Source organism: Lathamus discolor, chromosome 3 (assembly GCF_037157495.1).
Source record: "Lathamus discolor isolate bLatDis1 chromosome 3, bLatDis1.hap1, whole genome shotgun sequence".
Classification (NCBI taxonomy): domain Eukaryota; kingdom Metazoa; phylum Chordata; class Aves; order Psittaciformes; family Psittacidae; genus Lathamus; species Lathamus discolor.
The window spans coordinates 41337643-41617892 of NC_088886.1; the positions used below are offsets into that span (position 1 = coordinate 41337643).

Below are 280250 nucleotides of genomic sequence, written 5' to 3' on the forward strand. Positions count from 1 at the left end.
TGGCCAAATGGCCCAGAATATGCCAGGATAAGGGCAGTGACTAATGTCACTGCACCCACTACCCTGCTCTGTCTGCTGCTCTTCACAAGTGAGTCCCTTTTGATCTGGAAATGAGTTTGGCTTCTTGTCATGGCTGCCCCAGCAGTGCTAGGGCTAATGCATGCCAGGAGTACCCCAGCCAGCCTGTGCTGCTGCTGTTGGTGGCTGAGATAACTGTCTCTTCTTCTCTTGTGCCTGTTTTCTGGTCTGTTTTAGAGAGGAATGAGGTGATCTCTGTTTTGCTTTTGAAGCCTGAACTATCCAGCCATTCAGTCCTTGCTGAAGCCGGCTGTACCCGCTTCTGGCGGTACCCTCCTTAGTATCTGTTGAAATTAACCTAGCTCTTTTACATGCGGGTGGCAAGAGCAAACTCCATTTGCTTACATCTTTGGCACAGGAAAATATCAAACTCAATGGAAGACTCTTAAGGACCCATGGCAGTAATGCCTCCCTTGTAGCCAGTCCCTCCCTCTGTTGTATCTTGTCTTTCAGCAGGACCATTTTCCTTTAGCTAATCTCCCTTTGATCAGCTGCTTCTCTGAAGTCTGAAGGGATCAGCTCTAAGGAGCTTCTTCCGGCTTTCAAAGGAAAAAAGAACAGAATCTGACAATTTCTTCTTGTAAAGTCCATATTTTGTTATTGTGTTCTTTGTTATCTTGTACTATTTCTAAATCTGTTTTAAGATTTATCTTTCTGCTGCAGTTAGGCTACGGGGCCTCACTCTTTCCTCATCACTTCTCTCTAGTATAGATATCAGTTTGTGTTTCCCGAGCCATATGGTAATGTCCCAGACTAGGCTCAAATACTGCTATTGCCACAGCTTTATGTGTCAGCCCACTCTAATTGAGTCTGTGAAACCCCAGCTCTGGGCTGAAAAAAATCAATGGCCAACTACAGTATTTATCATGTTATTCATCTTGTCTTTTACCTCATGTCCAACATGACTGTTTTCCTACTGAAAAGTAAGGCAAAGCGTTAACTTAACCTGAGGCCATCCCGAAATAAGCATTTACCCCATTTTCTCTGTAAAAAGACCCTCCCTCCTCCTTTCTTTGATCTAGCTTTTCTCATACAGTTGACTAAACTTTTCTGTTTGTTTAATACCTGCTGTGAGGTGGTGTTTGATTGGAGGATTGCTGGAGGTGATAACAAGATGGTTTTTGACTTGTTGTGTATTGGTACCTTTGCTTTTATTCCTTATGCATTCCACATGGGGTCTGAGTGCTCCAGCTACTCTTCTGAGGTGGCGGAGACTTGAGCTTGCAGTGCTCCCCCAGAACTGAACCCTTCTGCACGAGATACAAGTCCTAGAGCAGTTTAAGAGCTTTTCTTCTGCTTTTGGTCCTTGAATTCCTCAGTTCCTCAGCCTTGCTAATTCCTCATTTCCTAGAGCTGATCAATTTGCCTTTTGGAACTGGGAATCTGGAATCACGCCTATGTTCAGAGGTTTGGTCTAAATTATGTATGTGCTGAATTGATAATTTATCTATTCCATTTTCACTGGCACTACATGCTGAGGCAACCATCACCATGTGTCCCTCTCAAGGGTTACGTATATCTAGTGGCATTTCAGTCTCCTGTCTCTAAGCATTCCCTTCACGCTGCCTGCATAACTGTACTCATCTTTGTCTCTGCTTCCCAGGCAGATAAATCCCTGTTCTCTTCACTGCCCTTGGCTGCTGACTGCTTAACTCCTTCACCCTCCTGCCTCCATCAGCCCTGCCCTTTCATTTAGGGCTCAGCAGTTCATGGTCCATCAGCTGAGTGTGAAACTTCAATAGGAAAAGGTTTATTCACATGAATCAGGTGATGGGGCACTCCTGCAAAGCCTGGCCTGGGGAACACAGCATTCTGGGGGCTTGGCAAGTTGCCTCTAAGCATGCAAAACCCACCTCTGTGCAATTCCTTCTCTTAAGGGAAGGGATTCAAACCTCCCCACATAGCCTTGGGATGCCTGTGACTGTGTAGGCACAGTGCAACATTCATGGCTGCCATGCCCTTGGAGGAACTGGCAGAGGGGATCACAGCTAGTTTTAGCCTCCTCCTTACCAGCTTTAGCGAAAAATTAATAGCATACAAGCTCCCTTCATGCTGTCAAATTTGGGCAGCCAAAGCCTTCCCTTGCCGTGGTTTGCAGATATACACATTCTGGTTAATTATATAATTGAGATGTTTTCCAGTGATTTAAAAGACTTCTGACTAAGCTGTTGGCATAAAGGGGGAAAACTGGAAGCCAGAGTCAGGGGGAATCAAGAATTCAACAGAAGCCTTTGAACCAGCTTTTGATTTACATATGAATAAAGTTGATCTGCAAAGGGAATTGCATCCAGCCATCCCCAACCAGGCAGGAATCAGCTCCTTGCTGGGAGTGCTCCCCCTGTTCCTACTAGGATTATTTTCTCTACAATGCTTTCATGACCACCTATTTCTGCCTAGTTACATAGGATATCATCCAGATACAAATTCCCTTGATCTCAGAGACATTGAAACACATAGCGCAGATTTGACTGTGGTACATGAAATAGGACAGATGTGTAGTCCTGGAGGTCTGGGAGGTATCATGTGCTGATGTAGAAACAGAAGCAAGGATGATGTTGAAGTGCCCCAGTGCCTGTGGTGGTGGTGGGACCCTTCTGCAGGGATGTTTGCTCTGCTGCACAAGGATGAGGTGATAACTGTGTGCTGGATTCTGACCTTGTGATGTGTGTCAGCTTCTTGTGCAGCTGGTTGTCAGCTCCGTTGTTCCTGAGGGTGTTGGAGATGAAGGATTTTGTGGGTTTTGACTTAGAGGAGGCACTCGAGCATGATGTATAGCCTATAAACTGCTTAGGAAACTCTAAGCTTTACTTACTGTTCCTTCTGGGTTAACTGGCGTCATGTGCCTAGTCTGACTAATGCTTTTTAAAATGCAGTAGATTAAAGGTGAATGCGTTGTTTTGGATTCAGCAGTGAACTGACAGCGTTTCTCATCGCTGTTCACATACAGTTCATCTGGGAAGATGAACACTTCCTCTTCCTGAAACCTGCCAGTCATTCCTGAACATGACAACAGCAGTTCAGTGATTGCTTCCATGCATTCTTCACACATATCCATAAAACACCTGTATGTTGTTGCCTTAGCTTCACCTACATGAGGATATATCAGCAAGTCAAAGCTAGAACTTTCATATACAGGCATTATGATTTTTCTATGATTTTTCTGAATGACACCTAGAAGCTGTAGTCAGTAGGTTGGTAGTTTGCACTGTTACCTGGCCACATGGAAGGGGGAACTGGCCAGAAGTGTTTTGAGCAGTGTACAAGAAAAGAAAACTTGCAAATACTGTCTTGCCTCTCTCAGCACAGGCTGGCGATCCATCTCTAAAGGGGGCTGGCTCTGCATCCCCACACCTTTGCTCCCAGTTGCTGTACTGGTAGTATGACTGTAACTGAGATTGAAACTGTACTTTAAATCCTTCATAGCCCATGCAAGCCTCGTTTGGATCTCAGTGTCACTCCAGATTCCTTAGACAGCATAGGGGATAACAACCGGTGGTCAATGGGGCCCCCTGTACTCACTTGGCTTCTTTCCTTTCTGATCACTGTACCCTGCATTTGCTGATTCAAAACTTCTTTTCCACTGACCCAAACTATTTTTGGTACTGATAGCTTTTAACTGACCTAGGGTTTGATTTGGGATTTCTTGCTTTTGTTGCAGGGAGAAGTGGGGAGATATTCACAGGCCTTATTTTTACTTACGAGCACTCTGCTCTCTACGCCTGCAGTACACCACAGGACATGTCATCCCTGTCTTGCTGGAGCTGGTTTAGACCAACCCCACGTTCACAGCAATTTATATTTAATCTGCTGTCCAGATCTAGTGTTTCTGAGCCACTTCAGTCCACGCGCCTCCTTCTCCTTCCTATTTTGGGCTCCTGGGTGTGCTTTGACGCTTCTGTGTAGCTCAGCTTTCCAAGCTTCAGCTTACGTGAAATCCCCAAGACAGCCAGCTTATGTCACCATCATCCATCAGGGACAGCCACAAAGAAATCTGCAGGTCAGGAGAGCTGCTCTTGCTCCCATTCTTTTGGGAAGGGGCAATACGCTTAGTCAGAAGGCAGGCACATTAGAGCTGGGTATGCAACATCATGCCATTTAAATGAAAGAAAATGTAAAACTCAGATTTGTTACAAACCCCACTTTTGAGTATGCGTTACATAAAGCAGTTATGTGCTGCACTTTATTGTGCTAGAATAAAAGAAAAAAAAAAGTCAAGCATCATGTACAGATATGGTGGTTCTTCTCTTGGCAATAGGGAATTGCTTTATTCATGAGATGGTGTGGAGGTGTCCCATAGAGCTTGCCTGAGCATACGTCCAGGGTACCAGGCACAGACAGTGTACGTCTCCTACCTCTCTTTGACGGAGCTTGGCCTTATCACATCTTCTCTCTCCTCCTTGCAGGGCTGATGGAGGCTCTAAGTGAGGAGCACTCTCTTGTTCTGCCACCGTTTCAAAGGCTGTCAGCTGTTTTGCAGAAAGGCCAGCAATTTCTGCGTCCAGTGACGAATGAGCTGTTCCTGCCCTACGGCAAGCTCAGGCCACCATGCCCAGGTCATGGTCACTCATTTCAATGGAGCCTCAAATGCAGCTCTGTTGCTGCTCTGCTGGTGACCTTGGTCAAGTCACTTTGCCTCTCAGGTTGCCTCTTTGCTGTTCTTTGCCTTGCCAGTAACTAGGGACTGGGCTGCTCCTGCAGTACAGATGTGAAACAACCCAGAGGTTCAGCTGGCCCCATGGGCTCCTTGGCAGGCATCAGCAGAAGCAGAAAGAGAGCACAAGATGAGGGCATTGTACAGCCACTCTTCTGCATGCACTGCCTAGCACAGCAGAGACCCAACCCTCGTAAAAGAGAGCAGCCACCACAAAAGAGGTAATGCAGTGTAACACCTCTTGTTACTAAGCAGGTAGCTATTATCTGCTTCTCAATCCTTTCTGGCCCTTACCAGATCTACTTGCTATTTGTTTCCCTAAACAGCCTTGTACCATGCTGTTAAGTAACACAAGAATTTTGTGCTTGAGGAGTTGGAGGCAGGGCTGTTCTCTTAAATGGCTGTAGTTCTGTGTTACAAATCGAGAAGATCACACTGGGTTTGTAATCAACAACAATTAACTTGCCACAGAGGTTGCAAGAGAAATCTTCAGCCCACATCACAGGGTCTTCTGATCCCTTCCACAGCGCACATAGCTGCCGATGTCGTGCATAGCTTATTTTCTGTACGGAAGCAGGACTTCAGGTGCCTGGGGGACCCTGACCCCTAAGCCAAAGTCACCACTTGGAAGTGCAGGAGGGAATAACCTGGAGTTAATGGAGTCCCACAGAAATGTGTTCTGTGCCATGTCACTTTTGCATGCAGGCTTGGCTTCCACCAACCCATGCCAGGCTGACCTCCATAGGACGAGTGGATAACTGTGACCGCTCTCTGTAGTGGTGAGGTACAGGAAAGCCTGAGCTCCCTGCAGATCTGACAGGGATCTAAGCTAACCTGGCGTTTCTCTCACTTTTCCTCAGGATGGACAGAGCACCTACAAATACGCCCTGCGCCGAGCCTCCATCCAGAGACCTACTAAACTTGTGTTGAATTTCCTTTTAAAGACGTTTAACATCTTTTCTGCCCCTCCAAGCCTGCCTTTCCTGGGCTGTGACGCTGTAGTGAGACCCCCTCCATTGGACTGAGGGGGAGTCTGTACCCCCTGGGACAAAGGAGCTTATCTTGTTGCTTAGGAAATGTGGCATCCCTGGAGCAGGGCTCAGTGCTCTGCTCCTCCAGTGAAGGCAGGGACCCAGATGACCAGCCAGCTGCTTGTGCAGATAATTGCGGTATCGGAGACATAATTAGATTATGTTTATTTCATGATCGGTTATGTTCAAGCTCTTACAGAGACATCTTTATTATGTTAAATTAAAATTAATTAATTGAATCACTGATTCTGGGGAAAGATTAGCATATAAAATCTACATGAGACTTACAGGGCTTGTCTTTTTAGTAGTGCTTGACTTGTTTGTAAAGGCTTGCTCTTGTGGAGTCAAGAATGGAGCATGAAGTGCATCAGCCACAATCAACGGGATGTAGGACCTGCATAGGAGTTTGCGCTCAGTTCACACATTGCTGGTAACTGCCTGCTCCAGCTTTGTTGTGCCTGTATACAAACTAGTTCAGCTGGTGGAGGGCTGAGCGCACCTGCAATGTGCCTGAGAATGGCAGCCAGGAGGCAGTCCCTTTTGGGGCAAGGAATTCGTTTTTGTACCTGTGGCAAGGGGGGCTTGCACACATGGATGTGGGGGTAGCTCTGGCATCTCTCCCCCCCATCAGAAATACTCCTACAGATAAGTACTGCCCTTGTCCCTCCCTGCCCACCACTGGGAGACTGCTTCTCTCCAAGCAGAGCCAGCAGATTTCTGGAAAGTGAGAAAATATTGCCATTTTTACCTTAATTGTCCTGAAATTCCAAGGTATTGGGGGATCACAGTTGTGTAGGAAGATGAGACTCTCTAATCCATATTGCCTATATCCACTAACTAAAAGATGAAGCAGCACTGCACCCAAAGACTCCAGCTAAAACTGTACTAGCAATACATTTGAAAGCAGGTAACACTGCTGCAGTGGCCAACAGGAGATAGTAGACAAGCACCCTAATCAGTTTCTGAGCATGGGACTTGCTATTCAGTGTCCATGCTTTCCAAATGGCTTTGGAAGTAAACTTCAGTGGGGGAAGAGTTCTTGTAACCTGCTCTACCTCTGCTGCCTTCCTGCCTGTTCCTATATCAGCATAGATGTTCTGACAGCTCAGAGACTAGCGTTTTATTTCTGTCATTCCAGTTTTTCTCATGTATTGTTAGATCAAGCTGGTTTTCTGTCTCTTTTCCTTCATCAAATCTGCTATAATCTAAAAGCAGCACTGACAGTAGTGTGCTACCCCATCTACAAGTATTTGTGAGCAAAATTCTCACCCCAAAGACAGAGTAGCTCCATAGACACTATCTGTGGATGTCTTCACTGTCTTGAGAAGGGGGTTTTCCATCACTGTGAAAGCCACAGGCTACAGGACGTCCCAAGGTCAAATGTTCCAGAATAATTCTTTAAGTATAGATCTCAAAAGGAGATTTGCATCCCACTACACAGACTTTTTCCAGGACTTTGATGTTTTCAGGCAAAACAGTGCCCATTTTGCGTGGAAATTTTCTTTGGAAAGGGACTCCCAGTAAAACCTGCACTGGGCTGAGGAAGTGTTAGCTAGCTGTGTAGCAGGTCAGGTTTGCTGTGAGCATAAGCAAGATCAGCTCAGCCTCATCTCCACACACCCAATGTCCATGAGATCCAAACCTAAAGCAGAATGCAAGCCTCCTGGCCTTAGGTACCTTTGGCTGACAAAATAAACTTGAATCCATTCTGCTTTCCTTACCTGTTTCCTGCTTCTGTCAGTTTTGAGACTGAAGGGGCAGGAGTAAACGCATCAGGTACATCAGATGTATATTGCATTGATACTGACTTTGACCTAAAAAAAGAAAAATACTCTTCATTTGAGTCCCATAACCTGTAACTGCTATTTACCCCCTTCCTTTCCAATTTCTTTATGGGCTTTGGAGGGAATGAATGACTTGCTGTAAGAAGAGTTATAGGGGGAAAACCACCCGCCTTTCTTTAATGGACTTCTGTCTTTCATGAAATAAATGACAGGCTGCGGATGTAAAATAAGAAGGGGCAGTGCATATTTACCATGTGTAGTTCCCCTTTGATTGATGGGTGTCTGCCCTGGCTCGTGCTACTCAGGTAAATTCCCCAAATCCATGTCTCTGTTTTACCTCCTTGTTTCTTCCCCCTGAGGGAAAGCAACCTTGTAAATTCCTGTGGCTCGGGCAGGGGTATTGAATTCCCTGATGATATAGCAGCTTTTCAGACTTCCCTCATCCTCAGTGGACGGTGGGTGTGTGCACTGTGAAGTGCCAGGAACCGAAAACTGCAGCATTCCTCTTCCTTGACTGGAGAAGTTCACATGAATGCTTAATTACGTATTTCATAGCACACTTAGATGGGGCTAAGCAGGTACAACTCTTTTGGCTCCATGGGGTAGGTGTCTTGCTCTGGGTCCAAGCTTGGCTGTTCATTTTTAAACATGCTTAGAGTTCAGATGAAATTGCTTCCAGCTGCTTTCCTAAAGCCCAGGCATTGCCAGGGTCCCACATGGTGTCCCTCTTCTGCCAGACTGTGGCCTCCTATAGGGAGTTCTTCAAAGACCAGTTTCAACAAAAACAAATGGTTTTGGAATATAATTGCCTCTCATCCCCTTAAATTTCATTGTGCTCCAGAAAGTTTCCTGTAAATAGATCTCGTTCTTTGGAGAAGCCATGCTATTCTGCAGTGCTTATGGAAGCCAGCCCTCGCCAGGCTCTGCTCCATGAGCAATTCTTGGACATGCAGTGCTTAAGTAGCTTGTTATGTGATAAAACATCACATTTCTTCTCCCCACCACCACTTGTGCTGATATTCAGCTCCTGCAGGAAACCATATGGCTTCCAGAAGCCTACCCACATACCTGTATGTGCCTACACAGTCCGTGAGTCACATTTACTGTTTGGATGCCCCCTGAGTCATGCTGAAAATCTGTGAATTTTCCACGTTTATTTTCCATGCACTCTCTTACGAACTTCAGATAGTTATGCATAACCATTTGCATATGTATAGTTTTTCCTTTTCTGCTTTTAGTTTCATGGGTGGTAATGCAATGGCACTTCTTTTGAAGAAAGTAGAGTCTGGATGATTGCAGAGCACTGACTGCAGCTCTCTCAGGCTATGGGATTGCACTGGTAAAGTGAGAGCCTTTTAAAAGCAGGGCTTCAGAAGCAGGAAGTCCAACACAGACGCCCATGGACATGGCCAGTTGTTTTAGCCCTTTCTCACTGCTCTGGCAGAGCCATAGCTGCTCACTGTTGGCCCTTGCTATATTTCTGTGTCCAAAGGTAGCTGCTGCACTGCCTTCAGTGGGACATGGGCACCCCGGATGGAGCCTTTGCTGCTGCTTCACTGCACTAAAGCTTGGTACTGATGGAGCACACTGGGACCACAGAAGCATGTCCTGGCGGACCACGTGAGGTCAGCAGAGGAGCAGGTGTCTGCATGCCATTAGCTCCTCAGCTATATGGACTCAAGCCTTAGACAAGTCTATCTGCCCTTTACTGGTCTCATTACATGGTAATTTGGCTTCCTCAGCACAGCACAGGCAACTTTGCCTGTTGTGGGCTTTTTTTGTTTATTGCTGTGGAGAAAAGGTAGCTCTTCCATCTTCCTCTACAAAAGGCCAGCACGGAAGATGCGTTATAGCCCAAATTAAGAACAGCAGCCTAAAGTTTGCTGCAGCAGCTCTGAATGGTGCAACCAGCCTGCCAGAAACAGAGCTATTTTTGCAGCTGTACCCCAAATACTAACAGTGTTAAGTGTTAAGCAGAAAAATCTCACAACCAGTCTAAGGGGAAGGAATGTGTAGACACGCTGTTCTGCTGTGGAGCACATGAGCTGGCTGTTTACATTAAAAACAGCTATGCCCTCTCTTAAGCATTCCCCACCCTAATAATAATTCTGTGGCCTTATGGAGCTAGAAGAAGTGTCGGAGGTTACATATGAGTGTTTTGTGTAGCTGGAAGAAGCAATGTGAGATTGTAGGGAACTTCTTGCTGTAATTAAGCATAGTAAAATTGCCAGAAACATCATTAGGGTAAACAGTCTAGCCACCTCCCTCGCTGTAAGAGATTGTTACTCTACTCATCTGCCCAGAAATGTTGCTCAGTGGAGGCAGGGGCTTTCCTAGAGCTGCTGTACTGCTGTGAAGCGTCTGACCTGGAAAGCTGCAAATCGGCACACAAAACCATTGCTAATTTAGCCCCCTCCCACCTTCCTTTCACATTGGTAAAGTTTCGAAATTTTCACTCTTTTAAAGTTAATCCTACAGGGTGAAAAAACCCCAACCAAAACCCAACCAAAAAACACCCCCCCCACCCTGACATTTTGCAAGAATGTGCTAGTAAACCTGGACAACTTGCCATAGAGTATTCGGTCAAACAATATTGAAAACTGGTAGTGACTGAAAGGATTTAGAGTTTGATGGCTGCTCTGGAATAAGTTTGTTTCAGCCCATTTCCAAGAGGGCAGGTGTAATGAGCATAGGCAGTTTTGGTATTTCTTATTAGCAGTCTTATCTGAAACACCGTAGAGGCTATGTTTGCATCCTTAAATGCAATGTTCAGGTGCTTAAAGAGTACCTGAATGCTGAAGAATGTTGAAGAGAGCTTGAAGAAAGCTTTCCTTTGGCTGCCTGCACAGCATCTGTTCTGGGAAATTGGTGAGTTCAGGAATGGGAATACAGAGCCCTTCAAAAACCTTAAAAGCATTTTTAATTTATAATAAAAAAACAGTTTTAATATTATTTTAGTGAGCTTCAAGGCATACTACATACAAATAGGACAGGAGAGTAGAGAGCAGAATTGAAGGATCATGGGTACATGAGATGACAGGAGGGCTTTAAGAGAGAACTTCACTGGAAGCTCCTTTGATGCAGAGGGTGCAGGGGTGCTGGTGTGCCAAACCACTGATAGAGCACTGCCAGAGGAGCCGTTCTGCCTGCAAAGGGTACATCACCACTGAATAGACAGCTGCTTGAAGTACTGACAATAACATGTTAGTTAATCAGAAGAGGAATAAGAAGATGAAGTCTAATTAGAGATGAAATATCCTATCTGAATGTATGCTTTTGCATAAGCATCAGAAATTAGCTGGGTGGCTGCTTTTAGGAAGATTTGTTCCACAAGTGCTGCTGGAGGGTTTGGTGTAACAGATCTGAGCCCACGTAATGTAGCTCTTTAGGAAGAAGAAAGTTTACAGGTTGTTTCTGGCAGAGTCTATGATCGCTTATGGCAGAATAAATGCTCCAGTGGAGTGTCTGTGTCTCAGGAAGCTTTCTGGTGGTCCCTAAGGGCCCTTGCTGCCTTGTCAGCCGCAGGGGCCAGCTGTGTAAAAAAGCACATCACACCAGGCAGCCCTGTCCCCTGCACCAGGGTTGTTCTTATCCTGAGGGGCATTTCTGAAGCTGTCTCTGGTTCAAGCAGAGAGATCTTGGATGATCTCAGCTGTTCCGAGGAGCTCAGTGTCCAGCTGAGCCTCCCAAAAACTCCTAGGGAAAGGTGGTGTTCCTCTGTAGCTTTCCAGGATGAAGAGGCCCCCAGGGGTAGGAGCAGCAAGCCTGATACACGCATGATAAGGCTGGGCGCTGCTGACCCCTGCTACCTTGTGCTACTCCATCAACACAAACTATCAGGGACTCGTTTTGCACTTCCCACACATTACCTCATCTTTCCTTCTAGCTGAGTGTTTTTCCTCAAAGGGTCTGTGGACCTCTGTAGGATGGGCTGCTTTTAAGGATATTCTAAAAGTGAACCGAGAAATTTAAGCCTATTGTCTGTCTTATGAGTCTAGAAGTGATTCCCCAGGTCTGCACGGACATTGAGAAGCTCGTAGGGGTCTGTAAAATGAAAACCTGTGTTCTGCTTTCAATAGATATCATTGCTGTGACTGTTGTGGTATGAAGCCAATGATTTCATTGTGATACTGGGTGATTTCCCCAGCCTTAACAGTGACACTGTTGTGAGGATTGGACTCTGGCTGCTTGAGCCTGCAGGCTGCTTTCCACTGCAAGCAGCAGTAATGAAATGGAGTTGGTCCATGTGTGGGCTGTTAAAATCTGCAGGGTATTTGGAGGAGTTTTATATGTTTTCCACATTTTCAAAAGTACTTTCCATCCATCCAAAGAGTTTACAGAAATAACTTGCTGCAAAAATATAAAAAGCAGCAAGTGTTTGTATTATGTGGAAATGTTAATTTAAACTTACTGGGGCTAGACCACATAGTTTACTTCCTAGCACTTAGTGCATGGCAGTAAGCATACTGCGTGCTTTCTGAAGCACCATGAATCAATAAGGACTGAAAGTCAGCCAAGGCTCCTTCGGTCCCCTCACTGGTATGACTGCAGCCAGTAAGATGCTATGGCCTGGCATGGACAGCACAGTGCTGTGTACGCCGGGGGAGTGTGGAGAAGGGTAGCAGCAGAATGGAATGCATCTTGACTAAGTGACTTGTATGAAGTCCACATAAGGAGCCCAGCAAGTGACATCTGAGGGGGCTGCTTTATTCTGATGCAGTATCAAATTGATGCTTGCAGTTCTGTGGGCCTATCTAAAAAGACAGACATGATGGGTATCTAGCAGCTAATTTCAGCCACAGATAGAAATTAGCACACTTCAGTTGCTAATTCCTTGAAGATACGAGCTGCTTTTGATATAAATATTAGCATGTGGCTCACTGCACAGTGACTACCCACAAAATTATCATTTTTAGTTGCATTAAGCCAAAGCAGAGAAAAATGAAATCTACAAAGGCAAAGATGCATCAGAAATTCACTGGAACTACACCAAAGACGTACCCTGCATAAAGAGCCTTAACAAACACCACCACAGCCAGCAAGCTTCATCATACTGTTAAAGAGAATAGAAACAAAGTTAGTTAATCCCATCTGAATTGTAATGTAACACCATACATAATGATAGTCTTCTTTCTTTGGACTGTTGGTTTTGTTTTAAGTGATGGAATGTCTTCAGAGAGTCTAAATTTACTGTTCACAATGAAACTGGATGCTTCCTCCAGCATGTCATAGAATCATAACCAAATGAGATTTTAATTAATAATTGAGTAAATCCTTAGGGAGTTTCTGAAATGTGAGGCATGCTCCACATCTGCATGATGCCAGGAGATCTATGAGGATTACGAGCTGATTCTGATTAGGAAAGTAAGTAGGAGTCCTTGAATCTGGACCAGTGATGGTGGACTGAGCTCTCTCAAGTCTACCGTTAGTGCACAGATCGGGAATTTCAAAGCAATCCTAGAGCACAAATGTAAATTCAGTGCAGCTTTGAGAGGAATACCACTTTTCCTCATTAGCTGATTTTTGTTCCTTCCTTGATACAATTAAATATAAAGCAGTAAAAAAAACCAACCCAAAACTAACAGAGCTTTTACTCTGTCCCTTTTGTCACCTCCCATTCACCACAGGAGCGTATCTATTGTTTTACTATGCTAGAGATGTCCTCAGCTCTCAGAATATTTCTCAGGACTCCTGGCTTTCAGTTATCTTGAAGCTGCTGTACCTTACAACACTGTCCACATCACCTACCAGAGGGCCTCAGAAAAGTCAAGTTATGAGGGCACAAGAGAAACTGTGTGTGAGAGAGAATTTACTGGAATAAAGTAAAACCGCAATCTGCATCTTTGTTTCCCCTCAATATGGAGCGATTTCATTGCAGGTACAGCCCAAATACGCTTTTCTATTTAAATACATGGTGCAGTCTGTGAGTATCCGAGGACCCAAGGCACCAAGCCTCTAAGACATGAAATTGAAAAGCCACTGTGTGCACTATGGAGAGCAAAACTTTTACTATGTTCAGTCTACTGTGATGTGTGGCTTCATCAAGTCTCACCTTGGGAACAGCTAAGTGACTTGTCTGTACTCTTCTATTTAGGAAGCAGCTTCAAAGCTCTTGTCCCAGGGAGCTTTCTGGGGGAACCTTGTTCTTTTTCCTCGATAGTCTTGCGGACCTGAGAGTATCCTCTGGGGCTGTGCATTCCAATCGTTGTCCCAGAAGCCCTACTCTGCCTTCTTCTAGTGCAAATTTACCTTTGGTGAACACATATGGTCATGGTTATGTATTCTAAGTGAGACTGTATTCAAAGTGAGATTCTAAGTGAAGTCTCACTAGTGTTTTGTACAGGACTATTAGGATAACAACCTGCTGAAAATTTCTGACCTGAAGCCCACATCAATCACATTCCCTTTTCATGGTCATGTCTCCATAAGAACCCCCAGTCATTTCTTGCCTCTTCCTCCTGCCTGGTATGACTTTGATCTGTACGCTATTCACATTTACAGCATTTCTTTTGCTGTAGCTTTTCACGTCACCCCACGCTTCAACTATAAGTCTGCCTCCGCAGAGTGTAAAATATTTACTGATGAAAGAAAAAGAAAAATATTTTACCTTTAAGTCCTAGTCCATATGGTCTCTTCAACCAAAAATAAATAAAGGAACTTTGCTGCTTTCAGCGTTAAGGAAATCCATAAATAGAAACTATCCCAGAAGAGGGGCCTACATGTCAACAAATTAAAGTTTTCTTCTGACACATTTCTAAATTATCAGGGAAATGGGACAAGAACTGCAAGCATACACCTGTCTTCCAAATGTTCTTGTCCTTACGAGTCAGTCTTGGTATCGGACAAACCAGTTACTCAGTGTGCTCTGCTGTTGCAATAGTGTAGATCTGAGAAGGAATGTGGTACAACCTCTGGTGGTATCATGTTCTACCTTGCAAAAGCCACAGTCGTGGTTAGTGGAAGATTCTGCTCCCACCTACGCCCAGCAACCCCCCTTAATGAAAATCTGAAAATAAGTTTGACAGTGTATCTGGAAATAATTTGTATTTTGAGAATAAAAAGCAAAGGGAAGGAATTAGGATCATTAGAATATCAGTAGTAAATATCCTTACAGTACTTGACTCTGAGTGTGCATGTTTGATTACTGTGGCCAGCTACCCTGTAGCTTTCTGGAGCACATAGCTAGATCCTTGGACCCAGCTGGAGAAGTTAGCTCTCCATGCAAGCCTTTGCCAACAGCAGTAAAACGCTCAGGTCAGTGCATTCAGAAGTAGTTAAGTAGTTCTGATTCTGAGAGTCTAATATAAGCTCCTTGGGAACTTACCAACAGAAACTGTTAAGATGCCCACTGCCCTCAACTTGCAAAAGTATTTGATCAGGGAATTGGAGCAAGATAAGTGATATGCAAGGTGCAAAACTTAAATGAGCTTTCATAGAGGATTTACTGAAAGGACGAACTGGAATCTGCATGTGAATCAGTAAGAGGTTCTTTGGACTAGGATAATCTCTTTCATATTCAGTAAGAGTAGACACAATACCATCAGGGTTTAAAGGGTGGTTTTCACAAAATCCACCATGGCTCTCTGAAAAGTCCTTTCTTGAGAACACAGCAGGTTTACAAGGACTTTCTGCACCTGAACACATAATCAAAATACAATGGAAAAGCTATGTGGCACTGCAGGATGCTCACAGTTAACAGGAGCTCAGCACCAGTGAATGCTCACTGCACCTGGAATCAAGGGCATGATGCATTAACCGTGGGTAATTTCTGCAGCCCTTAGGTCCTCTTCAACAGTAGATCCCTGCATAGCTGGACACAGTTTTCCAGGTTTCCTCAGTGCTCATCCGGAGTTGATCCAGCTCTGCAGTTGTTTCATGGGACACTCGGGGACTCACCCCTCAGCTTCAGTCACTGGCAGTCTCCCTGCTCCTATAGTGTAAATTATTTATAAAACTCCAAACAAGCCAAAACTTTTCTTGAGTTCTGTAGCTGCGTTCCTTTTTAGCACCGCTCCTTTCCTTCACATAGCTGCAGAACATACTCACCTTTGTTCTCCCAAAGCTTCTGCACAAACAAAGAGGAAAAAAACCCATTAAAGGAAAGGTGTGCCTGATAATTCAATTGCCTGCTCATCACCAGTAGCCCTGGGGGGCAGCTGATGGTGCTGGCTCCAGTAACTCCTCATCTCAATTGATCTCTTTGCAGAAAATTTTTACAGCCTTGACCAGCAGGGAGTGAAAAGGGGATACTAGAAGGGAAGGAAGCCTGAGATTTAGGTACCCATAGCATAGCCTGTAGCTAGTAGCAGGCAGAATGCTACAGATGGAGCTGAGGTTTATGAAGGGCAAGTGAGCAGTCTGCTGTCTGTGCTCTTGCTAATAGCTCTCCAATACCTATTTCTTAGATTATCTGGTGAGCGCAGAAGATAGGTGTTGGCACAGGAAGAGGGGATTTTAAACAAGCTGTCATCTCAGGTAAGAGAGAGAGGTTACTGTAGGAGCTCTACATGCTCAGTGTTTTCCTGCAGTGTCTGGAAATAGTGTTTGGTGTGAATTAATAGCTTGCAAGAAAACTGTTTGCTTGGAGAGTGATTCTTAGCTTTTAAAAGAAGGTACTTTCTGACAAGTATGATTTTGATTCCTATAAAAATCACTGCACACTTCCTTTTTAATTTTCTTACTCATCTAATGTAGCCACATGTGTCTGTAAACCCAAAATACAGAGACTGTTTCTTCAGGTGCATGTGACAGACAACATGGTGGCAGCAGATGTATGTAGATCTCAGCCTTGTGTAAGAGGCATAAAGCTGGGCACAGTCCTATGCTCTCTGCTACAAATACTACATTGTTTGGGTTGGGAAAACAAAGGTATCTTGATGTGATATGCTGTGATGTCATTTTGCTGTGTGCTACTGGATCGCGTGGTTCAGGCACACCACTTTCTGTACTGTGGGTTGGGGTCAGGCTTGTACTCAGATGCTGTAGTGTGTGAGCTGACACTAGGACAGTGCAAGGACTCTGGCTGAGGTGGATTCTCCAGAGAGCAGCTGTCTGGAAATTAGCAGAGAGTAAACAGAGCAATGGCTAGTGGTTCTGCTTCAAGGCGTGCTGTGGAGTGTGCTGCAGAAGGAAAAAGCATTAGAGTATAAGTGGCTTCTGCGTTTCCTGGGAGAAGCTGCTACTTTGCATAGTCTGTATCTGAATCCCATGGTGAGGTTTAATAGCACTTTCTTGTATTTTGTCTGAATTGGATAACCTTGCTATGTTGGGGGATTTGTTACATGTTCATATGACGTGAAGAGTTAAATTTATTTTGAATAGATTTTGTTTTAATTGGGTAACACTTAAAAAAAAATAATCCCAAATTAACTGTTTAAACACAGCTGTTTAGCATTTGATCCAGCAAAACTCAAAGCAGCTGCTGCACTCCTCCCAGGAAAAGAGTGCTGAAGAGCACCTAGCCTGCTCTTTGAGGGTTTATTTCTTGGGCCAGGTTTTCACACAGACACACTCATTCCACACAATACACCAACCTCTCTGCTTAATTTGACTGAGAAAGTTAAAATAGGCAGGTTATGTAATGATGTTTATCTTTACATCAGGAAGTCAACTAAGAAGCTGTTAAGCTGATATTATATAACACAGCCCTGGTTATAGAAAGTGTGGAGGAAGATGATCTAGGTTGATGCGTGTTATATTGGTGGTAACTGTTAACAGTTATAATTAATATTGGTTTGTATGCTTTTGTTTCGGATGTTTGGCAGCCTTCCAGAAGGCGTTTGAGCATTAGCAGCCAGGCACTGAACTCTAATTGGTCATGGGCATTCCAGTTATACTATTCTATACATTAGTTAAATACACTTAAATATTCAAATGAAATAGAAGTTGCGTATCATTTCCTATAAAGCTCTAGCTCCTGAGGTCACCGGAATAATAAAATTCACTCTTTTGTAGGATTGGGAACTGTCTCAAACTGAACAGATATAATTATTATAGAGCAAAAGAAAGATGAGGTGACTTTACCCACATGGCATACAACACCTAATTAAACAAGAGCTCAAACAACTCCAGAGCACACAAACTGCACGATGATAGGGGAAAAAAAGAATATTTTTTAATTTTTTTTTTAATTAGAAGAAAAAAAGACCAGTTCTCTCTTACTCTCCCTGTAAACAGGAAGATGTTAGTCTACTCGTCATACTCAGCTGGACTCTCTAACCATAAGAATAAAGGCATCCTTTATTCTGATCAAGGTCGAATTAACCTAAGGCAAATTTCAGTTATGAGGACAAACACTGGATGTATGGTTCACAAATTAAAAATAATAAGCTTGCATTACTGGGGAAACAGTCTTCTCTGTGTGAAAAAAGATAAAATCAAAGAGATGCGTAAGATGATTCCATAAAAATTCTACTGAGTAGGCTTCATTAAGCTGAACCATGATTTTTAATACAGCTTTGAATTTAACAACTGGAATAAAATTGGATTCTTCTGTGTGTGATAGGCAGCAACTTATTTTACCCACAAGAATGATGATGATAGAAAAGAGTGAGCTTGTATTTTGACTGTTAACAGTATATATAGCAGGCACGTGACTCATTGGTTGTGTGACAGCAGCTACACAATACAATGAGAAGAGTAGCTTTAATCTTTAGTAGCCTCATGAAAATTAGCTGTATGTAGTAGCTCTTGCAGAAAAAGACATGCTACCATGCCAAGCTCTCATTCAAGCAGAATGCTTCTATAAGAAATTGTTTGCATCTCTTAACCCACAGTGTTACAGATTATATAGAAAAGGCATTCCCCTGAAAAGACAGCTCCTGGAAAGTAAGGCTGTGGCGTGTGATCCAACCTTATCTGACATCAGAGAATCCAGATGAGTGGAGGCATAATGAACAAGCTAACTTCACTCAGACTGCATTCTTTATTAGCTAGGGGAAATTAGGCTTGATTAGTTTCATTGCTTCCGCAGTTAGCTGTGAAGCATTGCACTCAGTTTGCAGGGGAAGTGAAGTGAAAGCTTTTCTGCAGCTGTCAGAGATCCTTTCACGAGTAACAATTCCCAATTTTGTATGAAAAAGGGAAATAATCTGCTCTGTATACTATGTAGTGACTGCTGTACTATATGGTAACTTTGGGCATTAAACAGGTGACAAATACAAGATAAAAAGATTCAATTTTCTTGTTCTTGTGTTTTCTTATATTAATAAGCCCAATATAAAAAAAAAAAACTCTTCAGTTTTACTCTTTACTCTTCAACTGGCAGCAATTGTTTTGACTAAAGTTAATATTATCAATGCAAGCCATATGCCCATAAACACCAGTGTCCAACTCGAAATGAATATGAATACATGTACCAGTATTTATTGAGTTAGTCTACCCCACCTTCTGAGTTTGTCTGAGCTTCTTACTATTGTATTTTTTTGGCCATACTGATGTCTGCTGTCCTTTTTGACTTGGTTTTCAAATGGTTATTGTTGTGTTGATAGGTGTGTTATGTGTGGATCTTGTGAATGCTTCTTGAAGACTCCTTTAGAAGTTCTGAGTTCATCAAACCTCTCCAGTTACTATGTGGGGTGCCAGCTGCGACATTCAGAAAGAACACAGTTTTCAAAGTGGTGTCTGGCAGCTGGCCTGCCTTGAGGAGATAGGAGCTGGTGTATGATCAGGTACAAATCCCTAGCAGAGGTCACTATTGTGATTTTTCAGAGCAGGCAATTACCAACAAGCTCTGGCATAGTTTCTCAAAATGGGAAAGCACTGTCTCTGTTTCACTGTGTGTTTGTAAACTGGTTTTATTAGCCTCTAACAGGGCCTTCTTTTCTCATGTGCACAAATGGCATGGACTAGGAGCAGGTGGCTGTTATGGAAAGTATCTTCACATCTGGGTAACATGCTTGTGTTGTGCTTGCCTCATTGCTGCCAAAAGCCTCCCGCTCCCATTGCGCACACCCCCCTAAACACCATGTCTTCAAATGGGTACAGCGATACATGCGTCGAAGCAAGCTGCTTTCTTGTCCCAAACAGAGCATCCCCTGCAGGCTTACTGACAGTGGTTGCCAAAGAAAGGGTTTTAACTGTGAGATATGAAGGCAGGGAGGGGGGGCTTTAGGTCAGACCCTCAGCCACTTCTGGGGCCAAAAGGGCTACAGCGGTGACAGGCTGCTGCTTTGTACAATTGTTCTGGAGTTACTACACCAAGGGTCATGCTGGAGCACAGCCAGGATGTGTTTAGCACAGCATAGCATAATGCTGACTTGTATGCTGACAACACCAGTCACAATTTAAGTACAAGCCTTTCTGTATGCTGCCTATAAGGGTATGATTAAGTGATATTGCTTAAGCCATGGCACAAACGATGCTCTGGTTCATACACAGTTTTCCCCTCCTCCAAGGGAACTACACAATTTCCTGAAAACTGGAGCCTGGAAAAAGGGATGTGTAATACAGGGCGGTTTTGCAGCACTGGCTCTTATTGCAGTGTGCTAGTAAAAATGCCATTTTCCATTCATAAGGTTTTCTGTATGCACTGGAATTTCAAAACCACTTTATATATCGAAGTTTAGTACTGTGCTTTCTGGTTCAACCACTTTCAATCGACAAATATACTCCTCTAACTGAAACAGAAGTGCCGGGAACCAACACAGCTCTCTGAGGTACAATAAGGCTCACCTAATTGCTTCCTGGCTTGCTGATCCATCATCCTGACCCCCTCTTTGATGTCTTCTTTTTCTTTTTTTGTTTTTCCTGGAGCATTAATAACAAGTGAGAAATGCTGTCTCAGGGTGCTATATATGGAATTATTTCTCTACCCCCAGCACAATGACCGTATGTAACGGGATTACCTCTTATTTTAAATAAAAAAGCCTTGGAAACATCAAATACTGTTTATGAAAAAGTAGTTTCTTTATTGAAAAAAAAAGAATTCTTTGTAATAATACGTTTTTGTCAGTCAGCAAAAGCAGCCTAACTGCTGCAGATGTCTTCTTTCTGCTAGCTAAATTTAGGCTGTTCTTCCTCTCCTTCTGTATACATATTCCTTTGACATCAAGAGGACTGTGGCCCCTTTAGAGTACATTTATTGCTGTTGTAAACAGGGAAAACTGATGAGGCCAGATGATGGAGTCTTCTGCCAGTGTCCCTGCTTAGCATGCTTAAATTTCAAAATACTGGTACCATTAGTGCCAAAATTCTTAAAGTATGAAAATACAACTGGAAATTGGGAAAATGGGAAACGTGTGTCAGCACTAAATGTATATTCTGTTCTCCTCAATGAGAAATGAACAATTTCACAGGACATAGCTGTGGGAGGAGAAGAAACTCCTGGTGCAAACCTACAAAACATGGGACTACTGAGGAGAGGGGGAGAAGAGATAAAGAGGCCTTTTCTTGATCTGGGTCAGGTTTTTTGCAGTGTAAGTTGTCTGTAAAATTAGGACTTTGCTACAGCCAAATCTAGTCTTGATTTTTAGACTTGAAATTTGCAAGAGTTGTCCAGGAGATTTTTTTTTTTTAGGTACCTGGAATAAGCTCTTGTACATTTTTAGTTGTGCCTAAATCAAAAAAGTGTAAATGAAAATGCAAACTTCAATAAAAAAAAATCACATCAGCAGCGTTTGCTTTGAACTTTCAGTCCTCTCTGCCTCTCATGCACATCCACACAGGGTTTGAAGTGTTTCAGATCTGAGGTTCTGTTTGATTGTCTACCTGGTTGAGAAATAAGTAACATTCCCCCTCAGTACAAGCATCTGAGTACTCCTAAATTCACCAATTTTAATATACATTTTCCCTTTAATAGGCTTTTAGAACATGCCACAAAGATCATCATGTTTCTATCCAAGTCACCCATTTCTATGCCCTGTCTCCTCCTTGCTGTCATGCAAAAAAGCAAGCTGTTTGTACGGCTTTTGAAGGCACTTCATTACTATTTCTGTGCCAATTTTTAGAAAGCAGCTTTCATGATCCTGATCAGTCCATGCTGTCAGCCTACACAACCCACTTCTTAAACTTTCAGATAAGCAAGGCTTTTCATGTTTTCTCCCATGATGTCCTTACATTAACCTTATGTCCTCCGTTAACCTCAGCAAAGTTATTTCTTTATCCTCCTTCAGATAAGCCCTTCCTCTCTTTCTCTTTGCCAGGATGACTGAAGAAAAAAGCCCAGCAACAGGTGGATGCTGGTGCTCTATGTATTTATTGCTCGGTAAGGTCTGTAAGGTTTCTGTATTCCCCCATGACTTCCTGTCGTGTAATTGGGCTGTCAGCTTCTTGGAGCAAGAACATCTAAGCTCTCTGTACGGCAGGTAGCACAACCGGAGCTCATCCGTACCTGGGACTCTTACCGTATCACTGCCAACACAGTTGTTTAGCCCATTTCTGCCCATTAACTGCTGCCAGCCGCGTGCCCGTTCGGTAACGCGATCTAAGGGGGATAACCGGCACTGCCAAGCAACCCGGCGGCACAGCTCTACCTGTCCCGCCCTCCTACAGCACACACCGCCCATCACCGCCGGCGCGCCCGGGACAGCGGCCCCACCGCCGGGCACGCTCGAGGGCGGGGCTCTCCGGGCGGACCAGCCCGAGGCCGGCCGCGCCGGCGGGAGGAAGGGACGGAGGCAGGCAGCACGCCGCCGGCCGCGGAGGGCTGGGCGGAGCGGGGAGCCGGACCCGCGGGGCGCCCGGCGCCGTGTAGCGGACCCAGCCTCCCTTTCCGGCGGCGGGCGGGCCCCGCCGGCTCTCGGCGGCAGCTGCCAGGCGCCCTGCGGGCCCGCGGGGCGGGCCGGGCCCCGCGCACCGCCACCCCGTCGCGCGGGCCTGGGCGGGGCCGTGCCACCGGGCGCCGGCCCCTTTAAGGCGGGCGGCGAGCGCTCACCTTGCCTCCTCCCCCCCTGCTCCTCCGACAAGGTACCGGCCCCGAGCCGAGCTCTGATTGGGCGGCCGCTGGGCCCGGTCACGTGGGGGGGGGGGGGCGCGCTCCCCACAGCCTCCAGGCCGCCATTTTGGCTGGAAAGTTTGGAATTTCTAAGCAGTGCGGGCGGGAGGCGGCGGCAGTGCCTCAGCCCTGCCCTGCCCGGCTCGGTACCGGCCCGGCCCCCCCGCCACGCCGTCCGACCGACCCGGCTCCCGCGGAGGTGCCCGGCGGGGAGAGCTCCGAGCGGAGCCGCTTGCTCTCTTAGCCAGCCGGCCGGCGGGCGTGCGGTTGGGTCGGTCGGCGGGTCAGTCAGGCGGGGCGGCCGCCGTGCCCCTCCCGCGCCCGGCCGGCAGGGGGAGCCGCGCCGCCGCCCCCGCCGCGCCGCCCCCGCCGCGCCGCCCCGGGTCGGGCTCAAAGTTTGTGAGGCAGAGTGCCGGTCGGCGGGGGAGCGCCATGCCTGTTCGGAAGCAAGGTGAGCGCTGGGTGTTGAGCGGCTGCCGGAGCCGATGCCTGGCGACAGCTGCGCCGGGCGGCGGCGGCGGCAGCGGGACGGGCGAGGAGGGGCGGCCGCTGGTCCGCGGGTTGCGGGCGGTGCGAGTCTGCCGAGGGGCAAGGTCCCGCCCGCGCTTTCTTAGCTGCGAACAAAGAAGCTGCCGGGCTGGGCTGGGGCGGTCCCGACCGCGGGGCTCGTTTCGTTCTCCGCGAGTGCATGCATCCCCCGTCCTCCTACCTGGTGCGCCAGGGTCAGCCGTGTCTCTGGTCTCCGCTTGCAGATACCCAGCGAGCCCTGCGCCTCCTGGAGGAATACCGCTCCAAGCTGAGCCAGGCGGAGGACCGGCAGCTGCGAAACTCCATAGAGCGTGTCATCAGTATCTTTCAAAGTAACCTTTTCCAGGCTTTGATAGGTAAAGGCTGACTTCTTTCCGTTTGTGCTTAAGCCGATCGTTTCTTGTTTATGCTATCACTTGCAGCCTTAAGAAGAAAGAAAAGGTATTTTGCCCTTATGTTAGAAGCCACGTGCTTTTTGTCGTTGTGTTTTTGTTTAGCATAGTAACACACGTGCTGTTAGAGAGCAACAGTTCGCTTCTTTCATATACCGACTTTATTCGAGTTTTTTTGACTAGCTCAAACTGCTTGAAACTGGTGCAGTTTTTTCTTCTGTGACTTTTTATTGTCGATTACTTTAGACAGGTTTTCCACATACCTGTTTGCCTGAAAATTTTCTAAGGAGTATTTTTTTTATTTTAATTTTTTTTTCTATGAGTCTGTATGTAACAGATTAATTAATGAGTTGAAATGATTGTAATGTGAAGTTGGATTCAGGCAAATGTTCCTGGTGAAGAAACTCTAGAAACATCATAACGCATGTATCTGAAGTGCAAAGTTAACTTTAAGAAGAAACTTCTAATGCCTCAGGGTATAGTACAGTGATTTTTTTTTCTTCCCCCCTCCATATTAAAGTGTAGCAAAAACACTTAGTTCTAGAGAATTTATAGTGCTTCACTTAAAATTTTCCCACAAGTCTTGTTGTACTACTTATATGTAGCTTTTAATTTCCTGCATGAACGTCTGGGGGGTGGGGGGAAGCATAAATACAACTTTCAGAATCGTGACTTTATTTGGAAACTTCTGCAGGGAAGCACTGAGCTGCATTTTCTCCTTGATTTTGATTGTTACTATCTTTATGACAGTTAATGGATGAAAGGGCTTTGTTGGTTTACCTTGGAGTAAAATTTGTAAATTTCTGCATGCTTGTTTTCTAACAAAGTAACCTGTGTCTGAATTGTACCGGTAACAAACATTGTAGCTACATTTGTTATTTGGCGTACTGTGTGGCTGGTGTCATACAAGTGTGTATCTTAGTTCATAGAACCACAGCCTAGAATTGTAGAATAGTTAGGGTTGGAAAGGACCCTATGATCATCTAGTTCCATGAACAGGGATGCCTTGCACTAGACCACGTCACCTATGGCTCTGTCCAGCCTGGACTTGAAATATCTTTTTGTGTTGTGATAGAAACACAGGACAGGCAAGACATAAACATGCCTCCCTGCATGAGAGTGTTTTCTTCTGGAGCATTTATTTATCTTAAGTAGGTTTTCAGAAGATAGTAATCTTGCTGTGTCTTTCTTATTGTATGTTTATGAAAGGTAGCTGTGAAACTAGGTCAGTTACAGAAATCTTCTACTTAGAGGAGCTCTGTGAATTTCTCTTCAGTACTCAGTTGTTGTTAACCAACTCTGTGATGAAATGCTAGAAAATCTTTGTGGGATACATATGAAGAGGATTCACCTATTGGTGATCACAGCGTTGAAGTCTTGTACCAGAATCTTAATGTACTGCAGTTGTGCTTCTTATTTTCACCTGGCAAACTTCAGTGTTGACTACCATTTCCCTTGTTCTGGGTGTGTACATGTGTGGTGTGGTTGTTTGTTTTTTTTTGTTATTATAAAAAAAAAAAAAATCCTCTTGAAGATCCATGCAGTAATCCATTTTTCCCCTTCATTCAATAAGATACCCATCTATTAGCTTTCGATATTCTAACCTGCAAGACATAGTTTCTTCTCATATCCATATACAGTTATTCATTGCTTTACTAGTAGCACTAAACTTGAAACAGCAGGCAGCCTCATGTCTGTTGGCTTCATTCTGCAAGAGTGTAAAACTAACATGTGTTGTTCCCTGGGTGGGCTATATGGCCTGTTTTCTGGCCTTGTTAGATGTTGCACATTGGGATCATAAGACCCTAGATTTTGTGTATGTGCAAGGGGTGTCAGGTTTTTGGGAATATATCATTAACTTTGTATTTACTGGTTCAGTGTATAATTGTTTGTTACAGTGTATGCATATGTTCTGGAACTGCTTTTCTGAAAGGTGGTAACACACAAGGTTAGTACTTCCCAAGCAATTTATGCTGTCAGCTTGGGTCTTTCTCCTTTCCATGGAAATATGTCAGGGGAATTCTTGTTTATGGAAGGGTGCTCCTGGCTATGGTTTTCCTATAAACATCTTTTTATGTTGTGACTATTGCATGATGGGGGTAAAGAATTGGGGGACTCTATGGAAAAGATGCAGTCTGGAGGATGGATGCAGTTACTGGAAAGACCTTGAGCCTGTTCCTGCCTGTTGTCTTTCTCTGAAGATCTGGGAGCAGGCTGAATGAAGTATTCAGTTTTGCTCCAGGGTAAGCTTACCTTGAATACTGCATTTCATGTTACTTTGTGGCTGATTAAGTGTGCCTTATAGAGAAGTTGTGATCTGTTCCCAACTTAAATACCTGATGCTGTTCTGACAGAAATTTTCAGGTTCAACTACCAAGTTATTTCTCCTATAGATAACTTCTTTCAGAAAGTGTGCTACTTACAGTTGTGGGTTGGTGTGTGTGTGGGTTTTTTATTTATTTATTTTTTTAATAAAATAATACTGAAAGAGAACTTAATGGTGTTTTTTTTTTGTTTTGCTTTGTCTTTTTGGTGTTTGTGTGCCGTTTTTTGGTGGTGCTTTTTTTTTTTTTTTTTTCCCAAGTTACTGTACTATCTCCAAGACCTGCCTGTCCTTGGTAGGTGAGAATGTTTGTGAAGGCTGCACTTAGGATCTGCTGTCAACTTCATGTTATCTTTTGAGTATACTTTTTAACTTGGCAGTCAAATGCTGTTCTTTCAAGCAATAAATAGACATCACTTTATGCACAGAAATATATCTTTGCGTTTATAATGGGGGAAATGAAATATTCCTGAAAACTGCAGATTTTTTTCAATATTTCATATATTTAGGTACACATAAAGTAATTAAAGGGTACTTCTCCCTGAATTTGCACTAGGATGCTGAAAAGGAAATGGTATTATTTTATATTTGAGCCCTTTTTTTTATGTTGTCCTCTCTTTTTAATTCTGTCAATTAAATTGTTGCTCAACAATCAACAAATTTGACCTGGTTCTTAAATATGTAATTATGGCTTTAAATGGTTTGAATTGGACCATTAGCCAGTCAGTGTGAACAACCACTGCTCTGAAATTGACATCACAGCGGTGTTGTATCTTAAGTGAAATAACTGTAAGAACTTTATAGTAGTAACAACTGATAACCAAATGTGGCTCCTTAGAACAGTTTGTGAAAAAGCCCATGGTATTTCCCATTGCTGTTGCTTCAACTAGCCAAGTGTAATGATGTCTAGAACTTTAATTAAGTGAATACCAAGGGCCTGTAATTAAAATTGGCTTGAGAATAGTGTCAGTTTTAAATAAATTTCCCGTTGCACAGGCTGCGAATTGTATGGTATCTTTTCTAGCTTGTAATTTCTTGGTTGTAGTTAAAACAGCTTGTTACTGATACTCTGATGATAAGAGAGGTGACTGAGTTATTAAGACACCGAAGTAAAATATCCACATATGGAAGCATGAGATACTTAATTTCACTTTGGTGAAGAATTTTAAATTTGTCTTCAAATAGTGAGGTAATAATTCTGCAGAGAAGTTGTGCTTCTAATTTAGGCACTTTTACCTTCTTGAGAAGGTACAGGTTCTTGTGAAGGTATAGATATGATGTATTTATCTTTCTGAAGATGTAAGAGGAGCATATGTGTGCATAAGTCTAGCCTTTCTGAGGGAAAAACCAGACTTCTGTTTACACACAATCTTTTTTGTGTACTCTACGTCTGTTTTTAATGGGTTGAGTGCTCCAGTTGACCGTATTAAAATAGTCTTCTAAAATTGTCACTAGTTATAGCTGGAAGCATAAAGTAGGTTACTATTTTAAAAATATTCTTTTCCTGACAGTAAACCTCCATTTACACAGGTGTCAGAACAAAGGAATTCTGAAAGAGTCGTCTCTACATTCCCTGGCAGTGAAGCTGGCTGTGTTACCTTTCTTGCTGTGTCTGTCTTAAGTGGTGGGACAGTTTGCATTATTGGAGTGCTGCAATGGGTGGCTACAGGCTCTTCAGAAAGGATAGGCAAGCTAAGAGAGGCAGTGGGTTTGCATTGTATGTCAGAGTGCATCGACTGCCTGGAACTTAATATTGTCAGGAGGTTGAATGTTTGTGGGTGAAGGGGGAAGGCCAACCAAGCAGATACCCTGGCTTCCCAGGGAGGTGAAGGAAGCGCTGTCCCTGTGTTCAAAAACTGTGTAGATGAGGCCCTCAGTGACATGGTTTAGTGGTGGACTTGGCAGTCCTGGGGTAAAGGCTGGACTTGACGATCTTAGAGGTCTTTGCCAACCTAGTTGAATCTATGATTCTATTTTTTTTCCTATTTATTATTTTATAGCTATGCATACAGAGGCTTTTTGGTATAAATTGGCAGATTCGACTAGGGGAGCTTGAATGTCCTGAATTTCATATGTGTAAGCGGTCTGATGTATTTCACTTGGAGTCCTTTTGCATAAAGATCTGCCTTGAGAATTGTGCTTACACACTGGCTATTCCTAATGCTAAATATCCAGTGTGGGAATTTTGAAGAAGAAAATGTAGTGGTTTCAGTAATCCTGACTGAACCAAAGAACAGCTCCCCCCTGGTAACCATTAAGGTTTTTTAACCATAGTTTGGATTCATGAGCTTTATGAATCGGACAGAATATTTAAAAAATACTGTTAAGATGTTTTTACACACCAGAAAAAGAGGTGTGGTCTCTGCAATTTATGTAAAGTTGATCGTTGCATTAAGGTAAATTCTTCGTTCAGATTTATCAGCAGTTTGACTGGGCTGAAACATCTAGGAAAGTGAAACATATTCTTCAGCTTCATCAGCGCAGTTCACACCGACTTTCTGAACTGAATTCAGAAAACAACCATTGATTTCAGGCTGGGTCAGCACTCCTCAAAGTTGGTACCCCTCAAAATGGGCTGACCACATTCCTGCTATAGGTGACAAGTGGCCCCGTTTCTCTGAGCAGTGTGTGGCATCTCTGTAGATGTTCTTGCTCTTTTAGCTCCCTCTCAATTAGCTGGTATGGAAATACTTTCTGTGCTTGCTGGCTAAGTTGAAATCAAACATGGTTAAAGCAAAAGCTTTTCATAACTGAAACCAAAAGTACTTGCTTTGGGTGAAACTTCAATATCAGCTTTTCTTGCAGTGATATAGTTAGTTAATAGAGCATATGGCATGTTGACACAGTTAAATTGTCGAATCAGCCTAGGCCTTGTAGAGAATTTTAGTTGTGGGTATGTGTCATTGTGTAAGACTGCTCTTCAGTTTATGCAAGGAAGGCTACTGGGTGAACTGCTTCCCATTTCTAAGTGTCACTAAGGCCCCACTACAAGCTCCTTCAGACTCAGTTAAAAAATATTTACATTAAGAATCCAGCAATTCTTGGTATTGTTAGCCTTTTTTTTATCACTACTTTTTTTTTTTTTTTCATTAAAGGTTAGAGAGAGTTGCATCTTCTCTTATATTGGATACTACTGGAACTATTGCAGATGCTAAACAGGGTATTTTTGCTTTGAAATCCTACCCTTACTGCATTTTTATGAATTTTTCTCTGGACTGCATCTTCTGTAATACAACATCTGTGCTCATTTGAGACTGACACGTCCATAGACTGTAATTCTTGCAACTTTGAGGTGTTTGCTTTTCAGACAAGTTTCCCGGTGATATACTGTGGTTATGGTTACTGTGGTCTCCTGAAACTTTTGCAAAGGTGGATCAATTTCAGAGAGACTTGACCTAGGGTTGTATTGTCAAAGTTAGTTGAGTACTTCATGTATTTTTCTTTATCCAGGTGGAGGGAGGATAAAATGTTTTGGTTAGTGTCCAGATGGTTGGAGTGTTAACTCAGTCTTTGTTAGCATACTTCTGTTGTGTAGTTTGTCACTGCTTCAAAATGTCCCAATGTTTGCAAGAACTTTACGTCTTCCCTTTCAAGGTACCTAATAATGAGTCAGTTTCATTGCTCCTCCTGTTTAAAGAACTACCTGTTTTGTATGCAAGTGGTGCAATTCAGTAGTGTGGAGAGTTTTGGGGTTGCTGTATACTTGCTTTTTAAAGTGTTTTCCATGCTGTATTACATATGTGTGTGACAGCGCAATGTACTGAATTTTTGGGATTAGGTGCTGCTTCTGGTAGCCTAAAATAGCAAGTAAGACCAGTGTAAGTTGAGTAGCTACTGGTATGCAGATAAACAGTATTGTGGCAAAAGATTATCCTTGTGGTCATTATCCTGACTGTGTATCCAGTGTTGAATAGCGGCATTGTAGAATTTATCAGTTGCAGTATTCTCTTCACAGAGTCACCATTAAAAAGGACTACTGACAAGAAAACTTTGTCAATAAATCTGCTGTTCATCCAGGGGCTGAAAAGAAAGTTGAAATTGGAATAATTGGCATAGTTTCCAGGTTCTGGGGAAAGTTTATCTTCTATCCTGTTCTTGCTGCACTTTATTTCCTGTGTTCTTCTACCTGTGTTTTTCCCTAGTTCTGATGTCTGTCTCCTCCCATACTGGGTATCTGGCTTTTCTCCTAATTTCCTTCAACATTTACTTCAGTACCTGGGTGCAGTATAGAGGAAAGGCCAAAAGCACGAGACACGATATTTGGCCTTCATCTTAGGCCTGCTTCCATGGTGACCCCAGCAGCAAGGGCAGAACATCTTGTTTAGCTCTGCAGCTGAAATGCCATGTGCCTCCTGTGCATCTGGTTGCCTGTATTTTGCAGGGTGGCGCTTGTCTTCATGCAGGTGGTGTGAATCTTCAGAGAAACTGAACTCTAGCAGTTGACTAGTCTCCTTGCACAGATGGCTTCCTGAGTTATAACTAGGCCAAATTTGCAAGAGTGTTAAAAGACCACAAAAGGTGTAGGACTGGCACTAGAATAGCCTCCTTAGCTTCATGTTCCTTCTTCAAATTAGGGGCAGCTCTAGAGATCTTTGGTAAAGCTTTTATAGGAATCTTGTGTGTAAGTACCTTCCCAGCCAAGTTCTCATAAAAGCTAAGTTATTTTGGCTTGAAATTAAAAGGTTGGCCTAAGACAGAGGTGCAGTAAGGAAAACGTGTGGAGAAACTGTGTCAGCATTACAAATTTAAGTCCTGTTTTCAGAAACATGGTTAGAATTGAGGTGCAGGAAATGCGCAAGTATTGCCACTAGTGGAGATACTGGATGTTACCACTAGTGGAGATGTGATGCTACCCATCCTTGTATTGCTAACAATGTCAGATAATTACCTTGGAGCCTCTGAGGTTATTGTTGGCAGAGGAGACAGCACAAGCATTAGTTTCTTCTAAGCAGAGCTTAGAAGCAGCACACAGTATGTGTGTGAAAGCTCTACTTGGAATGTTGAGTGAACTCATCCCAAAAATAGTTTCTTCGGTTTTGTTATGTCCTGTATGGACGCTATTTAGGGCACATCCTACAAATAAGACTTAACAGTAAAACTGCACTTGTTCCTGACAGTTTTTTTGATCCAACTAAAGGCAATAATAAATACACTGTTTGGAGAAAAATAGTATGTTATTTTGGGGTTGAGGTATTTGTAGGGAGTGAGATAACTGGGAGTTCATTTGTAGTTTCAGTTGAGGTTTTTTGTTTGTTTTTAGGCTTAGGTTGATGACTAAGAGAGCATGAGGTGGTATTAAACTGAAAAGAGTTTGGAAGAGCAGAACATTATGATGTCAGTTTTTTGGCTATGTGATGACAACTTAGATTTTTTTTTTTTTTTTTTGGTTCCCTACCTTAGTTCTGAATGTAAAGAAGACCCTGTAGGTTTCTGGAGGGAAACTGGAAAGGGACAGTGTGCAGATATGGCAAGATGATTAGTAAGCAATGAGGAAAACACAAATGAACAGTTTGGAAAGCGTAAGTGGACAAACTGGCAAGGAGCTGAACATGTCTGACTGCAAAAAGCAGCTACAGGAATAAAAACAAATAGCTAGATCTGAGTTTAGATGAGGGCAGTTTCAGTTGAGTGCAAATTAAGGAGCATTTGTGTTAGAAGAGGAAAATAGCATCACCTGGAATTTGAGTTTAATGAAGTGTATGCTGAAGGGAGGTTCAAAGTGTGGGACATAAGTTGCTGAAAAAAGTGGAAGCACTGAGGATGAGTAGTTGGATGCTGTAGCCTGTAGCAAAGGGTTTCATAGAATAGAACTTGAGTGGTGAGAAAGCTGCAGTGCAACTTTTAACTTTCGTTTGTAAGAAGTTTTTATTGTACACAGCAGTAGTCTGTTTTTAAAGAAGAAAAAAACCTTAAACAACAAACCCCCAAACCAAAATAAGACAACAAACCTTGAAAGGGGCTTTACATGGGTTGTGATGAGGTTGGTTTTCACTTTTCATAGTATGAATACAAACATTTATTTTTGTCCAGACGCACAAACCATGACACAAGGCAACTGATGAATGCACAAAGAGAATACTTCATTGACTGATCATTGTTCGGTAAATAGATATGAAGCTTTTCTTTGTATTTTCTTGTTAATCATTAAGCATATACTTTAAATTTTAGTTTACTAGTGTTAAACGGATATGGAGAAGAAATTTTTCTTAATATGCAATCTAAACCTCCCTTGGCACAACTCGTCCTGTCACTTGTTACTTGGGAGACTGGCACCCCTTTGCTACAACCTCCTTCCACGAGATTAGTAGTAAACTCCCATGAAATTTTAGTGATTCCTTCTATACCATAATATTAAAAGTCCAACATCACTTACCTGAATAACTTTCACATAAAAAAAAAATGCAGTGAGTTGCTTAATAACTGTTAGAAAGCCAGAACATACTAAAATATGGTCAGGGAAGAACAAGGAATGGGAGACTGAGTGGTACAGGGTGTGCTTCCCATGGAGTTGTATGGGATTGATCGCTTCTTCTCACTGTTGTGTTTTCTTGAGGTTATTTTTGACTGCTGATATGCTCTGTGCTTTGTCCTTCAGTACTTTGCAGTTCCATATTACAATTGAATTTATTGCATATCCAATCTGTTTTACATATGCTGGATGCTTGTTCTTTATTCTGTCATCCCTTAAACTGTTCTTGCCAAGTTCACAAGTTTGATCTCCTTTGACCAGTAATTAGCAGTTGGTGAGTTGCTTTTAACCTTGAAGTCTCCAATATCAACCTGTGCCTTTATTTTCAAGGCCTCTGCTGTCATCTTGTGCTTGGGCTCCTCTATGCAGCTTTTTGTTCTGGGGTCATAGGTAACTCATTCTCTACAGAATAACTGTTTGTTATGATGCCTATTAGCTACAGAAATACACACACACTCTTATTTTTATGTATAATCTATGTGTGTGCGTGTAGCTAAGTATAGCTTTTTACTTGGGTTTGGACAATTGAGTGATGTAAACCCTCGTGGTTTTACATACAAGTATATATGGAATATAGAGAACATTTGTATGCAGATTTATATACTTAAATATTTAAGTATTATTTGCTAATGTGTAAGTTGTATGTATTTTATATATAAATATTTATTAAAATACGTGTTATATCACACAATCATCTGAAGCTAAGTGAAAGCTATTCAGATTAGGTAAGTCACCTGGTCTTTAGATAATTGCTGCTAAAGTTGGACAAGCTAAAACAGAGCTCCAGGTAGGCCAAGACAAGTTCATATGCCTGGTTATTAGCTTAGCATGGGGCTCGTGGTCTGTTATAAGTAATGCCAACACCTTGTTTACGGGGTTACACCATTCCCTTAAGAAAATGCAATTACAGGTATCTGATCTTTGACTTGCAAAGTTACTGTTGTCAAAAGGTTCCTGCGTAAGTGAATGCAGAGAAGAATTCTGCTCAGCTTTATTTTAGCGGCTGACTATACTAAAATTACCTATTCCGTTCTATAGGAAGGGTGCATGTAGAGAGCTTGCCTTGACAGTGAGATTTTTTAGAACATGCTGATGTTAAGATACCCTTGATTACAAGTGCACTTTATGAATATATAGCAAAAAGTATCAGACACTCTGCATACCAGTAGAAATGGCAAGCAGAGGCCTTGTGTCTGATTACTAAGGAGCAGGGAAGAAATCTATCTGAAGGAATGGTGTCATGTTGCAGTTGGAATCCTTGTCCTCAGAGGCAGATCCTCTAGACAGAATTGTTGTAGGCTCTTGAAGTGCCATCAAATACATTTATTTTACAAGGTGGTTTAAGAATTTGTTTCCTTCTGCAGTTCTGCTGCTCTCTCAATTACTGTGTTGTGGATTTAGTGAACCTGGAACTCCCTTGTGAAGTTGATTTGGGTTTGAAATTATACTGGGTAGGTAACTTTCTTGTTTGCTTTAATAGTGAGCAGTTTTGGCTTCTAGTGTATCACAATACTGGTGAATGAACCTATTCAAAGATCAAAACTGAGTGGAGAATATGAGGCAAGAGGGAGCAGGGAGTACACCAGCAAACTGCTTTCAGTTGGTCAGTGTCTACTGTAAGGAATAGTGGAAAAAAAAACCACCCGTGTTTGTTACCACTGCTTAGCTTTTCACACTACTAATAAGAAAAGTTTCCTGTTTCGTAAGAGTTCTCCTTTTCAAAACTGGTGGTCTGTCACTTGCTTTGTGTAGACTTTTATTCTTGTTGCCATCCCACATATTGTTGATTTGGTCACTTAATGTAGTTTTACTTGTAAGCTGATATGATTCCAGGATGATTTTCTGTGTTGCCTATCATAAATCACTTTTTGTCAATTTGGCTTTCCTGAAACTTTTCTCCTATTTTTTTCAGTGTCAGTCAGCTGTTCTAGAGTTTCCCCTCTAGTTAGAAATGTTCCCCATCTGTGTTTTGCTTTACTCTTGTGTGATGTCTGATTTGAATTATTTTTCTGTAACTTAGTTTGAGATGTAATATGTCTTGGAATTAATGTGGGAGGAAGGGGCTGGAACATTTAAAAAACAACAGCAGAAAAAGCACATCTAGCTTCAAGAGGAAATCTAACCACAAGTATAACTAAAAAAAAACCAAAACCAAAACACAACCCCCAACAAAAAAAACCTTAGTATTTTACTACCTGCAACTTGTAAGAATTAGGAAAATCGTAGAACTTTTCATATACTAATAATGCATCCACTGATTAATATGACTTAAGTAGATATTTAAGTGTGCTCATGTGATTAAATATTTTTGTGAGCTGATACATAGCAGTACACCAGAAGAAGAAATATTTTAGGTTGAATGAGGTATGGCCTGAATTTCTGTATTTAAAAAAATCTAAGTGTCTAGCACTCATTCTCTGTGGGCCTAATGCACAGGGTGCATAGACTGCTTGCCTACATTCCAAAGTACTTAATGTTTGCATTCTGAATAGCAAAAGTATAAATAAATGTTAAGAAAGTACATATTATATAGACACCAAGTTCCTAGAAACTTAAGGGATTTTGGAGCAAGTTCAGGAGAAACAGAAACTAATCCCCATAATAAGTAGTATATATATTTCTGACATCTTTCAGTAATAAGCCTATTGTGGTGTTTTTAATAGAGAAGTGGAGAAGATGTTTGGGAAATAATGTGCTTTTTGAAACAAGTCATTCTGCAGTATGAATAAATGGCTACCTCCACTGGCAGGGACTTAAAAGAACAGTAGCAGAATTGAGAATCGGTGCCCTAGATTTCTGTTGCAAAACAGTTGCACAAATAGCCCCTTCCCATAAATAATGTAGTGATCTTCCTGGCTTGCTTGCTGATGATTGCAGCTATAGAATCAACTTAAACCACTGCATATATTAATATACAAAGTACTCTTATCGGGGGGGGGGGGGGGGGGGGGAAGTACCTTAGTGTGCTTGATTGATGTATTACTGTTAATGCAGCTACAAGACAAATTTGCAACTGAGGGAGCTAATGTGAAAGATGGATTTAAAGGCAATTTGTATCTCTTAGGCTGCTTTGCTCCTGTATATCTAGGTCACTTAACATCTTCAGCAACCCACACTGCTACTTCTTCCAATCAGCAGCGCTAAGAGCAAGTATAACTTTAAAAATTAATGTAAGCAGACTCTTGCTCAGATAAAAGATACAAATGGAATTTGGAATTGCAGTTTTCTGGACTAGTAGAGAGCAGGAGTGCAGTGTGTGTGTGTGTATGTGTATATATATATATATATATATATATATATAAAAATCTAAGACTGGACTGTCTATCTTTTGTGGTACAGGTCTATAAAAGGGTCAGTTGCTGTGTCTCTGCTATGACCCTGAACAGCTGTTGAAAACTACAAGATTCTGCAGTTCAGGGTCCTTATTTGTGCCTGGGTTCTATTTATTTCTTGGACCAACTATATCTATATATTTGTCTTCTGTGAAGTTGGTGTAATTTACAACTCCTCTTTAGCAGATTTATACCTCACAGAAGAGACCAAAATCTTTACAAGACAACTTCTTCTTTGTCTGCCCCCTTTCCTTGGCCTATAACTTTTCAGACGTCTTAATTTTATCCTTTTTTAATGTGAGTGTTGATGGATGTGTTTATAGTTATGGTAGCAAATTTCGTGTCTTGTACTTAATAGAAATACCTTTGCTGCTTTAGATTGTGTTATTTTTATTGGTGCTTCATGTAGTGGATAGGATGTCAATAAAAAACCCTAATGCAGGTAGATATTTGTTTTACCAAAGTTTCCAGTTGGGTCTTCAGGGTTATAAAAAAAAAAAAAGAAAAAAAAGTTTATTAATTCATAAGTATGACTTGTAAGTCATACTGTTAAAAGTTTCATCCAAGTTGTGTTACTTAGACTGAAAAAGCAGATGATGATGCGTCCTGATCAATCTCCTTTTTCCTAATTTCTTGCTACTTCTCTCTTGCTGATGTCATCAATATATGTATATAAAATGATCACTTTTATTTCTGTGGTCATTTAATTAAAACATGTACTGAAAAAAAGACTTTCTTATACTGCCCTTGAATAGTAGATTTCAAATAACCAAAAGCTACGTTAACTGAAATTACACAATACCGTAACTCGAAGTATAGACAACCCATCCCTTCCAGTGTTCTATGTAGTTACTCCATATGCTTCTTGCACAGATCATGCTATTGGGGTTGGCAGCAGAAGCCCAAAGTATGTGGGGACATACTGGCTCTGAGATAGAGGGCATAGAGAGTGAGTTGTGTATCCTTTAAGGAAGTTCAAATGATCTTGGTGATAAACCTTCATCTGTAATAGGCAGATAAAGTGTTAGGTATCTAATTTGTTTTGCAGGGGGAAGATACTGTTAAAATCAGAATGTTACAGTAAGTATAAAGCCTAACTTCTTTTTTTGGACATCTTTAGATATTCAAGAATTTTATGAAGTGACCTTATTGGACAATCCAAAATGTATTGATCACTCTCAGCCATCTGAACCAATACAGCCTGTGAATACCTGGGACTTCTCCAGCCTTCCAAGCACAACAGTGACATCAGAAACACTGCCGAGCAGCCTTAGCCCAAGTGTAGAGGTATGATAAAGAAATCTTTGGTTTATTTTTCTTTTTGTGACTATTAGCTCAACATTGTTCTCTACACTCCATTTTATAAAATATTTGAATTATTAAGATCAATAGTAATAGGGGATTTAATTATTGGAATGCTTAATAACAGATGTCTGCATTTTGCTTAGTCAAAAATTTATAAACTTGGTTGTCAAATGTACCCTGAAGTGACCATTAAATTGGATTTATGCTCTGAATTTGGAACTTTGATGGCAGGCTTAGTGTGCTTATACTCATTCATTCTGACAACTCGTTAGTCATTGCTTCATTAGTAGTTTGGGACATCTGAAGTTAAATCTTTCTCATAGTAAACTTCTCAGTCTCTTCATAAGAAATTCTCTGCTACTTAAGCAGCTGTGTTCTGGAAGGAAAATATAAAAATACATTTATGTATATTTTTTAACATGAATCCAGTTGTTATTAGAGAGTGGTGAAAAAACAACAGGGAAATGCATGTTGATGTGTACCAAGTTGAAGTCTCCCTGCTCAAGTTAGTTACACCATTGCTTGAATTTTTTTCCGTCAGACCTATTATTTGTCCCCAAAAGGGTGAACTTTCTTTTAAGTGTACCCTCAATCCTGAGCATTGGAAAAAGTGTGTGTTTCTCAGTCATAAATGAAAGTAGCGTGCTGTGATGACCCATTTTCATGAAATGGCAGTAGAGCTCAGGAAGAGCACTGGGGAAGACCAGCCAAAGGATTAGTGCTGCAGCCTGCAGGGAAGTGTGGGAACTCGTACTACCCAGCAATGCGAGGTTGTTAGGATGCTTTATTGAGTAACCTCTGTTAGATGCTGTTTGGATTGTGTAAGAAAGTTCACTTAGCTGCAGGACATAAGCAGTGTGTGATATGCTAGTGAGTTTGTGCAGGTAAAAACAAAAAAGTGCTTGTGCTTATTCTATTTTTTTTTTTTACCTTTGTCATACTGAAGCTAATATAAAATGCATCAGTAATGCCTTAAAGGAAACTGTAGGGGAAATCCAAGAGTCACGTTGTGTTCTGTCAAACTAGAAAATGAGCAGATAAAAGATTAATCTAGCTAGGGACAAGTTGCATATTGCCGAGTACAGTCATTAAAATCTCTTTACATGAAGAAAATGAGCAGGTAGGTAAACTGTATTTTTCAGGTTTGTAAGTAATTGAACACTGAGACATTAAAAGTTTAGTTGAACTTACGGTGTAGGAATGGATTCTTTTCCTTTATTTTTTGTGAATCTTGATTATACACTGGATAACTTAAACAATATATCTTTTTGGAAACTTAGTTACCTGAAATCGCACAGAAAAGGCCACCGTCATCATAGTCACCTTAAAGAAAAACCTCTCTAAGAACTGTCATCTTTGGAGAAAGTGGAATAATGCTAGGGTATATGAGAAACAGTAGGGAAAACACCATTGTGCTATTTCTATGATTCTATGATTTTACTTATTGTATAACATCAACTAAATCTTAGGCTTGGAGCTGTAGAACAACTATGGTGGATATGGTGGAAATGGAGTCTCTTAGAAGCCAGGAGCAAAATGAACTGTAGACAGTAGGGTAGGCAAGTATAGGCAAAGTTTATTTTGTCTTCTGAGGTGTCTTGAAATAAGCTGGTTCTAATGCATTTTATGTTTTCATGTGCAAAAACCTTCATAAGGCAATTGAAGAGTCATTACAGTTGCCCTTTTGAAGTTTCAGAAGATTGCAGATGGGTAAACACTGTCTTTTAAAAATGGCATATGTATGAGCAAGGCAGGAAAGGAGGATCCAAATTTAACAATTCCTGGGAAGGATTCTACAGTCTTTTTGTAGCTCCTTGAAAGTGATAAAGAAACCAAATAATAGCCATCATAATTTTTAACAGTTTTGTCAAAAAGCTTCTTTCTAAAGTGCTGATGGTTCTTGTGGTAGGAAGAAGTAGTACATAGGATAAATTCTGACATCAGTAAAACTTTTGGCATCATTTAACTGGCTATGTTTTGAGATAATATATCAGTTTCTAAAAAGATGCATCCTACTTTGAGTTATTAGTGAAAATATTCTGATTAAAGTATAAATTAAACCATGGGAGAAGAATGGTGTGTTGCTGCTTCAGAAGCTAAGACTAGAATGAAGCTTTGAGCGCCTGAAGTAATTCATGGGAAGGCTGTAGTTCAGCAGGACCAAGTACAGTGCTGGTTTACATTGCAGCTTGGCTGTATTAAAGTAGCACCTGTAGAAGGTGAAGAGTTAATAAGCTCTTTCTTGGGAAAGATCTGGCTCACTTGAATCTGAAGGTGAGTCAACCATGTCATGTTAATACATGAAAAGAAACATCTTATTGACATCAGTGCGGTTCAAAACTGTTCTATTTGGTCTGCATAAGGACCTGCTGGAAATGCTGTCATATTTAAGGTACTGTGGAGCAAAAAATACTTAGAAGAATTTGAATGCTTCAGAGAGATTTAGAAGGAAGATCTAAAGCTTGAAAAGAAATGAAGAGTGATGGAAAGATTTGATGCTGCTTAAAAGAATTGAACACTTAGGAAACTGAATTTTTCTGTATTTGTAGTCAAATGTAAAAAAGGAAGATAACATTTTGTGCCTATACAAGATGTAAGGGGCTTTGCAAAAATGCCTTAAATGTTTTCCTAAGCGCCAGAAGAGCTGTACATGGGCAGTTTCCCTTACTGAAGGTCTTGAAAAGCAGTATAGCTGTCGTAAATGTTGCTTCTTATTTCCTTTTTTTCCTCTAATACACCCTGGAACAGTGTAATGGACTTATAGTCCTATCAAACCATTTTGTTACTGTTAAGTATGCTTCTAATTCCAGCAGCTAGGATAGTGAAGCGGGTATCTCCTACTGTGAGATTTGTGTTATGCTGTTCCAACTGTAGCACGTTTTGTGCTTCGCCTCCAGGGGAGACCTGTTGAAATCTCAAGTGCAGAATAGTGCATACTGTTAAATACAGGCTTTGTGATTGTTTATCCTCTGACCCCCTTCCAGAAACTGGAAAACTAACCCTATAAAAGTTTGCTGATTTTGTGACTGAGATGCCCACATGAAAGAGTAACTTATCAGGTACAGAGTAGTGGTATCCCTTTATCTTTCTAAATTTTACATAAAGATGCATATGAAGGTGTAACTTAATCATGAAAGTGCATCTTTAGTTATTATTCTCATGTGCTAAAAGATTGCCAGGAATACAAGTGTTTGTCCATGACACTGCAGCAATGACAACAGGCACATTATCATGGCAAGATGACTGATGCGTTGAAAGGAAGAATGGCCTTACTTGGGAAGTTTCACCATAGACAAAAGTGTATGTTCCCAGCTGAACTGTTTGCTAGATAATACAGCTGTTTCTCCAGTATGGTCTGGTAGCCATGGTATATAGTGTTACTGAACAGAACCTGATACAGTGTGAATTGCTTTGTTATTTCTAAGTGGCCCAGATTTGATCATTGTGACAAAGCCAGCTGTCTTCCTTCAGACTTCTTCTCTCAAGTATCATGTGAAAGTCAAACAGTTGCTTGACCTTTTGTATATGAAGGTCAGAGTTTACATTTACTGGAGTATTTAAAAACATAGTTGCCTATATTGGTGTTGATCCTAGTTTATATGAAACTGAAACCAAACTTTTCTCACAGTTTGCCGCCTACAGTGAATGTCACCGTGTGCATTTCATTAGGTAGAATACTGCTTCCACTTCGTAGTAGTAAATGTGGACGTTTTTTGAAGAGTAGTAATTCAGTATTGGTCTCTTTTGCTTTCTCTAGTATATGTGGATGTCAGAGTTTAGCTTAGCTTTCATATATATATATATGTATGTATGTATGAAAATTGCTACAGGAAGCATATAATCTTGTACATTTTATTTGCCTTAATTCTTTTCCTTAGTTCTTTTTTCTTCAGTGACTGTTTTTTTTATTTTTGTGTGTGCGTGGTTTTTTTTTTCTTTGTACACCTGTAAGGCAATGCCTTTCCCTCAATATTTTGAAATTTCATGAAATTATGAGGAGAAATTCCAATATATTGACAGCTTATATTCCACATGCTTGCTGTGTGTAGTACCTGAAAATTAATGTTTTTATCCTGTAAAACTTAATGCAATTTGTTTTCAGTAATATGCTGCTTTTTTAGGTCCCTAAAGTTGAGTTTTGTTTTATATATTTGGCTTTAATCAGTCTAAGCCTATAACAATTCTGGTATAGTATGTGTTCAATGATTTGTTTTGCTTGCTGAAATTTACTAGAGATTGGAGAGAACCTGAGTGTAGTAGGTCAGTTTTTCTTCATAGCTGTTTTTTTTTTGTTTGTTTGCTTAACAAAACCTGTTACTTTTAGACTTGCAAGGTTGCTGCCCAATTCAGTGTTAGTTCATTAATCAGATACGGCCAGAGCCACTATTGCTTGCTGGGCTGGTAGGACTGTAGGTGGTAAGAAATAGACCAGTTTTAATTGCTTGCAAATTATTGGCCTTGGAAGTAATACCTTTCAATGCTCTTTCTTTTATCTTAATGATATATGTTGCAGTTACTGTGAGGCAAGTAAGTGTTCTTCCAGTTGATACATTGATCGTATATCTGAGAGTTACTTGAGTGGGAATATAATGCTCTCCTAAAGTGATAAAGGATTGTATTACAAGAACTTTCTACACAGCTGACTTTGGGAATGACTTTTTAGCAATGTGTGCTTGTGTATATACATAGCATAGTGGTATACAAGCTTAGGTTGCCTGAGGACTTTTAATGGGATGTAGCCTAGTTCTGCTTTTGCCTTCCTACTTCTGGATCAAAAGACTGGAGTTTGTAATCCCCACAGGTGCTACATTAGAGAAGGAGCTATGTATTGCAGTTTTCCTGTTCACAGCAATCTGTTTTCTTTTCCATGTTTTATGTTTCCTGGAGCCTTATTTGACAGTTTTATTTGTTTTGATCTGCAGTAGAGAAGGATGATGAGGCAAAAAAACCAAAACAAAACAAAAAAACCCACCCAGAAAAAAAAAAGATTCAAGACAGTGATAAGCAGGAAAGGAATGTTAATCCTTTCAGTACTAGGAATTAGCAGAAGAAAAAAGAATATAGAATCAATTTGAAAAGGATGAAAAGTGCATACAGTTTTCTCATTAAAAATTAAATAATGAGTTTTAGGTATGCATTGGCAAAGCAGCTAACAAATCTAAAGCAAGATCGCTTAATGCTAGTAATTGTGTGAGAGAAGTATGTGTATGGGAGAGAGCAGTCTGTTAAGCTGTTTGCTGTGATCTGTAGTGCCATCTGTAGGTGGGATAATTTGGCTTTGAGAAATATGTGGTATAACTTGAATCACTGGTAGAAATCTCCTTGGACCTAATTGCGTGTGTTGCTAGGGAAACAGTTTTGTGACATTCTTTTTTTCTTCTTTAATCTGTAGGGTATATCTTAATATTGTGATAATTTTAAATCTGAGAAGTTAAAAAGTGTTTGCTGTTCAGCTTAAATTAAAAGTAGCCACAGTAATTTCATTTTAGATGGATGTTGGAAAAAATTGCAAAACACTGAACACTGACTCAAAAGAAATGTTTTGTCTTAGGAGGTGGAACTGGATCTGGAGTTGCTTGGGCTAACAGATCTCTGTAGTGAGTAATGGTGGCTGAAATACTTTGGTCTGATCTGTGGTTTCTCCGTTTATCTGCACATGCCCATGTGTTTAGCGTCTGGCATGTAGAGAGACCGTCTGGCTCACTGTCTTCTAAGGCCTTTTGCCAATTTCTTTTAATAAAAAGAAAGCAAAAGAGGAAGTAAGGAAAATAGCTGAAACTATAGATGTGTCAGCTGATTTTGATGCCAAAGCAGTGTGGAAATGAAACTCTAAACATCTTGGAATCATAAAATAATTCAGCCTCACCTGTGAGGTTGATCAGAGTGCAAAGGGTTTTAACCAGCTGAGCATTGATGACCTCCAAGTATGGGAACTGCAAAACTTTTCTGTCTGATCTGTTCCAGTGCTTGACTGTCCTCATGCTGAAAATACTTTTTCTTATTTCTGGTAGAAATCTGTTTCCATTTAGTCATGGTTTCTCATGTCTTTCCATAGTGCAGTATGTGCTTGGCTTTTGTCGTTTGAGCAGTCTCACTGTAGCTACTGGAAGGCTGCTTGTAGGTTCCACTGAATTTTTTTTCTTGAGGCTAAAACAAGTCCTGTGTCCTGATCCTCTCTTCAAGGGGCAAATCTTCCAGGCCTTTCACCATCTAAATGGCCCTCTGCAGAACTTGCTTCAGGTTATCAGTGTCCCTGTTGTATTGAGGGGCCCAAAACTGGATGCAGTGTTCCATGTGCCATATTAGAAGTGCCAGGTGAAGAGGTATAATAGTTTTGCTTGATACTAGTGACTGTATTTCTGCTAATGCAGCTTTTACTCCCCTTCACTATTAAGGCATACTGCAGCTCATGCTCAGTTTGCTCAGTTATCTGTAAAAAGACAGTAGTCAAAGTTGAGTATTTTAAAAAGGAATAAAGTTAAACTATCCTAATTTTCACCTACAATATGGGAGTTGGGTGGTGATGTCTTAGTAACAGCTGTAAAGTTTTGCTAGTTTTGTGTGACTTCTTAATAAGGTGAGCTGAGATAGCCTAGAGGGAAGAACTTTGGGTGTATGGCTTCTAGTGGAATGAAAAAATCTGTAATCAGTAGCAGTTTGTATTAAAAATGGAATGTTGCACCAAGCGGTTAATTGGGATCTTGGAAGAAATCTCAGAAAGAGGTATCCGTATATGAAGAACACATTATTAATGCCCGAGGATACTCTAGTTCTGTTTTGCTGTTTCTGAATTTTTAATAGCAATATTCTTACCTGGTGTTTCCAAATGCAGTCAAATTGTACCTATTCTAATAACAGGCTGTTCCTGGGAAAGTCGCAGATGCATTGTGCGGTCTTCAAAACCTTCTTTGTCTTAATGTTTATAAAGACTCAGTACTGGTTGACATGATGATATGCTATATCTGATTGTCATGCTCACTGTTAGCATTTTGGTCCTTTATGCTTATATCTATATGTGGTTTTTTGCCCATTATTTCTATCAACTACTTTTCTGCAGAAATAGTGTGTCTATTTGAGCATATTGTACATAGTCTTTGGTCACTCAGGAGCTTCATTGCTTTCTCTGTGTTAACTTTCCTTTGGGGAAATGATATTTGGCCTGCTATGTATTTTGCCTTCAGTTCTTGAAATCCAGGCTGTTTGTGCAAATGAAAGAATGTGAATTTTGAACCAAACTTAAAAAAAGCTTTCCAGGGGCAGGCTTCTTGTCAAACTGAATGCAAAAGCAAACAAAAGAATGCCAAGCCCCATGCTCAGTTCAGAATGCATATACAAGCAATAAATTCTGCTGTAAAAATCTATTTGTAAAAATATTTTACTTTTCTCAATTCAGAAGTAGAGAACTTATAAGAATAAATGGTGTGGATTCAGTATCTAATTATGGTTTTGTTTTTTTTTTTTTTAAACCTTGTCATACTGCATCTTGCAGCCAGGTTCAAAGGTAGCTGAATAAATTTGGTTACAGCGTCTTAAAATTTTAATGTTTTCTTTAGTAAAGGAGCTGGGAAAATGCTTGCAGTGGTGATAGTGCTTGATCTTTACTGAGTCTTTGAAACGTCTCCTCAAATATGCTGAGGTTGGGCAGTTGACATACCTGAGTGGAGCAAGCTTCTCTGGTTACACCTGTGATAGCTGTGTGTTATGCAAGTTTCCTCATAGAATCTGAGAGCAAATTAGTATTTAAATAACCACAAGTGCTCTTAAATTTGTGGATAGATGAAGAAATTCCTCATCTGCAAAATCAGTATCTTCCAAAGCATTGTTTTCACTTGTGTGATTTATTTCTATGCGTGGTTTATCTGTGCATGAATTTTCCTTTATTTAGTTACCTGGTGACTTTGTAGATAGAATCTCTCACACTAGGAAAAGAATAAGCCTGCAAAGACACAAAAAGTGACTATCAAGCATAACCCAAAAGAATCTGTAGATACTGCAAAGCAAGAAAAAAACCTTCCCTTTGTTTCTCACATGAGAATTTCCCTTTGTTTTTCAATGTTAATGCCACAACTAGTGGTGAGTGGAAATGCTGTTCTTCCTTCTGGCCAAATTGCATAAAATAGTTGTTGCTGATTGTTACTGAGATCACTTGGAGCTGACAGGAGAGAAAGATTTATTTTCAGTAAATACAAATGACATGAGCAGATGGCAGTGCTTCTTACAAATTCAGGAGAATAATAGTGATTTGAATGGCTGACAGTACTATGTGTCAATGCCTTACTCTTCAGTATATTAAAAATGGGGAATTTCACGATTTTGATTCAAGTTTTGGTATGTGCTTTGACATCTTCCTCTTGCTCCTCACAATACAATTTAAAGATGGTTCTGACTTATTTCATTAAACTGCTTAATACCAATAGTTTTAGTTCTGGTTTCCTTACCTAGTTCTTGTTTTGAAAAGCACCCTGTTTATTCTGAGGTCCAAACTGTAGCATGTGCTTGACCAGTCAAGGAGTTTTAAAACTTGCCTTCAAGAAGCTGTATTACAATGCTTGTTTGTATCTTGGTCAGTTTTTTTTGAATATTTATTTCTTCTATGTGTAGTATTTCTATTGAAAAGTCTGCAAAAACTGCTTTTGAGCTAGAAAATACCTTTTTACATACAGTGCTCTCGGAGTGCTTATACATCTGTGAACTGCACTTACGAAAATGTGTACTGGTGTTTGCTACAGAATTTTTTGTTCTACCACTACGGTGTGTGTGATTGTCTTCTTTTTCCCCTCCCTCCATGTGGACATTCTATTGTTTGTGCTTAGCTAAAGATGGGGCTTGAGAGAACTGTGCAGACATACCAGAATGGCTTTTAATCCATCGCAGTGGTGCAGTGGTAGGTAAAGGGCTGTAATGTTGGTTGGCTGGACGTGTTACTCTGGTGCAATGGATGTGCTATTGTCAAGCATGCTTGTTATGAGATGACTTTCCCTGTATCCTCTGCTCTAAAGTGCTTAGCAGTCATGATGAGCAGTCAAATCCACAAATCCTCAGCAAAAAAAAAAAAGCCTTTTCCCCACTTCTCTGAATAGGTCTCTTTCCCCATCATGTAGTCTTCATCAGCAACCCGAGAGAAGTTTTGTGCTTTTTACGACAAGACTAACAGGCCTCAGGGTCTTGTCAAAAGAATGGTGGCACGGGAAGAAAATGGCATGATGATGATCCTTAGTTCTCAAAGACTGCCAAAGAAGGCAAGAGAATAAAAAAATTGAGGGGGAAACAAAGAGGGTGACCCTGAATGTAAGCTGGTTGTAGCCAAGGTTAGTCTACAAAAGCTTAATCTTGAACCAAGGTGGCTGAGAGAGATGTGAGTGATGAGAAAGTATCATTGATCTTTGCCTTTCATGGGCAGAGCATGAGGGATGAGTAGAGTTTGTGTCTGCTGTTGGGGTTCCTAAAGCAAAGACTGTGCAAGAAACAGAAGTGGACTGACTGCATGCCTCAGACTAGTCACTGGAGGTGTTTCTGAGCAAGACGCTGGACATATGCCAGGTCACCTAAAAATGCATTTCCTCAGTTTTTGGTACCTTTTTGGATGCTTGTATTTTGTTAATTTTTCTGATCTTTGCAGTCTTCCCAACAGAAGACTTGAGAAATGCAAGGACAATTTGTATGTGGGGTGCTGCATGAGAGAATTTTCCCCTTGTTCCCCCTCCCCCCTCGCCTTTCTGACAAAGAGGAAATCTCCATCAGCTTAACTGGTGCTTTTCTACTTTCTGAAGTCAGTACTGAGACTTCTGTCAGAGTTGAGCCTTATCAATCTGAAAGATGCATATTTTTTCCAGTGATGCTCTGTAGCAGTGAAAACTTCACCTAAGTGTTCATAGTAGGAATTCCTCACAGACTTTATAGACAGTGTAAAAATGAAAACTATCTCTGGATTGATTTGGACACACAAGGTAAAAATCCTGGTCTTGGTGGCTGAATGGTATAAAATTTCCCTTGAAATTCCATTCAAGCTGAACGGGGTTGTCTTTCTAGCATGCAGTCAAGCTTTTCTTCTTCAATGTTTTGGGTTTTTTTGGTGTGTGGTTTGTTTTGAGAGTTATTTTGGTTTTTTTTAACCCTGAGAAGTAAGTTGTAATATCCTCCTCTTCTTCTTTGTCCTGTAAAAGTACTACCTGCCTGCAAAATAAAATGTTTAATTTTAAAGGAAGAACAGTTTCCTTGTTTGGTAAAGTTTCTGGTCTCCTCCACCTTCCCACCCCTGCGCTGTACATATGGCTGAGTCAAGGAATCAAGTGGGGAATAGTGCGAATGCTCTAGATATATACTTAGTTTATTCTAAGTTTGCTGATAAGAAATATAATCAGTTTGGGTAGTTGTACGTCTTGGGCTAAAATCAGAATGATGCAGATGAGATCTAATAGTTTGAAATTATTTATTGAATTTTTTCAATATACTTCATTGTGTTTGCAGCAAAGGTGTTAGTGGGAGACCTAACAGGGCAAGGTAGCAGAAACTGAGTTAACTAGTTGCTTTCAATGCCACTTGTGGGAAATTAATGTAATAAGGTTCTTACTAATGTATGAAACTGTCAATTTAGTGTTTCATAGTATGTAGCAGGTTTTATTGTGCCCAAGTGTTTGAGTTTTCCCAGCTGTGCTTATTAGACTGAGAAGACAATGTGCATACAAACTTTGCCTTGTCACTGCATTACAGTCTTACAAAAGAAAATGAAATTCTAGGTTAATTCAGGGCTCAAAATAGCGTTTCTCTTGCAATATGCATTACTGTTTCCTTGGCACTTTCTTCTCTCCCTCTTCTGCATGGAATATTCCATTCATTACTGCCTAAGAAATCAGTTATTTTGCAGTCTGCAAATGCTGAAATGACGTTAGGGGAGAAATACTTGCTTGCAACCAAAACTATTTTTGAACAAGCGTTTCATTTTAGAAATTGTAACCAGCTAAGAAAAGCTGAATTGAGATTTTGGTTTTTTTTTTTTTTTTTGTGGTTTTTTTTTTTCTGTATAATAATTTTGTATTGCATTGCATCAAATGATTCCCTGTGATGCTCATGTGTTAGGTAATCCTGAAAGAGGAGTATATGAAATAGAATACGAGGAGGTACTTAACTGGTATGGAATAGGATTTGACATCTTTTGTAGGATATTTTCAAGGGTCAATTTAAGTTTTTCAGCTGTAGATAATCAAAATAGGCTAAGAATCTTTCATGAAACTTAAAGCATTTGTATTTTAGCCTGCTGCTTTTTCTCCACGGTGTTTCTACCTCTGAATGAATTCAAAGGGAAACCTGACATGCATTCTACTGTTTTGACTATTAAATAAGCGTGCCGTTTCTCCTTCTGTTGAGATGGGGTTTAGCTGTGATTGAACGTTTTAAATGTTTGGAAAGAGACCTGCTATGCTGAAACGATGGATTGCTTATGCATTGTAACAACAAAGGTAAGATGATACAGCTTTTGATTAAAGCCTACAGTCTTGGAAGTTCTTGTTGAATCGTTGTCCAGTTTTTGTCCACCTGTAATGAAAACATCTTGAAGGTTTTTTAGCGTAGATTTGTTGGGGTTTTTTTGTATTTTGTTTTTGTTTTTTTTTTTTTTTTTTTTTACTTTAGCTGCATGGACTGCCAAAATTGATTCTTTAGTTGTTCCTAAGAAAAATCAGAGATGTTAGTTCCTGTAAGACTTAATTATGCACATGTTAAAAAACTAAAGTGTAGTAGAATGATTTTTGGTTTGTTTCTTTTGTGGGTTTTTTGTTTGGTTTTTTTTTTTTGTTGTCATTCTGCAGTAAGTCTTCTATAAAAATTCACTCTCTATATGGGCTAGAATAGTAGCTTGCTTCTTATTACAGAGTAGGGAATTCCAAACGCTCTTCTACATCATCTGTATCAAGAAATGTTTAACCATCTTTTCCTTGATAATTATTTTGAATCTGGGTAGTCCTGTTATGGATGGATATATTTCAAGATGCTTTACTTTGACATCTTGTGATTGAAATAAAGACATTCAGACATCTTAGTGTCATTACTTTGTTCTAGGATGAAGTTTTAGCACATTATATGTGCTAGAATGATTGTTTTTAACACAGTCCACTTGTAACTGCTAAAGATAATCTGATGCAGAAATAGTATTAATAGTGTGTTGTCTGGCTTTTTTGGAAGTTTTTATTTTCCTGCAGGTGGTAAACTGTTGTTCTGTATCACTCTTTTTTTCTGTATGTTTAAATAGCTACAGGTTTGATGTTTTTTTAACAAGCTACTTTGACTTCTAGCATTCTTCAGATAATACGAAATCATACAACTTGCTCATACAAATGTACTTCTCAAGAAGTATAATTGAACATCTAGAATATTATGTCGGTTCAGTGGTAGCTTGTATAAGAGAAAAGGTCAAGATGTTTGACACAAGGAAGCACAGGCTGATTGGAATGAAGTTACCTTGTCTCTCAGCAGCAAAAGAGACTTTCTGGTGTCTGAACTGTTGGGGTTTTATTTGGAAGTGAAACATACCCTTCGAAAATCATGCTTGATTTATAACATTCATTTGGGTCATTTCTACTTTATTTCTTTTAGAATAGTCTCTTCTTACAGTGAGATTAGGGTTGGATATTAGTTTGGTTATATCAGCATGTACCTTAGTTTTGTTGTGCTCATTTTAAAAAAGGGATGGGCAGTGCTGTCATTTTTGTAATTAACTGCTCAACTTTAGTTTTATGTTGTGCATTTGTTTACCTTCCTATATCTATTTGTTTAAGATAATAAAGAACTTACATGGAAAGTTAAGCCAACAGAAAATGTGTTCTGGGAAAAAAAAACAACTGGTATTTGGTATGATTAGCCCAGCTCTATGTTTGCTGACCAAGTAAGACTACTCATGGAAATGCTGCATGGGAGAGGAAGAGATCATCCTCTCTGCACAGCATAGCCTTACATGGGCTTAGACTGATCATGCATTTCCACCTGGAGTTATCAGCACTTAATTCTTCCTGACTCCTTCATGTGAAATTTTGGCCTCATTTAACTGAATACTGCTGTAGTAGCTTGGTGCTTCAACTAAAGTTTTTTATTTAAAGTGGGACTTATAAAAGAACTGTTTACTTGCCTGTGAACATGTGTGCATCTGATGACTTGAAAGTTGTAGTCTAATGCAAAATACATTCCTTGGTTATTTGTCCTCAGAAAAAGGAAAATGAATGCATATAAGGCAGGCAGTTTTGAAATCAACATTAAAGAAATTTATTATAGGATTAGTAATAGTGTTAAATGCTTCCCCTTTCTGTACCTTGAGTAGAGGAGTATGTGAAATAACAGATTGTTAGTCTTTATTTCTGACTAGGGAAGAGAAAAACTTGGTCAGTGAGATGAATTGTCTAATTAACTTGAAGTCTTTTATAATTTGTTTTTGATAATTCTGTTTTGCTTAATTCAGTATTAAGATCTAGTCGTGATGGGTGAGCAGCTTCTTAGACCACTTTTTGTTCTGTCTTGTAAGGTCTAATTGGTTTACTTTGGCCTAATCTAGTACAAAGAATACTGATTAATATAATATTTTTTTTTCTCCTTATGTGGGCACATTTGGTTTGATGTAGGTAGGCAAATTTGCATCACTGCAACCATGGATACTATTAAGAGCAGGCACGTGGGCTGAGCTTACAGTAATGATTTTTATTTAAGTAACAGTTTTAAATGAGTTCATGGTACTTAAAAGTACAAAATATGAATATTTTTTTACAGGAAAAAAACATTTTTTGAGCATTCGCAGCTTGTTTGTTCAGTACTGTACTTCAGTACAACACTTGGAATTTAAAGCGATGTAAACTGCCTTTGATTAGTATTCCTAGTAAGACTAGTGCAGAGGAATTATTTGTACAATTTTAATTTTGAAATACGAAGAAGCATGCAACTTGGACTACACCACAGCAGCATCAGTTTAGTCCAGTACCTTGTTTCTGAGAGTAGCCAAAATATGGTATCTTGGGAGAGGGGAAGCATGTATGATGCATCAGCCTATTGCCAAGGGAGAAAGATGAAGGGTCATCAAGGTGTTAAAACTTATGAGTTCTGGGTGAGCACAGTGATATGGCTGTGCAGGGTGGGAGACTGCATGGTCCCTGAACAGAGGCACAGCTACAGCTAGGGTGGCTAAGTTGGAAAGACGACACTGAGTGTGTGTGATTCCTGCAGGTTTCCTCACTTGGTTGTGCAGTGTATTGTAATTCAGAGTCCCATTGTTATTACTGTTAGTTTCAGGAACTTCCCTCAAGTGAAGTCTGCTGCCCTACCCACTAGTTGCAAGTGAAAAGGGAATGACAGGATCTCTTGCAAGTGAAAGTGATTTAGTCCAACTACCTGCTTAAAACAGGGTCAGCATCACCTTCAGACCAGCTTACATAGGGCTTTCATTAGGTTTTGTAGCCCTTACCTTGTCTCAGTTTAAGGTTGTCTTTCCTCCTGCTGTGCATAGCAAGGGCCACACTTTCTCTTGGTAACCTTCTCTTGGGTATTAGAAGGCTGCTACTAGACTCTTGCAAAGCCTTCATTTCTCTAGGTTGAACAAGCCCAGTTCCGAGTTCTTAACTGTGCTTCAGACACTTGATGATCTTAGTGGCTCTCCACTGTACTTACTACTGTATTCCAGCTACAGTCTACCAAGTGTTTGAAAAAGTATAAAGAGAGGCTACAATGCAAGTTTTAACATTCTGAGCTACTATGTACGTAAAAACTAAAAACTGATGTTGGTAGGAAATAAAGTATGATAGAGGCAATTGTGTGAAAATGGAAACTATTAAAATCTAAGCTTTTACATATAAACTTGATGCAGAAATTACTTGGTGGGCCCAAAGAAGGGTGCTTTCTCAAAGTGGAGGAACAAAATATAGAATTTTGTGAATTTAAAATTGTAGATGGATGGAAATGCAGTTACATGGGAAATTCTTACACTAAAAGCTTAAGAAATACCTTGAGTGCTGAATAGTCCTCAACAGCCCTTCCAAGTTGGCACATGTAAATGATGTGTCATGATGGGTTTTGGCAAGGAACTTCATTTTGCCAACGTACCATGTCCTCGTGAAAAAGCAATTTGCTTTCCAAACATATTTGATAGGATTGTGTATAAATAATAGTTATCTGGTGAGCCAGTCGAGTGGTGCTAATAATACACCACTTGGCTTTGATATGCCATCTGGTTGTAACACTGAGGAAATGTGTGCAGAATTAGCCATCATAAGAACTTTGGGAAGTGAAAAAAATTGTGCATCACTAATGCTGGTAGTGTCAGCAGATAGTATGAAATTACTCTTGCATGTAATCTTGAAGTATGCAATGCCAAGAAAACAGCTGCCTACTAGATAGTTGGTAAGTATGAAAATCAAGGATAGCAGTCTGCAGACTACAGCATTGGCTAAATTTGATTTGGAATAGGAGACGAAGTGTGTGAGTAATGTATGCCATAGGTGGGTTTAAAGGGTATTTGACAAAAAAAAAAAAAGGAAGAATACAAGCAGAGACTATTGATCTTGTGGTCATGCCAGGAGGAATGATGTTCAAACTGCATGTGTTTATGGTCATGAATAAGCCTTTAAAAAGTTTGAAGCTTTAATACACAAAATGGACTTTGGCAGGGGGTTACGATTCTAACCCCTACATGTCAAATAAAGAAGCCCAATGCAGCACCAGATGGCAGGAGATTCGTTAAATCCAGAGGTTGAAGCTAAAGAACTTAAGAAATACTTTGCTTCCGATTCCATGAGTGGAACTGAAGGTGGCTTGTCTGAGTTTTGAAGATGAATGGGTTTGAAGGTGGTGAGTGAGGACACCAAGAGTGATGAAATTGAAGGTGGCAGAGACTAACAGTAGTGGGAATGATAAAAGGAACCCGATATGCAAAATCTGAAAAGCTGTACTAAGAAGGCATGAGAAAATAGACTTAAGGCAAATTATTAATAAAAGTTTGTTCTTACTGTGTATCAATTAAAAGGATATAATAAGCTTCCTGCATTGAAGTTCTTTCTAAGGGTATTCTCTTAAATTCAGAATTCTCTTTGACTTTATATGTTATTTAGTATTCTCCCAACCGCAAACAGTTCAGGATTCAAGGGCTTTCTGGGCAAGAGGCAGTTGCTGTATAGTAATCCTGTCTCTTACTTGATTGTCTAGTCTTGCCGAAATGCATATAAAATGCAAAAGTATAAATCTGTGGCATGTGTTTTGTATACAGAGCATCTCCAGAGGTAATCTTTGTTTACATGTGCTTGCTTCTAAGTGACTTCACGTATGCAGGGGCATTTCATTGATAAACCAAAAATTATTAGAATTGTGTAGTTTTTCAGGCAGGCACATCAGTGGACTTTGTATTTTTTTTGATTTTGTGTGCTCAAAGAAACTGGATGCCACATACGTGAGGTGTTTGCATGAGGCTGATCAATCTTACATGAAGCTCTTGAGTTGTTGTGTTGAAGTTATTGCTATCTCCCTTCCTGTTTTAAAAGAAAAGCTGCTAATTAATACTACAGGTAAGTGACAACTGGGTAATTTTTATTCTTTTTTTGTATAAATGAGACTCCTTCAAAGCATATTCACAACTCCATTTGCTTGCCTGAAAAAGTGTGGGTTTATTTTGGAGGAGCTGATGATCATAACCTGAATAATCTTCCAGGTTGTTTTAATTCTAGGTAGGATTCATTAATGGTAGTTTTTGCTTTGCTGTCCGTGTTACCTGTGGGAGCAGAATTCGGTCCATGGCTTCCTGTCTGTTAGACAGAATCTTGGGCAAACATGGTCTAGTGTGAGGTGTCCCTGCCCATGGGAGGGGCATTGGTACTAGATGATTTTAAGGTCCTTTCTAACCCTAACTATTCTGTGATTCATAAGTGACAGTGAACTGACCTATTGGGTTGCTAACTGCGAGTGCTTCTACCTTCTTCACTGCTCGCCTACTAGGAACCTAGTAGAACTTCATATGCTTTTCTCCTGGCTAGTGAGTGAAACCAGCTCATGGGAAACTATAATGAGCACTAGAGTAATTCAAAGGTAGCTGCTGGGATGGTGAGTTAAAAACTATTGAGCAGTTAAATTGACTCAGCTGCTTGTGGAAAGACAGGTAAAATAAGACTTAACAGCTTAACACTTCTGGAAAGAGAAAGGGAAGACAGCAGTGATTCTCTCAGCAGCAGGATCAAAGTGTTAGTCCTGTTTGACTGCTGATCATGAAACTGGACCCTCAGAGTGAACAGCTTTGGCATAGTTTCCTGTTGTAATGAAAACAGTGGGAGAGAACAGTGGGTGAGCAAGCGTAGGGTTGTTCGTAGTTGGACATATGGTCTTCAACACGATTCCTCCAGTAGGCAGAGGTATTTAGATTTCTTGATGGCAAAAAACCTAACGGCTTTCTCTCTTACTTGACGAGAGATTTCGGGATGGCTGAGCTCACTGACTGATCATCTGGTATGCCACTAGTCAGTTTTATTTTATTGCTGACACTATGCTTGATCACTTCTCTTTTGTGAATGCAGAAAGTTGCACCAGGGCTTTGTTAGCATGAGGTGTGTTTTTATGCTTTACTTGAGGCTTAATCATAGCCTGATTTATTGTCAGTGGGTATTACTCATACTTGCATAAGTGGTAATAACATTTCTTGAATCTTATTCCTAGGACTGGTATTTACCAGACAAAAAAAAAGGAAAACATTGAAGACTTAGGTGAAGACTCACTGTTTAAGTGATTCAGCCTTGTGAGGTTTTGGTTTTTGTTGGGTTTTTGTGTTTGGTGTTTTGTGTTGGTGTGGTCTTTTTTCTTTTCTTTTTTTTTTTTTTTTTTTTCCTCCCTGGAAGAGATGGTTCTTTGAAGGCCACACACTGCTACATCTTGGATCTGGAGGAGGGAAGGACACAGTTTAATGAAATTCTAATACACACTTAAAGTGTAACTAAGGGCTGCTGTCTTAAAGGCCAACATGGGCGGAAATCATCAGCATTTCATGAACTCATCTAAATGTCCAAGAGAGAATGAACAGTCCTTCATGTGTTTCAGTGACAAACCCATATTGCCTGGAGGAATGATTCCCTCCCCTCCATTGTGTGAAAACATGAGAACAATAATTACTTCCTTCTTTCGGTCTTTGTGTATACTTTAACGTGGGTTTACTTGTGCCTACGCATAATACATGTTGAGGACATTCTTTTTCATTCCTTATCGTGATGGGGCTGAGTGTGCCAGCCACCATCCAAGTTTCTCTCAAATGTGCCACTGAGGTGGAGCACTCCATTGCAGTGACTTTTCACTCCTCTCTGGCCTCTTCTTTCTTTCTTTTTGGAAAAATAGTGTGATAGTTGCGTTCAGCCAGCTGCCTTTGGGGTGCCTTTATTACCTGGTGAAGACATAGCCACTGAGAGCTTTGTTTGCTCTTTGTGTGTATGACTGATGATCTGCAAGTGGTGTGGCTCAAGCTCTAGAGCTCTTCTCTCAAGCAGACCATAATAGCTCTTCTCCCTTGGGCTTTTGGAACTGCTGGGGTGGTGTGTTGGCCAAAAGTAGAAGCAGTGAATCCAGAACTGAGCAGTCACACTTCTTGCATTCTTGCACTTAGTTTTTATTTATCTTTGTAATAACTCTCTTGAAGTTCTTGGAATGTTACAGTGATGAACTTGGTCCATTCCTCTTCTGTAATTGAACCATGGCATTTCAGTCTTGTACACACATTAATTCTTTGAAAATGCATAGTAGTTCAAAATTGTGCATGTTTGACTCCTAGTTTATTCCTGTATCTTTTTGTAACTGTTTTACCCAGAAGGAGACTTCTTTCTTATTCTTCTATTTGCTATATTGCTATTTGGGGAAAAGAACCCAAATAAAATTAATTCACATATGGAAAAACATAACTATTTATTACATAACTGAGTCTGAAAAATCTACTTTGATTCTTTAGAAAAGTGCAGCAGTTGTGGAATCGGGTAGCTTTCCTCAAAACCCCTCACCCCTCAAGTCAAAACGAAGAAATGTTATAATCCTACAGTCCAGGGTGATAATACCGTTGCAGTTTATTTTAAAAAGTAAAACCAAAACCAAAAAACCCACTTCACTCCCCCCAACCAGGCCACCTTTCTGCTGCTGCTTGTAATTCAGTTTGATAGTAACTTAACTCTGACTCAAGAAGGTAAAAGGAGGACTATTTTATTACACAAAACTTGTTTTTACATGCTGCTTTCATTTTCCTTCGGTCTAAGAAAATGGCAAGGGAATACTTCAGCTGGCCACTGTTTTTTTATTTTCATTGAGATTTAACTCTTTATATGCTATAAAAATTCCAGTTAAGGTGAGGAGTGGTTAACTTAGTGACCATTGTTAATAAGTGCATTTTACAAGCTCTCTGTAGAAAATTTTCTGGAGATAAGCATCATCTCTCGTATGGAGAGAAATGCATCCATTTTCCAATTTCCTCACTTCCTAATAAGTTGTTTACAGGATCTGATGTACACAGCTGGTTTTATGCAAGTCATTGGAATTCATGTGACTAGAGAAGTCTGAGGTTGGGGTTGTTGAAGCAGCATGGTCTTTTAGAACTGTCTTCCTGATCTTATTTTGATTGATTGTGAAATACTCTTTGGAGGCAGTCATGGTATTTTGAGGAGAAAGAAAAGGTACTGTTTCATACAGTGTTATATAAGCACCCCTCCAAATTGTACATACAGAGCTGGAAGTACTGTTGGAGGCGGTGAGGGAAGTGCTGTCTTGGAAGGAGGGAATAAAAAAATTGCTGGAGGAGCTTGTCTTGATGACATAGGAAATATGTTTCCAAATCAAGATGGCAATGGCTTTTCAAATGAGATGATGTTGAAATGGGAGCAGTAAGTTAAGCCCAAATAAATTAAATCTGGAAATCAAAATGTTCCTTGTTGCTAAAGTTATTAATTTAATAAAAACCTTTTATAACAGTAATGTAGATAACAGAGGCTCATTATGATCTAGCTAAATGATTTTAAAGATCACATTATGCTGTTTATTAAGAATTTAGGTTGGTTGAGAGACCTAGCAGAAAAGATCTGTCTCACTTTGCGTAATTTTGAAGGAAAAGCATCAGATTGGGCTGGATCCAGAAATGAGGATTGTTAGTCATCTAAAATCACATAAGCACCGTTTGTAGCTTACTCTAATGTAACTCTTCTCTCCACAGGATTGCAAAAGTAGCTACCTGATAATGTTAAACAGGAAAGTTAATTAATTACAAACCAGAATTATTTCAAGTCCCTGAGTACTCACTGGGAGTCGAAAACTTTCTTATTCTTCAGTTAATTAAAATGTTTCTTCATATATTCATTCAGAGAATAAAATTGAAACAAGTTTTTGTGCATCACTTCACCAGTGCACTGCAATTTATGACCAGCATGTTTGAACAACTTTGGTAGCAGATTGGGACTATCATGAAGGAAATGAAAAGCTTTCTGGCAGAATCAGCTTGTATTTTCTCTGGATTTTTTTTTGACTTGGTAGGCTGTGAAGTGTATTTCTGTAATATGAAGACTTTGGAAAAAGGAATATAATTTACTGTGGACTCCCGTGGTTTATACATCCTTGTCTTTAAATGCTGCTCGTAGCAAGCAGAGAAACGCTTTTGAGTGGAAATGGAGAAATGCTGCCCTCTACTGTTTATAGAGAGCTTTTATCACATTAATAAAAGGAGGACAGTGCGGGTATCTACACTTTGGAGACTTTCGTAAGGCCTTTTCAGCCTTTTCAGATTTAAAGTATGTGAGGACATCCTTTTGCAAGGTGGAGGATCACAGAACTGTAGTATTATCTTCCATGTTATATAGCTAGACTTGTTGGTTTGGTGATCATGAAGCTGTAAAATCTTGGTTGAAATTACTGTATATTTTTTAATTTCTGTATTACTTTGGGAATTCCTTTGTACAGTTAATGTTCTTCTGCATCCACTATAAACAAATAGGCATGTGCTAATTTGTTAGAATTGGATCATTCCAGCCTTATTGGCCTAGGTAATGATTTCCTGGCATATGAGAACTGGCAACATGAAACCGTTTTTGTTTTGGTGATCTGTTTTTTCTATGAAAGGTTTTTGAGAACTTTGACAAGTACTGTTTGTATACTTTTCCTTTCTGAGTTTAAACTTATGTCCTCAGCAACTCAAATACTGTGAATGTGTCCTCAGCTCCGAATGATGACTTCCCTTATAACATCAAATAAAAATACTAGAAATGTGAAAACTTTGACGTGCATTTTGTGTTCTATGGCTGATGTAGGGACTACAGTGCGCAAGCGTGTTAAACCTTCTGTAATTTTCTTTCCCTTTTTGTTGTTGCTGTTTGTCATTTTTGTTAGCATCTCTTTAACCAATAGTCAAGATGCCTAGTGGAAGCCTTGATTTAAGTCTCTGATGTTCTGCCAGTAGTAGGTGATAGAAATCGAATCCTTCAGAGCACAAATACTCTTTGAAAATGAAGCCCTGTTAAATTCTGTAAAGGAAAGAGCAGAGTGAGAGTTCCGTTGGCAAGGGGCTCTCCCATCTTGAGCTTTTTACTTTCCATCTGATCTGGTGTTGCTAAAGGGGCTGACTGCTGTTGTCCATGTGTGTAGCAGTAATTATTCCTTGGTTAACCCTTTCTGCTTTCTTTCTGCTGAACTGTTCTCTAGAAACTATTGATACATCTCATCTCTTTTGTGTGCAGCAAAACTTTTCTTTACTGCTTCCTGTTGGTTGCACTTCGTGTTAGTTTCAGACAATGTGTAACAGAATTTGCAGAAGTGATGTCTTAATTCAGCTAACAACAGATAACTTGTACAGGTTTCAAATATCCTTCAAACAAGCTACTTTTTGTTTCATTTTCTTACCAAGAGTACTACTCTTTTAGGACTGCTTTAGGTGACAGAAGTAATTCTCATGTCTTGGCTTTAATGCTTTTGCTCAAGTGCCAAACATTAATAAGACAACTTTGACTAGAGTTGGAAATATAGCTTGAAAATAAAATTACAAGACTCTCCTGGACATGAATTTTCCAAATTCAAAGGTGCATTTTTTTGTGTGTTTTGTTTTTGTTTGTTAAACCTCTTACTGGAACAGAGGGTAGTATTCCCTGATGGCCTCACACAGCCTATTTTCAATGGAGGAAGTGGCGTAGCAACTGAAGTTTCCTTTGTTGCAACCTGACTGCTTTCATTGATGAATCAGGCTGTGATGCATTGGAGGGAGAGCAAGATAAGTGCTCCTCTGCTACCTAAGTAGTATCAAAAATATCTTCTCTGTTAGATTACTGAGAGATATGATTCTTATGTACTACCTGAAGTTACCTTCAGATACATACAACCTCTGGTTAATGACTAAAAAGAAATTCTTCTAACAAAATAACACTAATGCAAAATTCTTCGTCTCTTCAAAAGAGTTGGCTCACAGAAACCAAGGAGGGTATAATGTATGGAAAGACATGTATAGGATGATATTGGGTCAGTTGCTGAGGTGAGTAGCTCGAGAGAGGACGCCTTCAGCACCTGAGCTGGGGAAGCTCAGCGTCCAGGAGCCTCAGCTCAGAGCGGCGAGAGCCACCGGGGGAGCCTCAAGTCCTCGACAGGCCCTGCCCAGGAGCAGCGGCACCAGCCCTGGCTGGTTAAAAACCTGCCCCAGGGAGCGCGAGCGACCAGGGCACGGCACCTCAGTGTGCGCGGCAGTTTGGCTGCCCCGGTGGTGGCAGCGTCGGCACCACAGGGGAGGCTGCAGCGCGGAGCTCGGCGTGCAGAGAGTGCCTGCACCGGCCTCGTGAGGCGAGGGTGCACAACGGCAGGGGTGCGCCCTGGTGGAGGCCCTCCTGCAGCAGGGGCTGAGCTGCGGGGCGCTGTCAGTAGGCTGCAAGATGTCAGGGGAGCTGAGAGGTAACAGGACTGCTTGCTCCAGGCCCAAACTGTGCAGGGGCCCCAAGCGTCCACTGTAGCCCATGGAGGAAAGGAGGGCATTAACCCAGGAAGCTGGGAACTAGTAACAAAAAATACCAACAGAAAAAGGAGGACGAGGACAACTAAAAGCAAGGGTCTTCCTCCTCAATCTGATGTCCCCACCCAGAACAGCTTCGCAGTTCTGCAGGGGACTAACAAGGAAGTACACACCTTACCACAGGAACAGCAGGCTGATGCACTGGTAAAGAAGATCACTACTGCTGCCACCAGGAAAAAGTGGCTGGTCATAGTAGTTGGGGACTCTACTCTGAAAGGAACAGAGCCACCTATCTGTCAGCCTGACCCAGTCTCAAGGGAGGTGTGTTGCTTACCAGGGGCTCTGATCAGGGATGTTACAAAGAGGCTGCCTGCTCTAGTAAGTGCCACGGACTATTACCCACTTCCAGTGATCCATGCGGGTGCTAGTGATACAGACAGCAGTAGCCTGGAGAACACAGAGAAGGAATACAGAGCCTTGAGAGAGGTGGTTAGGGGCTCTGGAGCTCAGATTGTCTTTTTGTCAGTTCTCCAGGATAAAGGGAAGGACCTTAAAAAGGCTAGGTGGATTTGCCAGGTTAATAGAACAGTGGTGCCATAGTCAGGGGGTTGGGTATTTAGAACATAGGACTTGATTTGAGAGGCCAGGACTACTGGAAGCTAATGGAGCTGGTCTGACAACGAAGGGGAAGAGCTGTTTTGGTAGGAGATTTGCCAGACTGGTCAAGAAAGCTTTGAACTAGATGTGTTGGGGGAGGGGGACATCATTCCATGTCAATACTCCCAGTCAGTTGCCAGCACCTATAATAAATGCTCGGAGCGATGTAGAGATATTTCAGCTGCTCCAGCCAATGAGCTGGCTTCATTTGGAGCTCGACTTAGATGCCTCTATACAAATGCCCATAGTATGGGGAACAAACAGGAGGAATTAGAGATGTGCGCATGTCTATGGGGGTATGATATCATTGATATTACAGAAACAGGGTGGGATGGTTCCTATGACTGTAGTGTTGGAATGGAAGGTTACAGGCTCTTTAGAAAAGACAGACCTGGCAGATGGGAAGTGGAGTTGCTGTTTATGCCAGTGATAGGCTGGAGAGTATGGAACTCTGTTTGGGGACAGGTGATCAACTAACAGAGAATTTGTGGGTCAGGGTCAGAGGGAGAACAGCAATGGGGGACATTACAGTGGCCATGTGTTACAGACCTCTTGATCAGGAGGACTCTGTAGACGAAGTGCTCTATAGACAGATAGGAACAGCCTCACACTCGCAGGTCCTTGTCCTCATGGGGACTTCAACCATCCTGATATCTGTTGGAGGGATGGTACGGCCTGGTACAAGCAATCCAGGAGGTTCCTCGATAGTGTGGAAGACAACTTCCTTCTGCAAGTAATAGAGGAGCCGACAAGGAGAGGTGCCATGCTTGACCTTATGCTCATCAGCAGAGAGGGGCTGGTAGGAAATACGACACTCCAGAGCAGCCTTGGTGTAGCAATCATGAGGTGGTCAAGTTTGAGATCCTCGGAACATTGAGAAGAATGTGCAGCAAGCTCACTGCCCTGGATGTCAAGAGAGCAGACTCTAGGCTTTTCAGGAACCTGCTTAGTAAGGTTCCGTGGGATATAGCCCTGGAGGGCAGGGGGGCCCAAGGCTGTTGGTTGATATTCAAGGATCACCTGCTCCAAGCTCAGGAGTGTTGCCTCCTGACTAGAAGGATGTGTAGCAGGAGGGCTGGGAGTTGCTGAGGAAACTTAGAGGAGAAAAAAAGGCACTTATAAAAGGTGGAAGCAAGGACAGGTGGCCTGGGAAGAATACAGGGATGTTGTCCAGAAAGCTAGGGACCAGGTTAGGAAAGCTAAGGCCCAGTTAGAATTAAACTTGGCTAGGAATGTGAAAGATAATAACAAGGGATTCTGTAGGTACATTGCGAATAAAAGACAGACTAGAGACAACATAGGCCCTCTCCGGAAGTTATCAGGAGAACTGGCTACCCTGGATTTGGAGAAGGCTGAGGTTCTTAATGACTTCTTTGCCTCAGTCTTCACTGGCAAATGCTCCAACCACACCACTTAAGCCTTGGAAGGCAGACGCAGGGACTGTGAGAATGAAGACCCTAGGCCCACTGTAGGAGAGGATCTAGTTCGAGACCATCTTAAGAACCTGAATGTGCACAAGTCCATGGGACCTGATGAAATCCATCTGCAGGTCCTGAAGGAGCTGGCAAATGAAGTTGCTAAGCCACTGGCCATCATATTTGAAAAGTTGTGGCAGTCAGATGAAGTTCCTGACGACTGGAAAAAGGGAAATATAACCCCCATTTTCAAGAAGGGGAAAATGGAAGACCCAGGGAATTACAGACCAGTCAGTCTCACCTCCGTGCCTGGCAAAATTTTGGAGCACATTCTCCTGGAAGGCATGCTAAGGCACATGAAAACAACAAGGTGCTTGGTGACAGCCAGCATGGCTTCCCCAAGAGGAAATCCTGCCTGACCGATTTGCTGGCCTTCTATGATGGGGCTACGGAACTGATGGACAGGGGTAGAGCAGTTGATGTCATCTATCTGGACTTGTGCAAAGCCTTCACCACTGTCGCACACGACATCCTTCTCTCTAAATTGGAGAGACATCAATTTGATAGGTGGATAACTCGGTAGATAAAGAACTGGCTGGATGGCCTCATGCAAAGAGTTGTGGTAAATGGCTCAGTGTCTGGCTGGAGACCAGTGGTGGGTGATGTCCTTCAGGGATTGGTGTTGGGACCGGTCTTGTTCAACATCTTTGTCAGTGACATGGACAGTGGGATTGAGTGCGCCCTCAGCAAGTTTGCCGATGACACCAAGCTGTGTGGTCCGGCTGATATGCTGGAGGGAAGGGATGCCATCCACAGGGACCTTGGCATGCTTGTGAGGTGGGCTGATGCCAACTTTATGAAGTTTAACCATGACAAGTGCAAGGTCCTACACCTGGGTTGGAGCGATCCCAGGTACAGCTACAGGTTTGGCAGATTCAGAGCAGCCCTGTGGAGAAGGACTTGGGGTGTTTGTCAATGAGAAAATGAATATGAGGTGGCTTCAGGGTGTGCTTGCAGCCCAGAAAGCCAGGCGTATCCTGGGCTGCATCAAAAGGAGTGTGACCCTCTACTCTGCTCTCGTGAGACCTCACCTGGAGTATTGTGTGCAGTTCTGGTGTCCTCAGTATAAAAAGGACATGGAACTGCTGGAACAAGTCCAGAGGAGGGCCACCAGGATGATCAGGGGACTGGAGCACCTCCCGTATGAAGACAGGCTGAGGAAGTTGGGGCTGTTCAGCCTGGAGAAGAGAAGGCTGCGTGGAGACCTCATAGCAGCCTTCCAGTATCTGAAGGGGGGCTACAGGGATGCTGGGGAGGAACTCTTCATTAGGGACTGTAGTGATAGGATGAGGGGTAATGGGTTCAAACTTAAACGGGGGAAGTTTAGATTGGATATAAGGAGGAAATTCTTCACTGTAAGGGTGGTGAGGCACTGGAATGTGTTGCCCAGGGAAGTTCTGAATGCTTCATCTCCGGCAGTGTTCAAGGCCAGGTTGGACAGAGTTGTGGGTGGCACGGTTTAGTGTGAGGTGTCCCTGCCCATGGCAGGGGGGTTGGAACTAGATGATCTTAAGGTCCTTTCCAACCCTAACTATTTTATGATTCTAGGATGAGACCAAAAACTTCATGTAGCTTAGGACTGCTTCTGAGTGTAACTGGTAATTCATTTTAAGAAAAACTTTTAAGGACAAGTGCCTACTTCAGTTGCTGTCCCAATCCAGCAGGCAGCATCTTAAAAGCTTTTCTGACACAGTGAATATACTTTCACATTTTTATTCGACCTTGGTCTACATATGATTTACTATTTTGTAGTTCCTCTGTGAACGTTTGATTTCCTCGGCAAGGAGTTCTACAGTAGGTTTTTTTGTTTGCTTTAAAACATCTGCTGGATAACTTAATTGTTTGCAAATTCCTGTGTTAAATAGTTAGTAATTGCTTTTAATATACCTTTTCTATGCCATTCACCTTTTAAATGATCTCGTATCATGTTCCCTTGCTCATCTGTTTTGCTTTATAAGGTGAAGAGCTTTGTTACTTTGATATTTTCTAGTGGAAGCCACTGAGTGTCTTAATCCTTGTTGTTATTCTCTGTACTTGCTCAGTTTCTGTTGGTACTTTTCTTAGATGAGATGGTCAGAAATGTTTTCAGTAGGCAAGATTTATGAACATCTCAAAATTGTACAAAGAATGATGCTTTCTGCAAGTTTCTTTTTTCCAAATTTATTTTTTGAAAATTCAAACTCTAATCTTCTGAGCTAGATTGGTGGTTTAAAACCTCTGTCTTTTAGTTAAGGTACTATTTTCTAGGTGTTTTAGAGGCAAGAGGAGAGAGGGAAGGGGAGAGGGGAGAGTGACCTACATTTGTTATAACATGCTGTCACACTCAGGTATTTGGGTACAATAGTGAAATAGTTTCAAAGCTGAAGTAGGGTACTATTTTCTGTAGCAAGGTATTGTATCTTTTTAAAACACGCTAAAAAGAAATATTCAGTTTTGAAGAGTTGTGCCATTAGTTTGCCGGTAGCTGCTGGTGTTTCTTAAGGACTGGGGGTGTGTATGTGTGTGTTGTCCTACATTCCTGCTAAAGTACTGTGCTTTAGAAATGTGCCCTAATATGCAGAGGCTCCAGGACTGGCAAGTAAGATTGAAAGTTTGGTTCAAAAACTGTGGCTACAAACCTAAACCAAAGTTAAGTTTGATTTAAGCTGCAAATATGGCAGATGTTATACTAAGCTTAAAGACTGTGATTTAGTATTTGTATGCTTTAACAGTTGTAGGTTAATAGTAGGCAAGTATTTGTCACCTGTTTCTGAAGATTGCTTTCAACAGGTTCAGATCTTGCTGCCAGTCAAAGTGCTTAATATTAGGCTTTTGTTATAATAAGGAGTGTTCCTTGTGCCTTCTCTTGTGATGAAGTTTGGAGGAGGGAGAAGCAGGACTTGAAAGTATTAGTAAGTGAAATATAACCAAGCTAAACTGGAATAATCTTTTGATCAGGGTAATGGCACTTAATAAAATATGTAATGCATCACTGAATTTTTGGCAAAGTTTGGCTTTAATTTGGCAGTGATTTTTACTGTTGAGGTTAAATGTTTTAATTTGTGGTAGTGTTAACATAGTTCAACCTGCTGTAAGAAAATGTAACTTCCCATTCCTTTGTGGCGCTCAAATTCAGTCCAAGTTAGCAGAGCACACACTTCTCACTTAAGCGGCTCTGTCATGATGGTTAAGTTGTAACATGTCTTTTTAGTTTTTGAAAGGCATAACACCACCACTCCCCCCAGCTCTTCTTTTTTTCTTTCCTTTTTTTTTTTTTCCCTTTGTATTTTTTTTTTTTTCCTCCTCAGCTTGTCATTTACTGATTTTCTCCTTATTTGCAAGCTCTGAGAGTGTTGCTGCACTGGCTACCGTAGTAAAGAGCACTGCATAAAAGAATGAATCTGCCAACAGCAGCACAAATACTTGGAAAAACACTTTTTTAAACCTGGAGAAAATTGATACTCACTTTTTAGTGCTACTGGCTCTACCCTAAACTTGCTTATAGTTTGCTGTGTCTCTTAACGCAGCCAGAACTATTAGATGCTTCTTGGTACAGCTGTTACTCCTAGTACCAGTGCATGTATTTGTCTTACTCTTGCTGCAGAATTTGGCACACCTCTTCGTTGAGCTACATGTACTGCCTTCTGACCTGGTCTTCCAGGTCAAAGATCTGTCCTAAGGTCCTGCAATTACTTGTGTTAGCCACTTTAGGTAGCAGAGTGTCGCCTGTCGGCTTCCTTGGGTGTCATCATGCCAGCAGCTAGTGAAAATGTTGAGCAGTATGGGTCCCAGTATCTATCCTTGAGGTGCGTTGCTTGTTACAGCTATGAGCCAAGTGTTGTGCTATCAGTCACCTTCCGAGCCTGGTAGACCAGCAGATTTTCAGTTCTTTTAACAGCCTGTCTGGCCTGCCTGTGAGCCCTTGATTTCTAGATGAGAAAGCTTCAAGAGGCTCTGTTAGAAGCCTATCAAAGTCTTGCTTTCTGCCTGTTCTGTGCCTTCTTGCAACTCTTCCTTTTACATTTTAGTGCTTGAGAAGATTGCAGGAGGTTTGTAACGGGCTGTAACAGTTTTCCTTAATCTGTTCTCTGTTGATAACAAAGTGTAAACCGCCAGTATCTTTCCCACCTGGATTGAGATGGCAAACCAAATCCTTCCCTGTAAGGATTTGCATTTTAAGATGGGGAAAGTGATGGAGTTGCAATGAACAGAAACTGTAGGCTAGCAAATTCTTTGACCTACTGAAATTCAATAGCAGTATTATAGATCTTTTCCCTTTTAGAAGAAGGAGTCGTCTTTTTTTTTTTTTTTTTTTGAGATGTGCAAATCTGTTAGAATGACAGAAGAAATATACTATGGGAATTTCCCCTTTAAGCATTTGTATGAAAAAAACCCCTTTTTGGAAACAGTTGTTGCTTATAGAACCTAGTGACAGTCCTCTGTTCTCAGAAATGTATGGCAGATACTTGAGCATCAACAGAACAGTATTGCTGCCTCGATTCTGTCCGGCTGTCAGTAAAGGATTTTGTAATTTGCATGTGATCTGTTTCTAAAGCAGCAGGACTGGAGGGCTGATTTGTGTTTGTCTCTGGAAACAACCTTCTCACTGGCTGCAGTGGAGAAAAGAAACACAGTTATTAGTATTGTGCACGCAGTTCCTCTTCACTGGCTGTAAGAGGTTCTTAGCCTCTACTCTGTTGGTACTATCTCAAAGCAGTAGAGCAGAAACATGTCAAATTGCAGTCTTCTCTTGATGGTAAGGAAGTATGAATGGCTATTGAAATGAATCTAGAGTAGTATGATGCTTCACCAGATAAAAGGCGTTTATTATTTGTGTATATCCTCTTCCTTATTTTTACTTTTTTCACCTGTGTGCCCTTATTTTTCCAGGGGAGGCACAAATGCTTCATTAATACTTTGAGAGTTATTTAGCAGCAAAGCTATTTTCTTGGCTACATTGCATGGACCATTTAAAAGGTATTCCACTATTGTACTGAAAAAGTGCTGCTACAAAAGGAACTCTTTTAAAAAGATAGTATGGGATGACTCAGATTCTGAGCAATCCTTCAGTAACTGAAGGATCTTCATACATTATCTACTCTGAAATAAACTTCAGAGATGTCATCTGTTCTTCTTTCCATTACCAAGAATTCCTGCATGACAGTCTGACTCAAACTAACTTTATGTCTTGCCCCAGTAGGTGCTTAATGAAAATATGTTTAGCCTAGTCAGCTTGAGTCCTACAGAGAACAATGCACAGTGATAAATTAGATCCTTGCTCCAGCCTGGTCTTTGTACTGGGAAGAGCAGTCCCAGCTAATTCACACCCTGCTAGATTAAATCTTTCTCAGTGGGTATAGCCTTGAAAGTGTAACTTTGCTTCGCTAGCAGTCTTTATCACTTGAGTTTAGAGTCTGTCCATTTCAAATACAAACTGGGTAGAAGCTTCACTGAGAGTGTGGGGAAGGGATGAGATAAGGGTGTAAAGCTTTCTCTCAGAAGGTCTGTTACTTATTAGGCTTTTACAGTTTATCAGTTTTTATTTTGGGATTCAGTGTCTGTTTTTCACTCTCTTTGTGAGAATTGGATAGAACTATCTAGGGCTAAATGTGTATAATTTTTCTCCTCTGTGGACAGATGGGAGCAACACTTGAAAGGCAACTTTAGAATAATCACATACTTTTATTCTAAGTGATTCTAGCAATGTTTTTTGAATGGAAAGATCTCACAGTTTGTAATTTTAAAGGACTTTTCAGGTCAGACTGGTACTGGGTTTGGCTGGGACAGTTAATTTTCTTCACAGCAGCCCATATGGTCCTGTGTTTTAGGTTCTGACAAACTTGATAAACACACCAATGTTTTAGCTTTGCTGAACATTGCTCACACAGTCTCAAGGCCTTTTCTGTTTCTCACTCTACTGCCCTAGAAATAGGCTGGGGGTGTGCAAAAGGTTTTGAGGGGACACAGCTGGAGCATCTGATCCAACTGACCAAAAAGATACACTGTATTTTTTAACATCCTGTTCACAAATAAAACTGGGGGGAAGTCTTTCCAAAGTAGCTCTTGCTCAGATTGGCCATTGGTCTGCTGGTGCGAGGTGGTTGGTAATTTGTCTTGCCTCACTTGCCTGCATGCTTGGGTTGGTTTTTTTCCCTACTTATTTGTCCTGACCTATGAGTTTTTTCCTCTCACTTTTGCCTGATTCTCTTACTCATCCTACAGTGTGTATGTGTGTCTGTGAGTGAGTGACTGGTGGGAACTTCCCTGCCATCCGGGGTCAACCTATGACAGACTGTTTCCAGACATGTTAAATATGTTTTAAACACTTTTTGGTTTTTAGGGATGTCCTAGTTGAGTTGTATTCTAATTGCAGTATAGTCTACTCAGAATATAGTCACCCTTTTCTCTTTTTTTCCTTACAGGCATATTACCAATATAATAAAATTAATCTTATGCAATGAATTTAACAGAGGAGTTCAGGTAGGATTCAGTTTATCTGCCACATTTAGTTTGTCAGATCAAACTTTGTCTGGCAAAAGGAACCATTTATTTTCAGTCCTTTCCTAGTCTCTTTTGAAATTGTTCTTATTTTGGTGGTTTCTGGCTAGGAAAAAGTAGCTTTGGATTTTGGATTTCATAGTAGTCATACTAATCAATTCTTCTCTAATTCTCAGGAGCTTCCTGTGTGGAAACTGAAGATTTAAAGGCATGTTCCAGTAGTGCTAAAATACTTTCAAAACATTAGAAGTGGAAGAGATTCCACTCTGGGCCTTTTTAATTACAAAACATGAAATGGTCTCATGCCTGCCTTACAAAGCATGACTTCCTATAACTTTTCTGTCAAGGTGTGTTACCATTTTAATATATGCTACTGTATAGCATTTTACTATACTTTTCTCCCCTTTGATATTCTTAGTATCTTTCTTGTTACACACATTCTGCTTGTTGTTGCTTAGGCAGCTTTACCCCCTCCCAGCTCCCCCTTCCTTTGATGGGGATTTCTTAATATTTATCCCCTTGCCTGGTACCTACTTCTGAGAAACTTGCAAACGACTGATATCATCAAAGACTTCTATCCCTCCAGTCAATTTGGCTGAAATTAATCTATAGTGTTAGAACTACTAAGAGGCAGGGGCTGAGAGATGAATGCTAGTATCTTTGAAATATCTTTGAAATCACAGTTAGAACACAGAGGACCTCTATCCAGTGGTAATTGTCAGGAAGCTCTGGGTTTTTTTTGTGAAGTTTTGCTTCTGAAAGCTCTTTAGTCTGTCATTATTTTGCAGCTGGTATTCTGAAGCCTGATTATTTTTGCATATAGAGGACATCATAACACAGACACCTCTGGGTTTGTTCTCTTGATATTTTCTTTCTCTGTTTTGGACTGAAAGGAACTCCAAAAGCAAGTTTATAAAAATGCCCATAATGATGGTAATTCTGGGAAGGAGAGTATTCTTACCTATTTTTTTTGGCTTGACATAGCAAGGCACATGAAGGACCTTGTCAGAGTCATGTCCCAGATCTGTCTTATACTTACCAATGTAAGACTTGGAATAAACTGGTAGAAAAATCACAAACACCCACAGAAAAGTTTCTATTCATAGGACTTTTTCTGGGATTAAATGCCATTGTGGGGCAATTTTTAGAAAACACAAGTATTAATCAAATTCCTCTTCACTTCTTCGTAACACTTTGCCTTCCAACGCTAATGAGGTTGTGTTCTTCAAGACTTTGGAAACTAAATAAATACATGGACAGCTGTATTTTTTGAGAGGTTGGTGATGATTATTTTCAGCACACATGGGTCAGATTGGGCAGTGCAAATTTTGTTTGAGACAGCTTCTTAAGAAGGGCAGATGCACATCAGCATTCTGAACTGGAAGTGCAACAGTGGCTGCTGGTTTAACTTCTGCAAACATACTCACTTGCCAAGCTCGCAAAAATGTGCTTCTAAGGAATGGGGGTACCTGTTAAAGATAGCCTTTAGAAGGGGAATTTTCAGCTCATGGTGTTTTTGGTAAATACTTGATTTACTTGATTTACTTTGGTAAATACTTTTGAACTTGTTTGCCTGAAAGTACTGTACAAATGATTTATCTGGCAATTTAGAAACATGCAGGAACAAGCAGTACATTTTTTGGTTGCTTTTTCAAAATTGGCTTTGGATGGTCATCTGATACTTCAGGGAGCAAGAACTGCAAAGCCAAAGAGAGCTTCATGGGTGCTGATGGATGCAGTTTGCACCACACATTGGGTGTTATGAAATGAGGGTTCAAATTTCATTTACTTTATAGAAAATGCTTATAAAGTTACTAGTCCTTGAGTAAGGAATTTTTAACAGCCATTACATTAATATTCTCTGCTAGAATGAGGTAATCCTAAACCACTATCCAAGCTGATTTTCAGAGAAGAATTTTGGAATTCGGTATGCTCTTTCAGGACCATTTAGGCTAAGATTATGCAGAGCAGAGGTTAAAGTAAGTTTATTAGATTATGCTTTTCAGCATCCAATTTTTTTATTTTTATTTTTATTTTTTATTGGGTTGCATTAAGTATCCTGGAAGGATACCAGTTCAGGCTTCTGGAATAGAGGGACCTGCGCTACAGTCCGACCAGCTTGATGGGTGCCTGAGGTGATACTTAGGGGGATATTGTTCTGTCTAAAGAAATTTGAAGGTATAGCCTTTTCCCCTTCAGTTTGGCAGTCTGAACAGCTGGTACTTTGTCAAGTTAGACCTTCAGTTACTTAATTCATTAAAAGCTCTATGTCTTATTGCTTATGAGACTGTTGTTTCCTAACCTGTGTTGTATTAAGGATATAGGTGGAACATGTCAATGAAACAGGTACTATGTTTAGTAAAGAATAGCTGGCAAATGCCTAACAGAAGCATTAAGTTTCTGAAAGCATTGTAGTGTATTTTTTTGATGCCACGTAGCTCTTGATTCTGTCTTGATGCTTTATACTGTGCAGGGAGACTTCAAGTTAGGAGCTTTCTTATTTTTATGATAATAACAAAATTAGACTTGCTCACTGATTAAAGATCTTAACAATGTTCATATTTTTATTGTGCATATGGCATCCATGCATAAAGATGGGTTCTTGCCAAGTAAACATTCAAGCCAAACTTGAAATAAAAGTAATTCACTTCTTGTAGTGTTTTCATAAGGATGAAAACAGTCACTTTAACTGGCAACACATTTGAGTAAACATGAATTTTTAAACGTTTTGACTTTGTTTCTTTAGCTTGTTCTAGTTAAAACTGTCATGTTAACGTTTGTATTAGATCAGGTGCAAGAAGAAAATTTAGGTTGGTTTTTTTCTTTTTTTTTTTTTTTTTTTTTTTTAGTGTATTCAGTGAATACTGATGTGTTCCTGACTGTACTGCAGCACTGGATGAAGCCTTGGCTCTGTGTGTATCTTGCAATCTCCCAGTTTAAAAATTGTTGCCTTGTATAATCAGCATGGAAACTATGGGCTTTGACTGCAGGAGCTCAAGCTTGTATGTGATAAGATACAGACTGATAAATTGGGAGGGAGTATCGATAGATAGTTAAGAAGTTAAGGCTGTATTCTTCTCATTAACAGCGTAGTTTTTTGTGGTACTAAATGGGTTTTTGGTTTTGAAATGTTAATCCAGCCTTCAATCTGAATCAGAGTAGTAGTTAAATAAGTGGAAATGTCTCTTCAGAGCTCAAAAGGAGATTTCTAAATAATCTGTTGCTTATGTTTCTTTATATGTAACATACTATATTTTCATATTCCAGAAAGTTTTATGTTCACAACTGTGTATTTAAAGAGGCTTTGAGTACAAATAATTGTTTTGAATGAGTGAAACCTTGGTTACAGTTGAATCTCTGAATTTAGGCAGCAAAATATGTAAGAATATATTTTAATTTTACAATCTTAAATATTTGTATTTTTAATCTTGTGGACAGCAAGATATGTAAAAATTTCCATCTTTGTATAAAAATCAAGACAGAATTTATGTGTTTACAGTTGCAAATATATGGCTGAAGGATTCGGATGCATTATCTAGTCTTCATCAACAATGTAGATGTAATTGCCTGAAGTTACTTAAGCTTTCTCTTCTTCATTGTATCTTACTGATGGAATCTTTTGTGGATGTGTAGACTATATCTTCCTCTTATTGATTCTTCTGTGCCCATGGCACATTAGAGCTTATATTTTCTGCATCACAAAAAGCTACTTCTGCAACATTCAAGAACTGCTTTTGGCTCTTTGACTTTATTTGTAGTCATGAAATTGCCGAGCATTTGACTGTGCATTATTTTAGTGAGAAACAGTGAGTATTACAATGTGATTAGAGATACGGAAGCAAGATGGATTGTTGATCTGTGGTGCATTGAAAAGGTTGTTTTTGTGGGATGGGAACATTCTTGTGTTTGGGAAGAGGCAGTAGCCTGTGACTGTTTTCTTTCCCCTTGTGCATTTTTTTTCCTTTTTCCTATGTGGTGGGTAAGTTGTTTTCTGCCCTATTTCTTCAGGCAAGAGACTGTGTACAGTGACCCCCAGTCAGCTCTAGGAAAATAAAGAAGTTCTAGGTTCTTCATCATTCTGTTCTACTTAGGGCTACCCTTGGATTTCAATATTCTTGCAAGAAAAACTTCCCCTAATTTAGCTAAACAAAGAAGGAGTGTTCTTTGTTGTTGTTTTTTTGTAGTGTTTCTTTTTCTGTGGTGTTGAAGGCCCTGTTAGAGATTTTTTCTTTTTCTTTGGTCCTGCCCCTATTGCTGTACTTGCATGCAGAAGATGACCTGCTGTGGGAAAAGATGTCTTAAGACTATTTGGTGACAAACTGTAGGTCACAGCACACAGTGGAAAGAAAACTGTTCTTATTAGTATGGAAATGCTGTCCTCAGATATTCTACCAAGAAAGAGGTCCTCATGCAAATGAAGTTTATTTTGAGGTTTACTGTGGGCTGAGTTACACATTTTTCTCCAGACATCTTGCCTTAGTTTTGGTTTCATCAGTCTGCACATTTATATAAAGATGACTGTCTCAGTATAATTCATGAAGTTACTCATTTCTGAGCTGTAAGTGCGGATGCCAATTTTATACTACATTAAACTTCCTACCTCAAGGGGTGCTTATCAGGTAAACCAAATCAAGTAAAAGGGAGATGACAGAAGGCTGCTACAGATGTAAACTTAGGTGAACAGTTATGTCCTAAGGAGAGGGGGATCTAACAAGGTTTCTCTGGAATTTTTTACAATACAGTACAATTAAAAATAGAAGTGGTGACTGCTATCATAGAATTATAGAATCAACTACGTTGGAAAAGACCTTCAAGATCATCGAGCCCAACCTTTACACCAGGACTGCATGGAAACTTTTTGCAGAGGTTTATTAGGTCATGGTATAAGAGCAAAGAAATCACAGAGGATGTGGCTTTGATCACATTCTGTGATTTGATTTGTTAAAATACATAAATCCTGTGGGGATCCCTGTATTTTTAAAAAAGGAAATAAAGTTTGAATCCTTACAGGGCTTCATTAAAAAACCAAACCAAAACATTTTAAAAAGAATTTTGTGTCTTAAACTTGCTACACACAACAAAGAACAAGAAATCTTAAGGAGACCGTGACCATTTTTACCTCAGTTCTAAGGCAGAAAGCTTTTTTTTCTTCAAACTCTTATGTTTAAGTGTTCACATGTACACTGTGCTTGAGGTGCTTTAGAACGAACTCCTCATAACCAAATTGATGCCTAGTCCAGATTATGCATGATTTCTTAGAGATAACTGGGGAAAAAAATAGCAGCTTCTGATTTCACTGTGTGCTGAAGTTCGGGAATATTCATGTATGTCTGTACCTGTTTCTTTATTGCTTTTGGTGTAGACCATTAGGAGTTTTACTAGGCAGTTAACATTTTTCTGACGTGTCAAATAACCTTGAATTTTTAGTGTTTGCAATGGGGACTAAATATCCCATAGCCATTCATTCTGTGATCTGCTGACTCTTCCTTGAAAAAGCTAGTGTAAACTGCAGATCAGCAAATTCCCTGCTGTTATGCTTACAACTTCGCTGGGTTTATCATTACGCACAGCTGATTTTTAAAGCGGGGTTTCACATGCTCATTGGTGCAGTGCGAAAGCACCTTGCAGGGAGCGTTGGGTTTCTCTCTTGTCGGGCCGTGCAATGAGTCCCCTGCTGCAACATCTCGCCCCTCCCCTCAGCAGCCAGCGCGCACTGAGCATAGTGGCTCTGCTGGAGTCGCTCCTGTTTTCATGGAGGAGATAGCAGTCCTCGCACTGCAGCAGGTGGAGCTGCCTTGGATCTAACCCGGGGTGCTGGCTGAGCTGATCCCGGTGTTACTTTGGGCCGTGAGACAGTTGTCCCTTCAAGCTGGCGCTAATGTAATTAAATACAAAGCTGACTCGGGAATTTTAAACATGGACACGGGATTTCTTCTTTGCTTTTATTTTAAGATCTGGTTTCTAACGTGAAGCAACATTTTTCCTGAAGGATTCAACCTATTTCTGTAAAGGCTTATTTTTGAACACTATGGACCTAGATTAAATGTCAAAGACAGGGAGCAAGCAGCGCTTACAGAGGCATTTTTCTGGAATCTCAGTCACGGATCGATTGAAGTGCACAGGGTCTGAAAAAATGTCTCCTAGCATAAAAAACTTGGATTGTTTTTCTCCGATGCTATGCCACTGTAAAGTAGCATGTACCAACAACACAATATCTTTAATGTTTGGATGTAAGGTGGGTCTATAAAAGGACTTTCCTGAAAGTATGAGCTGCATTTAATGAATGATTGCCATTATGTCTAATGTAACTGTGCCTTAAATTTCTGGTTAAATAGTGTCTGTTTTGTGCCATGCCTTACTCGATTATCAGAGCTCTTGGTGGTTGTGACAGAAGTAGTGAATTATCATGCCTACTGCTTAAAGATCCCTCTGAACAACATTCTGAATTTACTGAATGCCGCATGTAAAATGTCGTCATTCTCCATTAATCAGCATTAATCATCATGTAATCAGTTTATTGCAGTTGGTTTTCATGTTCTTCAGCTGTAGAGAATTAAATACACAGGAGACTTGCACTGAGATGCAGGGCTGGAAATGCCTCCTGACATTATATTGATGGAAGCAATTGTTAGTGGCAGGTTTGGGTTTAACAGTGCCCTTGGGCATTTAGTCGTTTTAGGACTACATCAACTGTTTAGGGTTCAGAGTAATAAAACATATATAATTTGGTAATTCTCAGAATAGTAAACAGAATATATTCAGTGTTATGGCAAAAATGCATTTTTGTTTTTTTTTCCACTAGTAAAATTAATGTGCAATGTGAAGGATGTGACAAGAAGGCCAGGTACTGGAAAGCCCCTGTAGAATTAAAGGGATATATGTGTGAAGTTACTTGTGAGACAGTCCGAAATGTTTCTAAAACTTACTTTGAATATTCAGTGTTTCTAAGTCGTTGTTTGTTTTTAACAGAAAATAATTGAACTAGATTTTATGAATTGGGAACAGTTGTGTGTGTGTGTACACGTATACATCCATGCATATGTGTAGTGCATTTCTAGATAGATGTGTCTGTACTGTAAAATGTTGATGTTGAATAAATGTCACCGAGGTGGGGAGGGAGGAGCCTAAATTTTTATGGATCTTTTCACAGTGTGAATGATTTATTATGGAACTTAAAGTTGCATGATTTATTTCCCGGAGGGAAGAATTTACCTTGTCTGAATCTACTTATCTTTCGTCTGTCCAAAGCATTTTTCAATTGCAAATACGTGTATATTTATTGATGCAATTTGGAAACTAATTGCTATAGAATTACATTTTTTTCCTTCCTTTTGTAGAACTGCACATCCCTTTTTTATTTGTAGGATATTCTCATGCTTAAATAATGAACTTGGGAAGAAAAGCAGAGAATGAAAGTGCTGTCTTGGTTTTAATTTTGCCAGTTGAACTGCGGAAGGGCGATGCTGATCGCTTTAAGACCAAACTAAAAATACCCAGTAAATAATCCGGAATCCACTTTGGGCGTTTTGTGTCGGATCTCAGCGATGGCGCCGTTTTCCTGCTGTGCTCTCGCGTCAGCGGCTCTGTCTGTCCGAACGCGTTAGTGACTCCTTACCTTGCCCTGACCGGGCGCGCCCGGCCCTGCGAAGCGGGCAGCCTGCGCGGGAAGTGCGCGGAGCTGCGCGGGGCTGCCCGCCGGAGGGCGCGCGGCCTGTGTAAGGGCGGGGGGAAGGGGGGTGGGGTGGTTAAGCGCCTCGTAGGAAACGCGGTCGGCAGAGTTCTTTATTAGTGTCATTTTGAATGCTGGTAATACGTGTATCTTTGAAGACCAACGCAGCAGCTTTCCAGTACCTAAAGGGACCGACGAGAAAACTGAGAGGGACTTTTTACAAGGGCACGTAGGAATAGGACAAGGGGGGATGGCTTTAAACTGACAGACAGGAGATTTAGGTTAGACATTCAGAAAAAATTCTTTGCTGTAAGGGTGGTGAGGCACCAGAACAGGCTGCTCAGAGCCCTGGCAGTGTTCAAGGCCAGGTTGGAAGGGGCTTTGAGCAGCCTGGTCTTAGTGGAAGGTGTCTCTGCCCTTGGCAGGGGAGTTGAAACTGGATTATCTTTAAGGTCCCTTCTAGTCCAAACCGTTCCGTGGTTCTTGAGCACAGTTAATCTAGCATGAATGTGTTTTAAGATACCTTAATTTCTGCACAAGCTTTAATTTTCTTCAAATAGGCATGTACTGCTGTTAGTACAGAGTAGGCATTCTGTACTATCTGAATCCCCAATGAACTGAAGGATTTATGTTCAAATAGTTGTGACTGCCAGTAGTGCAGAGAGATTTTTGCACTGGGCACTTGGTGATTTTTGAAGAAAAGTTGCAGGGTTGTATTGCACTAAAAATTAACTATCCTTATTCTCTGAGAAGATGGCCTTTCAATACTGTCAGTATTTAAATGACAATGTGAAACAGCAACACAGGATTACCTGATCAGTCCTTGAAAGAAACAATACATACCAAACCAGCAATCCTGTGAAGAACAGTGTTTTCCTTTACTGATTTTTGACCACGTATGAAAAGAACATTCAAAATCTGACTGTACCTTCTTTGGACTCTATTCTGGAACAGGTAAACTTCTTCACTGTAAATATTTCTGGTGTTTTTGTAAATGTATATACATATCTTGCATTCTTGTGTTGTTTCTGGGTATCTGTGACATGAAGCATTACATAAACGTATTTAACACTAGCTGTGCATTTTGACATAGGATGGAATGCTATGACCTAAATAAACACATTATGAGCAGTTTTATTCTAGATACAGTGTCAAACTGAAGCTGTCCAAAGTGGGCTGAAATGCCTTATATTTTTGACTTGGTTCTGGTTATTAAAAGAAAACTTTGTGCTTTTATTTGAGAATGATGCAGTTAGCTACTCGAAGTACCAAACCTGTGTTTAAAAAAATAAAAGCCAAAAAGCCAAAAAAAAAAAAAAAAAAAAAAAAATTGTTCTAAAATTTTGAGTAATTCAGTTTATCAGAACATTGAGGCCTAAATTGAAAATTTTACTGTAAGTCCTTTTCCATGATCAGTGAAGTAGTTCTGAAAATCCAGAAACACTTACCCTCTTTTTTTACATTACTGAAGTTTCTTTTGTTAGCCACAGACTTCCAGTTTTTCAGTGTGAATTTTTCTTCACCTGCAAAGAGACTTCCTTTGGTTTTCATAATTTTCCTGGTGCTTACAAAGCTTTTGAGTTAAGGTCAGTTCTGGAGTAGTGAAGGTCAGTGTTTGGGGGAGGTCTGGGGAGAACTGTGAGTATTTAGATTTTGTTTGTTTACCTGCTTTGACATGCTGCATCCAAGTACTTTTTATGCTGAAGGTCAAACTGTTTCCCAGCTTCAGTTGCTGGAATGATCTTTTGAAGGGTCCTTTCAGATTTATTTTGACTTCAAAAGCGGAGCAGTGACTAAAGGAAAAGAATGTAAACTTGGGGAGTCAGGTGTAAATAGTCTAAAGCCACTTTGGTTTTCATGCTGCCTGTTCATACTACATCAGAGGGGGGCTGACCCTATGAGCTTCTATGTATTTATCAAATTCAAAAGATCATATTTACTTGTTGAAGTCCTCACTTAATCTCTTTCAAAACATAGGTTGGCCTTCTACAGTGAAAATCAAAACTTACCTGGGGACAGGCTATATAAATCAGGCTGCATGTTTTCCTGGGTTTGTTTTTAGGTTTTGCAGTTTGAAGTATGCAGTAACTTACGAGTTGTATCATTGTGTAGGTAGGGTGGGTTAGAATCTGGAAGGTTTACTTGTTTTTAAGTTTTAAATTTCTTTTAGCATCCTTTTGCTCTTACATTAAAGCTGGTTTAGTACTGATTTTTTTAATTTGTGGAAATTATACATTACTGTGCTTTCAAATTTGTTTTCTCTTAAGACTTAAGATCACTTAAGATGTAGATTGATATGCGTATCTAATATGAATTGGATTTTGATACACATCCCATTTTAAAGAGAACTCTAGTTACTGCTGCCTTGCATTTTAAGTTATCTGTTAGTTAAGGCATTTTTCTGTAATTAATTTTGTGTCCTTGAACATGGCCTTCTATATGGCTCGAACCTGTGGAGTAGCAGCATTGCGTGCTGTTGCGGATATGGGTCACTAGTATGGGACATAGAATTGTTTTAAGTGTTCTCTAAGTAATTTCCTTTTGCTTCTGTTTCAGTAAGATTTCTTATTAGAGGATCTTAAAAAACAACCAACCCAACCAACACACACACCCCCCCCCCAGTAACCCAACCACAATTTAGTTTTCTTTAAGGGGCAGATTATATATGAATGTTTGAAATACCTTCCTTTTAAAATGCAGGTAAGAGGTAAGAGATGGGGCAGACTAAAGTGAACCTCTTCTTGAATGTTTTCTAAAGCTTTTCTGCGCTTTTTCAGCGATCAAGTGATCTGTATTCTGAAAAACAGTGCAATAAAATCTATGTAATCTGTAAAGTCTATAAAATCCTTGTTCATCCTGCACTTTGCAGCTACTTTGTTCATCCTTATTTTTGTCTTAACTCTTCTAGGCCTGTGAATTGAAGCAGGCAGGCTGAGGGCCTGATCAGTTAACACAGTGAGTGATTTCACTTTTCTGAGTTTGGGCCATCTTCTCCTCTCATGTAAACTAGCACTGGTTTATTAAAGTACATGGATTTTTTTTGTAATTTTCACCAGTAACTAATTCAGTCCGTAGTGCTTGGTGGCAGTTCAAAATTCATTGAAAGTGTAATGTAGTGCTAAGAAATCTTTGTAACTATCTTGCATTAAAAGACAAATGGTTTAAATTACTTTTGACACACCCGTATACCTGCAATTGAATCCTTCAGGGCAGTATCTCTGTCAGAAGTATGTGTTAAGTGTTTAACACTTGATTACTTAGGACTTTAAAATATGATTATAAATTACGCAACAGTCTATAAAGCTTCTTCAAAATTAGTTAAATTGCTTGGCTACTACCTGATTGAGTGCTGGTGAGCAGCTGATGCAGTGTGTCTGCAAGTTCAGAGCTGTTTTGCCACACCTGGGAAGAAAAAAAATACTTTCCGTTTGATCCATTGCTTGTCTGGCTCTTCTAAACTGGTGTCTCTTTAGAGCCTGGATATTGTGGGTATTTATGTTTTCATGCACTTTGTGTCTATGTCTTCTATTTGCACTTTGAAACATTATCCTGTAAGTATATCAGTGTATTTTAAACATGAATTTTGGTTTTAGTAGTTTCAAGTAGGGAAATGCTTTGCAAATAATAGTAAAATCAATCTTGAATATTACATCAAAATCCAGTTAGTTCACATTTAAGATGTTTACTTGAAACACTTGTAGCCCTTGTTAGTGTCTAGTATGGGAGAGAATTGTTTACCACAGTGTTTTTTCATTTTTAATCTAAATGTTGTACTGTTCTATTAAAACTTTATACACACTGTGTTGCTATAGGCACTGATACATTTTAGAAATGTAAACTTAGGTTTCTTATTGAAATCTTACTGAAATCTGGAGTCTGTTTACACTCAGGCATGTCCAAATACATGGACAAGGTAGTCCTGTGCTGTCTGTAAAGGAAGTTGATTTTGATTGACCTGTGACTTTGTTTTTGCTTGTTTGTTTGTTTGTTTTTCCTTAATAAAACTGGAGTAATCCACATGTAGCTTTCCACATGGTCTTGTCTGAGATGATCTGGGAACTTAATCCACCCATTTTGCTGTATTTCATAGTCACATCAAAGCTTGAGGTCTGGCAGGGACATCTTTGATCAGAAATCCAGCAAACTACTTCCTTCACCAGTGGAGCACGCTCCTTTAGGCTAGCAAAATTCCTACTTTCTCTGGAGTTTCAAGGCATTTTCTGTGCTTCTTGAAGCTCTAATATTTTTGTCTAATTTCCAATGTGATCTTACTTACATTCTGATAATGTTCACTTGTATTTTTGGCTAACACTGTTCTTTAAATGATAATTCTTCCCTGTTTCTGAGGTTTAACATGGTTGTTCTAGAGAGTTAATGCCAACTCCTTTTGGGGTTTTGTTTTGATAAATTAAAAACAAATCAGTCTCAGAAGATGGATGAGTGGCAGGAGTCTGAGGCTGAGTAATCTAGCATCTCACTGCTTCAGGGAAAGGAAAGAGCATTTACCTTCTGCTAGTAGTGAGCTATTAAGTTGGCTAAGTCATCTCATGAAACTCTCTCCTAAATATGTGAATAGTTAGGGCTTTTTGAGTAACTATTGCAATTTTCCACAACTGTTAGCATTCACCTTTGGCATCCACCTAAGTGGAAGGTATGGAACTGTTCGGAGGTAGGTTGGCTGTAATAACAGAAGTCTTTAATGTTCTTGCTTTCTTCTTTGGGATTATTTCTTTTGCCTTGTGCTTCTCTGCTAATCATTGGTATTTTTCGAGAAAATATACTCGTATTCCTTCTACTTCACAATTTCTAATACTTCAAAAGCATAATTTCTCTCGTATAGTAGAACTTAATCTCATATGGTCTCACCAGTGAAGGGTGAATTGAGTAGGGTGTGGATCAAGATTTGTTCAATTTTATTTTTTAAGTACAAAAATAAATCAGGGTTACTGATTTACTTCAAAGACCTCTGACATCTCATCAGCTACTGTCTGTAAGAAACTGCATCTTTAGGGCCAGTATGTGTGGTTGAGTGCAGGTTTGTGCTGCTGTATTGGGGTTTGGAGACAGGGGTGACGATGTGTTTGGAAACAGAGGTGTGCTGTAGGGCAGGCTGTGACTGGATAGAGTGCGATGGGCTATAGAAGTGTAAACCTGCAAGTTGTTCCTTTTAAGTTAGTAAGGGAATGTAGCTTATCTCTCCAGTAATCTTAGCGTTGGCAGAACAAACGTGCTACAGGGAAGAACAGGAAGAGGAGAACGAAGAAATCCTTCCTCTTTCAGCACCAGTCACTTTTTGACCGCTTTAACACACCTGATCCATTGAACCACTTCTTTGCTGGCAAAACTCCACAATATTGCTGTACAGTGAGTCTACAGAAGACAGACTAGACTGATGTATATATAGCTCACTTCGAAAAGAGAGAAATCCCATTCTGATTTCATCCCTCCTTTTGTGCTGTCTCTGGTGTGCTTTGAGTCCTGAATGAATTAGTGTCAGTAATCCAGTACAAATCTAGCCCATCAAAGGATGAGAAAACAGGAGGCACTTTTCTGCTGATTTGAGTGCTGAAACCAAAAGGGAATGGGTATAGTGCTTTCCACAGAGTTTGGGAGACCAGGAAGAATAAGATACTCCTGTTAGGAGTTTAGCTGTCCTTTTTGACCATGCTTAGGGATTGTTTTTTGCTAGGTAGACAAAAAATTCTTACTGCAAGACAAGCACACAGACGTGGGTGAGGAGGAAATAAGCAGGTTAAGCCTTACAGGAGCTGATAAATGATGGATCATTTTAGACAGTTTGTAGTTTATTGTGTAGATTTTATGATGCTGTAATATTGCAAAACTTTTCTGTGAAGAGCATGGATCTTTGTGGTAGCCTAAAATCGTGCTTGCATGTAGCTGATAAAAGGGTTAGTTATTATACACTGTTTATCAAGTACTGCCTTGGTGTACTGTTCACATAATTATAGACAATTGGGTTACTTGCAGTGATCCACTGGATTATAGTGTAGAATTGGATTACGAAGATGATGACTATTTCTGACTGAAGTACATAGATCTTAGAACTGTGTTTCAAAAAACAAAGAAAAAAGCAATAAGGAAATGTCTTCTACACTAAATATATTTTAATAATAGAATAGCTTTTTTCAAGTTTGAAACTGCGATGTCTTTAAGTTTTTTACTGATGTGACGTGCTTTCTCTCTAAACTAGTAACAACCATGTATATGCTCCAGAGTCTAGTAATAGTGTGGGAAAGTCAATGTGGTTATGTTGGGATGCATTTTAGGGACTCAGTGAACTCTGCTGGAAAAAAGGTTCTAGGACTTCAGCTTTCAGCTTTGGTTTTAACTAGCAATAAAATGCGTGGACTACCTGAAGTGCTTCAGAATTGGCAGAGACCACAAAGATGAACCTGAGGTGAAGTTTATGTTAAGTATGTTTGGAATTTGAGCCCTGTCAGCTCTGGAATTTGGAGATGCAGGATGGGCAGTTAACTGCAGTCCAGAGAACAAGTTAATATTATGTATCCTTCCAATTTCATTAATACCCTCTTAGTAGGGATCTGAAAGTGTGGATATAGCACAGTCTGACTAGAACCCATCCCTGGTAGTTAAGTAATAGGTTCTGTTTTGTCTGTTTACATTTTGAAATTGAATACACATTACAAAGACTAAGACTGCATAATGCTTTGTGGTTCTGTTTGAAGACTTGGGAGAGCTCAGTCCGTCTAGTGGCAAACCCACATTTTATGTTTCATCATAAAGTTAGCAGTAATGAATTGCTATTTTGATACCTCAGTATAAAAGCTGAAACTCTTTAACTGGCAGAAAGTGCTTTTGGCAGATGTACTAAATTGGAAATATGAAAAGAGCTTTTGAGGCTGATAGTTTTTAAAAGCAGAAGAATGCGACAGATCCAGTCGGTAGTGAGAGTTTCTGCTATTAGTGAACAATCTAGTGTTAAAGAGTTCGTAACAAAAAACTCATAAAGGCAAAAGTTCTTAGGAAAAAGCTTTGGGGATATGTTACTGTGTGCAAATAGGCAAAAGACAATTAGGTAGCTTTATAGCTAGGTAGGTGAGACTAAAAAGTCTGAAATATTTTTGAACAGGATGAGTCTTTAAACTGAAAATACTAATTATACGTCTGAGCAATAAAAAAGAACTATTTCTGACCTAGGTTTTCTGGTAATGTTTTCACATTTCTGTGGTGGACTGATCTTTTTCTATCCTTTTTTTTTCTTCAGAAATACCGATACCAGGATGAAGATACACCTCCACAGGAGCACAGCTCGCCACACATTACCAATGAGGTGACGGGTCCAGAGCTGGTTCACGTATCAGAGAAGAATCTGTCACAGATTGAGAATGTCCATGGGTTTGTTTCCCATTCTCATATTTCACCAGTAAAGGTAGGCATTTTTAAAGTTTAAGGGTGAACTCTTTTCATTCACTCTCCAGGAATATAATTTTATAGGGAAAAACATGCATGAGATACACACCTGCTTCTCTTGCGGAACTGCTCTTCTGTAAAAGTCACTGTGTAGACAATTAAAGCGTTGACTTAGTTGTACATGTCCTGACTAAACATGACTGATAGTAAAATGCCTAGATGATGATGTAGATAACTTAAGGTCTGGGATGTAGTTTTGAGGGACACTACGGTTACTGCTGTAAGTTGTGTTTTGGGTTTTCTGTCAGGATCCTGTAGAGTCAATTCTCAGTTTTCTTCTTGTAAACATTTTAATTGACGACCTGAGTGGAAAATGTAATAAGCCAAGGATAATACATATCTCTGGAGATTTTCAGCATACAGCACCATTATACTTAAGACAGCTCTAGTAACTTCAAGACAGATTTAAAAAGAACAAACTGCATGTGAGATTTTGGAGAGGCTTGTAGGAGGCAATTTTATTTACTGGCTTAGTAGTGAGATGGAGCTTAATCACTTTCTGAATAGCGTAATATTTTAGTGTGCCAGACTAAATGCTGTTTTCTATAACACCTCTGAGTCTTTATGGCTTGTTTTCAAGAAAAAGTGTGGAAATGGTTTGATACTGGTGAGCATTTGGGCTTTAGAATGATGAGATGGGTTTACACTGTATTAAACTTACAGCTTGGTGTTTTTATTCTTAGGAATTGTTGGGGTGTGGTAGAATCCTTTGTGACTGAAATTGGCAGTGTACTATAACAAGTGCCACTATAATTTAAGAAAAATGTTGTTTTGAACGTAGTTACATTCCAGATGTATTTATTTTTTTTTATTGTGAAGAGAAACCTGCTGAATGTATCAGCTCTGTAATTCACTTGTAAGGATTCTATAAAGGAGCCAATGGTAGCAGACAAGTGTGTTTAGCAGTTGTGATCCAGCTTTTCTAAGAATTTAAAAATTGCTATTGAACAGTTATTTATTTTTACTTTTAACTCCATAATGAACTCTTTGTGTTTCTACAGTCTTCAGGAGCTAAAATAGCTGAATTGTTTAAGCCCTAAGGAAAAATCCTTTTGAAGTGAGCTGTATTAACCTCTGAAGAGCCTTCTAAGAATGAGAATTCTTAGAATTCTAAGAATTCTACACAGAATTCTTAGAATTCTTCCAAGAGTAAGGCAAACCTGTGATTTTGAGAACGGCTGGGATCTCAATCTTCTGTTGCCTATTAAAGTAGACGCACAGTTACACACTTTTGTGTGTCTAGTTTCCTGAATTTATTGATATTCAGAAAGTAGTATAACACATTTTGTGTGCAGCCATTAGAAATAAAAAAAAACCCCTCTGCCTCTGGGGGCTTAAGGTCAGCTCTGTTTATTCACAAGCTCTTCCTAATTCATAGCACAGTTAGTCTTGCATTTCAGAAAGAATAAAGGGATCAAAAGGGCAAAGAGGCAAACTCTCTGTAATAACTGATCACATATAACACATTTCACAGTCTAGAAACTCATAGAAATAAAAAATAAAACTCTAGAATGGGCTTCTGAGACTGAAAATCAGTTTATTGGAACTGACGAGGTATGTCTTCATTGTACTTGTACAAAAAAATTGTACATGTTTAAAGGGCTGCAATTACCTTGATTTCTTTTTGGCAGACTGGATCTCAGGGAAACCAAACTACTCAGAATAGTTCCTGTGTTTGACCTCAGATTATTTTTGCAAATAGACAACTACAGAAGTACAAAAGTAAGGATTTGATATTGGCAGTATTAATATTCCATGGAAGATGACTTAATTTCTTACTGTCTGCGGTGGGAATGATCTGTACCTTACAGAGATCCTACCAGGGGTCTCCAAAACAAGTGAGGCTTGTGTTTAGAGTGTTACATGGAACCCTGAATTACCTGTTCTAGTTGAGCTTTCTCTAACTGTTGTAACTTTCTGTAAAGACACTGATGTAAAACCCAGAACAGTTTTACAGAAATCAGTATGGGTGGCTGTACTCTGCCTAACTCTGCTCAGGTGTGATCTAAGCGGATTTTTTGTTTATTTTCTTGGGGTATGTTGAATATACAGCTCTGCTGCACCATTCTAGAATAAAGAAGCCACCTCTCATTTAAACTGTTGTGGAAATAATGTTAAGCAGTGTGTAAATAAAATTACAAGGTATGGTGAGGTCTTTTCAAAATACTGTGTATCTAAGGTCTCTGAGGAGGATTGCTATTATCTTTCTGAAATGTGTAAGTGCTGGGAAACACCACTGGATAGGAAAGAATGTGTGTATGAGAAATACCACCGTGCAACTGATACTACCGTTTATACCATGCATCTGATTATTTTCAGGTGACTCCTCTTTTTATTATTTTTATTTTATTAATTTCTAAGCAACCTGGTAGAACTAAAACTTCCCAGAGCTTTGTTCATCTGAAAACTGGGGTGGGTGCTCCAGGTTGCAGTTGTTCACCAGCTTTTTGTGGAACTTTGATACAAAGTTGGCTGCTGGCTTACTTCTCAGGTCAACTTCTTTTTATAAATCACTTATAATCAGAGTCTGAGATCATAAGGTATTTGGAGTGAGGGGGTGCATCCATAGTTTCATAGGCCCTGGGAATCTTCTTTTTAGAGTAAAATGCCTTTCTGCTCACAAAATTTCTTTTTGGTTAGCAAATGGTTTGAAGTTACTGAAATAAAGGCTGTTAAGACTTGAGTATGTCAGAAAAAAACCCAAGGTTGCTGTTGTATCATTAGCTTCGCTGGTCCTCTTTTGGCTTGATGATCTGCAAGATTTTCATAGTTTTGACATAGCTTGTGCTGAAGATGAGTTCAGTAACAACAGTTCTGTAATTAATTTGTGTAATTCATTTGGTAGGTTGGCTTGGTGTGCTCTGTAGGGATCAGGTCTTGGCTAATATACAAGATCTTGATTAGCTTTATTCAATAGTATATTTGCTCAGGGAAACCACATGTTGATAGAGGATGTTACGTTTATTACACCTATGAGATAATGAGAAGATTTTTCCAAAAACTATTGATGTTAAATGCATTTGAAATTTGAATTTGGAGAACAAATTGTAGACTGTGGTTTTATGATTGTATGCTGCTTTTTAAGAAATGCTGCAGAGGGCAGTAGAATCAGCTTTTGAGGAATACCTTCTTTTATAGCAAGCCCTCCACAGTCTAGAACAATAATACAGCACGTGAATAGAATGTACTGAAGAAGGGAAATGGTTCAAGTAATTCACATTTTGTTCTTGAGAGGTTTTCAAATTTTCTAGGGCTTAAAGCACCTTTTAGGACTTGCTTGGACAGGGGGATCATTATCAAAGAACAGCTTTCACTGACCAGAAAGACAAATGGGTATCCCAGATTTTTAGAGGATGAGCATGTGACTAATATTTATCAGATATCCCACTGTGAGTACTGTAGTAACTCAAGATGGTTTACCTTCTTGACAGAGGTGGGGGCTACCTCAGATTCAGGTTAAGATACTGGATGCTTGCAATTGCCATGAAATAATGGGTACTATCTGTACTGTTTTAAAGGTTAAACATGAGGCAGGGCTTGCAGCTTTTATTTTGTTAAGGGTCGGACTTTGTCAGTTCATACATCTTGAGCACTGAAGAAGTAGACTTGACCCAGGAGGTTGTGTCCTCTGTTCCCCATTTAATACTGTGTCAAGTGGAACTGTATTTCTGTAACAGTGAAAATGGGTCATTTCAAATCCTTCACAAGTACTGTCCCAATCAAAATGTTTGGAAGAATTCTTCAGGTTTTTTTTGTTGTTGTTTCTTGTTTGTTTGGGTATTTTTTTGGGGGTGTGTGTGTGTGTGTGTTTTTTTTGGTTGGTTTTTGGTTGGTTTTTTTAATACTGTTGTTTCAGTTTGAGGTTTCCAAATTCCAGAAAAATTCTCATGTGATTCTGTGGATTTTTGATGTAATTGAAGCTGTACATTGCTGCCAAGATTGACCACTAGATGGTGATACTACAACAGGATTTATTTCAATTATAAAACTGAATTTAGTTTTCTCTCACACCTTCAGATTGACATTTTTTACTTTAACATTTGTTTTTGTTAAATAGCTTCAAGGAAGTGAAATCTGACATAGGTGTGATGCACTGCCAAACAAGTTTTTAAATTGTGGAGTGGCAGTTTTCTATCAAGGAAAAAAACCTTTGAGTAATAGATTATTACAAGGCTTTAAAACAGTGGGTCATGATGTAATAGTAAGAATTACTACTCTTAAGATCTATTTAAGATAGATTTAAAAAAAAAAACACCCTATCTTAAATCTCAATATTTGTTTAAAAAAACCTGTGCATGAAAGGGGAAATATTTTATTTATAGCTCTACATTTATGATGTAATGTGGCAATTCAGTATTTAAGTGTAAGCCCTGTTTGGGTTGTTATTTATGTTATTATTAAGTTTGTGTATTCTGCTGGTATCTGGGGTGTTAGTGCAGCAGCTTCAAAAAAAACCATGCAATTATGTGTAAACTACTAAATATATCTTGTACTGGGAAGGTACACCATGAGTAGTGTGATAAATATTCATCTTGATCCTGGGCTGTAATATATTCATGATATTACAGTATTCACTGCAGTTCCATTATATCCCCAATTCCCATTCCTCAATTTGTACAAGGTTGTTTTTAGAGAATCTTCCAACTATTTGCTAAATTTATAAATGGTACTATGCTATGGCTGCCTGCAGAACAGGAGACTAGACTTTCTGATTCAGGAAGGTCTCTTCAGCTCTTCTTTAACCAAGTATTTTTTGCGGATCTCTCCCCGGAGATTTTCACCGTAACACCAAAGGGTGTGAGAAAAATGCTTGCACGTGGTTTGTTCCTTACACACATAGCACACATTGACAGCTGACATAAATGTTTTAGTTGGAACACTACTAGCTTTCTTAGTCTAGTATGGTATCTAAAATTGCTTATTCATGCTGTGCAGTAAAATTTTAATTACTGACTAATGTAGCACAGCCATAAAGAACTTAAGGTATTCTACTGGTTGAATATCTGACATTGTGAGAATAGCTTTGTGCAGTTACCGGTGAAGCAGCAGGACAATCCAGAAATTGTGAGAAATAGGTTTGGGGTGGGGAAGTGTGTTAATCTTGAACTTGTGGTTATGTAATTATGGACTCTTGTACGTATTTCAAGCAACATAGTTGGCTACTTTACTGTTCTTGTGTGCTCACAGAAATAATGATCTCTGTACAAGTGATGCTGGGAAAAGACAATAATGAGCAGATCGGGCAGTGCAGTGATTGACCATTTTCATTACCGGCTGCCTGTTTGAGCTCATGCAAAGACCTGTCATTCCAGCTGAGTGCTATGATACTCCGCTAAAGTGCTTGAGCTTCAGATATTGCAGTAAAAATCCCTACTTCCTGTACCAAAGATCTTTGTAAGAATTGTTTTAGGCATGTGGATTAATGCTGCTTACCCAATTCAAGCACAGTGGTGGAGTGTCTTGTGGTTATGTAACAGTGAATAAAACTATGACTTCATAATATTATGACATTAAATACAAAACAGTTACTGATTTTCTGCATTTGAACAATGAAGTATTTCAGACTAAGGTGAAGTACTGTTCCCAATTGAAAAAAGATGAAAGATTTCACCTCAAATTTTAACAAGTATCTTTTTGCCCAAGTGAAGCATCTGGTACTCGTGTGCAAAGCTAATCTCATAATGTGTTGAATACCTTCGAACCAGTAGCTTTGCCTTGTGTCAGTGCCCCTCTGCTTTATCTGTGTATACCTAGCCATGTATTAAACTTACTTGGGCTCAGTTTGCATTACAGAGAAAGTAGTCCTTTATTAGAATAAAAGCAGTAAACAGTTCTTTGGCTGTATCAGTGTCTGAACTGTTGGAGCTTGGGATGGTGTAGTGGGAAGGGAAGGATTACTCTGTGCATACACTGTTAACTACCGAGACAGGCAGTAGTTTAGCTGGGCGTTTCATTTGAGCTAGTGCTGTGATTATGTCCTTGCTGGGTGTAAGAAGTATGCTCTTCAGCCTTACTTTTCCTCTCGCTTAGAAGTCATGGCCCCTGTTTTTGTGCCAGATACCCCTACTTAGTGTAATGTACACACCGTTTCAAAAAGGTTTCTAATAGTATGTATCAGCAGTACCCAAGCCATCTACATGACATGTAATCCTAGCACAGCAGTGTGGTTTACTACATGCACTGTAGTTTTACTCTACAGAAAAGTGGCTTGTGCCCACTTAGTGTGTGTCTGCTTTTTTCACATGTTTAGACATCTTTGGAAAATTATTTCCAGGACCTGATGGTATTTAAGCTTAGTGGCTTTAGATCAACTCTAGTATGAAACGGCTTATCTGTTAGTGCTGCAGTGCTGTGTAACAATCTACTTAAAATGACTGTGGTATCACAGGAATGAAATATGGTAAGGTGGTACTTGTTCTTAAAATAGCATCCAGAATGGAGAGGAGAAATGAGAACCTGCTCTCATTTCTCTACTGTCAAAACATGGTGAAGCTGTTTTGAAGAGCAGAATCGGTGATTATGTGGAGAAATTACAGATGAGAAAGCAGTGAAAGCAATGTAAAGGGAAGTTCTGCTGCACAAATCACTTGGAGCATGTACATAAAGGTCGTCTTCTTGATGTAGGTTTAGAGGGTTTTTTAGGTCCACACAATAGAATTCTTCAAAAAAGCTTACAGAGAAAGCTAAGCTGTCACAGAGTAAGAAAAAATAAAATATCTTGGTAATTAATTGTAAAAAAAAACCCCAAAACAATAGCGACAACAACAAAATCGCCAAATCAACAAACCAACAACAAAAGGAAAGGATAAGAAAGAAGATGAGTAATCATGATGGATTGAGGTTACCAGAAGGATCTCGGAAGAACCTGTATTCTCATCACATTATCTCAATGGAATGAGAACTCAAGGTTAAAACAGATTAATGGAATAATTATGTCAGTACTCAAGTTACAGTCAAAAAGCCAAATGCAATACAAGAAATATCTGCAGAAGCAAATGGGAATGAAACTGCATTATTTTATCACTCTAGAAACTGCACTGTTCCTTATCTTGGTGAAGGCAGCCAGTCTATCTAGAAATGGTTCATAGAAGAGGAATAAGTAGTCAGGGGCAGAGGGCAGCTAGTGTGCCATGAAGGACGAATCTGTTTCAGTCCTCAGTTTGTGTAAAAACTAAGAAGATAGGGATATAACTATTGTCAGTAAAGCTGAGCCACTAAAATTATGAAAATGACTAGGGAATTGTTACTTCAGAAAGATATAATTCTATTTAGAAATATAAATTAGCAAGTGGCAGTTGTCTTACAGCCCCTAAACACAGTGGTCTACTGTCAGTATCTGACCTTAGAATAATCTTTTAGCTGCTGATAGTGTTTCGGTTTGTGGCTATACCAGTAAAGGTATTGCAGCATCCACTGCTTGTCTATTCTGCCCTTTTTCTTCAACTGGAAGTAACCACTTTTATTTAATTCTTTCCCATTAATCTGTATGGGAAACAACTGCTTATATAAATGTGGATATACGCACATGCTGCTTTTAATACAGGACAACTTCTTTTACCTGTGAACCTGAACCTTGTACTGATAAACCTGGTAGGTTCCATTCTCTTTATCATCTGGTGTGTCTTCCTTTCAATTCCACCCATATCCTCAAGTGCTTGCTCAAAAGTCTTTCAGAGCTTGTGGAGCTTCTGTTAAAATAGACTTCTCTGTACATTAGGAGAGTTTTTCTGCTGTCAGAAAAAAATGGTTATTGTTACAATTTGAGCTATGCACATTCCAGGTTAGCCATCAGCTCAAGTAATTGTAACTTCCTGTTTGCTCTAGTGTGTTTTCTTGCCTGTATGATTTCCTGAATCCTGCTCTTGCCTGAGCAGGAAGGTGAGATCACCCTGAAGATGAAGATGGTGTTTTCATTTAGAAATTAAAGATAAGTTGACATGTAATTTTCAAGATTAGTTATGGCTGTGAGAAAGTTGCTATCTGTTACCTTTTTTCTAAATTGAGACCTTTCTAAAGCTTTTTGATATCTTGAGCAGGAAGACAGTACTTCTGGAATTAGGAACAAATCTCGAATACAGGAAATTATAGAGAGACTTGAATGTCCCTTCACAAATGCTCATTTTTAGACTATCATATTACTTTGGTGGTCACTCTTCAGAGGAGGTTCTCTACAATCATTAATTGAAATGCCCAGCCCAAGTTCTTGATAGGATGCTACTTACAAACTTCCTGTAATTGAAGAATATACAAATATGTGCAAAAGTGTCAGTTTGTGTCTTATAGTAAGAAGCAGTTGATCAAATCTGCCCTTTCTCTCTATGGATCTGCTCCACAAATATTTGCCAACAGAAACAAGAAAGAAGAGCTGTAACAGATGGACCATGGATTAATCCGAACATTAGAACAACCTAAGATACAGTAATCACCATCAAGTCATTTTAGTAACTGGTTATACCCTTTTTGCCTCAGATTTCCCCTGAGCTCTCAGTGCTGTTGGGCTTTCTGATGACTAAAGAAAGCCTAAAGGAACAGAAACTTGCATTAAACACAGGATGGTTTTTATCAGTCTGGCGTGCCAGAAAGATGAGCAGGATATTCATGAACAGGGTACAGAAGGCTAGGCAGTTCAATCTGCACAGATTGGTAGGTTGTGTGAGGTGTAGTATGAATAATAATGTAGTAATCTTTGTTATTCAATATTTATACCAAAATGTGTCATTATAGAATAATCGTGCTGGGGTGTTTACTTATACTTTCAGCAGTAAAAGATTTAGTTTTTCCTATGTAAATCACACTTGATCAAGGACTATCCTTTCAGTCCCACTTCTCAACTAAAAGCTAAGATGAGCTTTCTAATGTATCTTAGCAGAAAGGGTTAACTGTTTCTTTTTCCACAGTATCCGTTTTGAGTAGTGTACTTCTGGGATTTGGCTTAGAATATTGTGTATGCTTCTTAATGAGACTTAAATCTGTTTTGCCAGTAAAATTTCATTACACATAGAATTCTGAAAAGTGTAAAAAGTAAACATTAATTTGTGTCTGTATTTTCAGTAGTGTGTTTTTGTTTCCCTGCCTGGAGAGTTAAAAGTTGCATAATCTGTATTTGGGTATTTGAATAGAGTTCCGCACGTTCCTTTTGTCTCTGTTTTTTCCAATAAAAACCTAAGTGATACTGAAAGTAAAGTAAGTCCCTACCATTGTTTTATGTGGTTCTTGAATTTTCCTTCTTAAGCGTATCACTTGATTCCTTTAGGGTCTGTGCTTATTTTAGACAGCATTCTGTTTAGCAGTATGGCAGTAAAACTGGGATAATATACTTTTCAAATGCTTCAGGGATGTTGTTGGTTTTGTTTAAAAAGGGTAATTGAGATAACTGCTGTTCGCATATACAGCTTCTTTGTTAGTGGGTTTTTTTTGTGGGTTTTTTTTTTGGGAGGGAGGAGTATTGCTTGTTTAAATTTTATCACCATCAGTTCAATATCCAGAATATGGAAAAAGGGATGACAGAAGCTCTCACCTCTCTTTAGGACTTCCTGCGATTCCCTGGTGAGCTTCCTTCTTCTACCCTCTGGCTCTGGAGCCAGTCATTCACAGATGAAATTTCAGCTACCACTTTTGTGCTGATGATTCCTAGATTGTCTCCTTTCTCTGGCTACTTATTTTTCTGTTCAAATAGTGCTTCCTCTGATTTCTATTTGTAGGTGCTTGACCCTCTGTTGAAATGCTCTTTGACTGAAACAAGCCCTTGTTTTTACTCCCACCCATACTTTTTTCAACTGTACAAGTGACTAGTCTTCTAGTCTGGACTCCTCTGTGTTATCCTGATGTTGTACCATCTCTAGAATTATGCCTTGCTTTTATCTTCCGGTTGCTTTGTAACTTATAAAAATCAGTATGTGTCTCATTACCACAGTACAGGCTCCTTCTACAAATAACTGCAACTTTTATCTTCTTAGGCATCAGCGAATCTTGCTCAGTATCGTTACCATCCATATGGAGTGTAGGTGACACAGATTGCTGTCTTATATCACCAGTGAGGTTGCATAACCTTCTCCTGAAATACTTTTCTGGATTTCTGTCTCCATTGAAATTAAATCATCATAGCTTTGCTTTTAGGATTTTTTTTTTCTCTCTCTTGCCATATGAGCCTTTCCTAAAGTGCTGGTTTCTGGAGTCTCTTTTTCAGTGTTGCCACAGTTAATCGTTGGCTGGGTAGGAATCCACCTCGAAAGAAACTGCATTAAACCACAGCAAACCTGTCTCATCTTAGGCAGACTGATAAAACAGCAAGAAAAATAGGCACTTGGTGCATTGCTTGTCCATGTATTGTGGTGTTCCCTTTCAGAATTTTAAACAATACTCTACCATGTGACTCAGTTTGGAGCCTGTAGGGACAGCTAAATATAGATATATAAATGATTTCTTAAAAACACTTTTTAACATTTTTTTGAAAGATATGCTAATACTCTTGTGCTTTCTGATCTTTTAAAAATGCCCATCAATGTCAATATTTAAGGCAATATGAAGAAAAATGTGAAAAATGTTTTCACCTTAACTCTTTATAAAAGGATTCAGAATTCGAAGCATGTAACTTGCAGTGTGTTTCAAACATCTTTAGTCATAGCCGGGGATTAAGAAATATCTCCAGTAAGAAGCTCATAGGCATTTTTCAGACTAGGTGTTTTCTGTGGGTCTGGAAAAGGTAGGGCTTGCGTAGGGCTGCAGTCTTCCCTGTGAAAAGAATTCACGTTATAAAAAGCTTGTCCATTTAAAAGGATCATTGAATCTATTATGTCTCAGGCTTTGCTCTACCTCCATTATCTATCTTATGAACAGAGCTTTGAAGACACTGAACAAGTCAGACCAGGTTTCATATGATTTACACTGATAAGCCATTGTAATTTTTATGGATATTAATAAAGTGCCTGAAAGATGTACTCAGAATATTTGTATATGATATGTTATTGAGCTGTACTAGTGACTAGAAGTAAATGGTGCATTGATCTTATTACCACAGCTTTAAATTAGTGTACTTATTATTTCTGTTTGTAATGTAAGCTGTCAGGAAAAATTTGTCACAGGGAATAGGATAGCTGTCAGTAAGAATTTGTTAAGTAAAAGAGTATATTGCACTAAAAAAAAGTATATGGGGGGATTTGGTAATCCCCACTAACATGTACAACATGAGTCAGTGGGTTTGTAGAATCATGTGGTAAGTTGAGGCATTGTAAGGAATTTCTCTTCCTTTGTCAGATGGAGAGGTTTCTTCTCTTTGGAAATATTTGCCCTGGTGTTATGATTATGACTGTTAGAGCATTTTATACAGAAACATACCACAAACAGTTCTGATAACTTGACACTGGATTTCAGAAGGCAAGCTTGTACTGAAAGCTTTGCCATTTAGCTGATTTCCTGAGTAATCTCATTGATGAGAGCTGGAGGAGGTGTGTTGTTTTACTTTTTTTAATAGTTGACTATAAAAATGTAACTGGTGAGTTCTGTAGGGTGACTTGAATTGCATCTAATCTTTTAGATACTTACTGTGTGAATTCTTTTTTTACTGTGAAGCAAGCAGAGAAAATGCACCCTGTAATGCTAATGCTCTTGTGATTTGCATTGGAAAGTAATTGTTACTGAAAATTCATTAGTGCATAATAAGAATTTTTTTTTTTTTTTTTTTTACCAATTCTCCTGAGAAATAATGTTGGATCACAAACATATTCATTTATTGCTTTCATATTATGCTTACAGTAGGCAGAATTTTAGAAACGGCTGTTATGATCATAACACATTAGTCATAGAATAGGAACAAGTGTGTTGGACTAAGTGTTTAACCTTAATATCCTTTATCTTAATGATAAAAAAAAAGGGTGAAACATATTGCAATAACCCCATTAGACATCCACTGATACGCAACACAAAATTACTATTTTCTTTATTTCCTTCCCCTGTAGTTGTTTTATGCAATAAAGAAGGGGGAAAAATATGAAAGAACTGGTTTCTTCAGTATTTTTTTCTGAACATGGTGTTAAGGTCTTGCTGCTCTGTGGAACGTTTTCAGAAAGGCAGAATCAGGGAAGAAGTGCAGTTCCGCTGCATGCTCCCTGTTTTGTTCGGTTCAGGTTTATAATTTATGCAAGCAAGGAAGTGAAAAGATGCTATTGGATCTTACTACAGGCAGTGATTGAAACTTGGTTATTTTTGATCTATGCTTTCTCCACCCAGTAGCTCTTATCATCCACCACCATCCTCATAGCTGTGAATTGGTAACATTGTACTGTACCTGCTACCCAGATTCTCTTGAAATATCTGTTGTCAGCTGGGAAGAGAAAACAAGCTTTCAGTCCTGTGGGTTCTGAAAGAGGAAAAACAAGCAAAACGTTTGCTTGCCTTTATATTTTATTTTATTTTTTTTCAATTGCTCGAGATTGTGTTAGTCATTGTAATCACAGGTAGAGAAGGGATGTAGGGGGTGGAAAGGCTTGGAAGAAAAATAGCATCAGCTATCAAGAATTTTGTTTTCCTGGTTTGTAAACGATGCTGCTGTAATTCTATCTGCATTTTTTTTTCCCCTGCTCATTCACCACTCAGCAGCTGGTAGGGAAGTAAGACTGCCTGGCAACCACCTGCAGAGCTGCAGAGATGAATTACATTTTCGGAAATAACACACTCCTCTATTCTCGGGCCAATCGAGGCAACACTAGCTCAAGCCACAGTTCTGTAGGCCCAAAGCACAAGCAGTGGGCAAAGAAAGGCTCAACAGATGAGTTACGGAATGAGCCTTCCCGTTGGCAGCAGATAGTTGCATTTTTCACTCGGAGACATGGTTTCATTGACTGCATTTCTGTTGCTGCCAGCTCCACCCAGGTAATATGCCACTTGTTGAAATTACTGTGTCTGCATGTTTTCTGGTTACTTGCTAGTTAGAAATAGCAATTATTTAAATATGCATGCTGTCATTTAATCTCTTGATTTATGAATGCTGTTTTCTGTCTGCTTTCATTTTCCTATTTCACAGAGCTCTGTACAATTTTTAACGCTAAAGCATGAAAATGGAAACACTAGATAAGGTCTGATTTTTATTTAAGTTATTTTACCAAGTGATGAGCCTCCAATGAGTTTAAATATGAGATATATTAATGAAATAGTTAAATACTGAAAAATGCAGTTTGCATTCTACTGCTTAGCTCTGGAGGGGAGTAATGTACTTAAGAAATAGCAATTCCATAGCTGCAGTAAGATGTCAAGTCAAATAAAGGCTACATATTTCCCGATTAAGGAATTTCATTTAAAGGATTAAATAATTGAAAGTCTTAATTATACACAGCACAAGAAATTCTAGTCTAGATCAGTTTTCTGGGTTTTTTTGGGCTGCTAATAAACCTTAAGTAAGACGAGAGAATGCCTTCCTTACAGAATATACATTTAGTAATGCAGAAAACATGACATTTTTGAGCTTAACTGTCAGTCTGCTCTAAGTGATATTTTTATTAATTATCATTGAAAGTCGTGTAAAAAAGAGGCAAGCCAAATTTTACGTGTGTGGATTTGGGGTGAGTTCTTAAGGTTGATACTGAGAGAAGTTTAAACTTACTGACACTAGCAAATTAGTATCTCTTTTGATAATATGACAAAGAAGGATCTATGGAACAATGCTGAGATGTCAGCATTGTTGGAAAATGTGAGATTAAATTTGTTTTGCTTACTGTCAAGCTAAATTCAGCTTTAGTCAAGATATCCTGTAACCTGAAGTACTACAAAACTTGTAGAAAACCCCCAAAAAAAGAAAGATTTGTTGCCCTCAGGCACAGCAATACTGTTAAGATAATTTGTATTTGTTGGTAATTGTTTCAAAGGTGATAAACTGGAATTTCTTCTGAAGTCTGGTTATTGTTACCTGTTTTCTGCTTGTGAATTTAAACAATGAATAGGAAACCTTAGAGGGGGATTTTCAGTTTTTTGTTGCAAACATACCTGAAGCATGAAGGTCTAAGAGGAATCTGGTAGTTTCTGTAATGGGTCATTATGCAACTCTTAAGTGAATCATCAGGTAAACATAATAGTTTTTAAGAACTGGTTGGTTTTTTTGGTTTGTGGTTTGGGTTTTGTTTTTTGGGGGGGGGAGGGAGGATGGGGGTGTGGGGTTTAAAGCCAAAATATACAGTATTAGCCTTTTGAATTAATATTATGGTTGCTCTTATTTAATGCATGAACAAGTAATGTTAGAATGCATGAAACTTGCAGTTGGTCTGGCTAGTCAGGACTATAAACTTGCTAATAAATAAAATACTGAATCGCCTCTGCTTTGAGTGTGGGCTGAACCAGATAAAGATCCTGAGATCTCTTCAAACGACAGCTGTGATTCTGTGAATATCCCAGTGTTTGTTCTATTTTTCTGCTGTGAAAAAGATAGCTTACCTCTGTGAAAGCCTGCCAGTTTTTTTCAGAAGTCTGACAATTCTTCTGTTAAGAAGAACTGCTTATATATGTTCATGGCCAGAAGGAAGGAAGGAAAAATATCTTAAAATGTTTTGAAGTGGTTGTGAAAAAAAAAAGCAAAACACCTTAATGAGCATATTGAGAAGTGATGCACTGAAAACATAAGAGCTTGTTGCAGCCTCTTCCTCTGGAAAGATGCTGTGCTGTACTGTACTCATACCTTATCCACCCGTTGCAGCTGTTCTAGCCTCAGGGAGGAAAAAAGACATTTGGAGATTTCTCATTGTGATGCAATTTTATTTTTCAGTTGTCTTCAGTTTTTTGTTCTGTGATGTATTATTCTGAAAATTCTTGGTGACTTTTATTCATTTAAGATACTTGAATGTAATCATGTTTGCAGAGTCCAAATAAATAATTAGATGTGATATACTTGTCTAACCTTGTCTGTTGAACTTCTGCTTGTGGTGCTGGCCTTTATACTCTTACTGTTGTGACATCATGATTTTTAACATACACAAAATCAGACTGATGGTTTTAAAGTACTGGTGTCTAGCTTTCCTTGTGCATCTGCTGCATAGCACCCATGTTTAGCTGTCCCTTCATTTGCTTGGCTTTCTTGGGTGGGATAGGGTAAGATGGCGTGAAATGGTGATACTTGCTTAGTACCTTCCATTACTAGTGAAAGGGAAACTACTACTGGAGATTGGGCTGCATGCCCCTGTCCTCCTCTGGGGCTTGCAAAAAGCCACCTTCTCCCCAGCAAGGCAGTAAGAGGACTTCTGCTAAAGAAGGGACTTCGGATTTTGGAGCAGGGTATTCTTTGAGTAGAAGCAAAGAAATTGGTGGTGATGGATACAGTAGCACTGCTTTTTGCTGTAGTTATTGCTATGCATGTGCCCAAAAGAATGTATGTTTGTACAAATTGTGGCATGGAGGACTAGTCAGGAGCAAAAGGCTACTGTAAAAAGCTACAGCACCCTGAAGACTGGCAATCCATTTTCAAGCATTAGGGGTGCCTTACTTGCTTTTAAATGGTATTAGAAGATTCAAATTCCCCATCTCTCATAGGAAAAAGGAGCAGTGGAAACAGATGGTGTGAACAGATACAAATGAAGACAGTATAGGGTCATCTGACTCTCTGCTTGTACCCTAGCCACAGTCTCCAGGGTGCTTTGCATACAGCCTTTAGCGGTTGTAGTGATTTGTAGACCTTGCATTACTGTACTAACAAGGAGCTCAGTGGTCGGACATTACAGTCTTATCTGTAGAGCAGCAGTACTTCCTACTGGCTTAATACCTGTTCCATTTACAGTGGTGAGTGCCTGCCCTGCTGACCACGCCAGTCTCCTTTATGAGTCCAAGGAAGCTAATTAACATGTTTGGGCATTTGAGGCCTTTGTTGAGTCTTCCAGCTGCATTCCCTGTGATGAGGAGTTACTCAATTAGAAGAATTAGGGAATTTGATTAGGAGCTGGTCTTCCAGGTTTTGTCAGTAATTTTTTTCAATTTCTTTAATAAAAAGCCAAATCTGTGGCATAAAATGGAGGATAAAGATTAAAGTAAACACAGAACAAATTTATGCTGTCACAAGAGTGAATAACTATACTCACAGATTAGTAAATACATGGTTATGCAAATGAAAAATACTAGGTGATTTGGAGTGCTCCCGTAATGCATATTACGTCAACAGTACCTGTATCTAGGACATGTCTTTCTCCAAAGTCTTTCCAGAGCTCTGAGGAGTACCTATTCCTGACAGTGAATACAGCTGTCGTGTCTCAGAATGCATCTTAACTGTCAGTAATGTTTGGCCCATGTTGTGCTACAAATGCAGAAACTGATTTGTCTGAAATTCACATGGCATTAACCTGCAATGCTGTTAGGCTATTCTTAGCATATGACATAGTATAATATGCTTCTGGCCTTTGATACTGAAAAATTGCTTAGCTTGTTGAATATGCTGTGCTAATTCTTTTAAGGTAATTCAGAAAAAAGAGGGGGGTGGTGAACAGAACCTCCCCCCCCCCCCCCCAATTCCACTTACCCATTTCAAAAAACTTAACTTTACATTTCGGAGCTCATCAGCTGCTTCTGGGGGTTGTTTGAACCCAGTCATTTCTTGTCTTTGTCTTCATTTTAAGATCTTGATAAAACTTTTACAGTGTGTCATTATTCATAGAATATTCCTTTCAAATTCACTGAAATGTTATAAGCATAATTATAACATGTATGAAATGGTGTGTGTAATCAGGCAACAGAGTTGTTGTAGGGTGCATTTAAAAATTAATGATTAAAAAAACCCCAGGTCTCTACCCTAATCCCTTTTAAATGGCACTTCCTACAGTTCTGGGGTTGAAAAAAAATGATTCCTTACAGCAATATTTACCATATCTCCTATAATTTTGGTATATTTAAGTATTTATATCTTCTTTTAGACATTCAGATCATAACATCACGTTAAAAGTATGTGAGATTAGAGAAGATAAAGTGGTTCTGATGTATGTGGAGGTTTAATCAGAAGTTGAAAGGTAAAAAAAGGGGGGGGAGGGTTGAGGGCCTTAATATTAAGATATGGAATTAAATCTGGAACTTGCAGCAGGAAGATGCTGCAACTAAAAGTTCAGAGAATTTGATAGCAGTCTTAACGACTAAATATCTTGAGCATGTCAGGATGTGTCACAGTGGTGATATGTTTTATGAACAATATTAAACTATAGTGTGGGTGTGTGACTGTTTTAGCATTCCCTCAAGTTTACTAGTGAAACTGGGACTTCATTATGCCAACCATTGCATAACGTGCAGTTCTTTTTTTCACAGGACTGGTTTTATTGAATACAATTTTTATTTATTTTTATTATTATATTATTTTTATTATTGAAGTTTATTTTATTTTTAAAGCAGTGATAGAGTAAAGAAGAAAGGAGTTACAGGAATAACTGTAGTGGAAATGTATGTGAATACACAGAGCTGTTGCCATTAAGATTTTTAATGCAGACTTTTCAGTGAGTTTTAATTTAAAGTACATATTGCCTGGAAGTTGTTGCTGCTGATATTGTGATGAACATGTGAGAAACCAACTTTAACTATTATTTGTGTTGGATGATTTTAACTATAAGAAAGCACTCTTGAAACCTAAACATGAGTTTTACTGTGATGTTTATTTCTTATTCTTGCTTTTTAGCTATGTTATAGTGCACATTTGTAACAGTATTAATTTGTCTTGCAAATTTTCTTCTGCCATTAGAGGACATTATAGCAGAGATAAAAATGGTATGAATTATTCTGTAAGAGGAATGTGTTAATACATGTGTTCTAATCAATAGACTAAAACCCAGAAAATTCTTGACAGTTTAAACTCAAGTATTAAGGGACTTTTTCTGAAACCCTTGGTTGATTTTGCAAACACTTTCGAACTGTACAGCGGAGATAGAAACTTCTTAATAATGTGGAGTTTGCTTGACATTTCAAAAAGAGATGCAGTTTTAAAAACATGTTAGAATGAACACCAACTAAGAATGTAGATCATGAATTATGTAATGTCATGTAGATTGTGTTAGCATCATGCTGGTTCCCTCTGCAGCCAATTCTTTGTCCTCTTATGGAGTCAACCAGTAGGCCCATGGATTAATGGGGGTGTGCTGCTTCGTGCCCAGACCCATGTAGGTGACTGTAATATTGGCATGTGCAGTGTGTTCCTTCAGTTCATATCTTGCAACATGGCAGTGATTATAAGAACTGAACCAGTGCTTTGGCTACCTGCAGGCACTGCTTTACTGCCAGAGGGTTTTAGGTTCCACTTTCTCTCACCTGTTCTCTCACAGCTGTTGCTCCATCTCTCTCTCAGAGTTGATAACAGAATTTTTTTGTATCTTTGTTCGATTATATCTCAAGAAAATTACTTTTTTTCTAGAATGAGCCAGAAATCTGGTAAGCAGAGAAAGGGACACAGAATGTTTTGCTTATGGAGTGCTACTGTAGAGGCTTTCTGTCAACACTGTGCCCAAGGCTGGACCTTTAGGCAAGGCAGGCACTAGATCTCCTCTTAATCCATTATCTTCGACTAATAACTCAGGTGGATTTAACAGGGTCTTACTGCATGAAGGTGAGTGCATGACAGCTTGTGAAAGAGGTAGAACTCTTCAATTTCATTAGTTTATTTTATATTGTGATAGTTGACCTCTCAGTTGAGGCTTGTATTGATTGACAAAGCGTTTTGAAAGTCAAATACAGGCCAGTCTGCCTTTCACCAGCTGTCAGCTTACTGAACAGCTCTAGCATAGTTGTTGTAGTATAGCATTTCTGTTTTGCTGCCAAAGCTGCTGTATATGTTTCAGTTAATACAATTACTAAGTAAATGACTGTCTGACAGAACCACTGGGTCTAAAGTGAATACCATCTTCTTCCTGTTCTTCTATTTTGGTCTACAATGTCAAGAGCACTCTCAATTATGATCAGGGATGTGCAGGATCTTTCTTTTAGTTTGAAGAAGCTAATGCAACAGAAATGTCTTAGATGATTTTTGGAAAACATGAGTGTCTTTTAGAACGATCTGCATGTTTGAGAGCTGACATGGTATTATGTGTTGTGCAACCTAAGAGACTTTTAGTTTATACCCAGCTCAGAGTTGTGGTAAACTTTGTGTCTAGAGTCTTTCTGGGCTTTATAGTAACTCAAGGAGAGGAACGGTAGTCTTGTTAGACAAGACAAATTGAAATCTGTATGTGCCCATGAGCTGTGCATTTTCATTTGAGAAGAATTTGATTCTTTTTTGTAGAACCTCTGCTCGGGCCAGTGCTTTTTCCTGTACTCCAAAACAGAGGAGGTACTTGAATTTGTCTTTATGAATAGCAATTATTCACTAAAATTTTCAGTGCAACAGGAGCCTCTTGAGTGCCATTGGTTTGGTGTGGTTTTTTTCATTTTCTTCTGCCCCTGAAAAGCATTTTCTATAATTCAGTTTTCTGTATGAATGTTTGAATCATTTTATCTTTGTCAGAATTTGATTTATTTATTTTTTCTAGTTCTCAGAAGTGTTCCTACACTGTGTAGACTACTTGGTGTTTAGTAAAATCCTAGTCCCAGATATTAATTCATATTTCTCTATTCCTTCCTGATCCTCATCTGAGTTTCATAGTGTGATTTTTATTGTCAAATAATAACCAGTGATTCCTGTTTCGTATATATGATTCTGCTGTCTCTTGAGACCAGTTTTCTTTTTTCTACTGGTACATTTTGAGACCAGCGTAGCACTGTGTACTGTTGTGTGCCCCTTGACACTGCGTCAGCTTTCCAGGTATTTCAGTGCACAGAACGCATGCAGAACAGCGCTGTTGTAAAATACCAGAGGTGCCTATCTGTAGATCTCTTCATGCCTTGCAGAGGCACCTTTTATAAACTCTTTTTGACTAAGCCTCCCTGTATGGGCTATGCACACAACTTTTGCCTTTAGAGAGTTCCGAGTGAAGAGCATGTCTTTCACTGCTGCCCCTGGGAGTGAGTTCAAGCTAGTGCTTGACACGCTACTGTTGCTGAACTTCAAGCACAAGCATATTGTGAAGCATTTCCAGTACAGTTAATTTCTTGTATTACTTTGACAGATCCATCAAAAAGGAAAATGTCAGGAAAACATCCGCCTCTTCATGTGATGTATCTCATGTGCCATTGAAGTGCCTCATCCTTGTTTATTAATATAACCACATCGTTCACACTTCCTTATCACGTAATGGCTCTGTAACAGAAGGGTCCCAGTGATGCTTTCTTCCCTTGAGGAAGGATACTTCCTTTAATGCTGTTTCTAATCTCAAATTAGAATTTAATTCAAGTGAAGATTCCATACTTCTATATATGATTTCAGGAATGCTTAAGGGTTTTTCCAGTTAGAAGATTGGAGAAACCCTTCTGATCAGTTGGGACTCCTTCTGCTACAGATGCTTTGCTAACCAGGTGCTCTTAGGAAATTCTGGCAGGCATGAACCTTAAAGGGCACTGTGGTTGCAGTGCTGGCCTCAAGGGCATAGGCAACAACAACAGTATCAAATACATCAGTAGCCTTTGAGAAGGACATAACCACTCTGTCAGATGTCATGTTCATGTTAAGCCAGCACTCTCAGTCCCCGCGTTTGATTCCTTACAAAACATGTAGGAGCATTCCTTTTTTACAGCAAAGGCTGATAACCTTGTGCCATCTGTCAAGGAAGGTCAGAAAACTGTGATACTGAGGCCAAATTCAGGACTAAGACCTGACTTTTTGTTAATACCACCACCATCTAGCAAGTCTTCCCTGAATCCCGAATATACCTTTTGAAGAGCTGTGTTTTTGGATGTTGCCCAAAGTAGCATTAGCAACAGTATTTTTGTATAATCGAGATCATCACTGGCCACTTACAGTGGTTACCTTGCTACTAGCTGGAGTTTCTTTCAGGAACTGCTTGGACTCCAAGACAATATGCCCAATATGGCTTCCTTTGACCCTCCTGAGCAGCGTACGTTCTCTATAGCCTCATCATGGTTTACAAATGCAGGAAGCAGCTCCACTTGACCAACGTGGATGGTCTTCTGGTGGGTAGAAGCCACCTGTTCCACACTGACATGCATTTAAGAAAAACTGTCACATGTTTTACAATGGGGAGGTGGGGTGGGAGGAGGCACTTGTTTCAGTAGACTGTGGTCCTTTTTCGTTGCCTGTTTTTCAGGTCGTATCATGACTAATATGGTGACCTTATTCCCTAAGAAACAGCCAGGAATCCCCAAAGTCGTACAGCTCTGTGAGTGGCATTTCAAAAGTTCACGGTTCCCTCCCTTATACCAGGTTTTTGTGCACATGCACGTGCACACACAAGACTCAGTGTGAGAAGGGCACTTTGAAGGACTGCAGTTGTGAAGGATTCCTTTCTGGGTTTATCTTTTATAATTTAAAATAAATCTTTGCCACCAACCAAAGCACTTCTAAAGTTGTTTTCCAGTTTGATACTCCTCAGGGTGTCTCTGTGCTGTTTATCACTATTCCATGTGACTTTGGTTGTCAGTATTGAATTTCATCTCGCTGCCTGTAATACACTTCTCTAATACATCATGTTTGCTCTGCAGCTTGTTTCTGTTGTGCATTTGCTTTGCTGCTCTTTTTTTCTTTTTTTTTTTTTTTTTCTTTCTCTGTGTGTGTGTTTAGCTGCACATTAGGATTAGTTGAGCTGGCATGTTCTCCAGACAGATAACAGATATTTATGACTCATTTTGTCTCTCTTGTAAGCTGATCTTGGCTTTTGTGAATTTTCAGGCTTTTGCTCCACTAAACTGTTTGCAGTGCATACTCTAGTCCCTTGCAATAGTCTCTTTTGTGAAATGATACAACATCTATGCAATGATTTAAATAAATCCAAATCACCAGATCCGTATTTTTTTTATAGAAAAGAAGAAAGGGTCAGAACACGTAGTTTAAATTTTACTAGGACACCGCTAAAATAGAAATGATTTAATTTTTTCTCATGACCTTGTAGTCAGCTTAGGAGGAGTATTATTATTTTTTTAAGTTACCATTTGTTTTTTAACTGTGTGGAAGTTAGTATTACTGTTATTGGAGACAACTGTCTGTGTAGTTGTGGCAGCCTTTTAAAAGGATTTAAGATATTTTATGGGATGCAGGTATAGTACAAGATTTTTCTTCAACCATGGAATTATGCAGTATCTTCCCGCTGCTTTGTGTGGTATTTACTGGAAACTGCCACACAGTGGGAATGTTTTGAATGAGTCTTCTAGGCTCTGCTCCTTTATTCTCTTTATCAGTGCTGCCTCACAGTGCGTATGCGTGCTTATTTAAAGTTGTTTTTCTAAGACTGGTGCCTATAGAAATTAGTTGAGCAACTTGTATTATGTGCCTCCCAGGTAATAGCGTTTGGTTTTCATAGCGGAGTAGAGAGCAAAGATTGCTTGTGCTTCAGGTGTACGGTTGTCCATCAGAGCAAATTTAACTTAGCAGGTGGACTGAATTTGTTTTTCTCAGGTAACTAACTGTGTCTGACTGCACACTGTGATGTAGCGGGTGAGAACGGAGTCAGCTTTCCCTTTGGAGAAGTAAAGAAAGGGAACTCTGGATTCTATCTGTAGAGTGTGCTCAGGAAGACCTGCTTTTTAAAGTGTGAAATTTAAGAACTGCTGCTTAGTTCATCCAGAGGAAAAGGAGGAGATTTTTTGGTCTATAAATAGACTATAAATAGATAGGGATAGATTTTTAAAAGTAGAAAGCTACAAAAAGGCATCTGTACTCCAAGTCAGGGAACTGAAGCTGGACTGAAGCTAGTTTTTAAAAGCTTATTACAACCCTTTACTGCTGCTTTTAGTTTTTATTTTAACTGTAGGTTTTGATACTCTTTTAAAAAGATGGACACCATGGGGGGAAAAATTCTGTGTACAGCTTTTTTAGAATTTGAGCACATGACGCCTTATTGCAGAGCAGCACTTCAGTAGTTAGACGTTAAATCAAGTGTTACGCAAATCGACTGTGAAATACTGCTGATGAAGATGGTGATAGTACAGACCTGAGACTGGTGATCCATGCTTATCTGGAACTATACAGTGGGTGCCTATCTCCAAGCAGAAAAACCCCAAACAGCTAGGGCTGTTCCACCTTTGAGCTTGGAGTAGTTCTCGGACTCATTTTACTGTATTAAGAAGATTCAGGTGCCAACAGAAAAGAATTTAAATTATTGTGTTAAGAGGCACAGGTGATCAATAGCAGATGACATTTATTCAGGATTTCTTAAGGAACTTGTGTTTAATATGGCTGAACTGTCTGTTATGTTGTGTGTGACCTTTCAGTTTAAATTGTCTGGGTATTCCTAGAATAAAAATTTTTAAAAAGCAAATACGATGCCCTTTTTAAAAGGAGCTAAGCTGTACTCTCTCAAGACTGCAGCAGAGCAGATCTGATTTCCTTATTGAATAAACTTTGAGAAATTCTTTATTACTAAAAAAGAACTAACAAGTAGGTGGATAAACAGATATTTTGAGAGAAGTCAGCTTGTCTTTGTAAAAGGAAAACACAGATTTGCAGATTCTCCAGACTCTTGGAAACCCAGGAACATGTAGATAAAAATCTACATGGGAACATGTGGTCATCAGAGGGTCATTATAATTACCGAAGTCTTTGAAAATATTATTTCTTGAATCGAAACCTGTTAAAATTAATGGTGCCATAAGATAAAGGGAAATAATGTTTTGTAGATTTTTCAGTTGATTAAAACAGGTCCCTTCAACTGGGGCTGGATTCCCAGAAGGCTATATTTGTGAATGTTTGGGGGTCGGGGGAGGAGGGAGAGGGGAAGCTGTGAGGCAGTTGTGGTTGCTGGGTTTGTTTGGTTTATTATTATTATTATTATTTATTTTCAGGTTAACTAAACTAGGTGCAGAGTATAGCAGACAAAACTGAATGGGCACAAAAATAGCTGCTGACATTCATTGTACAGTAATGAATGAGGGACAGATTTAGAAGGCTAATCGTGTGTGCATGCATATAGTGATAGGCTACAAATGAAGTATTTCTATTCTAGAAGGAGGCTTTGGGGTGGTCACTGGTGGTTCTCTGAAAATGTCACTCGTAGTACTCTGCAATAGTGAAAAGGGTAGATGAAATGTCATGTTTTACTAGAGAAGAAGTAAAGAAGAACACAGAACATGACACTGAGTAAATTTCTTGTGTATCTGAATTTTGAATTCTGTGTGGGGTTCTGTTTGCCTTGTATTAGAAAGGACATAGTGTAAGTAAAAAGGAAAGGGTAGTAAAGTGTCAAGAGGAATACTCGTGTTATCTGTAGGGACTGTTAACTTAAAAATAAACCAAAAAATCTTTGAGGGAGAATATGGTAAAGACTTAACAAAATAAAAAATAAAATTGGTAAGGTTCTCAATTAGAAATTATTTAGGAGTTCTGTAATTCTGGAAGTGTCACAACTGTCGTGTGAAGTCGCTTTCACAAGTTGCTGCGGAGAAGGTTCAAAAAGAGAATGATTTCAAAATGGAGTTAAACGGATTGCAAGGCGCAGGTGGCAGGTAGCTGTTACAGACGGTGGTTCAGGAAGACCTTGACTGTCGGGCTCTGAGATAGCTTTCTGGGAAATTACTGGGCATATGTCTAAGTCCTACTTGCCCATCTGTCAGTTTTTGCTGTTTATGAGATTCTTGACCAGTTGGGCCTTTGCTCTCACCCACTATGGCAGGTTGCTCGTGCATTATTTTTTAATGGAGAGGGATGTGAACTGTCGGAATAATTTATCTGTGTCTGTAGTGCATTGTATTGTTTGATGTTTCTGAATAAATAAAACTAGGCAAAAACCTGGGTAAATCTTTAGATAATGTTCTGAAGCTTGGCAGTAAAGCGAGTTAAATGCATGGAAATGGATCTCACTTTCTGGCCTTTGTGTGTCACTCAGCTATCATGATCATTTGACCTAGAAATCTCCAAAAATCCTGAGAAAATGCTATCTGATAGATTCATCCTGAGTGATGCATCAGTCATGAGATGATCAGATTGGCAGGAATTAAACTTTAAATAGTGTCTGGGAAGGACTAGTGGTTAGATTAATAGTTTCAGAGAATGTTATTAGGGCAACAAGTAGCAGGTGAATTCTTTACTGTGGTCCTTAGGCATGTCTAAATTAGAAACATTGTGTCTCACTATGTCTTCTTCCAAGTACAGTACATATATTCCTGTGCATCTTATAAAACTATAAAATCTTCTTGTATTCTAATGTAATTGAGAAATGGCTGGAGTGCTGGCAGGTTGCTTTTTGTCTGGGGTTAGTTTTTATACCATCCGTTATTACTTTCACCTAATTTCATGAAATGCGGGACTTGGAAGATTTATTTGACAGCTGTTAATTTGGGTTTGAGCCTCAGTAACTAGCATAAAAAGATACATTTTGATTTCTAGTTCTTCAAATTTAAAACAATTCGGTAGCCTTCTGTTTGTAGCATTATCACTTAATAATTTGGTTTTACATATCCATTAGTCCACTTTCTTCTTTTACATGTTTTAAGAACAGCTTCTGCTTGTGTGTAGCCTAATGAGGGGAGGAGAGTCAGGGTTACAGGACCTCTTTTTGGGCATTTTGTTCAAAGATTCTTAATGCAAAACAGTGTTGGAAACAGAATTCAGGTTGTTTTTAAGGAAATCATCTCCCTTGGCTGGAGAGTCAGATTAATTTTTTCTGTTCTGCTGCTGGCCCTATTTGGTTTTAGTTTGTGTCTTCCTAAGGGCAGGTAGGGATTAGGCCAGGGAGCCATTGGAGTGGTCTGTGCAAGTTGCAGCTTGGGCACCAGCCTGGGAAATCAAAGTAAGTCTGAAACCCAGAATTTCACCCATGGCCTGACCGCTGTTAGAAAGGTGTGGCTAAAGGTACATTTAGCTCAGTGTCTTCTTGTTCTAAGGACGAATAGAACATAGAATGAAGAAAGTGTTTTTTTGCATAATAGTTGTAGAGAGGTAAGTAAATGCAGACTGTGACCTCGGGTCTTTTTTCCTTTAAACTGTTAAGTGTACCAAAAAATTTATTGATGTTTGTTAGCTTCTCAGTGTTGAAAGGCTTGAATCATTAGTGGAATTGTGTTGTGTAGTGTTCTTGGAATTAAATAGGGATTATATAATATGAAACTACGATATTTTCTTTAAATAGTTTGTAATCTTGAGGGTTGTCTGAATCCTGTTCTGTGCTTCCTCAGTTGTAAATTCAGAAGTCAGAACCCTTGTGTTAACCCTTTCCACAGAATTTTTTTGTAAAGAAGAATTTAAAATATTTGTATCCTAAAGGCTTCAAACATTTTAGTATAGGTTAGGTGTTTTAATCATCTGAACTAAAAGGAAATTGACAAAAATTATTTTCTAAACTAGTATTGTGTCAATATTATGCAAGAAACAATGATATTAGAGTCATAACTCAATAAAAACTCACATTGCTTCATGTATTTTAAAGTATTCTGAGAAACTTAAGCTACTTCTTGTAAGAGTTATTGTTACCTGCTTTTTTATATCAGTGTAATTAATATTTCTTTTATACAGAGTAATGAGGTAAAGATACGCCACACAAAACATCTGGTAGACATTTTGGTCAGTGTGATGCCAACACAAAATGTTGGCTTTACGTGATCCCAGGTTTTCCCTAGCACTGACACAGAATGGCAAATCTTGCTTATCAGACCTAACTTCTGCAGAGCCATGTAGTTGCCAGCGTAGTGTTGTCTTCCCAGATGAGTTTAACCACCTGATCTCTGGGCTGAACCTCATCCTCTCGCTCCTGTGTCTTTGTCCTTAACAGGTGAGTCCTCATGGAAACAGGGGGGAACTGTTTAAATGACTTCTCCACTCAGTTTGGATACAAAAGCGCTTAGCTCCATTTTAGTTCCAGTTTTATCTGACTTGGCCTGGTTCCAGTTCGTGAGACGGAGAGGCTGTTTTTGTATGGAACCCAGAATGGCTCAGGCTTCTTGTTCTGCTCAAGAGGTTAAGCAGCTTCTGTGCTAGCTTGGGTATGGATGCATGGTTGCACCACTGCTGTGGTTGTCCAGCGTTCACCATAAACTGATCAAATCTGACTTGGGTTTCTATGGTGCAATTAACTTGAGATCCAGATAAAATGTGTATGGATAATCACAGACCAAAAGTCAGCTAATCTGTAAACTTTGTTTTTAAAACCACGTTGTTTTAGTCAACATTGTAAGCTTAAAATTATACATAAATGCTTGTTTTCCATTGTAAGGTTGCATAAGACCTTCTTTTCCTCAGTTATACTGAAAAATGCTAGAATCCAGAAATCTTCAGCAGTCAGCATTGAAAGAAAAAAATAATCAGTCTTGGGGAGTGAGTTTGCTCAAGTAATGCCAGGCACACCTGTTAACTTCTATAGTATTTTAATTTGCTGAAAACAGTGAGGGCTTGACACTGCATAAAAGCTACCTGTTTTGCTGAAATGTTGCAGGACTTCTGTGACTCATTCTAAAGCCTGGATGTGTTGTATAATGGGACTTATTTTGAGATTGTATTATAACTGCATGTTGTCATGGAAGCAAGTCTGAGGAGCTTCCAGTGTTTCCATGGTGTAAGGATGAATAAAATAATCTGATGAGATACCTCACTAGTAATTGCATGGTAAAGATTTTAGCCTTAGCTCTGAGCAATGAAAAGGCAAAGCATCTGGATAGCAATATAAAGCAATCAGAGCTGCAGTGAAAGTAATAGTGTATATTTGGGAAGAAATCATCACATGTAAAGATAAAATGCTAATGCCACTTATGTGTACAAAGCTTTTTGTAAATAAACTATGGAGTGGCTTTAGTACAAAGCCACTTTATGTGTAAATCAAGTAATTAATTTTCCAAAATGCTCTGACATTTATGTCCTGGAAAAGCTAATGCATTTTAATTAATGGGTTGTTATAGTTGGCTTTTCTTGTATGGTTTTCTGTTTGCTATTTATTGACATGAGGCAAATGACTGCTCATGCTCAGTGTTTTAGTGCAAATTTGTTTATTTTAATAAAGAGATTTTTGGACAGATACAAGACTGTATCCTTAAGTATTTTGAGGGCAGTGAGGTGTTTTAAGTAAGTAAACGTGAATGTTTCTTATCCTAAAGAAAAGAGTGATCATGCTTTAGATGAGGTTCACATGAATCTTTATTTTATGAATAATGTCTTATACATATTTTTTCAGCTAAAACTAAGTCTCCAACAAAAAACTTTGGTAGAAAAGTAGTGGGCTAGTTTTGAGAGTTAACTGATCCCTTTCAACTGTTGAGAGAGATAACTTCATTGTATCAGAGCTAGATAGATTTAGGATATCTTTGCTATTTTAATGAATTATAAAGAACAAAATAAGCGTGCTGTCTAGGAAGGTTTAATTATTCCCTGAATAATTTAGGAATTATTGGAAATTGTGTTCCGAGAGTTCATAAGAAGTGTCATACCTGTTAAAGCATGTAAACAGTACCCAACTTTTATTGCTGTGTTTTGATTTAATAGTGTTCTCAGGGGTGAACAGAGTCTATCACATCTGTTTCCTACCACAGCATACCCTTTCTGCTGTGAATTTCAAAAACTAAGATATTGACACCCTATAGCTGCCATTATTTTTTCTCTAATAAAGTCTTAGAGCACATTTTCTCTGTGCCTGGTTTCTTCTTTATGCTGAAACCCTGCTTGGGCTTCTTTGTGGACTCTAGCATTATAATGACAGCTACTGTTCTTAAGGCTACTTTAAATGGAGTTTTCCAGGCTTTGCTTTAAGTTGCAAATTCAATCCATTAAATTAATTCACAGTAGCACTTACTAACCTAAATGAGGAGCCTCCTAATTCTGTTTTGAGCTTGGATTGCTGAGTTGCTTGGTGAATACAGATGACTAAGCTGCTGCATAGGTTTCTGTGCTAGATGTTTTGTATTGGAAAAACAGAAGTCAGAAATTACCTTTATTAAAACCAGTATCAACTTTGTGTACAGTTTGTATATTTTGGGTTTGGAATATAACTGAGATTGAGGTATTTCAGCAGTCCCTGAGGGATTTTGCAGGACAAACTAGTTTGAGCTAAGTAATTCTTTCTGAACAGCAGACGTAAGAAGTGGATAGTGGTGGTCTCCTTTATATGAAACTTTGACTGTCTTGCCTGTAAGGGTCCATTTTTAGATCCTGATAGAGAGGGGAGAGGTTAGTTGCTGCTGTTCAGCAATTTTTGTAGATGAAGATTGCAATAGAGAATTGACAGTAAATAAATTGCTAGATTGTCTGTAAGTTCAGGTCATTGTCACCATCTGTGATTTTACAGATACTCTGCTGTCACTGTTTTTCCCCTTCAGAGCTATTTATTTAAGTTTTAAGTTCAGAGATTTAAGTTCATTTGAGTTCAATGTAAAATGCTGTGGGGTTTGAGAAGGAAACTAGGTTAGAGAATCAATTTGTTGACTGAGTTAAAAAAACCCAACAAACTAAACACAACAAAACCAAACCAACTAACCAGATAACCCCTACAGTTCAGACCTATTTAGCATGCTAGCTGTGTGTCTTTAGAATACAGTGCTCACACAGATAAGATTTTTCAAGAGCCATAGTGTACTCTGAAAAAAGTGATGTCTAAAGTCAAGTCACAGGCATTAAGACTGGTCCTTTGAATCTACAAGGGCTGGGTAGGTAAACATTTTCATTTCTGGGATCCAGAAAAACTTTACAGTACTTACCTGGGCTGATGTTGCAGCTCAAAGATGGCTTGCTTGGCCTCAAAATCTCTTAGTAAAATGATTATGTGCTAACCTACGCATCTTCGTGTAAGCATACCCTGACAGGCTTCAGGCTCAGCTTTTTCATTTCTGTGCTTTCTGTCCAAACTCTCCCAGGAGAAACCTGTAGCATAAAGGTGGAAAATGAGGTATTATTATTCCTTCATCCTTGGGAGACCATAATAATCAGTCTTTGCTCCATCACAGCAAGGAACAGGGAGAGCCCTTGAAGGGGTAGGAGGGTCAGAAACCCAAATCTGAAGCCAAAAAACTTTGTACCCTTCTTGTCAGTGCAGAATGATAAGCAGGCTTAATTGTAACCACCCCATGGGTTGAGGCTATCTAAATGAAGCTTCTGATTTACCCTGGCCAGTCTCTCTTAAGGTTTTGTTTATGTTAAATTAATGTACTGTTGAAAACCAGTATGGAGTATGCTGACTTGGGTAGGAGAGTCTCAACGACACCTTCACCTATGTGAAGTACTCCTGATAGAAATTTGTGACACCATTTGTACATGAGATGTTAGGGCTGAAAACGTGCATGCATTTCACCTAATTTTAGCCACTATGTATGAAATAGATATGGCATCCATATCAAAACTGTAGAGTTACTGTACTAACATTATGAGCAAGGTGGACAGGTGAGTTAATTTGCCAGGAAGTGCATTTTTAAGGCAAAGTAATGGTCTGTTGATAAGAGAACCTTTATCACATGGAAGAAATAACAAGCCTGTAGAGAGGGAAAATCTTGAGTCATACTTACACTAATGGTATTCTCTTTTTTGGGGGTTCTGCTTCCAGTTCTCTGTATTAGATGTGCTTTACCCTCTAGACTAGTTTATCAGCAATGGCAGTACTAATGCCTGGGTATTAGTACTTTTTCAAAAAGTACTGATTTTTTTGCAGTTTTCAAAATTCAGATTCATGCAGCATATTAGCATGTCTGATTGTGTTATGTGCTGTTCTGATATGAGCGTGGTTTGGAATTTCAAGTCAATACTTAAATGGTTGGTTATGCTTAGATAGTTCTACACTTTTTTAGCTCTTGCGAAACTTGTTAATTTTTTATTTTATTTTATTCTATTCCTGTGAAATTTTGTTTTGGCAGTAGGGGAAATCTTGTGGTATGTTTTGTTTCCAAATACCCTTGACGAAACACTTTTATTTTAAAGTCCTGGAGAAATACACTGAGGAAAAATATGAATGTCTTAAATTTATTGCTTAAACAGTACAAGTCACTGACATGCGATACTAAAGACCTGCCCAGATCACAAGGTAGCACCGACTTAGGGAGGAATATGGCAGAGATGATGCATCAGTGTTCATACTAGCTGTGTGGTTGGATTGAGATGCTCTGGGCAGCGTACAGCTAACATGGTTTCTAAATGAGGATGGGTGGCAGTTGTACTTTGTTCTTACCACTGCTGGACCCCACCAAACAGCCTGTAAATCCCTGAAGGTATGTTTAGATAAGTATTGACTTTTGTGATTTTGAGGAAGATAGATGCAGAGTTCTTAAAATAGCAGGCTTCACTAGTGAAATATCCTGTGGCATTCTAGGATGTAGTTGAGAGGAAAGATATAAAACTACACTGACAAACCTTAAATTATATATCTTTAGAAAGGAAATACACCTGTTATATTTAGCTTTGTCATTGGGTATTGAATCAAAATTGTTTCTTCCTACCACTTTTAAAGTTTTGTTCACTTTGGAGGCTATTCTGTTTCCTGCTTTCAAGAAGTAACGAATATAGGCTTGTTTCCATCAGTCAAGTCATATTAACAGATGTTGCTGATTTTTGTGGTATCTGCTTGAAGGCAAGGGAAGGGATGAAGTACAAAGTTATTTTTGGAGGATTCTCCCAGCTATTAGAATTGCTTTTTGAATTAGTGATTGTTGGTCATTGACGTTTTGAAAAAACACCTTTGCAGTTAACGTTGCTGGTCAAATATTGGTAATATTTTCCTTTTCCATGGAAAAGGAAATTTTGTCATATGGATATTATTGTCACCCAGCTATTGAGTGGGTGTCTTACACAATATGGAAAGAAATGATACTTGACCTAAAACTACTTGTAAAAGGTTACTGGCCCTATTAACAGGTTGCTGCAAAGAGGCACTGTACATTTGATGTGGTAATTTGAAAGACTGAAATACTGATGATTCAGCTTTGTGTTAGCAACAAATTGTTCCGAGTTAGTATGTAATATGAAAGCACAGCCTAATCCTGAACCCCCTCTGGTTATGAAAAATCACTTAGCGCTTGATATTGGAGTAGAGCAGTTCATGCTGGTAATGAATACAGTCTGCAGAGAACACTCGCCGATTCAGGCTTTCTGCAGTCAGAATATGAGCTGCCAAACCTGTGCAGTTTTAGTTACGTAACTGCTTTTTCTCGCTTTGAATTATGCATGCGGCCCACTGCCTTGCCAGAGACTTTATTATTTTTATTCCTACCAGTGCGACTGCAGGGCAGGCTCTGCCTTACCTCATGTGTGAATGTAATTGAGCAGAATGATCACCATGACTCTCAAATATCTAACTAACGTCTTTGAGTATCTTTTGCTTTCTCTACTCTCTTTTTAACTTGTGGCTTTCTTTTTTTGCTGTTTTCTGTTTTCCTTTTCACAGTGATCATTCTAGATAAGCCTTACTATGCATTGATTATGTATTCCTTTCCTCTTCTCCCCATGTTTTTTTGGACCAAAACACTGTATTTGCTTTCCGTGCTTGCATAACACTGAATTTCGGTGTGGTGTAAGCTTTTTCACTGGAGGTTGTCCTGGCACACCATGCAGCCGTGGATGAGTTAGGTATTCTGCCTGTACCCTGTGTTCTTTGGCTGTGTTTTAGTGCTTGGACTGTTGCTCTTGGAACTGCAATTGCTTTCAAGTTTTTGCTTTGTTTTAATTATTGATATCTTACTGATATCATCTCGGGGACCAAAGGCATGAGGGCTTCCAGGAAAAAAACGTTGTGCTGTTGTCAGCTATCTGCTACATTATCTTCATTCTTTTGCCACTGAAGCCAGTATGTCTGAGATCACTCTGGAGAACTGTGAATTCCTTTGTCTTTTCTTCTGTATTGTGTCTTTACTGTTCCTGTTTGGAGGAGAATATAGGAAGCTAGACAACAAGGTTTCCACGAATTATGGTATCCAGCGTCTCCTTCCTTGCCCTCACTGTCTTACTTAGCATGTTCAAAGCTGATTTTCTTTTTAATCAAGAGGTTACTTGGTCTATGTGTTTTCAACAAAGTTGATGCCTCCAGGAATAAGATGTTCCTTTTGTATGTGGAACATCAGTTATTTTGGGATTTATTATGTACGCAAGAGAATAGCCTTATACACAAACCCCCTTTCTTCTTCCTTTCTACATTTTAATAATTAGACAATGTCATGCTGGGTAGAAAATAGCAAGTCACTGATATGCAAGTAAAATGGGTGGTATGCATGCAGCGTGCTAAACCGCAAGCGATCTTGGTAACATCAAAAAAAACCAAAACTGAAGTTTGTGGCCTACAAAAGCAGCCATTTGGCACACTGTTGCCAAAGAAGATACTGGTATAAAGGCTTTGATATAAGACACAGCGTTCATCCATCTAATCCCTGCAGCCTCGAGATTGTGCCTCAGAGTTGCTCAGTATTAATGCCTCTGTGGAAATTTCTCAAAGGAAAAAGAGTTAGTTGTGATGTGCTATTTTTGAACTGTTTATGCAGCTTCACAACATGCTTCCTTTCTGCCTTTGCTTTTCAATTACAAAATCTAGAGATTACTGTTACCTAGAATAGAACAACCTGGGTGGATGTGCCCATGTGTATTAGTGGGACACAGTCCTCCAGCTCCCTAATAGTTCAAAAGCACAAGATGTATCTACCATGTGCATGTACAGTCTGCAAATGTTTGTATGACCAACATGTTTCCAGCTTCCTGTCGTTGGCCAGAAACCTTTCTGTCTCTGCATTTATGAATATTGCATTAATGATATGTTATGCAGTACTTGATAACATCCATTCTGGGTGGATGATGAGACATGGCAGCTCTTGTTGATTAGGGCAGCATCTGTCAGTTCCTATTTATCTCTTAATATCTGTGCTAAAAATAACTGGAAATCTTTGAACTTAGGTCTGTATTTTTAGTTTTTTATTCTGTAAAAATTATGCTAACTCATTATTTAAATATTCAGATGTGCTGTAGGAAAGTGTAGGGGGAGAGGAAGAATAACCATGTTTTAATGCTATGAACTGATGAAATATCTCCCATTTTATCTAAATACAGTACAGCTGACCAAATCAAGCTTTGTTTCTGATGGGCTAGGGCCCTTCATTCTTATCATATCCAGCACTAGATACTCAGGTTCACAGCATATTCCTAGCTCAGGCCAGTGGTGCAAGAGGCAGATGGTGTTTGCTGTGGCTGCCCCACCAGTGCATAAAGTGGTGGTGTGTCTGCTTTTGAGAAGACTTCATGACCACTGCCTTGAGCCTCATTCTTCCTTCTGTAAGGCTAGGAATATAGGTGTCACTGTTTAGCTGTCAGTTTTCACATAGACTCTGGGAAATTAACTCTTGATCCTTACCTCTTTTCAGAATGATGAAATAAAAAGTCTGGTAAATATAATATTCAACAACATGATTAAATCAAGCTAGCTCCTCATTGTGTGATTTATTTGGGGGTGTGGGTAGGAGTTGTTTTGGAGCTTTTTTGTTTTGAAAATTGGGGTAAAAATGTAATGTAGAAATCATGCATCCTTGGCATTAAAACCTAAATGAGTAAAATAAAGAACTTGTATTTCTTTAAATTGCTAAACAATGTGCACCTTAAAATTGTGGTCTCATGGTGCTGCTCTGTTTCATGAAAATGCAACTCTTGAACAATAACAAGAATTACTTTTTGTTAATAATTTAATGGTCTGAACAAATTTGTTCTCTTTGGAAGTTTAATGTTAAAATCTTGTACAACATATCAGCCCATTCAAAATTCATACACTTTTCATCACAAGCTTCTTTAAATTCCTTAGTTTGCAGCTCCTCTAAAGTGTTCAGAAAAGTAGAGGAATATGAAAATAGATGTAAACCTTGGACAAGTTTTGAGGTGGTAGAGTACAACAGATGTTAGGGACAGTAGGAGTTTATGGGAGAAAGAAAATAACTAGAACCTTTCATAGCTTTTTAATAAAGTCAGATGACTTTTGCCGTCTGTTCAATAATTTCTGCATTGCATTGATTATTTATGCCCAGCAAATTGACTGTTGTGTGGTGGTTCAATGGTGCTCTTTAAATAGAGTAGGAGAGTACATAACACACAGTACTAGCTAAAACAGCATTTAGTCTTTCTTTCTGTGACCATAATCCAGAAGACAATCATATTTTTACCGTTCTGGGTTTTGGTTTATTTTACTTCCTTTTTTTTTTTTTTTTTTTTTTTTTTTTTTGGCAAAAGGACTGTTTGTGGTGTTAGTTTCATGACTGCTCATGATGGTGAAATGGGAACAGTCAAGCTCACTGATTTAACAAGGAGCCCGAGAATGGAAATACGTCAGAATCTTCATATGCAGCCAAAGCAGCCTTACCAGCATCAGCAGCGGGCACTGAGTGTTTGTCCATCTTTTAGCTCATCCACACTGCCAGGGCCTTCCAAACACAGAGGAAAATTTACAAACCTACGCGACAGTGTAAAAAAGAGTCCTACAAAAAGCACAGCAAAAGTAAAAGCTGCTAGTGGTTGGGTGTCTGACGGCTCATGTTCTAATTGTTCTTTAGAAAAGGTATGTATTGCACAGGTATTTATAGATGCGTGTTTTTAATGCTGAGTGTAGAAAGTATGTCACACTTTTTTTCTGTCTGTAGTTTTATCCCTGCTATTCTAGAGACTTTGTATTACTTGATTGTCTTTCATATTGTATTGCTAGAAATCAAAGTAGCAATAATTGAAATTTGTCTGGCAAAGAAATATTTCTGCGCAGTGTTCTCCCATTTAAGATGGTTGCTTTGTGGTACGGTATGGGCTTTTTGCAGTAATTTCTTGAAGGTGAGGAAAATCTGGCTCGCTTGATTTTTGTTCTCCAAAATGTATCTTTTACGACATTACAAGAAGCTGCATTATGGAGTTTGCTGGTTTAGGTGATCTGCTTCAGGATATGTATGGTGCTCTGTTTTAATTTCAGGTTAGTTGGTATTTCCTCACAGAAGGAGTTACTCTGTGTTGGTTAAACATGAGAAAATGGGTGTGTTCTTCCATTTCACGACGTATGGACTCAGATTTGGCAGCATGTGTTTAAATTGATGACTTAAAGGCATTATTATCTTAGCTTTTTTAAACATATCACTTTGTTGTAGGTGTTGGCACTTTCATTTGGGCTGACCGGCCCTGTTAACATGAGTTATTGTTCAAGTCATGCATTCCTGTATATAGTAGTGTATCTTGTTTGCTATAGTGCACATACATTTAAAACGTGTTTTTTAACTGGCCTGCTACCTTCTTTATAATTTGTGTCCATTTAAACCAGGAGCATTAAATGTTTCAGTCAGACATATTTGTTTAAAGTTATTTTGAGGATAAACTTTTGTTTTTTTCAGAATTCCTTAGTGTATTTTGGAGAATTCCTGAAAATTACAAATGTTTCTTGAAAATTCTTGGGAAGAAAAGCATTGAAAGTGATACTCTGGGCTATTGGAGCTTATTCAGCTACTCTCAGATACCTGTATGATATAATCATTTTCAGACTGGTTATGTGCTATACTAAGATAAGATTAGTGGTGTTCTTTTACAAGGAAGTCCCAGGTCTTCTTTTGCTGACAATTAAAAATACTTCAGTTTCTTGCATTGTCATCGCTTGTGGTAGCCATATTGCCAGGATCAGTTCACTGCATTCCATGAAATGTCCAAGTGAAGACAGTCTTACCTTTATTTGGAGTTGAACATCCTATGAAAGTGGTTGCCAACCACATGGTAGTGAAGGAGACTCAAGAGGAACATAGCCAGGATGCTTGGAGAAGCAGGGAGCAGCATTTTAAGCTAAACCAACAGCACAAAGGAAAAATATGACAACAGTACTAACAGCTTGGGAGACTGGAACCAGAAAGAATTAAAGGACTTTGAGCAATGTCAGTTTTGAAATAATGATAGAAATTGGAACTGGTTTTAAGGATTCTTGAAGCATTTGGGAATGACAGGCCCAGAGAGATGTGGGAGTAAAGAACTGAGAAAAGAGAGAAAGCAGGGAAATAAAGCTGCCATTGGGGTGCAGATTGGCCCATAAGGAAATCAGCTGTGACTTGGTCAGTTCTTTTGCTAAGCAGAAGGGCAGGGAGGTGTATGGTCAGTATCTAAGAATAATTCCAGTTTGTTTTTAATGTTCTCGTATTGCAGGAGTTGTAACTATAAAGCTGGATTTTTTCTGTCCTGCTAGTGTTTAGCTTTTCAGCACTAATGCTGTGTAATGTTTTGATATGTAACACGTGTATATCTGAAATTGTGGTTAACAGGATTTTTACTATGTACATACATGGGAAGCTGCTTACTTTGGAACAGGGCAGACTTGAAGCAGTGGCTTATTTTTCGCATGTGTAGAGCTGAATGATTGCTCAAGCTGTTTAATTCGATCTGTCCTCTAAAGGTTGCATCATTCTTCCAGTAACTGGAGGTTTGTTGCCCTGAGTATTTCTTGCATCCTTTGCAAAATGTGTAGTATCACTTTTCTAGGCCAACTTAAATGTTCCCTCACCCTTCTTTTTTGTAACACTTGAAAGATTGTGCTGTTGTCTATAGATATAATGATGCCTAAGTTACATTGGTAGTAAACTTTGAAGATACCAAATCTTGTTCTTGCATCTTCCAATAAGTGCAACTTTTTTCACCAGCTGTTCATTTTGGGTAGATGGAGTTGAAAAAACCCTTTGTAGAAATACCATACATACATTTATTAAGTGTTGCTGCTCTTTGGCTGTTTCAGGTTTCTTTAATATTTGCTTTTACTCTTTAATGTAGTGTATGCTATTGTTGTATGATGCTTTGTGTTTTAAAAGATCTGACTCTTAAAAATATGCTTAATACCATTATGTTCTGGTATTCTGGTTCATTTTCAGGATTTAGTATTTTCTATGTCATTATGCTTTGTTTGTATTTAGAGATCACAAGAATGTCTTGTAACAACTAAGTTGTAAGGACTTTGTACTGTTCAGATTGTAATTTCAGTAATAGTTGCCAGTAGTTCATGTTGCTGGCAGCTTGTTTACAACCAGTATGTTAACATCTCAAAATTATTCAAGTCAATGTTTTGCTAAAAATGCTATTGGTAATCTTGTTCCATTGCAGGTGAAGTGTTGGTAGGTTTTGTGGTTATTAGTTTAATGATAATTCCTAGACTAAAATTCTTTCGGTCTGAAGGTATGTTGTAAACCTGTATGAAGATCTTTGAAACATAGATTGAATCTATTTTAGGAGCTTCTGTACATTTGACTAAAAAAATTCCTTTGGGTTTTTTGTCCACTTCAGAAACCTTAATGTACTTCTGATTATACCCCTTTATCGAAAAGAAATATTAACTTTGTTCAATGCTATGAGCTTTAGCCACTGTTTCCTTGCTTTTGCACACTGTTGTACATTGGTGAGGGGCTTCTGTTGTGAAACCGGTCCACAAAAAGCCTGAGTCTGTCTGTTGACATGAACAGGTGTTCTGTTGGACCCCAAAGTGTCATCACTCTGTACTGCCAGATGAGTAGCTTGGTATAAATGAGCAATCTGGATATGTCTTACTACTTTGAGTTCTTTGACATTAGCATGTTACTGAGAATGCACTGCCATATACCGCGTGGTGAGAGGTGGCTGTTTGTCTTCAGTTGTAGGTATAGTCTAAATCCATATGCTATTTCAGAATTTTTTTTAAGCTGTTAAGTTTGAATTTTGTTGAAAATGTTTTCTGTTTTTTGTTATTTTTGACGTTTTGTTGGTGATTTTTAGCCCACAGAAGCTGTTCCTTCCTCTTCTCCCATTGTCCCTGTGATCCCTGTCCCACCAGTCCCCGCTGAGACCACTGTCATCCCATCCACCATACCACAGGTTTTTATTGCCTTTTTGTTTTATTTTCATGTGTGTGTAAATTTGTTCGAATTTTATTTATGCAGTTTATTTCATTGTTGTGTTTAAATTCACCTTTTGATACTCTCACACACACAGCTTTGAGATGAACTATGAAATAGCCAAATTAGTAATACAGTAGTTTCATCCTAATTTTTGTTTGTTTTTGTAGCAGTTTTCAGTCAATTTAAAATACCTAGATTTTCCTATGGGAGTATATTAATAAGCTGTGAAATAACTAAAGAAAAAAAAAGCAACCAAAAGAATGGAAAGAAGTAATAGGACATTGTGTGTTCACATAATACTTTTAGAGCCATTTCATCCTTGCTGAAATGTTATTGCTTGATTTATTTATTTATGAAAAGAAAATTCTCTGTCTCGTATACAAATACTTAATGCATGTCTTTCACTGATTGCACTTGCATGAAGTTTCTAGTGTTCTCCAGGCATTTGTTAGTATTGGTGTCCTTGGGGGCACTGTTGTGCCCCTTGAGGGTTCAATTCCCAATATATGTGACTTATAAAATGTGCTTCCCTTCTGGACCTTCATCCTTTAGGTCACATAATGTCAACATGCACAAACCCCAAGCAAATGGGGGGTGGGGGAAGGAGAAACAAAAAACCCTCAAACCCTGTCAAGAGAAATGAAAGCAGTAAACATTAGTTAACATTAATATCCTGCATATAACTTGGAATATGTGACGACAGCATGGCAAGCTATGGAATAATTTAGGATAGGTAGCTGTGACATCTATAGAATCACCTTCTGCTTTGATTTTTTTTTGGGGGGGGGGTGGTAATTTTTCTGTCACTTTCAGTGCAGGTGTCTCAAATGATGAAAAGATGGACCACTTTTTGGAATTATGTGGTAGCAGAATACTTACTGACTTTAAAAAGGAATGAAGCTGTGCAGAACATTCTTGGAATATTTTTGTAGTAATTATGTCAGTATTTTTTTTCTGAAGGTCTGCTTTCAAGCCACATGGCTAAACTTTCAGTAGGTGCTGATTTATTTTTTTTTTAATAATCTCTTCTACATTGTTAAATTTTGCATAATCCAATAATTATCAAAAGTTTTACAGTTGGCTGTTTTATATTGCAAGTTCTGATGGATGTGTGTCTACACAAATTTGTCACCCATGCTTTTCCCAACAGACAGACTAGAGATTTGATTAGTTTCAGAAATACTTCTTTCTTACAGAGGGATTCTGCCCACATCAGGATTTGAGGCACATTGACCAGTGCAACCAGTGGACTTCTGCTGTCAGCCTTGATGGATAAAGATAACTGAGTCTCCAGTGGCTTGTACTAGAGGCAATTGCCACTAGGCTAAAGTTAATCTAAAGTAAAATAGTTAGTTCTGTATGTATTTATACTGTCTTTGGCTGCCATTGCTGTGACAGTAGTACTGTCCATTGATTATGCTGAGTTACAGGCAGAAAAGTAAGAATTGTGTGATCTGTGCCTTTGTCTTTGAGTGCATAGAAATGTCTGTAGGAATTAGCTGTATAATTCTGCATCGTTGCTGATTCTAAGCAATTAGAAAATACCACAGAAAATTATAATCAACTTTGGATTTGGCAGATGCATTTTTGAGGAATAGATATGTCTCTGTGTTTTGTTAATCACTTTTACCCCTTAGGCAAACCCTTAGTCTGCTTGTAAACAAACTTGTCAAATGGCTTTTAAATATTTGAACAAGTCCTGGCACAGAAGCTTGAAAGTGTTAGGTAATTTGGAGAGCTGTTGCAAAACAGACTGAAATACTAGGTCATTCTTCCAGAAACCTTTGATGTTTTGATTTGTATGTTGTCTTGTGTCTTTCCAGTGTCTAGGCATACCTTTGGAATGCCTGACACAAAGCTGTTCTCCTTCCTGCTTGGAAATGATGGTAATTTACTGCTTCTTGATGGAGGATTCGGATAAATGCAGGAGGAGAGTTAAGAACAGTCTCTTAAGTTACGGAAGGTGTTTTGCATCAGTTGACTAGTTTGTGCCTCAAACATGCACTCTTCATGTAGAATCTTCACCTAGTAGTAGCAATTTGTATTTATTTAGACTTCCTCTTCTTTCTTTAAGACATTAAAACACTTGTCAGCCTCGAGAACAGATTCATGGGAAGGCAGCTGACACTGGCACTGGTTTTGTTAAATATCCTTGGATAGTGCATTAAATTAATAATATTAAATTACGTAAAAATCAAAAATTGAAATGTAAAGAATGTGACTGAACTTTCAAAATAAATCTTTGTTTTCTATTTCTAAATTAAAAATCTTTTCAGAATTGCTGCACAAATATAAAATAAATATATGTGCACTGGTCTCTTGTAGATTCAGTGGAGATGAGAAACCTAATGCCTCATATTTCGTCAGGTTCTCATTAATACAATGCATTGTTTAGGTTTTCTTAAAATTGTGTTAATTGTAAAGCTCTTACAGGGATAGTGATGAATAATTATAGAATCGTAGAATAGTTAGGGTTGGAAAGGACCTCAAGATCATCTAGTTCCAACCCCCCTGCCATGGGCAGGGACACCTCACACTAAACCATCCCACCCAAGGCTTCATCCAGCCTGGCCTTGAACACTGCCAGGGATGGAGCACTCACAACCTCCCTGGGCAACCCATTCCAGTGCCTCACCACCCTAACAATAAAGACCTTCTTCCTTATGGCCAATCTAAACTTCCCCTGTTTAAGTTTTAACCCATTACCCCTTGTCCTATCACTACAGTCCCTGATGAAGAGTCCCTCCCCAGCATCCCTATAGGCCCCCTTCAGGTACTGGAAGGCTGCTATTAGGTCCCCACGCAGCCTTCTCTTCTCCAGGCTGAACAGCCCCAACTTCCTCAGCCTGTCTTCATACGGGAGGTGCTCCAGGCCCCTGATCATCCTGGTGGCCCTCCTCTGGACTTGTTCCAGCAGTTCCATGTCCTTTTTACGTTGAGGACACAGAACTGCACACAATACTCCAGGTGAGGTCTCACAAGAGCAGAGTAGAGGGTATTTTTAATACAGGATCTTTTAATTTAAGCTTATTTTAATAGAATTTGCACTTGAATAAGAAATTTAGAATGTAACTTAATGGCAGAAAATGTGAGGGGTAGCATTGGTTTGACAGATTTTCGTTGGAATACTAGTAACTAGTAGTTGATTTCTGTACGTGCTTCTACTAAGAGAATTGCTGGGTGAGACAGGTTTTTGATAGCATCTTTACAGACTTTAAGCTTTAGGAACGATGAGTTCTTCAGAAGTATGTTGTCATGGTATTGAAATTAAAATGCAGTTGAATAGTGTAGGTCTGTGAGTTTAATGCTAGCTTCTGTTGCAGCCTGTTAAGCTGTCCCAAAATTTATTTCCACACACACACACACACGTAAGTTATTAAACAAATAAATAATGTCTTAATTTTAAAATTATGGATCTGTATATATGTATAAAAATCTTCGCTTCATGGAAGCAGTAAGGACATTAACTTTCATATATCTGCACATTTGGTTGGTTGGTTCTTAGAGAAGGCTAGATGCTGCCTCTTTCAAAGGCAGATTCTTGATGTAAGAATAGGAAATCGGTTTAGTTGGATGCATTTCACATATAAATCCCGTAAGTCTGCATGGAGATTCTTCCCCCCCCCCACCCCCCCCCACCTGAAACCACAGTTTTTGCAGAAGAAAAATTTCGTAAACATCATAGAGTAAAAGTGTTAGCTTACTCTACCAGTTCCTCCCTAGCAAGAATATTATACTACTTCATATGTGCAGCAGTAATATCTGACTATTTACTGCTTGTGAATCCATTACAATTTTCTGATGAACCACGTGCTGCTGTGGTAGATGAAGTTTTGCTGTGGATTTGCTTTCACAAGTGAGTTTTGTAGATCCTTTTTCCCAAAGGCTGGTTTTCTGTAAGTTTCCAGTTTGCAGGTTGAAGAGGAAAGGGGGGTGGGGGTGGGGGAAAGGTGTTCGTGGTATGAAGAAAAGAAGAACAGTGGTTGATAAAGCAACTTCTGAATGTCATACCACAAGTACTACAGTAACTGACATATCAAAACATAGCATGACTCAGTTTTTGTTTTGTTTTTAAAAGACAAGATAATAAATGACAGAACTTGTGTATAAAATACGAGCTCGGAGTTTTGAAGAGCGTTGCTTTGTGAAGAAAAAAAAAGCATTTCAGGGTAGAAACAAGTGTTTCAGTAGGTGAATTCTGGAGGTTCTTAAGCTGACGCTACCTTTTAATAGAACTTTGAGAAACACAGCAAATTAAATATTTATAGTTATCATTAGTGTTGCTTTCTCTTACGCTGTATATTATTTTTCTTTTATTTTGTTAAAGGCAAACCCCCCTCCCGTGCTGGTGAATACAGATTCTTTGGAGACACCGACATATGTAAGTCTACACTTCCTTTCAGTTATAACTTTAGATCATGCTTTATGTGTGTTGTTGTGTAGGTCTGTTGTTACTGTTTAATAAAACTGACTTTACCTCTGTGGCGCTTGATTTCGCCAGCTGTCCTGATGCTCATTTGAAGTCCTTACATACCTGATTCATACATTAAAAAAAAAAAAAAGCAAAAGCAAGCAAAAAAACCCCACAGTTGTTTGAGGTTCCAGAGTTTATGTTCAGAGAACAGCCTGTTTCTTCAACTGTGCAGGCAGATGCTTTAATATTTAATGTGCCATTTCTGTTGCGTTTCTCATAAAAACACTTGTTCATGCAGTGGCTATGCTTAAGATTTTAGTGTTTTAAATGTTCATAACAGTGACTTGGTTGTGTTTGAAGGGGAAGTCCCTGCAAATAAAGCCTGGCTTAGTATATGTGAGAGCATTGCAAATGGTGGAATTGGCAGTGATTTTTATCATTTGAAGTATCCTTGCTCCTGTCTCTGCTGATGTTTTTTAGATAAAATAAATTCAAAAGTAAATTTAAAAAAAAAAAAGGTGACTATAGAACTGAGCTAAACTGGAAGATAAAAATGGTGGAGATTCTTGTTTGCTCCTGTTTATCCAGATGATATTTCAAATTTGGGTTGGAGTTTTGTACCTAGAAATAAACAACACCGCAAAAACATTGGCTTTGTTTTGCCTAACAGTAATGACAAGGGAAATGAATATCTGTCCTCGTTATTTATAAAAAAAATGCACAAAACCAAACAAAAAATCCAAACCCAAACCAAAAGCCCCACATACTGATCAGACATCATGAACCATTTCCCAGGTACTGTAATGCTGGATGACTGGTTCAGTTAATACGTGTTGTCATCCTTATAGGTAAATAGCTCAAGGACTAAGCTAACATACAAACTTCCTGATCACAGTGGCTCCTTTTGTGTTAGTGTAGTAATAGATATACTTTCATATATTCATAAGGTCAAGACTGCTTCCCTTTTTAATGAACAAATATCATGTGTTGAAACCGCAGTATCTTTTCCATTAAACAAACCACTAAGGATGTGATAATTTTTGAGGTACTGCACAAAGAAGATGATAATAATCTGTTACGTCTGGAACGGATGTAGCTGGTATTTGTGTTAAGGGGAGAATAATTCTATATTGAGGAAAAACTGTAGTGAGGGATAAATTAAATAAGCTTGACAGTATGTAACCTGTGAAGGTTCATGTCCAGTTTTTGGAGCTTTTAAATATGTTATATAAAGATACAAGGAATGAAATAGATACGATTTTAACTTTCTTTGGGTTGTATTCAAGTCCCCTTTTTTTATTCTCTGCTAGAAAACTGTACAGATCTTTTAAAATGCTTTCTTGTATGTATGTTTTGTGTCCTTAAAGTCTTGAATAGTATATTAAAAAGTACAGAAGACTACCAGGTATCTTAAGAATACACAAGATGCTTTGTAAAGTAGTAGTATAAATGCTGTTTCTTAATTTGTTAAATATTTCATCCTAAAAGGCTTGAAATAGGGAATTTCCTTTACCTGCATGGTATATGTGTTGCTCTAGGTAACTGTGGCGGAATGAACTTGAGTTCCAAGATATCTTAGTAATTAAAAAATGTTATATATTTTTTATAATTGCCTAGTAATCATAAAAATGTTTATAATGTTTTTATATTAAATATTGTTAAGAATTTGATATTTCATTGTTTTTGTTTAATTTAGATATTTATTACCTCTGTTACTTGATTCTATTCCAGTTCTGTAGATGCCAAAGAATGTCCTTTCTAGCTGAGGGATGACAAGGCTTACTTCTAGTATTGGGGCTTTTCATCCAGCTTTATGAAATAATCTTCTAAACTTCTCTTTTTGGTCCTGTTTTAATTGGTTGATCTTTAGTGTATATATAACATGATAAATACTAATAAAATAATATAAACAGTTGCTAAACATTGCTTTATGAGGGTCTTGCCCATTTCTGGTGAGACGTGGCATAAAGCATCTGTCTTTGATTTTCCTCTGCTCCATGAGAAGCAAGTTTGAAAATACTGCTCTTTTCTATGCAGTTTCTTCTGTAGCCCATGATGTCTTATTTTTTTCTCAATTTCAACTTGCCTTATGGCCTGAGGAACATCTGAGGATCTCAAGAGCATTTTGATTGTTTTGGTTGTTTTTCCTGGCAATCAGAAGAAGAGGGCTCATGCTCTAGATTAGCTGCGTAGAGCAGCCTGCTCTCCAAAATCTTGACTTTTAAACTCACAGAAATTCATGTACAGAGCAGTGTGAAAATCCCATGTCCCCTCTGAGCTCAGTGGTCACCAAATCAGCTGAGATTTGGTGGGAGTGAACTGCCAGCCAAGCAAGCTGTTGTGTAAAGTGTAAAAATCTTCGTAAGTCTCAATTTTCTTTCTTTATAGGTCAATGGCACGGATGCAGATTATGAGTATGAAGAAATTACTCTTGAAAGGGTAACGTGATAACTGTCTTTCTGTGTAATACTTTAATACTTGATACTGCTAAATGGCAATACAAAACAAACCAATCTTTACTGTTTGATTCCTCCTCTCCCACCTCCCCCTGCCTTTTTTTCCTTTAGGTAGATTATTTAAATACAATAAAAATACACCCAATTGTTGCAGCAGAAATAGAAGTTTTTATTAATATCCTTGACCATTAAGAGTAAAATGGGGGAAGGATCTTCCTGGGACATGCTGCCTTTAATGTTGGTGATCTCTACAAGCCTAGATAATAATACAAATTATGATTCAATTTCCTATATTGCCATTTATGATAGGTGTTTACTTATACCACTAAGTTTTATATTGAGATTCAGGCTTCCAGTTGAGATTACAAGTGACATATGCTTTGTTATATTTACAATTTTGAGATCCATCTCAGTTCCCTTTTACTGAGCTGCACTGTTAACAACAAGGAAGAAATGGTTATGTTTGATACCTGTGCAGTTCTGGTGGTTACTGAGAAGGTGACGAGGTTTTGCAGTAAGGGAGGGCAACCTTCAAAGAGAAATGTCTGTCTGAATGTCTGTATCTGTGAGGGTATATTACATATGTGACACAAATCACTTGGGGCTTCTCAGGGAAAAATAATTCTTTTTAATAATGAGAAGCAAATATTTGTATGAATAATCTCAAAGATCTAGCTCACTAGACAGGGAAGGTTTTTATCTAGTTCACTTCAAGGAGAAAGCTGGTGAGTTGGGACTGTATCTCTTAGGGTTGCATAATGATTTAAGTTCTCGTTACTTCTGTGAAAAGAAGCATAATTATATCTTACAAATGGTTATATGTAGTATATTGCTTGAAGTGTCCTTTAACATTTTTTATTACTGAAAATTATACAGATGTGGTTCTATGTTGAATCAAATAGATATGCTAGAGTATGTTTTTCCCCAAAAAAGAAATGTGTAATTAATTTTTTTCCTCCACCTCTGCCTTCAGGGAAATTCAGGACTTGGCTTTAGCATTGCAGGTGGTACAGACAACCCACATATTGGGGATGATTCAAGTATTTTTATTACAAAAATTATAGCCGGGGGTGCAGCTGCACAGGATGGAAGATTACGGTATGTTGATTTTCTGTGTTGGGTTTCTAAATGTTTATTATTATATTTTCAAACAGTAGATAAAACGTTTTCTGTTACTTCTGGTAGTTTTATCATGCTATATTACATTCAGTAAGTTTTTCTGACAGAAGTGGTTTGTAAGCAGTAAAAAATGCTTGAGTGGACCAGTTTCCACCCTTCCCCCCACCCTCCAATAAAATCTACATTTAAGTGAAATTAAGCATAATTACCACCTTGTCTATTTGGTGGTATCAGTTGATTATGCTGTATATGTTATAGTCCTTAACTCAGTGTGCAAAGGAAAAGCTTAGATTGCATAGGTAGCTCTTGGTTTTCCATGTGCAGATTTTCTGATCTGCAAGATAGTTGAGCTTAATAACAACCCTGTTTTATGCTTGGCATGCTGTGTCTTCATTTTTCAAAGACACCGCACATCTTCAGAAGCAATATTTTTTTATTTAAATTGTGTACTCCTTCTCCAGTATACCCCATTTTCTTATTTGTGGACTGATATTACTACTTAACTCCTAGTGAGGGAATGTTGGCATATTACTAGATGGTAGCAAGTGATACTTGCAACTTCCCTTGAAGACTACTGTTAGAAGTTAATAACAAATTGTGTTAATTATTTTTTCTAACCCAGAACAGTCTTTAAATATATTCCTGTATTGCTGTGTGGAAAAAATCCACATCTGATTGTAGGACCAGCTTTTTTCCCTTGTGTTGTCACAAACTTGCCCTGTCATTTTTGGTGCAAATGATGCATTAGGGATTTTAGTCCTAGTAGGCTTATTCCAAGGCTTCATTTTAGCTGTTGCCCATTGTCAGAGGTACATCTGGCAGAATGTGGTGACAGGTGGGTCAGGCATTGTTGTTGGTGTAATGAGAGCTCAGTGTTATTATAGCAACATGTTAAATAGAGTGGAAGGTCAGCCCTTAAACAGATTGTGAAAAGCAGGAATGGAAGTTAACTTGTTCCTTTCATGGCTTAAAATTAGTGTGTTCTCACGGTGTGTCTTCTAGATTATGAATTTTTTTAATTCTTTCTTATAGCCCTAAACAAAAGGTAGTTTGTACAAACCTCAGCTCAAAATACTGTCTAAAATAATGTTAGTATTCTGTAGGTAAAATATTAGGCTCCTAATTTGTCTGCTCTGCTGTAACACAACAGCTGAACATGAATGTTTCTGTCTCTAGGGTTAACGATTGTATTCTACGAGTAAATGAAGTGGATGTTCGTGATGTGACACACAGTAAAGCAGTTGAAGCATTGAAAGAAGCGGGATCAATTGTACGATTGTATGTCAAAAGAAGAAAACCAGTCACAGAAAAAATAGTGGAAATCAAACTTGTAAAAGGGCCTAAAGGTACGTAGGAAATACAAAGCTTGTGTTTCACAAGAAGGATAAAGCTGATGATACGTTTCTGCATTTATTTTCCAAAATAAAATAGTACCTTGCATATAAAATTATAGGAAATGCAGAATAATGAAAGATAAAATGATGGCGTCTCAGATGCTTCTGGATTTTCATCCATGTGTCTTGAAAATTTTTGTTGAATGCATATTTTTCTTTCAAGTGATAAAAATGTTATTCTGATAACATTTATTAATTTGAAAATACGCTAGAAATAGGAATAAAATACTTAGCTGAAGTATCTGGAAAGGGTCTTGAAGAGATCAAAAATATATGAAGTATTGCTTTGTTTCTGTATGTGTAAATGTTGGGCAGTGGTTCTTTAAATGTCAGTGGTGATGATTTAGCTCTGCTGTGAGCATCTTTCACAAAGTATGAAATAAATTAGTTAGCTTTTGATTTTCAGAACTTTTGTAAATGTTACATGTTTTCCAGAACTTTCTGGAAAATTATGGAGTACACTTCGAAAGGCATCCAGTATTACTTCAGCTAGAGCCTAATATTTTTTTATGTGTAGGTGTGATACAAATAGATCTATTAGGAACACAATAATGGGAATCTAATGAATGCTAAAAGGTTTCTTGAGTAATGACTTTTATCTTCAAGCAGGTCTTGGTTTCAGTATTGCCGGTGGTGTGGGAAATCAGCATATACCTGGAGACAACAGCATCTATGTAACCAAAATCATTGAAGGCGGGGCAGCACATAAAGATGGCAAGCTTCAGATTGGAGACAAACTTTTAGCTGTAAGAAAGAGCTGCGTGCTTTTTTTTTTAAATTTATTTTAATGGTCATTCACTTCTAAGCACAGTAAGGGCATGATTCATTTTGTGGTTAAGCAGCCTGCTGGTAGAGCGTTATTTCATAGAAATCGGTAGAAAAATTGATATTGCCAGAAAATCAGTGATAAGTATAAAATCTGCAGCATTCAACACCCTCTCATCAGGAAATCTGTTCCTCGGCCCAGTGTTTCATGCAAAATTTGTATGTCTATTTCTGATGCCTGCATTTATTTTTCTGGGATCTGAGTGACAGGCTTGTAAACCAGCTTACAATGGGATTGTTTCTCTTTTCAAAGAGTAAGAATCGAAAGGAACTCCTTGTACTGGTGGCTGGCCAGCTTGCAGTGGAACTGCTGCTTACGTTGGATGTCAGTGTTTGTAATACTTTCAGTGTGGTAGATTATTTTTTTGGGGGGTGGAGTAAAGGGGTTTAAGTTTAAAATACTTCGAAGTTGAATTTTCTGTACACTAAGTAAAAATAACTTTGAGCTTTCTTAAATTCTGTCTGCAGATGTAGTTGTCCAGCTAGGAAAACAAGAGCCAGAGCCAGGCTCTGAATGAATTTCTGAACTGTAAACTAAACTCTTGTAAGGTGTAACTGCTCCACCCTCCTACATCTACCAGGCAATACCTACATCTGTAGGAGCTCTGAGTACATCTTTACACAGAGTAGATGACAGCAGAATATGTGCTCTATTGCTCTTTGATAAGTAAGAAACTGACTCTAAATGTTTATTGCAGTTTCCCATCTGTAAAAAGACTTTTTTGATAATAGCTTAGTATGAGAATTGGGAGGAAAAAACGGATTGTTTACTATATATTTTTATATCTGTATACATATATACACTATGTTATGTTTCCTATTAACTGCACACTTTCATATGCTGTGCAAATTCACAAAGCCAAGACCCAGCTGCCTGTTAATATGCTAGATTTTAAAATCTACATCATAGGAATTTTTTTTATTATAGGACTTCCCTGCAATGCAAGGGCACTGGAAAGCTTGTTTTTAATGACAGACTGCTTTCCAGTGTTATAATTTGTCACCTGTACAAGAAAAAATCATACTGACTTGCTTGTATTGTAAAATACATGGAAGGTTTTAAGGAATAAAACTTTTTATTGTAACTTATCTAACTCCTTGTTTTAAGGAATAAGGAATTGTTGCAAATATCAGAATTTTGTGACAAATTACTTTGCCCAGTATAACTTTAGCCATTAAAAAAAATTGCCTGACAAAATAGAAGTAGCTTTATAGTAATATGAAATACTGTTTGGGGGATGTAAGGAGCATATGCAATGTGGAGTTTGATATAGTGAACATGATGTCGTAATTTATTGTAACTGTAATTATTCCCTGAATTCATTAAATTAGGAAAGAAGAGAGTAAAATTTCATCTGTAGTATCTTCTGGTTAGTTTAATTTCACCTAGTCAAAGCTTTGCCCACTAATGTAGAGATAAGCTGCCACATTTGGCAGACTGTAATTTTCTGTGTGTGTTTAAGTTGTACTTCATTGTCAATGCACTGCAAAATGTCTTTTCAGTCATCAGGAGTGGTTGGAATTTAAAGCTGTTCAAAAATAAAAATAAACCAGTAAGAGGATTTTAGAAACTTTTTAGGAAACTTTTAGGAAGTCCAAATAGAATATATTTAAGCGGTAGAATTTTCCTCCTACAAATAACAGCTGACAATGCCCATTTGTTTTTACACAGTATATGAAGTGAAGTCATCCAAGGAAAGTATCTTTGGTCCTTCAGATTCAGTGACGGACAAGCCTTGTTTCTCACGTTGCCCGGAACAAGCTGCAGAAGTTGCTTTGCTCTTGAAAATATGGAAAAGAGGGCAGCAACTCAATTATTAAAGCTTTACATGATGCAGAAATTGTTAAAGGATTTTTTGTTTGTTTGTTTGTTGTAACCGAAGTGATAGATTTTCCCTTGTAAAATTAAACTAGTTCTTGTTACTTGGCAGGGAAACCAGTCACTTCGGGATCTTCTCCAGTTTTGAACCCTAGTTTTGACCTCTTGCAAGAACATGTTGTCCCATTGTAATGTCTAGAACTTAATTATGTCATGACAAGAATATATGGGATTTATTCGTACTAGAATAACTTTTTCTGTTTAATGCTTGCAATAACATATTGTGTCAGTGCTGTGATTGTGCATACTTATGGCATTTTGAGTGTCATATTTGTCCTATTAGTTTTCCAGAGACGTGCTGCCTTTACAGTGTTACAGTCAATACAGTTTATTATAATTTCTCGAGGAAAGACTTACCTGTCTCGTATTTCAGAGCACTACGAAGCACCTCTTATGTAACTTTTATATGAACAGTTGTCTGTGGCACATGAATCCTAGTAAAGACCTGAGCCAGACTAGAGTGCTCCAACAGCTTTCAGTGAGTGTCCTATGAAAACGTACATTTTTCCATGTTGAGAATTGGTTTATGTTTTTCTCTTTAGGTGAACAGTGTTTGTTTAGAAGAAGTTACTCATGAAGAAGCAGTGACTGCCTTAAAAAACACATCTGACTTTGTTTATCTGAAAGTTGCAAAACCCACCAGCATGTTCATGAATGACAGTTATGCCCCTCCTGACATCACGAACTGTAAGTCATGCTTATCTTTGTGATTTAGTTATCTTTTCCTTGAAGGCTTTAACATACTCATTTTTAGTATTTTAACAGTTTAAAGCTTTTTAAAATTATACAGTGAAAAAATCTGATACAAGAAAATTGATTAGTCATGAGAATTATATGCTGAACAGAATAACATAATTTATGTACTGAAAAGACAGCAGGAGTGGGGCTCAATGTGTTTCCATGACCAGTGGCCTAGTCCTAGTGACTTGATGCTTCTGGTCGCTCGCCGATTAGTACGAGGAGAACATGTGTCTCATTATCCCGGAGGCTGTGAAGAGTAACAAACAATGAATTGCATAGGTGTTCAGTGTCCTGTGTGCTGAGCAAAAGACAATACTGTTTCAGGCAGAGGTTAGTGATGTTCTGACTTCCCCCGCTCCCTCCCTGTTTTCTTGCTTTTTCATGAGCTGCACTTATTTGAATAAACTGGACGTGGAGGAAGGGGGAGGTCTTGACCTCTGACGCCTGTCTGCAGACGTTGTGAGATTCCACGTTAACTTAAAATCTTACTTCAGTTTTGACATGCGTGTTGATAATTCGAAGGGAAAACCAGTGAATGCTGTATTGAAAATAGTTCCAAGGATTTCTTGTCTACATAAGGGTACTTCTTACAGGAATCTTTTTGAAGTCAGATGTCTGAATCCGGAAAATTAAGGGCTGAACTACAGTGTAAAGAAAAAAAAATGAATTTAATGTACTGTTTCTTCAAGAGGGATATTACCATTTCGTGTTTGGAGAAAGGGATGAGAATCATACAAGACTGAAAAGGTGGACTTTTCTGAATGACCATATTTACTCGTCACATAAAATGGTTCTGGAGGAGAGTTATTTTAGGGATTTTTTTGTTTGTTTGTTTCCTGCTGTTAGATATGAGTAATTGGTGTGTAGCACTCATCTGTTCCAAGTATTACTTAATTTGAACAAAATAACACTTTTGGACTAAAAAGCCAATGATATAATCTGAACCAGTACGTAAACAAAAGTGTTGGATAATCATAGCTCTTAGTCTTCTGTAGTAAGTCCTATGTCAGTAGGGAATGTGTATTGCATCACTAATACATATAAAAAATGTTGGCCATTCAGTGGATCTTGGAAAAAAATTTCCAGTAGCTTGTTAGTATAAATGCTTTTAAAGTTATTCAGCTGAAATATTACTAAAAAGGTCTAGAACTTGCTATTTAAAAAACCCATTACCTGTATAGTGCAGTATAGTGCATACTGTAGAATATCAGTCAGAAAAGCATCTAAGTTCAAGAGACAGAGGATTTGCTTCGTATACAGGCCTCCTTTGAAGACATTATTAATGATACAATTTCGACTTCTAGGCAGTTTTAAAGTATTTTTCCTTTATACAATATACAATATATCCATCCTGCATGGGGAAATAAAATACTGCAAGGTAGGGAATAACCAGTTTCCTCACTAGAGACATAAATGTCTTATTATTCTTTAAATGGCATAAATACAGGAAGAGAAGAATATGTAATAACAGTAAATGACAATAAAGCTTTAATTATATTTCCCACTTTTGAGATTACAGGTGTGATGGGTGCTCTCAGTTTGCAGATAATAGGGAAATAATAGGAAATCTTCCTTCTTTCTGTGTGAAACCGTTATGGCAAGGGAGAGGGGGTGGATTTGGAAATACAATTTCTCCATGAGAGTCTTTGACTTTTCCTGTCAAAGCAAGTTCATTTTATGCTTGTAATTTTCTGTTCATTCAAAACACAGTTCCTGTATCAGTTACATCAGTAATAATATTTACTTGGAAGTGTAAGTTTAGATCTGATTTAGTATTCAGAAAGTGATGGCTTGCCTTTTATTTCTGTCACATTCCTCAGGAATATTTTTTGGGTGTAATTTCCAGCTGAAATAGTTTAGGAAAGGCACAGGAGCTTTTTTCTTTTCTTTTTTTTTTTTTTTTTCCCTCAGAAACTCCATACAGAGCCCTTTTATGCCTTGTAGGTTTGCTTTGATAGTGCTGAGAATATCAGCCTTGAGAAAGGACCTGACTTTCCTAAGCAAGCAGCATATGTGGAACTTTATAAATGATAGTATCCAGTGCTGATGTGGAGCAGTTCACTGGTCTGAAATAATAAGCTGTTATATTACTTGATAGCGGAGTTTTAGTTAATGGGGAAAAGATACAAAATACGAAAAATAAGAATGTGTGACGAGATAAGGTAGTATGTATTTTCTAAACAAGATCCAGTGAAAAGCTTTAGGAACCTTAAAAACAATCAGGTAAGTACTAAGTCACTGAACATAGAATGTTATGAAAAATCTAATTACTTCCTATAAAATATGCATCATTATAGCTGCCACTGATACGTTAAAAGCAATTGGAAATTCATTTTGTGAAATAAGATGATGTAGTGCAAAACAGAATGCAAAGAGATGTTATACTGTGCTACAGTTGTTTAGGTTTTTTAAATCAAAACCTATTTTTCACTGATCGGAAAAGAGTTCATGAAGTCTGCATTCCATTTTTTTGTGTTTTAGCTTTAAAATTTTCTGAGGAAAAATTAAATACACCTACAGTAGTCATTTTTAAAGTATCCCTTGCTTTAAGCAAAATGTAGGTAGAATGACATGGAAATATACTGTTGTATTTAAATACGTTTTTTAATAGAAAAGTAAGTATTGCCATATGATTTGGTAACTACTGTGAAAATCTGTAGCTAAAACTCCAGTGTGGCTAAAAACCGGGTTTTGAAATTGACTTTAAACTATTCAAATGTGTTACATTTGTGAATAGAAACTACAAATTGTGCTGGGGCAGACAGAAAGAATGTAGTAGGATCTATATTCTTTGAATCCTTGCAGGGAGGAGAAAAATGCAGATGCAGTGTACATGTGTTGCATCTGTTCTTACAAAATGGTTTTAGGAGTCGTCTGGCTTGAACAACTAATAATTAGGGACTTGTCAAATATTAATGCTTTTGTCGATCATTTGGTTTTAGCAAAAGCGGTGCTAAAACTGCTAAAAAGGCTGCAGAGGGTCCAGAGAAGGGCCGCAGAGATGATCAAAGGACTGGAAGGCCTGTCCTGTGAGGAGGGGCTGAGAGAACTAGGTTTGTTCAGCCTTGAGAGATGAAGGCTCAGGGGAGACCTTATCACCATGTTTCAGTAAAAGGCGGCTACAAAAAAGATGGAGACTCACTTTTTACAAGGAGTCACATAGAAGAGAGGAGAGGTAATGGGCACGTTACTACTGGAAGCATTCCGACTGGACACAGGAGGAGGAATTTTCACAATGAGAACAATCAGTGATTGGAATAATCTCCCCAGGGAAGTGTTGAATTCCCTGACACTGGACATTTTAAGATTGGGCTGACAGGTTGTTGGGACATCTAGTCTGGGTCATGCTTTGCATGGAAAGATTGGACCAGATGATCCTTGAGATCCCTTCCAGTCTGGTATTTTGTGATTCTATGAATCGTTGTTCTTTGCTGTAGCCCTCATGAAGCTGACTTGAGGAAGCTTCCATTTGTCTGTGTTGTAGAAGGGGACAAGGCCACCTCTTGCACTCAGATTCTGAATTTTGCAGAAACCGCATGTGAATTCAGAGTAACAATTTCCAAAAGCTCTGAAGAGTCCCAGACCAGAGCATGCAACTTACTGAGGGCTGGTGTATCTGAATAGAACACTGACTTACTTTATCGTCTAGTGCTTTTAAACTACCTAAGCTGTTAATAGAGGATTTTAATGCATGATGAAACAGAGTCTAGAAATCTGAAGGAACTCAAATACTGTGACAAAGCTGTAAAGAATGAGAAGCAATCTGGCTAATCAGATGTGATACCATATATTATATGCCAGGCATTAAGTTGGTGTAGGTGGTTCCCTGTCTGTCTCTGACCTCTTGCATTAGACTGTTGCTCAAGGGTAAGACAGTGTTGATGTAGTACTCCATGTATGGAATTTACTGAGCACAGATTTACAGTTCGGGTGTTCCCAAAGTAAGTAGGACATGGAACTGTTGGAAGAAGTCCAGAGTAGGGCCACAAGGACAATAAGGGGGCTGGAGCACCTCCCGTATGAGGACAGGCTGAGAAAGTTGGGGCTATTCAGCCTGGAGAAGAGAAGGCTGCGTGGGGACCTCATAGCAGCCTTCCAGCATCTGTAGGGGGCCTATAAGGATGCTGGGGAGGGACTCTTCATTAGGGACTGTAGTGATAGGACAAGGGGTAATGGGTTAAAACTTAAACAAAGGAAGTTCGGATTTATTGTAAGGAAGAAGTTCTTTACTCTGAGGGTAGTGAGGCCCTGGAACAGGCTGCCTGAAAGAGTGGTGAATGCTCCATCCCTGGCAGTGTTCAAGGCCAGGTTGTGCAGGGTGTTGAGCAACCTGATTAAGTGTGAGGTGTCCCTGCCCATGGCAGGGGGGTTGGAACTAGATGATGTTGAAGGTCCTTTCCAACCCAGACAATTCCATGATTCTGTGATTTACTAGAAATCTAGAATAATACAGAATCAATTCAGTCAGTGCAGGCTGGATAGTTTGAAAACTTGCTATTTAGCAAATCTATCATATAAAAATACTCTTGATGAAATGTGTACATGATCCAGATGTGTTCTGTCAGTGATCTAAAAAGGAAAATATACACATCGCTTTTGCACTCTGCGTCATGTCTGTTCAGTTAAAATGCTTTGGGTTTAGTGTAAATCCTCAAAAGTTCCATCACCGTACCAGATACAGCAAGTAAATAAGAGAAAGAGACCTGCAACTTTAATAACGTTCAGTCTGTGAAGTGTCCCCACTCTCCATGTTTAAGCTGCACAGCTTGAAGCACCTCCACCAGGAAAAAGATTTTTCAATTGTAGAATATCCTGTGTAATAGGAGACAGTGGGTGTGACTATGCCTGGTAAATGGACACTTAAAATTGATGTATTCAACTTGAAAATATAATGCACCCTCTTAATTATTTATTAGAACAGCTCTCCTGGAATTGTAGAATATTTTCCATCAATTGAAATCATGAAGATGCTAAAACTTTCTAGTATGTGTTGTTTGGTTCAAGTAAACATACATACTTCATGCACTAGATTTGTCCCCTGTTGTGCAAGAGGCTAGACTAAACCCTTTTAATACTCCATTCTAGTTAAAATCAATGAATCTGTAAGTAATTCAAGTGACCCTTGCAGTACAGTTGAAATTTTTTGCACTATGTGGTTTATTCCTCTTGGTAAATTGATGCCTCTTACCTTGAGGAGTGGGAGATGGAATAATCCTACCTTGGTTTTCTTATGTGTGCTGTTGGCTGAGCATGTGCTAGCATCACAATCAGCACTTGTGCTATTAAAGATGGTTTTGTTTAATGTCTGAGAAATGTAACATCCCTCCCTGTTCAGACCTGTTAATCAGAATGGCCTAGAGATTTATGGAGATGCCAGTATGCTCCACATTAAGGAATGCAGTAGATAGCTTGACAATTTGAAAGACATATAACATTAAAATGTTGGATTTTTTCACTGGTGGTCCAACATAGTTGTTTTAAGAAACCAGAATTCTTAATTGACTTCGGTCAAGTTACAGGCAACTTTAAAAACAGATAAATCTCCAGACTGTCCTCATGGACTTCAGCTATCCACAGTGTCTTATCCTAAGGAAAGTTTTTTGAGACATGGACTGAAAAATTTGTTTACTGGCATAGGGTGAGGAGACTGGGAAATAACACATGTGTGAGACAGTATTTTAGAACTGTATTTATACTGTGTCATTTGGACTGCTATATTTTGGTTTTAGGAGAGGTCACTCCTTAGAATACCTAGTTTCAGTTCCTCCAGATCATTTTCCTCGTTGTTTTAATGCTTACTTTATTTTTTACCCCTCCTGGAAGCTTTTTCTCAGCCAGTGGATAACCATATCACTCCATCTGCCTACTTGGGACAGTCTCTACCCCCAGCATCACCAGGGCGATACTCACCGGTTCCCAAGGGAATGCTTGGAGATGATGAGATTACCAGGTAATGAATAACCAAAGCTACATGTCAAATTAGTTTACTTTGGAAACTTGTAAGATGTATTTCTTGGCAAAATACTAATGCATACTTTATTTCAAGAAATAAATGTTAGTTTCTTAACACTTGTAAATGCTCTTGTAAGGAGAAAACTAGATATATGTGTATAAACATACACATGATTTATCAATCTAGGAATAACATCAGAATGCCCTGCCAAAGTGCGCCATGAGTTGACTGAGCGTTTTAGGATGGTAGCATGAGCAGACTAGAGGTTATTTCTTATTTTAAAGCCAGCAATGCTTTTTCTCATTTCTCTTGTGCCCCCACCCCAAGTTGTTTTGATGGATTAGTTAATCCAGAAAGGCTAGAGAGCTCTTAATCCTTTCCCATTAACAGCCCCATTCATTCCTTCACTGATTTAGTAGATTTCATTAATCCTTTGTTCATCATCCCTGATAAAGGGAAGCTCTTCTAATTCTGCTACCCTTCTGTTCTGCAAGTATACAGGGATGTTACACTGCATTTTCAGTATGTTGTTGCTGAATTCTGTGTCACATTGTCATCTGATAGGGATAATGTCACACAGTTTCTGAAGCAGACTCTACCCAGAATTGAAACCTAAGCGTATAAGTTGGAGAATGAATTTTAGTATATTGGAAGGTAGGGTATGTCTTTGTAGTTATTTTGGGGGTTAGGTGGACATATAAACCACAGTGATTCTGTCCTGCTGACAGCATTGCTGAACTTGTGGTTTTATAGCTTGTTTAAACTTACTGTAAGAGAAAGTTTAGATTTCTACTGAAATGCAAGAGCTATTCAGAGAAGGCCGTAGGTGATTTTCTTTGTTACTTTTCCCTCTTCCATCCTTTCCATTCTCAAAAGAGGGTTAGAAATTTAGAGTAATATTTTAAAAGATACAGCATATATATGTTCTTCAACTGCAGCATTTTTATTAATGTGTTAGTGTGATCCAGAGCAATATACAGAAGTTTTCAGTGTTGTTTATTTGTAATGTAATAGTACTCTGAAAAATGAATGTAATAGTTAATAGGGGGTGAAATTTAAGAATTTGAAAGTCGATTTAAGAGCTAGTGCATAAATTGAGTGATTTTTAAAGATTGGATTAGGTGATGGTTGGTTTGGAAAAATGCAGCTACTTAGTTTATCCTATAAATTAATAATTAACATCTCCAAATATTTAAGAATGTCCATTAATTGCTCGTTAGTGCTCTCTAGTGATTCTTCAAATGCAGTGCACAGTTGCTGTGCTTTATTAGAGATGTCTGTTTCTGAAATCATTTATTTATGCTTTTCTTGTATTGGGTCAAGTAGCAGGTTAGTAGATTTTTGGAAGGAGCGCTTCTACATTAGAAATTGACTGGCCTTACCTTAACTGGATCAGTATTTCTTCTCTCCTCATCCTAGTCAGGAGGAGATCCTATGAAGAGAATGCAACACTTTGGTTTAGATTTAACTTTCAGTTGCAGTTTCTGCAAATAAATTGCAAATATATTTCAGAATGCCATAAATTCTGCTTCCCCACACCCCACTCCCCACCCCCTCCCCTCAAGGGCTTATGCATACTTCTTGAATTGGTCTTTGCTATTTATTGCTTGACCAGCTGGAGTCAAATTAAAGCAGTAAAGATGTATTTTTCATTGTTGGTGTTTCCATTAGAATTCGTTCTTTGAGTTACAGAAAGGAAAAATAGCATTTTGTTGCATGCTATTACCATTAGAGTAAGACTGTGAGCTATATTGAGGCTCTTGAACAATATGAGAAGTGTTAGGTAGTGACATTTGGTGCTAAATAGGATTGTAGCATAACAGGAATTTAGACCTACATACATACTTACGGGTTGTTCAGTTCACCTGACAACAGGGAGGGGGTTTTGTGTTGCATCTAGAAACAGAATTGAAAGCATACAAATAACAGAACCTATTATTTGGGAGTCTAAGCTTTGGTGGGCAGGACTGGGTAAGGAGGTGTGGGACACATGACACTGTTGCCTTAAGAAATGTGCAATTTTTGATACCTAAATTTTCAAAACAGTTTCTCTCAAAAAACTTTTATTTTCTAATTGTTTATTTTACTTTTATTCATGGCTAGTAACCAAGATCTCATATTCCCCTCTTTCATTCAGGGAGCCTAGAAAGGTTGTCCTTCATCGAGGATCAACAGGTCTTGGTTTCAACATCGTTGGAGGAGAAGATGGAGAAGGAATTTTCATCTCTTTCATCCTTGCAGGAGGGCCAGCTGACCTGAGTGGAGAGCTTAGGAAAGGAGATCGTATAATTTCTGTAGGATTCCTTGCTTCTTTTATATTTAAACAACAAAAGTTTTCCCCTCCTTGGTTATTAATGCTGTTTATTTATTTATATTCAAAGAATACCATTAACTGAGCTAAATTTGAGACAATGGAACAGATGCCAATATACTTCCAAAGTATCTGAGTACTTCAGACTGCCTCAGTTTCTCATCTGCAACCTAATTAAAATAGCACTTTTGCAGATACTCAGCGGTGCTATTCAGCAAAGACATTAACGTATCTGTATGTCTGTAGCTGAGGGGTGTCTGTATCTAAACTGAAATAATGTAGGCTTCAGAAATAAGCCTTCTACTGAGATTGGAGACACTTTGCAGTAGTGTCTAAAATTGGGTGCTTCTTGGAGTAACTGCCAGACTTCCCATTAGTCTTAAATAGATCCATCTCATACCTGCCTAAGCGCTTTTTCTATATTAGTACTGAAGGTCATAAAGATTTTGCCGGTGTGTTTGTGAAATTACTCAATTTATGGAGAATCATTTCTTTGGACAACTGCATTGTAATTTGGTAGTTATTATGGAGGATTTTTTTTTTCCTCTTAAATTTTGGCTCTTCTGTTACTAAGATGCTGATATTATTTTAGTTTGAACTATGAAAAATGCTTTTGGTCTAAAGTGTGACACACATTCCTGCTTCATTTTTTTCTGACGCTATTTTTAAATGTGCTGCATTGAAAACAAGGCTAGACCTCCACACCATGGAGGGCATGGTCTGCCACTGGATGTTAAACACAGTGGTCTGTAGGCACACTTTTTGACTAAAGAGATCACTGAAGCCCTGTTGTTCACCTCACCTTTTTGCCATCACAGTATCTGTCACATTGCTGCATCTCCTTTAAAAGAAAGAAAAGGGTCTTAAACAAGAAGAAAATTGACCTAGCAAATACAGTTGCATTAAATTATATGCTGTGTCAGTTACAGTATTTCTTAACAGATGGGTATATGTGAGAATGGATTTATTGACTTTGCGTTCCAGTAAGAATCAGTGATACTGGAAACAGGTAAAACTCGCATGGCATGAAACTAGTTTGCATCCAGTTGTTTTATTTATGTTTTTTCATGAGTCTGTTCTGTGATGATAAACAGAAATAATTAGTTTGATAAAGAGCTTTATTGTGTTACTTGTAGGTAAATGGAGTAGATTTAAAAGCAGCAACACATGAACAGGCAGCAGCAGCACTGAAGAATGCAGGCCAAGCAGTAACAATTGTAGCTCAGTACCGTCCCGAAGGTAAGTGTTGCCTTATGTTCAAGTTCACTTCTGCAATTTGAAACTCAAAAGATAATCTTTCTAAAAGATAACCTGTCCTCTCACCCCACCTAAAGCCTCTTTCGAGGAGAGAAGAAAGAAATAATGCAAGAGATGGACACATACGTGTTAGCATAAATAGTTTGCAAGCAACCAGATAGGAACATGTGCAAGTGCTAGTGCAACAGGATGATACATTTCTTGTTCTAATCGTGTTCAGAATTTTGATTTCTTCATTAAATGTTAACACTGTCATAACATGAAAATTAGGCCAGTAAATCCAGAACTTAGTAGAAATACCACATTGTTACTTCTGTATTTCACAACTGCTTTCAACCTTTATTTTCCTTAGTGGTAGAAACACAAAGACTAATTCCTTCTCTGTTGAGTTGAATTATGTGATCTAAGGAGACTGTCAGGTTTTCATTCCTCTGTTTAGTATTGAGCTCGTATTTCTGTTTATCCAGCGATTTCTTCTGGTCCAGGTTAGACTGCTGCTGATGCTGATTAACCATACTTGTGTGTTCTGCAGAAGCCAAGTAGTACTACATCATCACAATACACCTATTTGTCGTCTTGTATTTCTACAGCACATTTCAAATTTTAAAAATTCAGTAGTCTAAAATCATACGCTCACCTTGAGTCTGTAAACCAATATATTATTGTTTATATAATAAGAACATTTTTGATGTCTTATTATGAACTGTGATGATCAACAGCTTCACTGATTTTGCTAAAATGAATGGCCCATCACTAAATCTTTGTTGCAGTGACATGTCTGCTTAAACCTGTTGTTTAACAGTACTGGTAAGGAGTAAACGTGTTTATCAGGATTGGACACTGAGCAGGACTGCTGCATTTAATTGAAATTGTTAGCTAGTTGACTGCAGTGCACTTGTTCTTCATTCTTTATTTCTTCTGTTTCTTCCATCCTTTCCTCTCCAAGTCTTTGAAATATCAACTTTCAAATTTCCCTCTTATCCCTACTCACCTGCATCAATATCATATATCTTCACTGACTTCGGAACCCTAGGTCAGTTAGCCTTACTAGTCAGTAATCAGGCCAGCTGATTCCTTTGTGTCTGGTTCATGGTCAGATCCCTGCAGCCAGCTGTGTTGCTTGATATCTGTATTGTCTTGAGGGTGTGCATCCTGTTCGCATGTTGAACCTGTAGATTGCTTTGTTCCAGGATTCGTTTTCTAGGAGTGCTCACTCTGAGACTTTCTTTTAGAAAGAGTAGTAAGATTAGCATTGTTTCTGGAGTATTTGCTTTGGCTTTGTATCAGAATTGTCAAATATTTCTGTTGATACACTTGGCCTCTCCTCTCCTTACCTCTTCAATGTTGTAATATGTAGGTCAAATCGTTATACCTTGCTGCTTGCGCAGGGATCCCTCACCTTAGTGAGAAGTAAAACTTGTGCTTTTATTTGCCCATGACTTGGCCTTCTGAGCATCTGGCCACTTTTTTGTTCAGGGAGGGCATTCTTGGTCACTGTTTCTTCTGCTAGGAATGTCCATTGAGACGTGGCTCCTGGTAGCAGAACAGATGTTTCTGTGGTAGGATATATCTGAGAATACAAGTGGGGTGGGTTTTTTGGCTTTTTTTTCTTTTCTGGGTTTTTTTGTTTGTTTGTTTGGTGGGGTGTTTTTTTTCCTTTTTGTTTTCTTTTCCTTGCCGAAAAATGTATCCAGGCTTCATGCAAAAGCAGCAGTTCTTCAGTCCATCTTTTCTGGGATTCAGAAAATTCTTTAAAAAGAAAAGAATCCCTTCATGCTCTGAAAGAATATTGTTTTTCCTTTCAAAATAAGAGAACTAAGCATTTTGGATGGTTCCTTTTCTTTCAGCATTGGAAATAACAGCTTTCTTCATTACCGCTTGTCCAAGTAGATAACTTATTTTCTTGAAACATGTATTGAGGTGCTTGACTTACTGATGAGATTTTGAGTCATTGCACAGAGATTTGCCCAGAGCAGCATACGCTGCCTGTTAGCAATTTCTCAATGACTTGTCATTTATAGACTTCAAACCTAAAGCTGTACTCATCCCTTCATGATTACTGAAGCATTCAGAACAAGACTTTATGCATTTGAGCTGTATTGGGAATGCAGTTCTCAAAGAATTATAGGGCCCATTTGGGAGGATGCATGAGGGAGATGTTACTTGAATTGTCCTAGATTATGGGCAGACATCTGACATATTAAACAAAGAAAGAATTTTTGATTTTTTTCCCCCCTTTTTTTTTTTTTTTAAGATGCTTGGTCTGCATGACTGTCTGAAATAGTGCTTCAAATCTCCATTCACAGATATTGGAAGCATGCTAGGGCTTACTCTACCCTTTTGAAGTATGCTGTGAAGCAAAGGCGTAACTAGGAGATGGAGATTCATTCTGGTTTGGAGGCAAAGTATAAATTGACACATAGCCAGCCTACCTCAGAGAGCTCTAGTTACTGATACCTGACTTTGACAGGAAAAAGTTCTTCATTGTGAGAGCGGTAAGACATTGGAACGGCTTGACCAGAGAAGCTGTGGATGCCCCATCCCTGGAAATGTTCAAGGCCAGGTTGGATGGGGCTTTGAGCAACCTGTTCTGGTGGAAGGTGTCCCTGCCTGTGGCAGGGGGCTTGAAACTGGATTCTCTCTAAGGTTCCTTCCAACCCAAACCATTCTGTGATTCTATGTGATTGAGTGTACTTCGTGAAAGTTCATGCGCTTTCTGATCATCTTCGTATTTTCTAAATTATAGTTGCAGATGAACTTTTTTTCCTCTCACTTGAATCATTTAAGTTGGGAAATTATACACACACATATATATAAAATTATCTCCACTTTTTGTTCATGGTGTTCAAAAGAGCATCAACACATATTAAAATGAAGAGTTCATAACATCGTTCATCATTGGTGTTTCTCAAATGTCTTTGTAAAGATAGCATCAGTTACAACTGCTTATATTGTATGCATATTTTATTTACATTTATAAATCCAGCAGGATTTTGTAACAGATGCTGACAGCTGGGACAGTCCAAAGAGATTCTAGACATCCATCAGAGTTTATTATAACCATGTGAATAAATTCAGTATGATAGGAGCATTTGGAAGACACTTGGGACCAACTCACTTCACTCCCTTTAGTTGTATACGATGGTTTGTATGTTCATGGATGTGGTGGGGAATGCTAATTTATGTTTTCATATCCTACCACATTAGCCCTATTAGAAATTACGCATTTGTCTTTCTCCTCAGATTTTTGGGAAAAGAGGATTTTTGCAAGTAGTTCTTTCATAGAGAAGTCTGAGTAGGCTGTAGAAAAATTAATCTTGGCAAAACTACTGTCATGGAAAGGGTTGAATTTTCAGTATCTGTCTCTTCGAATCCGTGGTTTATGAAACACTGGTTGCTGAATTTGGGATAGGCTAATATGGTTGAATGATACTGCTTGTATTATATCCCAGCTCAAATTACATAACTGCTGACTTTTTCCCTTAAATCTCAGAAATGTTCCTTAGTTACAGAATTGGGTGAAAACAGATGTAATCTCATTTCTAAAAATACCTATCTGGGCATTCACTTAGTTTCCAGCAGTGTTCAGTAAATTTGATGAGATGTCTTACAAAAAATTTCCTACTGTACTGAATCAAATTACAGCAATTTACCAGCACCCTTTGGGATAGCTAAAAGCCAACTAGGGAATGTGAAGGTATTTTCCTGTTTACAAAAGTGACTCACGCATCAGGTACCACTTTGGTACGGTAGTTCCACAACTGTAGTCAGCCGCATGCACTTGCTTCTTGTAGATTCCGTGCTTTATCTTGCAGCTTACCTTGGAGGTACTTTTATAAACTGTTGAGTCACCAGTTGGGTTGTACTTGTACATCCTTTTATATTACATATACGCACACATGTGTGCATATAAAATCTCCCTAGCTGCACATATCAGTGGGTTTGAACCTGCTGGGGCTGCATGCTGCAGAAGAGGGGTCTGTGATATGTGAAGAGCAGAAGTTTGGGAAGCCTCGGAGTCATTCTGTAGAAGTGTAGTGAGAAAGTCAGTATATTATTCTCGTTTTCTTCTTCATTTGAAAGCTTTTCCTTATTCCCTCACTTGTACTGCAAATTTCTATCTCCTTTCAAGACAACATTCATTAATAAAAGCAGATTTTGCTTTACTATGAGTTCCACTGGAAATGAAGTATCATGACTTGAAGCAGTTTTAAAGAAAGTGGTGTTGCTTCAGTACACAAAAGCATTTTGATGAACCATTTTCATTTGTAGAAGTTCCTGACCCATTTCAATTTTTTTGTTGCAGACACCTCAGTGCCACATTGCTGTCTTCCTTCTTTGAGTTTTCTACAGGTGTAGAGTAGCAAGGAAAATTTGTGTATGAGTGTGGAAGAGTGAGAGAAAGCTCCAGGCAATTTGGATATATGTGTATCTCCTGGGAGTGGGAGCTCGGAGATGGTTAGAATTATGATCATGCTACATAGCAGAGGTAGAGGAACGTGGGAGTCTCAGTGCTTGAAGAGGCTGTAGTGAGAAGAGAAGCAGCAAGGGGGAAGTATAGGGCTATCTAGAGGTGTACAGCATTTAGAGGGCCCTCCCTTCATTTCACATTGCCATTTCTGTTGTTATGTCCACTGCAGAGTTCATCTGAACTTTCTTATGTGTTTTGAGGATGACATATTAAGATTGTTACCTCAAAATTCAGAATTCCTTGAAAGTTAGGTTTTGCTGTTCAGAAAAGGTATGTGGTGCCAATAGGCTACATAACTGTATTATAGCTTGAGTGCATTTAAGTGTTTAAAAGTAAGAAAAATAGCCAAATAAATACATTATATAACCATATTTGGTTGAGTTTGAATGGAATATGATTTTGTGTATTGAACTTTTCTTTTTTCCTTACTTATAATCTACAAGATCCGAGTGGGGCAATTAATGTGTTTGTAATTGCAGTTAATGTTATATTTACTTGTGACACCTGCTGTTGGAGGGCTTGAAAAATTAAGCAGGCTGATGATGTGTATCAGCAATCATTCATTGGTCACCCTGCCCTTCCACCAAAGCAGGGGCAGAATTCAGAAAAGTAGCAGCACTTTTTTTCTCAAGGATCCACTTGATATACAAGAAATACAATTATAATTTTAACTAGTACAGCAGTCTCTTTTCCTGTGGGTTACTAGCTGCCTGTTATTTAGAGTTTAGAATCTACACTGATATTCTCTTTGTAATTCAGCTCGGATCCATCTCTATATATCCATTTCCAATAAAAGAGTAATAAGGCAGTTAAGTGATGAGATTAGCTCCAAGTTCTTAGGTGATTGGGTGGATCAGTGTGGATCTTTCCAAGAGAAGATTTCAAGGTATTTTTGATAAAACCTCTGCTTCTGAACTTACATTGTTCATATAGGTAGTTAGCACACTTTTTTTTTTGCTTTTTTGTTTGTTTTATTAAAGGAAATAAGGGTTTTCTGTCACAAAATGTGTTCAAGATTTATATGTCAATCAAAACTACTCATATGTTGTTAGCCAGATTTTTAGGTGGATTTTCATGTATTTTTTTGAAGGAATGTATCCATCTACTGAAAATAAGATCCAAGTATGACAGCTTTGTAATTGTTCTTTTTTCTCTCTTGTCTTTAAAACAAATGAGTCAAAAGGGAAAAAATAAAAAACCCAACGCTTTGTTAGAGCTCACCTTTAGTGGCCAGTATTTGGCCAATTTTTCTGTTACTGACACTTCATCTATGCAATGTTTTCTGTTGGAATTTAAAGCAGAGGTAACTAAGCCCTGGGAAATAGTATTACTTTCATGTGTATAATCTAAGTTTATTTTCTGAGCATTTGTCTTGAAATACATTGTAAATCTTCTATTGGTAGAAGTCCAGCTGGGGTAGCACAAAGCCAATAATGCTTTTGGAATACTTAGTTTTCAGTATTTGTTTTGTATCAAGAGGATAGCTGAAAAACAAAGGTGGTTTAAAAGATAAATATATCCCAGTTTCATAAAATGAAAATTTCTTACAAGAAATCCTGCTTTGGAATATGTGGTCTTTAGTCTTCCAAACCTTCGTTCCTGTGTGTTTGTACCTGGTTCTACTCATTTGCAAGTAATCCAGATTAGTCAGTTAAAGTATCTTTAAACTCAGGCCCATTAAGATTAGAAGAAGGGTTCTGCTATATATATAGTCCTGATAGACGCTATAAGGCGGCTTATTCATGTTTTAATCCTTTAGAACCTCACTTCTGCTCTCTAACGTAATGAATAAAATTGTTTGTCTGTCTTTGAGTAGTGCAGCTTTTTACCAGCTGTGAATGTGTGGTAAATCTTCAACAATATTTTTGGTGGATTCACTTCAGCAGTGCCTGGATCCAGTCTCTTTCTGATTTTTGCAGGCTCTGCGGGAGGTGTTCTTAACTAAGTCCAAATGCAGTTTTTCTAATCTGTTTTGAAATACCATTGGTCTAGTCTTTCAGGTGATTAATGGAGTACAAGCTCATTACACATTAAGAGTGCATGAAAGCCACCAATAGCATGTGGAATACATTGTGGTCTCTCTCTGGTCTTGCTAATATAAAGTGACAAGCATTGAAGCCAGATATCTCCTCAAAAATAATTTATGATGCTTTTATTGCGATCCATGCATTTTAATAGGTAACCTCTTTGCTAGTGTCTTTGAGTGGTAGTACTAAATATTCTATATACTCCACAGCCTCTTCTGCCAACTTAAATTTATAGTACAGTCTGTAACAAGGAAAGGTATGCAAAACAAATGGTAGTTACGAATTTATCATATATATATACTGGGTAGTGGTACATGATTAGACTCATAAATACAACTTCAGTCATCTACATGCTGTCGTTGTCCTGCCGCAGAAGCTTAGAACTGAAAACCACTGTAAGGTTAATACAAGATCAGTGTGGTGATGGCCATCCGAACTCGCTACCATTTCTCACTTTGTTGGCACTATGAAAAGGGAAATTGAATATTCTGAGAGTGGAGAAAAGACTGTAAATCTGTAGTTATATAAAACTTATCATAGGAATCCTGCTTTGACAGATCCAGTGGGCCCTGCTAAAAGAAGGGCTTTCCACAGACAGATGGGAAGAGGGAAACAAGGGGCATACTTTTTTAATTAGAGTGAACTTTTTCAGCTCTTCGTGGGTTCAATATATGTAAGATTCTCAGATTCTCAGTGCTGTGCTGCCATCTGTTCCCTGTACACACATCTTGAGTTGCTTTTCCTTCTGTGCTGTTAGCTGAATTTTCCATTCCTTGTCGTAGTCTTCTATTCTTTTATCCCGTTTTCTAGAATGTGTTCCAGACCAAAAAGTTTTCATTGCAACCTCTTTTTCTCTTCCCCTGCCTGTACAGACTGCTCACCATGTACCCTCTTGTTGCCCACCAGATAGACAGTCCAGGAATGTTTCACTGGTCAGACCCTTTCTCTGAAGGTTTGATTTCTGTTAAACATCAACATTGAAAACACTACAGTTTTCTAGGTAAAATCACTTTAGGACTTCGGGAGCAGAGTAATCTTCCAGGATTTCCAAAAATTTCCACCCCAATCCCATTTTTTATTTTCTGCCTCTTTCTTTTTTTCTTTTTTTTCCTATTTTTTTTAGTTTTTGCTGTGCAATACATGCAGACATGAAATTGAGCGAATTTAGTCTAGTTTTGCACCATCTGCTTATCCAGTATAATTCTAAAGTTTAAACTTGATCCCAGATGTATCCATCCAATGTTCTTAAAAACTGATTATATGTAAACCTGAGTAGGCTTTTTCCTTTTTCTTTCCCTTTGGCAATGGTGGGGCACTGTTGGGTAAGTGCTGTGAATTGAAGTAGCAGATGCTTGTGCTTCCTCAAGCTCTGTGTTGTGATAGCAAGTACCACTCCCTCCCTGCTCCTAAACTTACTGGAAACTTTGAGAAAATTCTAGCCAAGAAGAAAGTCTGTTATTCTTATGTTATTAATTCTTTGCATTTCATGTTAGTCTTGCTGCATATTACCCTTTGTTCGTTGTATAGCAACAAATTCAGGACATTAGAAGAGATCATGAGTTAAGTCCTGTTCACTGCTGTTGCATATACATCAGGTTTCAGATCCTAGTTAAATTATTATGTGAAAGGATTGAGGGTTTGGATTGTGTGGTTCAGTCTTGTTTTTAATATCCTGGGGTGTATGGGGGGATGTTTCTTGTGCCACCATTGTTTTTATTAAAATACTGTTTCAGAATCTCAGTGTTTTGAATGGCTGTGGAAATTGGAGGCATATTTGTACCAGCCTGGTCCATTTGGGTTAAAGTCAGTTTTGCTTTTTCATTTAAATAGCTTTTGTCCTTTGTTTGGTTACCCTAATGACATTATACCAGAGATAAATCATTTTTCTTCTCAGCCAAGCTCTTCATTAGCCCTTAGCAGAGACAGAGTGTTTTTTTTTGTCTTGCTCGCTGTGCCTGTTCCACCTCCGAATTTCTTCAGTGTTGAAGGTTTTATATTTATATGTACATTGTATGGTTTTGTCACACTTAGCCATGTTGGGAGTTTATTGTGCTGTTCACTGTATTTTAGGGGGGAAAAATAAAATCAATTTTGTCATACACATATATATGTAATATTATAAGGATTCTGGAGAGGGACTCTTCATTAGGGACTGCAGTGGTAGGACAAGGTGTAATGGGTTCAAACTTAAAAAGGAGAAGTTTAGATATAAGGAAGAAGTTCTTTACTGTGAGGGTGGTGAGGCACTGGAATGGGTGGTGAGGCACTGGAATGGGTTGCCCAAGGAAGTTGTGAATGCTCTGTCCCTGGCAGTGTTCAAGGCCAGGTTGGACAGAGCCTTGGGCAACATGGTTTAGTGTGAGGTGTCCCTGCCCATGGCAGGGAGGTTGGAACTTGGTGATCTTAAGGTCCTTTCCAGCCTTTACTATTCTATGATTCTGTGATTATGCATTTCCCGTAAGAAAGAATGGGTTTATAAAGAAAACCATTCTCCAGCATTTGGGAGAATGTTGTGGTGATAAGCTGAATGAAATAGGTAATTTAGGCATACAGTGGAGTTCTGTAAACATTGAAAATATTGGAGAATATGAGAGTACATGAAGGTGAGGTATCACTGTGCTTGCCTGGTTCTCATCCCTAAATCCCTAAATACTTGCTTTTCAGTCAGATACAAGTGTTAAGCTAAGATCGTGCTTTTGTTTTTATCCAGTACTTCTGCTTTTATGTTATTTTAGCTAAGGGGGTTTTCTACAGAGCCATCTCTGTCTGGTATATCCGTTTATAGAAAGTCTTCCATTAGTGTAAACTTGATGCTACTTCTTTGCAGTTTGTTGCCTTTTTTTGTTTTGCTTAGTAAGGTATCACTGCAGGGATTGATACTACAGGTGTGTAGGTAGTTATAAATTTGCATTTTGTTTGGATTTTATTTGGTACACAGACATCTCATATCTGAGTCTGCAGTCTTGCTACCAGCTGCTTGCTATTGATGGTCCCCTCTTCTAGAGCATGTAAGAGGGAGCAGCTGTGGACCATCTTCTGACTGCTATCTTGCATCTACTTTTCTACATTTCATAAACTGCCAGATGGCATCAATTTAATAAGAGATTGAAGGTGCTGAAGACAGTTCTGAATTACAGAGATAGAAATATAACCTCTCCTAGACAGATTAGCAGAGCTCAAAACCCCGAAATCCCAACTGTTTTTCAGCCCCAAACCCATGATTTTGAGATTTTTATCCATGCTGTTCCTCCCAGAACCTTCTGTAAGAGGAGTATAACTCAAAGTTTTAGCTTGCTGTACACCAAAGGATTTCACCAAATTCCATCTGCACAGAGTGTTTAAGCTTTTCCTAAATATGACATCTCTTAGCACCCCTTTTTGAACATAGAGCCTTCTCAACCCCAGCCCATTAGTTTCCTTTTATGCTTTATTGGTATGGCAGGAGCCTCTATGTAGAAATTGTTCTCCTTTTTACTCCTACAGAAGTCCCTGTCACTCATTCAGCACTTACTTTCCAGGAGTTCGGATGTGAAAAATTAAAGTACTCCAGGAGACTGCAAGAGCAGCAACCCAAAGAATGATGTATAGGATAGAGTTAAGCGATAGTAAGGAATAGCCTCCTCTGTTAACTCTCTTATGTACTACATGCTACATAGGAGGAAATCGATTCTTTCAACATTTGACACATGGTACTTTCTTAACAGAAATTTGTGGTCTTTTCCAGTATCTGTTGCAAAGAACTGTAGGTATTTTCAGTACTGAACAGGCTGTAGCACATGAAAAGCCTTGGGTTATCTGGTGTTTTCAATACTTAGTTTCCTTTTACAGGGAGGGTATAGGAGGGGAGGAGAGGGAATCGCGTATGTCAGAAATCTCAGCTACCATTTGTATAGTATGTTTGAATTTGACAGCTTCAATCTTCCAAAACACCCAAGAAACATGTGGGAGGCTTAAGAGATAATTTCTCAGGTATAATGAGTAAAATGAAGTGACTTAGCTAAGGCCATGCAGTACAGCAGTATCACAACAGGAGTATCCTTCTCTCTCTGCATCTGGATCCTTTCCCTAAAGTACATTGTTTTCTAAAAGATGTAGTTTTTTCCTATTCCTCTTAGGTTACCATCCTGTCATCTTAAATTCTTTTGCTGTTAGTGGTAGCACTGGTACTTGTGGAAATAGTTTTTGTTTCTCTTGTTAACCAACCTCATCAGTCTGATTTTAGTGCTGGTTAAATTACTTGATCTGGACTTTGTTAACATGCACACAATGCTGTTTTTAAAACTAAGATGCTGTCTTAAGAACTAACAGCTTTTGGTTTTAAAGGATAAAACTCAAGGTTAAGAGACTGTGAATATTGCAGTGTTCTAGACAGGGTTAATAATAGTTGCTAGTTGCTTGAGCATTAGATTTATTACTAACATTGGTGAAGTGATAACCAGAAACTGGTTCACAGAATATTCTTCTGTAACAATTTTTTTGGTTTTTTTTCTTCCGCAGTTAGCTTGTGCTCACTGAGTTTGTGGGGAGAAAATGCCACAGAATGCAATACGATAAATCAGTTGTAGTATTTAGATAAGTGTTGAAGGAATCTTTAGTGATTTTTTTGCATTTTAAAGCCCTGTCTTGCATTTCCTGTGTGAATTGATGCGGACAGGGAATAAGGGTGCAGCTAGGAAGAGCAGCAGAGTACCCAGTTCAGCAGCTGCCTGCCGCACACACCCTGGCTCTCCTAGTGTTGACTTGTTCTAATCTGGCATCACGTGGTCTACTGGCGAAGGTGGTGGCTGCAGAACGTTTCTTTTAACTAGGAAGGTTTTACAAGGGGATCTGTTGATCCTGAAGTCCAAACTATTCAACTGAAGGAAAAACTAACTTGTTCTGAGTTCATATTTTATGCTGACAGCATGTAAGTACCTCACTTCAGGAAATGTTTGTCCTGAAGAAGCTATTACTATTTCACTTGCCTGTCTTTTGTAGCTAAAATCAAATGCATTTAGCTTAGTTGTAATGGTACACAGTGCTGTTTAAGAGCACAATCCGTTTTTCCAGGATTAACATTGTACATAATTCGTGAGAGGGAGTTAGAATCGCTAGTGCTGTTTATAAGTGGATTGAAATTCATGCCAGAATTCTGGAATCTTTTTTTTTTCCTTTGCTCAGCTCCAATGGAAACATTGGATTATTCAGAAGATGTTCTGCTTATTTCCCACCTTGTAGTGCTAAATTCTTTTATCTAATTCAAGTCTGGTAATTTTAGACTACAGACACTTTTCATTCCCATTTCTTTAAAATTTAAAATATATAGTTCTTTATTATAAGCTTATGCATTTCACGTGTATGTTTTGAAGTTTTCTTTTTGTCAGGGGTTAAAGTTTAGCTGTACCAGTCTTTGTTACTATAACAATGATATAGGTAGAAATGGTTGTCTTAATTAGAAAAAAGTAGTTACTGTAACCTATAGATTAAACCCACAGAATTTTGAAGTATAGTTTGCTTGTTTATTTGCTTTGTCTAATCACAGTTATTTCAAATTTTATCTCAGTTAATTTAATTGCTAAAGTTCAAGGAAAATTAATTTCAATGCCTCCCTTTCTTGCAGAATACAGTCGTTTTGAAGCTAAAATACATGATTTACGGGAACAGATGATGAACAGTAGCATTAGTTCAGGATCAGGATCTTTGCGAACCAGCCAGAAGAGATCCCTCTATGTCAGGTAATCATCTTTCTCATAGTATTGCTAGCGTGTTTTTTCTGCAGACTTCTATATTTCTCTATTTGCATTTTTAGACAATTATTCACTATTGAACTTAACAAATGTATATTTATATGTAAAATATATTAAAAATAAAACTTATTTTAGATCAGTTAATATAATGGTTTAAAAAAAAGTAATTGCCATGAGAACCCTGTATGAGTGCTGTTACTTGCTTTTTGTCTTAATTCAGAGATCATAATCTTCCAGCAAAAACGTTCTGAAAGTCAGTGTATGTGTGGAGTCTTAATAAATTGCTTAATTCAGTTTGTGTTTTTTTGACAGTAGTCTTCATATTCTTCCTTGTTCAGTTCTTGAATTCAGATTTGTCTCCCTTTACTTAGGCTTTGACATACTTCCATCTTACTTCCTTTAGCTTTATTTGTATTCTCAGCTGTATTAAGAAAACTTAATTCTAGATCCAGTGACGTTTTGTTGTATTTTCCATGGTAGCCAAGAGAGCAAATGCATCAGATTAAATGAACTGATTATTCTTCAATAATTTATACATATAGAATTAAATATAATGAGGGTTAAAAGGAAGTGGAAATATAAAAGAGCATGAAGCAGTTAAGAAAATGGGTGGTTTCACTGGGAAATTGTGCCAAGGTGCATCTCATTAATGTGCCAGCTAACTCCTGCATCAATTATCGTACGCTGATACAGCATAATATTTCAAATAAGGATTGTGGGGAAAAGGGTTGCATTTTTAAGAATGAATTTATTGAATTCCCCAAACCAGCTCATCCCTCTAAATAAAAGCCAGCAGTAGCATCTTGGCAGGGTCCAGACCATTTTAGTAGAGCAGGTAAAACTTCAGTAGTGATGGTTCTCGGGTTAAACTTATTTTAAAATGTCATATGACCTCACTGGCATACTTGCTGAAATCGTAGGCTCAGGGGCTATTGACTTTTCTCATCCAAAGCAGATACATATAGCATTCTGAACAAAATAGTATTGCGCTATGGGACAGGAAGCAAGTCTTACCTGAGTCATTACATCTACGCTCAGGAAAGTCTCAGTCTTTACAACCTATTTTTGAAGGCTTTGAAACAAATGTCCTCATACAGGACTTCTGTTTAGATTGACTATAACATATAGTTCTTAAGTTTTGACCTATCGTTTTAGTAGCATTGTCTGTGGGGTTTTTTTGCTTTTGTTGGGTTTGTTTTGGTTTTGGTTTTGTTTTTTTTTTCTTGCATGTCTTCTTTTTTTGTGTCTCTTTTTGGGGGGGAGTGAGTTTTTACTTTAAATATTTTTGGGGGTCAGAATTTAAAACTCTTAATGATAAATGCCTTGAATACTAAGCATAAGTGCTTGATATCAGTTATCCGTGTTTTAGAATTTCTACAGGTAGGTGTACATATGGATATCGTGGTGAGATCTTCCTCCTTTCCATAATCACAAGATTTATTGCTTTAGCCCTCATCATATAACTAAGCCTAAACAATTCTAAATGCTTTTCTTTTGCTTGGTTACCTATAGCCTGATTAGGTTCTAAACCGCTATGCTCATGTTCACACATTGGTCTGGTATTTTAAGCCGCTGGCAAGTGTTCTGTGTTTATGTAGCTATTATTCCGCTGATGGAAGTCTTTGAGCTTTTGACTTTGTCAGCTGCAGAAGAAAATGCAGCTTTCCCCAGGTTGTTGGCAGAAAAGTGTTTAAGACTCAGTAATCAGCCTTATTAAAAGTCAGAACAAAAATCTAAAATGCAAAAATTCCTCAGGAAAAGTACTTTCCCACCCACATCTCCAAACAGAGGGTGCTGCTGGGGCTTTTGAGATCTACTCTTGTCATCACACCAAAAGATGCCAAAGATTGGTAGGCAACTTAGTTATACACAGGATGGGTTCACATCTGTTCTGTCTGGTTTCTGATATAATTTTGACCTCACTGAAGTAAGTTTTATGAATCTTTTCACATATTGCTAGATACTGGCAGAACATGTTAGTTATCCAGCCTCTTCCTTCTTATATAAGTCACTCTGGTATGAGCATCCTGTACTCTTAATTGTACCAATTCAAAGCCTGTTTTAGTAACTGAAGTTATCTTTTTTTCTATAATATTTGGTTTTGGATTTTCCATAAATGATTCCAGTTATATAACATAATGCTGAATTGAATGGTAAATCCAACAGTAAAATGTTTGTAGGCATTCAACCACAATTGCAGAACACCTATCAAATAAAAACACTCCAAAAATAATACTCTGGTGATTTCTCAAAATCATGGTAACAAAATGGCAGGTAATATCAGATACATCATTGTGTCCCGATAACTGAAACTTGGTATCTTTATGAATAGTCTGTTTCTAAAGAGTGTTTTGGAGGTGTTATATAATATTAAGGAAAAGATTATTGTGTTTGCCTGAAAATACAATTTGAAATAAAATGCCAGATTTTTGTTCTCAATTGTATGTATATCAGTATATGGTGAGTAGCAATTTAACAAACACTCCTTGGAAGGAAATACAAATATAACAATTCAGTAGCAGCTAACTCTTAATTTGTAAATGTAATACTACTTACCTCATCTCCATCTCCCCCCCACCCCCCCAACTAATTAAGATGTACTGATTTAGTGGCCTTCCCTTATTTTTGCTTCATATTTATTTTGATCTTTAAGAGGAGAGAGATTCTTATACAGTATTTTGATTTCGCATCTGAATTATATCCATATGCTGTCCTCCTTCACCTGCAGATTCAAAAAGCGAATGTGAAGAGATAGCTCAATGGTATCAAGCTTCTATGATAATATGTTGATAGGGAGTAAATTTGATCCATATTTTATCTCATCTTGCATGCCAAATCTCGGTCTCTGCAATGTGCATAGAATTCAAAATTGAAAATTACTTTTCCCTTTGTGAATTTTTCTGGCATGATACATTTTAAATTCAAGTAATGGTGCTGATTTCTGCTTGAGTCAGAGCAGAAAATGGTTATGTGTCAAAGTGGAGTAAGCTTTACAGTTTTAAAATCATTATGAAATCCTAACTAAATCAATTGAAAAAAATAAGTTCTGGCATTAACACTAGGCCTGAAAAGTGTATTTGCCTGCAGGAGGAGCTTAGTTGGGCATTCCTATGTTATTCTGCTAGTTAAAACATCTAGTTTCAAACAGCTTTCCTCAAAAACTCAGGATGAAAAAGAGAACCTCCTTTATAACCTGAACTTCTTTCATTCTGAAGTGGTAAGATTAATTCATGTTTCATGAAATAATACACAGAGATGCTTTTGCTGCAGGAATTGCTTTGTTCAGCAGAAATACCCTAAAAGAAGATATGCGTCAGAAAAACTTGATCAGCAGCCTGTGATACTGAAAGTAGTTAGTATAGCCCGGTAAAAAGATGTTCTAGAAAATCTGGCACTGTTAACACAGCCATTAAAATTTTGGCTTTGAAACATAAGCACTCATGAAACATGCAATAATTTCAGTTTCTGTAGACTTGTAAATGGAAGAACCAAGTTACCTTTTTTAGTGCTGAGTAGTGGCTGAGTAATACAAGGTAAAATAAAAGGGAGGATGTGTTGCTTTCTCTGTAAAGTAATTTTTAGGAGTTTTTTGATCAGAAATGTCAAGTTTATTTTTAAGTAACTTTGTGTTTATAACTTACACTAAATAAATATATAAATGGTATTGTTAATACCATGTATTAACAAGTAATAGAAGTCTCCATGCAGAGAGTTAATAAAGGAAATTTTTTTTAATATACCAGTCTGTAGAAAAATATGTCATCTTGGCTGTGAAATGAGTTCTGATTTGGTGACTTGCCAAGCATACAGGACAAGCCATGTTAATCAGTTGGAATCCAAAGAGGTTTTTGTTAATTCTGTTTGCTTTTTGTCTCATTTTATCATTGCTGGTGTTCCTCTAAATTTTAGTGCAATAGTTGTCACTACTGTGTGGTAATCTAATTTATCTTATAATAAAACTATATTTATCAGCTTTGACTTCGTTCTCCAATGAAATTATTTTTCTTGAAGTGCCCTCACCAGAGAGGTATTTAATGAAACAGCCTTTCATTGTGCAAAAGAACTATCCTGTGTAACCATTTATCTAGTTTGAAGAGCACATATTGATATTATGTTTTTATCCATTTGTGCTTCTATTTCACTCTTACAGATTTTTTTTTTTGTCATGCAGTCAACACAGCTGTTAATGCTGTTAGGCCCAGTTCACTGCTCATATTTTATATTCAAACTAAAAGTTAGAAATAGCACTGGTAGAAATCATTGCTTGAATGCTAACAAGAATTCTCAGGAAATAAATTTTATGATGCATTTAATTAAGTCAGTGAAAATGTATACAACTTGAATCTGCATTAAAAATATGGAGTATGTGCAGTCTATTTTGAGACGCAGAATGATGCTTGTCCAGAGTCCTTCCTGAACAAATATGTGCCAAAAGAATCTGAAGGAATAATTAGTAGGGGTATAATTTCCTTACCTGCAGTATTCAGGCTATTTCAAAGAAGAAAAGGGTTATAATTTTTTAAAAATAATTGGGACATTTCAAGTATGTTATGGAATTAAACTAAAACATAGTGGAAGTTGCACTGCTGAAGGAAGGTTGTATTTCAGCCTTCAAGCTATTTCAAAATTGAAAGCCTAAATTTTATAATAAATTCAACAAACTAAAATTATTGCATGTTTAAATATAGGGCTTTGTGTATCATGAAAGTAAGCTATTTTAAAATTTCTGTCTTGTTCTAGACATTCTAGAGAATATTTGTTAAAACTTTTAGCCCTTTCTGAAACTTTTGTGATAGTTTTTATGGCCCAAGAAAGGCATGGGGTCTCAGAGAACTCTTGATTTTGCAGTAGACCTTATGCTAAAGATAAAGTGAGCTGACAGAAAATTTTTAACTTCTTCTCTATAAGCAATTTGTCATGAACAAATGTAGTTCAAACCCAAAGATATGCACTCAGTACTTCAGAAAGGCAAAATTCACAAAGCTAAAATAAGTTCTGGAGCAAAGAGTTCCAAACAAGTACTTACATGGGTTATTAAAAAAAATAAAAATGAATCAGGCATTAAAAATCTAGCAGAAAAAGGTATGTAAAATCAGCGTTCAGCATGAAGAAACAAACTGAATTTGGACAAGGACACCATTTTAAAATCATTACATTGTGATTTATTGATGCTACTTTGTGACGGACTTGGAATCATGTCTCTAAATAGAGACAGGGTATCCTTTAGAAGGTTCATCACTGACAAACATGTGGCCTTACAGATGGAATCAAGTTGAGGGTTTTTTGGCTTGGATCATACAGGCACTTCTTGCTTTACATGATTGAGGTTCATACACTTATTTCAAATGTAAAATAAGAGTCCTTTATAAGGCATAATATTGGGATTATTTTAGGATTTGTAAGGCATAATCTCTTAGAGTTTGGTAAGAGGGTCCTGTTGCCGTTCATTTTTGCATCCTCAAGAAATGCTCAATTGTGCTGGGAGAAAAATACTGTGGGTCTCTTCAGTTCCCCAGGAGACTGACCGAGTCATAAAATGAACCAATAGGGAGAAAAGAAATTGGTTTTAACCCAGATCAGTTCCACAGTATGGAGGACCATGTGCTTTTCTGGACAATTTTGCTTTCGTAAGCAAAACTGGGGCCGGGGGGATGGGGTGGGGTAAAGGTGGAAGGAGTCCGTGCAAAGCAGACAAAACCGAGTCTGGGTAATAGCAGACTTGCATAAACCAACCTTGCTAGCAAAGGGAGTATTAATAATACTGTAGTCACACAGCTGGTGTTAAGGTATTGCTGGTGCCTATTATTTGAAAATAGGCACTTAGAAAATCCTTACAACAAAGGCTGAGATTATCTTGGAATAGTTGGGAATTTTCCGAAAGAATGCATGTACGGTTCTTTGCTTTCAGGCACGATAACGAAGTTGTTGAGGTTTGGTTTTTCAGGGGTTTTTTGGTTGCTTTTTTTTTTATTTCTCTGTGAGCAGGATATGGACTTTCATTTTAAAGAATGAGTTAATTTTTATTTACTACAATCATTCCAATTTGTAATTTTACATAAACCAAGGTACATTACAGAACTTTAAACAGTGCTGTATGCTTCAAATACTTGCTTGCCTTTTTTATCCTGGGCTGACATGTAACTTGCTCTGTGCTAAGTACATAATTGAATTGCAGGAGGCATCTGCTTGTAGACCTGTTGTAAAGAACGAGTTTTGCTCTGGATTAAATTTGTTCTCATGCGTTAAAACCTAGAAGTGTTTATGAATACTAATACTACATATTGTCTCTCTGCGTGTTTGTATATGAGAGAGTGCATTTGGCCGCCTTGTTTTAAGCAGTTGACAGAATGAGACAATAATTTATGAACACAGGCAGCTTGCTTCATATTTTGTGCTTTTCATACTCCCCTGTGTTTCTTCTTTGCTTTATCAATGTCTTATTTTTTATTCTCATTGTAGAGCTCTTTTTGACTATGACAAGACTAAAGACAGTGGCCTTCCCAGTCAAGGACTGAATTTCAAATTTGGCGATATTCTCCACGTCATTAATGCTTCTGATGATGAATGGTGGCAAGCACGGCAGGTAACTCCGGATGGAGAAAGTGATGAGATTGGAGTTATCCCTAGCAAACGCAGGTGTGTCATACTTTGTTACTTTGGGTTATCCGCTATTAAGCGTCTGATATGATTAATGCATATGTTGCATATACTTTGCTCTTCATTGTAAATTCTGTACACATAACCCACTAGTTTGTTGGATTTACTTGGTTTTAAATAATGTGTAGTGGGATTCTGACTAACTTAACGAAAAGTTTGTTAAAATCCCACTTAGTTTTAGAAGTTGCGTTCTGAAGTTGATAAAGGTGTTCCATGTCCATTTCTCTGTTCTCCCTGTAAGCAAGGTATGGGCTTAATGACATAACATACGGGTTTAATAACATTACACCATTTATGGATGAAAAGGTGCAAAGTTAATTTTATTCAAATCATGACACTATCATGAATTCTTTCTATACAGAAAATAGAAATTCTTTCTACACAGGAAACTGTTAAATCTTTCTTTGTTGTCAGAGTAAATGAGGTGAAGTGTTTGTTGGCGTGATAGAAACCCAAATAGGAGATTAGGTGATCTGAATCTTAGTATCTGCTGTTGACTCAAAATTGAGGCTGTTCATTTAGCTGTGTCATGTTTTCTCTTTGCACCCTCTGGGTTTATTGAATCTATATAATCACAGAATACTCCAATACCCTCACAGCTCATTACTTGAGAAATAATACCTTTTTCAATGCAGTTTGTCATTAGCATGCTTCCATTTTCTGGTGTCATCAGCAATAAAAATCTATCCTACAAAAGGTACACCTATATGCTTACATTGTAACAAGTAGTAACTTGAAGTTCTGCAGTGTTGCTGATTTACCATTTTTGTGTATGTTTTTTGTGGTAGAGTTGAGAAAAAAGAACGAGCCCGTTTAAAGACAGTGAAATTCAATTCCAAAACAAGAGGAGATAAAGGGGTGAGTTAATGAAGTGCTGATTACACCTGGCATTGTGAATGGTAACCTTTTTCAGTGGATTATCTGTGCAGGCTCAGTTTAAGATTTTAGTGAAATGATGAAATTCTGTCAAATAGAAAAATAAAACAATTCTGAGCACCAAAGCTAACTTTAATTGCCAGAACAGTGCAAATTGTTTGAAGAATTAGCTTATAAATATATAGTCTCATTAATACTATAAGGTAATAGGAGCTGTAGATACTAACCATGTATTGAATAGTGCCATTTGTAACAGCTCTGCAAGTGCTGTTTATAAAGCAGTTTAGTCCTTTAGGACAGTAGTATGGAGTGTATTCCAGGACTCCCTTTTTGTGGGACGGAGCTTACTACCAGATTTCAGGAAATGTTTTTTTTTGTTAAGGTATTTATTCTTAATGCATCTAGAAGACAAGGAAGTAAAGCTGAACAAGGTCCCTATGAAGAAATGAGGTTTTATGATGTATGCAGTAGGGAGACAGAATAAATTAACTTCTTTTTTACAGTCATGGATGTAGAAGCTTTGAAGAATTTCAGGCAAGGGCATAGGCCAACAAAAACTGAAGGCTAGTGCCATTCCTGCCCAGAACCAGCCCCCGTCTCACAGCTGGTTGTTCTCACTGCTGCTCTCTATTGGTGTGAATACCTGTGTGGCTGGGCTCAAATCATATAAAGTAGCCGATGCAGATGAAAAATAACCCAATCTGAAAGAAATCCTGGTTTTCAGTTTAGTCAGTCCCTTGGTGCAGTTCGCTGCGCGGTATGCAGTCCCTGTCCTGGTACACATGATGGGAATAAGTGGTGAGAAAGCAACATAGCTACTTAAGTTCTAATAGGAATGCTTGTAGCCAAAATTATAGCAATTTCATAATGCTACAGCAGCCAAAATTTTTTTTATTATTTTGAGGGTGAGGCTTTTCTGCAATGTTTTGGTTGTTTTGACATGTGAGAAACAATTTCACAACCTCACAATTTCTACCAATAGTGTATAACTAGTAATTTCAGGACTTAGGTATATGCGTTTTAGATGTACGAGCTTTCTAAAGTAATAATATACTGTCATTTTTAAAAATCTGAAACATGCTTTAAGCTTCTGAGGAAGCTATTTCTTAAATAGTTGTTACTGTTTTAATAGCACTAATGCTGTAACATAAGTCAGTCATTATTATAAATCCCAAAGATTCCTTTTGGTCATTTGTTTCAGTTACAACATTTTCATTACTTCAAAAATCACATATATAAAATACTAAAGCTTCAATACTTCATCCTGATAGCGTAGGACTTTAAAGACTGTCCCGTCCATATGTACGTCCCTCTGCTAAATGGCAAAGGTTTCAGTTTAGTTTATTAATGAAGTAAATGTCATGCTGCTTTCTGTAAGTATTTGTTTAAAAGGAAATCAACATCTAGTTATTTTCTGATGAACAATTAAAGTACTGCTTTGAGGGTTCAGTGAATTATTTGCAGGTTTTTTCTGTTTTGGTGCACTTATATTTTGGTATAGGGATAGTGTTATCACCTTGTAATTTTTAACCCGATCATTTTTATAATTTGAGTTCACTTTTTAGAGGTAAAAAAAAAAAAAAAAAGCTCAAATATTTCAGATTATTTTAATTACATGATGTAATTTTTCAAGTGTTACCATGTTCTTTGAAAGATAATTGCATGGTTTTGTGGTGTCTACAAATAAACTGGAAACAATTAGCTTAATTAACAATGTATTTGAAGCACCGTTTTGACAATAGCAGAGTTAGTGCACAGCCACTGTGTACTAGCATAGCACCAAAGATATGCATGGAATACTGTGGAAAAGCAGCTACGCTTGCCATTGATAGAGAACTGCAGTTCCTTTTCTTTAGTAACATTTCATTTTGCAAACACGCTTACACTGTTCACAATCTTTTGCTTCAGCTATAAATGGTTTAGTATCATGGTTTCTTCTTACAGTATTCTTTATGTATTTGTCATGATGATATTTTTTCCAGTAAGTTGTCTGCACCATATGTGTCCTTATGGACTGTGTCCTTTCCTGTGTCTGTATATGATAATACTTCATGGGCAGGATGAAGTACCAACTTCATGCAGTTTCTCAAAATTTCTACATTAAAACCTTAAAGAATAACCATAGTGATGGCAAACATTAAAATCCGTGCTCCTTTCACTCTGAGGAAAGCTAAAAAATCTGGAGCAGAAATGGTTAAATTTTTCATGTTTGTTTCGTTCATATACACATTTATCTCACTTTCTTTGCTGCTTCTGTTTTAATATATTGTTGCTTATGATGCCTCTATGATTTGCAGTGGGCTTATGAAAAATTTAATACGATTACTATGCATTTTCAACTAATAAGCAATTCTCTCTAGCTTTTTATAATCATAGTATCTTTTAAAAATAATCTTTTGGCTAATCTTTTATGCAAAATCAGTATAATATTAGTTTTATTTTCTCTTTTTTTTTCGGCAATGGAACTGACTCTGACCATTACACATGCAGTATATAAAATGTAATATTAGTTCAGTAAGATTTACTGAATACTGAACAAAGTTATATTAATTGTGGTTATGTAATATTTTCAAAACTAAGATTAAGATCATGATTGTTTCATGAAGTACAATAAATCAGCCACTCATTTTACCTATACAAATTGCAGGGTCTCACCACCTCAGTTCAGTTGCACCATTTTAGCTTTGTTACATTTATTTCCTCTATTCTTTTGCTCAAACTGAGGGACCTTGTCCAAGTGGAACAGTTACACAGCTGTGGGACTTCCACTTTTTTAAATTCGTGCTACAGTATTTTGCAGTATACTCAGCCAAGGTCTCCTCTGGGCACATATTTATTTGTTGCCCTTTTTCTGTAAATTATATTAACCTTTCTGGTTGTGAGAAGTCAATTGCAATGACTTGTTGACTTCAGATTAAGAAGGTCAGAAGGACTGTAACCTAAAACCTCATCCATGCCAACTATGGTTTCTGCAAGCATATGATTGGCTTGAATCCAGTTCTTTTGTCCATATGTCAGGTTGATAATTTACCAATTCTTACAGTGGAATGACAGTTCTAGTTGAACACAGATGCCAGCCAATTAAAGGTTTTACAGATTTCCTACTTAACATAGTATTGCTGTTTCCAGAGGTCAGTGTCACTGTGCTCCCATGGTACCGTGTCCCTCTTTTTTAACACCTGGTAATCTTAAGTAATAAAAAAACCAAACCAAAACAAAAAACAACCTCAAAAAACCCCACCCCCCAAAAAAAAAACCAACCAAAAAACCCCACAGTGGTAACGAAGATATTCCTGGATGTTTCAGTATCTGGTACTGCCAAGCAAGTCTGTATTAGAACAGATGGTGAGAAGGATTGTCAATACTGTAGCAGGATGCAGCTTTTGTGTTGCACTATAGGTCTTCTCTTTAGGAAGGCCAAATACTAGTTTTGTAACTGCACCAAAGAAGGTGGCCAACTGTTTGTCCTATTTGACCCCTAGCTGCTACTATATTTCATTCCATACTTAGTGCTGGTAGAAAAGATTATGTACCTTTTACAACTGTATTGCGTATAATGCAGGAAGATAAGCTAACACTGCCTGAAGGCAGACAGTTACTTGAAAATTAACGTGCTCCAAATTTTAGAAATAGCTGTGAATAGTCCTTAATGTATGAATTAAAAATACACATTTTTTTAAAGTAGCTTTTAAAAAATTTGTTCTGTGGAAGTTCCTTCCTGCTGCACATGGGCTCTTCTTGGCTTAGAAATCAGCAGCTCCCCTGCAGCAGTAGGGTCTCAACATCAAGTTTTGGGCGTTTTCTTACTTTATTCTGTGTACTTCCCCTAACAGAGTTTCTGCAGACCAGATGACAAAAACATGGTAAATTTTCATGTCTTGGCAGAACTGGCCAGATGATTCATGCCTGAAGATGAAAAGAAATTTCAGTTGGCTTCAAGTTAGCTGTATTCTAGTGCAGGGCATAACTGCAGTAAAAGTTTTACTGATTTATTTGTACATGGAGCTTCTTTATTGTTGTAGAGCAGTAAATTAAAGGTGCTGTAGTCACGTAATATCTTGAGCAGAAGATATGGCAGATGCTACTAAATTCTGTGTTAATTATACCCGTAGAGGTATTTGTACATGAATGAAAATACGTTGATGCTCTCCATCACTTATACGCAAGGAGCACAGTAATAGTTTACATGTTCAGATGGGTGGGTATGTGTATGTATATGTAGGTAACTCTAGAAATTATTGTAGCAACTGAGATACAGAAATTCTTCAACAACACAAGCAACTAATGTCAAAAGTTGCTGAACATAAGCCTCGGATATACAGTTTTTCATGTGGTATTTCTCTATAAATGCTATAGTTGCCACAGGGAAAAAAAAAAAGGAAATCAGTTTATATCTTTTGGAAGTTAATCTTGGTATTGGGATGCAGACTTATGTAGAGCAAAATAATTTCTTTCATTGAACTTGCAATGAATCATGATTGTGAAAGATTGCAACAAATATGGGTTTGTTTTGGTTATTCTGGTTGGTTTTTTTCTTATTGTTTGGATACTTTAGCTAGACATGTTTCTATTTTTCCTGTTTTCCTATTTTACTGTTATTTAAGCGTAAGAACATTCAGTACAATGCCAGCTTTTAGCTTCCATTGCCCTTTGTCATTTAGCAGTTGCCACCGGAGTATTTACAGTTTTACTTTTGCAAATGGGTAACACTGGCAGATGCTTCTGGTGTGCTATTACGATGTCAGCTGTTCGCAAAAGCTTGTTTAAAGCCTCAGCATTTATTTTTTTTCTTCTAAAATACTGTAATCTCTATAGTAGATAGTATCAGTGATTTCGTTGACTTTGAATTCATTATGGTTTGGCCATCTTCTAGCAGTGTAGTTTTTTCACATCTTCTTACACTCCCAGGGAGCCTAAATTTGTGAAATACGGGTCAGGCCATAGAGGATGAACCAGCCTGCTGGTTCTCTCAGTACACGTGAAGCATGTTAAGTAGGGAGGGTATGAGCAAAGCCATGATCACAATCTCTATTTTTAATGAGCTGAGAAGATAGTGTTAAACTAAATATGCACTGCATAATGTGGTTATAGGAGTCAGCTTCCACAAAGCTGCTGGTCTGGGCCTTTGTTCACACAGACATTAGACATCCTTTGTTTTGCCCCTCCTTCTCTTCTTCAGCAGTCATTCAATGACAAGCGTAAAAAGAACCTCTTTTCCCGAAAATTTCCCTTCTACAAGAACAAGGACCAGAGTGAGCAGGAAACCAGTGATATTGACCGTAAGTATGTGGCATCCGATGGAGAGTGAAGCACACATAGAAGGGCCTTCTAGCTTGCAGTAGGGTGTTACCATGGAGACAGTTTCATGAGCTGCAACAGGCTAACAGAGCTTGAGGTGCCAATGACAAACCAATCTACAAAATCAATACAACTGCTTGTTTGTTGTTTAAGTAAAATTTAACCCAGGAGCATTCCAATCTGGAATAAACTGGGTAATAGTGTTGAGTGGCAGTATGTACATAACTGGAGGAGACAGCAGCCTTCCAGCACTGTCAGTGATGGTTCCTCGTTCTGTCTTGGAGGAGAGGGCACAGCAGTGATGAAAGTGTAATGGAGCTTACCAGCTTCTTGAATCAGTCCCTTTAGACTGGTTTCTTCAAAGTCATTAATTGTAATTTGGTTTTCCTAATGAAGAGAGTTTACTTTGATTTTCGTCACTGTTGCCAGCACTAAAAAAGTGTCTTCTCCAAAAGCAGTTGCATAAGTTTGCTAATGCAGACCAGGTCTGCAGCAAACTGTGTTTCTGTGCCATTTGCATCACTGATTACGCTTTATGTGCCAGTCAGGTCAAATACTGGAGACTTTGATCTTCCCCTGTGATGTTCTTGGAACTGTCTCCTGTCGTAGCGCCAATTTTATATATTACTGACAATTATTTTCTTTGTGATTGTCTTTTTATTGCTTGCCCTCTGGGGACTACTCTGCAGGAGGTCCCTGACGACATGGGATCAAAAGGCCTGAGTAAGTGATCAAAATACTCCCACGTTATTTTAACCTCCATCTGAAAAATTACTACTATTTTTTTTTAACAGATCTCTCTGAGACTGATGCTCTACTGGCATAAGGAGGCTGACTTTTAAAGTGTTGCATAAACTTTTTCTAATTTGTAATGTTTTGGGGTTTTTTGCTTTCAGGAACATATTACTTTATGTGACTGTCACATTATATTTTTGTTGTTGTTCAGAAGCTTACCAGCGTGCACTTGTTTGTCCTTAACAGTACTGTGTTTTAAAACTTGATGATTATTTTCTTTCTCACGTTTACCTTGTCTTTGTGTTTTTATTTATTTAAAAGTAACTTACAGATTTTTACAGTAGTAGTACGATTGCTGTAATACTTCAACTAGTTACAGTTTTCAGTCTTTTCTCTAGGTGACTAATGCATCAGCTACTTAAACAAAAAAACTTTGCCTAACAAATGCCGTGAGAGTTTTTCTGTCCTATTTGACCTCTTATGGTGCTTTTGGACCAGGTAGGGGGGTAGCTGACAGAGGAGACACATAGGTATTTGTTGCATTCCTTGCAGAAGTGTTAACTACTTGAACAGTAAGATTCAAAGCTTGATGGGTACTCCTGACAGATATGTTGGTGTACACAGATACCACCACTGTACATGACAAATAATGACAAATAAAATGACAAATAAAAAAAGTCAAAAGCTTACTTTCAACACATACGTCGTGATACATTTATAGAATAGCAAAATTAGTCACTGAAGATCTGTGACTAAAGGTCATTGAGAAGAACACTTCTTCCCAGGGCATAACTGTTATGCATAGTGTTCCTGAAATTACACACGAGAAGCAGTGTACTTCTATACTTTGTCTTAATCATTAAATACAAATTCTAGTAGCTAAAATATTAATTTTCCATTTCTGAAATGTCTACTTTCAAGGAAATTCTTAGTCTAGAGTGGAAGACCTTAGCGACCTTTATGGCCTTATTGTTGACAGCAGATCATAAGCAGCTTTTATGGCTGTATGATAATACCTAGTTTAAACTGTAATATGCTGCAGGAATGTCAGTAGGTGATTTTGTTATAAAAACAAATGGCTTCTAGTCTGTTTTTCAGCACAGTCAGACTTTTTGAAACTGCATTACCACACTTAATACAAGCTGTGTTACATGGGCTCTGAAAGACTGCTGTTCTTGCAGGCATTTTAGGCTTTATATTTTTAACTGTTACGACCATTATCAGACTATCACAACACTTGTATTCTCAGTTGACAATGTCTCCCTTTCATGTTCAATCAAGAGGCTTTTAAACATCACAGTTTACCTCTTCCATGCTAATGTGGACATTCTTTTTTCAAGACAAGAAAATTAAATGGAGGTAGATCCAAACTGTTAGTACTCACAAACAGGTCAACTGGTTGACCGGTTAGAAAAACTTGTTTTTTCTTCACAGAAATGAAATGAGGGAGTTCAGTCTAGCCAGAGATTTGTGATTTAAAGAAATCAGTTTACTTGATCCAAAAACATGTCAAAAGGTTAATTAATTTACGTATGATGACTAACTTTTAAAAATGTTTATTAATCATTAGAAGCATACTTGCTTCATTAACTGTATTCCTACCTCCTGAGTCCCCTTGCTTCTTTCTCTTAAGTCTTGTAGGGGAGGAACCACACTGAATTTAATGTATTATAAAGGCTCCTCATGACAACAGTATGTATTATCACATGCGGACAGGTACATAATTTCAGATTAATTGTATTTAATTTGTATAGGTCAAACACAAGCTTCTTTATGCAGTCTTAACCCTGTCAATGTTACTTGTTTTCCCTGCAAATAGCCATACTCATTGGGTGGCACAGAAAAGGATTCTTTATGACAAAGTTCAGCAATGTCAAAGTTCATGTTTGTTCACCCGATTTATAGAATTTTCAAGTAAAAGAATAGATTGATACCTGAAATTCTTCAGTTGCATTGATTTTTATCATAAACATACTTAACACAGTTACGTAGCTTAAAAAAGTAAATCTGAACACCTTGTAGCTACTGAAGTGTTTTGATTGCTACATAAAAGGCATGAAATTAATGTAGAGTCCAGAATAAAAGTTGGGAGCTTTTGAAAAGTACAGCATTGGTGGAGGAAAAAAAAAACAATTTTGCAGTGCACTTCAAGGAAGATATTTAATATAGCATAGAGAAGTGTTTATTATTGAAGGTAATACACTGTGTTTACTGCAATATAATACTATATTTTCTGCTACAAGACTCTTAATGTAATCAATAAATTGCCTGCATAAAAGTTGAAATGCATAACCCCATAATTCACAACAGAATTCATCTTGAAGTGAAAACCTAAAATTGTCAGGGTTAGATAGGAGCTATGCATTAGTGTACTTTCTGTAATCTTACTTTGATGTGCTATTTAATGTTTCTCTTTTTAGTAACATCAGTTCCTTTCATATGAAATAAAGCTTGATCCTGAGAGCTGTGAGAAGTACCTTAAAACTTTTATAAGCAATATGTATTGATTTCAGCATTTTGATGTCAGTATTGTCTTTCATCTGGATTATTTTGTGTCAGTTTGCTTTCTTTTGGACCCATGCCATTAGTGTATGTTCCTTATTTTTTTTTTCCCATTGTGTTGCAATTTCAGAGCATGTAACCTCTAACGCCAGCGATAGTGAAAGTAGTTACCGTAAGTGTTTTTAAGTTTTTTATTCATTTAGAACCTTTGTTTAGTACTTCTTTGTTTGGTTTTGTTTGTCTTTTCTGGGTATTTACATGTTATACAGAACTTCCAAGTCACCTTCAGGTGAAATCCACATTCATGTATTTGGTGGAGAACTGCAAATTGTGTTCTGTTTTTAAAAAAACTGGTTAGAGAGCATCATTGCAAACCTCCTTTATGGGTACTTTTATTGTGATCTATGATTTTCTTAATTCAGCTTAATTTGAACCTAATGCTGTTTTTTTATAAATTATGTGAGCTATCTAGACCTATTAAAACCTAAATGTAAATTTAATGCTAACAAACAAATGTAGTTGAGCTTAATACTGGAAATGTAACTAAAATGTAATCTGCTAAATAGAGCAATAACTACACTTTTTCACAGCAGATAGTTCTAATATATTTATGCTTCTAATGAAAGTAAAGATAAACAAGCATGTATTTACCCTTGCTTCCAGCTTTCACAAAATAGTTATTTTGTCAAGTGTGGGTGCTTACTATGAACTGTCTTGAAAGCATACGATACGCATTCAGTGCTGGAGTCAGTTATGATAAATCAGCATGCTAGGCACACATGCACATTCTCTCAAGACATATTTCAAATACCAGACTGAGATAGCTTTTTTATTAGCCCAAGCTACAGCAATACTATGTGTTAACAGTTGGTAATGATGCATCATGGTGCTGCTCTACAGTGAATGTCTTAAACCAGAGCCAGAGCTTCAATCCCACTAGTTCTTTCCAGAGAACATCTCCTTAGTAAGGCTCACTGTCCAGACCAGGAATCCAGGATAGAGCAGAGCAGGAAGATGAAAAAGTTGAGGAATTGAAGAGGAATATGAAAAAAGTTAACAACAGAAGTCTTGCAGTGTGACACTGAGTGGCTCACTGAGCAGCTGCTACTTGCCTGTTACAACTGTGTGAATGCTTCAGAAGCATATGGTTTATGTTAGGGTGATAAGGAAGGGCATTCATTAACAGATATATTTGTTTGGAAGCTGTGGGTCTTCTCAGAGGTGATGATCCACATTTTTTCTTCCAGATGATGGCACTCAAGGGAAGAATTGATATATGTATATAAAATGCTAACAGTGCTGTAGACTGTAATCGAAAAGAAACCATTTGGGGAAGGCATTTGTGTTCCCTGAGAGTAACACAAAATTGAACATGTATGGAAGTTGCCTTTGATAAACTTACGCATTTTAACCATTTTTAATGACATGCCATTAAAACTATCTAACCATGGCTCGCTCTTCCTAAATTTGCTGCTTTCCTCTCTTCCCTTCTTTTTCTCAAAGCTTGATTTTTGTTTAAAGCTCATGGTTACTACTAGTTAGTTTTTCACTCCCTTGTTCTTTGGGAAGCCCTGATTTTATTATGAATGTCATGGATTTGCTTATTTATGTGTGTAATTGCAAGCACTTTTTATTAAAATAATTTTTTTTTAATTTCTTCTTACTGCTGTCTAATATGAAAGTTATCTTGATTACAGATGAGTACGGTTGTTCAAAAGGTTCATTCTATTAATACTCATTTTTTTCCAAAGTATTAAAAAGCAGTGACAATATATACTTTTTGCCCTCAATCAGGGGATGCTTTTTACTTGTTTTTATCTCTTTAGTAGTTTGCCTAAGTAATTTTTGACCATATAACAGTGTGACTTCTCCAAAGAAATATCTAATTATACGTGAGCTGGATCTTTCATAGTTGACTTTATAGTTGGTGATTCCCTATTTCTCTCCCTAGCCTAAAAGGGGTTCTGAAAGTATATACTGTCCTAAAATCCATTTGCATGAGTTACTTTTTGAGACACTAAATATACAGGTTGCATGTTTTTGTGTCTGTCTTAAGGTATTCCTCACTTGCAGTAATTTTAAAAATGTTCATTCATATATTGCTGTAGTATAGTTTGAATGCAGATTTATTGCAAATAAGAGAAATAGTTGTCTCAGTGGTATTTTTTGATTTAAAAGATCAATGATACTTGCTATGAAACAAAGACTAGATATACAGAAGCAATATATGAATTTATAAAAGCCTTCATCTGCCATCTCTTTCTATACAACTGTGGTATAGCATTGGTATGTTCCTTGGCCTGTTATGAGAATGGCTTATAAACTCCAAAGAATGTTCCAAAATTACACAAGTGAGTTATCAAAGGACTGTATTTTGATCAAAGTTCATAGTAATGCCATGTAATTTGAGCTTCTATTTTCAGAATTATTAATTCTCTGTCGTCATAGAGTTTTAGTGATTTCACTGCATGAAATCTTACTCGGACATACCTTGTTAGACTAGAAATAATCTTTTAGAGAGATGGCAACTGTGGTATATTTCAGATGCTTTCACTAACATTTGAAAAGCCTGCAGCTGTTGAAGGTCAAAATTCAGTTACTTTCATTCACTGCTGATGTGCTTTCTGGAGCTGAGAACAGCACAAAGCATTCTTTGTTTTCAACTTTGTCTTTAAAACTTCATAAATAAAATAATAGCTACTTAGTATATACAGTCATAATTTTTGGTAGAATTAGAGTGGTTGAGGATGTATATGTAAATGCCACTTCTTGAGAAAGGTAGTGGAAGATAAGTACACTGTGACGAACATGATCATCAGCCCTGCATAAATATTTTTCTTAAAAAATATTATTTTAAATGGTGGCTTCAGAGTGTGGAGAATGTTGATGATGAAGGTGGCATTGCCTATAGCAGCGAGTGCATGCATGCATTTCATTCAGGGGAACACGTATACGAGCATTGCAATAATGCGTTCAGATTCTTTTTGTGCTTGATGTCAGTTCACCATGCTAACAGAAACCAGGCAATTATTTATACTGTATGTGTCTTATGCTTTAAAATTTTGTGTTGGCTTATCTCTGTGATTCTTATAAATCATTGCTCTTGAAAAATGTGCTTCATCAGTATCATTGTAATGCATATTACTAAGGAATGTCTGTATCATTATAGTTCATTAAATGACTCAATGTAAATGTGTTGATTTAGAAAAAAGGATAGATACGTCTTTGCATTTACATTTTAGGTGGCCAAGAGGAATATGTTTTGTCGTATGAACCAGTCAATCAACAAGAAGGTTTGTAGATCTTACTCATTATAAAATATCATCTGAATGATCAGAGCACTTCATGTGCCCTTATGTTCTGAGCACCTTGGCAAACTTCATTGTTTAGAGCTTGTTACCATTATTCGCATGAATGAAGTACAAAGGCATAAATTATTAGATGCAATTGCTAAATTGTTTAGCACAAAGTACACAGTTCTGCTACCTAAAATAACTTATGCATGGTTTATATTGCAAGGAAAATATGGTGCGTTTAACAGTTCTGTTAGTGTGAACCTCAGAAATCATAGAATCATAGAATCAACCAGGTTGGAAAAGACCTTTAAGATCATCAAGTCCAGCCCTTACCCCAGCACTGCCAAGGCCACCACTAAGCTATTGCACTGAGGTCCTCGTCTACACAGTGTGTGAACACTTCCAGGGATGGTGACTCAAGCACTGTCCTGGGCAGCCTTTCCAATGCCTGAGTACCCTTTGGAGAAGGAATTGTTCCTCATCTCCATCTAAACCTCCACAGCGCAGCTTGATGCCATTTCCTCTTGTCCTGTCCCTTGTTCCTTGGGAGCAGAGACCAGCCCCCTCCTGTCAGGCAGTTGTAAGGAGCAATAAGGTACCCCCTGAGCCTTCTCTTCTCCAAATTGTAGTTTTCTTATGTTTCTCACACTTGCATTTAAAACAAAATGCTTTTCACTGATTTCCACTGGGATGCTGTCATTCCTTTAGTCTTGATCTTGCTTTACTGTGGATAATAGATACAGAATTTTTAATGTTCCCTTTCACCACAGGTACTAACAGTTGATTTACATTCTCTGACACATAGCTTATGTATTTGTGAATTAATCTGTAAAAGGGATGTTCTTTGGGAATACTTGATATCTGTTAGCTAACAAATAAGGTGGCAGTCAAACGAAATACACATAATGTATTTACATGACTTTTGAGTGCCAAGATTTCACTTTTGGTTTTGTGCAGGGAGTGGCACAGCCCAGTTTCTTCTAATAGCATTATGAAACATGCATGCCTGCATAGACTTTCCACTCCAACTCGTTAATCGTGGTATATGGGTTCCATTTCATCAGTAAGCTTCCAAGAGTAGCAAAATTTGTTATACGAGACTAACACAAATGGCATTATTTCTATCATATAATTTGTAATAATCGTAGGCTCCAAATAAAACCGTGGATGAGAAATGCATGGATTAAGACCATGCTAGAAATGGGGAAATGGTAGGCACTCTTTGATATGCTAAGTAAGGTCTACCTCAGCTAGGGAACCAGAGGTTTGTTGCCCCCAGATGAGCAGCTGCTGGATCTGGGTAAGTGCGCACACCAGAGGGGCTCACAAAATGAGAATCATCTTTTTAGCTGGCATTAACTTCCCAGATTTGGATAGATTACTGATTTAGTGAGAACAATAGAAATACCAAGTGAATTAATGTTAATGTTAAAGAGACAGGATGTGAATGAGACTTTGCACAAGCTGATGCTTCAGTAAGTGTCATATTGTAAAACTAAAGGTTTTAGAGAGTGAACTGCTTTGGCATTTCCATACATGACTGTAATTCCCTTTGAGTGTAACACATTGTATGGGAAGGCCATGAAAGAGCTAGCACCTCATTCCTCTGCTTAGGAGCAGTAATACATTCCCTGCATACGTTATCTGCATTTGTCTAATAATTCAGTTGCACAGTAATTATTTTGTTTTTTTCCCCAAGAAGCCCAAAGGAATAAAGAACTGTAATAACCAAAATAGATTTAAAAGTGCTTGGACTTGAGATACTTGTGGGCTGCCCTTAACCTTTAAAGATTTTTGTTGTTAAATGAATAGGTTGGCAGTTACGGGATTCAGGACATTCCTTTTATGATTAATACCCTGGAAAGGAAATAGTTCTCAGAGTTAAAATGTATTTTATAGGTTAGACTATTTAATTTGGATTTATCTATGTAGTAAAGACATATTGAACCTTAAAGTGAAATTTATAAAGTGGTAATTAATATGCTAATACTAAGATATTCAGACATTATTTTCTTCATGGTTCTTGAAGTGTAATCGGGTGTTTTCTGCTTAAGCTTAATTTCCAGAAGCCCTTTATAACTTTAAAAAAAATTAAGCTGCTTAAAAAAAATGCTATGCTTCACTTTATAGGGATGTTAATATAGTTAGTAAAGCTAGATATAGTTGAGTCTTTTCATATATGAGTATATAATTGTGGTCTTAGAGGAAAAGAAGCTTCTCCCAACACAGAACTAGAATTTCGTGAACTCTGCTGCTGCTTAAGTGCCTCTTTAAATTGAAGAGATTTTCAAACTTCCCCCTTTTGCTTTTTTCTTTAGAATGAGGGATTCTACATTTATTTATTTATTTTTAAACCAAGACTTTGTAATGTAAGATTTCAGTCACCCAGGATAGTTGTTTGAGAGTGAAGATGTAACATCTTACTGTGACTACAGTATTAGTTGGTTTACATTCTTCAAAATGCTTTTCCTCTCTTTAAGAGTACATATTGTTGTAGGTATTATAATCAGTAATATGTGATAAAGATTATTTTTCTGAACTCTAAAAGTTAGCAAGCATACTGAAATGTGACTAGTGTTATTCCTTTATGTTTAATAGTCAGTTACACTCGACCTGTGATCGTTTTGGGACCCATGAAAGACAGAATAAATGACGATCTGATCTCAGAATTTCCAGACAAATTTGGCTCATGTGTTCCACGTAAGTCTCAGCAAATACTAAAGCAATTCTAAAATATATTTTTCCTGTTAATTTTCTTAAAAGCATCCTCTGTATGTTGAGTTTAAAAAAAGTTGATGTATTGTCTAAACTTAACAAGCCTATTGTGATTGTCAGTCATTTCTTTGCTTGTGAAAATTTTGTGATATAAATGGGAGACTATTTTTGGTTATGTTATGGGGGAAAAAAGTAACTTTTTTGTTTTGCTTTAAAAATCACTGGTTTATATTTAAAGATACTACTAGACCAAAACGAGATTATGAGGTGGATGGACGTGATTACCATTTTGTCACTTCTCGAGAGCAAATGGAGAAGGATATTCAGGATCACAAATTCATTGAAGCTGGCCAGTACAATAATCATCTTTATGGAACAAGTGTCCAATCAGTGCGAGAAGTAGCAGAAAAGGTAAATCAGTGCCAGTTACTTTCATTTGCAGAGGTGGTTATTTGACTGTGCTGACAGGGGAAAAGAGAAGAATGGCAAGAAGCCATTAGTAGCATCCTGACTTTAAAAGGAATTTGTACAAAACTAGAAACAAAGCACATTGTCACGAGTGCATTTTGCGAAATAATGAAGCTTTGGAATAATGAAAGCATCATGATTAAATTATGGAGAAAGAGCAAACATAGTTTGTGCCCTCTTAATAAAAAGAGAATCGAGAAGAAAGAATTTGAATTACAGGCTAATTAGCCTAGCTCACATACATAGATCATTAAATAATTCATAATAGTGGTGCTGGTTTCAATTAATATGATCCATTTGATGCAGGCTTGTGCAAAAAAACCAACTTGTAAAAATACTGTTTGTTGTGCCGTTCATGGATTTAGCTGGTAAAGGGAAAAGAGTAAATGAAATAATCAGATTTTTTATATAACTACCACTACATTATGGAGACCGAGCTTATTGTCTTTATCTTGAGCAGATTTTACTTCACTCTTTATTGAAAAATCTAAATATTTCTAAATTCAAACCGAAGTTAACTTGAGTGCTCTGAAAAATGTGGGAAGAGGGAAGTATATTTCTTTGCCTGTTTTAAGGAAAATTTTTGGTGAAAATTCTTTGCAAGTGTTCTTTGTTAGGTTGATGAGTTGTCCACAGATCTGGTGCATTTTCAGTAGACAATGTTATCTGATCTGTATGAGAGAAGAAACAGCTATTTTCTAGGTGGGAACTCAAAAGTGTGAGCACTTTCAGCATGGTCATGCAAGGGGGTAAGTGAGAAACAGGAGTGGAGTTAGTCCTCTGGAAAACAGTTTAGGCCATTCTGGCCAAATGGCTGAGCATTGTTATTTCTGTCAATTTAATTTACTGGAATTGAGAACAGGGCAAATACGGTGAGACTGTAGTTCATGTGATGAAGTTTTCTTCTGCTATCTTTCTCACCCTATGGAGTAGAACCTGGCCCCATGGTATATAGCAAGAAAAGTAAATAAAATAAATTACAAAATTATTTAAGTAAATAAACAGTACTGTGTATGGGAGGCTGAAAAAAGTTGTGAAACTATCATATGGGGTTCAATGATGAAACTATTTATTGAACAGCTTAAACATTCTAAACTTGTCGGCAGTTGCTTTACCTGCTAGCACGAATACAGTCCTTCAGTTCCATCCTAGACCTGAAATTGACTCTGTTCTTCTGCTCATCTAGTGGGATTAGAAAGGTACAAAATGGATTTCAATCTTTTATAAACTAACATGAAGAATTAAGTACTACCAGATGTCTCCATGCTATTAAATCTCTTGCACAGGCACCATGGGACTTTGGGTAGATGCAGCAATTTCTCTGTTCCAGCTGACATTATTTTTCTGGGAAACAATGGCCTGTTCTGCAGAACTTGACTTCAAAATCTTGACAGGGCTGCAAACTGGTCTGTCTAGGGCTACTCCCTCCTTATATTCCTCTCTGTTCCACTTAAGAGATCAGTCTCTTCAGTGGGTCTTACTGCCGGGATACAAAGGGTCATTTCCAAGTTTTCTATGATGTATTTAGGGGAAGACGCAACAGAAGTGACTGCTACTACCCCAAAAGTAGCAGAAGCAGTATTCTTGCAATAGTTATAAATTGCTTTCATTTGCCCATGCTTCCAGCTGATTGCTCTCTCTATATGGAACACAGCTAAAGATGCCTTTTGATGATGTTCAGTTACTGTAAAGAGCACTGAGGTACTGTGCTGTGTTTCTCAATGAGATGCAGTGCAAGTAAGGAACTAAAAAAAAACCAAAAAATATAAAAAACTATTTAAATATACTGTGCAAAGAGCAAAATAGCTTCCCTGGATGAAAACTAGGTAGCTGTATCAGAAATTACTTGCATTTCTTTTCCTTGTCTTCCAATCTTCACATGAATGGAATTCTCATATTCTTTTATTTGGAATTGCTAGCAGCTTGCAAATCTCTGTGTCTGAGGCCACTGTTAATGCATGTTCAATATTGATTTGGAATAAACTGTCACAGTTACATTCTGTAAGTTCCAGCACAGGTATTATGCTCACACGCTTTGCACAAAATCCTTTGGCACCTGGCGTAAATTGTTGGGCCAAACACAACTAATAAGAAGTGTCTTATTCCAAAAAGGAAAATGGACCAGATAATGCTGTTAATTCTCAGTTCCCAGAGCTTGTGCTATATTTAAAGAGAAACCATTTGAAATATGTGGACAGGCCAGCACATGCAGTAAAATACTCTGCTAGAACATGCAAACACCTTTCTTAAATGACACCAGTCAGCATCCAGATCAGTGAACTTGGATCTGGGGAACAGCTGTTATCAGTTGAAAATGAGCAATATTTATATGGAAAGAACACTTCTGTCCTCTTCAAAAATTCCTGAAATAAAATTCTGTGGTTTTGTTGTGCAAGAGATCAAATGCAAACGATCCTAGTGATGTCTTCTGCCAGGAAGCAGAAACACATCAGTCACTTCCTTGCTCTTCAATGTGCTCTCCAGGAATGATCTCCCAGGAGGTCAGGAAGTGTGTTGTATGCTATAAGTAACCTTTGGGTTTATGGTACTTGTGAGTCTCTTTCCTGGCTCACAGAGTTCTGCCATTCATTTTTCTCCTGCTAAAGAAAAAGCTTTGCTGCTTTATTTGACTGACAGTCGTTTTCTGTTCCTCTCTCTCCATCCCTTTCTGAAATGATAATATGCTAAATTACTCATGCTATTCAGAAAGGAAAGACATAAAAATGCATGAGGTGGAAATGAGTATATCAGGAGGATATACTGATATATGGGAGCTGAGGAAAAGGAAGAGCCTTTGAGATTAGATATCCCAAAGAGCTGCAAAATCACTTATATGGGAGAGTAGAGGTGGAGAGAAAAACAGCCCTACTACATTGTCTTCCAACAGCCCAAGAAGTGCTTAAGTTATATATGTTCCTCAAAAGGTGAAGGAATAATCAGCCCAGATAAATTGAATTCACCATCTCAAACCTGGTATTGTATTGTGTGGTACCTGGGGTAAGAGCGTGCTTGTATTCATTTCCATCTGATTCTGATGGTGGCATGTTTCCCTGCCATCAGGGAAGGTAACTCCTTTAGGTATGCCAGTTAAATCATCTGGCTTCTTCCTAAACTGCATCTGTGACATGGCCACCTCCCTAAATGATCCTCAGATTATTAAAAAAAACAAATAAGAATTTTGCTGGTGTGGTTGAAGTACAGCTGTTCCTCCAGATGATTCTGCATTGCTGATTGGGCTGATTCTCCAGCCTCTGATGGGGAAAGGAAGGAAGGATGGTCGGGAACATCTCAAATGATGTATGATCTCAACAGAGAAGCACTGTGGGACTTCGTGCCATAGTGGTGAAATCATATTGATGCAAATGCTATAATTCTTTTGGCTTCAGTGGAGACGTGTTTTCTTAATTATTACAGTGCATATCTGTGACATAAACTGCTTAGTATCATTTTCCCTTCTCTCTCACTTTTTAGGGTAAACATTGCATTCTTGATGTTTCTGGTAATGCGATCAAAAGGTTGCAGATTGCCCAGCTATACCCAATCTCCATTTTTATTAAACCCAAAACAGTGGAAAATATCATGTGAGTAAAAGTGAAGTACCTTAGGCTAAATTGTTTGAGACTGTCATAGTATTTTAAAAGTCAACTGCAAGTTACGTTACGTGAAGATAAATGTAATACTTGCATTTTAAACAATGTTTAATTTTCTGAATTGCATTTTTAGAGCCTTTTAAGAGGGGGTTTCTAGTCCAAATTAAAGTGCTTTGAGAACAAATGCCATCATACTAAATTCCATCCAACATAGTATCAGAATAACTCATTCCTACTACAGTCTTTGCTTAGGTATGTCATTTAGGAGACTGCCTCTTTTGGGGGATAATACTCTGACAACAGTTTAAAATGTTATTCTAAAAGGCTCCAAATATTTAAATGTATAATGTTTTTATATGTAAGATGTTTTCAATTTCAGGGAAATGAATAAACGCTTAACGGAAGAGCAAGCCAGGAAGACATTTGAGAGAGCCATGAAACTGGAGCAAGAATTTACTGAACACTTCACAGGTGTGTTTTGCTTGGTACTGTTCCCCTTTCCAGAGTCAACATTTTATTGCTTGCTGTAAAATAGTAATTGCCTCACTGCTGAGATAAGGCTGTACTTTGTTTTACGAATGATCTGTAATAGTTTTGAAGCACAGAGCCATCCTACTACCTCTACACTGATTTCAATTTGATAAATTAATTCAATATATACAAAAATTCACTGGGAACTTAATCTATATTTTTAAAAACTCTAAGACTTTGCACTGTTTCCCTAGGTTACTGTAGTGCAGATGTTTGCTTTGTTGGTATACTGTATGCTTAAAGCTTTTTATTTGCAGAGCTGAGATTGCACAGCAAAGCTCCCTGTAGAAAAGGATAAATTTCCCTCCTCCCCCTCCCCTTCTTTTTTTAATCAGGAAGATGATCAAGAATTATGGTAATTAATTAAGCCTCTGGAAATTGGGCGCTACAGTATTAATGGCACTTGGCAAATCAAATTAGTGTATGCTGTGCATACACTTGAGTGCCAGCACTCAAGCATGCCAGTTTTTTACATTGTGGCTTGCAGTAGGGGAAGATAGATCAAGTCAGGATCTTCAGGAGGACAGAAATGAGCCTTCTGTATTCCTGTCCTACAGGCACTTGCTCATTTCCTTCTCTTTATGATCTATTGCAGGGTTTCAGTTTTTGCTGCCCCATTCACCTCCTTTCTGTGACATGGCACCTCTGTCCAGTTCCTTCTTCCACAGCTTCTGTGGGCAGAGCTGCAGATGTCTTTGTCACTTGGGCAAAGACACAGGGAAGGAGTGGTGGCTTCACATGAGAGGAAGATAATGGAACCAGTAGACTCCCTGCCCTGGTCTTTCTGCTGCCTTATTCTCTCTGTTGTGTGCTACCCACACAGTGAAAAACTTGAGTCCATCCCTTTGTCTACCTCCATCTTTCTCTGCTGCCTTGCAGCTGTCAGTTTATCCCAATACTACATCTAGTTCTCCTACTCTTCCCATAGTGCTCTGTCTGCCTGCACCCAGAAATTTATGTGAGTCTCAACATATATTGTAAATTTTTCCTATTATAGTGTCCCTTTCAAAATGACTGGCAAATATGTCAGGTTTTGTTGTTCAGGAAATGAGTTTATTTTCATAGTTTTTACTTAGTAGCTGGTGTTCTCCCAGGCTGTCTCAGGGCATTATATAGGACACTTTCAGGAAGTTTCCAAGGACATAATTCAAGGTGTTTAAAAAACCTGTAGGCATTTTTAAGTGCTGTAGTGCTCAGGATCATAAGTATAAGGCTTGTTGACAAAGGAAGATAACAACGGTCAGACTTGTGTGTCCTTGATAATCCACTTCAGGGCAGAAATCCTTTTATGAATCTTTTTGGGATACTTGAGGACATTACAAATCCTACTTTCTACTTAGTTTGGAGGCTGCCAACCATATAAGTCAGGTGGGAAAACAGAATATGTGAGTATTCCCTAACCTGCTAAAAACCCCCCACGTTGTATGGGGCAACTGAAATCGACTTCATCAGCAGGTTAAGTTTAAACAAGACTTAAACTTTGTACTGAAGCACATGAGGAGCGCATCCATCTTCTGTTTGGAGGGTACTGAGCTTTGGAAGAGGTGTGGTTAAGCACAGCTGGAGAGAAGCTTGATGCTAAAGCTTACGGCCCTTTGCATTACAAAGACATTTCTGAATTTTTCTAATGCACTGTAGTGCTGTGAACATTATACTTGACCTATAATAATTGAACAGCCTCTTCCTACAGGCACTATGACAGTGGGCTACAGATGGGGAGAAAGTTTTTAAGAGATGGGAATGATGAGTAGGAATAAAACAGAAGTAATTAGCATGAAAGGAAAGCTTGGAAGCAGCAGTAACACATGAATGCACAAAAGAGCAAATCTGGCCTACCTCCAAAATTATCTTTCATGCTAAACTTTTTTTCTTGGATTATTAATACAAGGTTGTCATCTTGAAGTTACTGTCTCATACTGGTTGCTTTTTCAGACTGAGGTATGGCAGGAACAGCTCAGACTTCATCCTCATTTTCACCAGATGGTACTATACTCTTGATATATCAGAATACATCCATATTGGCTTATTTCTAGTTATTTTATATCCTTGGATAAAATATCTAACTTACACCATCTGAATATAAATTGCATGTTTAACTGTGTGAGGAAGCTTATTGTCTATAAAACTTAACTCTTTTAGCTGGGCAACAAACTCCATGAGTTCCTCCTCTTTTTGGACAAAAGCAAAGGTAGTGCTAGCAGGTAGAAATCCTAAGGTCAGCCAGCTTTGCTGTGAAGCTTCAGGATGCAGCTGGGGAGTTCAACAGTCTCATCACACCAAGCCTGACTCAGACTGACTGCATGAGGACATAGCCCTGTACTGTCTTGCCTTGTGATGTTGGAAACACACATGAAAGTTAGACCAAAAAGAATACTGGAGGATGCAGACTGACTCAGGCAAACAATAACATGTAGTCAGGAAAAGAAGAAGACCTCCTCAGTTGTATGTGTATGTTTGTAGCAACATGAAAACCACTTCCCAACCTGAAGCCTCTGAGCGGGTGAGATGGTACTTTGTGTGTCGTGCAGTGCCATCAATAATGTGCTTCACTCCAGCACAGAAACCAGAAATCTCTGGTTTGTCTGTCTGTTCCTTCAGTAATCTAAAGTCCTCTTGCCACTCAGAGAAGCTTGGCTTGGAACGTCATGGGTTCTGTACGGTGCTAGGAAGAATGATTGCTGATTGCCACATTATGTTTTGCAGCTATTGTCCAAGGAGACACACTGGAAGAAATCTACAACCAAGTGAAACAGATCATAGAGGAACAGTCTGGGCCTTACATCTGGGTTCCAGCAAAGGAAAAATTATGAAAACACGTTTTTATTTTCCATTTTCTAACTGACATCACCTACTACATCTGACAACTCTTAAGCCCTTCCAGTGGAGCCTGCCTCTAGTTCTTTCCAGCGTGGTTCATACCCTAACCATCACATTCTGCAGTTCCCATAATGCTTTACATTTGGTGTCTCTCTTAGTTTAAATAATTTGTATTATTGTGCTCTGTTGGTTTGCCATTTTTCAAACATGACAATGGAATGGCCTGACCAGCTATTAGTTTGGGGTGGGGGTGGGAGGGAATTGCTTGGTAAAATTCCTTAATGTTTAAGGGAAAGTAACTTTCAAAGATTTTTCAAAAAAGCTTTATAGACATTCTTTTAAAATTTCATAACAATTGAAGGAAAAGTTGTATTCAAGGAAGTTGTAAATCATTAGTAACTTTGCACGCTTAACTTTAATAGCATGGTTTGGTCAGGGCAATCAATTTCAGGTTTTATTTTCTGAGTTTAAAAATCCTATTCACACAGTAATTATTTTTTTTCCAGGCAGTTAGAGAGAAACTTTCAAATTTTGAGTTAACATTTTCTTTAAGTCCCTCGAGGGATATTCATTTTCATAATTTCATATGGATATTCTTAAAATCTATTTTTTCATTTTTTGCCAATAAAATTGCCAGGGACAAAGACGTGTAATGTTTTTAATCTTCCTTGTGAAACACTATTTCTAGTGTCTTACAGAAATTGTTTATAGGTAATGGTCATCACACTTTTTCAGCCTAAAATACGTTTAGGTGCTAGGAAACCTTGTATTTTTCAGAGGACTGCCAAATTTCCATTGGCAGTAATACAGAAAACAGCTGCAGAGATGGTCATTAGGGCAATGAGAGAATGATTCATAGCTTAAAAATGTGTGTGTTCTTAGGGGTCAGATTTTAATGAATATTTTACCCACAATAACTGCCTATTTTGTTATAATAAATATATATATATTAAACTTTCTTTAACTAAACTCTGTAACTATGGGAATTATTTTCTTTACATAGTTGCGCACACGTATAAATATATATATATAAAATATATATTTTTCTTTTACCACCTACTCCTAGCTTTTTGTTTTGAATAAAATTACAAATTAGAATTTACCTTCCTTAATCACGAGAAATCAAACGGGCTATGGTGACTGGGCATAAAGCCCAGGGAGTATTAGTTACAAGAAAAAAATACATGCAAGTTCTCCTCTTTTCTACGGAATTTCAGGTGTTTGTGTTCACCACCCCTCACAACTCCCCCCTAATATGCATGTCTTAACCAAAAGGAGAATTCGGAGTCAACAGTACATTTTATTTTTCTGTACGTGTTCATCTCTAATGCACAGGCACAAGATCTTCCTTTTACAGTGCACAAACTTCTGTGCCGAATGTTATAAATACATTGTACCAAAACACAGAATACCTTCTGTAACGAAATTCTCCAATTCCCATCTTATTTGGTACCTGCCATTGCTTGTTTGCAACTGATGGTTTATAAGAGGGATGTACTTACGGCAGTCGTGGGGCAGTCACACAACCAAATTAGCTTTGGTTTGTAACGAGTTATCAACACTATCCATTCCATTTGTTAGAAAGAGGAGAACAGCTAATAAACTTTATTGTACAATATATTTGTCAAGTGTGTTTTTAATCAAAGGAAATACAGGTGTTGTAGCATTTAAAATAATTGACTTGCACTGTAAGTGAAAATAATGTGTTAAAGGAATACTGGTGACCAGACTGGGGCTAATGAAGTTATTTCATTAAAAGCTGATTTAAACTTGTGACACAAATATTGCTGGTGTTATGTGGAATGCTTGTATGACTTACAGTGAGTGCAAGCTGCTGGCAAATAATTCTTGGTTTTCTAGATTTGTGAAGGAAGGTGTGTTGTCTTTCTGAGACTGTTGGTGGAAGTGCAGGTGTGTAAGGTTGATGCAACTTCTGATAAATAATGTCATAAATTTTTAACGGAGTTAAAAGTGGGCTGTAGTCTGCCTCTTTGAAAGTGGCTGATTATCCGAGGTGTAGAGTGAGGCACCTTAAAACAGATCAACTTCAGAGTAAATAGAAGGATCTAAATCTCAGCTGTCAAATCGGCAAACCATAAATCTCAGATCTCTATACTGTATACTTCGGGGGGGTTACCTTTCCCCCCTTCCCTCCCCCTTTTTAAACCCAGCAGAGTCATGTTCATCTGAGCAGATAAGTGAGGAATTACTTTTTCATACATGGGGAGTGCCTGAATAACTTTCACAGAACTTTTCTCCCAGGTTGTCATGTACTAGCCGGGTGTCATCAAATACTACACTGAGACTGAAGTCCACAGGACTTATCTTGCACTGTTACCATGCTGGCATGAGAACAAGTCTTGAATCGGGAAAGCCCAAAGGACTGGGGTATCTTCTTCACATTTTTAGTTTTCTTTCTTTCAGATGTTGCTTTTGAGCCCTGGCAGAAAAGTTGATAACTGACAGTGCTGATGCTTCTAGTTGACTTGTTTTATCTTATAATTTTTAGGATTTTGCGTTAATCGGTGTTTCTCTGGATCTCTTTTCCAGTATTGGGTGCTGATATGTCTTTGATTCTTGGGAACACTTCACTTTCTGTATTATAAAGACACATTTTCCAATACGTGTACTTCCAATTTAACAACTAGAATGATTAGGAAATCTAAATGGTATCACACTGATGCATTATCATCCTACTTTTGCTGGCCCAGTGAAGGCACCATGGGTTTTCTTCCCTGCCTGTTAACCCAGCTATTTGTGATTGCTACATAGAAGCATGCTTGATGAAGTATTTGTTTCTCTTTAAGTTATATTAATAATTTCTCTTGTGGGCATTTTTGCTAAATTGCGCTGAAAATTAGGTTAAGAAATTTAATATCTCCTTAAAGCACAGAGTTGTGAATAAAATAGGCAAATGAGCTAAATTATTATGAACTGTGCTTGTGTTCATCATAGAGGGGGTTGCATTCAGAACAGGCCTCCTGTACAAAAAGGCTGCTCCTCCATCTTCTGAACCTTTCCCAAAGAGGGTCAGAACCACCACAGGAGAGGCCTGGCACTGAATGCCTTTCTTACTAATCTTGCCCTTGCAGTGTTGAGCGATTGGTTCTAGGACTACCTATCGGTCTTCTCATCTGTATGTGTATGTAGGTGACACTGCAAGCATCAGAGGAGATTAACATGGAGAGGTTAATCTAGCCAGTAGGAAGGGCACGGGAAGGATCCAGATAATGGATCCTTCTAGAAATTTGGAAGGACTTCAGAGGTGCCAGGTTGTTTTTTAACACTTCGGACAACAAAGGGATGACCAATTCCAGATTGTCTGGACAGCCAAGAATCAAAGTAAAAGAAAAAGAAAGCTCTGTAAAAGCTGCTCTAAAAGTCATGGCAGCTTTTACTGGAGCTGTTGTCAACAAAGTCTGTTCTCTTTCTGAGGGACAGAAGCCTTCCCAGGCCTTCTCTAAAACCTTAAAAAAAAAATCAAACTACTTCAGCTATGTCATAGCGTTTGCTATTAGATTTCAGGAGATGCATGCACTGAACCACCTGTAGAATGTCTGGGCTTCACTGTTCTGAAAGGCTGGATTTCTCATTTTGGCTTTATTCATTGACAGTTCATGACAATACTTGGTATGTGGTGTAAGAAAAAACGCAACTATAAGTGACCATCAGCTCTGTCAGATGAAGTCAGATTGAATCTACTTTTGCTTCCTGAGCCCGAACACATGGGTAATACACAGAAATCAAAATGAGGATTTCTTTAGACAGCCTTGTCTTACCCCTAGCGCTGGGGTGTAGCTGTTTATCTAAGTCTGTAAGCAGTGCTAAAGCAGTAACAGCCTCTCACTGGTGCCTCAGATATTTTGCAATTTCCTAGTCTGAATGTTTTTGCAAATGTAGGGCAATGTGAAGAGAGGTAGGCTTTTTTTTTCCCCCTGTGGTCATTATGAGGTGATGTGTGCCAAGGTAAGCAAGATAAATTGTTGAACAAAGTGCACCTGCAATTGAACGCTGCTGATTTTTGCTGAAGAGCAGGGTGGGGAGAGCACGCTTGCAGGAGCCTGGGTCTCTGAGGGTTCTGAAGGCTCGAAAAAAGCACAAATCCCAAAATGTTCGCCTTGAAGTGCGCTAGAAGTGTCTTCTGTCTTCTCTTCTTTCATGCTGGTAAGTGCCCTCCAAAAACTGTTGCTGTCTTTGGGGTTGCCTTCTATGTGATGTGAGAGAGCAGAGGGAAACTGGAACTGTTTCAGAACCAATCTCATATGGCCAGGAAAAGAAATGGAAAGAGTGAATAGTAAAAATAGAAAAGGAGTAGAAAAAGTTTATTGGACACCATGTACGTGTCTTGACTCATTGGTATTAAATGTCACACTTCCTCAGCACTTAAACTACTTCTTTTGGTTCAGTGGTGTCTCTTTCTCACAATTGTGAACAGTTCTATGACGTGTGTTTTGTAAAAATAGAAATAATTACCTTATTCCACTTGTGCGCTGTGCAATGTGTTGGCTCTCTCCTGTCACTCCCAAATTCTAATGGTGAATGCTTCTACTGTCACTGGTGGTGTAAATGCTGTTTCTGAAGCACTCAGAAGTTCTTCAAAAAGAAGTTTTCCTAGTTTATGCTTCCCCCTCACCATGGTTTCTGTTGAAATTCCTTCCTAGTGTATTTATTAGTGGCCATTTGATGTTAGGCAATTTGTACTGTTACTTTCAGTAATGGAGTTAATTGGATGTTTGTCACTGTTAAAGTTGTGTGTGTGTTTGGGAGCTTCAGTGTATTCCAAAGGAACTTGCTAGCTCCTGTCATTTCACGCTGTATGTACATGTACACATACACAGAAGGGTCTGTAGGTTCAGAATCTGATCTGCTGTTTTGAGATGTTCTTGGTTGGCAGTTGGAAGAGAAGCTGACTGGAGACTTTGTCTGTGCTCAAACCCATTTCAATTGGGTAGACTTTAAAGGAAGGACACAGGAAATTGCCCAGGATCTAAACAACAGTTTAGGAAGGGACAAATTAATTGCCTCTTTAGGATGAGTGAGGAAAAATGCAACAGATTCATGCTGTTTCACTATTTTGGCTGAAATGCGGAGCTTTGTTTCATGTTTCAGGTGTACATGGATAATGATTTCTTCATACAATTCTTGCAGTATCTTGTGTGTTTATATCTAAAACCAGAATGCTGAAGCCAAAGAATGTCTCTTACTTACTGGGATACTGAGACCCCAATTTTCATTTGCTTGTGCTTAGAAGGAAAATCCAAGGTTATTCCTCCTGCCCCAAGAAATTAATGGTGAAAATTTCACCCAGGTGGATGAGGCAGATGTTAAGTTTCCATGAGGTGCCTTTTTGCCACGACCCTGTTGTACCTTTCTTTTCTTCTAACCATCTTGGTTGTCACATTTCCTGTAACTCAGAGGTGGGCAGTTGTTTCTCCCTCTGTGGGCACATGCTGCCATGAAAGCTTCCTGTAAGCTTTCCAGGTCTGACCTGATGTTTGTTGACAGCAATAGGGTTGGCTCTGCATTGCAGTGGAACAGCAAACCAAAGCCTCTGTTCCAGTATCAGGTGCAAAACAAGTACATGACAACCCACAGTAGGCTCCAAATTGAAATTGTAGAAAAGCAATGGAATGTGCTGCCCTCTGCTTACAAAAATGATCTGTTGCCTGTTTGTCAGCATAAACCATACTTTCCTGTGCATTTTATGTACAGCTGCACTGTTTGTGCATATCCTTAAAAAGGCAGCCAAGTGTTTGTAGCTTTGGCACATAAAAGGATAGTGTTTGAGCCTGTTGAAAGACACCTTTCTTCACTGATTAATGGAATCTCCACTACTAAACCTGAGTTGTTCATGGAACTACCCTCCCATTTTGTGACTGTGAAAATGGCCTCTTATAAAAGAGTGTTTTGAAGGGACAAGTTTACTTTTCTGTGTTTTGTAATAGGCCTAGTGACTAGGCCTCTTGAGCACCTAAGACTGCTTTCTTTATTCAGACCAGAAAGGGCTGGGACAGGATGCCAGGTACTAACTAGTAGTGCTTGAGACAGTTCGACCAGTCTCTTTGTAGCGTACCATTTTAAATAACCATTTCAAATACTTTTGAGTCAAGAAAAGATGATGTATTCTGCAAGGTTTTAAGAAAGGTCTGGACACCCTGACCTGTTCCACAGTACCTGTATTTCTTAAGTCAGAAACAAAGGAGTATAAGCCTATTCTATTTCTAGTCCAAAAAAACTTCATGTTAATCTGGATGAAAGTGGGAATTGTATCTAAAGACTTAGTGTTGAGAGAGCCCTGCTTTCTTTGTGCTTTGGGTGGAGGAACGGAATGAAAGGTTGGCTGTTCAGAAACCTTTAAAATGGAAGCTCTGTAACGAAGGCACTGATGTGTTTTTGTAATGTTTTCTCTTGATGTTGTTTTTGCAGCTCTCAGCCTGGAACGTATCCGGTGGTGCACTGTTTCTAAGCAAGAACTTTCCAAGTGTAATGACATGAGTAAGGCCTTTGGCAGGGCTGGCATCCTTCCGCCTCTAGACTGTACAATGGGGGGGTCAGCTGCTATCTGTACCCAGATGATCAAGGTGAGTTGTGAGTGACAGCAGTGTCATTGATTTCATTCCTCGTGTGCCTCACAATAATTGAGTGGTGATGTACACAGCTCTGCAGTAAGTGTCTCATGATCCAGGCAGCTCACCATATGTTTCCTGGCATTCATGTCTGTGAAAAATCAAAGTGTAGGTTTAAAAAAAGTCATAAAGGTGCACATCTGAACTTGCATGTCAGAATATCCCCATTTCATCTCTTTAGCTAGTGGCATATGGCCAGTCGTTAGGAGCACAGCAAAAGCCTTAAATATTTCCTCCGAAATACTAATCTTTAGTTTAGGAATTGTGTCAGGTTTATTTAACAGATATTTAGGAAGGATGAACCTGTAAGGTGCAGACAGTAGTTAAAGCTGTGCTGCTGAGCCTGTATGTAGATTGTATTTCGATAAACTCTGTATCAAACTCCCGTTTCAGAGTTCTGTCATGGAAATTGTTGTATATACAGATGAGATAAGTGTAAGGCCAAATCAAACCTCCCAATACCAGAGTACAAGAGAAGACAAAGCAACAATTAGGGTGAGCAGAGGGCACAGAAACCCAGCTGTATTAATTCAGCTGCCCAGAGCGTGCTCAGTTTCCAAAAGGAGCACAGCTCTGGGGAAGGTTTTAAAGACTGTAAATGTGTGGATTTGCAAAATGAAGTATGGAGAATAATTCCATGGGACGTAACAGGTGGATATTGGAGGAAACATGGAGGCAGTCATGGCTGTCTTCACTGGCAGAGTGTGGGAGCAGAGGAGGATGGCTGGCTGTGCTAATAAATAATATTCTTTGTGTATCCTGTGTACAAATGACCCAGAATCAGGGTTTTGTGGAAAAGATGCAGCCTGTCAGGGGTGAGAGGTTCAGAGCCAGAAATGAGGCCCAGCAGAGTAGTTTGAAGGGAGATGAGACAAGTGGGTTTGTGGCCAGAAAAAGGAACGTTATTCCTGAAATTGCAGTCTTGTAAATTTTTGTCAACAGAAGCAGAAGGGTTGTCTGACTGCTAAAGCTACCTCACTGCCTATGGATAAATACTGTTCTTGGGTGAGGGAATCACAACTGTATTGAAGAATGTTAGGAGCAGATATCAATACATGTGTGGGTCTTGCCTCGGGATTAGACAGGAAATAATTTCTAATGTCAGATCTCCCGAAAGCTGCTGATGGCCACATTCCATAGGAGGACCTGTTAGACTCTGCAGAGAGGTTGTTAAAGGGGCTGAGGAGTGTCTTCTTCTGACATCCGGTGCACACAGACCTGCATTTCTAAGTCACTGCAAGCAGCAGGCACATATCTGAAACCTTGGATTCCTGTAAAACTTGATTAGCTGAACTCAGAAACCTGCAGGCAGATAGCGTAAGTAGCTTTCTGATAAAATGAATCTTCACTGTAAGGCTTCAGATGAGGCTTTGTCCTTGTGACCTCTTTTTATCTTGTGCTAATAAGCTGCTAAATGTTTAAGCTGGCCTACTCTGTGAGGAACCCCTGAGTCTGCTTCCGCACTGAACTCTGCTCGAGGCCAAAAAGGGAATGCGACGCAGTGGCTGAGGAGGTAGAAATACGCTGTTTTATAACTGCATCACTTGGACTTGGTCCTGTGAATGTGTTAGCACATGGATAAAGTAAAACAACTTTTTATTTGAAGGTGTTTTAAAATTGAGAAATGTCTAAATATTAACCTAGGGAGCCTGGCAATATTTAATGTGACCAGAGCTGTTCTTCAGCAGGTCTGTCAGTACTTCTGTAGGGAATTCTCAAATGTTGTGAGACAGAAATTAAGTTCCTCTGAAAATAATTAACAGGGTATTACCATGGCACATAAACTTACAAACCCCCCACCAAATTGTATGTGGAAGAATCCCGTGCTTTTCTGAAATGTATTGGCAAGTGCTTGCTACAAGGGAAAAATAAAATACCCACACTTGCTGATATGCAACTTCAGCAGTGATTGTATGCATGTGGAAGAAAGGTCTGTAGCCTGTGAATTACTTCACATTAAATACAACAGGCATTGTTTCTTTCTTGTCCTGTTGTTTATACACAAGCTGTTGATAGGAGGCTCTACTGCTAAACAGAGCTCAAAGGCTCAGCCTTCCAATCTGACATTGGAAATACATCCACATAACACAGTCCTTGTCTTCTGTGTCCAGCCTTTCCCATTGTATCTGCTCTGTTCCCAATCCACCACCAGTTCTAGAAGCCCATATTATTCTGAGGGTAAAATCCTTTTAACTCCCGCCTCCTCTTCTTCGTCTCACTGTCAGGTATGCCTTCTAAACAACTGGCCATATTTGATCCCTAAACTTTTGTCCTGTGCTCTGACTCTCACTGATGGAATATCAGACCTGGTTATTCCAGAAGAATTGTGAATGCCCTTTAGATGCAGATATCTCCCAGCACAACTCCTCTCCAGGTTCCTCTGGAGCTTTGTTCAGCTCTCATGAAAGAGAAGCAACTCTAAGGACATCTGTTGTTTCAGCTAATTAATAAATATCTTTTTCTTTCTCCTCTGAACCAAATAAGTAAAATATTTCAAATTACATGGGAACTTCAAATCCTGTGCTCTTGCATGATCCCTTAGAAAAATTTCAAGCTTTATATGTAGCTCAACCTGTGAGAGACTGCTGTGTTATACTGAGCAGTATAGTCTTAGCCCTGCCCTAACCAAGGCTCAGCAAACTGCGAAGATATGGGTAAACTAATTACCCCTCCAGTGCTGAACCAGAGGTTAAGCAAACTGATAAGAAACTTGGGGTTAGCTTAGCAATGCAAAAAGACAAGCTGCTTATTATTTTCTGGGCCGTATCTTGTCTCTGTGCAAGTTACCCTCTCCTGACTTCCGCTAGGTTCAGTACACACAGTGAGTCAGGCTCAGCTGGTCAGAGCTGTGTTACAGCAGTTCTCTAGTCCTTGATGCCATGGGAAATTCCATCCTGTGCTATCCAGAGCAGTCTTGCATCTGTAGCAGGATTCCAGCCAATTTGGTGTTACAGTCAGCTGAAAAGGTACAGTACCGTCGGACACCTTCCCAGCAGTGGGTGCCCCAGATCTGCACTCCCCCACTTTGGGGAGGTTTTTTAGATTATTTCCTCCTCCAAAATGCACTGCCATCTGCTCCCCCTCTCCCAGATGTGTGGCTGTTTGTCTGCTGAGGTACAGGCCAGCATGCTTTAGGCTTGCTTTTGCATGAGTATACTCTGGCATTCAGATTTTGCAGCCCCAGAAGACATTACTTCAGACTACCTGTGTATGACTTCAAAAATGTATTTATTTAGGTCTTCAAGCTTTGGGGTACTAGCTATAGAGATGACTGAAACTCCAAACTAACGGGCTTTAAGATTCAACGCTGAGTTGCAGCATCCATTACTAATATTCCTTTGGACTATGAAGACTGGTGAGGCCATCGTAGTCCAGGGCTGGTTTCTGCATCATTTTTGAAGGAAGGTGGCTTTGAAGTTCTAAAATCCCTCATGGTGATTGTTCTTTGGAAATATGAGTGCCCTTAAAAGAACTTTTTGGAGAAAACTGAGAAATGCAGATTAAGGGGTGACCTCTGAATTCACGGGTATCCTGCCTCTGGCTGCTGAAAAATATGTATAGGCAAGCTTCAGCATGTGTTCTGCCCTTGTGTCTGCACAGGATCATTTGGCAGATGCAGTGACACTGAATGGTCGTTTGATTTACCAGGCTGGAAAGGAGCATGGTCTGAAACCTGTGGTTGGGGAAGTGTATGATCAAGGTATGTTCTAAATAATTTTTACATTACTTAATATGAGCTTTTATCCATTTTTACTGTTTCCATTTTATTTTGGGGTCCTCCTCTTGAAGACTCTAAACAGCAGGTAATGGTCAGGTTCCCTCTTGGATGTTCCTGCCCATAACAGAATGTGTGGGGGAAATGAGATGGAGTGCTGTGGCAGCATCTGTCCTGAAATAATTGCATCAAAGTAACCATTCCTGTAATAGGTTTGTTGGGTTGTCCTTTGTTTTTGGCTTCTTTTTGGTATTGTCTTGCTGCTTACTGTTTTTCTGTTTCATACTTTGCAGATAAATTAATGAATTGCAAAGCATAAATTGTTACTAGTTTTATCTTGCAATCCCATAAATTAGAATTACTACATTTTATTTTTAGTAGTGTATATGATTATCTGCTGGAAGAAAGGGAGTGATCAATTCTGCCCCTTATCTGGGTGTCCTTAAGCTTTGAATTCTGTTCGAGACAGAGACAGTAATTAAGTGGTGACTTGTCATCCTGACTAAGGACTCAGTATCATCAACCTGTTTGTGTGGTTCAGAGCTGGAAGATGTCCCTCATAGCTTTCAGAGACCCAAGGCAAGGAACAGCTCTGGAAGCAGTCTGCAGGCAGTGGTGTCGCACCACTGTTGTGAGATGGAGCTGGATTTGATTTGCAGCTCAGTCTCACTGTCATCTGGCCAAGATATCCTCAGCAGAGCCTGTTGGTTCTGCAGCAACTGTTAACCATATCGTGACCCTGGTGAGGGAACCGCAGCTCAGTTTCTGAAAACCAAGCAGGTCTCGTGATCCAGAAGCTGGCTATCTCCATTAGTCAGGTTGTGAGCTAACTGTATCTCACTGAAATGCGGCTGTGAAGCTACTGCATTATTCTCTTTCTTCCTATGCAGAGATTGGAACTTCCTATTATGCCGTGGCTGTGGTAAGGAAGAGCTCCAACATCACCATCAACAGCTTGAAGGGTGTCAGATCATGTCACACAGGCATCAACAGAACTGCAGGCTGGGATGTTCCAGTGGGTTATCTACTTGACAGTGGGCGTCTGGCAGCAATGGGATGTGACCTTCCAACAGGTAGGAATCACAGGGCAAGGACCTGTTCTTCAGCAATACATTTCTATATGGTGGACAGAAATGTGTGGTTGTAGCTGCTGTTTATTCCTTCGCTTTGATGCTCCTTGTGAAATGGGATAGGCTTACTGTCATTCTGATAACGTCTGCAGGTTCTTTTCTTTTAGACTTGGAAACCATCTTTTAAGAACAAAATGGCTCACCCCTTCTAAATGTTTTTACAGATGTACTGAGTAGTTGTGTTAAAATGAGATAGTGGGATCTTGTTTTTCATTGCAAAAAAAAATCTCATTCTAATTTCCCATTTAGCTGTAAGTGACTATTTCAGTGCAAGCTGTGTTCCTGGAGCAAACGGTGCAAACTATCCCACATCCCTCTGTCAGCTCTGCAAAGGGGACTTGACTGAGGAGAACAAATGTGAACAGAATTCCCAAGAGCAATACTACGACTACAGTGGGGCTTTCAGGTAAAAAACATGGCTCTGTCAAAATTTTTATCACTATGCTCTATCCATTGCCATCATGACCAGGCTTCACTGACACGGAACTGAAGCCAGAGAGCTTCCAGCTGATCTTGTTAGAAAATCTGCTGTTGCGTTAGGACAGCCATGCTTTAAACCTAGAGACTGAAGAAATGTAATTCTAAAACCCACTATTCCAGGTATTAATACCTGAGTATTAAGACAAAATTGATATTTAGCACCTATAGTGGGCAGGGAAATCCCATTGCTGTTTGCTTTGGCCAGCAGCTGGAAACATAAGTCTGAGCACTGGGGTTTTTTTCAGCAGACTGTATCTTTCCCAATAAAACCTGATGACCCTTTGAGTCTGAGCGCTGAATTGCCACCCTACTCAGCTATTTCAGTCATCTCACCTCAGTTGCACTGAATTACCGAGTTGCTCTGCCATCTGTTTTTGCACACTAATCTTTCCCTTATGTCTGTGTGCCGTGTTGCAGCTCCCACTCCCTAACTAATAGCATTAACTGAGCAAGGACAGAATTTGCTCGTGTGAAACACTTGCTCCTCTCTGCCTATTCCCCAAAGGATTGTGTGACTGCCTTAGACAGACAACTGTCCTGGACAAAGAAGGTCATAGTATTTGTTGCAAGCAGCACTGAACATGTTGTCCATGTTCCCCAAATGACAGTGATAGTTTACTTCATGCTCTGACAGCCACCGGTCTCTGCCTTGAGCAAAACTCTCAGCACGGGGAAGTAGGTCAGTGTCTGATGGAGTGCAGCATCAGGCCCTCTGGCTGTTAGCCATCAGTGTCCAGTGCACGGGAGCTGTGCTTTGAAATGCATCTTTGTGGTTGGATTTCTGCCTATTAGGTGTTTGGCTGAAGGTGCTGGAGAAGTTGCTTTTGTGAAGCACAGCACAGTGCCTGAAAATACAGATGGTGAGTAATCCAGAAGCTTGCTAAATGATGGCTTCAAGGTCTGAAGTACAGTGTCTGTAATGACAGTATAATGTCAAATGACTGATTTATTTGAACTGAGGAATCAGCAAAAAAATGCTGTAATAGAAAAAACAGATGTACCTATGGATTTGTGCACAAAGAGATAGAGGAGTCCATGTGATTTTATTTATTTTAAATTCTTGATAGTTTTAGTAAAGGTTATAGGTGGAATCTTAGGCTTCTTCTGGAAAGAGCTTACTGCACTAAACTCCTACTTTTATGCAGACCTTGGCTGTTACACTGCTCCTGCCTACCCAGGGATTTCAGCAGAGACTAGCAGAAAGTTAACAAGATGTGGCCTGCCCTATCTGGCAATTTGTGAAATCTACCTTGAGCATAACAGCACTTTAATATCGTAGAATCAGAATAGTTAGGGTTGGAAAGGACCTTAAGATCATCTAGTTCCAAGGCTCTGTCCATCATGGGCCTGTGTGACCAGCGTTTACAGGAGGGAGGGGAACAACCAAAGATACGTTACATGCAATCCTAGACTTAGGGATGCTCTTGATACTGCTGCAGACCCAGTACAGTTCAGTGCGGTCTCACAAGCGTTAAGCTGTTTATTGTCTTATCACAGATACACGACTAAAGGACTATGTAGATGTATGGGATATATTTTGCAGTTGGGAATAGTTCAGAGATGTGTGTTCTGCTCCACATGTGCATGTGGTGCTTAGAGCAGACGTGGGGCCAAAAGCATCAGCTGCACCTCATGTCTGTTCCATACCCATGTTATGTCTGATTTCAGGAAGAAGTCTGTCTTCATGGGCCCAGCGGCTTCGTTCCCAAGACTTCCAGCTTCTGTGCCGCAACGGCAACACAGCCGATGTGACAGAGTGGAGGACCTGCCACTTGGCCCGAGTCCCAGCTCGTGCCGTGGTTGTGCGGCCTGACACGGATGGGACAATCGTTTTCCATCTCCTGAACCAGGGACAAGTAGGACACCATTTTTTCAGCAGTGCGTTGCATTTTAGAGGGGTTCTCCCACCCGTCCAGCTGTGAATTGAAGACAGGATTATCTGGGCACCTTCAGCTCTGTGGGGTTTGAAGGGGGATGCAAGTGACACATGTCCTATGTAGAGGGATGTGTGACAGGTCTTTTTCTTTTTTTTTTTTTCCTTTCTTATTTCATTACAGCAAAGATTTAATGGGGCAGGCACGCAGTTTCAGATGTTTGACTCTGCAGCCTACGGTGTACAGAATCTTCTGTTCAAAGACTCCACCACAGAGCTCGTTGCAATCACAGATCAGAATTACCAGGCCTGGCTGGGTAATGACTATCTTCATGCCATGCAAGCTCTGAGCTGCGACCCCAACAGTAGGTTGTCTTTAGATTCCTATTCATAACCAAGAATAAAGGTAGCTGATAACAGAGACTATCTTCATTCCTGCTTTGTTTTCTTTATTTTCTGACTCTTGGGGTGTTATGGCAAGATGCCAGTCTAATCTTTGAGCTTGGGGAAAGGAAATCTTTTGACCTAGAAATATCATCACATTGCAGAATACTTTCCTGTGCAAAATGGCCCACTTTGTGTTATAAGAGGCAGACATTTTCTGCCCTTTCTGGTGTATGAAAGACATTAATCTGGTAAGATGCTACTGCTACCTGGTACTCTGTTTCCTAGCTGCAAACAAGGGGAAATAGTAATATGTTGCTGTGTAAATCCTCAGCTAGTCTATAAAGAATGTATGAATGGGAGATAATTTCCTCCAGAAGCTGAAGAAATCCTCAGTTGCTCTTTACTGGAGTGTTATGGTCTTTTATACTATCAGAAGAATGTAGAAATTTCTTGATGTGCATTCTGGCAAAGTCAGAAACACAGGTTGTAAGAATCTGTGCCTTGAAAACCTTAATAATCCTGACAGCTGAGCTTCCCAAACTGCTCTGTGCTGTGGCAAAGCCCCTTCTCTCCTGACATGTCTCTTCTGGGCATTGCTCCATGACTGTCAGGTATGAGCAAGCCTGTGTTCAGGGTGCGGTTTTGCTGAACTCAACTAACACATTCTGACTGCACTTAAATGAGCATAGGAGTTCTAGTTCCTTTGCCATGGACAGGTTTGCAGTGTGGACATACCACTAATGTGGGGAGCTCTGTGGTTCCTAATCAGATGTGTGAGCTGGAGAGAAAGAGAAGTAAACATTTTTAATAACATACAAGATTTATATGCAACAGTGGGCAGTATCGTTGTGTGTCTGGTACAAAGAAAGTGAACTGTAGTATTTGCTTCTCTGTGCAGCATTGCCAGAAAGCCTGAACTGGTGTGTTGTATCCACTGAGGAGATTTGGAAATGTGGTGAAATGGCTGTTGCCTTTAAGAAAAAGAATTTGAAACCTGCAATTCAGTGTATTTCAGCCAACACTAAGGAAGAGTGCATGGAGCTGATCCAGGTAGGCTGCTACAGTCCTTGTGCAGTAAACCAGATTAATGCAAGGTGCTCTCTGCTGGGTGGGTAGGATATGTGCACTTACATGTGCACAGGTATGTGCACTTAGGTGACCAGTAGAAATACTGGATTTCAAGGAGGTGATCTGTACTTCACATGACATGGGTGGGCCTGGACCTTGGTGATCTTCAGTTGTGATGAGGGCACTGTTGCCAATCTAGCTCAAGCCTGTATGTATTAAATCTCCTGTCCCCATTTCACTGATGATGCTTTATGCAGGTTTTAGGGGGTTTCTTTAGCAGCGTATTGGCTTTTTATTGTCAGACTTGTCCTTCAAGATGCAGCGGGTGTGATGCTAGAGGTGTTACTGTAGCAGGGAAGGTATCTGCTTGTTTTTTTCACAGAAATCCTAAATTCTACTTTATTTTTCAGAAGAAGGAAAGCGATGCGGTAGTTCTCGATGGAGCCGATATTTACACAGCTGGGAAGATACATGGCCTTGTACCAGCCGCCGGAGAAAGTTACTCTGGTAAGAAGGTCAGGAAATAAAAATATAGACTGTATTTTTCCATCCAGGTTGTTTGAAAATAGCTCTAAAAGCACAGACTCTGTTCCCAAGCCCTGCCGGAAAAACTGTTTTCAAAGGAAATGAGAGTTAGTATCCTCACATCATGGAGAGAGGAGGAAATAAATATGGGAGAGGTTCCTACAGTGAGTTTGTGACAATTTTTATCTCTCCTGCTGCAGGACCAGGTTGAATCTTTGGCAGTTTTGAGTCTTAAACCTCTTTGTCTTTTCAGTTCTGAAGAAAAACCCTTACAATGGGAAAAAACAGTATTCACAAAATCAAAATATTTTTAGCAGAAGCAGAAATATGTAATGTACACCGTAGATTCTAGTTAGAAACAAATTCTTCCTGTCAATGTGCCTGCTGCAAAGTCACCAATGACAAAAGGGCTTGTGTTACTAAGGCAGAATGTCAATATGCTGCAAAACTCGTGGAAATTGTAATGCAAGCTTGAAGTTTTCACATAAAAATAACTTCTTCAAGCAGTTTTGCTAAGTCACTAATGACCCAAATGTTTTTCAGAGGGATGTATTTATAAGAGCTGGTATTAACATGAACACTTTCATGTTTGTCTCTAGATCGTTCAGTTCTAGCACACAGCAGTACTGGTATATAGGCTATAAGTGAATGCAACACTGTAAAGTAGTAGAAATGAAAAGTAATTACGTGTACATTCATACTTCCTGACTAGCTGATTGTTGGTGCAATTGAAGTTGGCACAGATTAGTGTAATGGATCTGTAGATGATCATTAAGCATTGGGAATGGTTAGGGGAAGCCGTAATGCGTTTTGTTTTTTTCTGCAAGCTGATGACAACAACAATGCATACTATGCTGTGGCATTAGTGAAACGAAATCTGACCAATGCATTCACCATCAGTGACCTGAAGGGAAAGAAGTCCTGCCACACAGGACTGGGGAGAACTGCCGGGTGGAATATCCCCATTGGTATACTAATTAAGAGGGGTATTATTACGATAAGAGACTGCAATATTCCTCAAGGTAAGACAACAGTACTATCTATCAAGAATACACTGTCTAATGATAAACTGGCATTAGGGAAGTAATTTTGGTATTTCATAGCTCTATATTAAAGCTTATGTTTGTGATGGGATGTTGTGTTTTTAATGTAACAATTTGAAGTTTTAAGTTTACCACCAGAGTAGACTGATGGAGGGGTCATTCTGAGAATGTTGTATGGAAGGATTCCTTCCCTTTATCACAAAAAACATTGCCTAATTTAGGTTGGAAGGGACCTTTGGAGGTCATCTAGTCCAGTCAACTTCTCACGAGCAGGTCCAGTTATATCTGATTGCTCAGGCCCATGTCTGGGCAGGTTCTTAGTAACAACTAGAATGGACATTACACACAACTTTTCTGGACCCTGTCTCAGTGTTCAACCTTCCTTGGTATGAAGAAATTCTTTCTTCTAATTTACCAGAATTTTCCTTCTTGTAACTTTGGTCTGTTGCTTTTCACCCTTCTGTTTTGCATCTCTGAGAAGCATCTGGCTCTGTCTTCTTGAAAAACCCACTATGTAAATGATGACAGGAATACACTATTAGTTGTCTTATCTCAAGGCTGACCAAACCCAGCTCTCAGCCTGGTAACTGCTGAGTCGTGTGCTCCAGCTCTCTGAGCATCCTACTCTCCTTCCACTGTACTTGCTCTAGAATGTCAGTGTCTTTCTAACACCCTCTAGGTGGTACTTCCAGCTCTGAGATATCATTGCAGTATAGGATGTATCCCTGTCCTGAATATTATTGTGTTTATTTTCAGGCTGGTTTTAGTAATGGAGCAGTGTAGCTCAACAAGAAAAAGATCTACAACCACAGATCGTAGATGTGAATTTTCGTTGCCTGTTTCCTATCTCCCAGGAAGTTCTTTGGTTTCATTACATAATCAGCTAAACAGTGCTTTAAAAATCTTTTAGAAGCTGTAGTTTGTGTAGGCAAACTGCAGACAAAGGCTGCTGTAACTCGTGTTTCTAGTGTTCTACTGAAACCTGCATTGGTTATAACTTCATGGCAGTGTAACTAGCTTGCTGGTGAAGAGCTCATGCTTTTCACTCCTTATATTGGTTTGTTTTTCTTTTCCCAGGTGTGAGTGAGTTTTTCTCTGCCAGCTGTGTGCCTTCAGCTGAGCAGGACAATTACCCATCAAAACTCTGTCAACTATGTATTGGAGATGGTAGTGGAAACAATAAATGCAGTGCAAGTAGCCAAGAGCGTTACTACAGCTACAGTGGAGCCTTCAGGTAATTAATATGTACGGTTGTTATTTCGCCTGTCAGCTTGTCAAAATGCAAGGAGGATCTGTTTTCAATCCCAGTCAGCAACAAGTGGTTATCATTGCTGCAGTGGGTGGCACGTCCTGTAAATTGAGTGGGATATGTGTCCCCAGATGTCTTTAGCAGCACAGGTATGTCATAAGGCATTAGATCATGTTAAAAGCCTTTTGCCAGCTTCCTGGCCCACAGCCAACCAGATGACCAGCAACCAAATCCATATGTCTGTTTACAGAGCAGCAGGCACCCACCTAGTGAGGACCAAGCAGATTGTCATGAGTCTCCAGTCTTGCTTTAATCTAGTGTGACAGACAGTCTGCCACTCTGAGTGGTCAGGTCATGCATAAAGAGCTTTAGCAGGGAAGCAGGCAAATAGAAACCAGAATCTGACTGCTTTAAGTCCATGACGAGAGTGGTAGGCTAGTGATGGGGAGCCAGGAGCTGGGTCTTCCCTACCTGTTACTCATTGGTGGCTGTATGTGAAGGCAGGTTTTTGAACAACACAAGCAGCTATGGCCAGTGTTCAAATATCAAATCCTCTTCAAAACAATATGTGTTAAAGGTACAGGGGGAAATAGTATAACATGAAATAAATACTTTGTGTAACAGTTGGACATGTGTATATGGGACCATACCCAAGGACTATGAAACTCTTTAAGATACAGAAGAAGCACTTCCTTTTCCTGACCTGCATCTCTGAAGGTCACGGTGCATGTAACAGCTGGCAGCGAGCTGTCTTCTTCCTGCAGGGTAGGAGACTTCAGCAGCAGCTGCCTGGCAAATATGGAAGTGCTAGACATAGATGACTACTTTTTACAGCTCTATTTAGTTGTGTCCAGCTGCTCTGCTGGGGCACATGCCTTGCAGGCAAACTCCAGATCCTCTGCTGTACTTCACAGATTAACAGAGCTAGCTACCAGTCACCAAATCAAAAGGCAACAAATGCTGGGTTTGCTTATTAACTTAGGGTCCTGCATTTGTTTGCAGGAATGTATGTAAAAAAAATTTGAATTCTAAACCTGTCAGTTACTAGCAAAAAAAGAATGCGGTTCACATGAAAACACTCTGAATTAAATTTTTTAATCTCATTTCCTACAGGTGCCTGGCACAGGACTCTGGGGATGTGGCCTTTGTGAAGCACTCGACAGTGTTTGAGAACACGGATGGTACTTAGTTCTACCTATCTCTTTATTATAATTCAGTTCTTTTTCTTGAGTTTCTTTGCTCTAAAGCATTCAGTGAGTGACAGTGGCCAATTTCTTTTTCTCAGGTAAAAACACTGATAGTTGGGCCCAAAACTTGAAGTCCAGCGATTTCCAGTTACTTTGTCCAAATGGTGCCCGTGCTGAAGTCACGCAGTTTGCTGAGTGTCACCTGGCTCAGGTGCCAGCTCAGGCCATTATGGTTCACCCAGACACCAGCATTTTTGCCCTATATGGACTACTGGACAAAGCCCAGGTATTAATAACACATTTATTCTATGGGGGAGTTATATATGGTCTAAGACAGACCAAGGATAAAGACAACAGGACTATACTGCCATATTACGACCCCTACATCATGGCACTGGCAGCATCTGCACTGCACAGAGCCCTTTTGTTTGAGTGGGATGGAGAAGGTGAAATACAGCCCATGTAATTCTTGCAGTAAAACCACCCTGCTGCACAAGGGATTTATTTCAACTTTTTGCCCAGTCGCTGGTTTCAGCAGTAATTTTCATGGAGCTGGACATGTTTTCCCAAACTGCATGACTTTGAAATCTACAAGAAATGGAGTACATGCTAACACTTCTTCCATCCTGGAATTTTCCTAGGACTGCAACAGAAGGTTGCTGGGTATGCTTAAGCTGCAGCCATGTACAGGGTAAACCATTTAGTAATATCATGCCTGGCTGCCGCAGCTAGGTTCCTGTTAGTACTGGAGTTAACCAGTTTAAAAGCAATACCGAGTATCTCCATGTTATGCTTCAGTAGTTTCTGTAACTCCTGTGCAGCCAAACCCTCTATTACACAATACTTAGATTTTTTGGTGGGTTTTTTTAATACAGCCCCTTCCAGATACTAACTGAAAAAAAACACAAAATCACAAACGCTGTTCTTGTCATTGCCAGTGGCAGAATTCTGTGTTAATCTACTGGAGCGTCTAAAAGCAAACGCATAAGAGAGATCCTGCAACTGTGCATGAATATTTCACCTACAGAACAGTTCCTGTCATCTTTCATGTTGTCTGAGGGGAATGTGACACCTTGTCTTGCTTGCAAAATGCTGAAATTTTTGCTTTGTTCTCAGGTCTACTTTGGAAATAGCAGCAATGAAAATGGATTCAAAATGTTTGATTCTTCAGCTTTTCAAGGAAAAAACTTGATCTTTATGGATTCTGCTGTTGCGATCGTGCCAGTAGGAGAGAGGAGGACATATGCAGAATGGCTGGGGAGTGAATATATTGAGTCCCTTGAAGGGATGCAAACACCACAGTGCTCTGGAGCAAGTAGTAAGATAAGACAATACCTACTCGTGGCTACTGTCATTCCCCTACTTATTTTATGTCAGACACAATGCTCAGACTAGCGTGGTCCAAATAGCAACACCCAGACCACCTCTGCCCTACCACCTTTTGTTCATAGCAGCCGTTTGGATAATACGTTGTGCTAACATTTGAATGCCTCTTCTTGCCTCTCTGCAGGGCATGTGCTAACAGCACCTGCTCATGAGGGGAGTGGGCTGGGGCTGGAAGCTGCCCCTGTCTGCGTGGATGGGGTGGGATGTGGGGCAGAGGCCAGCAATGCAGTGTCAGCGTGGTTTACAAGACTAGTCAAAAACTGGGGCATCTCTGCCTTTTTTGCTCATGTTGAACCACCCCTGGCTGGAGGATTCCCAGGTGGTGTTAGATGAATACCGAGTTTCTGACCTGTAGAAGAATTTCTGCATCTTGGAGGGCTTCATCAAAAATCTTGTCTAGTGAATTCTCTCTGGCCTCTTGGCTGGTTATGTTCAGACTCCTACATCCCTGCTTATCCTATCCTACCCTTGCTGGGGGCAGCAGTTCCTCCTGAGCTCTGCTGCCAGAAGAGGTGAGTGCACAGACGACAGGCTCTGCACAGGGACAATCTGCAGTCCAGAATACAGCTTCAGCCCCAGGCAAGGCCCCGCACCTTCCAGCAGAAGAATGCAGGGGGAATCTCTAAAGTCATTGGATGACAAGGCCACAGATTCTTGGAGGGGACCACCTGTTGGCAAAGAAAAGAAGAAAGCCAAATGTGCGCATCCACTGAGCTTGCTGACTTTCCTCACCCAATACTCACTGCTTGGGAGAGATGCCTATGACCTTCAATTTGATGCAGTCTCCACCAAGAAACTTGTATTTGTCCTCCTTCTATCCACGTGGGGTTACCTTGAGTGCCCGTGCACGAAACTTGTATTTCACGGTCAGTGAAAACGGTTCACGGTCTGATTAACCGTTTCTGTATCTATTGGCTCGTAGCATTCAGTTCTTATCCCTAGCTGCAATAACTGCTGTTGCTGTGTTGCTGGCAGGCAGCATCCTTCTGACCACAGCTACCCCCCCGTGATCCTGGGATCAAAAGACATTCAGTGTAATAAAAAAACTTATAGAACCAGATGATAATAATAATGTAAATAAGCGAAATTAACAAATAAACGTGAGAATTACAGCTCATCCGGACTTCAGCCTGCTCCCTCAGCTCCTCTCTTTCCTCACTGTTCTGGGAAATCACCAGTTGCCCGTTGCTTCCCTGCCCTCGGCTGACGCAGGGCAGAGCTCGGCCGCCCCGGGGTCGGTTTGGCTGCGGGGCAGTGCGGCAGCCCCAGACCCCGGTTGCTGCCAGGGTCTCACCGGGTGTGACTGCTGCCGTGTTCCCCCTCATGTTTCCGGCTGTTTCTGAGCCGGTTGACGATCAGGGCGCGCTGCACCGCCGCCGCACCTGCGGGGCGGAGAGTGCTGCGCATGCGCGGGGTGTCCCCTGCGGCGCCTCAGCTGGAGCGCGCGCGCCCCCTGGCGGCGGCAGCTCGGTCTCCTTGTCGACGCCGGCCGGCATGGGGGCCCGGGGGCTGTGGGCGCTGCTGGCCGCGCTGCGGGCGGGCTGGTGCCTGCTGCCGCAGGCCGGCTACCTGCACCCCGACGAGTTCTTCCAGTCGCCCGAGGTGATGGCAGGTAAGGCGGCGGGCGGGGCTGGGGCGGGGCGCTGGGCCGCGGCCCCTCCGCGGGCGGCGGCGGCAGGGACGGTTCCGCCCGCCCTTGCTCCGGTCGGCCGTGGCGCGGGGTGGCGACGGCCCCCGGTGCGGGTGCGTGGCCCCCGGCAGCCCCACAGCGGGGTCCGCGGCACAGCAGAACGCACGGGCGCGTACCGGCGCTGGGACACGGCCCTGCCCCTGCGGCAAACCGCCGCTACAGCGCGGACCCTGCGGCAGGGCAGCGGCGGGTCTGCCGCCTGCGGGTGCTGCTCCTGCCGTGCGCTGCCTCAGGCGAGCGGCGCCCGGGACCCTTCCACCCCGACGGGCTTTTATCTTCTGTTCTTAAAACCGGTAAAATCCAGTTGTACCCTCCTAAACGTTTCAAGGTGGACTCCTGTCTCAGTTGTTCAGGGACTGCTCTGCATCATGATGCCTCTCATACTAAGTTGTATCCGTAACGCTGAATTGCTAAATAAAATATATTATGTATCTATGTATTTTATTTTTTTTCTTCCTTTATAGGGGATATTTTAAACCTACAAGTCTATTACCCTTGGGAGTTCCTTTCCAGCTCTCCTTGCAGGACAGTTGTTTTCCCGCTAATGACTTCTGGCATTACCTACTGGGTGATCAAGTCTTTGCAGCAGCTGGACATATGTTCAAGTTGCATCAACAGCTACACCCTTCTTGTATCACCTCGCCTTCTCTTTACAATCTTCTCTTTCATACTTGACTATAGTGTTTATCGATTAGCTCCTTCCTGGGAAGCGGATCGGTGGAAAGCACTGGTGCTTCTTGCTGGATCATATGTCACGCTGGTATTTTATACGAGAACCTTTACCAACACACTTGAAGGACTTCTCTTTGCTCTTCTGATGGTATTGGTTTCCTCAAGAAAGCCTGACAGCAGCTTAGCGGAGCCTTCGAGCAGCCCTCTCATAGGTATTGTAACAACTGCTGGGTTTTTCAACAGGCCAACCTTTTTGGCATTTGCTCTAATGCCCCTGCTTTACTGGGCAGGTTTCATTGTTGACTCTCAAAGGAGCATTAAAACTGTCATAAACCACTTTTTGAAGCTTGTCCTATGTGCATGTTTTACTGCTGTTGTTTTCATAACAGCTGACACCTTCTATTTCACCACCGTGGGCTTAGACAACCTCTACAGCATTAAAAATAACAGTCTATTTGATGTAATAGGCCAATTAAATGAGAAAATGATAGTAACCCCTTTCAATTTTCTCAGTTATAATCTTAATCCTCATAATCTTGCACTGCATGGAAGTCACCCACGAATTACACACTTTACAGTCAATGGAATGATGCTCTTTGGGATCTTGCATGTTCTGGCCATTGGTGCTGGTTGTAAAATGTTAAAGCAATATATCTGTCAGTTAATATGGGTCAAATCATATTACCGTGGGTCGTCTGGGCTCTTAGTGCATTCCAAGGGCAAGCCAACATTACTGCTGTTTTATTTTGTTCCTCTGGCATTTCTCTCTCTATTCAGTCACCAAGAACCTCGGTTTCTCATTCCTCTCATCTTGCCGTTAGTCCTGTTCAGCACGTCCCAGAACAGAGCTATGAAGTGGAAATATGTCATTGTTATTTTTAATATGCTCGGGGCTTTGCTGTTTGGGTGCTTACACCAAGGAGGACTGATACCATGTTTGTTTCGCTTGGAGCAACTCGTGCATTCTCCAGGGTCCTCAAGCCATCCAAGGCACTACACTCTACTTTTTGCTCACACCTACATGCCTCCTCGATCTCTGCTTAATATCAAGAAGAGAGACACACATATAGAAGTCATTGATATGGCTGGGTCTGAAGAAGAAACCCTCTGCCAGATAGTGGAGCAGCGAGCAAATGATTTTACCTGCAATGACTGTCATGTTATTGTTGTAATCCCTGGTACAATCAGAGCCACAATTACAAAATGTGGCGTCTCATTCTTGAACGAGACTTTGATATTTCCACACTTATCAATGGAAGACCCGCCACACATACCCTTCCTATTAAGCAGAAATTGGAGAAGTCAGTTAGGACTATACATCCTTCAGCTAGGCAGAAATCAGCAGAGCCTTTAGATTTTAGGAAAACAAGGTTTTAGTCTGTCACTTCACTTGGGTGTTCCCCGAAGGTGCTGCGAGACCTTCCTCTTTACGGACCCACTTTCAGCATGATGAGTAGTGCATTGGGAGCCCCCTCCTTGGGTCTCTTTATTCATGCCCTTACCCTTACCAGTAGAGCCAGTTCTTGACAGAACCTGCTAAAAATTTGAGTTACTCAGCCTCTGTGGTATTTTGTGTGAACTTGTGTAATTTTCCTGATAGGAGGGAATGAAATCAGAACCCACCAAAACTGTGACTCAAGCTTAGCACTTTCCATGTGAGATTCTTGAAAGTTCTCATAATCTGACAGAAGGTTCGTGAACTGTGCGTTTTTTACTGATAGCATGTATTAACTTAGCTGTCAGAGGTCACAGGACTAGAGAAAAGCCAGTCTGTCTCACAAAGGTTTTATTTTCAGGCTCTTAGAGTCCCCACTCCGTCATTAGATCAGGCTGCAGTGACAGTGTAAGCACCCGCACTCTAATACTGGCTTGGGTGGTTCTGTCTTCAAAAATCCCCAGCACTGATCTGACAGAAGTCTGATTTAGAACGTGGAAGGTGCTTCAGCCTAAGTACTTGTGCTAAATCCTAAAATCCAAGCTTTGCCTGTTTAATGTTTCTTGCTGCACTTCCGTTCTTGTAGATACGCTATGCATGTACTGCAAGGAGCAGCTTGAGAGTGCTGCATTCTGATGGATTAAGCTCATCTGTTGTTCAGCGACTGCAGACAGGGCAGTCCTCCCCATGCGTGCTCCTGCTGCACATCCTGCAGCTTTCCTTGCTCCATTGTGGCTCCAACACAGTCAACACTGCAGGGGAGGCCCTGCAGTGAGCTGGTTCAAGGAGTTGCATGGACAGAAAACAGGCCACTCCGAGGGATTTGATCCTTTGTATGCATTTGACCAGGTGGATCCCCAAACTGGCACACTGCAGGGCTAGAGATCCCCCAGTTCTGCTGCAGGGGAGCATGTGAGGATCGTAGAGAGGCACCACAACCCCTGTCCCCCCCTCCCTTTAGAAACTGCTCCCAATTAAATCGGTTTGTGAGAATGACAGATAACTTCCTGGCTCTCTCCTGGAGAGCAGTCTGATTTGGAAGTGTGATACAAGTAACTGAGCTTCAGCTGGGAACAACGTGCATGTTTAATAATATCGCACTACTAACAGTGTTCAGGTTTGCGTGTGTGAACTTCTGGATCAGAAACACCCCAACACAGAGGGAAATACTAATTTGGCATGCACTTCATAGGTCAAGCCTCTCTCTGTGAACAAACCTTACACTGGAGTTCTCTCTCCTCACAAGGGTGGTAATGCTTGTTGCAGTTCTTCATCCACACAGCTTTACATAAGCGCTTATGAGCCAGTTTTTTAACAGACAATAGTAATACAGGTTGACTCCAGGCTCTAAAGGGAAGCAAGGAAAAATCCCGTTGAAGGATTTACCTTTATCTTCCAAACTACACGTACCTCTAGGTTTTTAAGGAAGGTAACTCTCTCTCTCTGTCTCGTAAAGCATTTTGTATTGGCAGGCCTGTAAATTAAAGGTGCGTGTTTCTGAGGGTGGGGGGTAACAGGGGTGAATGTCTTTGTACTGGTGACTCCTGAAGTAGCGAAAGTAGTTGTGAAAACATTGTGACACCAAATGTATTTTTCATGTTAATTTCCTTTTTGCTCTTGTACACTGGGATGACAGCCATGTGCCACAGCTGGTACTCCATTTCTTGCTTACTGTTTTCAGGTTTAACAGCTTAAGTTTTTAAAATTATAAGACTTATGACCTCTGGCCATCTCAGTGGGGAAGATCTTGAAACTGTTCAGGGATGTGATGGAGCACCTCCCACAGCACATTGACTTCTCCATCACTGCACTGTGACACAGCTGGAAGAGAACCTGGATCACGAATACTAACTCAGACTGAAAATACACCGGTTGCAGGCTTTCCATCTGTGCGCACCTAAGTCTTTGCTGGTGGGAAGTTTAATTTTACCAGCAGTGCTGGAAACTGTATCTCAGATGATTTACAAGATTCTTTCTACCCGGGGCGATACGAATAATGGAAATCATCCCCTCAGTTTTTAGTCAGGTGGATTAAATATTGAAACGTGCAATGAAAGAATGTTAACTACGTTAGTCTTCTAGATGTTGTTAGACATAGCCACTTAAGTAAACCAGCCCGGTGCATCAAATATGCTCAATATATTCTTTTCCATATTTATATTTAGGATGGCTCTGCTAGCCATTTATTCCCTGTAAACCCTTCTTGCTACCACAGACTTGAGGTGTGCTATAACTACTGAATCTCTTTTACCTACCTGTAAAACGGGCGATTGTCCTACCCATCACCATCGACACTCGGACCTCTTTTTGTATCGAAGCTGTATGAAATGTAGAGTATTTCTAATGTGTAGACAGAAACTGTTAAAGGAACTCCTGTGAGAAATACGGGTTTATTTATTTCGAGTTTCTTATCGAGCACTGGAAGTGACAATCCTGACAGCGTTCTGGGCGATGTTTGATGCGCGTCTGCCTTCTGCCCGCTACCGAGTACCGCGGCCGGCGCACGCTGACCCTGAAATGAGCCCATCGCTCCGGTGAGCGCCGCGCTTCCCGTCCTCACGCTCAGACGCGGGGTCGTCTCCTGGCGGGGTGCGGCGCCGCAGCCTCAGTCCGCAGCTCGCAGGCCGGGGTCACGCCGGGTCCTCCGCGGCTGCCGCAGCGCGCCCGTGAGCCGACCAGTCCCGGGAAGGCTGGGGGCCCCGCCGCCGCCGGAAGCCCGTCACCCAGGCGGCGGGGCCCGCCGGCGCCCGGCGGTTTCTTTCTCGTCGTGGACGGGCCGTGCGCCGGCTGCTGCCTCGTAGCTGCCCGCAGCTCGACAGCGCTCAGGGCGCGGCACCGGGGCGGCCGCCCTGGCCCGACCCGCGCCTTCGGGGCCATGGCCAGCCCCGCGCGCCGCCCTTCAGCTCAGCGAGGACAGCGTCGCGCAGGCGCAGCAAGCAAGGGGTCAGGCCCCGCGCGGCCTGGCGGGCGCCGAGCTGCCCGCGGGTGATGGCGGCGGCGGTGAGGCGGGCGGCGGCGCGGATGGGCCGGGACTCGGAGAGCCGCTCCACCACCCGCGGGCTGCTCAGCAGCGCCAGCAGCGCCCGCCGCAGCACCATCCCGCCCCGCGAGACACGGCCCCTCTCGCGAGAGCCGGCGCCTCGCCCTGCCCCGCCTGCTCTCGCGAGGGCCGTGCCCAGCCTCGCCATTGGCTGCCCGCTTAGTGGCCGGCGGCAGCGAGCGAGCGGCGGCGGCGGCGCCATGTGCTCGGCGGACACGCTGAGCGTCCTGCGCAGCGACTCCTACGTTGACCTCAGCCAGTACCGGGACCAGCACTTCCGGGTGAGCGGGGCGCCGCCGCAGCCGCGGGGGGTGGGGGCCGCGCGGAGCGCCTGGGCCGGGCCCGGTTGTCGTCGGGTAACGCTGTCGTTGCGGTTCAGGGGACGCGGTATGACCAGGAGCGGCTGCTGAGGAAGAGCTGCACGCTGTACGTGGGGAACCTCTCCTTCTACACCACGGAGGAGCAGATCCATGAGCTCTTCGGTAAGAGCGGCGACATCAAGAAGGTCATCATGGGGCTGGACAAAGTGAAGAAAACTCCCTGCGGCTTCTGCTTCGTGGAGTATCCTTCTGCGGGCCCGGCCCCGCCGGCCCGGTGGGCGCTGCGGCGGGGGCGGGAGCGGCTGGGCCGCGGGTGAGCAGAAATGCGGGCTCCGGGTCACGGGGCCATGACCCGAGGGTAGGGCTACTCGGTTGCCTAGGGAGTTCTGCGGTGCTAACATCCCTGCTCGTCGAGTGGGGGTTGTTGGGTTGCTTTCGCTGTCGTGCTTTCAGCCAGACACTTGTTAGATAGCTTGCCTCTGTAGTAAAAGCGTATTCTCAGTGCCGAAGTAAAGAGGTCTTTTATGGCATACAATCTCACCCACAGTTTCTGTTGGCATGTGGCATCCCTGTAATGTGTTGGCTTCGTTACGTGCAAGTCTCTTTGAAGATCATTCTGTTACTGATTCCAGCAAAGTCACCAAAATGGTGAAAGATTGCCATGTCAGCGGAGCATGCGCTTTGCCATGCAAAGAATGCGAGGCGCTTTGCATTCTTGCTTTGCCAATAGAGTTTTGTGCTTTTATAGGTGAGTGTGGTGGAAGAACTTGATCCAGTTATGCATTTTTAGTGTTCTTGAGCTCCTGCACATTGCTGTTTCACTAGCAGTTTTCTTAGCTTATATAGCTTCATAAAAGCAGTTGCTTTTAAAGCTAACTAAGCAAGAACCTGATTCAAGCAAGTACTTGGTTTTGTGGCCCATTCAGTGTTAATTTTCTCTATGTTGAAACTAGAAGCTCCCTTTTTTTTTCCTTTTTTTTTTTTTTCATTAACTTATTCCTAAGGTATTATGCAAGAGGAGATGCTGAAAATGCAATGCGATACATCAATGGAACCAGACTTGATGACAGGATCATAAGGACAGACTGGGATGCAGGATTTAAGGAGGGTAGACAATATGGTCGTGGAAGATCAGGGGGCCAGGTAGGTTGTTGTACAGTCTAGGTTTTAATTTGACATTGCCAAATTACTGGGTTTTGAATGAACACACTTGGAACAACTTAAAAACCAGTAACTGCAAAGTCATTGTTTAAGACATTTTCTCAATGATGATGTTATCCACCAAGAATAAAGAACTTTTTCATGTATTTAATTGAAAGTACATTCAGAAACTTCGTAGCTGCTTGGGGAGACAACACTTAAAATAAGCCCAGAAAATGTAAGGCTGTCAGGAACACAGAGGACAGCACCTGGCTTACCTGAAGTTGAGCCATGGCAGATGCTTTTACTCCTGAAGCATGAGGCTGGCCATCCTTCCTTGGGTTGTTGTAATTACAGAGTCCCCCTGGGCATTGTTAAAAGGGAAGTTAGTTTATGCTGTGTTCTGGCCTTCTGTATTATGTGCTTTGCCTTCTCTTTTGTCAGTCAGCTCCTTATGGCCACTTACATGTTGTGAACTCGTTTTGACTGTTCTGATGTTGTAATAGTTTCTGAGACATTGTTTTAATTTGTCTTTACTGGAATTCCCTTTTTCCCTCCTTTGTAAGGTCCGAGATGAATATCGGCAAGACTATGATGCTGGAAGAGGTGGCTATGGCAAAAATGTTCAGTGCCAGTGAATAGTGAATGACTCGTCAGCCTCACAGGAGAACTAGATCTGTATTGTAAATGTCACCAGGCACAAAGTAGGTCTGCTGCACACCAATTTATGTAGCTAGAAATTCACAGAAACTACTACCCGTGATCCTGTGATTGCATATGTTCAATATCTCTTTCGTTTTAATATCAGGATCCAAAGCATTGCAGAGTACGTTAATACAGAGGATCTGGGAGTGAGGTTTTAAGCAATAATATGGGTGAAGTTTTGGTGTTTAAGCACTGCTGTAACTTTACTAAAAGAACAAAGTCTTAATGGTATGGTGCTTTTTTTCTTTTTCGCTTTCAAAACTTGATTATTCTGTCACTGGGATTTGTTTACATTGGTATCACAGGGTGGAGAATGGCAATAGAGGAGGGTTGGGGGATGTGGCAGAGATGAAAGAAAAAGGCAGAAAGCCCAGAAAAACAAGTGGAATTTCTAGGGAAACTTTTTAATTTCTAGGGAAGACTTAAAGTTGCAGATTTTCTGGTGTTACTGGATTAGCGTCCTTTCACACTGGCACACCTACGTGAATGGTCACAATAAACCAAGTCAGATTGTGAGCCCAGGAATCATAAAGTAAGAAGCAAACCTAGCAGAAAACAGCCATGCACTCTTCTACAGAGCATCATGTAATTGCATGAAACAGAACCATTTTGGTTTGTGGGATGCAGAGAATGTAAGAATTGCAGTTATTTTCACAGTTGGAGTAGTAATATTTTGCTCCTGTTTGGTAGCTCTCTACAGCCTCCATATCTGAGGAACGGTATCTTTCCTGTGCCTAAAGGTGGCATGAAGCCACATTGTACAGTTGCCCTCAAAATGGGATGTTTGAGGAACTGTATGGATAATGAGAAAGTTTGTTCTCAAAAAAAGATTTTCTAGTTGAGAAACTGCAGTACAAACAAAGGTAAAAATAAAGATGAGTTTGAGGAAGAGCTTTGCTTTCTACTGAACATGTGGTAAGAATGGTGAAAGAATGCAGGACTGCATAGATTTATTTTGGGTTTTCCTTCTTCCTCTGAGTCCTATTTGTGCTGCTGCTTTGTATGATGGGATTTTGAGGTACTGCAGATACAGGAATAAAAGTAACTAGTGATCCCAAGATCTGTGAAATTGACCTGCTAAAGCGAAATAGTCTAAAAGGACCTGTTAAAGGGCTTGGGATTATTGGCTTGATTTGGTTTGTTTGGTTATTTTATGGACTTCCGAGTTCTTTGGAAATTGCAGTTTTGTTCATGACTCCTTAAAACCCTTCAAAATACCAGGTATGTCAAAGTTGATCTTTACTCACTGAAGATATTGATGGAAATCTTGATCAGTTCCTTGTGAACAGTTAGTCACAACTGCTCCTCTAAATTCAAAATACAGTGAGGAAGAGCAACTGCAATGAGACTTCGCTTGCTTAGGAAGCAAGGTTGTGGGTGGGCTTTGGGCTTGATTGGCACATGGATTAAAACTACATTTTCAGGATCACTTGGTGCTGGTCTACAAACAAGACTTTGAATAAAGTTACCTTTTTCTATATAGTACATTTGATCATGAGTTTACAGCTTACAATCTGCTCTAGGAAACCTCTGAAGTTTATTTTTCATTATATCAATTTTATATAAAAAAATATGTATCACCAAAACTTTTAAGTCACTGTCAAATAAAGCTGCACATTTAAAATGGATTGTTTTTATATTTTCTTTACAAAATCAGTGAGAGAAAGAAGCTGTATGGAGACTCTTGTCCACAGCCTTTATTCTAGTGTCTTTTAAGATGGCGGAATTAGTATTGCTTCCCGCTGACTGGGTTTTCAGTGGTGTTTAGTTCTTAGCTGGATGCTGACAGTTGTTTTGTTAACGCTGTTCTTTCTGATACTTTTTGGATTATGGGACAGAAATGAAATTACTGATACTGAAGTGGATGTGAAAGTCCTTGTTGTGTAACAAGTAGCTTTCAAGGTGCACTTGCTTATCAAAATGAGGCTTTAAATTATTTTTTATTCTAAGTGCAGCAAGACAGTCATTCTCAAATGAAATGGAGGTGATGGTAAGATTTCAGCTCAAAACCATCCCTGTCTTTTGCTGCATATGTGCAACATGTACGGAAAGAATTTGTCTTAGAGTGAGGTTTTCTATTTTGGGAGAAATTTCAATCAAACTGGTATTTAAAAGCACAAGATGCACCATGTAAAGTCACAGTATCTCAAAAGCTTGTACATAGGAAATTGGATTGATTTTTGCCTTCCCTGACTGAAATTGGATATGGTTCTGCTGAAGCTAGTGTTTAACACAAGTAACTGAATTAAGTCTTTAAAACTTCATTGAGGGGCTTCTTTAGCTTTCTTATGTGCCAGTTTGTTGTGATTCAGTTCTCTTGGAAGTACAGATCTCCTGTGATTTTTGACATGCCATTATGATTATATACACTTTCCTAGAAGTTTAAGCTCTATATTAGCTTTTGTAAATAATTGTTCATTATAATTAGGTACTTCTATGGAATTGCATCCATAAAGAAATACATCAGCTAAGAATATGGGTGGAAGCTTAGTCATGCCTTGAGGGAAGAGAGGCTGTTACAAATCAAGGCAGCAAGAGCTTCAGCCTCCCACAGACTGGTGCAGCCTCATGGTGGATTGATTTACATGCCTCTCTTTGGTACCAATAGCTGCAAATAAGATTTGTATTCACAGCATTTGAGTCTTTGTATTGCAGTGTAAATTGGAGCATTAAAAGCCTTCATTTTCAATGACTGACAAAATAATCCCTGTTACCAGTGTAGCCCTGCAGGCTGGTTCCAAGGTGGTCTTTATGTCAGTCAGATTACATACCACCCTGTGCAGCAGCAAAATTTGTGCTCAGATTGGTGCCAGTGCAACCACCACTGGTGGTAAGATTCTTTCTACACGGGCAATTCTGAAAGACAAAATGATTGAAGTATGTAAGTTAATATCCAGTATTGCATCTTCCACAGCTTGTCAGATCAGGTTTCTTGTGAAGGTAAAAATCCATGAAGAACTCTACTAAAATCAAGTGACTTATACAAAGGCTTTAATCTATAGTCGAAGACAATGCTAGTCAAAAAGGAAGGCAGTCCACAGGGACTCAACATCTAATAAACTGTTGTCCATTTATTAGATGTTCAGTCCATCTGAGTTTCTATAGGACAAATTGTACCTTATGCTACAGCATATAAATAAAGAAGAATTAGACTGGGTACTTTTCTTTGCAGTGGCTGGGATTTCTGCTCCTAATCAGCTGTGTTCAGTACTTTCAGGTAAGTGTAGGGCCTGATACAGCTACAGGTAAAGCACAAAAAAGTTGTCAGAGACTGCAGAGAGAAGTGTCCTGGGCTTCGGAATGTGTCCTGTTTGGGAAATAATGGCCTGATATATCAATTGCCTGCTGTCATGTGTCTCCTGCCTACTCCTGTCTAAATAAGCTTTTGCACAAGGGATTGGATATACTCAGCTGCTCTGCTGTAACACACAACTCCTCTGCTCTCCCTTTGGAGTAACTAGGTGGTGTAAATGTTTCTTGTGGCTTGGGGAAGTTTCTCGTGTCAGAGTTCCATAGTTTATGAAGATTACCTTCCTGCTGCTCTGCTTCCCAGCCTGCTTTCAAAGGCAAAGATGTACTTCAGTGAGGTAATATTCTTCAAAATTATTTTGCCTTCTACCTGAAGGCTGTTTAAATGTCTGTTAGGATTCCTTACAGGGAAAAAAAAAGGGGGGGGGGGGGGGGGGGGGGAGGAAATGTGTAGACAAACTCTACTTTGCACCACTTACTAGTTGGTATGTTTAGATCTGACACAATCTTTCCCTTTAGCAGAGCCATGAAATTTTGAGTTTCAAACTCTGGAGGAGTGGCACAAGTCAAGTGCCAGGTGGCTCCCTCTAGTGAGTACAGAATTAGTATGCTTTTAAGTTCTGACATAGCCAAGAGGGCTCCTGAAAGCTCTGCAGTGTCCTGCGTGTCGTCCGGTCTCAAGATTTTGCTTTTGTGTCGTAAAAATGGGCAAAAACATATAGTTTTCATCTGTAGACCATTTTTCAGAGTGGTGGCAACTAGAGAGCAGGAATCCGTGAGTTTGTAGCCCATTGTTGTTTCTCTATTTAGTAGCAGCTCAGTTGTCTTTTATACTGGGTGTTGCAATATGCTGTGTCTGTGGTGATACCCTTCCCTGCCCCTAGCAGCCTCTTCAGATGTTGCCAAAGGCACACCTGTGATACTGAAGGAGGGCTTGACTCTTAGATGCCAAATCCGTGCTTCACAACCTCCCAGTAATTATATTGTGTAGCTGTGCCAGATGATCTCCTTGTGCCAACCATCTGTTTTTCAGTCTCTAGCGGGTTAGGAAATGAAGTTCTTTGTCACACACAACAAAGTAAATGTATGCAGCTTGGCAAGAGAGTAGGTAGGGTCTTAAATGTGTAATTTGTTTCTGTGGAGTTGCAGTAGTCCTTCAGGCACTTCGCAGACTTCAGTGTCTTGCTTCAGAATATCTCTGCGGGGAAAGTGCCCTTTTGTATCTTACAGATCTTTGATCTGAGACATTAGGGGGTTTATGCTGTGTGACAAGCCTGCGGTGGGTGAGGAGTTGAGCTCCCAGTCTCCTCAATCCTAGCTCTGACAAGTCTTTCTTACTTGTGCTAATGTACTTTGTGACACAGCGAGTGTAAGAAAGACACGCAAGTACCCTTCTCACACGTGGCTTAGGAAGATGAGCAGTACGTGCAGGATATCGGTCAGGTCTTTTAAACCATTCTTACATAATAATCATAAATAGCTTAGGAACACAGTAGGGGTCTAGTGGAATGAATCCTCTCCATGCAGGACTGGTGTGATTTGCTTCATATTAATACCTTTCAAAGCAGTTGTAGACATCTTTGCTTAAGTCTTTCAGTAGTCTGATGGAAGTGCTGTACCATTTTACAACTAGTGAACAGTTGAGTAAAGACTGTGTTTAAAACTTCCCTTTCCTTCCCAGGAGCACCTTTGCCTGAATTCCAGAGTGTGCTTCTCAGTGGTAACAGGACCGTGTGGAATGGCTTTTCACATAAATCCCTTTGCAGAATGGAGGGTCTTGGTTGTTCATGGCACCTTTGTGCTGTGGCTAAATTTGGCTGAAACAGTAATTCAAGAGTGCGTGACCTGGGTTAAATGTAGGGGGAGGGGGTTTTATTTACTTGTTTTTCACATTTGAAGGCCAAGTATTAATTATTCCTGGTGTAGGATTTTATTGCTTTGGAGGTGCTACAGCAGACGTTTGCTTTTGGGAAACCTTTCTTGACTGTTCAGCAAGAGCAGCCATTCTGGCTGAATGTGTCTCTCAGAAGCTTTCTCTTTGTTCTCCGGTGCTCATCTCTGACTACATAAAACCTGTTTTTACTTTGTTCTGTTACTCTCCAACAAAGTCTGTACAAAGCCAGCTGCTTCTGCGCTGACAGGAAAATCCACCACTGTTTCAGAATTGTAAAACTGACTGTTGGAAAAGGCCTTTAAGATCATCAGGTCCAACCTGGGACTGCCAAGCCCACCACTAAACCATATCACTGAATACCTCATCTGCACGGTTTTTGAACACTTCCAGGGATGGTGATTCCACCACTTCCCTGGTACGCTTGTTCCGACACCTGGTTACCCTCTCTGTGAAGAAATTCTTCCTGATACCCAATCTAAACCTCCCTTGGTGCAGCTTGAGGCCATTACCTCTTTTCCTATTGCTTATTACTTGGGAGAAGAGACTGACCCCCACCTCACTACAACCCCCTTTCAGGTAGTTGTAGAAAGCGATAGAGAGCACTTCACCTCAATGTCTTTACTGCAGTAGGGGCACAGAACTGAACGCTGAATGAGGGGCTGAGTCAGGATTTCAACTGCCAAGTTGCACAGGGAGAAACTGAAATACCTTCCATCAGAAAATGGTGTGAATTGAGCATTACTGAGTTAATGACCTGGAAAGCATCTTTCGCAAGTGCCTTGAGGATAAGTATGTTTCTGAAAATAAGAGTGTATGCTAAGTAATTTGGCTGAATTTTATTTAATTAGAGCTACCTCTGATTTCCTTTTCAAGGTGCGCCATTTATTGATCCTTCTCGGGCTGGGATTTTTCAGTTAGGACAGTATTGAGCCACAACTTACGTTATTTCAGGTGTAATGAAAAGACTTCTTTTTTCTTTTCCTGAACACAATTTGAAAACAAATGGCAAATAAAATTTGCTATTTTGATATTTCTCCAGTTACACGCAACAAAAATAGCAGCATAAATTAGCCTAATTGGGTCAGCTTGTAATTAAATTTCTGGACAATAAAGCTTTTCCCTTCTGTACCAATCTCTCCCTGCAAGCCACAACTGAAAAAGGAGATTATGATTTTCTAGATAGAGTGGGTAAGAATATATTAAATATTAATAATGCATACTTTAGGGCTGTAGCTCACATGCAGTTTGCTTCAAACTGAACTTGTTTTTCTGACTTTATTACTTTAAAATAATGTTCTTATTTCATACTTTGTGGTTTTGAATACAGGGAATTTTTCTGACTTAAAAAGTGCTACTAGTCTGTTCAGCGTGGTTTGATTGAAGTTGGTGGGTTTTGTTTTGCCTTTGGGTTTCTGTAATATCACTGTTTTGCAACATCTTAAGTTACTTTTTGTGAAAACAGCACCCCGTCAGCTTGTCATGCAGCCACAAGATGTCATCAGAAGCCGTGCCTCGCTGCAGGAGGAACGAGTGTGCTCTGCAAGTGCTTTGCGAGCCCTCAACAAGGTGCCAAGTCGAGCAGTAGTTCTGGCACAAGGTGTTCTGAAAACATCTCGGTTCTCCATACAACTATTGCAGTGTCTCAGTTTCTTCAATGAACCCTTTCGTATGAGGGTTGTGCTTGAAACAGGTGACTAGTAACTGCTTGAACTGTCTTCTACCATGCCCTGAAGCAGCAGATGTAGGAGTGCCTTAGGATTCCCAAGATGTAGCATGCCCTGTAACATTAAGCACTGTAGAACTGAAAGGTTCTCTATGTAGTAACCATGATTGTGCATGCTGGAAGAGGGCTGGTTTGTGGTTTGGGTTTTGCAGGGGTTTGGTTGGTTTGGTTTTTTTTGGTTTTTTTTCCCCTCTGAATTTACTCCAGTAAGAGGAGAAATGTGTTTCCAGGAACTGGAAAGGACTTTCTCCCATTAGTCCAGGAATGTCCCAGAGTCTGCACTTTTGCTTCTGCTTTTAAATTCCCAGCTGAATTTCCTCTTTGAAAGCTACATATTAGCTTGAAAAAGCTATCAAGCAGCAACTTTGCATAAACTAAACATTTAATATGCTAGTGTGCCTGGGGAGTTCTTGAAAGGTCTGAGTTGTATCTCGGTGTGAGTCAGGGAAGCTGAGCAAAACAGTGTCACAAAAAGAAACCACAGCTTTCTGGTAGGAGGGATTAAACATCCCTCAGGTAAGTGCCCAGCATCAGTTGCAAGACAGTATTTTTCTCAGAGTCCAAAGCTGTGAGGGCCAACAAATATTACTTGGTCTATGGAGTTGGACAGAGAAAGACCTTGGTTCAGAAGAGCACAGAAAGTTGGCAGGATGTGAAAAGTGAGGGGAAGACTCCAGCTCATTTGTGCTAATCCAGTAATTTGGATTCTAGACACAAAATGGGTCACCAAGGCAAAGTTGATAAAACATTAAAAGAGGCCCAGCAGCCTGAATAAATACATGGTGTTCATCAGCAGTCCCTGGATATGGTGTTGATTCTGTGTTTGATCATGTATTTTCCCCTAAAGATACTTAATTGAACTAAAACTGGTGTGAGGCTGAGTTTGTTATGATTGATTCATTCCCTATCAGAAAACAAAATCACTTTGATGTAAGTGAACGAGCGGTGCTGTTTCTCATTGTGCTCTGTAAGTTGTCTTCCCCGTCGAGCAGAGTAGAACAGGCTGGAGCACTCTGTGAGCAGCGCACGCCTCAGCAGGCACAACATGTTTGTTGTTGTCAATATGGAGATGAATGGAATAGAGAACTAAATAATTTTAATCCCTTTATAGGAAAGAATGATTCAGGGCTCCAACGTCAGACAAATCTGAAAGTAATTAACTATTCCCAGACCTACAGCTGTCCTGGGAGGCAAGAAAACATCATACAAAGCTGTGCACTTGAAGTACCAAAGTTTTAAGGTGCTCACAATTATGGCGGATTCTTGGACTGTAGAGTTGGATGTGCAGCACTGGAGAGAGCCTGTTTTCACTGGATATTAGCAGGATGTGTGTATCCCACCTGTTGGAGGATGATGGGTGTTACAGCTGGCAAAGGCTTTGGAGCATATGTAGAGCTGTACTGCAACTGCCTATCTGCTGTCATTTGCAAGGGCTATTTATTTAAGACAAAAGGATCTCAGTTTCTGGATTGAACATGCTAGAAACCTTGGCATTGGAATATTTCTGCTAAGTGTGTTGAACACTTAACTCCTGAAACTTTGTGTATGTGGGGTTATTATCTTTATGCGCACACATCCTATGAGCAGGGATGTGAAAATATCAGTGAAAAGCAGGCTTTTTATACTTACTGCTGTATTTACAGTCTCATAACCTGAGAATGTTGCATCTTCCCAGTGGCCAAAAAAGGTACCATGCTGAAGAATGATGATGATCATAGAATAATAGAACGGTTTGAGTTAGAAGGAACCTTATAGGTCATCCAGTTCCAACCCCCTGCTATGGGCAGGGACACCTTCCACTAGGGCAGGTTGCTCCAAGCCCCTTCCAACCTGGCCTTGAACACTGCCAGGGATGGAGCAGCCACAGCTTCTCTGGGCAACCTTGTGCCAGCGCCTCAGCACCCCCAGGGAAGAACTTCCTAGTAACATCTGATCTAAATCTGTCTTCGAATCTTATTTATAGAGTCACAGAATAGTTAGGGTTGGAAAGGACCCTAAGAGCATCCAGTTCCACCCTCATTGCCACCGGCAGGGACAGAACTTTTACGGCACGGCTCGGCTCGGCTCGGCTCAGGACCGAGGAATCGGAGCACCGAGGGGGTCTGGGGCAGCCCGGCAGCGGGAGGCGGGGAGTCGCGGCGGGCCGGGGCTGCTGTCCTGCAATGCAGCGGGGACCGTGTCCCCCTTCCCATCCCTCCCGCCGGAGGCACTCATGTTCCCCGCGGCTGCCCAGTGTCACGGTCTCCAACGGCAAGAGGAGCCCATGTCCTGGCCATTGTGTACCAGCACCCAGCAGAGCCGGGCGCTCCTCTTAGCAAGTCCCAGAACCGTCGCAGCAGCATTCCTGGGAGAGGATTTTGTATTTAAAGGCATTCAGGCTTTGGATGATGGGGGGCTCTTTAACTTTGGAATTGCTGAACCAACGGAACTCTTGTTCTGGCAAATCTGAGTTTCAAAGAATATTCTTTTGCCATCTTAGGAGCCTTCTGTTTATGCCTCACCTCCGCCACCACCCCCACCCCCCCCCCCCCTCCCCCGGAGCCAAAACACAGCCATTCAGCCCAACAGGATTCCCACCTTTGGAATGATCCCTCAAAACCATCTGATTTTAACAATGATCTGCCTGGAAAGCAAGAAAAAGAAAACCCAGTTTAGCCCAGCCAAGCCCAGCACCGTTTAGCCCAGTTCAGACCAGTTTAGCCTACCCCAGCCCAGTTCAGACCAGTCCAGCCCAGTTTAGCTCAGTTCAGCCTGGCTTAGCCCAGTTCAGACCAGTCCAGCCCAGTTTAGCCCAGTTCAGCCTGGCTTAGCCCAGTTCAGACCAGTCCAGCCCAGTTTAGCCCAGTTCAGCCTGGCTTAGCCTAGTTCAGACCAGCCCAGCCCAGTTTAGCCCAGTTCAGACCAGTCCAGCCCAGTTTAGCCCAGTTCAGCCTGGCTTAACCCAGTTCAGACCAGTCCAGCCCAGTTTGCCCAGTTCAGCCTGGCTTAGCCTAGTTCAGACCAGCCCAGCCCAGTTTAGCCCAGTTCAGACCAGTCCAGCCCGGTTTAGCCCAGTTCAGACCAGTCCAGCCCAGTTTAGCCCAGTTCAACCCGGTTTAGCCCAGTTCAGGCCATTTAAGTCCGGTTTAGCCCAGTTCAGACCATTGTAGCCCAACCCAGCACAGTTTGAACCAGTTTAGCCCAGTATAGCCCAGTTCAGACTAGTTCAGCCCAGTTTAGCCCAGTGCACACCTGTCCAGCCCAGTTTATCTCAGTTCGGTCACTTTACCTGAGTTCAGCCCATCCCAGCCCAGTTTAGCCCTGTACAGACCAGCCCAGCCCGATTTAGCACAGTACAGCACAGTTTAGCCTTGTTTAGCCCAGTATAACCCAGCCCAGCCTCGTTTAGCCCAGTTAAGCCTAGTTTGGCCCAATTCAGACCGGTCCAGCCCAGTTTAGCACAGTCCAGCGCAATTAAGCCCAGCCCAGAACAGTTTAGCACAGTCCAGTGCATTTTAGCCCAGTTCAGACCTGACCAGCCCAGTCCAGCCCAACTAAGCCCAGCCAAGAACAGTTCAGCCCAGCTGAGCTCAGTCCAGCCCAGCCCAGTTCAGTTTAGCACAGATTAGCTCAGCTCAGACCACTCTAACTCAGCTCAGCCCAGCCCAGTTTAGCCCACTTAAGGCCAGTCCATTTAGCCCAGTCCAGACAAGTTTAGCCCAGTTCAGCTCATTTTAGACTTGTCCAGCCAGGCTCAGACAGGTCCAGCCCACTTCAGCCCAATGGAGCCAAGGCCAGCCCAGTTTAGTTCAGTCCAGCCCACTTTAGTCCAGTCCAGCCCACTTTAGTCCAGTCCAGTCCACTTTAATCCAGTATAGCTCAGTTTAGCCCAATGTTGCCCACCCCAGTTTAGCTTACTCCAGCCCAGCTCACAACAGTCCATGCCGTTTTAGCCCTGCCCAGCTTAGTTTACACCAGCTCAGACCAGTTTAGCCCAGACCACCCTACTTTAGCCCACTGCACACCGCTACAGCCCACTTGATCTCAGTTCAGACCCTTTACCCCACTTCAGCCCAGCTCACTTTAGCCCTGTCCACTCCATTACAGCTCATCCCAGCCCGTTTAGCCCAGCTTAGCCCAGCGCAGCCAACTTTAGCACAGTCCATTCCAGTTTAGCCCTGTCCAGACCAATTTAGGTCAGCCCAGCCCAGTTCTGCCCAGTTTAGCCCAGCCCAGTTTAGCCCAATTCAGCCCAGTTTAGCCCTGTCTAGACCAATTTAGCCCAGCCCAGTCCACTTTAGCCGCGTTCTGCTCAGTTCAGACCAGCCCAGTTTAGCCCAGTTCAGACCTGTCCAGACCAATTTAGCACAGAATAACGTGGCAGAAATATTGTCAACAATGATGTCAGTGCTTCATCACAGCATGTTTGGCTTCAGAGTTCTGTTTGTCATGTTTTAAATTCATGAGCATCTCTTGACTTTTGTAGCAGGTTGATTAGATTAGGGACTGACTGGTAGGAACAGAGATGCTCTGAGCTGCATCGCTTGTGAACATGAACTGGTTGATCCTTGCGACAATGCAGCACAGGGGTCTGCAGGGATGACGGCCATTACTCTTGAACTGTTGTGTTTTTTTGCTTTTTTTCTTTGTTACAGTCTTTATGCTGGTTCTTACGGCCTAGTGTATTATAGAGAAACATGGATATTTTGTTTCCCATGAGGCCAGGAAATTGGGAGTTAATTTTGTATGAAAGCAATGTGATTCATACTATAGAGTCATTTGCCGAGGTACCTCCAGAGAGGAGCCTTCAACACGGGAGCGAGGGGAGAACCCGCGCCCCGGAGCCTCAGTTCTGAGCGGCCCGAGCCACCGACGGAGCCTCCGGCCCTGGCTAGGCCTCGCCCGGGAGCCGGCGGCTCCGCTGAGGCGAGCAGGGGCTCACAGGAGGGAAGGCAGCGCCCTGAGCAGGTACAACACGCCCCAGGCAGCGCGGTGACGAGAGCGGGGCGCGGCAGGCAGTGCAGGCAGCGGGAGCGGGCAGCCGGCGGCATGGTGAGCCCTGCCGTCAGGGCCGGGGTTCGCTCTGGCAGCTCTGCTCCTGCAGCCCTGGCGGTGGGCAGAAAGTGCCTGCACAATGGGCAGGGCTGCGCTCGGTGCGTGCCGGTGGAGGTCCTGGTGGAGGCATTAATCGGGAAACTGGGAGCTGGTAACAACACAAACACAAAGGGAGGAAGAAGACAATGAAGAGCAAGGGGCTTCCTCCAATATGACGTCCCCACCCAGAACCGCTTTGCAGTGCTGCAAGGGGGGTTATGAGGAAACACCTTCAGCACCGCCTGGAAGCAGTAGCAACAATCCTCTTTACTGGTGCATCAGGTGGTTGTTCATCTGATGGGGTGGGCAGTTGTGGGGTTTTTGTGGCTTTTTGTTACTAGCTTCCTGCATTACCATCCTCCCCGTTTTCTGTATGCGCTATGGAGGACGCTTGAGGCCCCTGCACAGTTTGGGCCTGGAGCAAGCAGCCCTGCTCCCTCTTAGCTCCCCTGACACCTTTCAGCTACTGACAGGCAGGAGGGCCTCCACCAGGCCGCACCGAGCGCAGCCCTGCCGTTGGGCACCCTCGCCTCACGAGGCCGGTGCAGGCACTCTCTGCACCCCGAGCTCCGCGCTGCAGCCTCCCCTCTCACCGGCTCCGTCTGGTGCCGACGCTGCCACCGCCGGGGCAGCCAAGAGCAGAGCTCCCAGACCGAGCCCTGGCCCTGACCCGAGCGCTCACCATCCCGCTGGCTGCCCGCTTTCCCTGCCTGCACTGACAGCCCCGCCACCTGCGAAGGGTTTTACTCGCTGAGGGCGGTGCGGTCCCTTCTGCCACCGCCCCCTGCGGGTCCCTGCTCGCCTCAGCGGAGCTGCCGGGTCCTGGGCAAGACCTGGGGAGAGGGCTTGAGGCTCCCTCGGTGGCTCTCGCCGCTCAGAACTGAAGCTCCTGGCCGCGGTGTTTCCCCTCGCGCCGCTGCTGAAGGCGCCTCTCTGGATCTCCACCTCGGCAAATCATCTTTCCTTGAAGAACTCCAGAGTTAAGCATTTTAGGTCGTCTGTTACATGCAGAAAGAAAACACATGGCCAAGAAAATGGGGTGCTCTGTTTAAAAAGATGTGGAAAAGTAGTTTTAGATGTTTCCCAGTATTTCCCTATTCCTTGGCTAAATAATAAATATATTTATTCATAGCAAACTCCCTGTTTCCTGTAGTTGAAAACTTTACTGCAAATAGACTAGTATCCTTCCTGTAAAGGACAGGAGCACAATCCCATTCTTGAAAGGGGCATTAGGCTGTTTCCTCTCTTGGGGTAAGAGACTATGTAGCTGTAATGCATCTGAGCTGTTCTGAGTGCAGTGGGGAGCACAGAGGCAACGTGCTTCAATGCACAGCCCACATCTGTCCTTGGGAGAATTGAAAGTGACAGGAAGCACGCTGAGGCTGTGTGTCAGCCAAGCAGAGTCCAGAACAGGCTGCATCTCAAGCTTCGGTTTAATTTCTAGCACAGTTTTTGAGGCACTTGAGTCCGGATCATTAAGAACAAAAGTTTCCTTCTCTGAACTACCACTGTGTGTCAGCAGCTGCTTGGGAGCTTTGAGCAAACATGGAACTGTCTTCCACAGAAGCACGTGTTTAGCTCTTACACAACTGGTGGGACTTAGTCTATTTAGTTTTGTGGCAAGTTACCTGCTTATATGTTGAAGAACCAACGATTTGAACGTGGTGCCTTTGTTGGGCCTTTGCAACTGTGATCTGTGCTGAAGGGATATTTTCTCCAAGAGTGGTCTGGTATCTCCAGTATCACTCCTGTGAGACCTGGCACGTGGACAGCACATTGTCTTTAAAACACTTCATCAGTTCTTACTCGCTTTTGTGTTTTGGAGGACTGAAATGAATTGACTGTTTCAATCTATTTAGCTAAGCAATAGCTTAATACAAGAAAGATGGCAGCTTTTTGATGTGATTCTTAACCAAGAAAACACAATGCTCCTTTTTTATTTATCTAATTAAAGGAGCACTGTAAATCAAATAGAAAAAACTGAAATTGTTCATCTCAGTCCTCGGCTGACCTGCATCAGGCAGAGATTAATTTCACAGGGTCACAGAATAGCTGGGGCCGGATGGGCCCACTCAGGACTATCCAGTTTAAACCCCTGCTCAAAACAGGTCACCTAAAGCAGGTGGCCCAGGGCCATGTCCACTCAAGTTTTGAACATCTCCAAGGGTGGTGACTCCAGAACAACTATGGGCAACCTGTTCCAGTGTTTGGGCATCCACACAGTAAAAAAAGTCTCTTCTTCTGTTCATACGGAATTTTATGTGCTTTAACTTGTGCTCCTTACCTCTCGTCCTGTTGCTGAGCACCACGAAGAAGGCTGGCTCTGTCTTCTTTACACCCTCACATCAGGTATTTATGCATACAGGTAGGATCTCCCTGATCTCATCCTTCACTTCTTCAGGGTGAGAAGTCCCAGCTCCCTCAGCCTCTCCTTGTATGAAAGATGCTCCAGTCCCTCCATCATCGTTATGGCCCTTCACAGGACTCACCCCAGTGTGTCTCTGTCTCTTGTACTGGGAAGCCCAGCACTGGACCCAGCACTCCAGATCTGGCCTCACCAGGGCTGAGGGGAAGGATCACCTCCCTTGACCCACTGGCACCACTGTGCCTAATGCAGCCCAGGACACTGCTGGCCTTCCTTCTGGTGAGTGAACATTGCTGATATTTCTTTGCTAGAGACTTCCATTCTTGACCAAATCCCAATGTATGTCAGGGCTGCAGAGTTATTCCCCTGGTTTTTTCATGGCTTTTTTTTTTTTTTTTAACGTAAACATGTTAATGGTTAAAAATACAAAAATATTGTTATATGCCACAACACTGCAGTGTGGGCCTATAGTGTGCACAGTAAAGACTCAGCTTAAACTGCGCAGTTAAAGAAAATTCAAAACCACAGATTGTTTGTGCTGTGTTTCTATTTTAACATTGGTAAAATATTTACTGTTCCTTTATGGTTTTACTTGGTTTTAGAAAGCAAGGAAAAGATCCATTTTGGAGAATACTGGAAAGTTTTCATTAGAACTGTTGAAAAAGCCTAACTTTTACAAATGTCAAAATGTACCTGAGTCATCCATATAATACATTTTGATTTCTTTTCCTGTGTCTCTTCTGGTTTTCTGTAAGAGCTATTTCGTAACTGAGGAATTGGTTCCAGAGAGCTACAATGGTGTCTTTGCAAATATGTTATCAATCAGCTTTGCATGTGGATTTTCCACATTTTTTGAAAGCAATGCTGAAATTTGAAGCATTGCCACTTGTTGCTGAGCCTTTGCTTCCCCTCTGTGTTTTCTTTCAGTGCCTCTGCCCTATCTGCTTACCTGCTTGCACAATGTCCTTTCCTGCTTAAATTTCTCTCCTATAGTCTTTTGTTTATGTTCCAAGCTGCATGGATAGTATATCACGTTCAATTGCTCTCCTCTGCAGCTATGTAATTTGACCAGAGGTGATAGTGGGTGCCTTCTGTAGAGGAGGCACAGGAAAGCTGCATATCACTTCCTTGCTGAGATTTGACTCTGTGATTGTCAGAGCTACCAAATATGTGCACCATATTCTGCCTTGGAATAACATTTTTAAGTAAACTGGGGTAACCCTAACATCATTAGAGCTGCTGGGTACTGTGACCTACCACTCTACTGTATTTGTAACTGTGTGTTTGCTTGCCTGCAGTGTTACAAAGAGCCTTCCTAGTAGTCAGTGGTGCTGAGTATAAACAATTCACCTTGCAGTCGGTGTGAGGCCTGTGATATCTTCCCAAATAATACAGTCAGAATAGTCCCTGGGTGGTGTTGAGTACTTGGTTAAAATTAGCCAAAATATTTTGTATTCCAAGTAATTTATTTTCTTGCCCTTTGTGACATGTTTGGTGGGTATGTTCTGCCTGCATCCTGTGCTGTTTTCAGTAGTACTGATTACCCTTCCCCTCACTTCTGTTGCAAACCAGTATGACATGTCTTTTTACTGGTATGTGCTACTTTCACACATGGGTTGAGTTTCACCAGTGATCAAAACCAGATGGATCAGTCATATGTGAGTACTAATTTAATCTAAGTGCTGCTGGGCTAATTGGAGTGGGCTAGTGGATGCGTTCATTTCTTTTTCTTATACATAAATGAAAGTGTAATTTTAAATTGGACCTTGTCTTTCTGTTTCCCTCCACAGAGAAGGGACAAAAAAGGAGAACACATGGTTTTTGAAAGGTCTGAATTTGGTGATTTTCTTGGGAGAACAATTTTCTCTGTAAGATGCATTTCATGGGCTATGTTGGGTGCACCAGCTAGGGACCTGCCAGAAGCAGTGCTAATTCCAGGAGTATCAACAGACAGCGGAAATCTGTGTTCAGAGCTTCCAGCAATGGCAGGGAGATAGCCATGTTCTGTGTTGACATGAGGTTTTTCCCTGTCTTTCTGCAGAGTGTGTCCTGTATTAGCTAAGCTCTAAACAGCACTAAACACGTTTTCTGCAGCTGCATAAGAAAGCTGCCCAGAGTGGCTATTTATCACTCTTACTCTGACCCACTCAGACCCACATTACCTGTACAGAAAATTGATCAGGAAGGGATAATTCTTTGCAGTTTCTCATGAAAGAAACAGTTAATCATTTATCACCAGGCTTAGTCTTCATGGCTATTTACAATTCTTCCACTCATGACAGCAGGAACATGTGGGACCCCAGGAAGTACCAGGACTCTGGGAATATTCTGAGAGATGCTACTGTAGTGAGTGTGAGAGCCAGAAAGGCTGGGTATTTTATAGCATGATTTGTATCAAGTCTTGGTCTTTAGAACTAATAGTAATTATAAGCTTCAGCACTGAATTCAGATCAGAGTAGCAGTGACCTCGGCTCCAAACTAGTTTTTAGGGATGGGGCAGATTCAGGGTAGGTTTTGAGAAAATTCACGAGAGCTAACATAATTATAAAACTATGTGATGTGAACTTTTCCTTGCTACTGTTGCCATTAAGGCAGTAAATGGTTGGATGAAAGCACATTTATATGAATAACCTAGCTGATTTCATTCTGTTTGGCATTCAGGCTGTATAAGTTTTAATGCTCTGCCCATCTGTTGTGTGTAAAGATAATTTTAATCATTAAGGCAACCTTTACCTTAAGTTGATTAAGCTTCTTATGTTCTTTCTTTTTAGACCCCCCCCCCCCCGACTATATCAGTTGCCTTAATAAAAGATATTATTTCTCATGACAAACTTCTGTTGACCTACGGTGGACTGAGGATATGAATAAGAACATTAAGTAATGAGAAATAAAATCCTAATGTTAGGGAAGAATACAAAGGAAGACATCTTTGAATAAAGCCTTCTTTAATAGATTTTAGAACTCCATTCTAATACAAGTGCTCAAGGACATAATTGGCAATATATTTAACAGCCAGCAAAGTCTCTTTACAGGTTGGCTTTATCTGAGATTCAGGGAGAATAAAACCATATCTACCAGTGTCTCGGAGCTCAAAAGTGAAAGAGTACTTGATGCCTTGATCGTAAGCCCAGTCATCGGAGCCCCCTGCAGCAGGATCTGTTGATAAAGAAATAAAATAAAGCTTAACTGGAAAAGTGTGGCTTCACATTGAAACGTGATGTACTTTGGAGTCAAGTCACGTAGCCAGAAATGCAGAAAGGAATATTTGGTGAACTGATTGATTTCTCCTGCTCATGGAAAAGTTTTTGTGATTTTAAGCCATTTGTGAGTTTTGTTCCAGTTGATAGTGCAACCAAATGTAAACAAGCTAAACTGCTCCTCCTTGTTAATATTGTGGGGAGACCATGGGAGGAATGTGTAAGGAACAGGAGAATGGCAAGCTTGCATGGAGTTGTTTAGAAATATTTGGTATCAGAAGCAAATACCCTCTCACTGAGTAGGTCATACAGATCTGAGGTTCACACAGATCTGTAAAGAACTGTGGATCCAGGGCACCAACTCCATCTTTTCTCCGAGGCAGATGGTATCCTCCCTTTCCAGTACTTTGGAACAATGAAGGCAGTCTCTTTCACTAAGGAATGAGCCTCCAGAATTCCTAAGCATCACTAAAACTTTCTTAAAGGAACAATCTCCATATATATTCTAAAAACTAGGAGAAACTGTTTCTTACAGGTTTTAAAAATTAAGGAAAAAAGAAATATGGAAAAGAAATTAGTTTCCATATTTAAGTAAATGAAGAAATATTAGATATAGAAGATATTAAGGTTCCAGAAATCTAGATGTGGCAACCTCAGCTCGCCTTTTGACACTGCAAGGGCCAGATACTGACAGCTGAGTTCCCAAGAAAGGTAGAAGAATGGAATTGTAATTAGTGCATTTCCCAGACTGTAATGCAGAGTAAAAGAAATAATTATCTGTGTTGCTAGAGTGATTGAAGCCATTCTTTAGGATTCACATCATCTTTTCACTTTGACTTGGAGATACTGGAAATGCAGAAAATCTCAGACTTTTATGTTTAAATTAAAGCTGTGTATGCTTTAGGAATTCGTGCTGTGCACATGAATTCCTACATGCTTTACTACATCACTTTATCTTCCAGGGGTCACACGTCCCCTGGGATCCTTAAGGAATATATCATCTCATATTTTAGAAATGACAGATGCCATACATTCCTCTGAGTATATGCATGTGAAGCAAAAAAGAAGAGAACAAGAATCACTAGAAAACTGTAACTGCATTTAATAGTCTTAGCAATTAATATAGATGGGTATTACTTACAGATTGTTGTAGCTGCTGGGCCATATGTATATTTGGTATTATACAGACTGGTCAGCTGTTTGGTTGCAGCACGAGCAATGGATTCCTATAGGAACAGAATGATAAATGCAGATTTTCAGAAGCTTTCTGAGTGAATCTAAGCAAATACATCGAGTATACTGAAAACCCATGCTTGAGAAGTGTTTATTTGAAAACTGTGTTTCACCTCTTGGTATGACTAGATGTCAGTAGCTGACAAGGCACAGCTTGTCCTGTTGTTGTGAAAAGAGCTTCTCAGTAGAAAACTCGTTCCTCAGGCTTTAATGGAGTATAGTCCGCTCAGTGTATTGCTCCACTAATGTGACAGCCTGCTGCATAGTCCAGCAGCATTTGAATAGGTAAGGTGACAATAGGTGAAAGGATTCTCTATACTTACTTAGAAGAAACTTGTAGAAGATTAATACTAAAGGAATCTTACTGAGAGATACGAGAATCTTAGAGAACAGTAATAACTTGGTGCATTAAATTACAAACATACAATAGCCTTTCTTTCTATTCATGCAGCTATAAATTTAGAGTCAGCTTAGTCAGTGGAGTTGAACTCTGATACAAGTGGAAGCAGATTAAGGTCTTATAAATATTAAGAGCCAGAAAAAGCATAAATTACCCTGGAACCATATGTAGTTTCATTAATTTAAATTAATTTCCTGTGCACAGGGACTCCCTCAACTCCCACTGTTTTCAGTGAGGGTTGGATCATGCCTATCAATAGTACTGTAAAGCTTTGTATGTTTGCATTAAGGAAAATTACAGACTTTTCTTTGGATCATGTGGCTTTTCAAGTTCTTCATTATACAGCATGTTGGTAATAAAACATGAAAACTATTACTAACAGATGATAAATATGAATGATTTTTGAAAGCAGATGTTCAGTATAAGAATAAGCGATGGGTTGCCATATCTTTCTTTATAGCTTGCAGCTGAATGGCTCACTATTCCAGGATTTCCTCAAGCACGTCTTTCTCTGTCGGTTATACTTTGGCTTACTTCCCAGTGGAAGATATATCATAAATATTCTCTGTTCATCTGTATGTTGCAAGTGTTCCTCTGAATTCCTGAAGATGTGTTTAGAAAATCTTAGTTAAGTGAGAGAGCTTTTCAGCTTCTGCAGAAGAGCATCAAAATATGTGCATTAGCACAGGCAGCCTACTTTACTGCAGAACTGCAAATATTTCCCCATTCCCAAATATTGGATTTTGAACATTCTAGAATTATAGAAGTTTGATCCCATAGGAATTAGGAGTAGGAATTTATAGTCATTTAGCATGTTAAGAATATTTAAACAAGGTAGACCAAAGAATATTTGAAGCTTATAACACAGTGTTACAGTGTTCCTCCTGTAACACTGGCCTATACCTGAAGGTGAGGCTTGGTTCCTGGCCTCCCCATTGTCCAAACACAAGCAATTGTAGGACGAACGTCATTGCTTTGCATTTTGTAAACATGGATTCAGAGCAAGTGGGGGAGCTGAGCGCTCTCCAGTGTTGGTTGGTTGGTTTTTTAAATTCCTCAACAAGCTGATTTTTCTAAAATCAATAATAATTTTTAGCACATACTGAGGGAATTGTAGGGGCTATCTGTTAGAAATACCACGTTTTCTTCAGTCATCTTTTGTTTATAATATATACATTTAATCAGCAGCTGAGGTTAAGTCAAATTTTCATTCAACAGTAAATGAATTTTTAAATGTCAACTGATTCTTCCTCTTTTCAAATATATGCAAAGTGGAAATTAAATTTGGAAAGATAGTCTGATACTATGCATGGATCTGTTGGTGGCGAGGGTTTGCTTTCTCTTTAGTAAAATGCACGGTAGAATACCAGAGATGCTCTTTGGGAAGAATAGGGCATTCCTTTCACTCAGCTGCCAGATGATGGCTTTAAATCATACCAGAGCAGATACCAGAAAAAGTATATTGGGAAAACTTTTTACCTGAGGGATTTTTTATTATTGGCCAGGAAATTGTAAAAAGAGAAATTTGTAGAAAGAGCAGTTGAGATTTCCAGCTGTTAAGAGCCTGGGATCCAAATAAACAACTTCCTGAAGCTTTCCAGGTTGGAGAGCAAGGTGGTATTTTAAATGGCCCTCTCTAAGTGAAAAGCATGACTGAGCATTTATGACTTCATCAAGAAATGAAACTCTATCAGAAGTTCTGGTATCTGAATTTTTTTTTTCTTTAAGTGACTTACATTTGCTTCCCTAATAGATTTACAGTCTAAAACCTAAAAGTAAAAAAAAATACTTCAGCTTTAGAGGAACTAAAGTAACCTCTTACTAATAATAATGTAATCTAAACCAGTAATAATAATAAAAAGTAAGTAAATACATGTGAATATAATTCAAAATATGAGGAAAAAAAATTCATTGCTCTTTTAAGATAGCACAATTACTTCAAACCATTCATAAAAAGAAGTAACATGGAGATTTATGGAGATATATATAAGTAATGCCCAACATTTCCTAAAAGGGATAGTGATATTTAGCTTTTGAAAAGCAGTTTGGATTTTCAAGCCTGTGTGTTGTTTGGAATACAGCTGCAAGGAAAAACCTCGTTATCTTTTTGACCTTTGAAGCTACTCTTTGCAGCTGAGTGATTTTCTAGATCTCTGCACGACTGGCTTAATGGAATTATTGTGGTTTGTTTGGAGTTTATTTGGTTGTTGGTTTGGGTGTTTTTTTGTACTGTTAAGAATCCCTCTGTTACAAGGAAAATTTTGCTGAGAGTTATAGTAGCAGAGAAACGACTGGCGCCCTGAAGTCCTAGAAATAACTCCAAATTAATACCTTGTAACCGGGGACAGAAGTGGCTTTTCAGGGTCTGACTTGCAGCAGAACTCCTGAGCTGGTTATTGCAGTAGAAGGTAGTGTTCCCTGCACTGATCACCTATCTGTTTACACAGCAATTGCTAGTATTTATCTTTTGTACAGAGTGTGTGGGCCAATGAGACAGCACAGTTGTGTTCTTAGTTGCCATTATCTTACATAATTCACAACCTTTAAACCTATTTTTTCAGTTACTAGCCTTTAATGAAAGATATGTTTCTGGCCTCTCTTTCTCACTACATCTAGAATTTTGAACTAAAGATAAATTATCAGGCTAACTGTATGTCAGTTGGTAATTTTTTGGGGAGCATCTCCCTCATTTTACTTTTGTATCATCAGGCTAGGTCTGCCAGCATATTGCAGCTGATTAGAAACACTTCAGGGATGTTGGTTATGCAGCTGCTGCATATAAACAACTCCCTTTGCCCTCATAGTCTGAGAGTGCTGTGGAGAAGCCTCTTCACTGATTGACTGGACCTCTTGCTCTCTTCCCTTCCTGGACTGCAAACTGATTTGCCCAAGGCTGAAAACTGTATTTTTCACTTTACCTTGCTCTCTTATGATACTTAAGGGACCCTCAAGGAAAATCTGAAAATGTGGTATTTGCAAAGTTGAAGCTAAACTTCTGAGGCTTCTTGTTTTGCCAATAAAAACAGACTCCTCTCCAAAGCATCCACGACTGATGTGTAATTTAGTTCACTATTCTGTTGTTGCTCATAGTTTAGCATGCCCCCCAGGAGTTCAGGGAATCCAGCCAAGTGGAAGACTTTAGTAGGAAACTTCTTTTTTCCTTGCAAGTCTCTTTCTCTGTGGCAGTCTCACAGTGCTTAAGAAAGCAATCCCAGGTGAGAGGCTTTCTAGTGTGACTTGAGTTAAGGTGATTGTGCCCTACACCTCTTTGGAGACTGCTTTCAGCCAGATTCATACATGAGCTGCATCTGGAAGATGCTACTACTAAACCCCATCTTTTTCACAATTGTAAGACTGTCAGTACAGAACAGTTCTGTTGTGGACATCTGTTGTGGTACATTTGGTGGAGGAGCTGTGAAGCCAATTCCAAATGATGCTTTTCTGCCCACTTTCCTGTTTGTTGCGCTTCCCAGTTGACTTTAATAATATTCACTTATAACAAGTACTATAACCACAGGAGTTTGCAACAGCACAGGTAAAACAAAAGCACAGGTTGCAGCTCTTCACTGGTATGTCTGAATCTCTTAGGATTTTTGCTCTTCAAAAATTCTTACCAACAGGTCATCATATGTCTTAAAACACATTTAGGACTTTGCTCCCAGGTATCAGGTTAAGTAATTAGACTGATAATCAGAAAGTTATGCAATGTATTTGAAATTTGGTCTTCCTGCAGGCTGTACAGACTCTGGGCATATCTCAGCTTTCTACCATATCCTATTTTAAGCATTCAAGAGGAAATGAAATGATAGACCAACCTTATGCGAAAGGTGAACTTTGGTGAGCTGAAACAATAAACCATGTGGCCAGTATGCAGTAAAATTGTACAAGCTGAAATATTGTGTCTAGAAAATTATTTTGGGCTGTAAATCAATATTCTGCAGACTGCCAAAGTAAAATAATCCACATACTTTAATCTGACAATGAGGATGAGCTGGCTGCAGACACATGTATTTGGTACCGAGTTTGTTGTTTAATTGAGAGGTGGAATTGAACCCGGAAAGGAAGGAAGGGCACAATGCACATTCATCTGCTCTATCAAACCATAGTTCAGAGCCAATTTAAATACAAACAAGAAATGAGAAAGCTAGATTTGTCTGCTGAAAATTAGGAAAGCATAGGGTGACCTAATAGGAAGCTAAGGACAGAATATGAACCGATAAAAAAATACAATTAAATGAACTGTTTATGACAAGTGCTATTAAATGCAGAATACCTTATTGCAAGAGGACGAAAATGTGGGTAGTAAAATAAAGATGAAAATAATATTTTTGAGGTGTGGAGAGATACTGGTCTTGCCAATCATGTTTTTTAATTTAAAAAACCTAATGCTTCTGTTCTCTGTAGGAAATAGATTCAACTGTGTGTTCTGTGTGCAGGGTAGCACTCCAGGGTATAGTAAAGAATGAGTCAAGAGGATTATGAAGCAGGCAAAATGTGATTCACCAAAAGGAGTACATATTTCTTTCAGGGTGTCATCAGAAGAATATTGTGTAACTTCTGAGAAATTCCTGACCTAGATTTTTCTGTCTTGGGTGTTTTTATTTTTATTGTTCAAGTATTGTTTGGATAACAGTGAAAGTTTTGTGCAACACCCCTGGGACAGGGCTGAGAAATGACAACCCTGAATAAAGGGAGAAAAGTTTTAGGAAAGTCCTTGGGAGTTGTGGGGTTTAAATCCTCAGAGATTCTCTTGCATCTAAGAAGAGTGGGAAGTTGTGGAAAGGAAGAGACATACATGACTTTCATCATGTTTTACACCCCAAGGCTGGAGGTGGTTGAGGGATAGTTCTAATCTCCACCACCAAGTAAGCTGAAGGTTGTTCTGATTTGCTATGGCAATGCAGTGGAACATAAAGCATGTCTGGGATTCTCAGAGAACCCTGTTCTACTTGAGAAACCAAATCCAGAATGGTTTTATATTTTTTGGTGATTTCTTGAAGCTGTGAATAGAAAAAATCTTTTGAGCCCTAAGCACATGCTATTTAGTACGCTTGCAGGAAAGGGAGGTTATAAGCATCTGCTAGATCTTTCTCTTCTGCAGACTTAGTGTCTTCAATATGAAATTACTCAGTTTTTGTGCCCTTCTTTATCTGAGACACTGGAATGCAGCTTAAGCCCCATGCTATCGTGCTACCTTTAATTAAATACAATGAAAGAAAATCTTGTTAATGATAAGCAGACATGTGAGGTTTTTCTTTAAACACATGTCCAGTTGCTCACTGAAAAATATAAGAAATCACAACTATATTTCCTTTAATTTATTAAATCTGTCAGGGTAAAAACAATAGCTAAGATAAGATAATAGCACTGCAAGTTTTGTTTCCTCAATAAAAAAAAAAAAAATTATGATCCTTTTATTTGCCCAAATGATTTCTGTTAAAATTTGAGATTCTCATTCTTCAGCATTTTTCTAAATTCTGAATCTAGACAGAACTTTTAGTCATGAAACACAACAATTGGCATACAAAATAATACCTCTTTTTGTAGCTGTCTCATTTCAAGCAAGTACTCTTGTTATTTGAAAATCTTAAATTTTCTTTAGTTGCAGCTTAAATGAATATGTTTTAGTTATTTAAAGTAACCTGAAAAGCTGCACTTTCGAACCTGACCCAGAGCCTGTTGAAGTCAGTCTTTCTATTTAATTGACTGACACTGGAATGAATTAGGCCCTTTCTCTTTAATTATACCAACTACAAGCAGTGTTGTTTGGGTGGTGTTCTGATCTCATGCTCCAAAAGAAGGATTTTTGGCAAGAAGTCTTCCCCTGTTAAAATCAAATACTGCACAAGTTGAACAGCTCTGTGATTCTGCTGTCTTTTTGTTGGGATCACCAATAGAAGAAATATTTCCCCTCAATTAATACGTGAAAAACACTCATAAGGTCACCTTAACATGGTTGTGAGATTTGTGATTACTTTGTAATAGAAAATAATGGAACTCCCTCTGAGATCAGTTTGTCTGATTTAAAATATAGGGTAAAGTGATCTTGGAAAGACTAGCTTTAAAAGTGAAATCAAATGGTTGAAGAGAAATATATAGCCTGCATTCCTGAGCTATATTTTTTTTAATGCTGAATGGTAAGAGCAGAATTGTCCTCTATGGCAGGAAAAGAGAATTTTTATTGATAACAGCTGTAGAACCTTAGTATGGGTGATTAATTAAATTTTACTGTGTATTAGAATAGAATATTGCTAGATTGAAATTTTAATTTAACAAAAGAATTTGAAAACCTTGCAAAGCACATAGGTTCTTTCTCATTGTTAAGGTTTGTTTTAATAATGAGCTGTCAATGTAGACTTTTTTCATTTAATGCTGTGAGAAACATGCTGTACTTCTAGTTATGTTTCATCACATTTACTAGTGATTCAAAAAATTGGACAGAATGTCATGCAAATCTTTAACACATGGGAACTTTGTGATATTGACAACAAAGCAGCTTCAAGAGTTTTGTGTTATTTTATTCCTGTAGACTGAGCTGCAATGTGTAAACTGTGAAGCTTTTGTAAAAATTGAAGACAAGGAATTACTACAGTTCCCTGGAATTAAAAAGTTTCTCAAACATAAATTAAGAAAGTAAAATTTCATCTTAATTTAATCCTCTCTTTTCATCTGTAAAAAAAAACGTAGCAAGAAACTTCACTGTTGGCTCCAATTTGTATTTGTGCTTCAGAATCAAGACATCTACTTGGGAGCACTCATAAATCTGTCAAACCTGCACAGCGGATCAACACACTGTGTTGTTGCCTTGGACTTTTGGCAACATCCAGGAAAGAGGGGGAATCAAGATTTGTTTGTTTTGTCTTGCTGTGTTGTTTTCCCTGCCAACAGCTTCTAATTGCTAATATGCCAGAGAAATTAAGTAATTTTATTATTCATTGTTGATTTCTGGCCTTATAAAATGTTTACAACTTTTATAGATGTTCTGTTTTCTAAGGATAAAAAACCCCCACCATATATATATATATGTATATATATATATGTATTTTCTCCAGACTCTTATCTTACTTAAATGGCATTACAGCATGGCCTTTCTCTAGGGTGAATAAAAGAGTTGTTGTCCACATTTATCCTTTCCTCTTCCAAATAAAACGTGTGTTTGAATCAAGGCCTGTTTAGAAAGGCCTCAGAACTGAAACATTTTACCTAGCTGTTCTTAAACTAGCTGTTTTATAATCTGGTTTTAGTTACACTTCTGACAAAACCTGCTTGGTTGTCCTGAATCTGTATCAACAGGGGTTTCACCATTTTACTTCAGTGAGAACTAAGGTTGGGTAGGAAGTGGTAAACAGAGATCCTTATCAGCTCTTAAGGATACCAGTTCAAGTCATTTCATAGTTATTACAGTCTCAAGCTGTTTGCTTGACTTACAGGGCATAATTCTTCTATGTAATGTATTAAAGCTACATACACAGCCACCTCTTGAATCAGGAGGAAGCAGTGCTGCACAGCATATAGTGGATTTCTGCATAGCGTGACTGGAAGACAGACCTGACCTTGTGGCAAATTCATTGTGTATGATGTGGAAATTAAATAAGTCTCTTAAGTTTATCCTGTGCTTGAACTATCTTGAAGCCATCATGGTTTTCCCTTGTTCTTGCTGTGAAAGACTGAAGTATTTTCAAAAACTGGCAATACAGATTCTTTCCAGATGTTAAAGGAACTGCTTGAAGTTAAATGGACCTAAATAGTAGGTGATGTTTTTTACTTATTCTTTTCATTATGTCAAAATGACAAAGAAAGAGACTTACCAGTTCCTCATAATTCGATGTTAAACTGTAAGTATATGAATAAGGAAACAGTAGCATCTGGGAATACGAGTGAATCGTCAAGTATGCCTTGATTGTAGAAAGATGTTCACGAATAAAATCAGCCAAAGCCTTGGCCTCTTTTTCAGACTCAGGTGCAGAGCCACAGTAAGTGGAATCACAGGGGTTGTCTGAGGCCCCAATTGCTGGGAAGAAAGTTGATTTTATTAAGTCTTTAATGACAAAATTTTGTTGTTAGGAGAGTCATGTTACACCATTTTTGTACCTAAGCCTTGGAAATCCTACTGACACACATGCCATATCAGAAAGGATGTTTTATTGCGTAGTTAAGACACTGGGCAACATGACAGCATTGAATAAATATGCCCTGTATAGTGTGCATAGTTGGAAGAACATGTGTATTGACGCAAGGCCCTATGTTATGTAAGTGATTTGGGATATTGATTTGCTTCAGTACTTAACATATCTCCCCCATTTCTCAGGTGCTTCCAAGAAACAACCAAGTGAAACCACTCAAAAGAGACCCCTCTCCACCTAGTGAAACCAACTAAATGAAAACTATTTTGGTTTCTGTTCTGAACTCACAGAAGTGTGTGTGCATATATATACCTGTATATGTGTGTGTAGATGTGTGTGTATATGTATATATGCACATTTGTGTGTATATATATGTTCATAGAAGTAGCCATACCGATGATGCTAGTAATAACCAAAGTTTTGCCAAAGACTACTTCAAAAATTGAACGCAAGCTACTCTACAATGCTATACTGGTAGTGTTCACTCAAGCTTGAGCTGGACCAACCATAGGGTAGCGAAAGTCCATAATTAAGTATCTTGGTTATTTCACCTATGATCACTTGCAGCTATTGTTAGGAGACACTTACTGCACCAGCCAGAATTAAAATTCCTGTTGAGATCTGTCCCAATGCAAAAGCTACGAGCATTTTTAGAGCGTGTCTTTCTCCACATGCGGTTCTGAAATAGAATGGTGAAGCACAGATCAAAACTAAGAAAGTGTTCTAACAGTTGGCTTTTGCAGCAATAATCCTCTTGAGAAAGAAGAATGTACTTACGTTTGTCCAAGTGTAAACGTAACCATCAATGTTAACAACAGGCAAAACGTAGAAGTCCAAGCTGTTGAGAAGCGTGGTCAGGACAGTATCTTTTCCATAGGTCTCAACAGCCTAGTTGGAGAAAAGTAGAAAAAGCTGATGATGCCTTCATAGAGCTGTAACTTCTGTGTGATTTAAAGGCCTGGGTCTGAATTGGGAATTAATGAATGTGGTAGTCAATGTCTAGTCCAGGTCACTCTACCACATGGGGTGGCAGCTCTCTGGTATTACATATATTTAAAGGATTTACGCTGACTCAAACCACACTGCTGTTAGAAAGCCATCTCATTCTCATAGATAAATTATATGGTAAAGCAATGTTGATTTTGAGCAGGATGAAGAATCACCGGAAAGAGATTTTTGTCTATTAGTTTCTTTTTTACAGACGGAGCAAAGTTTCTGTCCATATATTCTCTCTACATCCTATCACCTTAAAGGTTTGGATTTAATTTATGTGAGAAGGAAAAAATAATTTTTTATATCTGTGTTGCAGAAAATTTTCATCAGTAACCAAAATTATAGAGAATATTTCCAACGAACATCCTTACACATTACCAGTCATAATGCTGTGGACGCGCATATTCATAAGGAGACAGATTTTTCTCTGTGCTTTTCTAGACACATACCTCAAATAACAGCCATAACTCTTGCCATAACCTGTATATCATGATTGTTCATGGCCCAGCGTTTGTATGCTTGTTTGCAGATTTATATCGGTGTCGAGGGAGCATGCAATGATCAGGGAAATTTGCTCTGTTTCTTTTACACAGACATAAAGGACAACACAGGGAGCAATGCAATGGAGAAAGGCATCTTTTGTCCTGTCACTAGCAAGTGGAAGGACGTATGTAGAAGCTAGAAAAGCTGGTTTAGATCACTAGAACTTACTTTTTCCTGGTTTTGGTTTGTTGTTGGTTTTCTGCTTGTTTTGGGGGGAAGATATATAACAATCCACCCCGCACATGTTGTTCTGTGGTGTTTTTTTTTTTACTTTTATGTCTAGAAGCAATCCCAAGTGAACCGTTGATGACACTCAGAGGACTGCACTTTTAAAGCACTTCTGCCTATCCACACTTGGATCCACCGAGCAGAGCCACTGCTGGTGTCAGGTATACCCATGAATTAAGTGACCAGACAGTGAAAATGACAGCTGTAGTGACGTGAATTGCTAAGAGAAAAATGTTAGCACATACTGTCTGCAGTCTTATTAGGAGATAATGAAATCACATTCCCATTGACTCCACTGAGATGTCACTTTCAATTTCCACTGCTCCATACACAAAACCGCATGGCTAGCTGATAAGACTGAGATTATACTTGCCACCAGTAAATGCCTCTGCCAGCGTGGCTCACTCATGTAATTTGGCTTTCCTTTGCTTGGGTTTTAAATCCAAGCTGCCGTTTCTGTGTTTGTTGCTTGTTTTGGGTTCTTTTAGTAGGTGTTGCTTTTTGGTTTTTTTTTTCACTCTTCAGGCAGGAACTCTTAAAAAATTTGAGATTCAGTCAGAGAACTGTTCTGCTAAGTTGACTGATCTCCCCCCACTGACGGGGAATACGCCTCTTCTTTGTCGAAACAAACATGCAGCATGCTTGTTTTTTCTACAAAACCAATCTCTCCTCACCACCTGCTTTAAATTGGTGGTGAGAAGGAAAAACAAAAGAGATAAAATTGCTTAATTCAAGGCCTAAACTATCCCAGCCTGAATTGAAGGTACTTTTATCTGTGCAGTTCTGTCCTAAATATGGTTTCACCATTCCATGCAACTTGAAGTGGCAGCTCAAAGGGATGTGTATGCATTGCCCTCTTCCTGAGTGAAGTTTAGGAAGCTTCATCTATGGTCGTCTTCCTCCACTTTTGGGTACATTTGCTCAATGCACTCTATGCTTAGCTGAGGGCAGGTTTCCACTCTCTCTGTTGCCTTACAGAGTAAAGCTGGTTGCAGGGTATAATACAGCACCTGATGCTGTAGGAAGATGGCTGTTCTGATGTGCATTCAGGTGCTTTCTGATGTCCCTTTGAACTTCCTTATTTTCTACTCCTTATGACTATATAGAGAACATGACTATGTTTGTGGCATTACTTGACCTGTTTGCTTGTCTATTACACATGCTTTTAGGTAGTCTTAAGCTACTGAAAGATTACAAGTGCAACCATTAAGATCTGGTTTAAGTAGATACACTCTAACCATACGATGTGCAGATAGTTATTTAGAGGTAAAATGTCAATCTGCAGTGGCCTCAGATTTCACTTCAGATTTTTTTTAAACAGAGTTGCATTTTTAAAATTGTTTTCTCATCATGAAGCTTACTGACTTCTTTCACAAACCACTGGCAGAAAGCAGGGCTGATCCACTCTCTTGCATGGAAACCACAGTCCATAAAGATGGCCTTCTTATTTGGACCACTTTTTCCCACCTTGAAAACAAAACAAAACAAAAACCAAAACAACAACAACAGCAGCAAAATAAAAAAGATATTAAACAAAAGAATTCCTATGCAGAACAAATCAGTCAGCTTCCTGACCTAAGAAGTCAAACTTTATATAAATATAGCATTCCTTGATTAAATTGAAACCTATAGGGTGCTCTATCTGTAGCTGACCATGATATTTGAGCTAAAACAATAGATTCTTAATAATTTATTTTTTATTAATGTAGAGATGCCTTTTCCTCAATTATTTGATTATTCTGCACTGTTGACTTATTGTACTGTCTCTAAGAGCTGATCTTGTTTGCTTGAATGATTATTATAAATGCTTTTGCAATTTTGAGCAAGTAATCTTTATCCTTTCACCTTTAAGTCATCGCACCTTATTTATTCACAAGAGTTACACCAAAAAAATAGCCATGGTTTAACCCCAGCCAACAACTAAGCACCATGCAGCCACTCACTCACTCCCTCCGAGGCAGGACAAGGGAAGAGAGAATTGGAAGGGTAAAAGTGAGAAAACTTGTATGTTGAGATAGATGAGAACAGTTTAATAATGGAAATTAAAAAGCAAAAAAACAAAACAAAACAATGAGAGAGCTATAAGTCCCAAGGAAGACAAGTGATGCAAACGAAAACAATTGCCCATCCAGTCCCTGAGTGACAGTCCCCCTAGCTAACCTTCCGCCTAGTTTATTGCTGAGCATGATACCATATGGTATGGAATATCCTTTTGGTCAGTTGGTGTCAGCTGTCCTGATTGTGTTTCCTCTCAACTTATTATGCATCCTCAGCCTGCTTGCTGGCAGGATGGTGTGAGGAACAGAAAAGGCCTTGATTGTGTAAGCACTGTGCAGCAATAACTAAAAGACCTCTGAACTATCAACACTGTTTCCAGCACAAATCCAAAACATAGCCCCATACCAGCTCCTATGAAGAAAATTAATGCTACCCCAGCCAAAACCAGCAGAGAATTACATTTCATGAAGATACAAGCAAATTTGTTCCCTATTGCTAGAAAGACTGACATTTATAGATCCTTTCAGAGTAAATGTGTTTACAAACAACGGAGAGAACATAAAGGTAGATGATCATTCAAACAGCTCTTAGGAGTTTGATTGGATTTATATGTCTGAACTTCTAATAATTCATTATGCCCCTTTTAAAAGGTGTTATATTTTCTGCAAAATATATAGTACTAACTTAGCATCATTGGTGGTTTAATAGACATCAGAATCTTGGGAGATTAACAGAGAAGAAGCCTGGCACAAAGAAATCTAAGCACTTACTTTGAGAAGATAAATTGACCGTCCTTCGTATGTTTCCCCAATTACACTGCGAGAGACAAGGCCTGGGTTCTGAGCAGCAATATCAGCAGTCCAAGCAGCTATCTGTTTAGTAAGGAGGTTAAATTTACTTTTGCCTCTGTTCCTCATGTCCAGGGTAATTAATTCACAGACTTTAAGCCGGAGCATCTAACCTCACCTAATATTTAATACAGTCTGTAGATTTCCAAGAATTAATTACAACTTGTACTGAGGTATATGTCTGAATTAAGATTATCTAGTATCTAAACCTGTCATTGGAGTATGGCTACTGGATTACAATACCTTTTGAATGATGATCCTATATACTTCTAACCTTGTCACCCCTAAAACTCTCTTAACAAAAGAAAACTTTTTCTCATTAAGTTAAATAGATGGAATGCCTTAAATCTTTTATATGTTGTAATGTTTTCAATGTATGACTTTTATTCATCATCACTTTTGAATTACTGACAGAAGTTCTGGGCAGGGATATGTAGGAACAGTCCACCAATGCCAGATACAGAAGAACTAATATCTCCTTAATTCTATTTATTATTTAAGGGAAGTAATAACAGCCTTTATTATCTTAATATTGGAGCAGATTCCCTTTGTTAAGTTGCCTTCAGAAGCTCACAAAGAACGTCGTCACATCCACACAAAAAAAGCATTTCATGCCCAAAGAGCTATCTAGAAACTAAGAAAAATACAGGAAACAGAAGGCAGATCTAGACAAACTGGCAAGGAAACACTGGAAATAATGGTTTACATTATGGATGTTATTGGGTTTTTTTGTATGCCAATAAGCTTTACAGAGTCAGAGACGTTCTCGTTCTTATTTTTAAATAGCCTTGTAAAAGGAAATTTTTTTTGTTTAAGAGAGTTGTGGTGGAAGAATATTGATTACTTCTGTATATGTTCTATATGTATATGTTCTACAGATACCACCTGGTATTTGTCTGAAAATGTAACGGCTGCTTAGTGGGCAATGATCGTCACAAAAATTAGATATTTTTGCAAGGAAAGACTTGAAAGGGAGATTGTCATACTTTTAAGTATAAGAACTGTGATGCAGTGGATGATAGGGGGCCACTGCAAAGATGTGAAGAGTGACATTGTCAAGATTATGTGACAGGAAAAATAAGCATGGCTGTGAAAAAAGCAGGGAGGAGGGGAGACTCGTGGAAGATGAAGAGCTGGAACTGGGGCAGGGAAAGAAATCAGGTGTTTTAACAGAGGAGATGAGAGAAGGAGTGAAAAGGGAAAAACAAAGTTAGTGGTGAAGAATGTCAGGCTGGTCATTGAATTTCTGACAGTTTCTTTGCAGCACTGGGAGCAGAAATAGAGGAAATAGGTGTAGGGGGATTGGTTATACAGATTACCCAAGTAATGAGCAATAAAGAAAAAGAGGAAGGAGAGTTTGGAAAAGGAGTTATCATATTAATGGATGCAACAGAAAAGAAAAACAGAAGCCATTTTGACTACAGGGGTTGATAAAATGGTAAACTTCTAGACTTTACTGTTTCCCAGTTGTTGTATGTTTCATAGCTGTGTCCAGTGGTACGAGCTTTGCTGTCAAATTGGGCATCCAGTGCAGCCTGCAGGTTGTCGATCAGAACTCTGCAATAAGGCACCATGAAAAGTGTAAAGAGAAACATGAAATTTGCTAACAGGGAAGTAAGCAGCAGGTAGACATTTCAGGGTCTTCCTGGAAGTAAGGCCACATAGATTGTGAAGTGAAATGTGGGGTGTTTGATTCATGCATTTGAAAATAAGATACATTAGGTTCAAGTTTCAACTTATATGTTGTGTCTCAACCTTCCCATCAGAATGATCAGGGAGCAATAGGTTCCTCCTAAGTAGCACCTGCCTACTTACTCCCATGCTAACAAATCTCCTGGGTGGCAACAGTTTGGTTTAGGAAGACCCAACCAAGCTTCCAAAGTTTAGGTGTGGTTTCATAGCTCTATTGTGGGTAGCATTATCCATCCTCCAAGCTACTTTACTGCAAGTGAGTTGGTCTGTGAAAGCAGAACACACAATGGCAAAAAAAACCCAGTATCCTGTTTGGTTAGGTTGGAGCCCTACTGTTCATTTCTCTCTGGGGCTGACACAAAGGCACAGCTCATTGTCAAGCATACTCTTGATGACCTTTTGCTTATATTTCAACCTTGGCTATCAAAAAAACTGAAGTCCTCTTGTTTTTCCAGTGCTTGTCTTAACATTCTTACAAATCTTACTGATCCAGGATATGTCCTTGATCACTTGTGATTTGCATAGAAGCAAGAGCAGGAGGCCAGTTTGAGAGACACCACCAGCCTTCAGAACAAACAGTGCAAATGACTACATTGACATGATGTCATGGCACTGCAGCTGCACTTCAAAAGAACTGTAACAGCTTGGGTTGTCACAAGGACGCTCCACTCAAATTTGTCAGGGACGCTTCCAGACATTATGGCCTTTGTTGCAATCAGAAGATTTGTGCATGGACCTGAGGGAGTTCATGAATATTACAGGAAAAACTAACATATGTACAGTAAATCCTCCTTAGCCAAAAAGGAAATTCCACCGAAACTGGATTCCTGTGCTGTATGTGGGATGTGATATTATTAAAAATTATTTATTTTAGAGTGTTTTTAGATTCTATTCCCCCAGTGGCATCCAAATAAGACATAGTTAACATGAGGCCAGTAAACTTAGGGATGGATTATCCTCAGATTTAGCAGACTGTAAAAGCCATGTTTCATGAGAACTGTGTTGTGTCCAGTGAAGGAGTTTGGTCTAATGGCAACAGTGGAGCTGGGAGACAAAAACTCTACATTCAGCCAAATGAAGTCATGAGAATTTGATCAAGTAACACTGACTTTCAGTGTCTGAATACATGACATTGACAAAATATCCATTACCCATCGGAGAAGCCTGATAATCAAGCTGGGCTGAGTCAATCTGCAATGCCCAGGTGGAGCTAAAAGAAGAATGAAGACAGACAACTCCCCTCCACTTCAGCCCCAAGTCAGCTTCTCATCTATGATTAAAGCTTAACTGGAAGACATGAAGTAGAAGAAGTTGGCTGGTCCTGCTCTTTTCTCCTTATGTTCCGATTAGTGCTACTCACTACAATGCTTCTGTTCTCAGGGATGTTTAATGTGGCAGTGTGATCTATTTCCTCCACTTAGGTTACAGTTGTATTCAGTCATAGAAACTCAGAGCTCTTTTACTTGTGAAATATTTAAGCCAATTAGGAGATCTCTCACTGGAGAATCCTTGCCATGAATCTGCTTGAGTGAGCCCAAGGCTGTCCTGGGAATCTGTTCTCTCCACTGTCTTAGTCCTTCACCTGGTAGCTGTCTTCTCTTTGTCACAAGTTGGGGTTTTTTGCCCCTCTAGCTGTTGTTCTGCAGCTTAGAGGACTCAGTGGGAAGCCCCTCATTGTGGCCCCTGGGGCTCATCATTTTATGGCTTCAGTTCCCTGATACTACCATGCAAAGCCACCTGGTGCACTTTGTGGCTCTTTCTAGACCTTTGCTGCATTTTGTCTTTAGTAAGAAATCTTCCTTTTTTCCCCTCCTTTAGTCCAGCTTTGTCTACTGCAATGAACTTTCACCTCTGGGAAATTCCTGATAGTAAGTCTTTGCTTCCTCTCTGTTACCTCTACCAACATTTCACCTCACCCCTTAAGGAGAGCAGCTACAGTTCATTTGAACAGCTGTGGGAAAGCTGAACCCAGAAGAAGCATCCGCAGGTGTGATGAATTTTGTGACAGGGAGATCAGCTGACCAATATGAAAAGATCAAACACATTTTCCCCAGTATTTAATTTCCTTCTATTCAAAATACAGTAGTGAGAACAAACTTACCTATACTCCACTCCATTTTCTTTCAAAAGATCTTCAACCTCAAAAGACTTGTCAGCTTCAACTCGGAAATCCACTTGCATTTTTGGCCTTACCAGTGTGACAGAGTCTGGTTGCCAAAAGTCAACCTAAAAGAAGACCAAAAGAACACATAAACAAATAAATACATACATACATATGACTGTTATTTTTCGGTGGGCACATGTGTGATGGTGATGTTGACTGTGATTAATATACTGAATTTCATTCATATCCTGTTACACTGACCCAACCTTTCTTGCCAAAAACACCAACCTAAATTTTAACTGGAAATAGATTAAGAAGATTTTATTAGGCCCTGCAATTTATGTGGCAGAGTTCTGCAAATGGCAGTGACAGTCTCACAAATGGGAAGTATTCTGTAGTGTCTGAGCGCATACAGACTTGAGAGTATAACTATCTTTACAGCTTCTTTCATTCTTTGGACAGATTTCTTTGGAGGTTTTTTGCATATAAGCATTAGACAAAAGTGGGCTCCTTACTCAGTAGCAGAAGGGATGCTATGTGAATGTTTTATATAAATCAGCTGGGAAAGATTGTTGTCTGCATGAATGCCTGTAAGACTCAGTTCACTAAAGTCGGTATGAGGAATCTGTATCTTTGGAAAGTGTTTAGTTCTGGGTGGAAAAATGACAGTGCTATTACTATTTGACATATTTTTGCTGAAGTCAGCTTGCAGACCTCAGGATTTACTGCCTTATTAAAGGCCAATGAAAGCAAAGCTGGTTTGCCAACCTAATGACTTTTCAGCCTTTCATCTCATGAGCGTAAAGAAAATTGAGGCTGATGGGCATATTCATGAACTATGTGTCTTTAAGTGAGATGGCTCTTCCAGGATATACTACTACATCAGTCTTGACTGATTGCTTTGTGTAACAATGGTAGTTCAAGGATCCTTTCTTTGCTTAAAAGAAAACAAACAATCCCTTTATACTACACACTTAAAAGCCAGCATGGTATATTAATTTTCTTAATATTGGCAGCATCATTGCAATAGTATATACTTCTGCAGAATACTGTTCCAGCATGCTATACTAGCCTGTTGATGATAGTTCTCCACATCTGTACTTCGTTAAAAATACCATCCTTTCATCCTACAGATAATGGTGTGTTTTTCACCAACAGCTATTTTGCAACATCAAAGCTGAGGAGAAATATTGAAAACACATTTGCTGTCTTTATTGTTTTTCTCATGTCATTGTGTCATCATATATTTACTTCAAGGTCAGTAAGAAAGATGCAACTTGGTTGAAGAGAAAGGAAGCTTTAAAGGAAAGTCAGAAAAGATGACATGAGAGACTAGAGGTCAAAGAAAAGTTAATTTGTTGGGAGTAGGGATTTTTATATTCACATGAGCAAAATGTTTTGCCTGTAATGGTAAAAGTTCTGGTAGCTGGAATTTCCATGTTATATCTATTGTGTTCTTGACAGCATGCCACACTGAACACAGCTTTTCAGATTAACTTATTTTATTAATAAATTCTGGTGGACACTTTGATGTTTGGACTGGGGTCACCAGGCTTTCTAGGAAGGTATTGGAATGTATTTGTACTGCTCTAGCTTTCCTTGTCCTATTCTTTCTGAATAAACACTTCAGCTGACTTGAGTGGTATCAAGATTAGGTCTTTAATTCAGTAGCATGCTTTTTTCTTTTTCTTTTTTTTTTTTTTGCTAAGATATATGTTAGTTGAACAAAAGGAGAAACGTTCATTTCAAATACAATATAGCCCTTTTCCCATGTTCTTTACCTCCATGTTGTTGCTAAGGGATTTGATGATTTCCACCTGCTCATCATTCTGCAGAATCACACGAAACACCTTTTGCCTGAAAGGAGAGAAGAAGATTGGATTTGAAACAGGTAAGTCAATTGAAAGGCTTTTGCTCATGCAAAAGAATTTGTGCAGATATAAAACCTGAGGTCTGTTCTTACCTATCAAAGGCAAGATCCTGCAGGTGAGCAGAAACAGCTGCAGCACCTATGAGAACCAAGAGCGCCCACATTTTTTTGTGAAGAAAATTCAGTTCTTCTATGCTGCTTTTATAACCCGTTTTGTTCTGCTTTTTATCAATCATATATCAGAACAACCCACTGAGCAACTGATAGATTATTCCTTTGGCCTTGTTTTATGTGTGTACTGTTTATGATGTGTGTTTTACTCCACACCTGTGAAAACAGCTGAAAGTCTCAAGGGGGACTGGCTACAGAATCTTGCTTTTGGGCTGGATAAACTCTTGGTATGAGAGAGTGAATTTAATTTACTTTGTTCTTTTCTGTTGAATGTGAATTTTAAACACTTCCCCCATCCCCAACCCCCCACATATTTGGTTGCTGAATTACAGACTTTATAATACTTCATGGTTTCTTTATGTAGTGGTAGAGGTCTGTGAGATGTTGCAGTGTAAATGGTCTAAATCACACAGAATTATCCATTTTCCTAAATTATATGGGGCTGACTGACAAAGGAAGAGGAAACACAATTGGGATGTACCATTTATCCTTTTTTTTTTTTTCTCCCCAACAGAAGAGTCCTGAAGTTGTTCTTTGCTGGGCCATTTCACTGAAACTTGTCAGGTGTCTACAGAACTGAGAGCGTACAAACTTCCAGTAACAGTGCAGTGGTACTTATATTCCACATATACTGTAACAATAATCTTGCATATTCTCTAATCATGTAAGGATCAGAAGTGAATATCTTAAATTAAGTATACATGTAGGCCAAGAAAAACCAAATGAAATGTAGTCATACAAAAACATTTTTAGATTTACCTTTCATGTTGTGCCTAAACTACCTGAGAAACTATAGTGTGTTTGCATGACTGCACTTGTATCTGTTTAGTTTTCATTAATGAGTACTTGGCATTAAATGTAATGTCAGTTGTTTGTTGAGGCAGTTTCATGAGGTGACTGATGTTTTCAACAGGGAGCCTCTAAATGAATTGGTGTATAAATATATAAAGAATGGAATTTATGAGCTCCATTCTGTGTTCTGTTATGCTTAAGTGACTAGACAAATTAGAGGGGTTCAGACACAGGTAATCTTGGAGATGTTCTTTGAATCCAAGACTGCTATTTTGCAGAAATCTACATATATGCATATCATCTAATGTGAAAAATTATTAGAAAATCAACATATATTCATCTTAGATTAAAAGACAGTTATATTTTAAAAATGCAAAAACTTAAATAGTGACCATTTTAAGAATGAATGTGGCATCAGACTCTGCACCTAATTTTTTATGAGGTTCTCTGGAGTCAACTCAGTAAAGCTACAGCATCCTTACAGAATACTGAGAAATATATTTCTAAAATCAGTGTAGATAAAATGCAGCATTTTATGCTTAACAATATGATTCATGATATGTTCCTAAAAAAGGAGACTCCAAAACTGCACTGAGCCTAATTATCCAAAACTGTCTTTGCCAAATCATAGGGTTTGAACTTACTTTACAATTAATGACCTAATTTGAAGCACTGCAGGCTCTTGCCCAGCAATAATTTTGCTTCAAGTCAAGTCTCCTAAGAAGGGTGACAGCAGGAGTTATTCTGACAGAGTGCCAAAACAATACTGCAAAGTCTTCAGAAGTTTTAATTTTATGGTGATGAGATCTACAGTATCAGAGAAAATGGTCTGATCCCATGAACACTGCTAAGACGATAATGTGGAGATGATCAAGCCCATATCTTGCAATGAATAAATGATCAGAAGAAGTAATCAAACAAATTGCAGATGTCATAATTCCCTGTTGAGCACGGAGAAGCATCTTGAAAATGGAAGACTGCCAGATTTCAGTACTTGAATTTACTTTTAAGAAATTCCTTGCTTTTTCATGCAGTTGGAGATGATGGGGGTTTTTTATTGTGCAGGGTTTTTTTTCTCCAAACAATCACCGATACAGCATTACTGCCATCAACTACTGAGCTGGCAAGCATTACTGAGTACTATAATTTCTAATGGCAGTCTTTGCTGTTTCCATCCCAGACTAGGTCAGAAAAAACAGTGATCTGGAGTCCTACTTAAGTGATTTATTTTGCATCTCAGAATTGATGATTATTTGTCAGATTAGCTCAGAAACTAGATCTAAACATTGTCTTGTTCTTCTAACTAGATAAATGTTTAGTATTTGTATGATAAAGGGGCAGCATAAGGGTAAATAAAATAGCAAATGAAATTTGGTTAAGCCATCTGTTCTTTTTAGCATCTGATTATAAGCCAGCAGTGCATCAGTTGGCCATGGCTGAGTAAGCCTTGGCCTTGCCTCTGTACTCAGTGTAAAGTAGCAAAGTTTCACCTATAATTTTGAAAAGGTATAGAATGAATATTTAATTGTTTTTAATCCAGAGAGTAACAAAACCAGCTGAATCCCAAAAGGAGTGTGTGTAATGATTTCTTTCAGCATATGTATTTTGTCTTACACTTAAGGTGAGCACAGCTGAAAAAAAGTGTCAGGTTTTGCAATTTTGTTGCAGTTCTTTGCTTTTGTGATGATTAAAAATCAAGCCTCCTGTAATGCTGCCACTTACAAGGACTGTTCCCTGTGTTTAGTGACATGAGCTGTAAAAAGTTTGATGCTAATAATTGGCTATATACCAGCTGAAATTAAATTTTGTGGTAATTTCTTATTTCAGTTTTAGGAATAAAAACACTCTGATGCTCCGCTTTGAAGGCTAACTGCAGGCTGGTAAAAGGAAAAAATACACATCAATGTTAGCATTTCAGAATCATCCTTTATCCTCTGAAGCTTTTTATCCCTTTTGTTATCAAACTGAGTCCAAAAGTCCAAAACGAGGATACATAATGTCTCTTTTTCCTAGGAGTTTCAGCAGATAGAGACTTCCTGAATCAGATAGTATATTGAGCTATATTTTAAAAAGTCTGCTATCTTTTAGTCGCAAAATAGTCTCAGTTCTTATAGGCCTTGATTGATAAATTTATCTTCTTAATATTGTTTGATATTTATTATGTTCCAAAAGATCAAACTCCTCAATGCCCAGATCTTAACATGGCTTATGTATGTAATGTAGTAAAATCCTACCATGTGCCCCAGAACAGCCACATGTGTTATGGGGACCCTCTTAACATCATTTATTTGTTAAGATAATATGTGCTAACCTTAGTTTTGAAGAGTTATAATATTGAATATAATCTGAAGACCTTTAAGAGTAATTTGAAGAGGTCAGGATCAGCAGAATCTGCTATCCAGCATGTGCTCCAAGCTTTCTTGGTACTTTTTCTGTATTTATATATTATTAATGTTGCATCTTTTAATTCATCAGAGGCTTTTTCAACTTTAGTGCCCTGGGACATGCTCATATCCAACTGTCTGGTAGCTGTGTGTAGGTATCTTCTTCCCCCCCCCCCCCAGATATACGGATGCTACTTAGCATGTGAACAGAAACTGCATAAGGAGATGAAAGAATGGGAGTGATGAGATCTAAGGTATAGAGCAAAAAAAGCTGGCTGTCATGACTTTGGGATGTGTTCTACTTCTGCTACGGACTCATCAGGTGAGAAAAACCAAAACCTGTAACTGTTCTTTTCTAGGGTCAGTGGATTCTCGCCAAGGATTCTCAACAAGGATTCTCCTGTGAAATAGGTATCATATTTTTACCATTGACCTCTAGTAGTTGGGATTAAGACTGAATATATTCATTATGTGATCAATGCACAGATTTCTTAGTGTTTAAAAGGTATTTTATATCTCTAGCTAGAAGTTGTTGCATATACCATACACACTCAGATTCTTATTTGCTTGAAAAAAAAATCAAAAACTGAAATACACTAAAATAGAAGCAGTGAATAAAAGTGTTGGCTGTGCCAGAATTCACAGAAACCAAGCACTGAGAATCTGTTTAGAGCCAAACAGAGAAAAAAATACTTAATGAAGAAATGAGAATGACTGCCCTCAGACCCATTGGTTACAGACATCTGCTGCTGGGTTAGCTTGTCCTTGGAATGGGCCTTCTGTACAAAGGTGTGGTGGGTTGTCATACTCAAGCCTATTCCCTGGCATCTGTAAGGCTGGCAGGGTCACAGCAGGACTTAGCAACAGTACAAAGGAAGTTGTAAGGTCCTTCCCCTTACACCTTTAAGGCACTGAGATCAGCATGTGGTAGGCAGTGAGAGATCACACCTACAGTGAAAAGTTCATGATCTAAAAAGTACATGAGTAAGTAGGCATGCAGTGCTGTTACTAATAGAAGCCAGTTGAAACTTTCATCATCTTGCAGTATCTGAAGGGTGTACAAGTTTCTCGTCTGGAGTAGATCAGCGCAACATTTACACCTATATAATTTCTCTACTGATGTCAGAACCAGATGTTGCTGAGGCAGTGCTAGAATTATTCTGTAATGAGATACAGGAGTATCTGCCCACTGTTGAGGCCTCTCCAGGACATCTAATGTGGGTTGTTAGCACATTGTCTTCTCAGTATTCCCCTAGTTCCCATTCTAGGCTCTGCAGGGGCTGAAGGTAAATCAGGCTGTCAGTGTGCAACCATCCACCCTGCGTTTTGACAGAAGGGTTTAGACAGACAGATGAATCTCCATTTCATCCAGCTAAATATGATCCAGATAGCAATGCTGTATTGGAGTTAACACAGCACAGCAGGATCACTATGAGTGGGAGTAGACAGATGATAGATAACAGAAGAGACCAGGATCCATAAAAAGCCATCAGCAAGAATGGTTTGAGGAAGAGAATGGACTGAGCAGCTTGATTCCATACTTAGGCCTAACAGATTTTTTTATTTTTTTACCAATTGCTGGGTAATTTAATGTTCCATTTTGCTTTTTGTATATGGTGGCCTTCATGGATGATGTAAATCATGAACATTCATCTTCTGTATAGCTTTTTTTTCATCTGTAGACCCGATAAAGTTTAGAGTTTAGTGGTTGAATACTTACCTTCAACTCTGACTGATCTGGAGCCCTTTTCTGAGAAGCAGGTTTTATCAACTGCAGTTATACCTGGGTAAAGGTCAGGGATTTCTACAGCTTCAGAAAACCAAGACTGTTTAGGAATTAATAAACTTTCTCAGTTTGCACTTATTGAAGTATCCAAAATTCATAAGCTGCAGAAGAAAACAGAACTCTACTCTGACTGAGTAGAACTTCAGCTAGTTCTCTGGGCTCCTCCCCAACAAAACATATACATTAAAGCATCATTAAAATTAGTTCCCTTCTTGCTTTCTACCAGAGTTTGTAGTTAGATTTTATATGTCATATTGTAAAAAGGAAAAAAGAACCCAAAAAATCATGTAAGAAACTACCAACCCAAAAGTCCAAATAGATTAATTGGGTAATCTGCACATCAATTTGTTCATGTAACAGTGTGCTCCTTTTCAGAAGACTCATGGTTCTTAAATGATCAGTAGTCATAAAATTCTTCCCAAAGCAATTGGACTAATAACCTATACTTGGACAGCATTATTAAAAGACACATCGCAAAAACCGTAGTGATAACTCACTCATTATAAGGGTATGGGTTAGCAAATTAAGCCGAATGAATTAATCTTGGCACTCTTTGTTCCTCTCTGAATATGTATGTAAACAAAGTTAAAACTGAGTGGAAAGCCTCTGTCTGATTTTCGTAAGTGTATTAGTTATTCGTAAGACATCACATGGAAATAAAAAATACAAGAAATCAAATAAACAGTACTGAAGTGTGTGGAACCTAATCTGACTGAGGTGTGGATTTTTCTCTAGGTGAAAAGTTCTTTTTATTTAGTTCTTTTTTATTTAGTCAATGAATAAAGATAAAACTGGACTTCTCAGGAAATTAATACTTTTCTATTTTTCAGTAAACATGAGGCTTCACAGAACAAAGAAAAACACAGAATGAAAACAATTTCATCATGCAGCCACAGTCTAATCTAGCTTTCATGAATTTATCTGGAAATTAATTCAGTTGGACACATCTCTGTTAAACTTGAATGAAACAGACCTTGACGAACCGAAAAAGAAGCAAGTTGCTGAAAATAAAATGTCACCATTCTTGGGAAAATTTTTTGTCTGTACACATGGAAATGTTTAGGCATCAGAGATAAGATAGCTGCTTTAAATTCAGTGTCCAAATTCTGCTTTATTACACCCATGCAAATCTGGCTGTTTAAATTCAGTTGTTTTGCTTTTTTGCTTGGTAGAGCATGATCGAAACAATTATTTTCCACCAACTTGATTGGAAATAGTTTATAAAACTAGTTTGTAATACAGGTATTTCAAACACTAGGACCATGCAAGTCCAGTTTTAGACAAAGGCTTTGTGCTACTAATTTTTGCTTGCTTCTTACTTACAGTTCTCTGCACTTCTCAGCTTCCAACCCTGAAATCAGATCTACTGGGAAGGGGTACAGGAGAAGTAGAGACCATGCTTCAATTCACTGCCTCCTGAAATGTCACAGCTACTTGAAGCCCTTATATTTTCTGTGAATTATTTAAGATGTTTTCTAAAAAAGATACATTTTGATGTGGAAATGTTGCTACAGTGCTTCGTGAAAATGGTAGAAAAGGTATCACAAGGCCCTGCGCTGCATTCTGAAGCCAGTATGTCACACCTGTGGTGTTCTGTGACTGAGGACTCCAGCCATGCAATACAGCAGCTCAGCTGCTGCTTTGGTGCAAATGTCATCAGCAGATCTGGTCCAAGAGCCTGGCCAGACAAAAAAAAAAAAAAAAAGATATATAGATATACAAAAATACTATTTTTTTTATTCTATAAAACCCCATAATACTACCTTAAGATGTTTCACAGTGAAAGGTGAAGTTCCTTCCCTGCTGTGGTTAGCTGGTTTTTACTACTCTGTAGTAGAGTGTTTGTAGAGGGTGAGGGAATTATTTCCTCTCCTTCTGCTGCCAAAGATTTTCCTTCTTAAGCAAAGCCACCTCTTGGTTTGTTCATTATGTTGCTCACCTTTGACCTTGCTTTCTCACTGAAAGGTTGACAACAGAATATGTGAAGTTTAGAATTTTGCGTGTTTCAGATTCATGTATAGATAATTAAACATTTTGCTTTCTTTATGCTGCCTTTTTGCCACCCCATTTTCTGAATTAGATGCATTGCTGGAACTTCTCACATGTTTGAAGAAACTGGTAATTGTTATTCAACCCAGGAAAATAAGAACAGCCCATGATGTTCAATACCTTCTCCTCACCAAATAACAAGTTTTGTCAGGGCTAAATAATAGAAATAGAATCCCGTAAGGTTGTCAGTCATACCTTTCTTGATGGGCACTATGAATGGTACATACTGTACCCTTGAGATGCAGAAACTTTCCCCCTTCCCTCTGGCCATTTTAAGGTCGAGATTGGTGCTTCAGCATGTGCTAATGGAAAGTCCTGTTCTTCATGAGTGATCCATGTGGAACAAGCCAATGAGGGGTACATTATAGGAGACAGACAGACCATTCTTACATATAGTAGACATGAAAAGTGTCCTTGAAACGTTTATGCAATCCCAGAATAAACTTTCCAAATTATGCTGAATGTAGAGGTATTGAAAATTAGAGAGATGGTTTTTAATGATTTGCTTTACTAGCAGTTAACATCTGATTTAAACTTGGAATTGCAGAGTTGAACTCATCACACTTTTAGTAAACACATGAATGTATTAATGGAACATATAATATTTGGATTTTAATTTTTTAAATTATTTATTTATGTTTAAGATTTACAGATTTGTGATGTATAGGCAAGGGCTATTATATACTCAATGGGAGTGTAAGCTTTAAGAGAGGGGTTTGACTAACAACACTGCTGAAAGAATACCTAGGCCCAAGGGAAATAAACCTGCTTCTCCTTATCCTACTGCTGTTCTCTGATTTCTGTTTTAATGAAAAATATTATAAGGATTCATTGGTCCTGTAATGCAGATCTCCATGATATTTTATGAGTGGATTTATAGACCTTCAAAGACTTTTTACAGATAGAAAGACCACAGATGTCTTCAAGGTGAGTTGCCGTTCATACTTTTATTGTGGTAGTGTTTATAGGGGTCTGTTGGGATGGTGAGGTTTCCAAACCCATATAAACCCTCTGCACTAATAAATGTAGCATGGAGCAGCCTTGCTTCATATTTCAGGCTCTTGAGCTCATGAAGCCATGTGGCACAGGTAAAGCAATGCAGATTTGCTAGTTTAAGTCCTGATATCTTGCTGCTGAATGTTTTTCTACAGATTCAGGGTTACTGTTAACATGCCTGCTGAAGCTGATATGCCAGAGGTTGCTGTAATATGCTTTGCATTTCCATTCTGTGGTCTGGCAGAAGTGAGACAATTACTCTTAGCGCTTTGCTATTAGTAATATGAAGATACCTGAAAAAGTGCTGTTTGCGAGACCCAATATTTTTTGAAAGATTTGAGATCAAAGTATCAGCAGTTCTAACTGGATGGCAAAGCAGTTCAGCCAACACACTGAACAGGAAAATTAGAAACAGTCTTCAAAAACTGATGCTGCTGAGTTCTACCTGAATTTTCTTTATCCCCTGGCTGGTAAGATGCAAAACAGAGTTAAGAAATTCTGAAGGCATGGTAAAAAGTGGGAAGCCAGGTTGAGAATAAGAGGTAATCAAGAGTCTAAGATTAAAAGTTTCATCCTGTCTCTACTGCACTATCAGCAGACTTTCAATTCATTAATGGATGCAGTTCTGTAAAAAAAAAAAAATAAATAAAATAGAAAAAAACCCCAAAAACCTAAACCCCCCAAAACCTGGTTGTCATTAGTAAGTTGTGTGTGTTCTCGCGTTTGTTTACTGTATGTCTAAGTGTTATTTAAATAAATGCTGTCTTCAACTGCCAGAACAGAATAAAAGCAAGAAAATGAAAGTGATACACAGACCTCCAAAATGTTCAATGTACACAAAAAGTTGGTCTTATATCTATTTCTCTTGATATTCCAGATTAATGAATGCTTCAAAATCAGGAGCTGTGTAATGCAGTTCGCCGGGGAACAGGACCTTTGTGCTTCAAACCCAGGTTTGCTGTCTGCTTTCTTGGGTATCATGCTGTGTTATCCTGTTCACAAACATATCAACTGCCACCTTAGATCTGTTTAGCCTAGTGCTCCCACTGCTACCATTGGAAAACTTTTTCTGAACATCACTCTTCTGATGGTTGAAACTGTCTTTTAACTTATAACCTGAATTTGTTCATGATAAGCTGATACTCAATTATTCAAGTACCAGTGTCATCCCTTAGCTTTAGAAAAGCTTCATTTTCTTTCCTATAATGTATTTATGAGGAATAACCCTATCTTATCTTAGATTTTATTTTGCTAAACTAAACAAACCAAAGCATTTCCTGGATTAAACAAGCTTTTTTTTTTTGTTTGGCAGAGAGGTGTGCACTTCATTCTTCACTGCCTTCCTCTGTGCTCTCAACTTTTGCTTCAGTGACTAACCAAACTACCATTTCACAGAAGGAACCACTAGAGAATTTGCTTAATAACATCAGTGTTTTCCTAACTCCTGACAGCACTTCTTGTCACACACTGTAGCATTGCAATAGCTTTCCCACCATGGCATTGCATCAGAAACTTATGATCAGCTTGGTTTTGACCACAGCTGAAGCAAATATGTTTCTGCAGAGCAACAGCATCTTAATCAGCTGATGAAGAACATGCAGGGCCGAGTGTTTTATTCAGTCATGTACTTTAATCTTTTCTGTAGTTAACTGACACTATGCATAGCTCATTACTTCAATGACCAAAGCCACTGGTCACTTTATAACTTCCATTTTAACATATCATGGACACGCAAAGGAAGTGTCCTGTAAATGTTGGCATTAAGGTTGAGAATTTTAATGCAAAACCACCACAACATTCAAAATTATTGGTACCAAGCAAATACAATGGGCCTGCAGCACTCCTTTATCAAATATCTATTTAAAAGCATTTAGATATTTCTTTATGAAAAGTGGAAAAAATAGAGTACTTGTAGGGAAAATATTCATGAGTTTGGTTATTTTTTCTTTTCAGGTTTACATTTTCAGCCTCAAAGTTCATGAAAGAAAAATGACTAGTTTTGCCTACTGGAAATAATTCTGGATCAAATCAAGAATTTATGCAGAATGAAAGAAGAAAAAAAGCTCTTTTCATCAACTTTCTCCTTCATTACCTTCTAAGATGTGACTCTAACATCCAAAATAGTTAAAACTGTGATATAACTGTTGTATTTCAGTAAATTCTTACATCATGAGTGGTGGATGGGTGAGAGGTGGATCACTTTGTTACAAGGAAGGCTCTTCACATTTTACAGGGAGGTTGCTTGGAAAAACATTTGTTTTGAACCATTTTGTAGCTCTTACTCTTTGAAGCTCATTCTTGTATCTTCATAGCCACAAAAGAAAGGAAATACCTGCTTGCTTATTCTCTCACAACTGCTATGCAAACAAATCGTGGTTCAGTCATTGCATGCCATTGCAGATGCACAGGAATGTGTGATGGAGATGTTCACTTAAATGGCTGCTTCAATGCTGGTGGGTTTTTTTTTTTTTTTCTGGGACCAAAGAACCACAGAAAATACTGGGAAGACAGATGGGAAGTCAGAGGTATCCCAGACCCACTAACAGCAGCACAATGAAAACTGGAGTCCTTGAATGATAATAAAACCACTGAGTTAGTAAAAACTCAACTGATGGAGCTCTCATGTGGAACATATTGTGTCTACAATGTTACAGGTCATTTCCTTTGCCTTTCTCTATAAACATGTTTTTCAAATTGGTTTCAAGTTCGTCCAGCTGCTTAAAGCACAGTATATTGGAAGCATATTAATATGACAGATAACTAGCAGCTGTTGTTGGAAAACTGACAAAGCAAAGGGTAGATGTTGCTTTGGAGGATGAACTTGCGCTTTCAGGCAAAACATCTTCCTCGATATTTTACTTCTCTATGAGTTTCTCATTGCAAAGGCTGGACCAGTAACACTAGGTGGTCACATTTTTTCCAGATACAGCCCTAGCCCAAGCATATCTTGTAAGAAACCGATATGCTGATGGACTTATTGTTCAAGGCTTTGAATGATAGGCAAAAAATGTTCTTAATCTCTCAGCAATTTCTCTCTCTGTTAAAGAAGATACTGTCATCGGTTAACCCTGACTCTACTTTATTCCTATTCATAGAACTATTTTTGTATTAGGATTTGGTGACAGTGTATTTATTTGATGACATATGCTCCTGATGAAACTCTATGTTCCAGAGATGATCTAATCCATTTAACCATGTCCTACCTCCTATCTTTTCAATTCAGACTTTGTTTTAAAAATATTTCCCTCAACCCCCAGGGACAGTTTGGTTAAAACACCAGAAAGCTACACTTTTCATGACTCAAAGAAATACAATTTTCTTTACTAACTGTGTGTTTGTTTGGTTCTTGGGTTTTTTGTTTGTTGTTTTTTTTTTTTCTTCTCTAAACCACTGGATGCTTGGCCTGAGAAAGAGAAAAAATACACCACAGTCCATTTAACTAGCAACATTACATTCCTATTTTGTATTTAAATCTATCAAGACACATACTGTTTCAGGTTTATTGCTGTTATGATCCTGCAAGTTTCATACAATTCACGTTGCCTGTAGCTGTCAAATACCATACGGCTTCCTTAATAAGAGAGAATAAACATACACATACTTTGATCTAGTTCACTGCTTCAAAGTTTAAAATATCCTCTGAGAGCTTTCCATGGAATTTCAAAAAACAGTTATTGAGAGGAGTAATTATGAAAGCAGTAATTTTCTCACTGATGTTTTTCTATAATTCAGAGTTGGGTGGTAAAAGCATTATGTTTCTTTATATTTTTCCCCCCACAGTGTAATCTGCAAGGACTTTTGATTTATAACGTTTTTCTTTTATAACTCACCCTGCCCTGAGGAACTGCGGTCAGACAGAAGGCTAGGAGAGTGGAAGAATGCAGACAAACTATGGAAGCATATGTAGCACCCTGACAAATGCAAAGCATTTAAAAAAAAAATAAAATCAAATCTGCTTTCAAATAGACTTGCATCAGGAGTTTTTAAGCGTGTTTCTGGGCTAGGCCACATGGTTAGAGGAAGATTGCCTTGTGTAGTCTGTTTTCCATTCAGAAATTGTGCTGACCTTCATTCCTTTCATAATTTTCTCACATTACAGCAGCAATTACTTATGTAGAAAAAGGATTTAATGGATGTTATACTTCTTTTTATGCAGTTTAGCATCTGGAAACTTGGGAGGAAAGATTCTGCTTCCTAGGGACTGCATTTTGAGAAGTGCTGACTTAGGCCACAATCCCATGCAGTCACAAGGATGCAACTGTATGGAGTTCTTTGCAGATCATTACAGGAGGCTATATAAAGTTACAAGTTGACTTTTTAAAATTGCATTAATACTACTTCAGGTACTTATTTGATTTTATTTTTTTAATTTGTTGCAAGTTGCACATTAATAAAATAGCTGTTTAAGGTTTATGCCTCTTTAGCAAAAATGTAATCATGTTGTTACAAAATAGCCCAGTGCTGAGAAAAAAAGAAAAAAATTGTTTGTTTAAAAAGAAAATTGAAGTTCTCTAAACAACAAAAATGAAATGTTTTATTTACTTTTTTTGTCTTAGCTCCTCTGAGTCTTTTTAAAATATCATTTAGAACTAAATTCTTTCAGATTGTTGTTTTTAATTCTTGTATAGATCCTGAGAGTAGTTTCCGATATGTTTGCCAGCTAGACCAAATTTTTAAGGCTGTAGGAGAAGGGAGTTATATTTTACACGTAGGGTCAAATAACTCATAGGTTTTGCAATCTAAGAACAATCTTCACTGCAAATCCACAAGATTTGAAGGATTTTATACTTCTTGCAGGTCTTTAGAGTCAGTGTTTCCATGGTTTTACAAGCTCCACAGGGAAAATGATGAATCTTGTAAAACACATGTTCATGATACAAATGGTTAATCTAAAATATGTCACCATGACTCATGCCTGTTTCAGGATGTACAAATAACAGCATAAAGCAGTCTCTCCTGCCATCTTTGAACTGTATATCCTTCTATCAGAGTTGTAAACTGTTTGGTGGGAGACACAGCGCATTCTGAAAGAGTGAAAGGTAGTCCAAAAGGAATACCATCCCAAGGGACAAGAAGCCAAAAAATATCACAGTGTGTGCTGAAGCTCTGCCAAGGCCTTTTCTAACTGTTCCAAGCTTATCATAAGCTGTCTTTGCTCTAAAGTAATGTTGTCAGTATCATGAACTGCAACCTTAGCGCAAGGCCAACACTGTTTCTAATGAACAGCAGCGAGTTTGCAGGCTGTTACGAACTGCAGCAAGAAGTGAGAAATCTGAAGCTGTCTAATGAGTAAATTATTCCATCACTTTTCCCTCTGTCTCAGAAGTAGCCTCCAGAATAATAGAAAGCTTCTTACAAGTTAGCTAGTCCACTGCTTTTACCCAAAGCTGGATAACCTGTGTCGCTGTTGACAGCTGTCCAAACTACCTGCTCTTAATTCTTCAGTGCTACAGATGCCAAAATTTCCCCTTGCAGGTGTTGCAAAAAGAAATGGTAAAGTTTTGAAAGAAGCTGTTTATGAATGGATGAACCTGGTTGAACTTGGAACATGGTTTCTAGTCTAATGCTCTAAAAAGAAAATGGTAGAGGCTTGTAGCGGCAAGTTCAGGGCTGTAAATACCCTGCTTGTCCTGCCTGCTAAGGAGTTTTGGAGTTTTATCACTAGGCCGAGCAAGACGGAGCTGCACAATTTTTCCTGGTTTGATTTTTTTTTTTTAATTATTATTTTATTTTTAATGCCTGTCAGATGGACAGTTAGTTTTGGGGGAAACCTTTGGTTTATCTTAAATCACCTTAAATCTCCTACTAAGCTCATACTTGCCCCCAGAGGAGCAGAGGAGACTGAGTCTTAAAAGGAGTTGAACATGACTGAAATTATTTTGGCAATCACAACCAAACCACTTCCTCCTCATGAATTCTGAAGCATGATTTATGTAGGATGCAATGCTAGTGTTAGGTAAGGTTGTGTTTTATATCTGGGTTTCACCTTCAGCCTGATCTTGGCCCCAGAGACCACTCCCAGACTAATTTCAAACCTCTCAGCTTGCTTTCGGGATTGGGCCAGGTGAGGGGCACCAGAGTCAGACACAGTGTAGGACAGGCAGGCAGGGCCATGGAGATGGGGATAGCCTAGGGACAGGCTGGGCTGGGACAGGACTGGAGACCAGTGTCCTTCAGTGCCACAGAAGCTGGAACAGACAGCCCCAGGCTGGGCTGAAATGGGGGCCTGGGCAAAGGGTAGGGTGGAGAGGTTCTGGGTGGGGTTCATCAGGGTTGTTAAGGCCCATAAGTATCCTCAGGGGCCCAAGGTTGCTCCCTCAGGAACTGGGCTGCAGCCTAGGGCATGGGCTGGGGCAGAGTCTTGCCAGGAGCTGTGAGGGTGTAGCGCCCAGCTGCTCCTCTCCTCTGTGGGGGGTACCGCTGCTCGGGCTGGGGTCTCCGTCAGCCCTGTGCTGGACGGAAAACACCTCCTTGTGCTGGAGGGAGTGAAAGACTGGTGTAACTGCCTTCCTCTTCAGCTGGGGACTTACGCAAGGCCGCGGGACTAATGCCACAGCCTCGCCAGCTGCTGCCAGCCCAACAGGGACAGGACAGTGCTGTTTTCTGGGGTAAGCTGATCATTTGGTGGGCTTTGGCATGACAGAATTAAAGTGATCCTTGCCTTTTGTGCTAGCTGATACATGAAGTGAATAGGCAGTTTTACTTCTTATTTATTACTGAGGACACAGTCAGTGTCCTCATGAAAGGCAAACGTGCTGTGAGCTGTACCCGACACAGACAACGTGATCTCTGACAGTGGTGAAGTTACATTATGGCTGAGTTTGTCCATGCATCTGTAAGAATTTATGTCACGGGGGTTATGCTTGTTGGCCCAGGAAAGAAAGTACGCGGCCAAATCCTGATCTCAGTTGCACGTGCGCAGCTCCCAAGGCAGTAGGGCTGCATCCTGGCTCAGCACACGGCCTAATGAGGTCTTGCATGATTGCAAATAATGTGAATGGCACACTGGAGAGTGAGCAAACAACTGTTCCTTGTTTTGCTGTGCTCTCTGCACTGCAGCATCTGTTTTGCTTCATCGTTTTTTAAAAGAAAACCACAAATATTTTTCACCAGAGAGCTGATAAATAATAGTCCTTACAGTTTAAAAAAGTTTTAAGGGGATAAAAGTGTTTCTTCTTGTGTATCTAGTCCTTATGTTTGGATTTGAGCATTAATCCACAGATTGTCTCCTTAATATTTGGTTCCCAGCTCGGGAAATCCTATGGGGTATCGCCCCTTAGGAAATCACATGGGGCGATGTCTTAGTTTGATTTATTTTTATTTGTGTATCTAACTTTGCACAGAATTGTCTTTCACAGCAGCATTTTTTTTTAATGGAGATTTGTATTTCTTGGAAAATTCGGCAAACTGGGGAGTGTTTAACAACTTTTTCAATGAAGCTTTAAAGGAAATCTGTTGTGACTTTGCGGATGCACTTGAGATTGGGTTGATGGGTGTGGTGTAGTAAACTAAGTAGCTATTTTAAAGGGCTGTGGTCAGAAGATCATAAGGGTTTTTTTTTTTTTCTTAAAGTAGATGCCTAAGAGGAAATGTATTCTAGCAAATGGCAGACTATATGTATAAACAGAAGCAGGGTTAGTCTGAGTCTAGTCTTAGTACTTCTCCAATACTTTGCATTTCTGTAGAGCTTCCATGTTTCATATGGTAGATGACAATTCATGAAGAGAAGTAGTTTTAGCCCTTCTGTCTTTCCTATTCTTAAGATGGCAAAAAAAGTCTAAAAATTATTATCAAAAGGGGTATTTAAACTGTGGTAAAGAGAAATCTTCAAAGGTTCGTGTTATTACTTTAAAGTTATGTCTGGGTAGGTCCTGAGGTAAGGTCTGATACTTTTGTGATAAGAAAGTATATATTTTTTTATATATGTATTTTTTTCCCAGTGGTTCAAATGCATACTTATTTCTGAGTTTCTGAAGTAAACATCAGATTATTGTCTTGTTGTTTATCCAGCATCACAAATATATAAATTACTTTTAGAGCAAATGGATGCATTCTTCTCTCTTGTCCACATAACATTTCTTTTTAAGATTAGACATAACAAGATCAACAACAAGGCAGGAGAAACTGGGTACACATGAGAATTGGAAGAGAACAGAGAATAGAACTCTTTGTTCTTGTGGGGTTCTCCTTATCAACTCCATACAACTTTGTGCTCTCAGTTGGAAAACAGTGAACATAACAGGAAAAGCATGCTTGTTCTAGAAACTGGTGGCATAAGCGCAGGACAGGAAGTCTGGACAAAGTGGCCTGCAGTACTTACCTGTTTGTTAAATGTATCTGCTTGTTTGGTAGGAAGCAAGACTGCTGTATTTTTATCTCGCTTAATGGTTACATGCTGAAGGTGGGCTCTGAAGTGCTTTTGGAATATGTTGTCTGTCGAATTTAGTTTTGAGCCATTTTTTTGAATTATAAAGTTAGGATCAGGCCTTTTGAAGTTTACTGAGATGTGATTAAATCAAAGCCGAGATTTTAACATCAGAGAATACCAAGACAGAGGGCCTTGTTTGGGGGGAGGGACGATAGGAAGAAGGGGGCTTATACCTAAATAAAAAGAAAATTGATTAGAAGAGGCATATGAAGTAGAAAACAAAAACAGGCAGCAAGATCTGTGCTTTTCATAAATGAGAAGATAATTATAATAAATGCACTCCATCCACATGCACTTGTGCCCCCCCAACAAGTAAGCAAGTGAAACCCAACAGAGCCCCACTCACCACCCTTTCACTGATGATTTCTCAATGTTGCTTTTCTGTATTAAGCAGTTAAAGCAGTACTGCAGTCTAGTTGCATCAGGGATACCTTCTGATTTTTTGACTAGGTTGATGATTAGAAAAGGATGTGATCGATGTGATGATGGGTCTGAAACATGGTCCCTGCTATAAGGAATTGAAAAAGTTCTATGCAAGCCCTACCTTAAAGCTGAAAAACTTTTACATTCCATGACTCAATAGATGTAACAATTAGCTGCTAGCAGAAAGCTGTGCCTTTGTTTATGTTGAAGTGCCTGAAAGACTTTGTGTAGGCCTGACACTATTACAACACTGTTTTTTTAATAGCATTTATCTTTCTGTCAATATTTCTCACTGAATTTATGAAAATTGTTTCACAACTCTTCCCCCCCCCCCAGTAATTCCTTCACTATAATTGGATTGTATATTTTCCATTGTTGTGCAGCATAATGTAAGTACTAGGTACTGAATTGCATATTATTACTTTAAAAACTGATTAGGTGACAAGAATTAATTACAATTATAAATTATTACACAAGTCTCCTGTTCTATAGTGGGAGCTTCAGTAAAATGCTGCCGCTGGATAATTAACTGGTGCTAATCTCTGTGTTCAGTTTTAGATAGTCCAAAGAAGATTTGATGTTTCCTTTCTTGAAATAAACAAAACCAGCTTCCCAACTATCAGAAGTAACAGTAGTTCTTAAGGGCTAATCATTACCAGCCTTTGTCATGGGCTTGTAATTGTTTCATGAATTCTGCTTCAATCAGGAAAAAATATGTTTAAGAGCCAATAAAAGTTTTTATGCTGCTATGATTTCTTCCTGCCTCATCTTCCTCTTCCCAATTTATGGCTTTATTCCACTGTCTCTGTTACTAAGCAACACTGTACATGTTTTTAATGCAAATGACTTCAAACCCTCTGGTAGTAAGGCAGAATAACATCAGGTTAATTTCCTGATTAATATATGCTACAAAGAAGTGCTGTACACTAATAAAAACAAAGAAGATGGCTAGGAAGCTGCCTCATAGCATAAGGAAATAAAGTTGGTGGTTTGGTTGTTGGGTTGTTTTTTTTTTTTTGTTTGTTGGTTGGTATTTTTTAAATTTTTTTTGGGGGGGAGGTGGTTTTGGTGTTTGTTTAGTTTGGTTTTGGTTTTGGGTGGGTTTTTTTGTATTGTGTAGGTTGTCTTGTCTGTATTTGAAACGACCTTTCCAAGCAGAAGGATCAGATGCTAGGGTTCCATCATTTTTACTTGATCTGTTGTATATTGATCCACCCAGCTGCTTGTGCAGTCTATATGCCATGATGATGCAAGTAGTTTTCTTGTGCTTGCATGCTCTATTTTCATCTTTATACAGAAGGACATAAAATAATTGTTCAGATGCTTTTTTTGCTCCATTCCAAAATTAATGGTTGCATGTGAGGCTTTTTAGAACTGAGTGTTGTCATTTCATTCAAGCCAATAGTAAAATTCCAGCTCACTTCAGAGTGAACAGGATTCAACCAACATTCATACTTGTACAATAAATTTCTTTTGCATGCCACTGTACCACTCCCCATATTCTTAAAGCTCTTAATTATTGTGTATTTCAGGAGATTGCATATTTTTCCTCTTTCCCCCCGCCCCATAATTCCTGTAACGTGAAGTCCTATTCAATGGGCTAGCAATTATAATCTTGTCCAAACAGCAATACCATTTTAAATGGAAATAAAGCAGACTTCTTTCTGTACTGCATTACAGAAGTCTTAGGAGTGGTGTTTAGTCTGCAGTGTTTGCTCATAGGAACAGCTGCGACAGGCTTATGGCCAATGTTTGCAGAACTGCTTTGACTTCTCTAAATCAATGGCAATGCTTGCTATTACAAAGTGATATTTGAAAGTCTAAACGTAGAATATCAAAGGGTTTAAAATATACTTAAATGCATGTTTGCAACTTTGATTCCTGTAATGCCTGAAGATTTATGCCTTTCAAACCGCCTGAAATAATACTGAGCTTCCAGACAAGTTCTTAGATATGCTCTAAGTTTGACTCCTACGAGTTTTCAATGTAACAAACTAACAGTATGTAATACAGCTGTAGGAACCATGTCTGCATGCCCAAATGTTTCTTGTTCTGTGTATTATTTTTCCCTCTGTATAAAAATAAATAATGTTATCTCCTGTTACTTAGGCCTCTTGAAGGAGGAAGAAATACTGCATCGCTGCCTGCAAAAACCTGTCAAATGCACAGTCAGCACAATGAACAGCAGACCAGAAACTTAGTTTAAATTTTAAAATAATGTTTAAATCATGATTCGAAACTTGTGCATAAGAATGTCTGTTTGCTTTCAAATTTGGTAGAGCCCTCCTGAGAGAATTGTACCATGCTTTTGGGAAATCAAGTATTTCCCAAATTAAAAACATATAAAGTTTTTCTGTGTTTTCTGTGAAAACACACATTTAAAAACAATGTGGGATTAACACAGTTACAGAACACATCCTTAGTACTGACCACGTGTTCTCTACCTTTACGGTGAACTTAACAGCTATGCATGAAATACTCTTGTGTGTGTTTGGAGAATATATCATAGAAGAACAAATGTTAAATTTAGACATGGCTAATTAAATACAAGTCTTTGCCAAATAAAAACAAGCCATAGTGTGTTTTAGTGCATGTTTGCAGCATGCTGGAATGTAGCAGTGGCATGTATATGATGTGTGCTGGATAGCAGTCAGTAATATATATTAGCAGTAAATGCAGGTATTCCATTGTAGGTGAAATTTAGTGATATCCCTGTCTGCAGTTTGGTTTTTTTTCAGGATGCCATTGCTTCCATGGTGGTTTTGGGCCAGAGGAGTAAACTTTATTTGCTGTAAATGAAACTGGATTTCATTAATGTGCACTGAGCACATTAATGTTCTGTGTAAGTTTGAATGTTGGTGGTGGTGATCTGCTTGTAGTTGGAAATTACGGAGCTTTGCAGTGTTGATCAGCTTCTCCTGTGACATAGGCGGATCATCAATCAAATGATATCGCAGGAGAGGTAAAGTCATGTTGTGTCATGGAATAACCTTGTCAAAATATTTGAATTAACTTGGCAGAAAATTCAGCCTTTAAACAGCTCCAAGATAAGCACTGAAGTGTAGGGAAAATTTTATCTTGCTTGTAAAGTTTCCAGTTGTCTTTTGGGCTGGAGGTAAGAGGTCAAGACTGGAATATGCCTTTAGACGTGGTGGGGTTTTTTTGTGTGTTTGGTTAGGTTTGTGGAGTTTTTTTGTTTTGTTTGTGTTTTGGGTGTTTGTTTATTTATTGATATATATGCATATATTACTGTATACTTTTAAATAAATTTAAATCCAGTGCATACTCGTGCATCAATGAATGCTGATGTTTTGGCACTGATCTGTGAAGCTCTTGAAACATATTTGATATGCACATTAGAGGTGAGTCCCACAAAAAAGCTGAAGTTAGATGTTTAAAGAGACCATGGGTAGAAGAACTGTAGAAGCGTATCCCTTGGTAGAATGTATCTAGACTTGAGCAAGAAGTACAATGTATTTTTCCAGTATACATTTAAAGTTTTCTTTAATAAACAAGGTAGTCACAAATGTTGATCAAAACAAAATTATGTGCAACTTAAGAATTTCAGGGGTATGAGTTGTACAGATAATGTACATTTTCATTTAGAATCAGTGTTGTAGTCAGACTCCTTTCTTTGTTCTGTGTTTGGAGTTAAGGCTAAAAACACAGTGCTTGTAGGTTTGAGAAACAAAACTTGGAAGAAACAAACTAAGCATATGGTGTGAAGATTAAGCTAAACCAACACTTATTTAAAGTTATTTCGGATTGTTTAATATTTTCAGTATTTCAAAATACAGTTGGTCTGATTTAGGTGTTTCTGTGAAAAATGCTTACTTTTTTCCACAGTTATGTTAGGCAGAAATCCATTTTAAATGTGATAATTTTTTTCTGAAACAGAGCAGTGCATATCTACTGTCTAATCTCATGTAAAAATTACAGATGACAGTAAAGAGAGCTATCATAGATATGCAGAGAAATTAAAGAATAACAAATACAGTTTTGCTGAATTTAGTATGTATGTACTGCACCGTACAGTCTAGTTTATCATGTGAAATATTCCTTTCTGTATGCACCCTACCACTTCCATGAGTAATCACATCACAAACTCCAGGCTCAACATTAACAATTCTGTAGTCGGTGCAATTACATCTTACGTACATTTATCTATGACCTGTCTTTGAAAGGTATCCTGCAAATTATATTTCTCTCACTTTATAGGTGCTTTTATACAGAAAGGGGGCTTTGGGTCTGCAGATTTTTGTCATACTGGGTAGGTTTTCTGACAGTGCAACACTGAATCCTTATAAAAGATTAAAAAAGCTATATAAATGAATAAACCCTTGTGACTCCAAACATATTTTAGATCCTTTAGTATTTCGTATCTGTTCAACAAAATTAAATATAATATATACTATAGTAGTGCTATGTATATTTTTGTGAAATTATTTTAAGTTTCTGGGTTTTGGGTTTTGGGTTTTTTTGTTGGTGGATTTTTTGTTTATTTTGTTTGTGTGTGCGTACTTGTATATCATGTGATAACTAAGCATGAGGGGGAGTTCAGGCTAGATAGAGAAAGCCCATGTAACTCTATATGCAGCACCTTGCCTTCCTTTCATGGGCATATAACTACCTAATGGGTTTCTAATGCATAATTGAACTTTTTTTTCTTCTGCTGAAATAAAAGTCAATAGGAGCAAATCAGCTGCTAATGTCTTACATACAACTATTGACTAAATCATTTCTGGTTATTCAGTTTCATAAAAATGGTGGAGTCCACATTTGCTTGGAGATGCTTGAAAGTCTGTGTGTATGTTTGTGCAGGATTGTTCCTTGCTCGTAAAACCTTTCAGTATTTTCTTTTCTACTTTTATAAAGCTTTTTAGCTCTTTGGTTAAATAAAACCCTCTACATATATTTATTTTTTTTTATTTAATGACAGTGTGAAATACCTTCACAGTTCTGTATTTTTTCAACAACAGTCTTTGCTTTCCACCCTGTTTTAACAATTTTTCACTTTCTGATTTGGCTATAAAGCTCCAAGAGATGGTATGTCTCTGTGTATGTGTACCTCCTTCTGCACCAGGGCCTATGCTTGATTTTAGCCTCACAGCAGTGCCAACATATAAAGCTTAGGAATAGTTAAAATACATAGCAAGTAAGTAAGTTATTTAGTAGATAAGCTATCAGAATTTCTTAGGCCCAGCCTTCAGCTGTTGTGGGAGGAAGCAGAGCACCAATCCTCTCCTACTGTGCTGGAACCTGATCCTGTTTCCACTGAAGCCACTCTACAATGTGGCACTGCTTAGAAACACCAAAGCTTATTCTAAGTAAGTGGATATATGTACATTGAATAATCAGCTGCAGGAGCCTGAGTCTATCTTTTCAGGGCTGCTATTCACAATGTAATGTGATCCTACAGTTGATGCAATATTCTGGGTAAATCTGTCCCTTTAATTTAATTTAGCTTCTGAAAAGTTAAGCCTAAATTATCCTTTAAACTGTAACCTGCACATAAGAAAACTAGCAATTTTTAAAATACTCACAGGAAATTTTATTAACTTAAGTCAGTTCTGGAAAACACAAGTGAATTGCTGAACTGCAGTACTACAGCTGGGTTAGATTTTTGATTAAAAGGAATGGTGGGATAAAATATTACCACATTACATAGAAATACTTTGGTAAGGATGATACTGCCCAAGATACACAACTATAGATACACTGATAATAGCATAGTACTTACAATAGTACAGAAACATATTTCTTTGCTTTGGGTGGATGGATACAGCAGTAGAGATGGCTTTCAGAAGGACATCTGTTGAAGATGTGCATGTTTTTAGTAATGCTTCAGACAATTAAAGTTCTTATAGTAGTAAAATTCTACAATATAAAACTAGCTCTGTTGAAATAGAAAACATTAACATTTACCACTTCACAAATTACAACTGCACAAAAATATTTGACAGAAAATGGTATCTAGTTCTTGTTAATTTACCAAGTACTTTTAAAGCTGCAGGCCATGGCACTTGTCCATTAAAAAGATCACCCAATGTTGTTCTCAAATGTGATCTGTACCTATTTCTCAAGTGTCCAATCACATCTGCAGAACTTCTCAGTAACGAGCTTGACAGCTCTGCTATTAACATTGAGGATTTGTTAATTCAGCCTTGTAGTGAGGTCGCTGTTGAAATGGACTCGATGGATGGAACAGCCTATCGCTTTGCACAAGCTGGTGGGATGATGGTCTGGCCAAGCCTGTAATGTGATGTAAAAGAGCAGACCTGGAGACCCTGACCTTGTCAGCAGGGTAAGAATAGTTTGGTATGTTCCAAACTGATCAGGATGTTACTAAGAAACTTAAAAGCCTCTCAAAACTTTTTGGAAGATTTTAGTACTTAGTTGAAAGATTTGTTCTTAAGAGTTTCTCTTTGCTTCTGCTTTCGGTTTTGGTGGTGTGGATTTTTTTGTTTGTTTGTGTTTTGTTTTTTTAATGTGTAGCAAAAATAAAATTAAGTATTTACACTTAACACTAAATATTCCCCAAATCAGCAAGTCCCTGCTTTTGGCCTTCTTCCACCCCCTCCCAAATATTTGTTTCTCCTTTCCATAGCAAACTTCTCACTGGGAATACCTGCGCTTCAGTACACTCAAAAAGGAGGTCAGAAAGATAAACCATTGCTGAAATTATGCAAGCAAAACTAAACCAAACCTGGGAATCCTACTATATTCTCTGCTGCTGTCACATAAGATGATAAAAACCATTGCCTGAATAGTAATTCTGGTAAAGTACAGGACTTTTGGCCTCATATTTACTCTGCAAGTTCTTGATTAACAATGTAAGCATGAGGAAATTGTTAAAATGAGAAGGCAAATTAATCCCCACTCTATCTCTAACAGTTTTGTTGGAATTTGGGCTGACCAGAGCAGATTATACAGAATAATTTAGGATAGGTGTATAATAGGCAAGCAAGCAGAGAGCACAGCATGAAACATGAGTCATATAAAATATTACCACACAATAAATAGAAATAAATATTATGCATGTCAAACATACTGTTGATTTAGTAATTATTCTGCCAGCAGAAAGAACGTATTCATTTAAACAAGTCAACAGAACATAATTCTGAAAGGACAAGAGCTGTGATGCCTGTATTTAGGGCTGTATGCTGTCCCCTTTAATACTGGCTTGAGTTCTTTGCACCAGGGGTGCACAGGGACAGACTAAGAGTTTGCCAAGTATTTTACTTTGGTCATCCCAAGAATGAAAAGTATTTTGTATGCTCCTTTTAAAAATAACAGCATACTATTGCATCTTAACTTTATGTTAAGATAGTGGGAATTTGTTCTTAAATATATATATAGCTAGTTCTTATTTTGATCTTAAATTAAGAGGGCTTAGCCCACAGTTCCCCCCCCAATGGCAGTCATACAGAGTCAAATCTTATTCCGTCCTCCTCTGCTGGCAAGGAGTAGGTTCTTACACCAAAGAATGTCCTGGCCATCTCTTACCTGAGCCTCACTGGGGCCATAGACTCAAAGGTCTGCAACAAAGGTCAGACTGTGTGCTCTGTCATGCTGCTGCTCTGCATGCCCCATGCATAGCTTTCCAACATGGTATTTTCAGCATGTATAGGCAGGGAAGCTTAAGGCTCAGCATCAAGGTATTTCTGAAGACCTGTACTGGCTGCAGCTAGGTGCATGATAGAAATGGTGTGGGTGTGCTGAGGAAATGGGGCCTTTCCAGCTAGCTCTCAGTTTGGGGCTTCATGGGGATGCCTGAAACTGCAGGATGTGGCTGTACGCAGTAACTCTGTGCTCCAACAGTTTACTCTGCTGCTGCCCAGTTATAGTTGTTGGAGAGTTTCATCTCTGTATCTATTGATATGCCTATTTTTTCCTTTAAGGAATTCAGTATATTTGGTCAGCTGATGACCATTTTCCTATCCTTTAGAAGAACAAAAATTTCCTACCATTATTTAATGGCAGCTTTGCCCTCTGCTTTTTTTGCTTATCAATTCAAGGTCAGTCTTGCCTTCGAAGCACACCAGCTGCAAGTCCTTCCTACCTTTCCTGCAGCAACACAGCCAGATGTGCATGCTTGTGCTTTTCCCAGTGACCCAGCTATGCACAGGTGACACCAGGAGCCCAGGATATACAGGCTTAAAAATGCAGGATCTAGCCTGAAATTATCAAAATCATTAGCCAATAGCTTCTCTTTTCTTCTCTGTCATTTTTATTGTTCAGATTCACTACTGATTCTGCTTATTTTTCTTCTTGGTGATAAATGTGTCCTTTCAACTAAGTATTTCTCAGTTATCACTCATGCAAATATGCTTTGATTTTTTTATACATATATATTTTTCTTTTGGGGATGGCTCTTGTAGTAATGCTATCAATGTTTTGCAAATGAGCTACCTTTTATGATCACTGGGGTCACCGGATTTTGGTGACCACAGGGATGAGAAAATGATGAGAAAATGCTTGTTTAACCCCTGTCAAAGAAGTTAACTGCCTTGCAGATGGACGAGTTTGTATTTTGTTTCTACATGAGTTTGCCCACAGGTAAGGATCTCCAGATCCATCAGGAGGCAGGGAAATACTGCTGTCTCTTCCTGTAACAACTTTTGAGATTAAAAACATATTTGTGGCTGCATCCAGCAGGTGGCAAGCACAGCACACTGAATTATGTCTGAGACAGAGCTACTTCTGCCAGGGGAAGTTCCTGGTGCTGCTCAGCATGTGTACATGACCAAAATATCACACAGATAAATGGCAAGCCCTGTCAGTACTTCATCAGTTTACCAAGTGGTGAGGCAGTGGTACTGTTCTGGATGCTGTTTAAAATGCATGGGATTATTGCCATGTTGTTTTTTAACCAATGGCTGTCTCACTTATAAGGATAGATATAAGCTAAATTATTCTACATAATAATTTAACTGTGTCTTTAAATGACACATTCAGGTTTCAAATTTAGAGATACTAGCTTGCAATTAAGTTAACTTAAATCTTTAATGAAATAATAGAGGTTTTTTAAAAAAATGTGCAGCTTTAGAAGTTCTAGTGATTCCTCCCAGCACCTTGAAATATGTAAGTAGAAGCTGTTCCCATTTTGCAGCTGGAAGAATAAAGGCAAAACTGAAGAAATTTGTCTTAAAATAAGTGAATGAAAAAGCAGAAGAGGCACGGGATTCCCAGATCTGGCTGTAGTCCCATTTTTTCTTAAAAAGTATTAAATGACGTAACTTTTTTGTTGGTTTACTTTAAATAATTTTTTAACGTATAAAAATAATTCAAAATATTTGTGCACATGCAAGAGACTGATAATTGGACAATATGGATAATCCAGCCACTTGGTACTTGAGACAAAGCTGCATCAGATGTGTAATTCTGAAGATTATAAATATTGCAAATTGTGAAGGGTCATGTAGTTATCTTCATGATATATAAAGTTTTGGAATTTTTCTTCAGTTTTGTTATGTCAAAAAGTATTTATGAACTCATTTATCTTTGAAGACAATAAACGAGTGTGAATCAAGAATCTGGAGTTCATTATCTGAGACAAAAAGGACATGAGATATATTATTAATCCAAACTTCCTACAGTGTTTATTGCCTTTCCTCCCTCATTTGCATTGAAAGTTTGATCCAGACCTTTGTTCTGATTTATGCTAGTATAAGTATGAATTTGTTC

The 280250-nt window shown here is 39.4% G+C and overlaps 6 protein-coding genes and 3 long non-coding RNA genes across 16 annotated transcripts; 7 read left to right on the top strand and 2 right to left on the bottom strand.

Annotated features, from left to right (window-relative positions):
* The first annotated feature begins 15743 nt into the window (after nucleotides 1–15743).
* LOC136010945 (uncharacterized) lies at nucleotides 15744–20426 on the top strand. The gene is made up of 3 exons (XR_010611091.1): nucleotides 15744–15821; nucleotides 15950–16019; nucleotides 19034–20426. It is a non-coding gene; the product is annotated as an uncharacterized LOC136010945 (long non-coding RNA).
* Nucleotides 20427–22584: 2158 nt separating this feature from the next.
* Nucleotides 22585–187946, top strand: DLG1 (discs large MAGUK scaffold protein 1). Of its 6 annotated transcripts, none has more exons than XM_065674882.1 (25): nucleotides 22585–22927; nucleotides 23229–23360; nucleotides 36641–36807; nucleotides 83298–83462; nucleotides 122151–122249; nucleotides 126600–126653; nucleotides 129075–129125; nucleotides 130116–130240; nucleotides 131438–131607; nucleotides 132265–132401; nucleotides 134902–135046; nucleotides 140924–141050; nucleotides 143191–143347; nucleotides 144501–144603; nucleotides 156719–156833; nucleotides 163305–163481; nucleotides 164291–164360; nucleotides 169558–169657; nucleotides 173044–173085; nucleotides 176156–176206; nucleotides 178808–178909; nucleotides 179163–179335; nucleotides 182864–182973; nucleotides 183362–183453; nucleotides 186217–187946. In XM_065674882.1, the coding sequence occupies exons 1-25, from the start codon at nucleotides 22909–22911 to the stop codon at nucleotides 186321–186323; spliced, it is 2790 nt and encodes a 929-aa protein (XP_065530954.1). In that variant the 5' UTR covers nucleotides 22585–22908; the 3' UTR covers nucleotides 186324–187946. The 6 variants fall into 6 exon arrangements, with proteins under 6 accessions (XP_065530954.1, XP_065530949.1, XP_065530950.1 ...); XM_065674877.1 differs by having other exon boundaries at nucleotides 22835–22927; nucleotides 169561–169657; XM_065674878.1 differs by lacking the exon at nucleotides 169558–169657 and adding an exon at nucleotides 170366–170399 and having other exon boundaries at nucleotides 22835–22927.
* Nucleotides 187947–190309: 2363 nt separating this feature from the next.
* Nucleotides 190310–208116, top strand: MELTF (melanotransferrin). The gene is made up of 15 exons (XM_065674883.1): nucleotides 190310–190494; nucleotides 192757–192911; nucleotides 196557–196656; nucleotides 197562–197744; nucleotides 198051–198207; nucleotides 199074–199141; nucleotides 199950–200137; nucleotides 200339–200519; nucleotides 201440–201591; nucleotides 202020–202116; nucleotides 202962–203156; nucleotides 204255–204411; nucleotides 205540–205607; nucleotides 205712–205899; nucleotides 206730–208116. The coding sequence occupies exons 1-15, from the start codon at nucleotides 190440–190442 to the stop codon at nucleotides 207006–207008; spliced, it is 2223 nt and encodes a 740-aa protein (XP_065530955.1). The 5' UTR covers nucleotides 190310–190439; the 3' UTR covers nucleotides 207009–208116.
* A 359-nt stretch (nucleotides 208117–208475) lies between these two features.
* PIGZ (phosphatidylinositol glycan anchor biosynthesis class Z) lies at nucleotides 208476–210790 on the top strand. Its single transcript, XM_065674885.1, has 2 exons — nucleotides 208476–208611; nucleotides 209154–210790. The coding sequence occupies exons 1-2, from the start codon at nucleotides 208494–208496 to the stop codon at nucleotides 210713–210715; spliced, it is 1680 nt and encodes a 559-aa protein (XP_065530957.1). The 5' UTR covers nucleotides 208476–208493; the 3' UTR covers nucleotides 210716–210790.
* A 2377-nt stretch (nucleotides 210791–213167) lies between these two features.
* NCBP2AS2 (NCBP2 antisense 2 (head to head)) lies at nucleotides 213168–213935 on the bottom strand. Its single transcript, XM_065674886.1, has one exon. It carries the CDS (start codon nucleotides 213892–213894, stop codon nucleotides 213619–213621), a length of 276 nt encoding a protein of 91 aa, XP_065530958.1. The 5' UTR covers nucleotides 213895–213935; the 3' UTR covers nucleotides 213168–213618.
* Nucleotides 213936–214028: 93 nt separating this feature from the next.
* NCBP2 (nuclear cap binding protein subunit 2) lies at nucleotides 214029–217629 on the top strand. The gene is made up of 4 exons (XM_065674887.1): nucleotides 214029–214117; nucleotides 214216–214397; nucleotides 215161–215299; nucleotides 215863–217629. The coding sequence occupies exons 1-4, from the start codon at nucleotides 214037–214039 to the stop codon at nucleotides 215932–215934; spliced, it is 474 nt and encodes a 157-aa protein (XP_065530959.1). The 5' UTR covers nucleotides 214029–214036; the 3' UTR covers nucleotides 215935–217629.
* Nucleotides 217630–233273: 15644 nt separating this feature from the next.
* Nucleotides 233274–265624, bottom strand: CPB1 (carboxypeptidase B1). The gene is made up of 11 exons (XM_065674888.1): nucleotides 265543–265624; nucleotides 253446–253521; nucleotides 251662–251786; nucleotides 249326–249425; nucleotides 247791–247892; nucleotides 246388–246489; nucleotides 244036–244146; nucleotides 243847–243937; nucleotides 242944–243146; nucleotides 234644–234728; nucleotides 233274–233461 (listed from the first exon to the last, which is right to left on the bottom strand). The coding sequence occupies exons 2-11, from the start codon at nucleotides 253449–253451 to the stop codon at nucleotides 233274–233276; spliced, it is 1113 nt and encodes a 370-aa protein (XP_065530960.1). The 5' UTR covers nucleotides 253452–253521; nucleotides 265543–265624.
* Nucleotides 245097–257320, top strand: LOC136012093 (uncharacterized). Of its 2 annotated transcripts, none has more exons than XR_010611573.1 (3): nucleotides 245097–245183; nucleotides 253500–253555; nucleotides 254220–254582. It is a non-coding gene; the product is annotated as an uncharacterized LOC136012093 (long non-coding RNA). The 2 variants fall into 2 exon arrangements; XR_010611574.1 differs by lacking the exon at nucleotides 245097–245183 and adding an exon at nucleotides 257241–257320 and having other exon boundaries at nucleotides 253422–253555; nucleotides 254220–254316.
* On the top strand, nucleotides 261533–263812 carry LOC136012092 (uncharacterized). 2 transcript variants are annotated; one of them, XR_010611572.1, is made up of 3 exons: nucleotides 261533–261643; nucleotides 262590–262665; nucleotides 263666–263812. It is a non-coding gene; the product is annotated as an uncharacterized LOC136012092 (long non-coding RNA). The 2 variants fall into 2 exon arrangements; XR_010611571.1 differs by lacking the exon at nucleotides 263666–263812 and adding an exon at nucleotides 263025–263637.
* Nucleotides 265625–280250: the final 14626 nt, after the last annotated feature.

Bases quoted from the DNA above. Each gene is read 5' to 3' on its own strand.
- CPB1 (XM_065674888.1), bottom strand. The intron at 247,893-249,325 runs GTAAAGTCTAGA...CTTACTAAACAG, and splicing joins CATACAACAACTGGGAAACA to ATAGCTGCTTGGACTGCTGA. The intron at 234,729-242,943 runs GTAAGTCTCTTT...CTGTTCCTATAG, and splicing joins CATCGAATTATGAGGAACTG to GAATCCATTGCTCGTGCTGC.
- PIGZ (XM_065674885.1), top strand. From the start codon at position 208,494: ATGGGGGCCCGGGGGCTGTGGGCGCTGCTGGCCGCGCTGCGGGCGGGC. The intron at 208,612-209,153 runs GTAAGGCGGCGG...CTTCCTTTATAG, and splicing joins GTCGCCCGAGGTGATGGCAG to GGGATATTTTAAACCTACAA.
- NCBP2 (XM_065674887.1), top strand. From the start codon at position 214,037: ATGTGCTCGGCGGACACGCTGAGCGTCCTGCGCAGCGACTCCTACGTT. The intron at 214,118-214,215 runs GTGAGCGGGGCG...GTTGCGGTTCAG, and splicing joins ACCGGGACCAGCACTTCCGG to GGGACGCGGTATGACCAGGA. The intron at 214,398-215,160 runs GTATCCTTCTGC...CTTATTCCTAAG, and splicing joins TGCGGCTTCTGCTTCGTGGA to GTATTATGCAAGAGGAGATG.
- NCBP2AS2 (XM_065674886.1), bottom strand. From the start codon at position 213,894: ATGGTGCTGCGGCGGGCGCTGCTGGCGCTGCTGAGCAGCCCGCGGGTG.
- MELTF (XM_065674883.1), top strand. From the start codon at position 190,440: ATGTTCGCCTTGAAGTGCGCTAGAAGTGTCTTCTGTCTTCTCTTCTTT. The intron at 202,117-202,961 runs GTAAGAAGGTCA...TTTTTCTGCAAG, and splicing joins CGCCGGAGAAAGTTACTCTG to CTGATGACAACAACAATGCA. The intron at 203,157-204,254 runs GTAAGACAACAG...TTCTTTTCCCAG, and splicing joins AGACTGCAATATTCCTCAAG to GTGTGAGTGAGTTTTTCTCT.
- DLG1 (XM_065674882.1), top strand. The intron at 83,463-122,150 runs GTAGGCATTTTT...GGTGATTTTTAG, and splicing joins CTCATATTTCACCAGTAAAG to CCCACAGAAGCTGTTCCTTC. The intron at 156,834-163,304 runs GTAATCATCTTT...TTCTCATTGTAG, and splicing joins AAGAGATCCCTCTATGTCAG to AGCTCTTTTTGACTATGACA.